We start from the raw sequence: 288358 nt of genomic DNA on the forward strand, positions 1-288358 counted from the left end.
TTGTGGTTAAGAGAGGTTAAGGAAGCGCATTCGGTTTAAATTCATGCTCTACCATTTATTGGCCTTGGGCAAGTTAGTCAACTTCTTTGTGCCTTGGTTTCCTCAACTGTAAGACAGAGTTAATAATGTTGGCTACCCTGATAGGTTTAACTTGAGTATTAAATAAGCTAATATACTTAAAACACTTGCTTCACACAAAATAAGCACCTTTAATATGTGTTAGTTTTTATTATTTATTATTTAGCCTTAGTTTTACCCACTGGTTAAAATTTGACAGCACACATAAAGGGCTACAGCCAAGTGGTATGCTATGGCATCCATCCACTGAAACCCAGGGAAACAGAAGATGCTTTCTTGCTGACTTTACCCTCAGTCTCAATGAGTAGCCATGTGTCAAAGGTGGAACATTTTTATTTGAGTTCATCACATAGCTTGAATAGAGTCCCAAGAAATTTATGCATACAAAATATAATGATGTTGCAGACATAAATAAGAATCATTCTATTCTGTTGACTGCAAATATGAAGCGTATAAAGATTCAGAAATTTTATATTTCAGCAATTTTCAAAAATTGAATTACAGAACTAATGCCACATAAAAAAAGATGATTTTAATGGAACTAGCCACCTCGAAAAATGTTTTGAAAAATATGGTTAAAACTTAATAAAATAAAACTTTTAATACTTCAAAAGATAATATAAAAATTTTGCTCGTTGGCTTGACTTTCTAGTACTTAGACCGTTTGGGAACTGCTGGTCCTTGGGGAAGTGTAGCATGCTACTTGTCTGTAGTCACAGATGTAAACAAAATCATATTTGATTTTGGTCCATAAACAGAGGCAGGGTTTCCTCACTGCTGAATGACTCTTGAAAAGAAGCCTTTGCTTTTATTATGCATTTGGTCTCACAATCTTCATTGACAAATAGTTCTGAAAAGGAAACAGAAACAGTGTTAAAAATGTTTATTTGAGTTAGGATTTCTCAGTATCGGCACTATCGATGTTTTGGACCAGATAATTCTTTGATGCGGGGTGATGTCCTGCGCATTTCAGGACTCTTAGCAGTACCTCTGGTCTCTACCCACTAGATGCCAGTAGCACCTGGCAGTTGTGACAATAAAAACAGTCTCCAGGTAATGTCTCCCAGGGGACAAAACTGCCCCAGTTGAGAACCGCTGGTTTAAGTCAACAGCATTTCAACCAGGAAGAAATAGCAAAACAAACCTGTGAGGAACTTTTTAAATGGTCACGATAGAATGGACTATCCATAACTAGAAAATAGTGTGTGTGTACGCTAAAAGTTAAAAGCTGAAGAGTGTGTGTATACGCTACAAGTTAAAAGCTGAGGAGCTGTAATGCCTCAACTGCTATGTGTCATCCTTCTGAATGGCAGTAAAAGCAAATACCAAGTTAGATAACCGACGACAATTCACACACACACACAAAGACAATAAAAGAGGCCAAGGGGTCCCACCGGTAAGGAGTACAGGAGCACGGCCACGAAGAGCAGCAGGATCAGCAGGACCAGCAGGCCAATGATGACCCACTTAAATCGGCGCCACACAATGAACTTCATGGTCTTACACGGGTTGGTGAACCAGAGGAAGGAGGTTTCTGGTCGGCTGCATTGCAAAGAAATGGTATTACTCCCCAATTCAGCAGGGAAGGATAAAATATCTCGGAGCATAGCACAGGTTAAGGAATAATTAACTACATTTATAAAGTCAAGAAAATACATTATTCCCTTAGGTGGGCTGAGAAAGGAGTTTTAACTTATTACAGCTTCCTAAAATCCTGAGGCCAGGCTGAACCTTGTTTTCCAGGGAAAGAAGGATGGTTAAAATGAAGCCAAATCATCAACCTTGCCACTCTTCACCCCACACTACTAAGTACAAAATTAAAAAGACAGCAGCTAAACCATTCCATTAAGTCTTCTGGAAGGGGGGCTTTCAGACTGCAGGTGTTTGGGGATCAGACAACATCAAGAATAAAGAGAGCCTCTCACTTTGGTGGATCCAGCTTGGGGTTCATGTTGGGTTCATCCCGTCCCTTCCCGGCTGGTCTCTCGTCGGCCTCCTTCTCATTGAGGACTTCCAATGTCATCTCCACTTTCCCCTTCAGTAAAGCAGAACAGGTTAAACACATGACATCACGTTTCACAAATATTTTTACTTCAACCCAAGGAGTATTCCCCAAGCAATGATTTTTATTCTTGTAAAACAATCCTTAGATTGCCTTAAATTTTCCTCAAGAGATTTCTTCATATTTCCTCTTCCATGTGTTTCTGAACTGACACCGTGTTGGAAACTGAGAGGACAAATTGCTCTCCCATCCTCCTGCTATCTGCTTTTCATTCTTTGTAACCCTGTCATTCTATCTTTCTCACATCAATCTCCTTTCCCTCTCACACACCTTCCTTTGCAAACTTTATTTGGACCTAGACTGACCTGAATATTGCCAATAATAACACCTAACACTTATTGAACATTAGCTGTAAGCTCCAAGAGAGGAGGGCCATGTCTCTCCATGCTAACCATTGTGCCCCCACTGTGTGGCACATACTCGGTTTTCAATGTACACTGCCTGAACAAATGAATGAATGAATGAATGCTGCTTCCCTGCTGACAGTTCCTGAGTAATATGCTGGACATCATTTTAAACCTTTTATGTTTAAATTAATCTCATGTAATGCTCATGGCAACCCCAAAGTAGGTAGTATTATTATCCATGTGTGCAGATGAGCACATTGAGGCTGAAAGCAGTTTAGAAACTTGGAACTTGTATAGTCAGGCTCAATTTAGGCTTGAACAGACTTTCTAGGACTCAGAAAATTCCACTAGGTCACCAACAATTTGGGAACCCTTGCCACTGAATCATTTAGGTGGTGGAGCCTAGGTTTAAGAATCAGACAAAGCTGGGTGCATGACTTTGGCAAGTTGCTCAATTTCTCCAAGCCTGTTTTTTAAATCTATAAAATGGCGTTAATGTCTACTTCATGGGGTTGTCAGCAGAACTAAATGAGATTATGTGAAGATCAGTGGTTGCCTGGGGTTAGGGACGGAGGGAGGGATAGAATGCAAATGGGCATGAGGAAATGTTCTGAATCTTGATTTTGGTGGTGGTTCCATGAGTGTTTACATCTGTCAAAACTCAATGAATTATGCACTTTAAATGGGTGCAGTTTACTGTATGTAAATTATACTTCAAAGTTGTTTTAAAAATAAGACTGTGAATGTAAGGTACTTAGCATGTTGCATGCTTCATAATTTGTGACCAAGAAATGTTAGCTATTAGTAACACACAATAAATTAACCTTTTGTGACAAGGTGTGGTATCCCACACTGTTGTTTCTATGTGAAAATACATCCTGAATTCCCCAAACTTGCATGTAAATTATGTTCTTCTTCTTCAGTGATTGTCAGCACTCCCTGCCCTCCTTACCCCCAATTTTTAAATGAGAACACCTCAAATTTGAAGTTTCTTTTTCTGTATTGCATTGTACTGGAAGCTCAGCACAAATCAAACTTTCCTGGTGAGGGAGAATCCTAAAGAAATACAGTACACCCACTTGGGCTTCTACTGTTTTGACCATTCCAACCTTCCCATCTTTCCCTCAACAAAACATATGCTCACAGCATCTATCTCCCACCCTCTCTTGTAATCCCAGGTACAAGCAGTTCCCATAACTCAAAGCCCCACCAATTTATTAGTTCCTATCTCAAGTGGAGTAAATTTATTGCTAAAGGGCAAAAGCTAAATGATAAAAGGAATAAATAATCCCCAACCAAGAAACACTCATACAGCCATCACTCGGGAGCCATCTTTATCTGCATAGCATGGCCACCATCCTTTCATGGACTTCTGTTCAAAGAGTGAAGCTGTCTTAGCTTTAAGGGGGTTCATTGCTTTGAGGTCCAGAATCATGTCCAAATTGCACTTCTCTGCTGATTTTGCTGGAATGATTGTGTGATGCAAATCAAGCTCCAGGAAACCTATCCAAGGAAACATTAAACATTAAACCCACATAAGTTTCAAGTGGATCTGCTGTCGTTCATAAGTGAACAGAATGTTCTTGTCAGAGGAAAGGCAGACAGTGATTTTGAACAGGTGATGGGTGAGTTAGAGAAAGGGACCCTGGTAGACATTTAATGTTCTTTCCAGATAGGACGGAAAATGGCGAGGAAACATCTGTCCACTGCTCAGCATTTCACAGAGGACTACATGTATTATTTCTCAAAGATATGAGCATAAACAGAGTTCTTGTATATGCTCAAAGTGATTAAACATCTTTAGAAAGCATTTCCACTGAGTTGAGAGCTCTTGGATTTGAAATTTGCTCATTTCAGTTCAGAGCTGCCCAGAATAGAGAGGTTATTTGGCTTTGGGTACAGACAACTGGTGCTTGGAACATGAGTGGTGCCATGGAACATTCACGTTCAAGTCTCTCCTAGTATGACCCGGAAACAGGAACTTGAGAAGGAACATGACCAACTCAAAGAATAATTATCCCCAGGAACTAGGGAGCCCAGATCAGGTACCGGGAGAAGCACATTTTATCTTCTGTGATATGAGGCATTAATTCTTTGGTGTCACTTTCACTGTGACTATCTTCTGGGCTTGGGAAATCCTGTGAGCCTTTTCCTTAAGAAACTGGTATGTGCGATGGGGGGTCAAGTCTATGGACAACTGGGACTAGAATATTTTCTTTCATGGTGGCAGCAAAGAACAACAGGGAGGGTGTAGTAGGTCCCCTTTAAATTGTTAGGATCAGAGGCTGCCCTTCATCATCTAATGGTTTCATAATCCACATTTACCGCCCCCCATCCTTTCTTGGGCCTATGTATGTTTTTCTCCTGTCTCTCTTTCTGGTGATAATTACAGCCATTTGTTTATCAGACATTTCAAAATACAGTTATTCTCCTTATTGGTGATCAGACTGTTCATTTAAAATCCAAGGGAAATATCTACTATTCTGGAACTTAGTATATACTAAATCTTTACTGCCCATAAGCTTTACAAGTTAGCATACTGGCACACTCGTTTGTTCGTTCAACTCTTACTGAGCACTGACAGTGAAAGCCACTTCCTCAGGTGCTTTTTGGGTAAAGGGGGTAAAAATGACACAGCCATTGGCCACGTGTGTTTTCCTCAGCCAGGAAAGATCCCTTGAAAACAGAACTGAAGCAGTGAGGCATGTTAGGGGCTGCTATAATGGTTGGGTAGGAGAAAATGAGCTCTGAACTGGCAAGGCAGAGAATAGAAATAAGAAAATAAATGGGAGTGATAAAGCAGATTATATTGTTAGGACTGAGTGGTTGCCTGGAGGTGGGAAGCAAGAGAGAGGAGGAATCACAGAGGACTCTGTACTTCCACCTGGGTGGCTGGGAAAATGTGCCACAAACAGCAAAAGAAATCCATGAGGAGAGAAGGTATGAGGTCAGGGAAGAAATGCTGAGCTTAATTTCAGTCACAGTAAATGTGAGGTGCCAGTCAAACATAAAGGTGAAAGTTCTGGCTGGTAATTGGGAATAATCGACGTAATAGTTTCTTATGATTATGTGAGAGACACCGTGAGAGGTCTAGACACTCTGGTTTCGGAGTTATATCTTGAGAGATGGAAGCTGAAGCTTTAACTTCATCTGAGGTGGGAATGGGTAAACCACTGAGAGGGTCTGGAAAAGAGCGGAAGACCTCAGGGAAGGCCTATTTTTAAGAGTAGGAGGAAGAAATAGGGCCGGCCAGTGAGGCAGACTCAGGGACTGGCAGAGTGACAATCAGGGAGCACAATGCCAGAGGGGTGAGGGAGGAGTGTGCCCAGAAAGGGAGGGCCCAGGGCAGGGGAGCTTTAACAGAGCCAAGTGCCTTTAGCTGCGGAGAAGAATGGGCCTGGGGGAGAGCAATGGCCTGGAAGTGAGGGGACCCTGGTAACTTTCAAGAGCAGTGGAGGAGGAGGGTGGGAGCCCATGTCAAGGGACTGAGGAGTGGGTGAGTAGCTTGGAAGTGGAGGCAAGGGTGGGGCATCTGCTGGTGAAAATGGGATTTGAGTCTTCACAGAGAGACAGGAGATGGTGTAAGAGCTTCCATGGGAGTCAGTGAGCATGGTCAGGACCCATGGAAAGGGGTGACATCCACTGTGTCCATTTCTCAGAGAACCCGAGACACAGGACAGGTAGGGCCCACTGCCAAGAGGACATCCAGGCAGAGGGCGTGCCCTGCAAATGACCAACAAGTATTGTAGATTTAAATAGTCGATACCCAGTTTTAATTGATTTCACTATTTCCAAGTATAATTTCTTAGAGAAAGTGACCCAAAATGTGAGACCTACCCAAGTAGTCATCCAGAGAGAACTTGTCATTATCCCATATCTGAATGAGCAGTCTGGGTGGGACCCGAAATTCAGTTTGGTCAATACTCCAGAAATGCTCCTAAAATAACAAATGAAACAGACAAACCAAATGGTACTGATTACTGACTTTGATGACACTTACCTTTGTGCTTTGAAATTTCCAGCATCATGTCATGGGGCTTTTTCTCTCCTTCCCGTCTTCCTGGACATCCCCTCTCCTTGGCTCTGCCCCTCCAACCCAGGTGTATGGAGGGCAGCTGGGCTCCCCAGGAAGTCTCAGGGCCACCAGCTGGGTGACACAAAGGACATCCCAGGCAGTTCCCAAACAGAAGGCCTCCTGCTATGTTCCTATCAGTGTGACTTCCTGCTGCCACTGCTGGGGGTTGGGGAGTGATTAATCCCTCCTCCCCACCCCAAATACCACTAGGGCCTGCTTAGATTATCCTCCCCCAACCAGGCTGTTCTATCCCTGCCCACACCATCATCACCTGCTGGGGTGTCACTTATGCCTGGGTGATCTTTTGCCCAGCCTACATGGATGCCTGAGTAGAAGGGGCCTTAGAAACCCTCTCTTCTAGCACTCTTAGTCTACATGGTGGTGAGGAGACTGGGGCTAGGTTTCATTCTTTCATCAGTGTAGATTTCAAATGTCCTTGCACTTTTGGCTTTTGAAAAATACTGGCTTTATATGCTTGTGGTCAGCTGGAACCCCCCCTCCCCCCTGATTACTCACATTGAGGTAAGCAGAGGGAGGACTGAGTAAGAGTCCTCAAGTTTTCACCTTTGCTTCCTGCCTCTGCCAGACAATATTAACCAAGAGTAATTACACCTCCTTAGCCCAATGACACCTAGGTTCCTCTGGCTCCCCAGAAAAGAAATTCTCCCAATGCTTCATGAATTTGGAAGAAGATTGTTGGGTTGTTTCTTGTTTTTCAGATGACATTCTAGGAATATCCTCCTTTGCAGGGCTGCGAGGGCCTGGCTCTGAGGCAAGGAAGCCTACTCTGCAACTGCCTGGCCTCGCCTGACTGTCCTGGGTTGGGGTCATGCTCCAAAGTACCACACAGGGCATGGAAAGGTCCAGCGCTAGATGTGGGCAGACGAAAGGTAAGTTTACCTAAAGGCCTACCTGGCCCCAGATCTCCACTCCCCCTAAACACCCTCACCATCCCTGCCTCCCTGGCCTGCCTTGCCTCACTGTCTGGAAGTGCCCCTAATTTGACATCAGGTTGAGCCCCTGTGTCTCTAGAAAATCCCCTTTGAAGACATTCATCTCACCTGGCACAGAAAAAGTGCTCATTACAGCCTCAGCACTGAGTAGGGCCAGCAGAGAATAGGGCTGGCCGGATGGGTCACAGGGCAGGCATATTTGGATTGAGTGTGGGGAGAAGAGGTGACTAGGCAGAGCTGGGGAAGGTTTATCGAATACAGGGGTAGAAATGAGATGGAGTACTGAGAGGAGGCAGCTGTTACTGCCTGCCCAGGTTTCAGGCCCCCTTTTTTGGATGAAAGCACCCAGATTTTCTTGGCCCACCCCCCCCCCCCCACAAGTCCATGCAATTTTGGAGTAACTCCAGAACCTGCCCAATCAGAGCACTGCATCTCTGGGCAACAATGTTTGATAAAGGGGTGGGCACACGACCCCAGACAAGCAGATGCACTGAGGCCCAATTCCAGAACTCTGGTTGGAGCCATTGAGGATTAGTGCATCTCTTTCTGCTGAGGTTGCTGAGAGGACAGGATGTGAGCTGGGGCTGCCGCCTGCCCTCTTGCCTCCACCAGGAAAGAGCTGGCCTGGAAATGGGGCCCAGAGAGGAAAGCAGAACAGAGCACTGGAGAAAGTGAGACAAATTTCAACCTGGGATGCAGGCGTTCCTAAAGCCAGCCAACCCTTTTTAGTAATGTGAGCCAATCAATCACTCTTTTGTTGTAAGCCAGTTTGAACTGAGTTCTGAAACTGAGATTCTTTTCACGGGGGCCCTGAACCCCAAAGGAAGTGCTTCTGAAGAAAGTATAGCATATACTGAGGTTTAATAAGGAAGGTAAAAGGAAACTCTCACCTACTTTAATATTTTGTCTCTGGCTAATTAGTCAAACAGCTCAGCTTATTATGGGAAGAAATTGGTATTCTCAACACATATAAAACACATTTGGGTTTCATAAATATTGATACAAGGTCCCCATTTCCACCCTTTACCAAGTCCTTACTCTGCCACCGATACCTTAGGGGAAGGAAAGTTGCGTTCCTTATACTTCCTAATCACACGGATACCTGCCATAGCTCCGTGACCCTGGGCGAGTGTCTACCCCACTGTGGGAGTCAAGTTTCCCCATCTATGACAGGAGGGAGCTGGACTCAATGACCTCTGAGGTTCTGAGAAGCTCGGCATACTATGTGTTTCTGAGTTAAGGAAGACCCAAGACGTCCACTTCCGACCGGCATATTTCAGAGCTTACTTTTTTAGCAACAATGCAGAGTTGTTCAGCTGGAAGGTAGTCAAATGGGAAAACAAATCTCCAGTTAAAATTCCCTTCACCATCCAAGGACCTGTAATGGACATCTGTTTTCTGTTTGTTTTCTTCATTGCCAGGAATCCAGCTGAAAAGCAGAGGCAAACAGACTTAGCTTCGTGTGATTGACAAGCAATCTAGCTGCAAAATTGTGCAGTGATTAGGTGAGTGAAGGGCAGGAGAATTAATGCACTTTTCTTGGGCAGGTTCCAGTTATCTACGGCGCTAGGGGTGATTTATGAAGGGGAGGCACTCTGTTGCATCCAACACAGGTTTTAGCCAAACAAAATATAATTCCTCTAAAACCAAAGCAGGAAATCCTTTAGACTCTAGTTAACAGGGATAAGGTGAAATTTTCTGGAAAATATCAACAATTTAGCTTCTATTTTGGGTATGATGAAGCTTGCTGGCTATGATTTTAGTCTTTATAACTGTAACTCATCAGAATCTGTCATCACGGTGGGTAGGCTCAACGAATATGAGTTTAGCTCCAAATTTTAGCATTTCGTTTACCAGATTCTACTTAAACAAACAAAAAAGGCACGAATCAAGTAATCCTGTGGCTTCCTTTTTTTAAATCATCACTCTTAAATTCACTATGACCACATTAATGAGACAAGGAAGAGAGAGGTAAGCTGTTATTTCCATATGCATATTTAGGAGAATTCATTTCAGTAAACAACTTAAAGGTTAAGATGTTAATCTTCAAAAAGTTTCCTTTTATTTGTGCCTGGTACATAGTAGACACTAAATAAATACCCGCTGATGTGAATGAACGTGACTGAAGGAAGGAAGTTGTCATATCTGCCTGCTACTGGGAAGGCTCCTGGTCTGGAACCTGTCAACTGGTAGGATGCACCTTAGAATCAATCAGGGATCTTTGCAAATATTGATGCCTGGGCCCCACAGACAGAGATTCTTGGAAGGAGACAGGCCCTTCTGTGAACTTGCTCTGCCCTATAACTCTCTGAGCCTCATCTCCTCATCTGTAAAATGATGGCAACGAATTGTGTCCCTTCATGGGGTGCACATGAGGACAGAATGAGAGGTCATGGCTCAGAAGGGGCAGAGTGGGAAGGGGAGAAATCCTTAACTCCTGTTTATGATCATCTTCTATGAACCAGGTACCTACAGGCATTATTTTATGCTTCCTAATACTTTTTAACTATCTCCATTTTACAGATGAGGAAACTGAGGTTCAGAGAAGATATGCAACTTACATAAGACCACACAATCAGTAACTGATGGAATGAAGTATTTACCCCCAGGTCAATCTAACTCCAAATTCCACACTTGTTTCTCTGCCTCAAAGCACCAAGGAGACAATAAATAAAGTCATTAGCAAATATTAGATCTTATTATTAATAGTGACATTGATATCAATCAACTACAATACTTTCATTTTTTGCTAGTCAATGAACTGATTAGCTAAATTAGTTAAAAGATTGCTTTTGACTATTAAACTAACTCAACAAAGAGAGTGTATACTCTCTTGGCTTCACCTCCTGACCCATTCCCAAAGTGTCACCATTATCCTCCCCCAGGCCTCCTGCAGCTTTTCCTCTCATTTTTCATGGAGCTTTCACATTTGATTTTAAATGTGAGTCTGTTCACTTTTTAATTTTAAGACATGTTAAACAACTACTCTAGGTGTATGTATTTGTGAATGTGAATATATAACTTTATATGTAAAACTCACGTGTGTAGTGCTAGGTTTATTTATGTCATTCACCTTTTCATATGTAGTGTTTAGATTTTAATTCCAAATATTACATGGTACTTTAAGTTGTCCTTTATTCTTTGATCAGAGGTGTTTTCACAGTCCAATATTACTTGAGTTTGTTTCCCTGATTTGAAAAAAAGAATAATGCTTATGATAGTCAAATAAATTTGCATATATATAATTAGCTAGGCTTGGTTTTCCTCAGGGAATGGTAACAAGATCCTGAAATGAGAAAGAATAATGAAGAACTTGATGAAACATTCCCTGTTTACAGCAAATCTAGATGATAGTAATTATGTCTTTAACAAAAGTTTTGATTGAGGGCCACTTGGGATCATAAGTGAAACTTTGTTCTTGCTTTATGAATATGTTAGATTTTCAAAAAGTGCTACCTTTTATATATAAAGAACCAAACTCAGTATGAATGGAATAGTAATACTAGCTAATATTCAACAGTGTATGCTATATGCCAGGCACTATCCCAAATGCTTTGAGACACTGAATCTTCTAAATATCCCTAGGAAGTGAGTATTATCATTATCTCCATTTTACAGACGAAGACACTGGGATACCATGAGTTCACCAACTTGCCCACCCAGTAAGCAAAATACCATGATCTGAACCCAAGAATTGGTCCCGAACCTGGCCTCTTAATCACTATGCTACACTGCATTCAACATCTATGATCAAGGTATAAACAGATAACTAACAACAACATGAAACATTCAGAACTGAATTATGCAAGTAAGAGAATAATAAACAAATATGACACTTCCCAAAGTGTCACCATTATCCTCCCCCAGGCCTCCTGCAGCTTTTCCTCTCATTTTTCATGGAGCTTTTCACATTTGATTTTAAATGTGAGTCTGTTCACTTTTTAATTTTAAGACATGTTAAACAACTACTCTAGGTGTATGTATTTGTGTATGTGAATATGTAACTTTATATGTAAAACTCATGTGTAGCCTGTTGGATGCAGGCACTTAGTAAACTGATGGAATGGATGATTGTTTAAAATCTGCTAATGTTTCCTCTTTACCATGAACATTAGCTGCTGGTAATAAAATATATATTAAAATTTTTCGTAAGCTTTACCTGTGCTTCTGAAGCTGGTTTTTCAAGATATCAAAAAAGAATAAAAGTAACTGTATAACCAAAAAGTCTCAGAAAAAAACAACAACAAAAACCTGCTGTATAAATGGAAGAAAACCCACTTTGTTGAAAGAGAAATGAAATTTTTATCAGTTCTTATAGCCATTAGATCCTGCTGCTCAAAGAAGATTCATATAGATTCTGTTCTCTCCCCATTCATCTCTCAGGAGCTTCCTAAGTAGACTGCATTAATAAGATAAAATAGCTTCAAATAACCAAGAATACTATAAGGGGCACCTTCAATGATGAAAATTCAACCCAGTGAAGGAGAGAGTCTGTTTCATTCCCTGAGTTTGTTAAAGGCTCTTGCATGTTGCCCTTACCCTTTGACATAGATGTCACTCATTTCCTCTCCTGTGATGCTTTTTTCATCCAAGATAACATCCTTGGTGTTCCAGATGATCACACGCAGGTAGTATCTGAAAGGAACACAGTTTGAAGGTAACTTTCCCTCTGCTCCTAGACCAGGCCTGCAGCCTGATGCAGCAGAGTCTCATGATTACTTACCTCTTGGCTTTCCGGGGTGTGATGTTGAAAGGGGGACCTGGAGGCCCCAAACTCTTGGGGAAAACATCCACCCACATCTGAAGTTTCCCCTAAACCATTGAAAAATGAAAAGAGAACTGAAGTCATATTAGGGATGGTAAAGAATATAGTTTTCTTTTGCATTTCTTTTAGTTGAAACTATTTCTTTGGCTTGTTAATTAGTCCACATGAAAGGCAATGAAATGGAGTAGAAGAACAAACCACGATTAATCCTACATCTGCACTGTCACCTAGCCCACCCATTCCCACTCTCACCCAGGGGTCTCTCACGGCCGCATGTGTGCCCACCTGTATCAGAGTCTGAGTCTTTCCTGGTTAATAAAATGAGGGGCTTCCCATCATTAAAAAAAGGCCCAATACACAGACACACACAGCCACACAGACATACATCCTCTTACAAGGACTTAAAGTTGGGCCCTTGACCCTTTGGATCAGTTCTCAGGCTGTCACTATATTTGTCATCACATTGCCTACTGCTTGTCAGTCCCAGTTTTGGGATACCCAGGAGTTTGTCCACCTACCTCAAGATACAAAATCAAAATAACATAAATTTAATTCTGTAAAACAAAAACTTATAACATCACTTTCACAAGAGGGACTCGAACAATGAAAAGAGCATGACTGTTTACAAAGGTCAGGAATGCCTGCCACCGGCTTGCTGGTGCCCACCATCAGGAGGAGGTTGCAGGTTGGGGAGGATGGAAGCCTGGACCGACACTCACGCCTGCCATCTTGGTGAGGACCTGCTCATTGACTGCCACAGACCAGGCCAATCCATCTGCCTGGAATGTTCTCCCAGACAGGCTAGGAATGCCGTTAAAACACTTTATCAACCATATGAACAGTTTTGCAGTCCCCAAACTGTTTTTGGATGTTCTCTAGACTTTGCCTTCAGACTGGTCTTCAAGAAGGTTGCCAAGGAAACCACTAGATTGGCTTCCTAATGCATTGTGATCAAAATGAACTAACTGGAGCTCCTGAAAAGTGATATATTTTACTACAATCCTGACTCTCTCCCAACTAATCTCTAGGGCTCAAGGCTCTACAATACATCAAGCTCGCTGCAGAACATTAGGTGTCTCCTAAGACCTACCCACAGTCTGTGCCCAGTGACATAGGTGGAGGAGATGGTGGGGGGTGGGGAGGTGGGTATAGCTGGATTCTTAGGGAGAAATCTTTTGCTTTGCAATTTACTGAGACTCATTCAATCGAGGGGTGGGAGGCAAGAGAGGAGGAGAAATGGGTTCTTGGAGGAAGGATGAAGAATTTAAAAAGGAGGAAATGAAGATGTGCAATAGAACAAAAGCAAAATGGGAATAACAAACTAATCTAAACAGGCATATGCGGCCACTTTTTGGAGATAAGCTTGTCCATGGTTTTACTGTCAGTGTCAACAATATTAGCATCCATTAGATTAATGTTTCTTAAAGTGTGATCTCCTAGCCACCTTCAGCAGAGCTACTCCAGGTATTTGTTAAAATTCGGATTCCCAACCCCATCCCAGACCTCTCTGCAGGAACAACCTGGGATTCTTCATGATAACAAACTTCTGCGATTATTTCGTCAAATGCCATGTCTTACCTTGATTCTCTGGAACTTCTGGGAACTTACTGCCCTCCATTGCTATCCACCCTGTCACTGTGAGCAGCTACCTCATGCACTATGGCCCTGATTCCTTGAATTTTCAATCTCAGGGGGTATCTTCTCACCCAAGCTGGGTCGACTTCTTACTTTCTCAGTCCCTGACTGTCTGGCTACAGCTGAATGGTCCAGTGGTGGACCACTGGAGCAACCATCCCATCCCATATTTGGAAGTAGATGGGACAAGGAGTGGGAAGTGGGAGCCTGAGCGGCTGCAGTATAACATACAAACTCTCAGGAACTGTCCATGATCTTCTGATGCATAGGAAGGTGGCGCAGCAAGTGAGCCGACTAAAATAGACTCAGAGAAAGTGAAGGAAGAGAGATGCTGGTTTGAGTTTCTTCTGCATCATGGCCACTTTCCTGTCTGGATTTTGTGGGCTACCTGAAATTTCTTACAATAAATTCTCCTTTGGGATGAAACTAAAGTATTCAAAAGAGATAAAAGAGGCAGGTCAGTGTTAGTTACTGCCTTTGCATTTGGGGTGTCGGTGATGAGTCTTCAAAGATGGAGAGCTGCTGTACCTGGGAAATATTGGGCTGGAAGGTGCTGTGCAAAGTCCTTGTTTCCACATGCTCAGGGACCAGCCCCTGAGTTCTGAGGATGTGAAGGGCTAGACGCTCATCAGGGGCCCCGAGGTGTTGGTGCAGGATTCTGTTGACTTCTGGAATAGAAAGTGCCATTGAAGAAGGGATGGGGACAGATTGCCCTGAGCTGCTTGCAGCACTTCCTCCTAGACTTTGCAAAATGGACAGGCAGTGTCAGTGAATAAAATTCTAACATAGGAAGGAGTCATTGATCAAAACACCTCCTGACCAAGAGTCCTGACCCACCCGGGCTTGCACCCAACTTCTGGGCTTCCAAAAGAAAAGCAACCAGAACACACCAGTACATTTAAGTGAGAGCAGTCTATATTCATTTCTGAGGCAGAAACTCACAGCTAGACTCCGTTTCTCATTCTCCCTTGCATTCAGGTATGGTCATGTGACCAAGTTCAGCTAGAATGTAAAGTGGGTGGAAGTGATGTGTGTCACTTCCAGACCTGGCCATAGCAACCTCCCGTGTAGGATCCTCTATGCACCTTTCTCTTCTGCTATTTTAGAACTCTGAGCTGAAGAATAGCAGAGCTATCAGATGGAAGGATCCCAAGTCCAGGAAGCACTGTAGGGAGAAAGACCAACTACCTGAGGGAAGATCGCTTTTGAATTTATGAGACATAAACTCCTATTGGGTTAAGCCACTGAAATTTTGAAGTTTATTGTTACAGCAGTTCACATCACTGTGGCATTTTAAAAACATGGCTCACAAATTCTCTGATACACAACCCATCAAGAGGTGGGGTCTATGGCCTCTCCCTTTGAAACTGAGACATATTCATCCAATGGAGTATGGTGAAAAAGAGGCTGCGTGACTTTCCAGGCTAGGCCTAAAGGCCACACAGCGTTTGCTAGTTCTCTTGGGATGCTCATGCTGGGGAATGTCAACTGCCATGTGAGATGTCTGAGTTCCCAGGCACGGCCCTGTGGGAAAGGCCTGGATAGGTGTTCCAGTTGTCAGCTGCTAGCCTTGCCTATGAGCCTCCCTGGCCATCTGGCCCACTCAAGCCTTTGGATGACAGCAGCCCTGCTGACACCTGACTGCACCCACGGTAGAGAACTTGAGAACTGCCCAGCTGAGCCCTTCCTGAATTCTTGGCCCACAAAATACTGAGCAAAACAAAATGGTTGTCTTAAGCTGCTAAGATTCGAGGTGGTATGTTATGTAACAATAGTAACTGGAACAATCACCAGGATTAATATGGCCTTTGGGGGGTTGTTTGTTTGGGGGCACTCTTAACCATTATGCCATGTGGCTTTTTAGTTTATTCCCAATTTTTTTTTCAAGTTCACATGTTAACAGCAGCATCAATATTTCTTAAACATCAAACTGTCCCTGATGTTGACTAAGTCCTCTTCAAAATGAAAAGATAAAACAAAGTTTCTTACAATTTCAGACTCAACAGTTCAGGATCAGGAAGCACTTTCACTCTTGTATGTCTTGTTCAGCTCTTTGCCTGGATGTCCCATGCTCCCTTCAAAGCCATTCCCACTGCTACCCCTGTGGGAAGTCCTCCCCCTCCCGACATACTGAATCATTCTACAGCTTTTATGCTCTATTAAGCTTATTTCAGTCTGTCATATTGTAACTAGCTGTTTATGTGTCAGGACAGGTTATATTATAAATTGCTACTTGGGAAAGAGCAAGACCCCAAGCTGCCACATGTGCCAGATGTGAGCTTAGCAGGATCTTCAAACCAACCCCCAACATCGCTGAGCCTTTCCAGAGAAGGGCTGGAATAAATGATGGAATAAATGTGAAAGACAAATTCTCACACTACCACACGAGCACTTTTGAGCTAATTAGGTATTACATGGAAATAAGTTAATTACTAGAACTTTGTGTTCAAAGCTTGAATGGCTATGGCCCAAAAAGGTCAACTGAAACATAAAGAAAGACAAGAAAATGCATCCATTTTGATACTTCACAAGACAGCAGAAGTCCACTATAATGTGGCTCTTATTAAAGTCATGTGTGCAGAGTCTCAGAGAGTATAATTATGGTACTGGATGTTCCCACCCCCCACCCCCAACAAACCCAGCAACAGCCATGGATCACTCTCTTTGTAACCAGCTTGCAATCCACAATAATGTGCTCACCAAATTCATCCAAACTGTACTCTCGTCCTCCATAACTGATTCTACTTCCATCTTCGGAAAGGATGGGTGGTGGGAAGCCTTTGAATCTGGCCACATTTTGAAGCAACTGTGTTGGTCTCAACTGATCTCGCCAGGTATTTACTCCAGAACTAAGAATCACATCACACATCCCTGAGTTACTTGCAGGGCACACAGGTTATCCTTGGATTCACACACATATACACACTTACAGGTGTTACTGTATAACAAGGCAGCAGGGACTGCTCTACAACTTTGGCTTTGCCTAGAAATCCATTTCAGAACCCTAAAACCCACATATTATTTAACCTTAGCCAATTGATCAATTCTGGAGGGAGGGAGGGATTCTTGGTTCCCTCCTCCGTAAAAATGGGGAGTTTGACTGAGATCACTATAGTCATTAGAGGCAAACATAAATTAGAAATTGCAAGTTGCATCTCAGATGCTGTAGAAAGACACTCTATAGCTCTCATGGGAAGAGGGACATCACAAAATTGATCAATTTGGAATTGCCCGGGGTGGGGGGTAGGGGCGGGGAGGGATGCCTGCTTCCAAAGGGTAGGGAATTTCTGCCATTGGACATTGCCAGTCCTCAGTCCCCCACGCCAAGAAGGGGGGCTCGAAATGTGGGAGAGGGGACTGATTCTCCCAGTGCCGCTCCCTATGCCATGCCCAATGGGCAATGCACTACTCCAAGGGCTACCATTTTTCACAGACTACGATGTGAATGGTGCCTCCAGGACTGGGCAATATGATGGTCCCAACTCTCCTGAGATAATACAACTATTAAAAACTACTTATCCGACTAAAGAGAGCAGTGGTTCTATGATGAAAGGCACTGAAGCAGGGAATCAAAGTTCTCCAAGGTATTAATGTCAGCCAGAACAAAATGTCTACATTTATGGCCAAAGCAACTTACATACAGTACTGCTCAGGTATGCCACAGTGGGAACCAAACCGGGACAGGAATCGGTTTTCCAGATCAATAATTGTTTCTCCCACTTTTTCATCACGGGTCAGGGTGTCGTAATCATAGACAGAAATTTTTAGGTCTTTTTCTTGAGGTAAGTAGCAGCTCAGTTCATACATTCTAAATAAACAAACGCAAGGTTAGAATCTCCATGATCCATCCAGGTACCTAACAAAAAACAGGGCTTTGTGAAGCATCCCTGGGCTGTGGGATGGCCGTGGGAGAACATGTGACCAGGACAGCCAGGGTGGGTGATGGTGGACTGGTGGACAGGGCACTTGGTAAAAAGTAAACATGACTAATAGGAATAAAAAAATATGCGCTAGAGTGCTCAGGAGAGCACGAGCGTTAGATACCTGTGTTCAAATCTCAGCTCTGCTGCTTACTGGCTGTGGGACGCTAGGCCAGTTACTCTTAACCTCTCTGTCCTGAGTTTTATCATTTGTAAAATGGTCATAATAATCCCTACCGTAAAGTGTTGTTATAAGGGTCAAGTGAAGAAATGTATAGAAAGTATCTGGCATGAGTGCATTGCTCAAAACCAGTACCTGTAATAATAATTATTATTAATTATAATATTATTTACATTATTATTATTAACACATGCCTATCAACTGGGGCACTCTGAGCATCTCTACACAGTCAGGAAATTAGTAAGGCACAAACACCCTGATTTACAGCCCTCTACCTGTGCCCCCACTATGTTCCCTCCTTGGTCTCAACAGAGACTGCTACCCCATGGAACGTCTTCGAGTCACCCCACAAGTGCACAGGAGAGGGGCAGAGTGGAATTCACCAACACCCACTGTGGTGTGCAGGGAGCCAAGAGGGCTCTCTCCCTTCACTGAGACCCTTTGGGTCTGTGATTGGCTTCTGTTCTTTCAGTCTTTTCCATTTCATACTAAAATGCAAACACTTCTGAGATAAAGATAAATAATCAAACTACTTTTTGGGGTAGGTGCAGATTCTAGAGGGTGGTGAATTATAGCATAAACTCCAGTGGTGCAGGGTTTTTGTTCTGTATTTGCCATGTCCAGAGTAGGTGCTCAATTAATTTTGTTGAAGGGAAAACTGCAAGAGGCCTCTCCCACTCCTCCTCTCTCCCTGTGCCTCCTCCTCTTCTCGTCTCACTCTGGTGGGTGGACTGGTTCCTGCCCAGAGAATCAGGAATGTTAATCCAGTTGAGCAGAAAGGTGCATGTCAATGCGGTGTTGGTAAAAATCTTCCAGGTTGTCTCCTAGATAAATCTCAGCTACTTTTCTAGATTGCCGCACCAAGGCAGTGGCTGTAGGAGGCAGGGAGTCCTGAGAAAGGAGCTGGATTCATGATCATGCACAAAGCCCAGCACCCACCCCAGTCCCCAAACACCGCATTCCCATTACTAGATTCCAAGGGACAGATAATGTGTGTGAGAAAAAGAATTTCCATCAAATAAGGTTGAGAACCACTTCCTTTGGAGTTCCTCTGGAAAAACTAAAGCCTCTGAGAAGTCCTGCAATTATTCCTGCAAATATTAACCATTAAAAAAATGTATTAAGGTAAAATTCACATAATATAAAATTAACCACTTGAAAGAGAACAGTTCACTGCCATTTAGTACATTTACAGTGTCATGCAGCTACTACCTCTATCTAGTTCCAAAACATTTCTGTCACTCCAAAAGAAAACCCCATACCTGTTAAGCAGTTTCTCTCCATTCTCCCTTCCCTTGGCTCCTGGCAACAACCAACCTGCCTTCTATCTCTATGGATTTATCTATTCTGGATATTTCATAGAAAGGATTCATACAATACGTGATCTTTTCTTTCACTTAGCAAAATGTTTTGGAGTTTCATCCACATTGTAGCATGTATCAGTACTTCATTTATTTTTTATGGCCAAATAATATTCCATTGCATGGATATACCATGACTTGTTCATCCATTCATCACTGATGGCCACTTTGGCTGCTTCCACCTTTTGGCTATTGTGAATAGTGCCGCTTTGAGCATGAGTGTAAATGCACTTGTTTTAGTCCCTGTTTTCAATTCTTTTGGTTACACACTTAAGAGTTGAATTGCTGGTTCATATGGTAATTCTATGTTTAAGTTTTTGTAGAACCATCAGTCTGTTTTTCACAGTGACTGACTGCACCATTTTGCATTCCCAACAGCAATGTACGAGGGTTCCAATTCTCCATAGTTTCTTGTCAGCACTTGTTATTTTCTGTTTTGCTTTTTTTTTTTTTAATTTATTATTGTAGCCATCCTAGTGCTGTGAAGTGGTATCTCATTGTGGTATTGTGGTTTTGACTTGCATTTCCGTAATGACTAAAGATATTGAGCATCTTCTTATGTGTTTGTTATTCGCCTTTTACTTAGCCTAGGTGTCTCAAAGGTTTTGTTAAGGAATACTTTTTTTTTCTTGAAACACCAATTAACATCCCCTAGAAGATGCTAATATTCCATTGTGTGTGATGTGGAGAATACCATAATGTGACAGGAACATGCTGACTGATGGCAGTGCACATAGGATAGATTGCACCTGCCTGAATTCCTGCCCCAGAATCCCTGAGGTTGTCCACTGAGAAGAAAGTCACCCCATCAGTAGGAAGTCATGAACCAGAGTCATCTGGTGTGTTGCAAAGCTCACATCTCAGCTCCAACCCTGCTGGATGAGGGGAAGCCTGCACCCACACCAGGCAGGGATTCGCTGAACAGAGCCCGACAGCATCACTTCCTCCCAGGGTGGCTCCAAGCAAGATTTTTCCTGCCACTTAATTAAGCTTGTGCTTGGCTCTTCTGAGTTGAGCCATTCAGATGGGGCTGCCTTTCTCCTTTAAATGCTGGCTTTCCCCACTTCCCAGTCTCCCTCACACGGAGCCCTCCTTCCTTCCCTGCATGCCTTTTCCTGTCTAGACCGCAGGGCTGGATCAGTGGAAGAAAAGGAAAATGATCACATTATCACATTGTTGTGCCAGGGGATTACTTCCAGTGTCTGGCCTCGGTACACGGCCTCAGTGTCCATAGCACAGAGAGCGTGTGTGTGTGTGTGAAAGGGTATGCGTGTGCATGTGTGTCTGCCCAGGGCTAAGGGACCGTGAGGTCTTGTGTGCACGTGTTAGCAGGTGTGAGAATGTGTAAAGGAGAATGGTGTGTGCTCACTTGAGAGGCTTTGATCAAGTGGCGAGAGTTTCTTGTGTGTATGTAGCACACATGCATATGAGAGAAAGAAAGAATGTGTAAGGGCACAAATCAGCAAACATGAGCAGAAATGAAGAGGATGGGCAAGATAATAAAGTCAGAAATAAAAATACAGACCAGAGGGCAAACAAGAACATGGTGTTCTCCAATTCAGTATGGTTCTGGGAAAATACTACTGTTTTCATAGATGTTTTGTGTAAAGAACATTTTTCTATAAGTGATGGCTTTGCCATGGATATGAAGCATTATGAAAGGTGTTGGGAAAGCATGGGGCTTGGAGCTGGGAATTTCTACCCAAATCTTGGCTCTGGTACTTACCAGCTCTGTCACAGCCCTGTTTCCCTCACCTGTAAAGTGGGGCTGCTAAGCTCTGCCCTGTCTGGAGAATAGGTTTTTCACAGAGATGAAAATAAGACCAAGGAGGCAGCAAAGAGTGCAGCATTGAAGTCACATGGACACAGGAGTCAGATGGCCTGGCTCTGCCTCTTATTAGCTGGGTATATTTGGCACTTCCCCTTTCTGTGCCCGAGTTTCCTCAGTTGTATAGGATGGGGACAGGAATAGCATCTCAGAGTTGTGAGGATTTTGAGATGTTTCCTATAAAGGGCTTAGCATAGTGCCTGGCAGGTAGCAAATGCCCAGCAAATGTTAGCTATTATTAAAAGTGGAAGCAGTTTATAACTGTAAAATGCTGGTCCCAGTTAGAGGTCACTTGGATTTGCCTTACCCTTGAGATGGCTCTAACAAGATAAATATAAGAGTCCAGAAGAAAACTTGGAGTTGCAATGTTGAAGAAAATAATGTTACTTCAAAAACCATCAGGGAACAGAAGACAGATGAAGGAGGATATTTTGACTCCATCACTTTCTGCCCCTTCTTCGATTTTGATAACAGGGTCAATACATTTACTGGGCCAAATTGGTGGGGATTAAAATGTCCCAGAAAACAGAGCCCAAACTGGAATCAGGAAGTAAGAACAATATGTCACTATAGATCAGTTCCTCTGCCTGCCTTCTTGTCTAGAACCCACTAGAGCCCACCAAGCTTATCCTGACTTCTGGGCTTTATACACCCACCCTCCCTGCCCCCTGCCACATGGCTGATTCCTCATATTTCAGAGCAAATAACTCCTCAGAGGAGTCTGGAAGCCTGGGATTTATTTTCTTCATTGCACTTTTCACTTCCCTGACATTCTTTTCTTGTGTTTACATTTTTATTAGCTGCTCCCTGATTAGAATATCTGTCTGGTTGACACCACAGCTTCAGGGCCTAGGACACAGCTTGGTACACAGTATGTCCTAAATACACATTTAGCGAAGAATGAAAGAAACATATTTAAAAATGTACATTACCTGCCAAACACTGGGTTGAGAGTATTGGGAATGTAGTGGTCTCGATCTTCAATTACTTTTTTGCCCAGTGTTATTTTTATGTAAGGGTCACACTGTGGGGAAAGACAGATGGGGCGTTAAATCATGGTAGGGTGCAAGTTCAAGTCAGTTTCCGGGACAGACTCAGATGTGCCTCCACACCTACTCCCAAACTGATGAAAAGGTGGCTGCCGTGGCACCCGTGTGCCCAAGCCGGGGTCTGAGTGATGCTTCCAGGTTGGCGGCACACAGCCAGAATGCCTTTGGGGAAACAGAGTGGGGTGAAGAAGAGGCAGGAGGGAGGAGACCTGGCTTTACCAATGACTGGCTAGGTGACTTGGGCAAATCTCCTCCCAGGCCACATCTGTAAAGTGAGAAGGATGAGCCAGAGGATGACAGCCCCTGCAAGCTCTTAGATAAATCCCTGTAAGGCAATCCTCCTGAATACATTGTTTTGAGAGAGCTTCTTTCCCTCCCATCGTGAGATAACAGAGGCCCCAAAGGAAAGAACATGACAATTACTATGGCTGATGACTGTAATTAACTTGCTACAGGAGAAGGCCCCACACCCAAACTCTTACCAGGCCATTGTTGTCCTGGGGCTGGAGCTCTAAGCCTCGAACAATGTAAATCCTAACCGTGCATTCCTGTGGGACGCTGTCAGGTAATTCCCGAAACTGCCTGGGAGGGGCTGGCATGCTGGGGTCATCCGACAGGGGGTAGATTCTAAAGGAGCCCTGCGAGAGAGACAATATGACTCACAGGCCCTTGGTGATCCAAGGAGAGGGCTCCTGGGTAGTGCCCTCCTGCCCCAGAACGCTCAGAAACAGGCACAGGGGCTGTGGGATCTGGTGGTGAAGAGCTGCCTTTTATGAAGGAAACAATGCGTATTACAGTTTGTATATTTCCAGTAGGGAAAGTGAAGTGATTATAATTATAAAACAATTACTTAATAGATCATAGGAGAAAAAGGGCAGGGCAGAAGCAGGGAAACCAGAGAATAATCCAGGCAAGACATAGAGGTGGCTTGGACTAGTATGGTGACAGAGGTGATGGAGAGAAGGAGGGAAGTTCTGCGTACATTTTGAAGGTTGGAAAAAAGTATTTTTTAAGTCCCCAAAAGTACTAAGGGTGATCTCTCTTTTCCTGTGTCACCCCTGTAAACTCCCTCCCAGACAAACTCCTGGTCCTCCTTCAGGTCTTAGCTGAAGGTGTAGCTTCTTCCAGCAAACCTTCCCTGACAGCCCCTGGGCTGGGTGCATCTGCTACAGCTCTCATCTAACCCTGCACTCACCCCTGAACCAGAGCTGACCTCTGTAATAGTCTATTTGTTGTCTATATCCTTCAATAGACCATGAGTTTCCTGAGGGTAGGATTTATGTCTTGTTCATCACTCTTACCTCCAGGGGCACAATAAATGTTTGTTGAATGGGTGAGTCATCGGGCCAGCACGAGAGGCCTATTTTATTTCTAAATCTGCTTAAACACAGGGGGAAAGCACTAAAGTTAGAGTCAGAACATGTGGGTCTTAGTTCCAGCTATATGGATTCAGGGAAGCAGTTATGAATTGGGGACCCAGAAGGAACTCAAGGAATGCAGCCGGGCACAGGAATTTCAAAGAGGTTTGACCCTCATGCCACCTTTGACTACTTTGTGGGAGGCTGTAATGAGAAGGATTTTGAAACCACATATTGGATATAATCCTGATCAATTAGCAACATCTGCCATAGGCAAAGGATTAGGAAGTAGCAGCACATCTGCCATGTATTTGCCAACTGTGGTTAGAGGGAGAGAGTCATGTAAGCAGATACTGATGATGTGAAAGATGCTTTAAGAGAGGTGTGACCCCAGACCTGTGGGAGCCTAGAGCAGGAGTGAGTCACTCGGCCTGAAGCAATCAGAGGACACTTCACAAAGAATGTGACATTTGAGCTGGTGCTTAATGAGTGAACAGGACTTTGCCAGACCACAAAGAGGGAAGGAAGGGCATCCAGGGAAGGAAGAAGAGCCTGTCCCAAGGCTCTGAGTTGTGAGAGGACAAGGCGTGTTTGGGGATAGGGAGAAGTTCTGCAGAATAGGAAGGTAGAGGGTGCGAAGGTGGGGCTGCAGGGGGAGACGGGTAGCTTGTGAAAGGCCAGCTCCACCTTAGGAAGGAGTTGAGACTTGATCCTGTGGAATCACAAGCTGCGTCTTTAAGCAGTCAAGAAACATGATCAGATTTGGTTGCAGGGAGTGGGACAAGAAAGGCCACAAGGACAATCAATGGGAAGTTGTTCAATGGCCCTGTTGAAAGCCTGGGAAGTGAAAGTGGGACTAGAGAGGAGGAACTAGCTTTGGGAGAGGTGGGATCTATAAGATTCATAATTGGTCGGCTAAAAAATTAAAAATTAAAATAAATTAAAAAATAAAAAAAGGGGGGAGAAATGAAACAAAATAAAGTTTCAATGGCTAATCAATTTCAAATAGAGTTGAGAGGTCAGTCTAGAGGTTACTCTTATGCAAGCTTCAGCCAGATTTTGCAAATTGCCACAGTATACTAAGTCCTGAAAACCCTAAAGAATACCCTGAGCTCTATCTAAGACTCTACAAAAGTTTTATTTAGTAAGTTAACTTTTTCAGAAACTTAAGGCCTCCAGATTGTTCCTATGCCAGATAAGCCCCAAAACCAGAGGTACCAGTCTCTCCAAGAACATCAACCAATTTCATTCCTCTGCCTCATAAGGTTGACACCCTTTTACAGCACGAAGAAGCTATAATGGTCATTGCCCAGATAGCCCTGAAGATTGAGAGAATGATCAAATGAGAGGGAGGAAGTGTAACTGAGATACCAGGATTTAACGAATGATTATGACTACTGACTCATTATACAGATATTTCTTTTTAGTTTCTAGTGTATCAGAGTCGTCAGAAGGAAATACCTGAAATTGTTGAACTGTAATCCAGTAGCCTTGGTCTTTGATAATGATTGTATAACTATATAGCTTTCATCATATGATCATGTGATTGTAAAAACCTTGTAACTGACACTCTCTCTCTCCAGTGTATGCGAAGATGAATAATAAAATAAAGACATGCATAAAAAAAAAAAAAGAATAATAATAGGTCAGGAATATGGGGGAAAATACCCATATGTAAACTATGGACAATAGTTATAGTCCTACTTTAATAATCTTTCATCCATTGTAACAAATACAACTACTGTTAAAAAACAGTAGAATTACAAATAACAAATTTTCCACATCAATGCAAGTGCTGATGGTGGGTGGTGTATGGGAATCCTGTATTTTATGCATGATTGTTCTGTAAACCTCAACTTCTCTAATAAAAAATTTTAAAAAATTAAAAAAAGACTGGTTAGCATGAGGAGGAAGAAAGAAAGAGATACTGAGAGTGACTTTGAGTGTTGTGACTCTTCTACAGCCTTCTCCTTGATAGCACCTTCTAGTATCCTTCAGATGTCAGAAAAGTCCCTGCCCCAGAGAACTCCTTCAGGGTTGCAGATGAGATCATATATCTCATAGCCCCATGTACTTTTCTTGTAGCACTTATCAGTTTGTTGTTTTTTATTGATGAGATTAGTTGATTAGTGGCTGCCTTCCTCCTAGACTCAGCTCTCAGAGGGCAGGGGCAGGGCCTATTTTTCTCTCTAATCATGTTATGGATTTATTTGCACATAAGCTCTTGACTCATGGGCATTCAATAAATATTTGCTGAATGAATACATGAATACATGAAATAAGTGAAGATTAGATGAATGAATGGATAATGATGCAACAACTGAGTTTTAGAACAAGAGAGGTGATGAAGGTATGCATGTGCAGGGAGTGAGTTTAGATTGGGGCATGTGGAGTTTGAAGCACGCGGAGGACATCTAAAAGCAGAGGTTCAGAAAGATGCTTTAGTTCTGATTAGCTCTGTAACTTTGGCAAATCATTTGTTCTCTCTAGGTCTTGTTTTCCTCAACTGTAAAATAATGAAAGTAGCCTAGATCCATTTTCAGTTGGGAAATTCTGTATTTTAGTATATCGCACTTTAGGGAATTATTGCAGGTTGAATGTTGTACCCCTGAAAAAGTATGTTGAAGTCCTAATCCTCATTACTTGTGAATCTGACCTTTTTTGGAAATAAGGTTTTGAAGATGTAGTTACTAAGACTAGGTCCTACTGGATTAGGATTGGCCCTAAATCCAATGACTGCTGTCCTTATAAGGCGGCCATATAAAGACACAGAGAGGAAGGTGAAGTGAAGACAGAGGCAGAGATTGGAGTGATCATCTGCAAGCCAATGAATGCCAAGGACTGCTGGCAACTCCTGGAAGCTAGAAGAGAGGCATGAAACACATTTGTTCTCAGAGCCACCAGAAGAACCAGCTCTGCCAACATCTTAATTTCGGACTTCTAGCCTCCATAACTGCAAGAGAATAAATTTCTATTGTATTAAGTCACCCAATTTGTGGTAAACCTAGGAACTAGGAAACTAGTACAGGAATCAAGTTTTAAAACAAGAATAATATTGTGGCTTGTCCCACCTTATTCATCTAAGTTTAGAGCTTCCTAACTGACACTTTTCCCAATTACCAAACATGAGGACACAGAGCTTGCAGTTATAAAAACACTGCTTTCTTCTTCCTCATCAGTGGGAAGAAGTATCTGCATCTTCAGGTGACTGATGACAGTGTTCCTTAGCCCATCACAAGAGCTGACAATTTAAAAGAAGTCTCTCCCAGAAGGAAGTTGCAGCTTTTCTGGGCCAGCTTATTAAATACCATCCTCTGCAGACTCATCAGTTTTACACCTTTCTGATTCAAGAAATAAAACCCCTTGATTGTTTACCTAAAAATTTGGTGTGCAGATGAACTCACTACTGACATTTTATAAAGACTTGGTTGGCCTTTATCCCAGGTCTATAAAGAAAATAATGGTAGATCTTAGACAAATATATACAATTTACTCACCTTAAACTCTCCTACAACAGAAGGATCTTCATTTTCATCTGATTTGCCTCGGTAGAGCTTGAAAGTATCTGAGAAGTCTGTCAGCCCCTCAAATTCTTCTACATCTTCTAGTTCACAATTATATATCTGAAAACCATCAACAGATTCTTAATTTCTCATTAAAATACAGATGGAGACTAAAATAAAATAAAACTAACAGCACCAATTATTCATGAGGATACGGATAGAGCAACTGGAACTCTCATTGCTGATGGGAGTCTAAAATGATACAACCATTTGGAAAAAAGTCTGGGTAGTTCGGTATAGAATTAAATATCCACCTATCATGTGATCCTGAACTCTATTCCTAGGTATTTATCCAAGAGAAAAGAAAACTTGGCCACATGATACAAGAATGTTCATAACAGCTTCATCATTAGGAAGGTGGATAAGCAAATTGTGGTATATGCATACAATGAAATACTACTCAGCAATAAAAAGGGACACATATGGATACATACAACATGATGAATCTGAAAACTACTATATTGGACTAAAGAAGCCCAAAAGGGGCACAAGGGAGTCTTCCGTGGTGACGGAAATGCTCTTTATCTTGCTTAGGGTGATGATTTATAGGAGTGCATACAACTGTCAGAGTTCACTGAACTGATCACTTTATTGTATATAATTTATAACTCAAAAACTAGAAGAAGAAGAAAAAGAGAAGGAAGGAGGGGAGGGGAAGGAGGCAGGAATGGAAGAACTGGAAAACTTAGAACATTAACAGAAAGATCACAGATGGCCAGCCCTGCTTAGCTCAATAGCTTGCCTCCCTCCTGAACACTGGTGCTCATGGTTGGGATTGTATGCTACATAACATGTAACAGAATCAACTTCTCAGCTAGTGGAACTGATCCCCATTCAGAGGACAGAATGAAGCATGTATATATTCATGCTGTTCTACAAAGAATACCAGGACTTTAGGTCATCCTAAGCCAAACAGTTATTGGCTTAATTGGTGTGGTGCCAGCCCATTCCAAATCCTTTCCCAAACCCAAAGTGGCAGTCATGTAATCATAACTCAGCAGCTGTCCTCAAACCCTAGGAATCATGACAAAGCAAAAACCCATTGCCAAAACTCATGGCTTTTCCAGAGGCCAGAGGTACTCCTGGCTCCTCCCCATCAGCACACTGCATCTGATCTTTTGGTCTTCTACTCAGTTCTGCCTTGGCCAGGTGTAATGGTTGTTGATACCCCACTCACAGCAGCAGAGATTCCCATACCTTGAGTTTGGAATAGCCTTTCTGAATATATTGTCCACATTTTTCATGTTCTCCCATGGAAGCATAAAATTTACTCCACCAGTCAACAATTTCTTCCTCCTAAAGACATGTCAAAATAGACAAATCTGTAGTGATGACCTGGATTTCCTATCTATGCAGGCAAACCCATATATTATAGGTAAGAGAAATAGGTAGTTCTAACCCCATAATGATGAGATCATACAACTTTTGTTTACATGCACAATGGACAAAGCATTTAAGATTCTTCTGCCCAGAAGCCGAAGGTATAATGATCATCCTTAGCCAATGAAATATGTTAAATGCCCATAGCTATATTAGATGATTTTCTTACACCGTATGGACACTATCTGCTAAACTGTCTGTTTTTACATTTTATCCTAACTTAATATTTAGATATACAAATAAAGATAAAGCCTCCAATAAATTTTTTTTTTTTTTTTTTACTGTCGCATTTCCTTAGCTTTTTAGCCTATCATGCATTGTAATCCAAAGCACACTAAGCAAGAGTTGGAAAACTGGTTCTAATTCAAACTCCATTCCTTATGAACCATACCTGCTGGGGCAGGTTGTTTAACATCTCCAAGCATCTACTTCATCAGCTGCATGGGATGATAACACTACCTGCCTCCATCTACCTCACAGGGTCATTTTGGAAATCAAATAAGATCAGTAGGAGAAAGAGCTGTGAACATTATAAAGTATGAAACAAACATAGGGAGGCATTATGATTAGGTTACACCAGTAGCTCCAAACCTATGCATGGAGAGTCTAATTCAATCAATCCAGGTGAGACCTGAGCATCGAATATGTGATTCTAATCCTCAGGTGATTCTAAGGGGCAGCCATGTTGACAGTATCTGGCTTAGATGGGTAGTTCTTGTTTGGGCAGGGGGGTCAGCTGTCAGAGTCACTTGTAAAACTCTTTCAAACTCCAAAAGGCGCCCCCCTACCCTCAGATTTATAAGAAGAACGGATCCTCATTAGATCCACCCATTGCTTATTTTAATCTTCCTGGGAAATAGCGATGTTGCTCAAAATACAAAGTGTTGCCTGCAACATAGCCTTTAGCCGGCAGGGCAGAGAGAAGAACATGCATTTTTTATCAGCATACACACATGCCATGCACATACATGAGTTACTTCTCCTCTATGGATCGGTAACCCACCCTTGGATTTAAAAGATTTTTACATATCAACTGTAGGCAGATAATACATGAATATTAAATCTAGCAAAATGTGTATAATAGTTACCTTTTCTGTCAGCTGCTCGTGCACATGTGTACCCAGGAAGAGAGCAAACCATGTAACGGGTCACATGGATAAGGAGAACCCACGAATGTTAAGTTTGAGAGAGAGAGAGAGAGAAGGAGAAATTATTTTTCATGCATATTTTTGTATTATCAACATTTTGATGAATTATTTAAATGATCCAATTCAAGATGATCTCATAATTAAACACACCTTATTGGTTGCTTCTCTGAAAATGTGAAAAGGGTTACACACTGTATTAAAATGAAAGGCTTGGAGGTAGCCTTTCAATAGAGTTAAACAATCTTACTCCCTCCCAACAAAGTGGTTGTATGGGAGGGAAATGGCAGAACTGCTTAACTCTCTGCCCCAACCTTCCAATACACTTAAGCTCCTGAAGTGTATCCCTAATGTGGCCTAATCCTCATTTCTTCAAGAACTCAAGAACTTTCTTGTTATAAAATGTGTATGTCTAACACAACTGCACTATCATCACATAGGTATTGCTTCTTGCTTTTTCCCCATAACTATGTTATAGCATCAAATAAATTTGCACCCTTCAAAATTGTTCTGACACTAAGACGTCAGGTTTCTTGTTGGCCAAATCTTTCAGTTTAATTTTTGCACCAAGAATCTGATTCTTGTCAGGAAGACGAGAGGGTGTAGAGCTAAGATGTTGGGAGTTGATTTTTCTCTTGGGACCTATTAGGACACTAGCCAAGCTCACCCTCAGGGGCAATTTGGAGAAATGCTATCTGGGCCCTTTTTCTGAACTTCAAGTTCCTTTCTAACATGAGGAGAGAACTCCTCAGGTACAAATAGTTCCTGTGGCTGCTGTGCCAGATAGTTGCCTAGCTTCTTCTGTAAGGGCTCCTCAGTATTTTCCAGACGGACTGTTGTTAAGCACAACAGAACTGCCAAGAGAGGCAGAGAGAGATAGATTTATCAATTCTTTCTATTAGACTCACACCAAAGCGGGATTAAAGGTTAAATCATCACAGCCAAATCGAGATTTTGGAGAGAGGGATTTTATACCAAAATCACTTTCACTTTCTGAATGGTTCCTAAATATGGATTTTTAGAGTCTGTCAATTCACATCTATTCTCAACCATCCAAACCACTGCAAAGAAAAAAAAAGTTAATGATTTAAAGAGCATTATTTAAAACAAGTTGCTGATTTTTAAATTTAGGATTAATTTGGGGGGATTTATTTATGCATAGCTGCTCATTAGAGTTCATGTGGAAAAGTAACTAAATCATTTTGCTTTGTTACATCCAGTAATGAACTTGTAACGGGAATAAAATCATTAAATAGTACAGAATATTCTCCCCTTAGGATTAAACAACCATATTTGTTTAAAGATCACCTTTCACTCCAAAATCTACTAATAGAAAGAATCTGGAAGGAGAATTAAGCCCTTAGACAGAGGCCCCCAAAGCCCCAGGCAGCTTCATGCATTTTCTTATCATACATACATGCACTGTCGTTGGAGAAGCCATTTTGCTGAGTGCTGCTGACATACTGCTTAAGCACTGGAATTGGAAGGTAATTGTTGAAATGGCCATGTTGGAATGTCCATGTTATCTGGCTACCACTTACCAATTTACCCCAAATACTTATTTCACATTTTTCTTGATGTGGTGCCAAGCCCATTTGTTAAGAGTTCCCACAACCATCACAAGTAATGCTGTGGGTTTCTGCGAGCACGAAACTGTCACCCAAAGCGACAGCCTCCAGCCCCAGCAATGGTATTGTTAGTTTTTGACCTGCTCCCTTAACTTACCCTGATACACTGCCTATCTCGAGTCTGCAGTTATACACATCAATCACAGGACAGTTGCAAGCTTGTGATTGGCTCTTTCAAAGCTTTGCTCATTTGACTTGGCGTAGATGTGCAATTTCTACCCTAGCGACCAAGTGGGATGAGTTTCTAAAGAGGAGATTCCAACAAGCCTTTCTTATCAACAGTGTACCTCAACTAGGGTTGAGAGAACAAGCTGATGTGGTTTGTAGTCCAGTAGGAGTGACTGGTATCAGTATACCCAACACTGCTTTCATAATGTGGTGCTACAGTAGCCTGGTCATCTGTTAACTCTTGTTAAAAAATGAGTGAGAATATTAGCATAGAAAGGCTTTGTTCTTTTTGGACCTTGGTACCTTGGACTACTGAGTACACAGTAGGCATATAATAAGAATTGGTCGACAACAGGATGTAGTAAAGCTGGAGTCAGATTACAGAGCAGGGTCTTAAACTCCCTTTTTCCAGAGTAGTTGTAGGGTCTTAAGTACATTATATTTAACTTCTCCCTAGACTGCTACTGTTTTACTGGGAATATTTTGGGTTGTTTACAAAGTGAAAATATATAGTATTGCCTTCTGTGACTGTGTATGATTCCCAGAGAGTGGAAGCAAACATCCTATGCTGGCTGTGGAGACCACATTTAATATGGTCCAATTGTTAGTGACTTTAACGCAGTGGGAAGGAAGTAGATTTTTAAGGCACTATTTATCGACATAACACATTAAAGTGCAACCATGTGCATTTTTTGGCTAGTTGATGCATTAAAACATGCTGCAAGAGTCCATTATAAGTGCCAACAGAAACAGGGAGATATAGGGTGTTTTCTTTTTTCTGGGCTGAGGCATTTTTTCCCCCTTTCTTCCTTGTAGAATTAGCTGGAATGGTTTTAAAATAGGGAATTGAATGAACATTTCTACCAATTTCTCCACTTCAAAACCACAGTGAGTATAAAAATTTCGAACGTCCCATACACTGACAAATAGGGTCATTAAAAATCCATGACACACACTTCTTTGTGTAGGGAAAACCACTGGCCTGCAGCAGGCCTCCCTGTTCTGAACGAGGAAGGGCCGTAAATTTGCTCCTGCAATTTCTCTTTCTAGCAAATGATATTACTCAGACTGTCCACACCAGTGATTTTCAGACCTATCTGTTCACTGGAATCACTTGGGGAGATTCAAAAATATACTGATGCCCAGGTCCCTGTCCCTCTTCGAGGGTGGGGCCCAGCCATGGGTATTAATCATTTAAAATTTCCCTTCTGATGCTTAGTGAGAGTTGAAGGTCATAAGTTTACACAATGTTATCATAACTCTTGGTAGGGGCAAGAACCATATTCTTTTCTCTATCAGTCCTTGATAAACTGGTTTGATTAGTCTGATTTTTAATTGCATTGAACAGTCATTCGACTGAATTCACCAAATATTTAGGCATCTGGAAGACCCACCTGACATTATCCAATGATAGTTCTGAAGCCTACCTTAGAAGCCAGCAATGGTTTTGTGTCTTCTATTTCAATAATGACATCCCGGCAGGGCGGGGCAGACAGAAGGGAGGCTGCAAGACAATTTCAAAATTTAAAATACTTCAAATAATACAGTGGTGAACATTCTACTTCAAGTTTAACAGCCTCAGGATGGTTGGCAGAGATTATTCCTGGGTGAGACTTTATGAATGGAAAGGCCCACACCTAAATATAGAAAATAACCCAGGAATTCATCACTTTTCCCAAAATATAATATGGTTTTAGACATTTTCTAAGGGACTACATGACCCTTTGTTTTTTTTGTTTTGGATACTTAGTCCCAGTGCCTATTCATGGGAAGGGATTAAAAAGTAGTGTATCAATTGTGTCAACAGAAATGTTTAGAAGATAGGAACAGATAGAGAGAGCAAGAGTATGAGTGAGAGAGAGAGAAAGAGACATCTGAAAGAGCTTCCTTTTCTTTGAATCCATTCCTAAGATACAAAAAAGAAAGAAAAGAAAAGAAAAGAAAAAAAGAAAATAAAAGAGAAAAGAGAAAAGAAAGAAAAAAGAAAAGCAGGGCAGATAGCTGTATATTTCAGGTCTGAAGTTGCAGTGGCTTATTTAGCCCTTGTCCTCACAGTGTTGCAGAGGCAGAAGGCACATACCCTGGTTTTATGTACAATTCCCAGGTTTGTGGCTCAGGATTTGGGGGTTAGAGCAAGGGGCTCAGCAGTAGCCCTAGGCTCACTAGGTTTAGTTCAGCTGGGAGTGCTAAAGCCTCAGCTGGGGCTGGGGTAGGAGTGGGAGGTTGCTTCCACTGTTTACTGAAGAAGGTATTGGACAGTCAGACATTCAATAGGAGGCCAGAACCTAGACAGAACAAACTCCGCCAAGCCAAAGGACTTTCTGTTCAGCCCACCCAGGCAACTGGCATACAGGATCATAAATGGGAGGGAAGAAACATTCTTTTAGGCACCTACAAAATGGGCTATAAGCATTTGATTTACATAATCTCATTTAATTGCTCCATAATCTGATAAAGTATATACCATTATCCCCATTTAAAAAAACAAAAACAAAACTAAACAACCAAACCAACCAACCAAGGCTAAGAGAAATCAAGGCACTTGCTCCAGGTTAAACAATCAGTAGTATGTAGAAGTAAGTAGCCTATGACTGTCTGACCCCAAAGCTTGTGTTACAGTCATCATGCCGGAGTCAGGAACAAAGTAGATGCTCAATAATTGTCAGAAGACATGATTGGGGGCACATTGGGAGGCAGGGGAGAATGACTTTACTGAGCATCTGTGATATGCAAGGTAGTGTCATATCCATGTGGTCCCCCGCCCAGATCTATCAGCACTGTCTACACTCCCCTGGCTCCTGACATCTGTAGCAACACAGAAAGTGAGTGCCAGACGAGCGGGGATGCGTGAACCTGGCTGTATGTAAGCTCCTTCCTAAATTATCAGTTTTCTACTTTATCATCCTTATGTAAACAAAACCTCAGGGATGGAAGAAAAAGTTATTCCATGTGCTCCCAACATTAGGGCAACCAAGGTACAGTCCTCGGCTCTTACCCCATCCTCAGCTTTAAGAAAGTACCAGATAGATCTAAAATAATAGATTCTGGTCTAGAGAACGTTATAGACCCATCCCCACCCCACCCCCAGAATAAACCCCAGATTTTCCTCTTCTGTGGCTCCCTGAAGCTGTGACCACACTGAGCATTAATTACACAGAATCACTAACCGGAAGACCTCTGCCTAGGGCTCAACCTACCCTTGACACAAGCAGATCCACATAAGTGATTCTGGAGCCAGAAAAAGTTTGGAGCGTTTGTACCTTCCCAGTGATTTGGACCAAAGAGCTTTCTCTCAGGAAGGTAGTAGAGAAAAACAGTAGGGAAATGGTTTCTTTCTCTCTATTTAGGAATCCCAAATAAAACAACTCCTGCATTTACAATAATTTAGCACAAAATACTTTGTATGGGGAAATTTTTTTGATAAATCCATGTATAGTTTTGCTCAGATATGACTGTTTTTTTTGTTTGTTTTGCTTTGTTTTGTTTTTTACCCTTTCTTCTCTTTTCTGAATCAGGGATACAGGATGCTCAGACCTACATAGCAGATGAACTCTAGAGGCTCTGTAAAATCAGTACCAAGACTTATGGAAGATTAAAATGAATGGTTTGGGAGCACAACTGCTTAAACAAAAGACATCGGTTTCAGTCTTGAAGCTACCAATGATCAGCTGAATAAGTGTGTTCTAACCCTCCGTGGTGTTTAATCTCATGTGGCCAGGGGCCCTAGGACCTTCTTCATGGAAGTGACTCAGTCCTTGGCCCCAGCACTGTCCCTGACACATGGTATGCTAAGAACAAATGATTACTGAATGGATAATAGCAAAATGCTACATCATCAGCTATTTTTTGTTACGAAACTTGAAGGTGAAGTTTTATGTTCTACTCTGTCATTTACTTATTAACTATGTGACCTAAGGCAAGTCATTAAAGCTCACATTAAGAACTCTCAAGTCATTAAGACATTGAAATAATGTCTTTCAAACTGCGTAATAACAATATTGTGATGCGTTAATGAAGTGGGACAACAGTTGGACAGCAATTTGAGTAAAAATCCCCTCCTCTCTTAGGGCTCTTGGGGCCCCTGCATTTCCCCCATCAAAGTACTTATCACACTGGACTGTAGTCACCTGTTTCCTTCTTTGTCTTCCTCACCACAATACTACCTTATGAGGGCAGGGACATGGCTCTTGATTACCACTTTCCCCTGGTACAGGGCCTGGCAAATAACAGGTGCTCAGTAACTATTTGCTGAACTTTGAAGGAAATTATTTTATCCCTGTCAATAATGTGAGGATACCTCTCCCTGCCTTTTCAGGGTACTGGCTTATAGACAAATATGGAAAGTTCATGAAGCACTTCACATCTCCTGCAAAGAAGTTTTATGTTCATCCCAGGGCAGGATACTTCAGAGGGTAATAGCTGGAGCATTAGGGTCCCCTCAAAGCTAGGCCAGGATTCAACCTAGCTCTGCCATGTACTATATCACCTTGGGAAAGTTATGTAGCCCACCATAAATCGGACTGTCTCGTCCTCTGCAAAACCATAACAATGAACATTTACCTTGAGAAGGTTTGTAAAGATTAAATCACATCCTGCAAGAGAAGCCCCCAAAATGCATGTATTTTACCTTTTAGCTGTGGCACGATATCCTCCTTTGCTGCATAAGGATCGCAGCGAAAGCGGTCCAGGCAGTCAATGGTGCACTGGCCTACGACAGGTTTCCGCCCAAACTGCCTGTGGTCGATGACCTTGATCACCACTGGAGGCATGTACAATTCCTCCTTGGGCAAGAGCTAGGGGGTCACAGAGGTAGGTGTCACTTTTCTTTACAAGACCTGACAAGGGCAGCTTTGCCAAGACATGCCCCCCAAGGTACCAACCCAGATTCTTTCTGTCCACATGGCATATCGCAGGGGACTCACAGGAGTTCAGTAATGTACGTGCCAAGCAAGTAGCAAGGTGGGTGAGAGCTTGAGCTCCCAGCCACACTGCCTGGGATCAAACCCTGGCTCTGGCACTATTAGCTGCATGATCCTACAGGACTTCTCAACCCCTCCAGGACCAGTTACCTCATCAATAGTAGTAGTAGCTCATAGGGTTGTTGAGTTAGTATATTTGCAGTGCTTAGAAGAACACCTGGCCCATGGTGAGCACTTTTTAAAGGTCAGCTAAAAGACTGGGAGTCCTTTAGCCCTGAAAGTTCATTGCCAAAACGGATGCTCATTTTTCCTTAACTTTTCCTGGCTCCCCATGCAGAATCTTGGGGTCTCGATGACATTGCCTGATTGGGGAATCTTGGGCTAGCCTGGTATGTGGACCCAGGCGACTGTCTATCTCTCATCCTGCACAGGGACAGAAGCTGAGGTAAATGGAATGGCTTTCCTCACCTCTGCTGACTTATGCTGGATCTCAGACTAGAACTTGGAAGGTGGGGGAGGAGTGGAGAGTGGAACAGACGGGTGGAGTGGCCCAGAGACCACCACTTTGGGATTCTGGCTTGGAGCATTCAGGTGACTCTCCATCTACAGCATCGTATGGGTAAGACCATCAGGGACCTAAGTCCAAACTCTGGCCACCCAGCTGCTAGCCTTGGCCCCTTGCGTAAATTACTTAACCTTTCTGAATTTCAGTTTCCTCTAAAGTGGCTGAAAGAGGGGTGAAAATGCCTGTTCCTCAGAGTTAAAGAATAAATGCACATGTATGCCAATTATACTTCAACAGAAGTGTTTTGTTTTGTTTTGTTTTGCACACTTACAATGGGTGAACTTTATTGTTTGTAAATTATACATTAATAAAGCTAAAAAAAAACAAAAACTCCTTGATGGTAGAATAAAATAAATTTAAATATGAAAGATTTAAAAAAAAAATTACTTCACACACAGTATTTCTTAGGAAGCAACGGGAAGATCTATCTCCCAATTGAGGAAGTAAACTAAGATAGAGGGTGACATCAGCTTATTAGGGGAAATTAGAGCAGAAGTCCACATAAAGAGTTGTACGTGAATGTCCATAGCAATTTTATATAATAGCCCCAAGCTGGAAAACAAGCCAGGTGCCCATCAACTGGTGAAAGTATAATCAAACTGTGATGTATCCATAGAAGAGATTAGCAAGCATTAAAAAGAACACACTACTGATAAGTGTCATGACATGGATACTACATACTATATGCTGTTATGATTCCAGGTATATGAAATTCTAGAAAAGACAAATGTTATCTATAGTGTCAGAAAGCAGATTAGTTTTTGTCTGAGGCCAGTGGTAGGGAATGGGTAAAAGGGAAACTTTTGGGGTCGTATGAAAAAGACAAACCCTGTAATAGAAAAGTGGACAAATGACATCAATAAACATGTCACAAAGAAACAGAAATGGTTAATGAACATTAGAAATGTTTAACCTCACTGTAATAAAGAGAAACTTCAATTAAAATAATTTCGTACTGTTCTTTGCCTATTGATTTCACAACAGAACTGTTTTTTTTTAAAAAGAATCAATGCACAAAATATGAAAGCACCTAGCATGGAGCTGTACTTGGCATAGTCGGAACGCAGTGACTGCAGCACAGGAGGTGTGGCCTAACACTCAACATGCGGTTTGGGGAAGTTAGGTCCCCTCTCTAGGCCTCAGTTTCCTCATCTGTAAAATGAGAGTTTAAACCAGATGGCCCTAGTGTTTAAGGTGAGTTGGAAACACAAAGGGCAGGAAAATGCCTGGGGCAGAGGGAAGAAGGGGGAAGGTTCTGGGTCTTCTACCCCTTCAAACTGAGGATACTTATTTTTCTCTCTTTTATATGGTAGAGTAGAAAAGAAAGATTTTTTTTTTTTTAAATTAAGGATTCAGCTACTTTAAAAATGGGAAGACTGGTACCCTGTTCTTGCTCCTATGCTCTGTGGACTCTAGGATGGAGGACTGTGAACTGGAGCCGGTGCCCTCTCATTTCTAAATAACCAAGGGTTAACTTCAATGGAAGAAAGAGGGCTCAGATCCCAAGGCTTCCTGGAAGCGGGGCACAGTTACGGGCTGGTAGGGACATGGTCCCATCGCTCCTTACAGGTTCTTCAGTAGCTGCCCCTTACCCAGCCATGAGTCCCCCCCTGAGGGTTCTAGTCCACATATACATCCATAGGGACATGACTGGGTGGTTAATGTGCTACCCTGAAGGAGTTGATCAAAAGCCTGTAACAGATAACTGAATAATGGGAAGTTTGTTGGAGAAATTAGTAACTATTGTTCACAGATACCTCTGTGTCATGGAGTTCTTTGAAGCTTTAAGAAACCATCCCATTACAGTGGAAGAATGTAAGGGGAAAAAGTCACTGACAAACTGACTAAAAGACACAGGTTTTCTATTCATTGTCAGATTTTGGAAATATATAAACTATGTGTATGTGTGTGTGACATGTATATATTCACATTTCAAATGAAATTCAGCTACTCAAAACACATGGACTATTACAGAGTCTTGATACTGTACCACTTTCATGAAGAGAACAGAACTTGGAAAGTTGGGTGTCTTCTTAAGGTTTTTGATCACCACTGATTCCACCCTTTCCCCTCCACACTCCACAACAAGACTGGGGGATGTGATAGAAGCCATCTGGTAGTTTTTCATATTTCTTAAGCCCCAAGCTAGAATCTAAGAAAATAATTTAATGGGAAAGGAAGGAAATCCAGGATATTAAAAATAATATTCAAAAGGAAAATTCTTTCTTCATAACTAACAAATTATTTAAGATTGACTTGTGTAGATTTGCCTAAAATACTGCTAGACATTCTCCTAGGAAGCATGCAGGTCCTGTAAAGAAAGCAGTTTTGCCCCTTTCCTTCTCCTGCCTCAGTTGCTTAAAAGGCAGAGCAGTCAATACAATGCCTATGTGATCTCAAGTTATTTGACCTCCCTACCTCTCATCTCCAAACAGAACTGATAACGTATCTTAACAGTGTCTCCCACAAGAATTCAAAGATGATAGCTATTGTTTAACATCTGCCCCAGTCTTTGAGAACTGTTAGCAAGACAGCCTGAGAATGGAAATCTCGGGGAAAGAGCTGCTTGACTAGACAAGGGGAATGCCTCCGTAGCAGACCACACAGGGTCCACGAAGCCACCTGGTTTGCTCCATCAGCCTGAACCTGCTCCTTGTCTAACAGGTCACAGTTCCCCACACTCCCTCCCTCCCCCTCGGCACATCTGCCTCCCTCTCAAGTCCCCCTCCTCTCTGCACACACAGACACGCTGTTCTGAGCCTGTCTTCCTTCTCCCAGTCTTCCAGTTGACCCAGGAAACTCAGAAATCTGCTGGCTCCCAGTAAACGAGGACTCTGGATTCCCTCAATCATGTTGGAATCAACCTCTCCTTGCTGCTTCAACAAGCCTTCTACTTCCATGAATATTTCAAATTTTGTATAAATCCTATAGGAAGTTGGAGACAGCAAGAAACTATGCAGTAGAATTCCATTTCCTAGACATGATTCCAGTTCCGTAGCCACATCCATTGGATTTGCTCAAGAAAACGTGAAGGGCAGCATACCTCAATGGCGGTGAGCTGAACCACAGGCCTGATCCCCTGGGGGACCATGTATAGATTTGGGGCCCTTTGTGAGGGAAGAATGGGAAGATTGGAGCCGTCCTGTGAAACAAACATGAGAATGTCAATGCCTCCCTTTAATTTACGCAAACGGCGTCTGGAATTATTAGCAAGTGCTTTAAGCAGTTCCTCTGAAAGACCAGACGAGTGAGAACTCAGCAATTTACCTTGTCCCTCAGAATCAGCTCTGCAGCGACAAGAACATCACCACAGGCCTTGCCTCCATTCATTACTGGGTACCAGAGAAGTTTGGGCGTGATGTCCATCTCTGAGACTAGTTTCACCAGAGGAGAGCAAAAGCTTCGCCCTAAAAATTCATCTTTGCCCTAGAAAAACCAGCAATCCTTAAATTTTCCAGCAAACATCCCTTCAAATCCCCATTGCCTCCCAAGCCAGCTTAGATTTCTAAATTTCCTACCACTTGGTCATTATCAAAAAGTTCGATGGTAACTTTGGGTGGGTTCTGCAGAACTGTTTGAGGTTCCCCATAGATTTCAATTTCCTCAAATATAATTGTTTGGTCCCACGTGGGATTCAGGGTGGAGTGGATGATCTCAGTTGTTTTGCTTCGATGGAGGAAGGAGACATGAGCATATGGATCTGAAAGAAGAAAAGAGAATAACAGTAGGGCCATGGCTAAAGTCTAGCTCCCCAGGACCACTCATTTCAACCACAGGCTTTTCTTCTGGCTACACTGATCTTGTGCCCTCACCACCCACATGGGAGAGAGAGGCCCTAGGGAGCAGGGCTCTAGGAGCAGGGAGGCATGGTGATGGGGTCTGTTCTCTGCAGCAGAGGTACCTTAGGTGAGGCTTTGAGGTATGCCGAAGTCCCTCTCTCTGGAGAATGTCCCCAGCAAGGGGATTCAGGCACATTATCTTTTTCAGCAAATGCACTGCATTTGTGGTTAAGAACTGAGGCTCTATAGTCAGACACACATGGGTTTCAATCCCACCTCCATCCCTGCCACGTGATCTTGGGAAAATATTTCACGTTTCTAAACGATGGTTCCCTCCTCCACACAATGAAAGTAATAATATCTGCTTCATAGTGTTAGGGGGATGAAACAATAAAAAGAATGTAAACTACTTAGGACAGAGCCCATCATAGGGTGGGATTTGATAAATGCTAGTTATTATATTGTTTCTAATGTTGAGAGTAATCCATTCATTCAACAAATACTTGAGTGCCAGGTCTCAATGGTACAGTAGCAACCAAAAAATGTTCTGACACTCATGGAGTTTATAATCTATGATAGCAGAAAACTCTTTCACTGAACTTGAGAATGGAGTGAAAGCGATCTTATGCTAAGAAATAATTCATGTTCTCCTCCACATTAAATAATTTTATCAAACCTTTCTGCATTTGCCCAAGGGGCTAATCTATCTGAGAAATAGCCATAATATGAATGGAACCCTCTGCTTTCTCCCCAATGATAAGTCTTATATCTCAAACAGCAAGGAATGTGCTTAGAGTATTATGAAACTAGAGTCAAGAATTTTGATAAGATTCCACCTTTGACTTTCAATGGTGGAGTGCCGCCTGGTGGAGAATACTTGAAAATGTCTTAAAAAAAAAACCATTTTGGAGATTTATATTGTAGGGATAAACTGGAGTCTGTTCTAACTTGCAAGAAAAGGAAACCATTCACAAATGTCAGTACGTGAGTAAATATCAGTGGTTGGAACACACTTTACAACTGATGTGAGCATGTGAGAGCACCAGGCCGCTGTTTCAAGAGCTGCTTCCGTCGAGGGCCCGGGAAGCTCTGACGGGCTTCGGCTCCTAAAGTGGAAGGCTGCCTAGCTAGCCCAGGATGGCTCCTGAACTATCCATGTCCCACAAGCAAAAGCATAAGTGCCCAGGCAGACAGTTCCTACCACCTTCACCCTTCCCCTGACACCAGCCTTCCTCTTAGAACCCGTCCAAAGGCCACAAAACCAGCTGGGGAGGGATGATGAAGCCTCATGTTTTTACGGTTTTTATGATGTTGGGACTTTGGGGAGCAGATGGAAGAGGAGGTCAAAATGAACTCCAAATTGCTCAAAACCTGGTGCTGTAGGCAAATGAGTGAATCTGTGATCTTTCTGTCAACTTGAGATATTTGCAAGAAAATTTAAAGGACCTTAACTTACCAATCAAGCCAGCAACCCAGGGATAAAAATGCAGCCATGTATATACATAGAGAGCAGAAACAGCTCGTATCCTTGGTAGTTTTTATTATTTAATCAATTAATGATTTTTAGTATTAAAAGACCACGCAGCTTTTATGCGTCTCCAAAGCACTAAATGATTATTTATCTTATGATTGAGCAGATTACTTCTTGCACATCTAACTAATCTCAATATGAAAAAAGCTTTTTGTTGTTAGAAATGTCTAAAAGCATCCACTTGACGAAAAATACTATCAATCTGGTCTGCTATGTAATAATGTGTGGGATAAGGATAATTTCTTTTACCTGAAAAGCTATCCTTGTCTAAAGCCGTAAGGTTTCTGGCTTGATAGATATAACAGCGCAGATGATAAATGTAGACTCCTGAAAGGAACAGGATGGAGATTACTTACACGAACTGTAACACAGGAAACTTCTACTTCAATAGACTAATGGGAGATAATATAGGTAGGTCATTTGAATCTAGTTCCCCCGCCCCTTCCAGTAAAAAGCATATATAATAGTGGTGATGTATCCTCCCCAAATAGTTCTGCTTCCTGTAAAAGAAAATATATTTGAAAAAATACTACATAAGCTCAATGCAAGTGTGTCAATCAAGGTATAATCACTCATGTTGGAAACTACCTGCATATGAAGTATTGCTTGTCATCACAGTCTTTTAAAATGAAATAAAATATCCAGCAGATATAGAAAGAGTGTTTCCTATATTATTTCAGCACCAGATCTGGGGAAAGTTATCTGCTAAAAGTTTCTTTAATGTTTTAAAACATTTATATTCCTTATATTTATTATTATGCTGATACATATATCTCTCTCCCCCCACCCCACCCCACACATAATTTGAGAGCCAGCAGAGCACTGTGATGAAGTCCACAGATTCTGAAAGCCAGATTGCTTGAGTTCAAGGTAAAACCTTGGACAAGTTACTGATTCTTTTTGTACCTTGGGGACAATAATGGCACCTATTTTAGAGGGTTGTTGGGAGGATTAAAGGAGTTTAATGCATGTACGTTATTTAGCACATGCTAAGCACTGTGTAAGTATTTGCTATTATTATTGCAGAGTAGATCTGCCTCATCCCCAAATTCCTGACGGTTATCATGGAAAACAACCTTTATTTAACTTTTGGAGCCTTTTTTCCTAATTAACATAATAATTTGGGAGGTTTAGTAGAATGAGTGCATATTGGACAGATAACATTAAAATCAGTGACTTGAATACCTCCATCCCAAATATAATTTTTAAAACTATACTTTTAAAAATCCTCTTCTTCAAGTGATTAAAATGAAAGTCATACATGCATATGAAGAAATTTTTTGCATCATAATTGGTGACTCAAAGAGTTTTCTTCAAATGAAAGCTACAGAAATGGAATTCACAAATAAATGTTTAAAACTCACGGTCAAAATTACAGGAAACAATAGGAGTGTTTGCTCCAAACACAGTGGTGGCGCTGTGCTTCTGTTTTTCCATGCCCTTTTCATCTCCATCCTCAGTAGTGTCTGCACCCTGAAATAAGAGGCAAAATCAATTAACAATACCTAAAAACAAACAAATATACAAAGCAAGAATCACAAACAAATGGAATGGTGGCTTTTTAAAGAGATTTTGTCACCCAATTGCCCAGTTTTCAAAAATAAATAAAGCCCAGATAGTAAATGACTTCCTCAAGGTCACTTAGCTGGAAAGTGACAGAGCAGGAAGTCGAAGACAGCCCTTCTACTTAAGTCCAGGTTTACCAAACCCTGTAGCTAAAAGAAAAGAAAAGGAAAACATAAAAGATAAATAAGAGGTTTAAAAGAATGGGGAGGCGGAAGAGAAAGATCAGCAGCAAAAGAAGAGTGCAGAAATCTAAAAACAGCCTGTGTTTGGAAATGATTCCTGACTACCCTGTTGCTTTAGATCAACCACAGCCATTTTCTTGTTCATTCTTTCCTCCTCCCTGCCTGATTTATTGTGCTTCCATATGAATTTTCCTCTAATTTTGTGAGCCATCCTGCTGTGTTCTTCCCCCTCGCATCTATATATTTAACTTTCTTGGTTTGTTGAAAAGCTTCAGTTTTCAAGATATGATCCAAAGAAACTCATGCCTGCGATATTAATAGATGTTACCGGAAACAAGCATTCTGGAACAGATACATTTGGGTGAAATGACATTAAGTAGGTGTGTCTACAGCAGAACGTCTTAAAACCTTTCATATGATAATGATTCATTCGTTCTACAAGAATTATTCAGCACCTAGGATGTGGAGCTTCCCCCATTTATAGTCTTGCAGTGTTGGGGTTACAGGGAACTCTGTGGGGATGGTGGTATCATATCCAATACTCATATAGTTTTTCCTATACCAATATCATTAGAGCTTCGACTACTTATTACTTACAAGGGCACCTTCAAGTTTAAAGATGGCAGCTGCACCATGTGTTTCTGAAGGAGCCATTTTTCTCCTCCAGCGTCTGCGGCGAAAAGTATCTGAACTACGTTGTTTCCAGTGAAATTTCCAGCCAATTAAAGAAGCATATTCCCAACCCTCCCGGTCTTCAAATTCTTCCATGGCCTAAAACAGAAAGAGTAAAACTTTGAATGGTAATAATAATATTCTTCATATCGACAAAGCTAGTGATTTGATCAATCAACAAATATATATTGAAAACCTACTCTGTGCCAAGCCCTGTGCTAGGAGCCAGGGATAAAACAAAGAACAAAATAGACAGGATGTCTGCCTTTGCAAAGCTGGTGGACTGTGGGGAATACAGAGAGGTAATCGGGCAATTATAGTCCAGTGAGATGTGTGACGTGAGGCAAGTGAATTCTTCCTCAAATTGCTTTCTAACTTCATTAGCTCATAAGAACATTGCTCTTGTGATATAGTTTGAAAACATTATTACTTCCATCTTATATATGAAGGGAAAAAAAGACACACACACCTTTCCCACTAACACCCCTCCCCAAGTTTAAAGGTGCTTAAGCTAACAGCTGTCACAGCTAATAATTAAATGATAGGATAAGGGTCTATTACTAACCAAACCTTTCTATTATAACCAGTAACTAACGAATATAGCACTTTTCAGCTTAAAAACAATTTTATACAAAAGTGATTTCAGTTTTAAATGTTTTATTTAATTCATTCAACAAACATGACAGGGATTATGTTATGGGCTGTGGATGTATTGATGGAAAAGACAGACAGGGTCCTTGCCTGCACGGAACTGACATTTTAGTGGTGGAAATTTTATTTTAGAGTATGACCTGATTTAATGAAAGTCAAATAATACTTAATAAAATTTATGATCTGAGAAATAAGAGCTCCATGTAGGTTATTATCATGGTAGGGGGTATATTTTTCTACTTGAATAAACATAAAATCCAGGTCAAGCACAATCTTGTAATCGAAACTACAGTAGTGTTAATAGTGGCACTAAAACATTGTGTGTAGCCAGGAGTGAGGTAGGTGAGGAAAAACGGTCAAATTCTCAAAAATACTGAATGGTAGAACTGGGCCAAGTCCCCAGTCTTCTGACTGATGGCCCAGTGTTCTCCTCACCTCACCTTTGGGTTCTCATATGGAAGAAGGAGAGAGTCAAGAAGTTCTAGAAACTCCTCATCCCATCAGGATAGGGAAAATTGAATAACAAAGACTCATTTATTCATCAACTCATTCATTCTACTACATTATTTATTGGGAAGGAGTTCCTGAGCTAGCAATGAGGATGCAAAGATATGGCTCCATCATTCATTGCCCCCAAGAAGCTCACAGTCTAAAAAAAATAACTTTATAGCACCTACTATGAATCAGATACTATGTGGAGTGGAAAGAGCTCTTGCTTTGGAATTAGCCAAGCCTGGGTTCAAACACCGGCTCTGTCACTTACCAGACACATAACCTAGAGAAAGTTTATTTAAATTCTGTGAGCATTATCTGTAACATGGGGGGGAAATGCACACCTTCCAGATTATAGACGATGCATATTCATTTCCTATTACAGAAGGCATAGAAAACATGCTACTTTTTATTGTATGAGTACTATTGCTCCATTTAATTTATTATTATTCTATTTAAAACTTATACTACCTTAAGTAGATGCATAATATCATATCCATTTTGCAGATAAGAAAGTAAGTGAAATCAGGATTGAATCCTTATGTATCTTTTACGAGTTCTTCGCCACATCCCACTGCCACTAGTATATTATACTGCCAAAATAATTTCCATTTCTATTACTACCTCTACAGCATTATCAACATTTAGCCATCATCAGAATCACCTGGAGGGCTTGTTGAACCACAGACTGCTGGGTTCTACCCACAGAGTTTCTAAATCCAGAGGTCTGGAGGCTCAAGGATTTGCAGTTCTAACAAATTCCCAGGTGATGCTGACGCTGCTGATTAGGTAGCTACACTCCGAGAACCACTGAGCAGGAAACCTTCCATCCAGCTCCCTCCCTTACCCTTGCAGTACTTGAAGCATTTTGTGTTAAATCTTTCTTGCGTTTTCGGACCAGCCTTCGCCGTCTATGAGTATGATACATTTTCTCTGCTGCAACCCAGGATTTGGGCTTATTATCAGGAGGAATGGTAATTCCATACTCCCAACCTGGAAGAGAGTTTGTGAATGGTTATCCATAGAGATACATTTGCCAGGAATCACTCGGTCACTCTTTTTGATCCTCTGTATTCTCAACTGTCATGACTGAATACTGTGCTCTTTTCATTTTGCCTTACAATTCAGTCAAACTCAGTTTAGTTGCATTCCCTGGCTTCCTCCTCAAAAGCTGCCCTTTGGTCACGAGTTTCTTCTCTACTTTTATGCCTCCAGTCATTTATTGTAATTGTGTGTATCTAAGAATAAAGTACAGAACACCGGGACTTGAACAGTGGTTAAGGGCATGATTGCATAGCCACACAGCCTGAGTTCAAATCCCAGCTCCACCACATACTGGCTGTGTACTAAATAATTACCTGCAAGTTAGTAAACCTGCCTGTGGCCCAATTCCCCTATTGTAAAGGTAAAATATATCTTTCCTACAGGATTACTTCAAGGATTAATTAAAATAATACATGTAAAGCAATGGGACCATGCTCAGCACATAGTATATTCTCAATCAATACTATTATTACAAGGCTTGGGGGTTTATCAAGATCAGCAAGTAATTTATAATCTAGTTGAAATCTTCTATATCAATGTCAATTCTTTCTATGCACTATTTTCTCTCAGAAGAGAAAAATCTATCAATCAAAATTTTTCTCTTTTGATAATTCTAAATGTTATAGTTCATTTAACTTTAAATTACTGTTCATGGGAAAAGGTAAACACCATTAGCAGAAGCTATGCCAACAGTCTGAATTACTGCTGAATAGGATGACTTTTAAGGCATTCTACAATTCTCCTTTCTGAGCAGGGGGACCAGGAATTTGGTGTTCACAGGAAAGGTCTGGGGTGTGTTTAGAATGGAGAAAATCCAAACTCCAGATCCCTCCCAGATACTCATCCTTGATGCCTAGCTTCTTAAAGCTCAGCCACCTGGCCCCCTATTACCTCATATTTTTCACTCTTAACAGCCCCCTCTCCTAGCCACCCACGCAAGCACTTTCTTGTACCCTGAATTCTACATATGAATTGTCACAGGTAGATCACATGAGCTGGTTGCCGTAGACCAACAGTGGTAAGACCCCTCCCTCCCAAGGAAACTTTACTCTGCCTAACCAAGGCCTTGCTGCAGAAGCCCTAGTCAAGTAATAGATGTACAATGTTACCTTTCTCATCCACTGCTCTGTTTATGTCATATACCCATGCATCATCTTCCCATTCCCAACCTGGAGGGCAAGAAAACTCGCTGGGGGATGCTGCTTTATCTCCATTCTTAAAAAAAACGAAGAGAGGTAAGTCATAGGATCAAATAAGATGTAAAAGTGAGATATAGTTCCTGACACTTATCCATGGTATCTTCTCGCTTACTTAGATATCATCTTTGATATCAATCTTAGAAAAATTCCTAAGCTTTTTTTTTTTTTTACACCCAATTGTTATATAAAACTTAGTGTTTTAGACTACTGCATGTTTCTACTAAAAGGAAATTGTATTAGGTTGAGCCATATGAGATTGCTGTTTTCGTAGGTCAAAAATAGTTGACTATCAGCAATCTCATATGGTCCTACTCAATACGATGAAATGGTGCAGTTGTGTTTTTGAGAGGTTATGTTGGAAATAACCCATGAGAGAATGGATAAAACATGAAAGACACATATTTTTAAGTATTGGTAATGTGAATGGAGGTTCAGGGTGCTAATCATATAAAACTGCGTAAAGTTTATGTGAAATACTGACTCTTTAGATACCTGCATAAAAACTGATAAAGAGTTAAGGACATGAAGAGAAAGTTCATCATAAAGGAAATAAAGGGGGCTCATAAATATAGGAAAAAATGCTCAGCTTCACTTTAAATTAAGGAAGTGAAAACTGAAACAATAACAGGATACCATTTATTCATGTATTGGCCAAGACAATAAAGTGGCATGGTGAATGTTTAGACAAAAGCCCTCTCACGTACTGTTGCTGGGAATATAAATTTATACAACCTCTTTGAAAAGCAATTTGGTGATATTTATCAAAATTGTATATTCATTTAAGCCTTGGCCAAGCACTTATACATCCAGAGATCTCTCCTATAAACATTCACAAGTCAATAAAAAGGTAGGTATAAGGATGTTCACTGTTGCATTGTTTATTCAAACTGAAAACTAGAAAAAACCTAAATATTCATTAGGAGGGGACTGGCTAAATAAATTATAGTGGATGCAAATAACAGAATGCTGCAGGCATTAAAAAATAACTCATAGATCTCTGTATGTTGATACCAAAACATGTCCAAAATACATTGTTACGCAAAAAATACAAGTTGTAGAAATGTACATAAAACACAGTTCTTTTTAGTTAGGGAAAAAAGGAATTTATATATTTGCATATGAAAACAGAAAACTGCTATTGATGGTTATCTCTGGGGAACAGAATGTGGATCAGGGAGAAGAATGACTTTTCATTACTTTCTATGCAGTTTGAATTTTTTAAAAACATAACCATTTAATTCATGGTAAAATTTTAACTAGTTAAATAAGAAATAAATATTTACCTTAAAAAAACTTGCACATCCCGAACTTTACCATTTACCAACATCTAGTTAAATAAAGTCTGATTTATTTTCTATAGAAATACAGAAATTATAGAATAAGTATATATTATTATACAGTCTATATTATTCTATAATATAGAATAATTATAGTTGCACTTATGTGGTTTAAATGATAAATATGAGACTCTTCAGAACATAAGAGGCAGTGAAAGAGATGGTAAATCCAAGCCTTGTGGTTGGTGGATTCCCAACAGCTGCTAGTCTCAAAACATCTAGAGTTCTTCTCCAGAGCAGGCCTCTCACCGCATCAGTGTAGGTGTCCTCGGCTGGCTTCCACTCGCCCCCGGGGTAGCGGCTCTCGTTCTGATACACTTCATCGGTGAACTCTGTGTGACCGGCGTCTGCCTCAGTCAGCAAGCTGCAGGCAAAGGCTTGTGTTACTAAGGGAGAAATGGTAACTGACAGCCCTAGCTATTTTCAACTGTTGGGAAACATCTATACCCTGGGAGTGGTACCTCTTCCCTTCTCACTTTCCCCCTTTTAGTTCTCAACTCCAAACACCTCTTTGTACTAATAGGTTTTGACACTCCTTTGAAGAAAGGGCCTGCTGCAACAATGAGACCCAAATTATACAGAACTCCTCAAATTAGCAAGGTTGTTCCTTCTCAGTTATTAGGGTGGGGCCTGGGAAAACAGTGTTGTGGGTAGCTTCTTATAAGGACCACAGAGATCGCGTTCCATATTTCTGTTTCAGTTTAGGGCTGTTCTGCTTTTTTTCAGCAAAGCTCTTGGCTAACAGTTCAAAAGACTAGAGAGTTGTCCCCCTCCATCGCCCATTTTTTCAAATGGGGTAGAGACAGTCTTATAGGTCACATGTGGAAATTTTCACTTGTGGCTTGCTTGGTCTACATAATTGAAGGGAGGAGTTTAAATTCTCTGGGTAGGTCCCAGGTAGACAGCCAAACCAGGTCATTTAAGACCCTTAAACTCCATTAGGGCACTTGAGAAATCCATACTGATTCTCTGCCATGGCAGTTTTCCTCTTGGTTTAAATTTTCCAGTTGTAAATATTTTGACAATCCATAAAGGAAAGTACAGAGGTTCCAACTTTGACTTAAGTCTTCTGCCAGGTATCCACTCAAGTGAGTTTCTTTTTCCTTTATTGTCTCTACATCTTTTCCTTGCTGTATCCTCCCCTAGAATCAAGCACTAGAAAGGAATCAAAAACCCAGCCATCTGCATAAATTGGGCACATCCATCACTTCTCTGGGCCCCAGAGAAGAAGAATAAAAACACTGGCTGCAGCCTCTAGGGCCCGAGCGAGCCCTGACATTTTGTGACCTTCTGCTTTTCCGATCACAATCCCTCCCTCTCCTTTCTTTGTCCTCAAGAACCTTCCTTCCATTTGTCAAATTCAAATCCCATCTCGCTACTCCTCACCAGCCCCAACCTCAACTTAGTTCAAAGCAAGCTGTCCTGGGTTAAAAGGAATCAGGTGTAAACTTTGGGTCTCAACAAACCCAGCACACTTACTTCCCACTCCACCCATGTGATTACAGGAAATAAACGGTGACAGAGGGACTGAGTTCTAGTTTGAGGCCTTAAGATTCAACTTTATGAGCTTGTTTCCTTCAAACTCAAGTATGCTGCCAGGAATTGGAGAGAAGAAATGTTTGCAACATTTAGAAACCAATAGCACCCGGCTTTGGTTTTCCCCAGATTCCAGGGAAACATGCTTGCCCCACTCTACTGCTTCTTTCTTTTTAATAACAGCTTTATCAAGATATAATTCACATACCATACAAGTTTTTAATTTAAACCATACCCTCTACTTTTTCCTGCAGGCATGCAGCATAGTAGTTGAGTGTCAGTGTTTTTGCCCACACTGGACTGGGGTTCTATTTCAGTGATTCCATTTACAAGCTGCATGCCTTTGAACACGTTATTTAATCTCTCTAGATCTCAATTTCCTCATCTGCAAAGTGGGAGATAACACCACTACCTATTGGGAAATCATTCTCCATGAGTCTCTTGCACTTCCGCACAACTTGCAAGCTGAGGTACTGATTGCCTTTTTTCCAGACTTTCTTTTCAAGGATTTTGTATAGCAAACAGCATTGGAAAACAGTGATACTGTCTCCCTCTGGAGCAAAGCACAAGCATGTTTACTCCCCATTGTCCATTTTAAAAGATTCAGCTTCCCTAGGCTTTGGGTTCCTCTCCTATAACGTAACCCTCTTAATGTGCAGGTGCCACCCGTCCCTCTTCTTGTCATCCTGTGGGAACTGGGGCTCAGGGAACTGGAACAAATGCTGATACTCCAGTACTGCTTTGCTGTGGGCAATAAAGTCCTTTGTCTCTGACTCAGGAGTCCATGTCTTCTGCCAGCATTCATGGAACTGTGGCAGGGCTAGCTTACAAGCGGGATAAAATCTCAGACCCTTCGCAATTCTTGGTGCAAGAATTGTGGAGTTGCTTTCAAGAACATGCAAGTGCTCAGCAAGCACATTACCATGTAATAAGTTCTCAAAACTTGTGAACTACCAGGTGCTTTTTATATTTGTTTGTCTTATTACAGGACACTGATATCTTTAAACTCTCTGAGTTTTTATAGACTTATTCCTTCTTAATGATTGCTCTTTAAATATTATCAAGAATGGTGATGAAAAGGATCCACTTATCAGTTTCTAAGAGAAAGGTTTCACTGCCATCTTTTTTTTCCTCAGAAAATGGAAAATTTACCTTCTTTGAGGATCAACTATCCAGTCTCCTTCCCATTCCCAGCCTTTTGGAGGCAAAAAGAATTCCCTCTTGAGTTTTATTTTTCCTGTGACATCAGAAAATTTATGACGACCAACTAATCCAGAAGTGCCCCATTTTCCAAACATGAAAGCTTGATTTTCATACTGTTAAAAATATGTATGGGAGAAATACCATTAGAGAATAAGAAATAAAGTCAGTCCATGAATTTTCAAGTATATCTAGGAGTTAGGCTAGAACCCATAAAAAGTGAAAAGGCTTTATACTTAGAAGGTTTGGCCCTAACATGGGCTGTTACTGACTACACAACTTTGGATAAATCATTTAACTTTTTAAGTCTCAGTATTCCCATCTGTAAACTGGGGACAATACTATCTCTCTCATAGGATTGCTCTGGATCTCAAATGCACAAATGATTGTGAAAGTGCTGTGTAAACAATGATATATCATGCTAGTTATTTCTATTATTATTTTGAAGGGCTCCAAATAGTTCCCTGCACCTAATTTTTTTTAGCTTTTTAATTTGTTTTAAAATTTTTTATTGAGATTGTTCATATACCATACAACTACCCAAAGATCTAAAGTGTACAATCAATTGCCCATGGTACTCTCATACAGCTGTGCATCCATCACCACAATTTTTTTTTTCAATTTTTAGAACATTTGATTCACTGTTTTAGACATTCCCATCTTTTAGCTTCCAACTTGCCTTCTGGTGACATACGTGACTTTGAGCTTACCCTTTCCATCACCTTCACACACCATTCAGCACTGTTAGTTATTCTCACAACTCCTGCACCTAATTTTTAAAGGCCTACAAAAGTCTTTAATTTTTTGAATATGCAGGCTTCGAAAAGTTCATTGGTAAATCTACTGCTTAGAACTTGGGGCACATTTCCCATAGAAACAACACTATATTTGATATATTTCCCAGGCAGTCCACAAAGAACCCCCCTGAAATATGAAGGTCCTTTAGCTCCAAGTTCTTTCAGGACCTAAAAGTCCTGAGCTTTAATCCCCTGTGAATTAAGCCATCACTCCACAAAATCTTGGATGGACAGATAAATTGACACCATTTATGTATTCATTCATTCAATAAACATTTATTGGGACCTGCTATGTATTAAGCATTGTTAATTGAATAAAAAATAAAATAAAATAAATAGTCATGAGTTTTCTTGCCCAGCAAACAGATCAAAACCACAATCCTGAACCAAAACATTAAACAGATTAGCCAGAATGGAGATAGGCTTCTTGCCATTCATTTGCTCATAAGGCCCAGCTTTAGAAGAAAGTTCATCTGGAAATTGTCAGAAGTGACCCACCAGATCACATCCAGAAAATTAAATCAATAAGCGCTTTGCATTAAAAATAGCACATTAAAAAATAAAAATATCTCTTTTAATTTTTAAAAATTATTTTCATTGGTTTGATTTTTTTTCATTTACTTTTAATGAACTAAGTTGATTTTAAATCCAACGGAAGTTTTACGAATTATCTCCATTGTTTTCGAAGTATTCAGGCAGCCTTTTGTTTGCCCTCGGGCAAAGCCTTCTAAGGCTTCCCTTAAGAGAGGAATGGTCTTCAATGATTTAAAGACCCACCCACCTACCCCAAGCAAGCTTCTCAAGTTCTAAGCATCTCAAGTGGGTTGGTGTGTGTGTGTGTGTGTGTGTACGCTCTACTATACATATACCCTGCAATAGGTACACAATCTACTTGGTATCCCACCACCAGGCACCAATATGTGATGTTGCTGGGATCTTGGGCTGAGAACTGAAAGGGTATCCGTTTTTCAGTATTGCTAGTGAGACTGGGATGGATGCTGTCTCTTGGAATGATTACACAAAGGCATTAACCACTGACTGTGAGTTCCAGGGCTGACAACAAAAGCTCAAGGCAATCATTTCTTATCCTTTTAGATTAAGGTCCCTTGGATGGGATTTTAGATGGTGGTGATGGTGAAAGTTGTTTTTGGTATATGAATGTTTTCCCCAAGGATGAAAAGTAAAAGTACCCCTCAAAGAGGAAAAGATAGTGATGTCATTAAATATACCATTTCAGCAAAGACAGTAAATGTTCCTTCTGCGAAGCTATTGAACTTCTTCTCAACAGCACTTAAGCCCAGCCAGATGTTAACTCGTAATTCCACAGGCACTTTTGGTCCATGGTTTTTTTCCTGTGGATACTGTAAGATGCATATAACTTGTTACGCTGGGCACAGCACAGACTGTGACATTAAGTTAAATCCAAAAAAGCAGATGAACATCTAACCATTGCTCAGTCTAATTTTATGTTTGCTACTTAAAATATTTCCCAACAGCCCTACAATAAAAATTAAAATAACTAAAGCAGCAGTTCTCCAAGTAGTCTTTGGCCCCTACATGTGCTGGAGACCTTCTCAGGAGGTCCCTGAGGTCAAAACTATTTTTCTCATAATTCTAAGATGTTATGTGTATTTTCAGAGTATTGACATTTGCACTGGTGGTGCAAAAGCAATGGCGGATAAAACTACACCACAAATTAAGACAGTAAGGGTAGTGACTGTATTCTTCACTACTGTGCATTCTCAGTAGAGAAAACAGAATACCAGTTTTACTTAGGAATGCCCTTGATAAAGCAGAAAAATTATCAATCTTATAAAATCCCGACCCTTGAGTGCATCTCTTTTTTTAACATTTTCTAGGATGAAATGGGAAGTAGGCACAAAGCATTTCTGCTGCATGTCAGCGTATGATGGTTGTCTTGAGGAAAAGTTCTTGTGCAATTGAGTTGTGAACTGAACTAATGGTTGCTCTTTTTAAAAATAGAACAGCATTTTTACTTGAAATAGCAAATGACAGACAAATAAATTCAGACTTAGTTATGTAGCAGATATTTTCTTGAACTTCAAGGAAAATTAACTGGCTGCATTTGTTTTCAAATGAAAAAAGTCAAGCTTTCAAGTAAAAATTAGAAATTTGGAAAACTTTTATCCATCAAGCGTGAGTTTGATAGTTTCTCAATACACAAAAAATTTTCTGGTAAGGTCAGTGGTGATATTAACAAATGTGAGTTTTTGTTGATATGACATATATGATAAAATCCATCAGTTAGGAAGATGTGCATAAAAATTGGTGAACCAATATTTTCCATATGGTCAGTGCTTGACATTACAAAATCATGTACGGATAAAAGAGTCATTCAAAGTGCAAGATAGACAAATGGATTTTAATGTTAACAAGAGTATGAAAAATTCTTGTTACGGTTTCATATTCTACATTGCATTTACTTTTAAAAAACTATGTTTCATTCATTGTGAATGTACTAAATGTCACTGATTTATACACTTTAAAATGGTTAAAATGATAAATTTATGTTATGTGTATTTTACCAATATCAAAAAAGTACAAGTTGTTGAGTTTGGTGTTGTCTCAAAGATGAATATCCACAATTATCTGAACCAGTTCTTAAAATACTCTTCCATTTTCCAACTACATATCTATGTGAGGCTGGATTCTCTTCATATATTTCAACCAAACAACTTATTGCATCAGATTAAATGCAGGAACAGTATGAGAATCTAGTTATTTTCTGTTAAACCAGACATTAAAGAGGGTTGCAAAAATGTAGAACAGTATCACATTGCTCACTGATTTTTTTAAAAGAAAGTGCAGTTATATCTTAAATAAATATGTAATTTATGTAACATGCAATGGATTTATTATTATTTTTAAAATAATAAATATTTTAAAATTTTTTCGGGCTTAATTTCTACTACAGTAAATATTGGTAAATATAATTCACAAAAGCAAAAGCTTTCTGGAGTTCTCAATAATTTTAAAGAGTGTAAAAGGGTCCTAAGACCTAAAAGAACCACTGAATTAAAGTAATGGTTCCCCAAACTGGATAATAAGAGAATTAACAGAATCCAATAAATAAATAAAACATTATCTAAGAAGCATTTTGCTGTTGATCAACTAAAGTACTAACATCTAACACAGATAATATCACTTTATCTCTTCTCCCACCCCCTGTGAAGTTTTATTTATTAATCAGTTTGCTTCCACCCACTGCTGAGGTCAATTATAATTGTGGTTCTATCTTAAGTTAAATTTATTCCATCAAGAGATACTTGAAAGAAAACAATCACTCTAGTTCTGTTTTCACCCTCCTGATTAAAGAGCAAAGAATAAATCTATTAAACGTGAGCAGGCAGCTTCTTGTTGTAAGAGAACATTCTAACCAGACTCTGTTGTTTCTCTGTTGCTTTTCATTCCTTTCTCCCAAATCTGAAGAATACAAGAACTTGGTTGAGGTTGGCAGGGGAGAGGGATATCAAAACATGCAGATGGGAACCTTTTCTTTGTTTCCAGTCCCAGGCCCTCCTTTGGAGTTCCATATGCACATCCAGAACAGGAGTTCTTAATGCAGGTCCTAGAATGGACTGAAGGGCTCCTGAAACTTGTGCAAAATGTCGGATGCATGTGTGATGTGCATTCTTCTGGAGAAGAGGGCCAAGTGCTTTTTTTCGGGTGTTTAAAGTGGTCCATGACTCTGAAAATGTTCAGAACCTTTGCTGCAAAGTAGCAATTCTCAAAATTTTCAATTTGATTTGATTTGGTTAGGGCAATAGGTTCCCTGGACTAGTTATACCACCTTCTCTTTTTTCCTACTTCCCAAACATTCCCTAGAATGAAGGGAAGAAAGGCATTCCTCTGGATGAGACATTAGAAGTTAGTAGAAAATCCATGCCAGAAAGCAAAGCATTCCTAACACCATGTCAATATTAATGTCACAAATGCCAGTAGGCCTCAGACCACTCTCTGAGAATTACCACTCTCTGAGAATTGCCCTAGTCATTCAATGATTAGCAAATTATAAAGCAGCACCTTCTCAAGAATAAGGGTTTCAGATTATACAGGTGATTAAGACATGTACCTTCAGAAAGATGGTTTGGGTTTTCCCACAGTATTTCCCAGATGCATTCTCGCCACTGGTGGAAAATAAAACCTGATGTGCAGGAATTCGTGCATAGGCCAGTCTTTTCTCTCCTCGGATCATCCAGATGATAATATCAGGCATACTGTTTTGTGGCTGGTCACATGGGTGGATGGAACAGAAAGTAGAGCTTTCATTAGTCTAAATTCAGAGGGACTGAAGACCCTGCAGGCCAGACAGGCCTGTCCTAGGACCCTCAGGGCTCAGGAAAAAAATATGCTCAGGGCTATTCCCCAAATTCCTGAGACTCACATCTTCTGGGGCCACTCTGGGGGCCTGCACAGCTGGGAGGCAGGCAGTAGCTGGCCACAGGGGATGGAAGGAAACAGAGAGAGAGCTTCACCTGCCAGAAAGGCCACCTATTCACCTCTGAGAGGAATTTTAGGAAATGCTCCTCTTATCTCGTGTATCATCTGAAGAAAGCCATCAGCAGCTATTAAAGCGTTACAGGTTTCATATATTTTATAGGCCACAGACAGAGCATTTCTGTCTCATAATCTATTTATCAACTGAAAGATTTCATTTTTAAAAGCCTCTATTTTTCCTGATTGTAAAGGTGATAAAAGTTCACTATTGAAACTTTGAAAGTACAAAAACATAGAAAGTTGAAAACAAAAATTACGTGTACTCTCATGTATTTTTTTAAAGACATTTCCACCCACAAATATATTTATCTACCCAATCCCTGGTCTTCAAAGGACAGGAGGAGGGGTCCCCCACTCCCTTATTCTTCCAGGCCACAGAGATTAATGACAACCAACATTTATCTAGCATTCTAAATTAATCTCCATTTTATAGATGAGGAAATTGAGGCTTAGAGAGGTTAAATAACTTGTCCAAGATTACACATGGTGGATCCAGGATTCAAATCCAGGTCCTCCCAAACCCCAACCAAAGCTGTCATTTTCACTCCTCTGTACTACATTGATATGCTACTTTATCTTCCTACTTGAAATATTTTCTGATTACATAATGGTAATGATAATGATTTATCCACATTGAAGACTTTTCCAGGGCCACCAACTCAAAATTCCTCTCCCACCCTGACTTCAATTACTTTCTGTTTACTCACGACTAGCCTTGTAATTTTTTTTACTTCATCCTCCCTCAGATCTGCTCAATATCCAAAATAATGTACCAGATTCTCCTAACTCCACCTCTTTCTTTGGTGTCATTCCTCAGACTCCTTCTCTGATATCAGGTGACATGCAGGTAGTTTAAAAGTCCTACCTACCTCTTCAGTCAGCTGTATTAATTTATCAAGCCAGTCCTCAATTTCCACCAATGTGGACTTCACATCTGTAGCTTCAGACCTCATCTTCACAGCTGCCTCATGTATCTGGGAGAGAGATCTGGCCCGCAACTTTCGGATCTGAGTATCAAGAATTGTGACATTAGGTTTTCCTTCCATGAGAGGCAACGTATATCTAAAAAAAAGAAATGGAGAATTTGAAGAATAATCTTTTGGGCTTCAGAACTGTCAAATTCATTATGTTTGGTTTTCTTCTTGCAAAACCACACCAATTTCATAAGCACTGCCTGGTTTAGGGCGAAGTTGAATATATCTGGCACTGACAGAGCAGACCTGCCAGACTGTCTCCTAACTCTAATGAGGAATGCAGGAGGATTAAAATTCCAAAGCAATTCCTTGGTTTTTACCTAAAATCCATGGAGTCACGGGAAAGAAGAAAGAAAAGAGCAGGAGCTGGGAGAAACTTGCCTTCCCTTCTTTTGTTTCCTAGAACTATTGTAGAGACCCACACAATGATGGAGGAAGATAGGGAGATCAGAAATTATCTAGCCAAAGTGTTCTTAGTCTGGGGACCACTGATTCCTAGACAGTCCAAGGGTGGGCCTCAGTATGTTTGTGAATCCCTGGAACTTATGAAGAAAAACATATGTGCCCATGTTGACATGATAAAGAACAGAGGATTCTGAGCCAACTAACTGCATAAAAATCCTGGCTCCACCATTTACTAGTTCTGGGATTTTTGACTGATGACTTAAGTCTCTTGCTTTCCTATATTTAAATTTGGGATGATTATTTTTACCTCTCAGCGTTGTTGTGAGGAGTAAATGAATTATGATATGGAGAGCATTCACAACAGTGCTCCTTGCATAATAAATTCTAAATAATATTGCCAACATCGTCATCTCATCATTGTCATCTTTGTCATTGTTATCATTTCATCACATTCTCAAAGGGGCCCATGAGCTCAAAAGGATGAGAACCACTTGTGTAGGCCAAGCACCCATTCTCAACTGGAATCGGGATGTCTACTGAAGGGACCCTCAAAGACTGAGCCGGGACCAGATGAAGCTGTCTGCTGCCAGGGCTTCCCTCTCACATGGCAGCTGGTGGAGGCTACAGCGTGTGGTTGCCATCAATGCCAGGAAGTTCTACTGACATTTTCCCTACTTAGAATTTCCAGTCATTTGAATTTTACCCAGATTCTTAAATGAAGGAAATCCTAGCATGACTTCCTCTGAACACTGAATTTCCTGTTAGATAAAGCCAAAAGATTCCAATTTGAGTTTTCAAAAACAATTTATATCACAAAGCATAAATAGATATGTCTGTGGTATGCTCAGCAAATCCTAAAATTTACAGACATTTTCTACTTGCCAGTCATCACCAAGTGTCTCTGTTTGGTTATATTCATAATTTTGGCAGCACACTTGAAGGGTTAAGTCTCCAGAATGATTCTTTAAGGCAAATATAAGCTGTTAGCTCAAAAGTCACATGTGAGACCCTCAATAAGCAGACATTGACTGTGTCAAATATGAAGCAGAAAGAGGAGCTACACTGGTAAATTTGACTCTAGGCATCAAACATGTCACTGTCCCTCCTTGGCCTCTGCTTTCTCATCTCTAAAATGAGGAGACTGGAAAAGATGGTCCCAGTTCTAAAATTCTCTGAATTTAATTCCAGCTGCATTTCAAGTACCCGGTTAAACCACTAGAAGGCACAAGAAGACAGGGAGATTTAGGGCATTAGCCCATAAGAAAAAAACGTCCATGGTTCTTGCTGCTTGTGAAAAGTATTCAATATGCTTTTCTTTGGGAACTTCCTTGTCTACTATCTTATTAGCCAATATTTAAAATGTGGTTGGAATGAATCACTTCCTCTTTTCATTTCCAAATGCCAAAAGGTCTGAGCTGTATCCCCTGGCTCAAGTCAAATCTACTGGCTTTGCCTAAAGAGGCAAGTTGAAAGGCTATTTCTAAAAATATGTTTATGAATTAGGAACATTGTTCTAAATGGTAAAATCTATGCTCCACCCCTAGATCCCATTCTCTGTAGGAGTCAGGATTGGCTTGTCTTTGGGGGCAGTGGGCACACATGGATTGATGGGAAGCAGCGGCACGCAGCGGCACAGAGCTGCACCCCTCCCCCAACCCCACCCCACCCCACCCCACCCCACCCCATGGATCCCTTACTCGGGGCTGGTCTGGGTTGTACTTCCTGGAGTGGGGCCAATCTCAGCCTCTGTAGGCTACTTTAGAATTGGAATAAAATCAGAAAGCAGAGCTTTTCCTGGTGGTGATTCAGAGACTCCTCCCAGTGAGGGCTTTTTTAGAAGCTTGAATAATTCAAATTCAGGCAAACACTATAAACGATTCTAGAAGCTCTGATGGTTTAATTCTGAGATACAAATAAGATCACTATACCTTGTGTCTTCTATGACTTCATCTATCAGCTTCAACCACACTTCGGCCAACTGGTTTGCAGGAATTTTACCTTGTATCCCTGATTTTAAAGCCTCTATGTTGGATTGCTGAAGAATTTGGAAAGAGGAAATGATTGGTAATCATTTGCTTACATTATGTCACTCTATCCAGTAAAATTTTAACTTTTATTTTCAAGAAAAAAAAATATTACAAGGCAGAAAAATCAAAGGATTTTTGCATTTAATAACACTCACCATAGCTTAACACTATTTTTTTTTCATTCACTCAACATTGATATGTGTAAGTAATAGGACAACTTTTTCATATAGTTTTGGCCTTTGAAACCATACAATTATTTCATGTGTTCAAAAAACAAATAAAATAAAATCAGCAAGATTGGGGTGGGGGTTGACCCTAAAATGGAATATAAACTGAAACAAATGGGTCTAACTATATTTCAAATGAACAACATAACTACACTGAACTAACCTAAGTAACTTTTGTACACACTATTTTGACTATATACTCTCCTTTAAAGGAAAAAGGAATGATAAACATATTGAGCTATAATTAGCAGGTTTTCTTTTCAAAGAAGTTTGTGGATCAAATGAATAAAATATGCTGAGGATACTGGAAGCCAGGTTTCTTCCTATTGGAGAAGAGAGTTATAAATATGTAAATAGGGAAGACTAGAATAAGTACTGTGGTATTCACATGGAATTGGAGGTATTGCATATTGATAGACATAGAAATAAATGTGTGCGTGTGTGTGTGTATGTGAGTTTCTCCACTGAGAAGGCCTTGAAGCAATCACACCCCATCACTATCAGGCACACCTAGCTTTTTTTTTTTTTTGGTTTTTATAATGGGGATTTATTAGTTTACAAATTTACAGTTCTAAGGCCATGAAAATGTCCCAATAAAGGCATCAACAGGACGATACCTTCTCTAAAGAAAGGCCAATGGCAGCTGGGGTTCCTCTATCACATGGGAAGGCACATGGTCAGCATCTGTAGATTCTTCTCTTCCAGATTTCATTGCTTTCAGGTTCTGGCTCTTTCACTTTCTGTGCTTGGATATCTGGGCATTTCTCTTTCTCCAAGCTTGCTCAGCTTTTCTGTCTTTTATCCTCTCATAAAGGACTCCAGTAAAGGATTAAGACCCATCTTGAATGGGCTAGGTCACATCTCAATTGAAACAACCTAATCAGAAGGTCCCACCCACAATAGGTCTGCCTTTCCACAGGGATGGATTAAAAGAACATCCCCTTTTTGGTGTACATAACAGCTTTAAACCAGCACACCATCCCTCTCTCCTCTTTTCTCTGTTCTCTGTCTTAATACTTTCTGGAACCCTTATTAGTTAGATATTGAAACTTCTGGGTCTAGTGCTCTCTCTCTCTCTTTCTCTTTCAGGATTTTTTTTTATTAGAGAAGTTGTGGATTTACAGAGAAATCATGTGCATAAAATACAGGATTTCCATATTCTACCCTATTGTTAACACCTGCATTGGTATAGTACATTTGTTACAATTGATGAAAACACATTTTTATCATTGTACTATTAACTCTAGTCCATTGTTTAACTTAGGGTTCACTGTTTGTGTGGCACACCTAGCTTTTTAAATGCCATTCCCATCAAGACGAACCAACGCTCTTAGAGAAAGGGTGATTCCAGGGCTGGGGTGGGAAAGTACAAGAGAAGCCCAGCATATATTATTGTGACAAAAAGGCAAGAAAGTACTAAAAAAATTGGAGATATGCCAAAAAGGCAGAGGAACCAGGGACTCTGATTAGCCAAATCTGGTATGAGTTGAGCATCAAAATTAAATAATGATAATATTATGAGTAAAAGAAAAATATGAGTCCATTCTAATATATAAAATGTAAGTAAATAAAAAGCAGAGGAGAATGTAAAGTTCTTCCTTATAGTAGAATGCTAATAGATAAAGAAGGAATAATTGAGTTTAAAAATTACCATTTTGTAACCATCATTCAGCAGGAATCATCAGTGGATGTTAAAACTAGTGAAAGTTTGATAAGGAAAAGAATATTTACTCAGTCTCAAAGTATTTTCCCCAAATTATTTAATTACCAAAAAAAGAGGGAAGACTAGAATAAGTACTGTGGTATTCACATGGAATTGGAGGTATTGCATACTGATAGACATAGAAATAATGTGTACGTGTGTGTGTATGTGAAAGTTTAATTACCAAAAAAACAGAGAATACAGTGGTCACCATCTTAATTAAGAGATAAAAATTAACATCATTAATAAGGGGACAAACCAATATCAATGCCTCCTGATATAATTCACAGAAAAGGATACAACACCACTTCTGTGTTATTCCTGGCAAAAATGCATAATTTGAATCTAATCATGAAGAAACAGCAGACAAACCTAAATTGAGGGACAATCTATAAAAGCACTGGCTTTAAAGATTGCGGAGCTGTTCTAGACAGAAAGAGAATAAAGAAAACATGACAACTAAATGCAACATGTGATCCTGGATTGACTTCTGGACTGGGAAAAAAAATAACTACAAAAGATATTATTGGAAAAACTATCAAAAGGTTTACTATTATTGGAATAACTGTCAAAAGTTAGATAATAATAATGGATCAATGTTGAGTTTCTTGATTTTAGTAATTGTACTGTAGTTATATAAGAGAAACTCCTTGCTGTGGAAATGTGCAGGATAGTATCTGGGGTAAAGGAGCATAATATCTGTAATTTATTCTCAGATGGTTAAAGAATAAAAAATATAAAACATAATATAATATATTTAGATGGACAGATAGATATTCATCCACACATATGTAGGTAGAGATAGACAGAGAGACAGGCAGAAGGAGAAAGCAAATGATAAAGTAAATGAGCAAAATGTGAACTGGCAAATCTGGGTAAAAAGTACAGAAGATCTCTGAGCAATAGAAACTATTTTGAAAATTAAAAATCATATCAATGATAAAAAGTTACCAAAAATTGAAAGAAAAAATAACCCACCTAGGGTTAAAGTTAGTTATATTAAAACATTAGTTTATTTCTTTGTTTTAAAAAGTCATAAACTCTATCCTAATACTGTAACCCAAACAGAGCTTCCTCCCTTTGTTCTGGAAGGCATCTTTTACTGTGTAGTCTATGTAAATGGTACCCCCTGGAGTTGTGGATCAGGGACTGTGGGAGTGGTAGGAGCAGAGACATAGTAAAGAGAGGCATTTAACTGAGGAAAACAGGCAAACGTATAGATCTATACAATAGCCAGTCGAAACAGAGATAGCTAGAGTACTTCCCTCTCTCTACTATAGATGTATGGTAGAAGCTCTCATAACAGACTTACCCAGAAAGGATTAACTGATGTTTTTCTTTCCTTCTGTAACACATACCAATCAAAGCCCACAGAAGCTATAAGCTCAGTAGTATGCCAATCTCTTGTTTGTCCATGCCCTTCTGCTCCCCCACTATAGGTTTATGCTTACCAAGAATCAGTTGTGTTGTTTCCCAGTCCTGTGTGTGTTGCTTTGCTTTTGTAATCATATACTTCAATTAAATGTTATGTAAACCAATGAAATTCAAAAAGAACATGATTGCTGTGAAAAGTAAATCAAATGCTTTGCAAATACTCATAATGATGGCAGACACTATTAAAAATGCTTTTAAATCAGAGACGTGCCAAGACCACAGCAAACAATTGTGAGGAAATCATTAAATCTAGAAGGATACGGCCCTGAAAGATACCTATGAAGCAATCTAAGTTCCTGCTCCACTTTAATGAAATCCAAACTGGAAATTGTAAAAGTGACTGCAGCTTGTGCAACAAAAATGACAACAGAACTCCAATCAGTGGATTTATATCCACAAAATAATTAATAATTATTTTTAAAAGAAGAGAAATTAAAAAAGGGCTTTGGACATTTACCCATCTTGTTTCAATTAACCCTCCTATTAAAGGCTTTCACTTTCCAGTTGATGAAGAGGATGCACTTTTTTGTGTGTGCATTTGAGTATCTGCAGACAGAGAGGTTGAGGAGTGTCCACCATGAGTGTCAAAAACCCTGCTCATGGAAGCCACCTTCTGTGCAGACTAGCATGGAATTGGGACAGTTTGGTCAACGGAGAGAGGAGAATAATCAGGATGAAAAAAGTTGAAGAACACCAAGGATGTAATTGGAAGTTTGACAATTTTCCAACTATTCCCTAGAAAAAGAGTATTGGAAATCAATGCTACAACTATAGTGCAGCTTATTATAGGAACAATTAAGCTTAAAATAACTTAAACCTATAATCCTCCTTCAATAAATCCTTAAATGGTCTTTATAACAAAAAGAACAATTTTAGATTTTGCCATAGACCTGGTACACTCCAGGACCCTCCAAGTCTTGGTCCAGCCCTGACAGAGGTTGGATCTTAGGACAACTTAATACTAATATAATTTGGAAATCAAAACACTAGCAGCAATTGGATGTTTTCAGTACCTGATAGAAGTAACTTAGTATCTTTGACTTAATTAGGAATATCCCAAATACAGTCCCCTTCTTCTCACCAATGTCAACTGGATGGATAATCACAGATATTACACCTATGGAGTTCCACCAGAGGGATTCCCAGCCTCCAAACAAGGAGAGTTCCTCTTGTTTAAAGCAAGAGTGGAAAATGTTGGGCACTGCTTCCTCTAAGCCCATCTCTAAACCCAGTGAGGATTTTTATTGTACTAACAGCAAAGTCCTAAGGGTGCCATCTTATTATTAGAACAAACATTCCTTACACCATGCTTCATACATAAAGTGTGGCAGAAATTGTGAGTTGTCTCTGATTTCCATCCTTTCCTGTGCCACAGTCATAGAACTTTTATCTTGGCATAGGCCTGCCCATGTATAAGACTGTATATCCCAACTCCCTTGTAATTAGATGTGGCTGTATAACCAGATTCTGGCCAAAGTGAGTAGAAATAAAGTGTGTGACTTCTAGGTCTTTCCCTTCAAGGGACAGACCTATGCCATCTTCTCCCCTCTCTTTTTCCCCTTTCCTCTGGATGGAGGGCAGACATGGTGGTGAGCCACCTTCTACCATGCAGACAATGATGACTTATTAGTGACAGCAGAGCAGCAAGAGCCTCCATGTCAGCCTTGGACTACTCACCTCAACTGTTACTAAAGAAATAGCTTTTACCTTGTTTACCATTGTATTTCGAGTTCTTGTGCTATAGTGGCCTAGCCTGCAGAACCTACATAGTTTTCCCTGTCTGGTGAAAATGAAATGTAGAAAAGATAAACTTACCAGCCGTTCTGCCATGACTAGGAGAGTGTTCACTGCATCCAGGCGATGACTAATATCCTCCCAGTATGAAGTCAGGGTGACAACTGGCTTTGTGTGGGCCCATGGCAGATAATAATAGAAGTTCCCTAGTGTGAACATTGTGGGTCATGAGCATGGACACTTAAAATAAATAACATTTATTAAAGATATGTGGAAACTGGGCTACTGATTAATGCAAATGTCTGGGGAGTGGTTTGGGGTGATCTGGTTCTTTAATTTTATTCAGTTATGAAATTGGAATTCCTCTCCTCTATACTCTGAAACCATTTGTTGGCACGTTTATCAGGGCATTCTCATACTCTGCCTTCTCTTATCATTCATTTCATATACTGTTACATAAACTCCTTAAAAGCAGGGACTGTTTCTCACCCATCTTTCTTCAAATACAGTTATTTAATCCCCTCAGCAACTCTGGAGAAAATGAAGAAACTGAGGGATAGAATTACATGATGCTGGTGAGTCACCTAGCAAAGACTAGAGCTTGATTTTCTGGTGCTTAAGCAGAGTCCTATCCGCTTCAATACTCAACCCAAGACAGATCTGGGACCTGGCAGAGCACAGGAGGGAAAGGGCAGGAGCTTTTTGGGAGGAGCTCAGTGTTCAGCAGAGTCACCGTCATGTGACTTCACAAGGCAAAGCCATTTTTAAAGCTGGGCATGGAGGGGCAATGGCAATGGCAGCCAACTTCTCTGGCTTGGCCAGTCTTGAAGGCGCCTGAGGTATAACCATACTTCCTTCCTCTTTCAACCTTTTCCTTTCCACTAACCATATGTGAAGGATAAGGGCTGCCAGAGGGAAAATAAGGTATATGCTTCTTTCTCCATAAGGTGTAAATGTACATAGTAGAGAACGGTCAGTGTCAGTCTTACCATCAAATACCGCACGGCTGTATTGAGTTGTCGATGCCAAAGGTTTACAGGTCGTGTCAAACTTGTTTCCATAGTTTCCAATGCTGACTTCAAACTGAATGGCTTCACCAACATCCTGCAACATGGTGGCCGAATGGAACACTGCAGACAGGCTGTATTTGCGCCTTCGCTGATATTTCTGTAAAGTTATGAGCAAATATAAGGCTTTGCTGAAACTCCCTTTGCCCTTATTTCAGTGTGAGATTTCTAACATATAATTCTAAACCTGATAATTAATGCTGAATTAAATATCAGTGGAGAATGTTCTTGGAAACAGTAGTTCCCCTTGTATTCATACAAGTGGGCAAAGATAGAAGTACCAGGATGTTCATTGCAACATTGTTTGAAATAGAGAAAGAAGAAAATATCTATCTATTGATAATAAAATCATGTTACATCCATATAATGGAATGAAAGTTCATAAAAAGACTTAGGTAGAGCCATATGTGTGAACGTGGAAAAAAGGTATATTTTTGAGTGAACCCATTAAATATACATTTTAATATTTGTATATCAATGAAGAGAATCTGGAAGAATACAAACCAAATTGTAACCAGTGGTTTTGTTGGGGAAGGTAGAGAGGTTATGGTCAACTTTCCTTTCTAATGTATACATTTCCTAATTGTGTGAATTGCTTAAGTAATAATTTTTCTAATCAGGAACAACAATAAAGATTTTAAATGTCCTATTAAAAATAAGTAAAATTAGGTGAGCACATTTTTCTGAATTAGAAATCAAGCCCTGTTTCCTTTTCTATTTCTGTTTTTTTAACTCTAGTTTACTAAGTGTATATGTGAGTCAGGTAGTTGAAGGCAGGGCCACAGTGAGTGTCCCCCAGGCTAGCAGAAATGACCCTGAGCCCTTCAGCCTTTCTCACATGTCAGCACATAGCATATCTGAAATCCACATCTGACCCCAAGTCGTCACTCAGATGGCAACTCTCCTTCTTTACAGACCACATTCCCGCTGTTCTTTGGGCACTTTGCCTTTCTCAGTCAACCAGACTCATTTACGTAGTCGTACTTCATCATGTCCTAGGCATTCTTCTGCCTGCCCTTTCATATTGTCCACCTCCGGAGTCTGTTGTGGAAACAGTCTCTGTGTACACGAGCCTGGCCTGGGGGTCAGAACCTCAGTGCTCACCTCAGTGTAGCCCTGTAGGCAATGTGCATCACTGGTGAACTCGTGAGACCCATGAGTGATAACACTCAGATTGCTCCAGAAATGTCCCACAATACAAGTTTAGTTCAAAAGCCCCTGGAAGAGTGAATCTCCCTGGCAATGTAGAATATGACTCCCGGGGAGGAATGTAGACCCGGCATCGTGGGACGGAGAACATCTTCTTGACCAAAAGGGGGATGTGAAAGGAAATGAAATAAGCTTCAGTGGCAGAGAGATTCCAAAAGGAGCCGAGAGGTCACTCTGGTGGGCACTCTTATGCACAATTTAGACAACCCTTTTTAGGTTCTAATGAATTGGGGTAGCTGGTGGTGGATACCTGAAACTATCAAACTACAACCCAGAACCCATGAATCTCGAAGACAACTGTATAAAAATGTAGCTTATGAGGGGAGACAATGGGATTGGGAAAGCCATAAGGACCACACTCCCCTTTGTCTAGTTTATGGACGGATGAGTAGAAAAATAGGGGAAGGAAACAGACAAAGGCATCCAGTGTTCTTTTTTAATTTAATTGCTCTTTTTCACTTTAATTATTATTCTTGTTATTTTTGTGTGTGTGCTAATGAAGGTGCCAGGGATTGGTTTAGGTGATGAATGTACAACTATGTAATGGTACTGTGAACAATCGAATGTACGATTTGTTTTGTATGACTGCGTGGTATGTGAATATATCTCAATAAAATGAAGATTTAAAAAAAAATTACTAGACCCTTGTAGGATATTTATTAACTGATTTTCCTTTCCCTCATTATCATCCTTACCATGGCCTTTATTTCTAGCAGATGAATCACAATCACTGGTGGGTCTTCTGGCATGTAGGATGCAAGAGTGTGGGCATTCGTTTAAGAAGTGTTCAAGACAACCATTTAATTTCTGATGTGACGGTGGCTTGCTGCCTTGAAGAGCCCCCCAATGACCCACTGTTATAAAATCTCCATTTTAGTTAACGGACTCTTCAACATGGTATAATAGAAACCTCAGGTAGAGTTTCATCAGAAACGCCTCTTAAATTCAATCCTTTCCGAAAGTCTGTCTAAAACATTGGTTTTCAACTTTAGCTGCACAAAAATCACTTGGGGAGCTTTAAAATATACTTATACCTGGACTCTATCCTGAGAGATGCTGCCTGTGCACCACGAATTAAAAGCCTCCCTGCTGATTATAAGGTGCAGTTGAGGGTGAAAACCATTGTTCTAAAATAACTTAGTCCTTTGTCACTTTTGGTAGAGAGGGTCTTGGGGACATTCGTCCCTTCCTGGAAGCTCCCCTTAACTAAGCTCTCTGAACTATCGATGGTTCAGGAATACTAGAGAAATTCTGGGTTTGAGTATGAATTGTGTGAAAATGACAAAGTAGGAAGCTATTTGCATTATTCAGAATTTACATATACAGCATCACTTCTTTGTAAACCATCCAGAATGATGTCAAAGAAGGGCATGAGCTGAAAATATGGAACATAATTTGGGGCCTGAGTTGAGTGGGAAGAGAATTAGCAGTATTTAAGTCAGAGCCATCTGTCAAGGCAGGGTGCATGGGGAGGTAGGTGGGGAGGCTCCTCAGAGCCAGGGATGCTTTCTCTGCCTGGGCTGGTTCTGCTCTCCATACCTCCACACCTCCACAGGGTTCATGTGGCACTCCCTGGATTGTACCAACCAGAATTTGCACCGTCACTCAAATTCCTGATAGGACCCCTGCGCTGGAGGGTCTGAGCTCTAAGAACAATAGTCAATAGTCCAGGTTTCGGCCGTCACCCCAACTCCCAAAGAGGGAGTACACACTTTGAGGTAGCCGCCAAAGATGGAGCAGCTCCTTGTACTACCTGTCAGCTCAAAATGCCTCCAACTGAGGCCCTACCATCTGCTCACCTGTCTGAATCAGGTAGCCCTGGACTGGTGGAGGGCAGCCTGCCCTTCCCCAAACCCCTTTCCATTTCCCTTCTGCCCTCAGGGCACAAAGAGATGGATCAAGGAACAATAAATACCATTTAGAGAAGTCTGGAACCTCAGCTTTTGTTCTAGGCCCTCCTTCAGTGGCCTTGGGGCAAAACTGCCTATGACATAGGAAAATTAAAAAACGTAAATTATAGATGGATGTTTTGATTTTGTAGGGCCTTGGGACTCTCTTTCTGAGCAAAGACCATAACACACTGTAGGTTGAGGTGGTATAGAGCAGAATTTCAGAAATAAATTGATGTGGGGGTGGTTTCTGTCAAGCAGGGCACTGATAAGGTGTACGAAATAGCAGTTCTTGAAAGTGACTGTTGGCACATAGGCAAAAGGTGTTGAAGGTCAATAGCAAGAAGCCTATGTGCCAAAGATTGCCCAACTTGCCATCTTTGGTCTGTTTATTAAAGGTGGCTGATAATGGTGGAGGTGGTGGAAGAATCTGAAAATGCCAGACTGATGGAAGATCTCAAGGAGGTTCTAGTTTGGCAGGAGAGAGAATGAGAGCTCAGAAAGTGCTCCCAAAATACATTAGGTCATAAGCATTGATTGGAAGGTAGAAACAGGGAAGAATTGGTCCAGAAACAGATCCCAGATTGTGGAGACAAAGAACAGGGTCCTTCAGGGGTTCCAGAAGCCAGCTGGTGTTAGAATAACACCGAGTTGCCATACTTGATCTTCCTCCTCTTCTTCTACTGTGGAACCTACTGTATCTCTCAGAAGGCCCATGTGGAGCAGCAGATAAGCTGCTGCTCTAGGGAGATGGAGGTGGGGATGGAAGTGGGGTGGTGAGGTGGGGGGATTCTCTTGGCTCTTTGGAAAGCAAGTTGTCCTTTAGTTTGTAGCCTCTTCAGCTCTACCAGAAACTTTTTGTTACTTGAGTATGAGCCAGAACGTGGAATACTTGTGAGTTGGACAAGGGTCATAATCAAATTCTACGCTGACCACTTTCATTAAAGTCTCCTCGCAGATGTGCAGGTGGGTGGCACAGAGCCTCTCATCTCATTCTTTTACCAGGGTTCCTGGTTGCTTGTATGTGCCCTTGGAATCTCAGCTCTTCTCCTGCTTTTTTTAATGCAGTTGGGTATTTTTTTTTTCATGTTCCATTTTTGTTTTTATTAAATTTTTGACATATACTATTTTGCTGTCAGTGTTTAATTATTTGGAGCAAAGAAATTTGTATTCCATTTAATAAAAAGCTTTTCCTTTATACTGTTGACATAGACTGTAGGCAGTATATATTGTTGGCTCTTTGTTTTTATTTTTTGTTTTTATTTTTACCAAATCTATGATGCAAGCTTCTTTGCCTACATGTATTTCATTATTTGGAGAAAAGAAAAGCAATTTGGTTTTGCTTTCCAGTTGATGAGGGGTTTTTCTTTTATAATTTGTTGGGCTTCTTCTTCCCACCCCCATTATGGCTATTTAAAATACAGAGAAGTTGCATGGACTTAAATAGTGTTCGCCTGTTGATGGAACAGAGTAAAGAGGCACCATAATGACCGAGAGTCCATGATGTCCTTTCAGTATAACCCTGAGATCCAACAAAATATTCAAAGAGCCATCCTCAGTCTGTAATACTCAAGTTCAGAACCACCCACCACCACCATGTGTTTCCATGGGGACCTCTGGCTGTTTCTAGCAGTTCTCTTGCATGTTCCTGGCAGTAAAGAGCATACCAACTGCCCCATTTTTCCACACACCCTCCCCCTTTTTTCCCTTTTCTAAATTTGCCATCAAGATCTATTATGATGCCCGGTCCTCAGAAACGATGGGTTATAGAATGGACAGAAATGCTCCTGTGAGGATCTTATTGCCCATGGAATCTATCACTACTGGATCTGTGATTTTTAAACAAGCTCAAAGGGCAAACAACAAATTCAAACAAACAAAGAGAGCTTACATTGCACGATCCCACTACATAAAATCCTGGAACTGGCTTGTTCCAGTTTGCTAAAGTTGCCATTGTGCAAAATACCAGAAATGGATTGAGTCTTATAAAGGGGGTTTATTAGGTTACAAATTTACCATTCTAAGGCCATAAAAGTATGCAACTAAGGCATCAACAAGAGGATATCTTCACTGAAGGAAAAGGCCGATGGCATCCAGAACACCTCTGTTAGTTAGGAAGGTCTGTGGCTGGCATCTGCTAGTCCTTTGCTCCCAGATTCTGGTTTCAAAATGGCTTTCTCCCAAATGTCTGGGCTTCTGTCTCTCTTAGTTTCTGTCTCTCAGATCCTGTGCATCCTTGCTTGTTCTCCCAGGGCATTTTTCTCTAAGCATCTGGGGGACCTCTTTTAGCTTCTCCAGGACAAACTCTGGGCTTCATCTCTTAGCTTGGCATTTCCAAACGTCTTTCTGTCTGCATCTCCAAGAATCTGGGTCTGTTGGCTCTTAGCTTTTCCCAGGGACAATCTCTGGATTATATGCCTTAGCTTCTCTCCAAAATGTCTCTCTCAGCTTCTCTGAGCTCCTTCTCTCCATGAGCTCTCTCAAAGTACTCCAGTGAACTAATTACTGGATGGATGGGGTCACACCCCCATGGAAATGATCTAATCAAAAGGTCTCACCTACAGTTGGGTGGGTCACATCTCCATGGAAACAATCTAATCAAAAGCTCCCACCCTAATCAAAAGACTAATATAATAAGTCTGCCCCCACAAGACTGCATTAAAGAATACAGCTTTTGTGGAGGACATAATAGATTCAAACCAGCACACTGCCTATAGAGATTCTTCTTGATTTGCAGCCTATTCTGTGGGACTAGGGTTTGAAAAGGCAGGATAAATCCAACATCCTAGGTCTTTAATTACCCTTAAGCCTCTTTGCTATTATATTATGGTCAACTCTTGACTCTTGTCATTTGCAAGGATATGTTCCTGAGATCATTCAAAATCCCCAAATTCAAGAACATCACAATATTCAATCATTTCCCCTGTGAATTAAAATAAAGTGTAACTGAAAACATTAGGGAAACTCCTCAGGCCCTCACTGAGAGTTACAAGGAGAGTCAAAGGAGCTGGACTGAAATTGGTGCAGCTCAAGAAGAACTGGACTATTGATGTTCCAAACATGCTGACTAAAGAATCCAGTACATACTGCATTTAGAGTCTAAAGTCCTAATACCATTTGTCTTCTTGGGAGCAGGACAGCAAGACCACACTGTTTTTGAAGAAAGGGGAGAGTTTCCTCTAAAGGAAGAAGATATTCTCCCTGTCAATCATCCTGAGAAAGGGCACATATTACAACAGGTGGCAGTAGGCTACTAGAAGGAAGGAGAAAGTCCTCGCTGTGCTGGGGACCCGTGTCAGTGGAACCTGGACTCTGAGCTGAAGCTGTGTTCAGGGTGCTCCCAGAGGTTGGGGTGGGTGGAGAGCCGAGTCCTGCCACAAGTCCTGCTGGTGGGAGTCAGGAAGGCCAACTGTGAGACCCAGATTGCCGACCGGAGCCACTTTAAGTTTCCTATTTCATTGTGTTTCTCTACTATTAATCCGGAACTGGAAGTTAGAGCATTTTAAAAAAGTCACAGTTTGGTCTCTGCTACAATGTGGGGAAATAAGAGAAAGGCCTGTCTCATGCTTGGAATGGAAGGGTACAGGAGAGAGCAGCAGCAGCCTGAGGAAGCTTGCGGCGCCCGGGGTGATTTAGAACACAGCAAGTGGCCCTGGGCAAAGGAGACATCAGTGATTTGAAGCAGAGGAGCTGGCTGCTCTTGCAAACCAATCCAGATTTGTAGGGTGTGTATTTCTGTGGGATTCTCATGGGGGTGAACTTGGAAGTGTCCTGGACTTTCTGACTCCAAGGAGGAATGGGGGCTCAGAGCTGTTGGAAGGTGGGTCTTAATATAAGCCCTCCCTCACCTACAGGGAAGCCTGAGATACACCGGGCACCTGTGAAAATGGAAATGACTAGTGGTGGCACCTGTACCATTTAGGATGGCTCTTGTGGCCACCCCTCATGACCCCCAAGCTCTAGTTAGCAAATAGGTCATTAAGTTTGGGGTATTACTGCTTTTGCCAGTTTTCAGTAAGATCTTAATACCTCATTAAATGAAGCAAGGCCCATCACTCCATGGGGCCATGGCTGTTGTAGATGGATCAAGTTGGTGTTGATGGAGCATTTGTTACAACTCAGGTATCTCTCCAACTCTGTCACAGCTGACCATTTGTTGCCTGGATGCACCCTTCAGGCCTGCTTCCTCAGGCAGGCCAGTAGCTGTCATCCACCAATCCTCTAAACCGCCCCCTTCCATACCCTGCATTATTCTCATGCCAACATTTACCTCAACAACCAGCAGGTCATCATTTGAAATGGGCTCAAGCTTTTTATCTGGTGGTGTTTTTTCAAGAAAAGTAGCTAGTTCGACCAAGATCCTGCCTCTGTAGGCAACTCCTTCCCCCTGAAAAGCAACAACAAAGGATTATTCCTGTAGGTGTGAACAACAGCGAAAAGAACTCTGCCCCTCTAGTCAGGCTAATCCAACTACAAAAGTTTCTGTTTCCAAAATGAATCAGTCAGGAATTCTCCAAGCTGGATTCAGGTTTTTGGTGTGTGAAAGAAGAACCAATGACTTCAGAAAGCATCCCCAAAAGAGACATGGGATGCCAGGGCTGAAGGGGATCTCAGCCATGACCTGTGTCAGAGGCTTGTAAGCCATGCTCTGGACCCATAAAGGATCTCCAGGAGGCTAGGGTTGGAGGGGACTCTAGATCTCCCTCACTTTACTTCAGCAGAGCAGCTCTGCATTTATTTGTTAACTTGGCTCCTTTTTTCCTCTTCTCAGAATAGGAATGCTGCCATGCTGGCAACCAGGATAACAACCAGATTAGCAAGGATGTGAAGGAGGAAGATATTCTAGATGCGGCGGAACGTGATGATGATCAGTGGATACTCCTCTTACCGGAGCAAGTGGCTGCCACCATTCATCTTTCCCCGCAGTGTCAGCAATGGAATCTTCTGGAGAAGAAAAAGGGCTCCCACCTCTACAGCCAGTCCTCCACCCTTTCCCTCCTGGGGCTTTTTCTCTCTACCTCAGTGCTTTTCTTTGACCCTGAAGCTAACTAAAAGATACTGCTTTGGCCTCTAGCATGGGGAGAGAGCACTCCCCATCTCTGGGCCTCGGTGTCCTCATATATAAAATGAATGGGTTGAATCATATCAGGGCTAGCAAAGCGTTTCATCAACGATCATGAATTGTTTGGTAAATCCCCAGAATGTGGCATTGAAAGGAATTCTAACACACTGGCTTTTTAGAAAAGAGTGCCAGTATTGGTTACTGATTTCTGCCTTGGGTAGGGGGATGGCCATATGATGAATTTGTCATCACCAAATCAGTAATCTCTAGGATGCTTTCCTATTCTTGCATTCTAAGACTTGAGAGGCAAGAGACTTCTATCCTGCAACACTTTATCAGTCATATGTGGGGGTGGGGTGCTCTAAATAGGAACCTTATTACAACCATTATTAGTAGGATTTACATTAACGAGTGCTCAATAACAACCTTAATTGAGAACTAACCTTTCCGGCATTTAAGTCATCATAGGGGTCTGGGAATCCCGTGTATTCTCTGGGGCTTCCATAAAGGTTCAGATAACAAGGTCCAAATGTTGGAACAAAGCCCACCTCCGTTTCTCCTGTATTTGCTGAGAGATAAGCATCACGGTTAGATTTCAGTCTTTCAACACTTACTCTACTGAAATAAATATTAGTTATTAGTTAGCTGGGTGAGACTATTTTCTTCCATTCCATGAGTTAGTTGTTTTAGTGCAATTAGTGCAAATTATACTTGTGAGACTTGCCATATTCCCTTTTTCTTATTGCCATAAAATATTACATGAAAAAAAATATTTTTAGGGTAGTTCAGGTAAACTTGTGTTTTCTGAGATAATGCTATTCAAGCAGATCTCATTTTCACAGATGAATAATTGTCATTGTATTAAGTGTATCATTGGAATTGGGCTAAAAGAGTGTATTGTTTGGGGAAGTCATTTGAACAATGTATAAGATTAACTTTATTTGTTCCAAAATACATCATTTAATCTCAAGCAGTTAGTATAAATCTGATAGATACTGCTAAAAATTCAGGACATTAAAAATTTTTATATGTAACAATGAACTACCTGCCTATGGTTATAAGACCATGTGATACACGTAAGTAACAGAAAGATCCCCATTCACTACATTTCAGCTCAGATGAGCATCCAGGTAAGCTACATATTTCTGCTAGCTGGTCTTAGCAAGAATACTTCCCAATGAAGGGCACTGAAGGCAATGTAAGGAAGTAGATGAGTCAAGGGGAGATTGTGGGTGAGAGTAGGGAAATGTAAGAGCTGCCTTCAACCATGTGAATGGCTCTCATATGGAAGAAGGGTGGACTTGTCTCTAAAATCAGAATCAGGACCACTGCTGGGAGTTACATGGAGGTCAATTTTGGTTCAATCGGACTAAGAAAGAACTTTCTGTGTCAAACAATAGAACAGACTGAGTTGGAAACATCAGGAAATGTTGCGGCTTCAGCCTGTGTTTCAGAATGTTGTGAAGATTCCTGCTATGGATGAGAGGCTGATTAGATCACCTCTATGGCCTTTTCCAACTCTATCCTTACAACTAAGAGGTGAAAGAAAAATGTAGAGTAGCAGCTGAACAGAATGTTCATTAATAAACAGGTGACTTAACTGTATAGATATGTACTTCACAATTTTTATCATTATGCAAGGCTCCTCTGCATGTATAAAAGTGCTTGGTCACTTTGTGGGGGAGGTAGGTAGCATGGCCACTGACGGAAATTAGCTGAACAGCAATGTCAGTGAAGAGAACAAGAGTAAACATTTAAATTAACATGTAGTAAAGTAATGGAACAGGCTAAGGGTAAGGCTTGGTAACACCCTGGGGTGCCACATTTTATACCCGTTAGGAAACCTCTTGTGAAACCCTAGTAAGAGATTTCTCTAAATCATGTTGCCATGTTATGATATGAGCAGGATGAAATGAATGACAATTATATTAAAACATATAAATTGGTTTGGCTTCATTCATTCTGCTGCATGGAACATGGCAAAGCGATCATTAATAAAAAGGTTTAGAGTTCTTTCCTTGTGCTAGAATAATTTGGTGTAGGGCTGGGCATAGGAACAGCAGATTAAAGCAGAGATCCATAGAGAAGGGAGGAAGTAATTTCTATTTATAGAATCACTGTTCAACTAAGAAGGGCTGTTAAAGCTCTTTCACTCCAGTTATATGTTATGGATGAGCAAACTAAAGCCTAGAGATAATGGCATGATTTGTAAAAAGTCCCACAGGTTGGCAGGTTTAGGACTCTGACACCATTAACCAATCCATTCCCCTGATCCAGCTCTACCTGACCTCACATCCAGTTCCCATGGAGATTGTTTTGTTTATTAAGAATATTTGTCTTTCATTAAAGATCTCCAGGGATGGAGACACATATCATCAATAATGATCCATTGCAGTATCACCCTGATATTAAGGACTTAATACTTTCTGTCCAACCCAAATCGCTTTTCTGGTTTTAAACCCTTTGTCTTCTGTTGGGTTGTTTGTTAATGTGAAGAACTTCCCTTCCATGTGATCCCATCTCAACATGGTCTCCTGTGAAAGAGTATTCTCTCACAAGCTAAGTCTCTCCCTGATACCAAATTTTCCTAACCCATTCCATGCAGTTTTCACATCAAACTTCCTAATGTCCTTCCTCAAAAGCCTATTCAAAATAAAATATTTTTTAGTCTTGCCATCAATGCTGTCCCCTGACTTAGCGACACCTACTTTTAAAGTGATATTTTCCATGCCTCCAACACCTCTTGAAGCCCTCTGACATTTGGACATCTATCAATTATCACATTATTCTTTAATTTTTAGAAACTTTTTTAGCTGCTCATCTCTCTGTGACCAGATTATAAACTCCTTTTGGGGGCAGGATTCAAGCACATTTCATTTTTATTCCCTGAACACTGAGTACTGGTTCTATCATGAAATAATACTATATAAATATTCACTGGTTGAATAAATGGATGAAGGAAGGAAGTGTTGTCAAATCTGTCAAGTTCTCTACCAATCTATTCTAAGGGCTCATGAATATCCATATAAAATCTGTTTATAAGATAACGAGGTTGATTTTTTTAAACAAATAAGAATTGGATATTGAGTCAATTAAATAAAACCAGATGATATTACCTTATGGTTGCAAAGAGCTTCAGAGTTTGCAAAGCTTTCTCACATGCAATATCTCTTTTCCCTCTTACCACAACCCAGGGTGATTCACATAACAGGGATTATCATTCTTATTTGATATATAACAAACTCTCTAAACCTCAGAGTCCTCAGCTGTCAGGAGGACATTAACATTTGCCCTACAAACCTACATCATTGGAGAGTTGTGATGATCAAGAATGAGAAAACACTGAGCAAATTTGCAAAGAATGGTGAGTGCTGTGCAAAGAAAAAGACATTATGATCTCCCATATTTAGGAGAAGAAGACCTTCAGGGTGAAAAGTGGAAAACAGTATCTTCCAACCTAGAGATCCATGTTGAAAGTCGGGGAAAATTATTTAAACATTTCAGAGCAACTGACCTAGTACCCCATATCTCTACCTACTGAATACAACAGTAACAAAAAATGTTACGGCTGACAAAATTCTTTACAATGAAGCCTAATAGAATGGTGTGCATCTGGGCGAAAACCTGAGACGTAGCAAAGCCTTATTAGCATATTTGTTTTAAGCTTAGCTATGCAGGCAATCATACCGCACTCAAACAAAAATTATTACTCTGGCAAAACTATTTTTAAAACAGCAAGATGCCAAAAAAGAGTTTTAAAAGCAATCGATATATTTTTAATAAGCTAGAAGTAGATAGGAAGATCTAGTAGACAACAAAATTACAAAGCATAAACCTGTATATGATGCAGCCCCAGTTCCCGAAGATGAGAAATCTATACAGTAAAAATACGATTGGTTAAACAAGAGTAACGCAGGCATTGTAAAACAGACATGGAAAACAGTAATCAAATCCAATGCTAGGTAAGTGGCTTAGCAACAGTGGAGAAACCCCCAAATCAGACCCAAATCAAATGACCATTTTGTGATTCAAAGAAGTCTCATCAGTTAAATGAAAAATGGCTCAAACACTTTATGACAATTGGCAGAATTGACTCACGAAATAACTTAATCTCACCAGCATGAAGGCAGTGAAAAGAATTAGCTTCACACCACCAAAGAAGGCATGATGAAGTTACCAACAATTCATGTCATTAATAAAATGTTTAATTGTCTTATGTCTGACTTAGTTGGGACAAATGTCACAAAATCTAAGTTAATTTAGTCTGAGGCTACATAAGTAAAGGCCTGTAATTTACTGTACATTATCTGATGCAAAACATGGTTTGTTTCTTGTTTGTTTTGGGGTGGGGCAGGGGCAGGGAGTGACTGCTTCTTGTTGTTAATTTGAGATTCTATAACTTACTGTCTACAGGACCTGCAAGGAGGAACGGCCCCGCAGGCAAGAGCTGAAATTGTTTGTATCAGTTTTTATTTTTGGTTCTTCTGGATGTTGCCACTACATCACTAAGAAAAATGCTCATACCAGTATTTCTTGAATTATTATCTTTGGATACTATTTAATGACATCTTTTTTTTTTTTTTATTAAATTCAGTTTTATTGAAATACATTCACACACCATACAATCATCCATGATATACAATCCATTGTCCACAGTATGATAACAGTTATGCGTTCATCACCACAGTCTATCTCTGAACATTTTCCTTACATCAGAAAGAACCAGAACAAGATAAAAAATAAAAGTGAAAAAAAACACCCAAATCATTTTTAATGACATCTTGCTACGATAAATGGATTTAACTCATTTTAACCCCCCCTTCCCCATATAGTTATAGCAGGATTTTTATCTTCTATTGGTGACCTTTATGATTTAATCTATAGTCTTTATCCCTGGAATCCTCACTTGATAAAAAGAGGCTACCAACATGTCTACCTTATCCTCCATTCCCTTTCTTCCTTCCACATCTAATCTCTATCTTCTGTACTTTTACTTTTACATTGTAATGGGTGATAACATTTACATTCTGTTCAGAGATTTAGCTAGCGGTTTTAATTAAAAAAAAAAAGTAAAACAATAAATAGTGCTTACATTATACCAATCATAAAAATACTGTTCTCTGCAGAAAAAAGGGTTGTGATTACATTTTCTTCACTGCAGGCAGCTCCAGTGGCATGCCACTCAGCAGAGAATGTTCAGATGGAATCTCTTTCTTACCTACTACGATTGCATAAAATAATGCCACACATGACCTTATATTTGGACTATGTCTTCTTTGTTCAGCAATTCGTTTTTTCCTGGAAATTGTAACTGCCTTTCTTTTTTTTTCTTGAGAGAAGAAATCTATATCGTCATCATCATATCTCTAATTTCTCCCAGATTCTTACTCATTTAAACTTCATTAAGTTTCCTAAGATAAAAATGTTGTTCAAAATTCTCTAAGATTTACTCAATATATTTAGTTTATTGGCAATTACATTAATTATTGTACTTTTGTTTTTCTAACAAAAAAATAAGCTACTGATATTATAAATGTTATCATTAAATTTTTAAAAAAGCCTTTCCTACTTCTCTTATCATTTTAATTCCTCTCCTTAATTCCCTATTACAATTTCCATTAAATGCACAGAAGCATAATGCAAGGTATAGAAGAGTGATTCTTAGTATAGTGACAACAAAAGAAAAGTGTACTGCTGATTAATATTTGTTAGCATAAAAACAAAATATACATTATTTTAGGGAGTGGAGATTACATGGGTTATTTGCATCTGACCATGTTGTTCCTGCCAAGGGAATCAGTTGAGAAGGGAATAGTATCTTGTATTTGGGTAGACTTGTGTTAATGCCACTCTAAAAAATAAGGTGCTGGTATTCTGTATGACACTCAGAAAATTATAAAATAGTAGCTATGGGGAAAGAGTTTTGGATAGGAGCAAGAAAACCAAAATCTTCACACTGTTAGTTGCCTTGATTGTTAAATATTAATTGTTTTGCTAGCCATAACCAAAACATCACTGAAATGGTTCACTAGGCCCATTTCTTGACATTTAAGAAACAAAGCCCATTGCCAGGTGGTTACCCCATTTCATTTCTTCTCCAGAAGTCTGGCACTCTGTCTTGTTTTCCAGCTCTGCTAAAGGACTTACCTTCCACTTCTCCACCAGAGGCAGCTATTTTAGAGAGGTGTAGATATGTTGTTCCAACTATATCATTTTTGGTAAGACGGTCCCTGTGTAAAAGAACAGGTTAAGGCTTTGTTCTATGAAGATATGTCTTTATTTCAATAATACATAAAAAGATAGTGCTAGAAAAGATCCCAGACCTCAGAAATCATCCTGTCCAGTGGTCCTCAAGCTTTAGTGTGCTTAAGAATCTCCTGTCAAGCTTTTGATTCAATAAGCCTGGGGTGGGGACCAAGAGTCTGTATTTTTAACAAGCACGTTCCAATTGACTCTGCTGCAGATGGTCCTCCAACCAAACTTTGAGAAACACTGCTCTAGTTGGGCAACTCATTTTACAGTTGAGGAAACTGAGACACAGAGAGGTCAAGGGATTTGCCTATGGTCACCCTCAATATCATTGTTATAAACTGAATAAATCAATTATTAAACATTGCATGATAAGCTTAACTCAATCACATTACATAAAATAAGTGCATATATCTTATTTTACCATGTTCTTACTAATTATCATGACGGCTTAACAATTATAATTAGCTATATATGGGTATGTGTTTGTGGTGTATGTTCATCATATAGAGAAAAATTCCCCTCCAATTCAATTCAAATATTTGTTGAGCACCTACTACATGATAGATGCTGTTTCTCTGCGTGCAGTTGCTTGCTCACAACCTAAATCTTATCTATTTGGTGTATATATATATATACATACACGCTCACCATGAGTATATACAACTTTGTGTATCCTTCCATGAGTATCTTAGAGGGCCTGTGAGCCTATCCCATGAAAAGCTTTCCTGCCAGGCACATAGTAGGTATGAAAAATAAGGTTGTTATTATTGAAGTCCTCTCTTCTTCATTCTTCCTCTTTTCTATGCCATCTAGTGGCATTCCTACTCTGAACTCTAAGACTCCATGGGAGGGAGAAAAAGCTCAGCAAATTTGGGGGAAACATTACCATGGTATACTGGGTTACAGAAAGTGACTAATCAAACACAATTTGCATGAGAAAAAATTTATTTATGGGTATTAAGCCACATGCATGGGGCTTCACTTTTCTCTGTCCATCCAGAAGTGTCTAGACTAATTTAAAGAATCCTAAACTTTCCCTCAGTTATGCAAATATCCTATAGCGTATGTAACATAAGATCTGGATCCAAAGTTTCCCCAATTAAATAAAGTTTGTCTGTGCATCCTAATCTACAGTATTGTTTAGAGAGGGCAGAATAAGTCAGAAAAAATCCACATTTGTAGTGACCACAGAAAATTCTGGGTTGGCTCAATCAGCAATCCATCCACTGTGGAGCCCATAAGCCAGAGTGGTCACCTGAGCCATGTGTCCAAATGCACACTCCTGAGGGTTCCTGAGGCGCTGGAGTACCTTCAGAATTTGGTTTGAGGGTCCCAAGTACTTAAAACTAGTTTACACTCAGTGGAAGGGGGTGTTTGTCCCCAGGGCCTCTCCATGGCCCTCAATTAACTGTGATGTGGTTGGTAATTGAACACAATGAGAAGCATTCCCCTCCTCAACGTGCTCTGTTGTAGTACCAAGAGGGTGCTAGTATAAAAGTCAAATACATTTGGTAGAAAGAGAAACTATGGAGACAGCCAGACAAGGTGGGAGCCCAGCTGAGTCTCGAACCATCTGAGTAACTACGGGTAAGTAATCTGACCTCTTGGAGTCTCAGTGTCTTCATCTGTAAAGTGAACTAATAATAATTTCCACTCCACAGAGTTATTCAAAACACAAAATGGGATAACGTAGGTAAGGCACTTAGCACAGCGCCTAGCACTTAGTGCTAAAGAAACAGCGAGTAACATCATAGTAAGTAATTATGATAATTACTATGATATTTGCCATGTTTCCACTCCTGGATAAAGGCTACCAGTCGAATGCTCCATCCAACTAGAACAGATTGAAGAGCGGTCTCATTATGGCCTATCAGTGCTAGGTAAGTCTACTAAAAATTCCCTTTGAACCATTCAATGAACTTCCTTTGCTTTCATCCAGGTAGATTGCTTTGTCTAATTTCCTTTCTAATAATAACAAAAGGCTGCTCTCAGAATGTTTTGATAATTCTTCCCAAGAAATGGTTTACTCCATTTCTGACAATGAACATGCCTAATTGCATTTAAATGCTTGATTTCTTATTTCATGGCAATTTCAGATCATTTTTTCCCTTCTTTTGTTATAAGCAGTTGAACCAAGGTATCCAAAGCTTTTCTGCAACACCACTATTATTTAAAAAATTTTTTTAAAACATCCAGTTCCAGCAGTTTATTCCCGTTCTGAAAGAAAAGCAAATATACCAAAAAGTAAGAGACCATGTAGAGTAACATTTTGCTTGTAAAGAATCTGTCCTCAATATCCAAGTGTTTTAGTTGTTAATTTTGAATTAGATACAATCTATATTTAACTCACCAATCATATATTGTTAGTTTTATTTTTTCACACACTGATGGAAACTGTTAAAAAGAAACAAAAAAGTAGTTATTTCTTGATTTATTCAGTAACTATTAAAGTAAGTATTCTTGTTTTAACTTTTTTCCTGAAAGAAAAGAAAGTCAAACCTTGATCTGAAGATTAACAACTTGATTCCACTCAGGATTTGCATTTTTCTCAATTATATTTGTGCAAACCTACAAAATCACCAAAGCAAAACAGTAGGTAATCAAGATTTTAATTTTTGAAACTATACAATATATGTATACTGGATTGTGACTCTAGCAGTTTGCTTATTAGTTATACACTTAGTAGCCCAGTTAAACTTTGTTTTCCTTGATAACCATTTGGTAAAATATAACATGGGTTTAATATTGATCTTTGCTTCTTCTATGCACCCAAAGCTTGCTTTAACCACTTTTTAAATAAATTTTCAATTGCCAGATTTCTAACTCTGGGTTAATGTGATAATCCAAGAAGTAATGTTTATTGAGCATCTCAATTATAATAAGCATCACGTTATTAACATGTCTAATCAGATCTCTTGATTCTGTTCACCAGCCTCACTCCCAAACCCACTCCTATTCCAGCCTTCCTATCACTGTTCACCCAGTTACTCAAGTTTAGAATCAGCGTCAGCCACGTCTCTCTCCCCGTTATCTGATCCATTACTAAATCCTGATACCTTTATTTTCAAACAGATCCCCAAATGCTTCTTCTCTGGATACCTATAGTTGGTTCCTGTCTGGATCCCTTCTTCCTATTCTGTGAGCTGCCAAAGCACACTTAGAATAAAGTCCAGATAAAGCCCCAACTGCTCCCACACCTTCTGATATCATCTATTAGTTTTTCCCTTTGTTCATTCCACTTCAACCACACAGACAATTTTTTTCCTGCTGCTGCAGATGTGTTTCCTCCTTGGGGCCTTTATACCTGCTGCTCTCTCTGTCTGGAAATCCTTGTCCGCAGATCTTGGCATCTCCAGGCTTCTGGCCAAATATCACTTCCTCAAAGGTCTCCCATATGATAATTGATATAAACAGTCCTCCCCTCTTCTATCACTTCTTACCTCCTGCTTAATTTTCTGCATAGTACTTAGGATTATCTGAAATAAATCAATTATTTATTGCTTATTTCTGTCTGTCTCTTTTATTAGAAAGTAAGCTCTGTGACAGCAATGACTTTCTGGCTCATTTCTATATCCCCAGCATATAGGACAGAGTCTGGTACATGGCAGGCTCACAATAATTTATTCTTGAATTAAGTAACCTTCTCAACAATCCTGTTAGATTATTATTAACTCCACTTATGGTTCAGAAAATCAAGACCCAGAGGTTAAGGAATTTGCCTGCCTATGGAGTGGAGTGAAGCCTGGATTTAATCAGACATCATCTCACCCCAGAACTGAGGACTTTTTCCCACTACCTCCCAGTGGTTCTCTAAGGAAATAATACCCAGTCACATGTTTGGTTTTCCAAGTCTTGCTTTCATAAATATGAATGGTTCAAACACATAGATGATGCTAGATCATCATGCTGTAACTGTCTGTGGTGTGTTGCTATTCCGCTGTGGAATGACACTATCCAATCTAGTCTAGGACATTTGCCAAGGATTATGGTGGCTGGTTGAGGAGCTTGTGTAAGATTAAGATTAGGCTTAGATCTGAGAAATAATTCAGATAATTCAGTGGCATGTTTCACTATTCTAATCTTTCAAAAGATTGAATTTTCTAACCTGAGTCCTGCATACTTTCCACTCCAAAATGAACCTGGGGGGAAGTATAGCATGTTCAGGCTCAGATCATCTGTCTTCCACAGACTGCCTCACTCATCAGGGGGCTATTCTAACAATGAATAAGCAAGAATTCACTCCAAGGGAAGCACAGTGTTTTAAATATTTACTCCTAGAGGCATCTGCATTTAGATCACCTACAAACCTTTTTTCCAGCAAAGGAAACTTCTACAAAAGGATCCACTAGATTTTTCTTATCTGCATTGCCTCCAAATATTTCCTTTACTGTCTGTGAGAAGGCATCATCCACTGGAAAGTAATATGTCATACATTAGAAATTAAATTTGGTTCTCTTTAAAGAACAGAAATCATTCAGCAAAATTAAAAATTTTCTCCAATACATGAAAACATTTGGAACAAGAATTGTTCTCAGGGCTGTCTAGCACTAGTAGCATTGTATTGCAGGAATCCTTTTTGTTTAAGTTCAGAGGGGAAAATCCTTTCTTCCCACAGTGTTTTAAAATCAATAGGAGTATCTAGAAAAATAAAATTCTAAATTATTATGTTGAGAATCAATCATTTATTGAGAAAAAAAGTAGAATAATGAAAGTACACCCAGCGAGGGTAAGAGGCAGCTCTTACACTCAGGTCTGGTTTCAATTTGGAAAAGGTTCTTTAGGTCAAAATAACAGAGGCGCCATCTGACTTTTTCAGAGAAAGTCAAGAAAATTTAGTATAATCACGAAGAACATATTAAATAAACTCAAACACATTGCTCTGTTTTAAGAAACTCAAAAGTGAATAGAGATCAATTAAAGGCCAGTGTAGGAACTATCATGCGAGGTTTAATTTACTCACTTCATGTAAGATATTACTAACAGAAAGATGGTGCAGGGAGGAATTATAGGGTCTTAAAAAGGAGGCAAGTTTTCCCAGGAAACATAGAAAATCCTGAAGAGACCCATGCCCTGGAAAGGAGAATTTGGAGAAGGAACCTACGCCTTAGAGTCCAGCAGGAAGCTGATAGGGCAGGGAAGGCAGATAGGATGCTGGCTCATCAGCAGTGACCGAGGAGTAACTGGATCAGTTACTGTAAATGGAGTCACTGTAAGTAATTCTCTTAAGCACAGCCAATCTCTTGATAAATGTATCTCATAATACAAAAGTGACAGACTTCTAGTTGTTGGCACTTTTACCTCCATTTGCTTGACTATTTTTAATGGTTCAATTGCAAAGACATTTATTTGTTTATAAAATTTCACATTTTGGGGGAATTAAAGGGTTTGGAAGTGATGGCTGCTGGCCTCTCTCTAGCATTTTTGAGAACAGGAGAAGATATGGAACACTGAAAGGAGAATTAATAGAGCAGAATGGGCCCAATACAGGTGCTCAACAAGGAACATGGATCAATGACCAAGTGGCTACCCCATAAGCCTCCTCATTCTGGTCAATGGGACCAGAATGAATGAAAATGAATCCATGAAGGCCTTTAAGAAGAAAAACATATGGTAGGAAGCACAAATCACTCAGCAATATATGGTCTTAGCACGTCCAATCATGCAGATAATTAATAATACCAGGGCGGGATTGAATCAATACGTACTCTGGGGGATATCCTCTGCTCGGTAGATTTTCAGCAAGAAGGTCACCCAACGGAGGGCAATGCCAGCGGGGAGTAACAAATTACTCTCCACATCATCACTGTCATTATCACAATCCTGTTTCTCAGACTATTGGGGACAAATGATTGCAAATTATACATAAAGAAAAGCAGCATTTGTAACAAGCCAAAAAGATGCTTTTAAAATGAAAACCTGTTTCCATTAGGATTTCCTGTGTTTCAGGATTATGAGTCCAAGCACCAATTTTCCTCCAACCTCAAAGCCGCTCTACAAAATCAATGCTCCTATGTTTTTCAATACACCACAAGAAAATAATGTGTGCTTTTGTAATTTCGTGAGCACCAAATAATAAAGAGTATGTGTGTATGAGAATGTGTGAGTGTGTGTATATGCATAAGTGTGTGTATGCGCGTGAATTCCTGATGATCTTCAAGTTTCTTTCCGACCATTTACTTTTCCCCACCTTTGCTCCCCAATTTCCTAGAAAAACAATTGTCCCTTTAGGTAGCAATGCCTGATTTTGTAAGTGAGCCATGTTCTGTAGATAAAATCAGTATTTCTAATGATGAGCAAGGAAATTTTGAGAGCACACACCTTTTCTGAATTAAAAAAAAAACACTCATAGATACAAGGAAAGGGTCTATGCATGTTAGAATAGTAATTCTGTGATGAAGAAAAGAACATCTGAAGTATTGGAAGAATTGGAAAGTCAAGGTTATTGACTGGAAGTTGTGCTATATCTCACAACTACTAGTGTCCACTTGCTTAATTCTTTGTCTTCTCTTTTAAAGAAAAATTGTAAAAGGTAGAGAGTTTAGGGACTCACAGGAGGCTCATCTCCAGTTCCCAGGACAAACATGCTGACTTTCATGTAACCTTTAGAGCCTGAGCTTGTGTCTTCAGGATCATTGAGAAGAAGCCATTTTCTCAAGACTGCATGACCTAAAATCAAGAGGGAATAAGAGGTTAGGAAGTTAGTCACAAAAAAGAACAAAGTTCTGATACATGCTACAACATGGATAAACCTCGAAGACATCATGTTGTGTGAAATAAGCCAGACATAAAAGAACATATGTTATATGATTTCACTTACATGAAAGACCTGAAGTGGGCAAAATCATGGAGGTAGAAAGCAGATTATAGGTTGTCAGGGGCTGTTGGTGCGTGGGGTTGTGTGTGTGTTGTGGAATTGGGAGATGTTGCTTGGTGGGTTCAGAGTTTCTGTTTGAGGTGATGAAAAGGTTTGGGTAATGGATGTTGGTAATAGTGGCATAACGTTTTGGCATAATGTTTGAACATAATTAATGCCCCTAAGTTGTATATGTGAAAGTGGTCAAAATGGGAAGTTTTATGTTACTAAATAAAAAGTTTAAAAATTTTAAAAAATTAAAAATTAAAAAATAAATAAAGGACAGGGGCACTCTAAAGAGAGCTGGCAGTTCTGTTTTCATTGACTATAAGATAAACAAGCATTTCCTCAAAGTCTTATCATGACACACCAAATGTGTCTTTATATTGATGTCATCTGCTTTGTCTTCCATGACCACCACCCCACCATCCTGTTCTAGGGTTACTCAAACAAGATTCTGTAAGTTCTATTAACTGGTTTTGTACTTTGACCTCAAATATCTTCACAAAATACAGAAATGATTTATGAATGTTAAGACCATTACTATTAGTTAAAAAGTTAAACATACTAAGCTCCTGTGCATTCATTCTAGCTAAGTACATGTCCCCTCCCCCAATCAAGAAAAATTTTTATTTGATTCATAGAATCCTCTTCCAAGGTGGAAGGAACGAACTTGAGGCTTCAAAGTGACTGGGAGAACAATACTTACCCGGTTCATCATAAACAAATCCAACATCAATCTGGGAAAAAAACAATTTAAAGTAGTTTAAATTTTTAAAATCAGTTAGTCACTTCAAAGAAAACATTGTTAAAATATTTAAACATAATGCCCTTGACTAGAGTAAATTTCTGGAAACCTAACATTTGTATCTTACTCCCTCTGTAATCCCAATGCTTTGCCTAATGTGTGGCACCTAGAAGATCCTCAATCAATCACTGTTGGATGGATGGCTCATCTTAGAGGTGGAAGGGACCATGGAAGCAGGATAACCAACTCATCGCAGTTTGCCTGGGACTTTCCCAGTTTTAGCACTGAAAGTCCTTTGCCCTGTGAAATCCCTGAGTTCCAGGCGAACTGAGACTATTGGTCACCCTATGGGAGACCACCTGGCCCAATTTCCTATCTAATACTCCTTCTTCTACAACTAATGCTGATGTGAATGCTAATATTAACATAGCCACTGATTATAGTAGTTCCATGTGTCAGGCACTGTGCTAGGCACTTTACATATCTAACTTAATCTTCACAGTGGACCCAATTTACAGATGAAGAAACCAAGGATCAGAGAGGTTAAATAAATTCCCTGAGGACATGTGGCTAGTGGCTGCCAGACCAGGAACTAACACAGGTCTGCCTGATCCAGCTCATCCTCTAGGACTTCTAGTGCCTAGGAGCTCCTTCCTTGGAGAGGCAGCCCACTCTATGCAGTATTGCTGGGAAGGAACCAAATATTTACCTTTAATTCCAATGAGTTACTTAGAAAAGTACCCTGAGTCTCTTCCCTGATTTAACTTTCCTTTTACACTCAAGATTTACAAAAACTGGTTCTATAGATGGATCTCTGGGGCCCTGGTTAAGAGGAGTTGGGTGCTGGGCTTCTTGCCATAGTCAAGCACCCCTTTTCTTTTATAATGGTGGATTGGCTTCCGTGCACAGCGAGAACACCAGAAGGATCTTGATGTGGCAGCTTTGGGCATCCTGCTGTGGGACACTGCTAAGGGTTACACTTTGGAAGTTGCCAAGGCCCAGGCCAGAGGAAACTCAGCTGGTTTCTGACCCTGGGTCATCACATCCTGCTGGCATTCCAGCTCTCAGCAAGGATCATGGTGTCAATCCCTTACATATAACCCTAAGATGTCACCAAAACACGCACCCTAAAACCTAGCCAGGAATCAAGATTCCCCAATATAAAAGTGCCCACCTTTGATGTAAACTGAATGAAACAGACTGTTGACACTCACCTTAAATTCCCCCATCAGACAATCTGCTCGCAAAGAATGGGAATTATAAACCTGGAAGGAAGAAAAGAGGCAACAAGATTACCGGCCTTGTTTGGCAGCTGGTGAGTGGTGCCTTCCTACTCCACTGCCTCCTTACCCGAATGCTGATGATTTCATCCATCAACTCGGAAGGGGTCATGTGGACATTGTAGAAAAATAGCTGCCAAAACAGAAAAGAAAAATGTTTGAACATTAGCAGGGGTGGATTCAGGTTTAGTGGGACCCAATGCTATAATCTGGGGGGCCCTCTTAAAAAAATACAAAGTGCAAATTTGAAATTAGGTTTTAGCTTCATTAGCTTCATGATAAACCTATTCTGCATTTTGGAATAAGTTAAAAAAAAAGGATTAAATATAAAACATAGCACTTATTTAACTAAATAAAATTGTCCAATTGGGAACAGATATATACTAGGTAAATGAAGTAAAGATCTAAGGTTATTTCATGTTGCAAGTCATATTAAAATGGGTGCTTAGGGCCTGTATGACCTGGAAAGTTTAATTCGCTAACATTTTAGCTCTATCATTTGTATGTAGTGACTAACTTTATTCTTTCTAACAAAATATCTTCATAGCAGAGTCAATATTGACCACATTTTAATTCATTGTATAGTAGAGTTTAAGAAGTTTGATTCTTGAGAGCTGAATATGATGTATACAGAGGTTGTACCATGCCAGCCAGTGATCTTTAGTCCTAAGAGGAAGATTGAGCATCTATTTAAACTGATTTTTTCTACAACCTTTTATTTAGAAAACTTTCAAATCAACAGAAAAGTTAAGGAATGGTAAAATGAACAACTGTATACCTTTTACCTATGCTCACCAATTTTTAACATTTGGGGCCATTTGCTTTATCTCTCTCTTTTTTATTGGAAAGAAAGTTCTAGATATCACGACAATTCACCTCTAAATGCACACTCATGTATTTCCTAAAAGCAAGGACATCTTCCTATATAATCACAATACTATTATCATACCCAAGAAATTTAACAGCTAATATATAATCAATTTTTCAATTTCTCCAATTGTCTCCAAAGTTCTTTATAGCTTTTGTTTTAAAATAAATAATCAGGATCCATGCAAGGACCACACATTGCACTTGGTTGTTGGGTCCCTTTAGTTTCCTTTAATCTAGAACAGTACTCCTGCCTTTTTTTTTTCCTTTCTTCTGTCTTTTCTATCCAGACTAGTTGTCTTGTAGACTATCCCACAATCTGAATTTGTATGAATGTTTCCTCACCATTAGATTTAAATTGAACCTTTGAGGAGAAATGATACAGCTGATGATTACTTACCATCGTATCACATTAGAGCACACACATCAGTTTGGCCTATTATTGCTACCACTCAGTTTAATCACTTGATTAAGGAGCTGTATACAAACTACAAATTTTTAGTAAAATCATTTTATTGATTTGTAAATTAGTCTGTTTTAGGATCCAGCTATTTGATTCTTCCCTTCTGCAAAGAGATCTAATCTTAAAAATGTATATAATTACAATGGAAAAATTGAGGCACATGAAAATTCTTGCTGCAATCATTAAGAACGTAGTTGAGTAAATAAGAAGCTTATAAACTGACTGACAGGTCTAATGCCTTAGGTCCCAAGTCATCCAGTCTCTTTCCCTCCCTCCAATCCAGTCTTGCCTTCCAACATGGATTTCTCCCAGCCTTCCCCATCCGCTTCAAGTGTTCCATCTCAGCTGGGCTCCCACCTATCGTGTATGCTTTTATGCTACACAGCTGCATGCTGCTGTCTGAATTCATCTCAGGAGCACACATTAGAGGAAAGCAGGGCCTTCTGAGAAGCTGGGGGCCAGTTTGAATAAAGGAGAAGAAACAGGAATACCCAACAGAAGAGAAAGTGGTTTCATTCGCGAGTAGAGATAGAAAGAACAAAAGCCAGAGCCAGGGCTGGATTAGACACCGTAGAGAACTACAAGAAATTGTGATGGGAAAGGCCAGGGCTCAGAGACAGGGCATGAGATACAAGCCTGAGGAATCTCAGAAAACTGTTCCTCAGCAGAGCAAGGCTGGACTCTGAAAAATTCTCCAAACTTATGACTTCTCCTCAAAGCCCCAGTAGTGAGGTTTTGTGGCACTGGTGACGACTGCTGAGATATTAAGTACTTTTAAGGAGGGCTACGAAAGACATCAACAGAACCAAACCACACTCTCAGTAAGGGGGGGTAGGAGGAGGGAACCGATTTGCTCATACGTTGTTTTCTTTTAACATATATTATTCTTATAACTAAGTAAGTTTTGACACCTTTAAAAACTCAGGTATCTAAGTCACACTGGGTCATGAGGTGAAGAGACTTAAGTTGCACCCATTGATGCCCATTTACCTCATCAAAAAATGGATTGTTCCCTCTCTTGATTCTCGTTCGGTGTGTCTGGCCACAGATGTGGACTTTGACCACAGGTCTTATGTTGTTGCCACTTAGCTGCCGACCCTCTATCACTCTGACACGGATCTGCAAGCACAAAAGGGAGTCGTTACTTTTACTATTACAGTGTGTAGTGTAAAGATATCCTCAGGTTTTGCTTCAGCTCTCTTACCTATGCCGATTGGTGAAACTAAGGACACTCATGGTCTGGGAGGGGCCCCCTGTGCTCATCCCCAAGGTGGGAATGGGGGTGGTTCATAGAAACCAAGAGCAGTAGAGGGGTTGGAATAGTAGGGAGTTAACCAGGGAAAGGGCAGGGCAGGGCAGGGCTGAGGTTGCTACTCAGATCCTACCCAATTCCCTGGTCTTCCTGAGCCCTGATGATGCACTAACTCAGCTCCACAGCTGTCTCCCATGTCTAAGGCAGTGTTCAGAGCTATGAAAACTGCAGTGTCTATACTTCTATTCTTTGATTAGCTCTTTCCTACCACCAAAGGGAAGGAAGAAGTTAAAGTTTTATTTCACTCAAGAGCCTCATCTGGCTTGACTAAATCCACTTCTGCAAGCAGAAGAAAGATACATAGTTGATGTAGGAAAATGTGTTAGTGGTGTATCAGGGCACTTATTCAGGAGCTCTTCTGACTGGGTATTTGCACTGATGCCCCTTACTGGTAAGCCACTTCCCGTAACAATAGGTCCATCCTAACATCCCTGCAATTGCTGGAAGATGTACCATGCAGTAGTTAACAAGGGTGTAGAAGCACTTGGATTGTTTCTACCTGGAAGTCCTGCGGCTTGTTGGACAGCATCCGCCGGCTGTTCTTTCCTTTGGTGAGCCTCCGAGCAAGATGTGCTTCTGACACCGTCCCAGCTGGCACTCTGGGTCCAGGCCCCCTGACTGTACCATCCAACTGCTCTTCATCACCTTCATCTTCTTCCTCTTCTCCTAAAATATGAAAAAAGAATATAGTTAGACATGACCCTTACCCTGTAAATGCATGAACACTCTGGTTCCCCTGCCATGGAGGGTTTCGCCCACCATTATGTTCCTAAGGAGCAGATGAAGGAGATGATCTGATGACACCAACTTGGGACTTGCTGTGAATGACTCAGACACATAGTTGATGTAGGAGAATGTGTTAGTGGTGTATCAGGGCACTAATGCAGGCTGCTGTGAAAGAGAAAGAGGAGAGAACACTAGAGACTCAGGGGATTGCAGGAACAGCATGGCATAGTAAGACACAGCCAGAAATAACTGGGTCTCATTTTGGGACCTACCCTGAGGTCAGAGGGACTTTCTTCAGTTAGGGTGAAGGATGAGAAAATGCAGTGGAAAACTGGAGGCTTGCAGAGAAACTTCACATTTTCCACTGCAGGTCTTCTGTCTAGAGATTTTTCCATGAGAGTTTTGTACTGTCTCTTTTCTGTTTGAACCTCCTAGTTCACCAGTCTCTCTCGACCCTCACAGCAGATGAGAAACTCATCTCCAGTTTTCTTGCAAAGCAGACCAAGGTGGTCATCTTGCTCTGCATTCATCTATTGGGTTCTTTATTTCAACACACATCTGCCCTTTCATTTATCCCCCTAGCTTCCCTCACACTCCAGGGCAGAAAAGTTTCTCCTGCTTAATGGAGTGTTCCCCATCCATGCCAGAGGTCCCACTTCCTCCTGGTTCTTTGGGGACCCTCCACAGATTGCCTTCCTCCAGTAACTCCAGTGGCTCCTTCTCTACTACGTAACTTCCCTTTGCCTTCATATATGCAGAAAGCTTTCTCTTTTTAAAAAGACAAAATAAAAATATAACCTTCCACCAACTATGTCTACTACATCTCCCCTTTCTTTTATTCACAAATTCTTTCAAGCTCACTGCCAACCCCAAGCTTTTCTTTTCTTGATCCAGAAAAGGTTGAACTCCAGCTAATCTCCACAATATAATTTAAGAGAACCTTGAAGACTTGTCAAAAAAAAAATACCAGCATTTGTGCTCCTACCTTTGGAATCTGAACCCCCCTCTTTACAATGCAAAACCAGGTCAGAGAATTAATTTCTACATGGAGTCACTTGCCAGTCATTCACACCCTGGTATGACTTAGTCCAATCCAATTGCCATGTAGTATGGCTCTTTAAAGCTTGGGCTCTGGGGCCATGATGCCTGGGTTCAAATCCCAATTTCAAGCTAAGTAAGTCTGAGTGAGTTTCTTAATTTCTTTAAGTTTCAGTTTCCTAATTTATTAAAAAAAAGGGGCGGGGAGGATACTAGTTACTGCAGGATTACTACAAAGATAAAATTAATCCATATTCAAAGCCTTTGATAGAGTCTTGGCACAGAGCTGCACCCAATTAACAAGTCCTCCTCCTTTCTCTCCTCTTCCTCCTCCTCCTCCTCCTTTTTTGCAGTTTTACTGAGAAATCAGTTTTGATTAGCCAGAGAGTTTTTCTGGAGCACAGAACACTCCTTGGGGTGCAGCAATGTGGGAGGGGGCTGGAGCTGTCAATGGACAGCACTATGGATGGGGGCATAGAATGAAGAAGAGGAAACCACAAGGTAGCAAAGTGTCTCCTCAAATGTACTCCTCAACACCCATTCATTCTTCCTTAGCCCATCCTAGCCTGGCTTCTGCTTTTCAAAGGTCAACCATGACCTCTTCTGGCTAAGCTCAGTACCCTCTTCAGAATTCTCTTGCTCAGTCTTCCATGGCATTGGACCCTGGGGCACACACATACTTCTTTGGATCATTCCAGCCCTCTTCCTCCTCCTCTGACAAACTCTTTCCAGGTTCTTCTGTGGGCCTCTCTTTCTTTCTCCTACCCACTGAGTGTAATTTCCAACTCTGTCTTGTGCCCTCTGTTCCTTTGGCTCAACAATCTCCGGATCCACATTTCACACCTCCTTCCAGGGCTCATAGACTCACAGAATGTTAAGCTAGAGGAGATGTTAGAAATCCTTGGTCCAACCTGCTCCCTCACCCCATTTTACAGATAGAAAAACTGAGGTCAAGAAAGCTGAAGTAGCTTGTTCATATTAGCTTATTAGGAGCTGGGCTGAAACCAGGACCAAGTCTTTATGATGCCGGGTGAACCCCATAGAAGCCAAATATGGGTAACATCTGTCTTTGTCCTCTGCAAGATCATCTGAGTCTCTTCTCCCCTATTCTTAAAGAATCCCCAACAAGAAGGATGTGCATTCTACCCCTCTTGGGGTACTTGGATCCAAGCTCCTGGAATGTCCCTCCTATGCTTCACCAGGTGAGTGCTTCTACTCCCTCAAGTTCAGATGAAATATCCTGTCTTCTCAGAGGCCTTCTCCCCACCTCTCCCACATGGGGTTAGTCACACCCTCTTCTGGGCTCCTATCAACCAGACACTGTTCTATTCACTCAACACCATATAGTCTTGTATCTACTGTTAACCCATAGGTCTCTCCACACTCTACACTCTTCAGAAGCAGGGGGCTTGTCCTTTTCTTCTTTGTATCTGCCCCCGTGCCTTACACAAATCCTTGTACACAGAAGGGTCTTGATAGATGTGGAATGAGTAAATGAATGAGGGGTGACCTGGGTATTGAGGACTCCACATTCCTTCTGGAGTTTCTTCGGCAGTTTTGCAAAGCAACCACACAGTCTCAGGAAAGAGCACCCAAACAGTTAAAGGGGTGCTTCTCCCAACCTCAGCACCAACCTCAGGGAAGCACAGAGGGTCAGGCCTCCCCTTCTATTCTGGCCTGGACAATGGTTGGGCCATCGGCTATTAGGCCTTCCAAACAATGAAGATGTCCATCATCCTGAGCCCGAGGTGGGACATCCTCCATACTGTGGGTGGTTCCATTTTGATTGGTGATTGTTTATGACAGCAAGCAGGAGAAAAAGTAGAGGTAAATTATACCCTTTTACAAAACTGTACCCAGAACCAGTACTCATTAAATTCTTGACGGATGCTCTAAAAACTTGTTGCAGGTAATGGAGAGCCAATTTCTCCTGGAAATATTCTCTGCCATTCAGACTTTAAACTGAAGAGATGGGTCAGAATAAACCAACCTGAACCATCACTACTGCCAGCCTCTCTGCATAGCAGCAGAAGTATATTTGAGCAGGAAATCACCCTTCACACGGCAGGAAGTTGCACAGGATTAAACAATGCTATAAGAAGTGTTCCATGAAGAATAAGGAATGAGGGGGTGCTTAAGATGCTGCTGAACACACCCTTCTGAGCAAGTTGTTTCATTACTGAAATGTCAACAATTATACTGGCATGCCCTGTTAATGAGACTCAAACATGAATTTGATCCATAGCCATGTGGATCTATAAAGAAGGACTCTTTCATGGCTACAGATGGCAACCCTAACTTGGGAGTCACTGACTGAAAAGGAAAGCAATGGTGAAAGAAAGCAGATGGCTCTGCTAAAAGCCATCACTGCTTGGGAAAGAAATAGCTTGGAGCATTTGCCTACTAGAAGATCTGTATGCAAAGTCAGCATACCAGTGGTGCATTCACATCTATCTTCATAATATTTGCTAACGCTAATGGGGGCCAGACAGAAAATTATGAAGTTTTAGGCTAGCCCAGTGAAGAGGATGTGACATGGAGAAAAGGCATTAAAAAATAAATGGAAGATCTTTGTGATTCCCTAGAGCCAGAGAATGAAGGGTTAGGATGAATTTGATTTCCTGGCATTTAGTAGGAAATTTTCCCAAATCTTTTCATCTGTCAAGGTACTAAATTGAGAAATAATTTTTTAATATAACTGCACTACTCATGTGAAAAAGTGATCATCAGTAGTCTTAAGGTGACAAGATATCATCTATGATCTGAGTAATTTAAAAGGACTAATAGAGGCCATCTTTTGTTGTCTTTCCAGTTCCCTCCTCCTAAATCTCAAGTCCACAAGTTTGCAGCTGCACAGGGAGCCAACACTTTCTCCACTCCCCATTTCCTCCATGGCCTCAGTTTTCTTCTAATTCCTGGCTTCCAGCACTCTCTTCCTAGCACCTCTTCTCCCTTCCAAGCAGAAGGGAGGAGGCTATCAGCCATCCAGATGACACTTGATCTGCAGGCCATCCCCTCACATCTCATTGGCCTCATGGGTCTATACCTTGCCAGGGAGAAAGGCCCCATTACAGCATCCCAATGAAGGCAGCTCCTAGGAATGGCTGAGAAAGAGGGACATTTGTCCATGGTTCCCTGAAACTCAGATCTCCCTCCCGCCAGCAGGCCCCTTTATCCAAACAATCTTCCCACTCCTACCTTTTCTGCCTCAGCACTAATTGGACCACCTTCCCATTTAATTCTTTTCCATCCTTGATGGAGAGTCCTTTCTGGAATATTTTATGCTTTTTCCAGTCAATATTTACTATTTCCCAGAGAAATCCTCTTTTTATGGAGTTCTGGGAAATCTCTCTCTGCCTATGATGTTAATTCTGCTTCTCATGGTGAAATCTTATTAACGTGATGGTTCTGGTCAAGTCAGAATTTATCTTGGACGAAAGGTCGTTGCAAAATCATTAAAACAAAGGGCTGGTATAACAGCAACTTCAGTGTAAGTTAAAAAGTACAAAGCGAACAGAATAGAGTTCCAATGTATGAAAATATGGAACATCTTGGAGATGACATGTTGATTCAGCTGGAATGATGAATACTAACTTTTCTGGGTTTCTGAAATGCTAGAAGTTACATAAATGAGTGTCTATTTCTGACTACAGGTGATTCATAACCCCCCCTCACCCCAAATCTAAAATATAAATTTAAATATAAGTAAATATGTCTAGGAATTTCTGGCATAGTTTCAATACATAGACTGGAGCAAAGGTAATGTGGGAGAGCTTCTAACCAAGCAGCAATGCAAACACAGCTTTGCTGGGGAATCCCGGGGGCTGTGAGCCAGACTGGGAAACATTGCCCAAAGAGTTCTATCTGAATCTGGGCAAGATAAGCTCATCATAAAATCAGGGTGGGGGGGTCCCCTCCAAATCAGATAAATTAGATTCTTTGGAGGTTGGTGCAATAAATCTGCATAAAGATCTCCCTTGATTATTTTAACATGTCTAAATTTGAAAACCACATGTCTGTTATGATTACTTTTATTTTCCTAAACATCCTGGAAAAAATGGGCCTAATGCAGTCAGTTTATTGGACAAAGCCATTTGATTAAAGACCCAATTCCAGAAATAGTGCCTGCCACAATCTTATAGCACATTAATCATTTTCCAGTTACCTCTGAACTTGTCATTCTCTTGCTCAAAAAATGTTGGGGGGGATCTAAGATTGCGGCATAGAGAGGAGTGGAAGCTAAGTAGTTCCCCTGGAACAACTAAAAAAAAACCAGAAACAACTAGTAAATAATCCGGAATAACTGCGGGGGGACAAACATGACTGTCCACTCATCATACACTACCTGAATTGGGAGGACTGCCCGAGATCACAGCATAAAATCTGTAGTAGAACTGCAGATCCAAATCAGGAGACCCCTCCCCCACAGCCCGAGCTACAAAGCCTCCTGGTGCCAGAGAGAAGCTTTCTCCCAGCAAGCGAATATAGCTCAGTTTTAATTACCTGGTGTGAACTGCTCACTATGAGGTACGAATCCCCAACAAGTAGACAGAGGCTTTGGGTGATGATTGACCTTGGAGAGCTGGAGGGTCACCCTGGACTAGCTCTGTTCCTTTTTTGACTCAGTGGAGAAAGCCTCAGCCATTTTCAGTTCCCAGTTCAGTGACCCAGACAGGGGTGTGGCACAGGCAGAGAGAGACCACTGAAATACTAATGACCTCCCTTTAGGGGGTCTATCTTCTCTAAGAGGAAAGGGGTGGGGCCCAGCTCTACTACCTGCCTTTCATTCAGAACTTACAACAGTCAAGAATTATAGGCTAAGGAACTGCGTGGACTGGACACCACAGAGCAATCTGACTTTGGGCATACTTCATACAACACTCATGAAAACGTGGAACTGCTGAGATCAGCGAAATCTGTAAGTTTTTGCGGCCAGGGGACCCGCGCCCCTCCCTGCCAGGCTCAGTCCCGGGGGAGGAGGGGCTGTCAGTTCCGGGAAGGAGAAGGGAGAACTGCAGTGGCAGCCCTTATCGGAAACTCATTCTACTGATCCAAACTCCAACCATAGATAGACTGAGACCAGACACCAGAGAATCTGAGAGCAGCCAGCCCAGCAGAGAGGAGACAGGCATAGAAAAAAAACACGAAAAACTCCAAAATAAAAGTGGAGGATTTGTGGAGTTCTGGTGAACATAGAAAGGGGAAGGGCCCTGAGGCGCATATGCAAATCCCGAAGAAAAGCTGATCTCTCTGCCCTGTGGACCTTTCCTTAATGGCCCTGGTTGCTTTGTCTCTTAGCATTTCAATAACCCATTAGATCTCTGAGGAGGGCCCAGTTTGTTTGTTTTTTTTTTGTTTTGTTTTTTGTTTTTTTTGTTTTTTTTAATCCTTTTTCTTTTTCTAAAACAATTACTCTAAGAAGCCCAATACAGAAAGCTTCAAAGACTTACTATTTGGGCAGGTCAAGTCAAGAGCAGAACTAGGAGAGCTCTGAGACAAAACGTAATAATCCAGTGGCTGAGAAAATTCACTAAACACCACAACTTCCCAAGAAAAGGGGGGTGTCCGCTCACAGCCATCATCCTGGTGGACAGGAAACACTCCTGCCCATCGCCAGCCCCATAGCCCAGAACTGCCCCAGACAACCCAGTGTGACGGAAGTGCTTCAAATAACAGGCACACACCACAAAACTGGGCGTGGACATTAGCCTTCCCTGCAACCTCAGCTGATTGTCCCAGAGTTGGGAAGGTAGAGCAGTGTGAATTAACAAAGCCCCATTCAGCCATCATTTGAGCAGACTGGGAGCCTCCCTACACAGCCCAGCAGCCCAGAACTGCCCTGGGGGGACGGCACTCACCTGTGACATAGCACAGTCATCCCTCAACAGAGGACCCGGGGTGCACGGCCTGGAAGAGGGGCCCACTTGCAAATCTCAGGAGCCATACGCCAACACCAAGGACTTGTGGGTCAGCGGCAGAGACAAACTGTGGCAGGACTGAACTGAAGGATTAGACTATTGCAGCAGCTTTAAAACTCTAGGATCACCAGGGAGATTTAATTGTTAGAGCCACCCCCCCGACTGCCCAGAAACACGCCCCATATACAGGACAGGCAACACCAACTACACACGCAAGCTTGGTACACCAATTGGACCACACAAGACTCACTCCCCCACTCACCAAAAAGGCTAAGCAGGGGAGAACTGGCTTGTGGAGAACAGGTGGCTCGTGGACGCCACCTGCTGGTTAGTTAGAGAAAGTATACTCCACGAAGCTGTAGATCTGATAAATTAGAGATAAGGACTTCAATTGGTCTACAAATCCTAAAAGAACCCTATCAAGTTCAGCAAATGCCACGAGGCCAAAAACAACAGAAAATTATAAAGCATATGAAAAAACCAGACGATATGGATAACCCAAGCCCAAGCACCCAAATCAACAGACCAGAAGAGACACAGCACCTAGAGCAGCTACTCAAAGAACTAAAGATGAACAATGAGACCATAGTACGGGAGATAAAGGAAATCAAGAAGACCCTAGAAGAGCATAAGAAGACATTGCAAGACTAAATAAAAAATGGATGATCTTATGGAAATTAAAGAAACTGTTGACCAAATTAAAAAGATTCTGGACACTCATAGTACAAGACTAGAGGAAGTTGAACAATGAATCAGTGACCTCGAAGATGACAGAATGGAAAATGAAAGCATAAAAGAAAGAATGGGGAAAAAAAATTGAAAAAAATCGAAATGGACCTCAGGGAAATGATAGATAATATGAAACGTCCCGAATATAAGACTCATTGGTGTCCCAGAAGGGGAAGAAAAGGGTAAAGGGTCTAGGAAGAGTATTCAAGAAATTGTTGGGGAAAACTTCCCAAACCTTCTAAACAACATAAATACACAAATCATAAATGCTCAGCGAACTCCAAATAGAATAAATCCAAATAAACCCACTCCGAGACATATACTGATCACACTATCAAACACAGAAGAGAAGGAGCAAGTTCTGAAAGCAGCAAGAGAAAAAGCAATTCACCACATACAAAGGAAACAGCATAAGACTAAGTAGTGACTACTCAGCAGCCACCATGGAGGCAAGAAGGCAGTGGCACGATATATTTATAAATTCTGAGTGAGAAAAATTTCCAGCCAAGAATACTTTATCCAGCAAAGCTCTCCTTCAAATTTGAGGGAGAGCTTAAATTTTTCACAGACAAACAAATGCTGAGAGAATTTGCTAACAAGAGACCTGCCCTACTGGAGATACTCAAGGGAGCCCTACAGACACGAGAAACAAAGAAAGGACAGAGAGACTTGGAGAAAGGTTCAGTACTAAAGAGATTCGGTATGGGTACAATAAGGATATTAATAGACAGAGGGGAAAAATATGACAAACATAAACCAAAGGATAAGATGGGCTGATCAAGAAATGCCTTCACAGTTATAACGTTGAAAGTAAATGGATTAAACTCCCCAATTAAAAGATATATGATTCGCAGAATGGATCAAAAAAAATGAACCATCAATATGTTGCATACAAGAGACTCATCTTAGACACAGGGACACAAAGAAACTGAAAGTGAAAGGATGGGAAAAAAATATTTCATGCAAGCTACAGCCAAAAGAAAGCAGGTGTAACAATATAATCTCAGATAAAATAACTTCAAAGCAGGGATGTTTGAGAGACAAAGCAGGCCACTACGTACTAATAAAAGGGGGCAATTCAGCAAGAAGAAATAACAATCGTAAATGTCTATGACCCAATCAAGGTGCACAAAATACATGAGAGAAACACTGGCAAAACTAAAGGAAGCAATTGATGTTTCCACAATAATTGTGGGAGACTTCAACACATCACTCTCTCCTATAGATAGATCAACCAGACAGAAGACTAATAAGGAAATTGAAAACCTAAACAATCTGATAAATGAATTAGATTGTAACAGACATATACAGGACATTACATCCCAAATCACCAGGATACACATACTTTTCTAGTGCTCATGGAACTTTCCCCAGAATAGATCATATGCTGGGAAATAAAACAAGCCTCAATAAATTTAAAAGATTGAAATTATTCAAAGCACATTCTCTGACCACAATGGAATACAATTAGAAGTCAATAACCATCAGAGACTTAGAAAATTCAACAAATACCTAGAGGTTAAACAACACACTCCTAAACAATCAGTGGGTTTAAAGAAGAAATAGCAAGAGAAAATTGCTAATATATAGAGATGAATGAAAATGAGAACACAACATACCAAAACCTATGGGATGCAGCAAAAAGCAGTGCTAAGGGGGAACATGTATAGCACTAAACGCATATATTAAAAAGGAAGAGAAAGAGCCAAAAATCAAAGAACTAATGGATCAACTGAAGAAGCTAGAAATGACAGCAAACCAATCCGAAACCAAGTATAAGAAAAGAAATAACAAGGATTAAAGCAGAAATAAATGACATAGAGAACAAAAAAACAATAGAGAGGATAAATATCACCAAAAGTTGGTTCTTTGAGAAGATCAACAAGATTGACAAGCCCCTAGCTAGACTGACAAAATCAAAAAGAGAGAAGACCCATATAAACAAAATAATGAATGAAAAAGGTGACATAACTGCAGATCCTGAAGAAATTAAAAAAATTATAAGAGGATACTATGAACAACTGTATGGCAACAAACTGGATAATGTAGAGGAAATGGACAATTTCCTGGAAACATATGAACAACCTAGACTGACCAGAGAGAAATAGAAGACCTCAACCAACCCATCACAAGCAAAGAGATCCAATCAGTCATCAAAAATCTTCCCACAAATAAATGCCCAGGGCCAGATGGCTTCACAGGGGAATTCTACCAAACTTTCCAGAAAGAACTGACACCAATCTTACTCAAACTCTTTCAAAACATTGAAGAAGATGGAACACTACCTAACTCATTTTATGAAGCTAACATCAATCTAATACCAAAACCAGGCAAAGATGTTACAAAAAAGGAAAACTACCGGCCAATCTCCCTAATGAATATAGATGCAAAAATCCTCAACAAAATACTTGCAAATCGAATCCAAAGACACATTAAAAAAATCATACACCATGACCAAGTGGGGTTTATTCCAGGCATGCAAGGATGGTTCAACATAAGAAAATCAATCAATGTATTACAACACATTAGCAAGTCAAAAGGGAAAAATCAATTGATCATCTCAATAGATGCTGAAAAAGCATTTGACAAAATCCAACATCCCTTTTTGATAAAAACACTTCACTTACCATCTAACACCGGTTAGAATGTTAGGTGCCATTAAACAAACAGGAAACTACAAATGCTGGAGTGGATGTGGAGAAATTGGAACTCTTATTCACTGTTGGTGGGACTGTATAATGGTTCAGCCACTCTGGAAGTCAGTCTGGCAGTTCCTTAGAAAACTAGATATAGAGTTACCATTCGATCCAGCGATTGCACTTCTCGGTATATACCCGGAAGATCGGAAAGCAGTGACACGAACAGATATCTGCACACCAATGTTCATAGCAGCATTATTCACAATTGCCAAAAGATGGAAACAACCCAAATGTCCTTCAACAGATGAGTGGATAAATAAAATGTGGTATATACACACGATGGAATACTACACGGCAGTAAGAAGGAACGATCTGGTGAAACATATGACAACATGGATGAACCTTGAAGACATAATGCTGAGCGAAATAAGCCAGGCACAAAAAGAGAAATATTATATGCTACCACTAATGTGAACTTTGAAAAATGTAAAACAAATGGTTTATAATGTAGAATGTAGGGGAACTAGCAGTAGAGAGCAATTAAGGAAGGGGGAACAATAATCCAAGAAGAACAGATAAGGTATTTAATGTTCTGGGGATGCCCAGGAATGACTATGGTCTGTTAATTTCTGATGGATATAGTAGGAGCAAGTTCAAAGAAATGTTGCTATATTAGGTAACTTTCTTTGGGTAAAGTAGGAACATGTTGGAAGTTAAGCAGTTATGTTAGGTTAGTTGTCTTTTTCTTACTCCCTAGTTATGGTCTCTTTGAAATGTTCTTTTATTGTATGTTTGTTTTTTTTTAACTTTTTTTTTCATACAGTTGATTTAAAAAAGAAGGGAAAGTTAAAAAAAAAAAGAAAGAAAAGAAAAACAAGGAAAAAAAAAAGATGTAGTGCTCCCTTGAGGAGCCTGTGGAGAATGCAGGGGTATTCGCCTACCCCTCCTCCATGGTTGCTAACATGACCACAGACATAGGGGACTGGTGGTTTGATGGGTTGAGCCCTCTACCACAGGTTTTACCCTTGGGAAGACGGTTGCTGCAAAGGAGAGGCTAGGCCTCCCTATGGTTGTGCCTAAGAGCTTCCTCCCGAATGCCTCTTTGTTGCTCAGATGTGGCCCTGTCTCTCTACCTAAGCCAACTTGGCAGGTGAAATCACTGCCCTCCCCCCTACGTGGGATCAGACACCCAGGGGAGTGAATCTCCCTGGCAATGTGGAATATGACTCCCGGGGAGGAATGTAGACCTGGCATCGTGGGACGGAGAACATCTTCTTGACCAAAAGGGGGATGTGAAAGGAAATGAAATAAGCTTCAGTGGCAGAGAGAATCCAAAAGGAGCCAAGAGGTCACTCTGGTGGGCACTCTTACGCACACTTTAGACAACCCTTTTTAGGTTCTAAAGAAGTGGGGTAGCTGGTGGTGGATACCTGAAACTATCAAACTACAACCCAGAACCCATGAATCTCGAAGACAGTTGTATAAAAATGTAGCTTATGAGGGGTGACAAGGGGATTGGGAAAGCCATAAGGACCACACTCCACTTCGTCTAGTTTATGGATGGATGAGTAGAAAAATAGGGGAAGGAAACAAACAGACAAAGGTACCCAGTGTTCTTTTTTACTTCAATTGCTCTTTTTCACTCTAATTATTATTCTTGTTATTCTTGTGTGTGTGCTAATGAAGGTGTCAGGGATTGATTTGGGTGATGAATGTACAACTATGTAATGGTACTGTGAACAATCGAAAGTACGATTTGTTTTGTATGACTGCGTGGTATATGAATATATCTCAATAAAATGAAGATTAAAAAAAAAAAAAAAAAAAAGACATAATGCTGAGCAAAATAAGCCAGGCACAAAAAGAGAGATATTGTATGATACCACTAATGTGAATTCTGTGAAAAATGTACAATGTTTTATACTGTAGAATGTAGGGGACCTAGAGATACAAAAACAAAAAAACAAACAAAAAAAAACAACAACAACAAAAAAAAGAATTATAGGCTAATCTTTGCGTCAGGCAGAGAGTGCCCCTGCACGGCCCAGCAGCCCAGGGCTTTCCTTGAGGGATGATATGCACTAGTGATGTAGCATAGCCTTCCCTCAGCAGAGGTCCTGGAAGATCTCAGCTGACAAGGGGGTCCCGCGCAGAAAACCCAGGGACACTATGTCAATGCCGGTGGTTTGTGGGTCAGCGACAGAAAAAAGCTGGGGCAAAACTGAAATGAAGGCTTAGACTCTTGCAACAGTCTTGAATCTCCGGGAACACCTGGGAGGTTTGAATATTAAAGCGGCCTTGCCTCCCTAGCCACCCAGACACACGCACCATGTTCAGGGAGGACAGCTCCAACAACACACCCAAATTGAGTTCACCAACTGAACCCCACAAAAATCATTTCCCCACACACCACAGAGACAGAGTTGGGGAGAACTGACTTGAGGGGTATAGGTGACTCTCAGACGCCATCTGCTGGTTAGTTAGAGAAAGTGTACGCCACCAACTTGTATTTCTGAAAAATTAGATTGGTATTTTTTATTTTATTTTTTTTACAACTTGAAAGAACCCTATCAAGCAAAGCAAATGCCAAGAGGCCAAAAACAACAGAAAATCTTAATGCATATGATAAAATCAGATGATATGGAGAACCCGATCCCAAACACCCAAATCAAAATATCATAAGAGACACAGTACTTGGCACAATTAATCAAACAATCACAATCAAGGAACAAAAACATGGCACAGGATATAAAGGACATGAAGAAGATCATGGAACAGGATAAAAGGGACATAAAGAAGACCCTAGAAGAGCATAAAGAAGAAATTGCAAGAGTAAATAAAAAAATAGAAGATCTTATGGAAATAAAAGAAATTGTTGGCCAAATTAAAAAGACTCTGGATACTCATAATACAAGATTAGAGGAAGTTGAACAATGACTCAGTGTCCTAGAGGTCCACAGAACAGAAAATGAAAGAACAAAAGAAAGAATGGAGAAAAAAATTGAAAAGGATCTCAGGGATATGACAGATAAAATAAAACGTCCAAATTAAAGACTCATTGGTGTCCCAGAAAGGGAAGAGAAGGGTAAAGGTCTAGAAAGAGTATTCAAAGAATTCGTTGGGGAAAACTTCCCCAATCTTCTACACAATATAAATACACAAAGCATAAATGCCTAGTGAACTCCAAATAGAATAAATCCAAATAAACCCATTCCAAGACATACTCTGATCATACTCTCAAATACTGAAGAGAAGGAGCAAGTTCTGAAAGCAGCAAGAGAAAAGCAATTCACCACATACAAAGGAAACAACATGAGACTTAGTTGTGACTACTCAGCGGCCACCATGGAGGCAAGAAGGCAGTGGCATGACATATTTAAAACTCTGAGAGAGAAAAATTTCCAACCAAGAATACTTTATCCAGCAAAACTCTCCTTCAAATTTGAGGGAGAGCTTAAATTTTTCACAGACAAACAAATGCTGAGAGAGTTTGCCAATAAAAGACCTGCCCTACTTCAGATACTAAAGAGAGCCCTACCAACAGAGAAACAAAGAAAGGAGAAAGAGATATAGAGAATTTTAACAGATGTATATAGAACCTTACATCCCAAATCACCAGGATACTCATTTTCCTCTAGTGATCATGGATCTTTCTCCAGAATGGACCATATGCTGGAACATAAAACAAGCCTCAATAAATTAAAACAAACAAACAAACAAACAATTGAACATATTCAAAGCACAATCTCTGACCACAATGGAATACAAATAGAAGTCAATAATTTTTGAATTGTAACTCCACTATTTACTTCCTACATGATATAAAATACACAAACTCTAATGACAAATCAGTGGTTTTGAACTCAATGTAAAATATGTAATTTTTGACAAGAACTATATAAAGGTGGGGGAATGGAGGAGTATAGGAACATAGTTTATGTGTCTTATTGAAGTTAAGTTGGTATCAAAGAAAAAAAAGATTGTTATGGATTTAAGAGTTTAATTTTAAGCCCCACAGTAAACACAAAGAAATGATCAGAGAATATGACCATAGAGATGAAAAGTAGAGTATGCGTTAAGAGAAATGGGGGAAGGGGCAATGGGGAGTTAAGAAATGAGTTTAGGGTTGTTGTTTGAGGTGAAGGGATATTTCTAGTAATGGATGATGGGAAAGAGACAGCATTACAACATTCTCAATGTGATTAATCCCACTAATGGAATGCTAGGGAGGGGGTGGAATGGGAAGATTCAGGCTGTATATATGTTTCCACAATTGAGAAGGAAAAAAACAAAAAAAAGTCTAAATAGATGCCAATTGAATGCCAAGGATGACCCTGGATGGGATCTGAGGATGGAGGACAAGAGGCTCAAAGGGACACAGTTGAGACATAAGGAAAAGGAAATACAGAATGTAAGCTTTGTATCATTGTTGAATCTCTTGTACTTCTTAACTGCGCTTAATGGGATTGCATAAAAGAATGTTCTTGTTCATGGGAATTGTATATGTGAATAGTGTTTGTTCAAGGATGTGTGCAGCTAGCTCTCATATGTTCAGAAGACAGAGCAATAAATGATGGACGATAGATAGGGAGGGAGGGAAAGAAATAGTGGTGTGACAACATGTTAAAGTTAGTGGATCGGGGTATCGGGGGGGTCAGGGAACGCTGGAGTTCTGTGTATGGGGTTTGTATTGTTTTTGCAACTGTTCCTATAACTTTGAATTTATTTCAAAATAAAATGTAAAACAAAAAAAAATGTTCCATGGATCCCCATGGTTTGTCCATTAAGGAAAAACATCTCAGCCACGCCCGCATAGCCCTTGGGAACATGCTTCCTTCTCATCACACCTCTGAATGAAACAATCATTTTCAACTATTCACTCATGTTCCACCAAAATGCCCTTCTTGAAAGAAAATGTTCAACCATATGCATTATCCATCCTTCATTCACTCATTAATTTATTCACTGAACCAACCAAGCATTTATTGAGTAATCATAATATTTCATGTATTACGCTAAGTACTAAGAGAACACAGTTGAAATAGCTAAAGAGGCACTTTTTCTAGGAAAATGTTTCTCATCTGACAACCAATTATGCACTCCCTTCTCCTCTGATGTCTCCTGTAATAATTTAATTTGTTTTCTCTTGAAGAATTTATTATATAGAACCCTGAGTTATAGTTATTCATGTTTCTATCTTACCTTTCTATGGGACTATAAGCTCTCTGGGGGCAAAACAATCCCTTATTTACCTCTATATGCCTCATAGACAGCTGTCAGTAAATGTTTTCTGAACTGGATCAAATTTAATTTTAAGCAAAGTGACTTTGGTGTTTGTAGAATGAAATAAATTTGTAGGAGTGAAGTCTGGCTCTGAATGAGTTTTTGCATTTCTATAGTTGGACAAAGCACAATTTTAACAGATGGTTCTTCAAAAACAGATGTGAGATTTTAAAAATAGTTTATCTCAGTTACGGAAATGTAGGCTTTAGTCAAGCTGACAGACAGCTGGTGGATCAAGTTGCCATGACACAAGAACCCTCAATGGTGGGTCAATCAAAGGTAATCCTACGATGTCACACACTTTCAACAAAGCCACCAATGCCCCAGTGCCTGTACCTTTTGTCATCTCCATCTAAGAGTTCCAAGAAAGCATTCCCTAAAAACCAACCCCTGAGATAGTCAATCTGATTCTATGGCTCATTGGTCATAATTTGTTTCTTCAATTTGCAGGGGTGAATTTTCTGAAAATCTTCACTTTTGTTTTCTAACATTAATATTTCACATTTCTTCTTTGCAGGATCTAAATGGTAACTTTAAAAATCAGCATCAGTAGTTGTTAGAGGTGCTTATCTTAGGAAGGTGGGATTGTAAGAGATTTTTGCATTCTGTGTCATATTGCTGCGAGGCTCAAATTTTTATAAGCAGGTAATACTTTTGGACTAAAAAAAATCAAACAGGCCAAATTTTTAAAAATTTGAAAAGAACTACATAAATTAGAGGAAGCAGACTCATAATATTTTTATATAGAATGGTAAAGTTTTTGTTTTGTTTTGTTTTGTTTTGTTTTTGGAGACTCAATTGAAGGGAAGGCAGAAAAATAAATTCAGGGCCAGAAGTCCTGTTTATGTCATTAAGGTATGTGATGATGAAGGTGTGGCTGACTTACAGTTATTTCTCTGGCTCATGTTTGTTGGTCTTCTCTTCCCTAAGACTGTAAGTTTCTTTTTCCCCTCAGTGTCTTCCCTAGAAGGAAGGGAATGGAGCTGTGGTGGGTACTTAAAATACCTTTGCTGAACTGAATTCAATTATCACGTTAAGGAAAAAAAACTCTTTCCTTGAAATATTCAGATAGTGGAAGATATTGAAAGATTAAAAAAAAAAAAACCAAAAAAAACAAAAAACTGAAGGAAAGTTTCCTTTAGCCCCACTATGGAGCTAACACTCAGAATGTTTCCCTTGACTCAGCCTTGGTAAATATTAATTTTACAGAACTAAGGCAACACTTCCAGATTATACAACCCTATTCATTTTTTAAATAAAGAAATTTCACTTCATCATCTCACTTTCACCAGCACTTGGTAACATTCTTTGTTCGGAATCCAAAGGAAAGGAGCCCTTGCAGGGAAGAAGGCTTTGGCTACCCTTGGCTGACTACCAGTCCCTGAGCCTGTGGCAAGTCAGCTTCCTGAGAGGGGCAGACCCTTTCAGATCCAGGTATACCTGAAGCATTAGTAAGGCAAACGGTTCCTTGGGTGGGAAGGATTTTCTCCCTAGTGGGTTTAGAAGTTCAAGAATTGGTGCTTTTCTCATTTCTAAGGATGATGCTTTTTGCTCCAGGAAAATTCCATGTTTTTGGCACTTGGGTTCCTGGGCTTGAGCTCACACAGGTCCATCTCAGGAGACAGAACCTCCCTCCACCCTCAAAGTAGCTTGATAAATTGCTTGTTCACAAACACTTTACAGTCCACTGGGACAAAATATTAAAAAAAAAAAAAAAACCACGAAAAGATATTTAAAAAGAAAGCATTTGTTCATCTCAACATAGCTCTGAGTCAAACCAGATCATTCTCTTGTAACAGCTCTGCTTTTTTTGGAGGAAGCAATTTGAATATACACACAGAGTGAGCTATCCAAATGAACTCAAGATTACAAGCCATCAGAACTGTTTTGTAATAATAATGATAGCTACCATTAATGTAGCACTTACTATATGCTAGGTACTAGGCAATCTCTCACTTAATCCTCACAACTTTATGATATAGTTACTACTACTATACCCACATTGCAGTATAAAAAGGTGAGATTCAGAGAGGTTAAATGATTTACCCAAGGCCACATGACTAACTAACAACAGACACAGAATCCAACCTAGGCTGGGCCCATCTTAAAACCCTTGTTTGTATCCATAATGTCACACTTTTGGGATAAAGTCTTGTCTTAAAACCTGGACTGAAAGTTCCTGGAGGGTGGGAACTGTATCTTAAAGCACTTATCACCCCTAGCATTACAGAATTTAGCAATGGCACTCAAGAAACCCAACAATTGTTTCACTCGATAAATATTAATAAATGGTGTGGCTCCAACCTCTATAGTTTGTAGTTTACTCTTTTCACTTCAATGAAACACTGTTATTTTTCCTCCAAACGTCTGGCTGAAAGGGTAACACATATAACATTTTGACCTTTGGTATAGAATAAATATTATGAAACCGCCTTTTAACTGCCTTTAAACGGCCAGCCTTAGGAAAACCATCAGTGTGAGTGAAGGTGTCCTGATCCTCCCAATTCGAGAGGCCACTCCAGATATCTCACCAGTTGGGGCTGCCTTCTACAGGCCAGAAAGTACCCATGCCCTTCCCAGGCCAATGCAAATGCTGGCAATGACAGACATTGGTAGAGGAGGCAGGAAGGGACCGAGTTGGACCACTAAGCTCAGTACCTGATGGGGCACAGTTCAGTACTAGGCTGTTTCCTCTGTGTTTTATCTGTTGTCACTGCTGCAGCAGCGAAGGGAGCCGGGGATGTTCTTGAGCCGCTGCAGGGCTCTCATGAGGCTGAGAGTGCCTGAGGACACCAGAGGGTGCTCACCATGCTGCCCGGCAGGTACAGCTGGGGCTGTATCAGTCCACCCTTCACCAGGTAAGAAGGGGCCAGCTAGCCCATGTTGCAACTCATAACTATTTGGTAAGAAATGGGCTGAAACACTAATACTGGGCCATCTGCAGTGTGGGGGATAGGGGTGCAGGGGCACTGGAGGCAACGGCTGAGGGGAGATAAAAAGTCAGAAGGGAACAGGGGCAGAGGCTCCATGGGACAGGAAGTGTAGTCCGTGCTACTGCTGACATTAAGCAGATTACTCTGGCCAAAGAGCTGAGCTCAGAGCCAAGAGAAACAAAGAAAGACAGGACATGAGGAGCTGAGCTTGGCAGAAACAAGTGCCAGGAAGTCTTCCTGGGAAGGAGAATTTCATGGCAGCAGGTGAGTGTGGCAGAACGAGTGAGCCCCTCCCTTCCTGGGGCACATGCCTTGGTTGAGGTAACAAAGGGGCATTTGGTAAAGCATCTCAGGGCAGAGGAAGGGACAGAAACACCATTAGCATCATATCACCCTGGAAACATGCTAAGAGGAAGTCAAACTCAGTTGTGTGAAAGACCTGATTATCTTGTAGGCCCTCCATCTGAGGCCCAAAGCCCTCCCCCAAGCCCAAAACCCCAACCCCATCTAAAGCAGAGCCTGATGGCCCTGAAAGACTGACAACTATGACAGAGACCAAGGAGGATAAGACATAGGTTATGCTGAAGGGAAGCAATTGGTTGGAGGATGGAGAGGATGGTCATGGTGGGAGGGGCAGGGGCAAGGCAGAGAGAGAAACTGGCTCCAGCCCACAGGTACTGACTGAGAGCACAGGTGGTTTGTACCTTTGGGAGGTGAGGAGACCCACTGAGAACAGAGGGGCCATGCTTCAAGCCCCAAATTATATGGAGTCTGTGTGTGCACTTGACACACACAGGATCTGAAATAAACTCTGTTTGGGACATTCTTCTGGAGTCTGTGTGTGTGCTTGCCAGGCTCACCATGAGGTTGTTGAGTAATGGACTGCATCACCCTTCCTTCTACCTTGAAGGGCATTTTGTAAACAACAATAATGACCTTATTCAGGGCAGCTCTACCTGCCTTACAGGGCTTCTGTCCAGGTGGGCAGGGAGCTACTGACAATGCAACAACAAGAAAGGCATTCTCTGGAGCCTGTCCTTGTGTGTCTTTAGTAGTTTCCCCTTGGTATGGACTGGGCCTTCCAAAGGGTCAGCTTACCTCCCATGCCTGGCATGCTGGCCCCACTTGGGTCATTTGGATGTGGAGCTGAAGGTGGGTCATAGCCAATCACCAAGTCAATGGTGGCCTGGGGAGAGAGAATTAATTGCAGATAGAATCAGTGCAGGTCATTGGAATGTTATGGATTCAATGCAAATCACTTCAGCAACAGTAAAAGTCTTGGAAAGGGTGAATAGTGGAAGGAAAGTCAGACTAGAAAGGGAGAAGGATGATGTGCTCAACTGTTGATAACTTTCCACACTGAGCCAAGGCAGAGTGGGAAAACTAGAAGCCTGGGAAAGGAGTTACCTGTTACAGGTTGCCAAGTGTATCATTGCTAAAGCACTATCTCATAAATTGGAGGAAAGTTGTGACAAGCAAGTATGAACTTGTAATTAGCCTGTATGTGAGATGAAAAATGGTGTCCAGTTACAGAGCTACAGTTACAGAGGTCCATTTTGAATTTTAAATTTATTTGTTTGCTCATTGACTTATCTGAAATTTATTTTCATATTTCTCTCCAAAAAAGAATTTTAAGTGACTATAAAAAATGCATATACAATGTGATTCATAAAATAGGAACAAAGTAGGTAAATCATAAAGTTCAGCATAACTGCCATCTCTCTTACATAAAATGTGGTTCCAGGATGCCTAGGAGCCAAGGCAAATAGGGAAACAGAAAATCTTATGTAACTTGCATTATGAGAAAGGAGGAAGCATACCAGTTCCTTACAGGACATATAGTTATTCCTGTTTATAAAATCTGAGATAAATTTCTTATATGGGCCACTATTTTAGGGCAGAGTTTCCTATATTTTTATATTTTACACACCTCCAGAATTTCAATAAAATTTGCTAAGGGAATCAACATAGGGTTGCTAACTTTTAATTTGCCAAACACACGCCCATGCCTACCATCTACTATCACCATCAGTTTATATATAAAATAAAGGTATTTTAACATCAAGAATTAATTAGGAAGGGAAACCTCAGAATAAAGGGAATCCTTTGCAATGAAGAACTGTATGCACATGCACAGGGCTTACCAAGTAAAATACGGGATGAAATAGTTGGAGCACACTAGTGAAAAAATAGTCATTGTTTATCTGATACTCAATTTTAATGGGCATCCTGTACTTTCATTTGCTACACATAAAATAAACCCTAACACACAAGCATGCGCATGCACATACACACACACAGTACTGCCCTTATCTTTTCCATTTGTCTGCTCATCATCGAATTCTCCCTTGGGGACCAGCACAGCCTGTCTCATCCACTAGCAAATTTTTTCTTCAAGGACAGGGACTTATTCACCTTCATACTCCTAGTATTTAGCAAAATGTCTTTCATAAGAGGACACTTAGCCAGTTTAGGAACCACTGATCACCACTATCTGGGAGACACTAAAGAGGATAAAAAATAATGTCCCCAACAGCAGTTTCATAGCAAATAAGTAACATAAAAGCAATATCTCATGGCTACCTATGCTAAAAACCAAGCCTACCACATGAAGGCTGAATGCAGGTTGCTAAACTTCATCTAAGAATCAAACTTTTAAAACCTAGAAGAGCACATCGCTGACTCATCCCCTGGATCAGTGATTCCCACTGTGTGGTGCTCTGGAATGAAGGGAATCCCAGGGGGCAGGACTTGAGGACCTTCACATTCCTTACTCCATTCAACCACAACAAGCCTGCCATTTTAGGGTTCTACGTATGATTTCCTCTGTGCATTTATCAAACAAACTAACAAAAAGTAGCTAGAAAATGACTGATTGTACCATCTTTCCTATGTGTCGTTTCTCTCGGCCAGATTTTGGGTAGATAAATGAGATCTGATGTTTTGAATTTATGATTTATGATTAGGATGCTGATTAACAACAAACTTAAAAGCTTTGGAGACTAGACCAGCAAGATTGATGTTCCTGAGAAACATGACCCATATCCTTGCCTACATAAATTTTCTCTCTATCCAGGCTCTCAGGCAAAATAAGTCGATAGGAAAATGAAGGGGCTAATTAATTGGTCAAGGATGGTAGCTTTCTGAGCACTTATTAGCAAGCATATGAAATTTGGGAACTGTCAGGCTTCAGTCAATTTTTTTAAAAAACCACACTTGTGAAAGAGAGCTCTGGCCCCAAAGCAGACAATATGGATATGTACTTATTTAAAGAGGTTGTGATCAGAAAATATTCATCTACTAATGCAATAATAGAGATCATGATATTTCAAGGTAACATTAAGACATGACCTTCTATAGAGCATTTCAAGGGGTGTCTCATATGCAGAGCTATGCATAATCCCACAAATATTACCTCCTACGTGGATGTGTCAGAGCTATTCCTATAGGTGGTCTCACTCTATGAATTCTTCATAGAAAATCAATTTTACCTAATTTGCTAGTTCTATGATTGAGAGGATAGGATGAGGCTTATGTCATTTGCTAATGTACCAGTTTACCTAAAAACCAGATTTCTGCTTTTTTGTGTAGAAAACTAATTATAAATTCATACTCTTAATGAACTTTCACTTAATCATCTCACTTCAAAGCCATTACACAAGAGGAAATGCTCACCCCAGTCTCTTGCCCCCTCTCGTTTAGCAGGGAGATCAGTTTGTAGGGCAGCGATCTGCTCTGGTTGCCGATCAGGTCTTTCAGGGACACAGTCGCCGTTCCAATTAACCTGCAGGGGGCATGAGAAAGCACAGGAGCTCAGGTAAGAGGCACTCTTCCATCTACTCATGGGACCACACAACTCCATTCTTATTCATCTGTTGAAATTAAAATCACCTCATAATAAAATGTGGACCATTTTGTTCTCACACTAGCAGAGTACTTTGCCAATAAACTTATCTGCCACCACTTCTACATCTGTAACAAGTATTTCAAGAGTAAAACTCTGATGCCTACGACATTTCAACCAGTCATGAATGAGATAGAAGGATGAGAGATATAGTCTGAATATAGCCCCCCAAGGGCCAGGAAGAGAGAGAAGTAGGACAAATTTCAGTAAGAAAGTAAGCCACTCCTCTGTAATGGAAATTTAGAAGGACCCATGAAACTTTGCCCACTCTAAAAACTTACCTGGAGTAGACCTTCTTGAACTATAAATAGGTTGTTAGTTTATTGATGAGGATAACCTGTTAGCCCATATACTCCAGAGCAGAAATCTCCAAAAGTGGGATGTGTGTATTTCTCTCTGTTCCTCTACCACTTGACCCATCTATTTCTTATTGTACATAACACATTGGTACAGAAGGACACATGTTCTGCTCACTGGAGTGCAAGCTCCGTGAAGGCAGGGGTGACTGTTATTTTTGTTTTCTACTAAAATCCCAGTGTCTAGAACACAGCAGATAATAGGAGATATTTACTGAATGAAGGAAAGAATAAATAAATCTACATATATTGATAATGGATACCCCAAACCGTCTTTATATTTGGGGCACATGATCAATAAAATTAAAAGATTTCACTTCCCCAGAGGAGTTAGTCAATCTAAAAATGTAACCAGTCACAAATAGTCTGTAAATTGGGGATTGTAACATGAAACATAATATGAGAGTGAGTTGCATTGAGGACATTCTCTTTGTGAAATGCAATTAGAAAGGCAAAGAGAATGTAGGACATTCTCTCAGTGTGGATACCAAAGGGAAGAAGGAAACAATAAACATTCTAAAATGTTATTTAGTTATGTCTTGCATATGTTTGCAGCAGCTTATACCACCAAACAGCAGATATGATCAAACAGAAAATTACTAACATAAAAACAGAAAATTAAGCATCAAGTCCTTAAGTGGTAGAAGAGATTCCCTATATCAAAAAACCCAGAGTGAGGAAACCACAGTTGAGCATTAAATGTAATTCTGGTTTTTCTAGCAAAAAAAAAAAATCATTGGGGAAGTTAATCTTGTTGAGAAATATTCATTTTATTTAAACATGTACAGTTTCTTTAAAAACCAGGAACTGAAAGTTAATGTCAACTTGAGCACATAATTTTTGAACTGACAGATATATTTTCCTCCCCAACTCGGGCCCCAGAAATAGGACCAGATTGTAGACCTGGGGTCTGTAACCCAACCACACACATCAGTGACTAAGCAGTTTTAAGTGAGTTCACTCTATGTGAATAGAGATGTTACATTGCACAAGACTAGGAAATGGCTATGGTACACTGTTTCTCGTAATTTGGCCAATAACATGAGTAATTTGCACGTGGTTTCTTGGAAGAGTACACCTTACAAGAACGCCATGCAAGACACTCAATAGCCAAGATGGATTCTAATGACTTCTAACATCACAAGCAGAGTCCAGAAAAATACTGCTTCTGAGGGATGAGAGTGAACTTTTTCAGCCTTTTAGGTCAACAGAGATATTAGACAATGCAGAAAATTGATGGGTCCTTACAGAGTATGCGTTTAGAAGAGGTACCAGCTGGAAGTGCCTACTTGATTGACTTGGCCTTCAAGAATCGTGGGAAAGAATGGAGACTTTTTCTCCCTCAGAGCATTCCGTCCAATGTATCAGTTGAGGAATCACTCAGCTAATAGACTGGCATTTTGCTGGGGTTCTGACTAGGCTCTGTTCATTCCTGCTGAGGAATCTGGGTGAGAGCTGCTTCTCTGCAGCTGGAATAGGCTCTAGGTCATGAGGTACCTCAGAAAAAGCGAGGGGTAGGGGGAGTGGGGAAGGTTTACTTATCACTATGTAAGTGGAGTCCTGCCCCTCCAAACCAGGAAAGCCTTTCTTAACTAGTCTTATCTAACAGGCTTGTTTACTTTACCAGTGTTCACTGAAGATTCAAGATTATTATCTTACGGTCAGTTTTGTGATCATGGTAGGATGTGCAGACAACTGAGCTGGATCTGGTATCCTCAGAACATTCCCCTAGGGCCCCCTCCTCCTGTCCCCCATGACCTAAATTCCAACCATACCTGCCAAAAATTGGATTTATTTTTTAAACCAATAAACCAAACCGAACCAAACAAACAAAATCACCACTCTCCTTTTATTATTTCAAGAGCTTCATATTTTAAAAATCACCATTGTGATTAGCTGAAAGTTCCAATTAGTTGGATGATAACTAATTGAATTTTTCTGCAATTGCCAAGCTATTGCTTTGTGCTATTTTTGGGTTATTTACATGAACATTTCCTGCTCACTTGCATTTTTATTTCCCTGACACAGTGAGGACAGGGCTCTGACTACTCATTACTCCATTGCGACTAGATGAAACAGATGAATCTCCCACACAAGGTGAGACCCACTAGTGAAATCTTTTCCAAAACTCCCTCGGCCCCCTGTGAGCCTGAGGAGAATATCTTTCTACATTTTTATATATACCAAGGGGCTGGCTAATTGAGATTCTAAGAAGAACAAGATGTGAAAAGTAAAGATTCAAAAGTCATATGATTGGTATTAAATGTCTAAATGAGGTCCTGGCCTTGAACAACATGGAAACATAAACAGGATTTGATTCCTTATACTTCCATGATTCATAGCCTAACTCCGTGATTAAGATAACATTGCACATTTGAACGTGTACTGATTTGCTTTTGCGAAAGTTGAAATGATCTGCATGTCTATCAGCAATAAATACAGTTTAGAATAAACAGTGCAGCATGTCAGTTCAAAGCTGAAAGTGGAAAGAGACCTGGCCTGGGTTGGATCAGAAGTTCTCAATCTCAGCACTACTGACATTTTGGACCTGTTAGTTCTTTGTTGTGGGGCTGCCATGTGCCTTGTCAGTTGTTTAGCAGCATCCCTGACCTCTACCCAGTAGATGCCAGTATCAGCCCCCCAGCTGTAATAATCCAAAACATCTCCACACATTGCTCATTGTCCCCTGGGAAGCAAAATCATCCCAAGTTGAGAACGACTGGGCTAGACAGTTCCTGATCTAGCCCTAAATCTGTATCCCAACTTCCTTTGAGGCTTTGTTTCACTGTGTGCAAACAGGTGGATTGAAATAAATAGTTTCTCAGACCCTTTTCAACTCTGAAAGTTGTTGCTAGGCTTCCATATGTGATTTTTAAAATAAATGTCTATTTTGGAAACTATCACATGATAAATATTTATTTTCCCTTCTATTGAAGCCCTTGCTGTCTAATTTAAGAAAAACATATCCTAGAATATTTCTGTGTTGGACAATCCAGAATGCTAGGCAGGGTTTCTGTCTTCAAGTGTAATGGCTGATAATGTTGTGGATCAAACTTAAATTCACACAGGATGCTGGAGGAAAAGTTAGGATGATAAGGGAAATGTAGAACCCAGTGAGTGAAATCTAAGACAATAAGGAGTGGTAGGACTTGTGGCTAACTAGAGAGAACAGGTTTGCCTAAAACACAAAGCCACATCTGCTAGCCCTTTATGGTCCTGATAGTTTTACATTTAATTCTGACCTAACCAAATATCGGTTGCTTTCCATTCCCCAAGAGAGAAGAGGAACAGATTACTCCAGCAATGGAGTAATAAAAGAAGTTAGTTATAAAGTGTAACCTCAATTCTTCCTTTTAGAAGCATTTAGTCCCATTTCTTAGCATTCACTTTTTTCATTATAAAATTCTGATGCTATTGTAGGGGGTGAAACTTAGAAAAAAATATGTGTTTTGTTTTTCTTTTTGTTTTTCCCCTGAAGAAAAGCTAGTGTGTTTAGATTAAAGCCTGGGAAGACTTTAATCCCAAAGATATTTTTATAGCTAGGCTGCGTTGAGGAAAAATGCAAATAACAGTTACATACAACTTCTAAGAGCTTTAACTGTGAGTTGAAGAAAACATCCCCTATGGGTAAGTCTGGGCTCTGCAGTGACTCAGGGGACAAGCCCTCTGGCCTATTTTCTTTGGCGTTGCCTAGATACAAAATACTGTGAGAGACTGGAGAATGATGACCGGGCCTCCTACACAGGGATAAGAGCAGTTCATTAGGACAGCAAAACAATTTCCTTTAAAGGAAGCAACACTAAACCAAAAAACCTTTTTTTCTTTCACATTACTAATGCTATAAATATACTAAAATATTACAGTGTGACAGTAATGGGGAAACTTTGCTTTGTATTTTCATGGAAAAGTAAGAGTCTCCCCATGGACTCCACCCAACACTAAAAAAGATGGATCAAGGTCTCAAAAGAAAACTTTATACATGAAAGAATTTCAAGATCTGTTGGCTCTTTAACTTGTGGAATTAATAATTTGCTGACGTGTTTCAAAATGAAAAAAAACACCAAACAGTCATGCTCCTATTTCTTTCACTCCATGAATGTTCACATAGTTTCAAGTTGAACATCTACGGCATATGGAACTAATTCTAAGCTATGAACTGGAACAACTACTTGAAAATTATATGTTATAATTGGGGGACAAATGAGTTTAATTGTAAACTAGTCCACCTGGTCATGTGGGTATTGGTTAAGAATTTGTTTAGCTGGTTTGTTCTTCTTCATAAAATAAACAGTCAAGTGTGGTTAAAAAGAGAAACAGAAAATGTTCTCTCCATTAGCCCAGGCCCAAATGTTAGCAGCAGCGTGCCTCTGCAGTGAGTAAGGGCCTTGCTGGCTGAGTTCTTCATCAGGGAGGGAGCATGTATCATTAGGTTTTTCTTCTGTGCAGCAGGAGCACAGCCCACATGAATTTCTGAAGGAGGATTTACTGGAAGTTCCTTCATAAAGGAAAGGAAAAACACGCTTGATGCTGGAAAATAAGTTACATGTTGCACTGTTTCTGTCTCTAGAGTCTAATGCACAGTCTCACCTTCCAATAACAATCCCCAGCTGGCCTGGGGAAAAACACTTTCCAAGCTCTTCACTTCCCTATAGAAAACCTGAAAGGACCCCGACCTGGCCACCCTCTGAAGCACTCGCCTCTCAGCTAGTCGAGCCTGGCCTGTGAGGTGTGTGGGGTTCCGTGGGGTTCCGCGGCTGGGCACTGTCTTCCTTCCCCTCCTTCTCCCTCGTCTGGGACAGTGCTCCATCAGCCTTCTCCCCTGATCCTGAGCCAAAACGTGGGCAAGCCTAACACACGCCTTGTCTTCAATCAGATTGGTAGGAGAAGCAGTGGCAGCTGTGGCAGCAGATAATATCCCAGGGAGCCTTTGGTAAGTAAAGACCCCCTTCAAGGGCACCTCCTCGATTCTCTCATCAACTTGTGCTGATTGGAAACTCTCCTGAATCTCCCAACCCACCCACCCTTGCCCTCTGGATTAGCTCGCAAACTGTTTTTCATAACGTGGTTCCCCAGACCCCCGTTTCACAATCACCAGTTTTTGTTAAAAAGTAGATTCCTAGGACCTCAGGTCAGACATTCTCCCTTCCCATGGGAGTCTGAGAGACAATGGTCTAGAACAGTGACTCTCAATGGGCAGGGGAAGGCTGGATGGGAGGTACGGAAGGGGCTGAGGGAGGCGGGGACGGCAGCATCTGGCAGAGCAAGATTTGGGAAACGCAGATATGTGCAGTTCTTAAAAAGCACATTCAATATGATAATATAGGCTCATATTTGAGAAATAGGTATAGAAACCCATTTATTATAGAACAAATTGTACTAAACAAAACTCCATTAAACTCCAGTTGGCAGGCCTGTTCACCCACTCCCTTCTCGTGACTCCCCCTCCTTATTCCATCCAGGATTGTCAGTGAGCCTTGAGGTTTTTCCTGTTCATCAAAAGAGGACATGAGTTTTACAAAACCAAGAAACACTGGCTCACACCAGTGGATTCCAAACCTAATGGGGTGTACAAGCCTCCCCTGGGGTGGGCTCTGAGACCCATATCTCTAACAAACTCTATTGCTTGGTTTTGGAGTCACTGACACGTGGAGCTTGTGGTAGGATTTGGACAATTCATAGCCAACAACATGCCTCTCTCCCAACCCTTCACTCCCACCCCTGATGCCACAGCTCCTCATCCACAAATGGTGTCACTTTAAGAAGGGTAGATGCTGAGTGAAAGCCCAGGCCTCTGAATTAAAGGTATCCTGGTCAGTGAGTCATTGAGGCCAAAGAGCTATTTTGTGGCTTCAAGAAGCAGGTTAGCCAGCTTTATGCCTGGCATGTCTTAGATGCTCAATATTTGTTTCTTGAAGAAGTGACTGTAACTTTCAATTTTGCTATTTCACCTGACCAATTCTCCTGTTCATTCAGTCTTAAGGAATCTGTGCTTGCCTGCTCTGATAGTTCTGTCTCTTATTCCCTAGTCCTTTAGAATCAAGGTAGTCATTTCCATTCATTTATTCATTCATTAATCAAGTACTGGGCTCATAAGGTAAGGAGGGCTGCATAGCATGGTGATTAAGAACATGGGTTTGAGAGCTAGGGAGATCTGGCCAATTCAGACTGAAGGCCATTTACAGGTTGTTTAACATCTCTGAGCTTCAGGTTCTTCATCTATAAAATGGGGATAATGATAGCTCCTACCTAATAGTTTTACTACAGGAATTAAAACATTATGTTGTGCTGTTGACTAGTCATCTTTTATTATTACAGACACTACTTATAGAGGGTAAGATTGTGTCCCTCCTAAAGATATGTTCAATTCCTAATCCCAGTATCTGTGAATTCAAGTGACCTTCTTTGGAAAGAGGGTCTTTACAGATAAAATCAAATGAAGATGAGTTCTTGCTGGAGTAGGGTGGGCCCTAACCCTATGACTGATGTCTTTATAAGAGAAAGAAGAGGAAGATTTGGGCACAGAGGCACAGAGGAGACATGGGGAAGGAGGCCACATGAAGATGAAGGGGAAAACTACAGAGTTGTGCTGCTATACTCTAAGGAAAGCCAAAGATTGCTGACCACCACCACAAGCTGGAAGAGACAAGAAAGGATCTTCCCTAGAGCCATTGGAGAGAGTATGACCCTGCTGACAACTTGATTTTGAACTTCTGGTCTCCAAAACTGTGAAGGAATAAAACTCTGTTGTTTTAAGACACACAGTTTGAGGTAATTTGTTACGGGAGGGAAACTAATACACTACTCTAGAAAAAAGAGATCTTAGAAAACAAGCATACCAACAAAGTGAATGGACCATGAGGACTGTAGGTTGAGTAAAATACACCAGAAATGCAAAGACAAACATTATAATGCCTCACTAAAATGGACTAATAACAATGTATAAACTCTGAGAATTGAATCTGGGAGCATGGGCTAGAAAGGGAAGGCTTATGTAAAGGTTCCTAGATTGTAAGCTCTTACAGCTGTCACTTTTATTCATGAGTTTTAACAGTTATTTCTAAATTTTGAGATTCTGACATGTTTGTGTGTGACATGGTCAGTCCCTGGAGCTTCGGGTGTCTGTGTGGCACGTGGAACTCAGAGCCAGAGTTCGGCATCTGGGAGTGTCAGCATTGCCCCATGAATCAACTGATAAAGAGGCTGAAAAGGAGATCAGACTTTGATTGGAGATATAAACGAAATGGACTTGGTTGAGATTGGGGTAGATCTGACTAAAGAGTAGAGGATGATACTAACCATGTTTTGAAACTTTGATTTCTGTGTGGGACTAAAGGAAGAGATGTTTATTTGGTGCAAAATCTATATTGTCTGTAGCACACTATATAATTTAACTTGTATTGTCAGTTTACTCAAATGCCATAATTACATGGAAGCTTGACTAGGGAGTGAGACCTTGTTGTTGTACAGGTTAGTGTGAAGCCCCAATACAACCCAGAGTAATTTGAGCAGAGAATAAAAAGTATTTCCAAAGCCCCCTTGAGAGACTGTGGAAAAATGTGGAAATACTGAACTTCCCCAGCTGGGGAATTCCTGATATTCTTGCAAGCATTGGGGACCCCCAGCTTAGTAGGCTGAGTCCTTGATCTTGGGGCTTTCCCTTACAAAGCTTGATACTGCAAAGGAGAGGCTAATCCTACTCATAATTGTGCCTGAGTCATCCCCAGAGGCCCTCTTTTGTTGCCCAGATATGGCCTCTCTCTCTAAGCCAACTAAGCAGGTAAACTCACCGCCCTCCCCGCTATGTGGGACATAACTCCCAGGGATATAAATCTCCCTGGCAATGTGGAATGTGACTCCTGGGGATGAGCCTGGACCCGGCATCCTGTGATTGAGAAAGGCTTCTGGACCAAAAGGGGAAGAGAATTGAAACAAGTTTCAAAGACTGAGAGATTTCAAATGGAGTTGAGAGGCATTCTGGAGGTAGCTCTGATGCATTATATAGATATCCCCTTTTAATTTTTAGTTTATTATAATAGTTAGAAGGAAATATCTGAAATTGTTGAATTGCAGTCCAGTATCCTTGATTCTTGAAGGCGATCATATAACTACATAGCTTATATGGTGTGACCATGTGATTGTGAAAACCATAAGGCTCAAACCCTCTTTACTCATTTGTGTATCGACAAATGGGTAGAAAAAATGGGGACAAAAAGTAAATGAATAATATGGAGGAGGGGGATAGGGGACATTTTGAGAGTTCTTTTTACTTTCATTTTTATTTTTATTTTTATTTTTTGGAGTAATGAATATGTTCAAAAATTGTGTTGAATGCACAGCTATATGATGAGACTATGAACAACTGTTTTACACTTTGGATGATTGTATGATATATGGATATATTTCAATTAAAAAAAGTAAATTGGGGGAGGTGGGGTATGGGATGCTTTGAGTGTTCTCTTTTATTTTCATTCTTATTTTCATTGGAGTGATGAAAATGTTCAAAAAATGATTGTGGTGTCCAATGCACAACTATATGATGCAACTGTAAACAACTGTTGTACACTTTGGATGATTGTATGGTATGTGAATATATTTCAATAAAATTACATTTAAAAAAGAAAAAAACAAAACAAAACAAAACAAAAAACAAGCATATAAGGATATGACTCCAGCCAGTACTTGTAGGGAAGGCTGGTCTGAGCCCAGGCAGAGCCTGAATCACAGGAAGCTGGGTTTATCTACACTGGGGTCTGGCAGGTAGGCATGAATGAACAGATAAGAACTCCTTGTAACTACTCACACCCAGTTTTATACAATCACTGTGCAAAGTTCTTAAAAACAGTCCTTTATTCATTAAATAGCTTCCTCTGCATCCTCAAGGCTGCATAAACCACCAATCTGTTTGGGAAACAATGTTTATTTTCAGAGTTAGATCCAAAGAAAACTTCAGCTCCAGCAGAATTCTCATAAAACCCAATTCATGGAAGTAGGATGAAGTTTTAAAAGTTATACCTCTCATAAGATCCTTCATTATACAACAACCCTCCTAATAAATCCTTATACAAAAACTCTATCTAAACAAGCACGTACACCCTGCACCCTGAAATTTTCTCTCCTTTTGCCCTGCTTTATTTTTCTCTGTAGCACATACCACCATGTGACATACTATATGTGTATTTATTATCTGTTCCCTCCACTCAGGTATAAGTGCCATGAAAGGCATGGCATACTCCCAGCGCTTAGAGCAGACCTGGCCCATAGTAGGCACTCATAATTTGTTGAATAAATTAATTAATATATCGTTGAAGCTAGTCCAATGACCTTGCAAATTATTTACAGGTTAAAAGCTTCCTCTCCTAAGAGATCGTCCTTCTAAAAGCAATTAGAAGGTAATTTGCTCTTATCATTATGAAATGCCTTTCTCTTTCCTTCTCTCTGGGAGTCTTTCTCCAGGACCATGGCCCACCCTTACTCACAAGATCTTAATGGTTGCCAGCAGGACCACATCAGCTACTTAATTGGCCTTCCCAAACAGCAGGGTTCAGCCTCTCCACTCAGCATCCAGGGGGCAGCCAGCCCAAGCCAGCTTTGATCTTTTCACAGTTTTGCTGCTCTACTGAAAATATGGAACTAATAGACATCTGAACTGAGAATTCTGCTCCACAACAACATCTATTTCTGGTTTAGGTTTCACACAGCCTATGAAGCTTCTCCAGTTAGAATGTGGGGGTTGTGTATTCCCCTTCACCAATCACGCCCGGGAGAAGAAAGAAAGGTTCTGGGGGTCATGAAACAAATTCCACTGTCATATTTACACATGACAATGTCAAAAATACTAGTCTCATAGCTAGGAGAAATAAAAGCATTAGAACCTTGAAGGTAAAGTCTTTTGTATACCAGGAAATAAAAGCTTCTTATAAGCGTTACCACAACTTGCCGCATCAAATTAATTTCTTTCTAAACCAGTCTTTGTTTTCTCTAAATGAAAAAAATAGAAAATGTTTGCCCAAGGAGTTAGTATTTTCCACAATCTAAACTAGTCCTTTTTCTTCTTCTATTCTACCCTCTCCCAGAACTATACATATATATTTTATGTTGATCACTTACTTTCACACCCCAGCCCCCAACACACACATACACACACACATACACACACACACACACACACACACACACACACACACACACAGAATAAACCTTGGAAGGATGGAAGCTCTAGCTCTGTTTAAGGGGATTTTAACATATCTACGTTAAATCCATGTGATTCCATGTAAGTAGCTGGGTAACCTTAAGCGATTTGGTTAATCTCTCTGAACCTCGTTTTTCTCATTTGTAAATTGTGGATAAGACGGTCTCACTGAGTTGTACAAAGATTAAATGAGATTATGTGTGGCATATTTGTAGCACAATGCCTGGCACATGGGAAGCGCACAATAAAATTAGCTATTATGTTGTTCATAGGGAAATGGAAGTGTTTTTTTCTTAATTATATCAAACTTGCCCTATGTCTACCATTGATTGAGGAAGTATTACAGTCCCCATTACAGAAATCAGGAAACTTGCCAAGAGTCACCCAACGATTAAGTAGCAAAGTAAAAATCCAAACTAATCTCATGCTCATAACCATAGCTGACCGCTTGCCCATACTTCCTCTTATGTAAGAATTTGTAAAAGTTTTCTTCTAATTGTATCATTAGTTCATTGGTTCTCTCTTTCTTACTCATAATACAGCAAAACAGATGCCTCACACAGTGATTTATATTCAGATGATGCTTCTATCTTTGCTCTGTGTTCGTGTGTGGGTGTATATGATGGTGGTTTTGCATGTGCAAGTATACACATATGGAGGGGAAAAAAGAATACTAGAAATGCAAACTCTTTGAAAGATAGTTATGGTCATTTTATCTCAGCCACTTCCATCTCTAGAAGTTCAATTTGGATCCTTTTTTGTAACTTTCATGTCTCTTACCTAACAGGCTCAAGTGTCCCTCTACCTTCCTGAACCTATAGAATATAATAATTCCATATTCATATAAATATGTCCATATCTACCAATAATATTGTCTGTGTTATTTCTGGGTCAGTTTCTATTGATTGTTTTTCTCCACATGACTGAGGTAAAAGTCTTCTAAGTACTCTACTCAGTGCTCCATGAATTATAAGGTTTTTCCACTCTGGTTGATGGGAAAATGAACTATTCCCAGCCCTGTGTAAGTTCTAAGGATTGTTCTGTCTGCTTCTTTCAGACAACTCTTCCCCCTGCCTCTGGTACTAACCAGTACTTGGCTAAAGATTCAAGGGCAACCCCTGCACATCTCTGGAGCTCTCTCTGGGTAACTCTCTCCTCTCCAGTTCGCTAGCCACCTTGGCTTCTCGAGACTCACACATGCATCTCCTCAACTCTGAGACATCTGGAATCTGCCCTGGTCCCCCTCCCTGCACAACAGCTGGAAACTCTCTCAGGTAGTGAGCTGGACACTTGAAGGGCTGACTCCATTTATCTCCCCTCTATCAGGGATCACTGTCTTGTGATGCCAAAGTCCAATATCTCAAAGGCAATGTTACACATATTTTGTCTAGTTTTTTAATTGTGTCAGGTGGGAGGTAAATCTGGTCCCTGTTACTTCATTGTAGCCATAAGCATACCTCCCAAATTATGGTCATTTTAAGGATGACAATTCTGAGAACTGGAGAGATTAAGTAACTTGACCAAGGTCACCAACTAGTATTCAATAGAGCCGGGATTCTAACCAGCCTCTGTCTGGCTCTACAAGCCCAACCATCCACTGCCACCCTTTGAGCTCAGTCTTAAGTTCCACGTGTCCCTGCAAAGGGTCATGAGCTTTTTCCCTTGTATTCTGACCCTTTGCAGCTTAACCCCAGGTAAAGAGAACTGAGGCAGACAGATTCCACACAAATCGGCTATTACCAGTGAGCCGATGTGACAGTTGCAAACTGCTTTGGAAATGTTAAATGTCATTCATGTAGTAGTATCAAAACTCACTTGTTCATTCATTCATTCATCAGATATTTATTGAGAGCCTACTATGTGCTATATATATTTTATGTTACAATGCTAACAAGATAGAGATAGAGCTTACTGACTAACAGGGGTAGGCCAAGTGGATAAACAGATAAGAACATTTCAGATGGTGGTGAATGCTAGGCTAGATAAAGCAGATGTACGGACCAACACTTATCCTCAGATACTTACTTGTCTAAAGCCCAACCATGTCTACATGCCCAGATGGACTCCCTCCACAGTTCCCACAACCATAAGAGCTCCCTAAAGACAGGGCTCTGAAGAAATAAAACAGGGCAATGAGATGCAAAGTAACCAGGGGGGGTGCTGCAGGTTTGGTGGTCAGAGATGTTGAAGCCAAGTGACAAGAGCATACAGCTTTACAGTTTGAGGGAAAGAACCTTTCATACAGAGAGAACAGCAATGTGAAACCTCTATTTGGTACCTCTTTTTTCTCCCTGGCACAAACAAACACTAACCTTAAAACGTAAAAGCATCTTTTGTTCCGTGATATTTAGCTCCTAAAGACAGTTCTTCAAGAACTTAAGGGCGGTGACAGCAGGGCCAGGATGCCAGCCTCAACCACTCTGAATTTCAAGTCTCATCTCCACCTCTCAAAGTCATTGTGATGATCAAATGAGATGAGATATAATCTCTGAACATTATCTTGTCCATTGTAGAGCAGGAACATAAATGACTTACTCTTCTACAGTATCAAAACACCTGCTTAAAAAGTCTACCTAAGGCAGACCTTATAGGAGGTGCTAATACTCTGATAATGAGTGTTCTTATTTTCTTTTTCAAAATTAGAAAGGAAAAAGATTGCCATTTTAGCTGAACGATCAATGGCAATTCCACCTACATTTTATAGGTGGTGAGAGGTTTTCAGTGTAATGTAGAAGTCAAGAGTACAGGATTGGATCTAAGTGCTGATTCTGACACATACCAGCTGTGTGACATTGAGCAAGTTGCTAAACCTCTCTGAGGCACATGGTATGTCCTGCAAGTGGTAGCCATTGCCTGCCCTCAGAGGGAACTCTCATTCTTTGGCCCATGGGAAAATTCTTCCCTCTGACATTTAAACCAAAAATATCATTTCATGTTCATCACGTGATTAAAAGGCTCCACTGCCTTTATCTCACCTTCATTCAGCCTAGATGGCTGGTTCCATGACTATAAAGTGAGGAAGGACAGAATCTGCACTGAACAATTCAACCTACTCCTGGTACTGGAGGAAGGATGCAGCTGACATGCCAGCACTGTGTGAGCTTAGTCTGTCCCCATCCAGGCTGCTGGAGGTGTGGGCATGGGTGCACAGGAAACCGGGGCAACCTGGCACTGCTTGCATACAGTCCTGGAGCAACAGATGCTGAGCGAGAGCGCCTATTTACACAGCCGATCTCCATGGCAACAAGAAAGCCAACAGGCAGGACATTCCTTAACTGGTACAAAATCCTCTGCCCCGACCCTGCACTTCCAGATGAGGGAAACCTCACACTGAGCAGTAAGTAGATCCTCGAAGGCCAAATCTTTAGCAGGAAAAAGAAAAAAAAAAGAAGGAAATCTGGGGCCAAATGCACACACATTTCGGACAAACATACAGCTTTTTCCATGATGGATTTAAAATTTTTTTCCTGAAATGTCCAGACAATTTTACCAAAGTCTATGTCTTGTTGAGTTGGTGGAAATCAGGCTAAAAGTCAGAGTTCCAGATGGGCATTATCATCATGCACTTCATCACGGTGCAGACTCACTGAGAGAAAGCAAACAACCAAGCAGTGAAATTTGCAGGAGAACTAATCTCTCAATTAAAAATACCTCCCCCAATGACCTGGCCATAGGACATAAAATTTCCATACCAAATTCCCATTAAGGAAGTCACTGCTGGCCACAGTCCAAAAGCAAATATTTCTTGGACGTAAACAGAATAAACTATTAGCACCCATTATACCTCTAATTTCTCAGAAAATGTCTTGCAATCAGCAGGACTTTGAGGGGCTGAGACACAGGACAGACAAGATTTGTTGGGCAAAAAAAATGGCAGAGGGTGCTGCGTGTGTCTCAGAGAGCAGGCCTGAGCCTGTTTCCCTGTGGGAGCCCTGGAAGATAAAGACACTTGAGTGCCTAGCGGGAACCAGGGGGAGAAAGACCAGAGGAAGGGGCGGGAAAGATTGAAAGGGTAATGAAGACCAGCTGCATGTTTTTCTTGAAATTTACCTATTCTGTTGTGCCTAAAAATTCCCATCATAATAATGCCACAGTAACTGTGTGCTTACTTGGTCTTCATACTTGGTAGATGCTATAACACCAAGTGTGATATATCTCAGTGAGATCCATAACCAAAGGAATGAAAGAGGACCCCTATTTCACACCTTATACAAAAATTCACTCAAAACCAATCAAATGTAAGAGCCAGGACAATAAAACTCCTAGAAGAAAATGTAGGGAAGCATCTTCAGGATCTTGTGTTGGGCAATGGTTTCTTAGACTTTACACCGAAAGTATAAGCAACGAAAGAAAAAAATAGATAAATGAGACCTCAACAAAATTAAACACTTTTGCAGATCAAAAGACTTTGACATGAAAGTGAAAAGACAACCTACTCAATGGGAGAAAGTATTTGGAAACCACTTATCTGATAAGAGTTTAATATCCAGAACATACAAAGAAATCCTGCAACAGAACAATAAAAGGACAAATAACCCAATTTGAAAATAGCCAAAAGACTTGAATAGACATTTTTCCAAAGAGGAAAATCAAATTCCTAAAATGTACATGAAAAGATGTTCAACATCACTAGCTATTAGGGAAATGAGATCAAAGCCACAATGAGATACCATTTCACACCTATTAGAATGGCCACTATTCAACAAGACACTACAAGTGTTGGAGAGGATGTGGAGAAATAGGAACACTCATTCACTGCTGGTGGGAATGTAAAATGGTACAGCCACTGTGGAAGACAGTTTGGTGGTTCCTCAGGAAGTATAGAATTGCCATATGATCCAGCAATCTGCTACTAGGTATATACCCAGAAGAACAGAAAGCAGGGATGCGAACAGACATCTGCACACTGATGTTCATAAAGGCATTATTCACAATTGCCAAAAGATGTAAGCAACCTAAGTGTCCATCAACCAAGGAATGGATAAACAAAATGTGGTAAATACGTATGATGGAATATTATTCAGCTGTAAGAAGGAATGAGGCCTGATGCATGTGACAACATGGATGATGTTGAGGACATTATGTTGAGTGAAAAAAAGCCAGACACAAAAGGACAAATACTGTCTGATCTCACTAATATAAGCTCATTATAATATGTAAACTCAAAGAGTTAAAGTCTAGAATATAGGTTACCAGGATATAGATTTAGGGTAGAGAATGGGGAACTGATGCTTAATTTTTGCAGAAATTTTAATTAGGTTGACTGTAAATGTTTGAAATGGATAGAGTTGATAGTAGCACATTATTGCGAGTATAATTAACAGTGGTGAACTAGGCGTGTGATTGTGGTTAAAAGGGGAAGTTTAGGGCTATGTACCTCACAAGAAGGAAAGCTAGAGGATAAAACATGGGATTGTATAACACAGTGAACCCTTTGTGGATGATGACTGTGGTTAACTGTACAAATATAAGAATGTCCTTTCATGTTAGTCAGTATTACACTATTAATAATAGAGTGGTATATGGGGAAAATACACCTAATGCAAACTATGGGCTAAAGTTAACAGTAATATTTTAATATGCTTTCATCAATCATAACAAAGGCACCACACCAATGCTTAGTGCTAGTAAGAGGGAGGTATAAGGGATATGGAGTTTTTCTTTTCAGAGTAATGAAAATGTTCTAAAATCGATTGTGGAGATGAATGCACAACTCTGTGATTACACTGCAAGCCACTGACCATACACTTTGGATGGATTGTATTGTGTATGACTATATTTCAATAAAACTGCTTTTAAAATAAATAAATAGATAATTAAATGAATGTCCATGTTCAGAGAGATTACAAATTAACTACCTCCATAAATGCACGCTAAATGCCTAGGTGAGCCTTAGGATGGGGATTTGTCCTCTGCGCATTACTGCTGTCATCCAAGGATCCTACTGTGTTTTCAGTAAGTATGAAATAAATATATGTGGTCTCCTAATACTGTTTTCCCTGCTTGCTAACTGACTCCTATACCCAGTCTCCAAACAGAAAGCCAGTGACCTTTTTAAAATTAAATCAGACTGTACTTAAAACCTTGAATGGATTCCCATTCCACTGAGAATGAAATCCAAAGCCCACACCATTGGCCCACAAAGCCATGCATGTTGTGGCTTCACCACTATCATCTCCTACCCCCACCTACCCCTTCGTGTTCATTGTGCCCCAACCTGACTGCCCCCTTGGTGTTTCCTGAGCACCCTAAGCTTACTCCTTCCTTAGGACCTTTGTACTTGCTGCTGTCTCTCTACCTAGAATGTTGTTTCCCCCAGAGAGCTGTGTGGCTCACTCCTTTACTTTGTTCAGGTCTCTGCTCAACTGGCACCTTATCACTACCTCAGCTAAAACTGTATCATTTCCCCCCAATCCTTAATTGCTCTCTACCCTTTCACTAAGCTTCATTTTTCATCATGGGATATATCAGCCTCCTTCTTAGCTCATAGCATATAGTACTTCATAGTGCCTGGCCCATTATATTTTTCTTCATGTATTTGTCTATTTTTCTGGCTTTTCTGAAAACATGTAACCTCCAGGAAAGCAAGGACTTTTTAAAAACAAAGATGAAAGCTCTGATGCCAGCTCACTAGGCTTTTGTCACATGGCTCCTCTGGGAGACCTGGGTCTCTGCTAAACCAGGGCTCTGCTAAACCCTCCTTAGAAACTAACTGTACTATAGAGGATTGTGTCCCACATAAGATATATACAGAATGTGTAGTTTCAAACCTCAGTGCGCCTCGCTGCATTACTCAACATTTGTTAGACACCTAAAATAAACCAGAAACTGTATCACTGAAGAAAGAAAGATGTTCTTAATCAAATGCAAATTGTGCAAACATGTCAGTCAACAAACTGGTTTAAAGGCCATTGCTGTGAATTAGCTGGTTATTTGGACACTGTGCAGACATGGCCTGTGATGGCCTGTCCATTTAAGTAGGTTTAGGAGCAGCTCTGTCCTGTGCTGTTCCCTTACAGAGTCAGTGTTGGGTGACAGGCAAAGTGGCCCAGGCTTCCCTTCTCCCCAGCACAGCCTCTCACTGTCTCCATCTTCCCACCACTGCCACCATCAATGTCCCCTCCAGACACACTGACTACCTCTACCATCATCTGTCCCTTGGTTCTCTCCTGACATATTTCATTGTTCTCCTGCTCTATGCCCTTCAGATTCCTTCCCCTCCAAATCAATCAAACCAAAGAGTTCATTTCTCTTATTCTAAAAGTCACAAACAATCTAATTGCAGTTTTTCAGAGAAAACAAAAAAGAAAAAAGAAACATGATACATGAAAAATACATGTGGATTAGAAGACCCAACTTAATTTCAGAATTACAACATGGGCATTTCATTTTAACTTATACACAACTACATGGCCTTGGATCAATGGAATACAAAGGGTATTTTTTGAGCACTTATTATATATATCCAAGGCTCTTGCTCAATATAGTGGAAAATAGTAAGTATAGATTCTTACACCCCAGGATCTAAAAACGGAGCTGCCTCGTTCTGTATTAGGAATTCTAACTTAAAGAGGCAAATGCCAAAGACAATATTTGGGTTTACAGTGATGTGGGTAGTAGTTTCAGACGGACATCTTCCCCTGGCATGGTCTCACTGGATTCTCTCAAATTGAGGTTCAGTCCTCTTGGGCTGCCTCTTTGCAGCATGTTGCAGAATGGCTAATGGGACAATAACCTAAGGAAGGGCTGGGGACAGGTGGGAGTGCAGTCCTGCCTGCTCTCAGCCAAAGCATTCTTCAGTCATCTATGTGCTTCAGCCCAAGGCACCAGGGCCATAATTCCAGAGTGGGGTTTGGGGCCAAGACCCCAAGTAGCAACAAAACCTTCCTTCCCTGGCTTGCTTCTCTGTGCATGTTTTTCCCTGGAGGATCCAGCTAAAGGTGACAAGCACAAGAAAAAATGGAGGTGAACGAATCCAAGCCAAAGATTTACTACTTCAACATGAAGTAGTAATAAAGATATACTTCAACATGACTAAGGGTTGGGAGAGGAGTTTACATTCTGGACAATAATGAAAGAGACATCACTAGATTCCTTGCCAAAAAGGCTGGTAGAGGAATGACTGCAGCAGGAGGTCAGAGGAAGAAGAAAGGTTTCAGGCTCAGTGGGAAGGAGGGAGTGCTACAGAAAATGGCATCTCAGTTACTAGGGAAAGGATTTTAAGAAACAGAAATGAGGGCAGAGGGATCCAGGAGGGACAAAAGCCAGAACCCAAACTACGGATGAGGGAAATGACAAGGAGATTTGGGAGAACAGGGATCACCAATGGTTCTCAACCCGGGCTGTACAGTCCATGACCCAGGCAGCTTTAAAAAATTCTGAGGTCTGGCCCTGTCCCCAACTAATTGAACCAGAACTTCGGGGCTGGCGCATGGGCAAGGAACTGTTTTAAAAATCACTTCTAAACTGGATTCCTGAAGAACAGCAGGTGAAGCTCTAGAAAGGGAGCCCAGGGCCAGCTTTTGAAGAGCCTGGGAATTCTAGCCTAATGGGGATCAACATTATCCTATTGGTAAAAGGGAGCCATTGAAGGTTTTATATTTTTCTTTTTTAGATGTGGGAGCTATATGATTATATGATGTGAATGATACATTGGGAAGGTTGATGTGGCTACAGGGTATAAAGTACATTGGGACCAAAGCCAGTGTTATATCCTTGAGGACAAGTTCAGAATTTGTTAAAATAGTTCAGGCCCAAAGTGATAAACGAGAAAAGGTAAGAAGCCCGTGGCACAGACACTGGAAAGGAAGAAAAAGTAAGATTTGGTGATTGTCTGGATAATATGAAAACAAGAGAGGATCCAGTGAGGCCTGAGGTCGTGAGCCCAGTGGTCTAGGCCTGTGCTGTCCAATATGGTAGCCACAAGCCGCATGGGACCAGCGTGCACATGAAATGTAGCTAGTCTGAACTGAGATGCGCTGAAAGCGTAAAATACACACGGGATTTTGAAGACTTAGTAAGGAAAAAAAATGAATGTAAAATATCTAGGTAATTTTAACAACATTGGTTACAAGTTGAAATGATAATATTTTGGATATACTGGGTTAAATAAAATATATTATTAAAATTCATCTCATGTTTCTTTTTATTTTTTAAAAAAATCAGGCTTCTAGAAAATTTTAAGTTATATACATGGCACCATATTTCTATTTGAAAGTACTGGCCTAGTATATAAAAGATGGTGCCATTTGCAGAAAGAGGAAAGCAAATAAGAGAAGGGACTATTATTAGAACCATATGGGAGGTGACAGTAAAGCTCTACCCTTCATTCCCCAGCACTCTGAGATATGGGAAATAAGGCCATCATGAGAGTTAGGGTGGAAGGTAGAGAATCACATAATGGTTCAAAGCAGAGATAACCAATGTAACCTTACTAAGCTAGAATGTTTTTTAGTCCAAGAGAATGGGATCAACACCCATCAAAATGTATTTACACAGCTTAAGAAAAAGCACATCAATCACAAGAAGCATGGAACAAAGGATCTGAACAAAGGCAAACATAGGCAGCACTTATCAAAGTACTGTCCAGATGGTAGATATCTATCCAGGCTCTTAGGCTGGTGGCTTTAAGCAGAAGACTTCAATGACTAGGGGCACCATCTATTTCACTTTCTAAACCAAGACCCAGTTGACAGTCAAAGGGATGTTATTAATAATTGTGCTGGGGCAATAAACCAGTACTGTCCCAGGCAAATCAGGACATTGCGTCACTCTACCTCAATTAAATCATTCTAATTTATTGCTCTCAATGAGAGCCTTATGATTTTACTAAAGGTGCCTGAGGCTAAGACATACATTTTAAAATGTATTAATTTACATTAAAATGGAGGTGCTTCTTACAGTTGATGTGGGCATTTAATATCATGCTTCTCCCCATCCCCAAACCTGTCATTAATTCAATAGTGCATCTTATGATCAGTGGCATTTTATAATCAAGGATACAGAGTAATTTGGTTTCTTATGTGGTGTGATTTGAAGGAGAATTCATTGATCAGAGGATAGGAATGCCCTCCCACCAGGCAATTCATTTCCAATGGAAAATAACATGTATTCTAAAGTTAAGCACTGGTCTCCTGTGAACTTGGTTAGCTTGAATTGGGATCCTAAGATTGCGTTCTGAGTCATACAAGGTCAAAGTCCAGACCCAAGCATGGATGAATTTACTGAAGTCATCCTGCCCCCTGGGGACCTGCTTGGGCAGTTCCCTAGCTTTCTCTAGGGGACAACCCTCAGTATCACCATGGGTACCACCATGCCCTTCCCCATGTGAAACTCATAAAGACAGCAAGATGAGGAGTCTGGTTTAAGTCTGTTGTGTTGAAAGGCCAGTGAGACATTAAAATGGAAGTGGGGCTGGAAGGAGAACTTGAAGAAGATGTATATGGACCATACATAATCAGAAGAAGAAACTATTTGGGTTGTGTCCAGTAGAGCTACAGTTAAGGTAAACTGCCAGAAGTAGGGCATGACTACTGAAGTTAAGTTTCACCATAAGTGGCACATTGAATAGATTAGTGGTAGCTTGGTGTTTGAAGCCTCTTTTGAATATAGCAGCCATTGGGAAAAAGCACTGTGATTGATTAGCCATGTCTGATATTGGCTCAGAAGGGGTGGGGGGGAAGGTATGGAATTAAAGCACAGTTATATTGGAAATATTGTCATATATTATTAAAAATGTGTTTCATTCACAAAATAAATGGTAATACATAAAATGATAAAAACAGTTTAAGGCAACTTACTTATTTTGTCCAATTGTCTCAAAATCTTTCACTATGACCCCAAGGGAAGATGAAATGTCCAGTGGTATACCCTTCAAGTCAAACTCCAAAATCTATTCACAGAAAGGTTATAAAAACAGAAAGGCTGTTAAAAGGATCAGGGATAAGAAAGATGCACCAACATAGCAAGTCGGGTCATAATATTCACCCACGACAATCTTGTGAATTACGCAATTCTTTCATTAACATTATAAAATATTAGATAGAAGTGATGAAATTCTAAAGCTGGTGGCCACTGCAGGATGGAGGAAAACCAACCAGAGTAGACTCAGAGGACCTGCAGGCAATTCCTGGCTCCCCATTTCTTAGGATGTGTGGCTTTTTAACAAGTCATCCAACCCCTGCCTCACAGAGAACTGGACTTAATACCTATCACAATTGTTGTAAGCATTAAATGAAATGTGTATGTGAACATGCTTTGTACAATGGCTATTTTTAAATTATTTGCTCTTCTTAATTATGTTATCAAACAAAGAGAATGAATAATCCAAGAAAACATTTCTAATGCATCAGCCCCTTTATTTTAAGTCCACTGTGGTCTGTGCTGTAGTCAGCTGACCTTTCTGAGTCTCCCATTTTAATATAACAAATTGTTTTCTAATGACAAAATGTAAAAAGGGCGACACAGCACCAATGATATCTTTGATTGATTATATAATAAATGTATTTAATAAAACAGCATGTAATAATGATTTGATCCTCCTTGTAATGGGTTTGGAATGGATGGAAAATGCATCTCATAGCTCATGTTAGACCATATCCACCAATCCCAATGGGTACAGGAGCTGGCATTTCATTTAGGTTTGATTTTGGTTATAAGCCAGCAAGTAGGAAGTTTACTTTGTAAATACATTTGTAATGTGAGGGGGGAAATACAAGTTAGAAATAAGATGGATAATGCCCAGAGGAGCACTTGCCTGCTCACATAACCACATACCTCTCGGCATGAGTCACATGGACTGAGCTCAAATATAAAGGGATATTTGGGATTATTCAAAACCTAAAGCAATAAACAGATTCACATGTATCTGTCTGCTTTATTCTTGGAGCTCTGTGTGAGGTGCTGGGGATTCCCAAACCAGACAGGCCTCTTGGTCTCCTGGAACATACAGCCCAGCTGGCTATATTACAGGTTCCAATGAAATTACAAACAAGTGGAATTCCTTCGCAACCCACATGAGACCAGCAGGGCCTTTCAGAAAAGCATTAAGAAACTTTTCATATTCACCTCTTCAAATGTGAAGTATGGTCTTTATTCCATCTTGTAGAGATAGAGTAAATTAATTGAGAAGGGAAGGGATTTGCAGGCTGTGGAGGGGAATTTGTCACATACTGGTGACTCAGTGAATAAACAAAGACATTTATTACTTCTCTTATCCAGGGAGATTTGACTAGGCTTTTAAAATAAAACAATGGGACTGGTCATCAACTTTTACAAATTATCCAGAATAGGAAAGTCCTACTCATTGGAAAGAATTAAATTTTACACATAGCTACGACTGTCTTAAATACTGAACCACTTATAAAATAGACAGTGGGAGGAGGTATATAATTATATCACATTCCTTCAGTAGAATATTACAGTCATTAAAAACATTTTTTAATTGAATGATGTGGGTATATGCTCAGAATATAATAGTAAGAGAAAATGGAATATGAAACTGCATTTACTATAGGATGCTAGTTAGTATTAAAGACATATTTTAAAAAAATATATTCATTCAATAAAAATTTATTAATATCTGAGATGTTAACAGTAGTTGATTCTGGAGAGTGAGAACAGAAGCAACTTTTTATTGTTTATTTGAAGTTTTCAAAATTTTTATATTAAGTATATATTATTTTTACCAACATAAAAAAATAATGTCACTTCTTAACTAGGCACACAAAGTATTGTGTAAAATGTTCTAGATTAGTCACATGCAAATGTGTTTTTATTGATTGGACTTTCCTTCTGGGACTCTGGTGATGGTCTGATCCCACCCCTCACTTTACAGATGTGCCCCACAGACACACTGTGACTGGACCAAGGTCACACAGCACACTCGTGGCTGTGTCAGGGCTAGAACTCAACCCTTCTCACTCCCAATCCAGGCTCTGCTCACCACACCACTACTGTACAGGAGACAATCACTGGAGAGATGGAGAGGATGGGGGAGAAACCCAGAAATTCCATGTCCCCAGAGAATAGTTAACCTCTGACCCAAAGATGGGACAATCAGATATAGCTTATCTATTGAAACGAAGTTAAAAAAATGTTAACATCACCTCATTCCAGACAGGGTTGAGCTCATTATCAACTTTCTTAGTTTTCTTTTTCTCATCTATAAATAAAAAATAAGAAATATCAATCAATTAGAAATCTTTATAGAGCATTTATGCATTCAAAAAACATTTACCGAGGGCCTATTATGTGCTCACATTTCCCCATTCATCTGCCTAGGGTGAAGGCTAATGGAGTCAGTTTTTGTTTTGTTCTTTTTTTTAATTAAATTCAGTTTTATTGAAATACATTCACACACCATACAATCATCCATGGTATACAATCCACTGTCCACAGTATGATAACATAGTTATGCGTTCATCACCACAATCTATCTCTGAACATTTTCTTTACATCAGAAAGAACCAGAACAAGAATAAAAAATAAAAGTGAAAAAAGAACACCCAAATCATCCCCCCATCCCACCCCATTTGTCCTTTAGTTTTTATCCCCATTTTTCTACTCATCCATACACTAGATAAAGGGGGTGTGATCCACAAGGTCTTCACAATCACACTGCCATCCCTTGTAATCTACATTATTATATAATTGTCTTCAGGAGTCCAGACTGCTGGGTTGGAGTTTGGTAGTTTCAGGTATTTACTTCTAGCTATTCCAATACATTAAAACCTAAGAGGTGTTATCTATATAGTGCATAAGAATGTCCACCAGAGTGACCTCTCGACTCCATTTGAAATCTCTCAGCCACTGAAACTATTTCGTCTCATTTTGCATCCCCCTTTTGGTCAAGAAGATACTCTCAGTCCCACGATGCCAGGTCCACATTCATCCCCGGGAGTCATATTCTGAATTGCCAGGGTGATTTACACCCCTGGGAGTCGGGTCTCACGTAGGGGGGAGGGCAGCAAGTTCACCTGTCGAGATGGCTCAGTTAGAGAGAGAGAGGGCCACATCTGAGCAACAAAGAGGTACTCAGGGGGAGACTCTTAGGCACCATTACATGCAAGTTTAGCCTCTCCTTTGCAGTAACAGGCTTCATAAGGGCAAGCCCCATGATCGAGGGCTCAGCACACCAAACCGCCAGTCCCAATGTTCGTGACATCAACACCAGTCCAGGTGAGGATGTCCAACACATCCGCACCTTCCCCCAGATCCTCGGGGCTGGGGAGGGGGAGGCTGTAAATATATTTTTTATTATCTGCCCAAATTTAATGGAGTCAGTTTTTGAAATGGAACAGCATTTTTTCGGCTTAAAACATTTGCCCCTTCCCCAGCCCTACAAGGAGATAAGGCAGAGGTGAGTCAAAGTAATGGAACTGTGTGGTCCTTGGCCTCACCCTCCCCAGCTTCTGCACATTCCAGCCCTCTCCATCTCTGGCTTGCTGCAGAAAGAAGTCAAAGAAGCTAACCTTTGAGATGCAAGTATCCCCATTTAATAGACGAGGACACTGAAGCTCAAAGCAGTTTAAGAAAAGTGTCTAAGTTCATACGTGGCGGTGGCATCCTGATTTAAACCTGTACTTGTGGCTCTGAGGCTCATGCTTTCTCTGAGCGTGAAAAAGAGCCCAAATCCCAAGCAGTTTAAAGATTAAGCTGGACTCCTTCCTACAGGCCTCAGTGCAAAGAATTTTGGATTTCCTTTAATCCTCATCCATCATTTATTTTTTATTTTTTTTATATTCCCAGTTTATTTTGAAAACAACCTTTTCTGATATATATCAAAATGAATTTGAAATTATAGTTATCTCAAAGTACACAGAAATTACCTATATTCTCCTATAACTGAAATACTGATAAAAGAACACTTAACATTATTTAAGGACTTCAACATAATAGAATTCTTTTTCCAGCTTTTTATACTATTTTTTTCCATCTAAACCAATATGCCAATATGTAATAGTTGACATTTGTGTTATATATGCATGTAAAACAGATACATTTGTCAAAGTGAGCATAAGATGAAACAGCATACAGTATCCTTTCTGGATATAGATTTTCAGAGGCAAGGTAGTCCAAACAGGAGCAAAAAACTGACTTCCTCATGAAATAAACTAGATAAACAAAAATCAAGAATAATGCTAAAGATTTATTTCATAAATCATTCTCTTTCCTATATTTCTAAGATACAAGTGCGCACTCTAGGTATGTGTGAATCAAAATACTTCCAACCAAGATTGTGAACTCCTATGACTAGGATAGCTAATTCAATACAGTAAGTCCTGGAGTAAAAAGAGAGGTAGTAGAGGTGAATAGAGGACATTATTCCATCAAGTTATACATACTTAATAAAGAGGTAGATTATTTAAAAGTCTCAGTGGGCTCAGATATTGACTTGGGCCTGAAAGTGAGGTTTTAAATACTTATTAAGATCATAATTAAGCATATTAGAATGCTAGGCATCACTGGATTGGTGCCTTAAGGTTAAACAATGGGAAGAAATGATTGTTGCAAAACATACACATAACATTATTTTTTGTGGTTTTACAATTTTGTTTGTTCCACTATTTTTGTAATTGGGGCAAGATAAGAGGTCCAATTTGTTTAAGAACATTTAATGTTCCCCATAAACTGAATTAAAACTTTTTATTAATTCTGCCAAATAAAACATTGATTTCCATCTACAATTATTTTTTAAGATAAAAAACAAGTCAATTGAAAAAAAAGTTGGGGCCTTGAGCTATGAAACATACTTATAACACACTGATTGACTGAAAAACCTAGAACATCACTGTAAAGATGATAATCATTGTTGGCCTTCAGCAATGAATGGATGCAGCTTTACTGTGACTTCTCCAGAAATGCTTTGTAGCACCTAACACACATTGCTGGTACAGTCTCAAAGTCGGAGTTATTCCCATAATAGAGATCTTCATTAAGTTGTTTTTGTGGATCAGAGCTCCCAAGTAGTTCAACTTTCACTTTGCAGTTCTTAACTTCACTACATTTTCTATTCAAATCTCTCAGATTGCTTTCATCCATATGTAGTATGTAATAAAATGTGGCAAAGTCTTCTTTGGTAACCTGCCAGGCAAAGTGATTCATAGGAATATCATGCTTCTTCATGCAATTTTGCCCTCGATAAGCAGGGCAGTTTCCTATCTCATAAGCAGATGTTGTGGCACTGTCTACCCTCCAATTATCTGAAATATTTTGATCAGTTACAAGTTTTCTGAAAACTGCTTCTGCAGTGGGTGATTGACAATGTTACTCAAACATTCAAATGGCACTGACTTGGGCGGCTGCGCTGCCATCTTCTCAGGAGCAAAGAGAAGGAGAGAGGGTGACCACCTTTTCTTAAGACCCAAGGTGCTCTTTCTCTGTGTCCTGGAGACGGGACAGTACCCTTACCTAGATAAGTAATCATTAATCTGGCTAGTCCTTAAAGTTTCCTTGGAGCAAGACCCAGAGAGCAGAGGGGCTCCTCGTGGGTCCCCAAGTCCCCAAATAATTACCAAAATAAAAGCTAGTATTTGAGTACAAAATCTTTGCAAGCATTATCTAATCTAATCTCCTTAAAAATCCTAGGAAGTATATATTATTCTCATTCATCTGTCATAGCTAAGGAAACTGAGAAGTTAAGTGCTATATTCCAAATCACCCAGTCAGTAAGTGGCAGTGCTAGTTCTTGACCCCAGGCAATCTGACATCAGTGACCACACTTTGAACCACTTCTCAATATTGCTTCCCCTCTACTGCTGTGGAATGTAGGAGGTTTTATTCAGCTGAATGTCACATTGCCTGAGCTCCTAGCACACAGCTGGTGTGGGGTTTACCATCTCATTCTTCCAAGACCTCAGCATAGCAAAGCCATGAATCATTACCCTCACTCTGCTAAGCATTAACTTTTCCACTTGAGTGGGCCTCTCTACCCTGACTGGCTTCCCATTTTAAGAGTCAGCCTGACCCTACTCATCGGCTCATGCCTCGAATCTCAGCTCCTTTTGGAATAGCTCTGCCACTGAAGCTTATTTCATTTCCTTTCACATCCCCTTTCTGGTCAAGAAGATGTTCTCCATCCCACGATGCCGGGTCTAGATTCCTCCCCGGAAGTCATATTCCACATTGCCAGGGAGATTCACTCCCCTGGTACACTGGTTAGTTCTGATTGTGGTCTTTCTGTGACATCTACAGAGTCTCTCACTGGATCTGATTCTTGTATCTCATAGAAGCTGTCCTGAAATTTCCCCTCCCACACTTCCATATTGACCCCACTCAGCCCTCCCCTCACCGAGTACAAACTTCTCAGTCTTCCTCTGTTTTACAATATGAGAAAGTGCTCCTGAGAGCAAGAGGAGCGGTGCAAAGGGATTTTTTTAACTTGATTGGAACTGGACAAAATGACTTCTTTCCACAACTATACCCACTCCCTCTAAATAATCATCTATAAGTGTCAGGCTGTGAATTCTACTATAGTGACTCTTATATTCAAAACAACCCCTCAAGGTAAGGATTCTAAGCCCCATTTTGCAAACAAGAAAGCCAAGAGAAGTATGTTAACTTGCCTAAGGTCACAAAGCTAATAAACAAGAGCTAGAATTTGAACTTCCATATCCCTGACTTTATAACCTATATGTGTATATGCCACCACCCCACACCGCCTCATTGGAAGCTATCAGAAACATTGGATAAGGAAAGATACATAAATATAACATGTGTGATGGGCTTGGCACCCTTTGTGATGTTCATAGGAAGTCCACAGACAGGTTTCAGGGTATCCTGAAACTCCCTAATGCTATTTGCAAAATGTTACAGCTGTGAGTTTTTCTGGGGTCAGGATTTACCCATTAGATTCTCCCATTAGATTCTCAAATATGAGTGTCCTTGAAAAAAAAATGAGTCTTTGCATTTGACAAGCATGAAATGGTGCCATTAATTCCTTGTCCATCTTACCTCCACCCTTGCTGTCATAACCAGGGCTTGGTGGGTGGAGAATTGAACCAGGCCTCTGAAATCATGACAGACCTTCAGGAAAGAAGGTGGGCAATTTCCAGAAGTTAAAGTAAGTGGGTGGAGCAAGGAGGAGGCAGCAAATAATTTGAAGAAACTGGGCAAAGAAGTTGGGGTAGAATTGGGGTTACTGAAAGACGGTATTGGGGTAAAAATTCCAGTCTTCAAGTTCCCCAGAGAACCAAGGCAAGGACATCGGCTCCAGGGAGGCTGCAGAAAAAGTCAGCACTTGCTAATTTGGAATGAGCCCCAAGCTACTTACTGACCTAAGAAGCAGTACAAGGAAGACTCGCTGCAAGGCTATCTTGATGCCAAGCCTGGTGCTACTGACTCTCTCTGTCCCCAGATTGTTCCAAAGTCAATGTTGGGCAGTGTGAAAAGGTTCACTTGTTCATTCATTCACTGTCAAATATTTATTAAGCATCCACTAAGTGTAGTAACCAGGGTAACAGAAGAGTCTAAGACAGGTCTTCATCTTAAAGCTCCGCACACAAAAAATGTAGTTTATAGGTTACTGAACAGAAGAACCAGGCAGAAATTTTATGATTGCTTCCATCAAATAGCAAAAAGGGCCCACCAAACTCTTCCCTGCTCCACCCTCACTCTGAAGTTCTCTCCTGCAAGAAGGGGAATAATGTGAATAATGATTGGGGAGGCCAGGCCAAGGGCCTCACAGCTCAGCCCATGAAAATGGTCCACTAAGTAAGTTCTCCACAAGCAGTAACCATCAACTTCATTCTTTCACTTAACAAATATTTTTGCAAATACATCTTGCCAGGCACTGAGCTGGTCACAGTGGGAGATGCAAAGATACACAAGACACAGTTTCACACTGAACGGTCCAGCCGTGACATGGCTACAGATGACTGATAAAGAAAGAAGGCCTTCAGTTGCCTCAGTAGAGTATAGATGAAGCGTGATGCAAATTCAGAGGAAGGGGAGGTGACTTCCAGCTTTGGGCACCAGGTAAAGCCTCACAGAGGAAGCATAGGTGGACCTGGAATCTGGAGGACAAGAAGGGCATGGAAATGCAGAGCTGGGAAGAAAAGGTAACTCCAAGTGGAGGCAACAGGGTGGGTGAGTCAGCAGAGAACAGGTCATATGTGGAGATACTGACCATCCAATTGGCTAGAACCAAGAAACGAGTAGAGGGTAATTGGGCTGCATGGGAAGGTTGTTGTCACACTATGGAGGGCCTAGAATGCCAGGTTAAGACTCATTTGGCTAATACAAGCCACTTAAGGGAGGAGGGTATTAGAAATTGGACATCATAACTTCAAGAAGTTCATAATCCAGTGAGAAAAACCAAGTCATCCAACTCTTTGAATACATATTCCCGAACACATGATTCATTTGCGTGTTGAGAACAAAAGAGTCCAAGCATATTCTGTTGATCACAGACTAGCTGGGGTTATTCAAGTGGAACTTCCTGCAGCTACTGGCACTTGGTGCATGATGTTGCTGCTAGTGGTACTACCCTTTAGGGGGTGCTTATTCTGGGCCAGGCATGTGCTAAACCCTTTACATACGTTATTTCATTTATTCCTCCTGGCAAGTACATAAGGTAGGCACTGTTATGACCCCAGTTTGCAGGTGAACAAAGTAAGCCCAGAATGGTTAGGTAACTTGCCCAAGAGCATAGAGCTTGATCCCAGGAGAGCAAGATCGCAGCAAGAAGCCCTCTAACCCAGGTCTAGTACAACTCTGGAGCCCGAGGACTGCACCCCCCAAGCTCCCTAGCTAATAAGGAAAGATAAAGCAGCTGGCATTTGCTCCTACCCTTCTGAAGAAACACAGTTCAATCCTTTCCAAGAATGTGGTTCTGATTTTATCAAAATATGTACACATTACATTTTATTGAAAGCCTATTCTCACACATAATTAAGTCAGCCAAAAATAAAGTAGATAAATCTTTCCTTAGCAGCAAAAGTCACACACACACACACACACACACACACATATTCAATTCCATCTCTTTAAAAAAAAAAGAAGTTACAGACACTCAACATCAGATTAAATTACTGGAAATTCCCCCTTCTCTCTACATCACTTACCTCCCCCATGCTCCCATCCCTAATTTCATTAAGATGACTTTCTTCCTATGGAAAAGAATGATATATTTTCAAGCCAAAACATAACAATTGACAAATGCAGAGTGCACTCTGGACCACAACTAAAGGCATTCTTTGGGACATTTCCTGTTTTCTGATTAGCTACGCCTGCTTCTCGCTCAGATCTGTGAAGGTCACCATTGCAGTCATTAACCCGCATGCCAACCTCTGCAAAAGGTTTCCAAGAGAACTGAACAATGCTCCCTGCCAAGCCACCGTGCCCTTTTGCACGGAACCATTTCCTTTGCTGCTCACCTACCAGACAGTGTATTGGACCCTTTTTGATAAACTGTGAGTTTAGACGAGATAATCTCTGAGTTTTCCTCAGCTCCAGTGGCACATGAACTTTATGAAATCCCCCCAAGCACAGATTGGTTAGAGTGCTGTGTTTTACTGAGATGGCCCTAGGAGAATGGGTGCGCTATTTATAAAGACTTCCTTTGTAACTCAGCTCGTTTGGTAGGCAAAGTAGATCAATGAGGTCTCCGAATTCAGCCATGTGTCTACACTTGGCCTCTCAATCAAAAGTACTTCATTGGGTCATGGCTCCTTTCCTCTGAGCAATGAACATTTACACAAATACACAAACTCACCCAGTATTTTCACAGCATAAAAAACTTCTGACTCCCTGCGGCCCATCCAACACAACTATGGCTAACATTCCTTAAGTGCTCTGAACTAGTTGCTGCCCCTAATGCTTTCCATGGATTCTCTCATTTAATCTTCACAACAACTCTGAGAGGTAAGCTCTATTACTATCATTCCCATTTACAGATGAAGAAACCAAGACACAGAGAAGTTAGGCAATTTGTCAAAGGTCACAGAGCTAGTAAGAGGTGGAGCCGGGATTGAGACACAGAGCAGTTTCCATAGTTGGAGAATTAAGATCAGATAGTACTTACTACGTAGCAGAATGCTTACTATATAGCAATCTTTCCATAATTTGACTGAACTGGACCTCATAAGCTCATGTAAGAATTATGACTAGGGTTGCTTTCATGATTAAATGGAAGAATGAATACAAAATGCACAGCACAGAGCCTAGGTATACAGTAAGCACTAAACAAACAGGAGCTATTATATTATTTCTTATCACTGCACCCAGGCAGCACCCCCATGACTCCCCCAGTGAGTTTTCCAGGCCATGGAGCACTGGAGGGCAGGGCTGCAGTGATCAGAGAAAGTGCCTCATGAAGCTAGGGACAGCCCTGGTGTAGCAATTCTACTTGGCTCTGTTCCAGTCCTTGAAAACCCGCCCAGAGCAGCTGGCATGTGAGCAGTGACTGCCCCTCCCTTGCAGGCAGCCTGACAGTGGCCAGCATCTTGGGGAATTTTCACAATACCAGGGGGCAGAGAAGGCTCTGGGAAGGGCCAGCAGGAGACTCCTCTGTTCTCAGGACTTCAGAGGAACTCACAGGGAGCACAGAGACAAATGGCCCGGCCAGGGATATCTCTGACTTTTTGCCTTCCAGCCCTGGCTGCCTCATCCTTCCAGAATGATGTTGTCAAACAGGTTCTAGGGGAAAGGTATTTTGGCCCAGTGGCAACCATGATACAAAACAAAGCTGTTTTGTACATTTCTGAAACAGTCACTGATATCGCTGATAAACAGGAACACCCAGACAAAAAGGCAGGCTGAGTTACTGCTTCCTTTTCTGCACCCAGTGCCCCACTGACTTCTGGATATGCCCTTCCAAGTATGCAAGCTCTTGAATCAAAACCATATCTCCCAAGTAAACTGCAGTGAAGCCCAGTCAATTTGAATGACTCATACAGAATCTAGTTCTAACTTCCTAAAAGCTGACACGGGGGAATGGCTGGGTTCTAGCTCTGCCAACTGCCCAGGCTGCTGGCAGAAGGAGCCAGTGCCCACGAGGCACATGGACTGGCTGCCTCCGTGGAGAAACAGAACAGTGTGCTTCTTTGATTTCTTAGTTTATTTTCCATGTGAGCATGCACTCTATGCTGAGCACTTTAAACCCATTCATGCCTAATCCTTACAAGGGAGGTATTGTTATCCCCACTTCACAGAAGAGGAAACTGAAGTTCAGTGAAGTTAACCAATTGCCCAAGATCACACAGCTAGTAAGTGGCAAAGCTGAGCTTCAGATCCAAGTCTGCTTCATTCCCACACCTGTGCTCTTAAGCATAGTCACAGGCTGAGGGCATCTGGCATACTGCCATAGTCTCAACACTTGCCATCTGGTTGACATTGGGCCACTTACTCCAACTCTAGATATCTTCAGTAATAAAGATTGGTACCTAAAGTCCAGGAAAAAGAGCTCCTATGTATAGGGCTTAAACCATGCCAGGCACACACCTAAATGCTTAGTATATATCACCTCTTTTAATTCTTAGAAATTCTACTATCATCCTTATTTTGAGGCAAAATAAAGTTAAGTAATTTGTCCAGGGTCACCCACTAGTAAATAACACAGCCAGAAATTGAATTCAAGCCTTCTAGTGTTCTGAGCCTCTTAATCTCACTGTTCTTCTGCCTTTGGCTGGCATGTATCTGAGATACAATTTGCTAAAGACCGATTAAGGTATTTGGCAATTCACTTTGAACCCAGCTAGAGGAGATGGAGAGTTACTACAGCTCCAAAAAACTTCTCAAAGCCTGAGTATCTCATAAAAGGGGGATGAAAAAGCCTACCTCTCAGAGTTGAGTGAGCACCACGTAAGAAAACATGAAAGTACCTGGCACACAGTGGACACGCCTGTGTGTTGGATTAGAATCAGATTCATAAACTATATCTGTCAGACAAGCATGAAGAGGATCCAGTTCCTCCCTACTTCCAAGAGACAGGATCAAGAGAAAATAAAACAGTCACATAAAGGAACTTTGAAAACAAACACAAAGCCCTGGGCCAAAATCTTGATAAGTAGATCCTATCCTTCCTAGGCGGAAAAACTTTCAGCTGATTTAACCTCGACCTCAGATTCTGCTGTCCCATAACTAATCTCTTTAAATGGGATTTTTTGCTGTTGCCAGTTTTTTTTGTTTTGTTTTTTTTTTTCTGACATGTTGCCAGTAGTTTTAATCCACGGTCCTCAGCCCTGCTTCCTATTCTGCCAATGACTTGGAACTCGAGGCTTTTTAGGAGCTGGGCTGGCTGGTTACTGCAGGTCTGAGGGCAGCTGGGAGCTGGTAGTGTTTGTGGGCTGTTGTTTGTCAGTGGAGCCTAGGACAAGGAAAGAGGGAAGAATTAAAGCAAGAGAGATGCCAAGCATAAAGAAAACCAGAGATATGCAAGAAGCAGTGGGAAAGTTCATGGGACCAACGGTTCTGAAATCAGGGTTCCAGTGTTTCCTGCCTCTTCCTGGCAAGTTTTGGCCTTCTTTGAGCTCTCTGAGACTCAATATCCTCATCTGCAAAACGGGTATAACTAAAGAACAAATGAGATCGAGCCCTTAAAAGGGTTTTCTACACCATAAGTGACTGGGTCTCCTTCCTCACACCACGTCACACATGGGAAGCCATTCTGATGTGTTCAGCAGACTGAGACAAGCTGGAGGGCATCTGGAGCCACAGATGAGGCCTTTGACACAAAAGTGTCCAGTCCAAAGCCCCAATGCCCAGGACCTGGCAATGGTCTGGCCAGGTGCCCCCAGGACTGAACTTGCCCAAGGAAGTACAGTGGGTAGGAGACAAAGGCTGGGTTCATTCCCCATAAGGGATCTGAGCCCAGAGCCCACATGCACAACCACAAAGGAGGCTGAACACTGATGCGGCAAAACCCAGTGCTCAGCACTGTGTTAGGACAACACAGGTGTGCTACAGCCCCTCCTGGAACCTGCTGTGGGACCTTGAACAAGGTTTTTAACCCCCTCCCAAAGACTCAGTTTCTTCAGTTGTAATAGGGGGGACTTCATTTTTGGGTGCTAGTAAGCTCTCGTTATCAACATAATCTGCAAATCACTGATGATGCCTCCTTTCCAGGAGTTTAAACACATTCTTAATACATTGAACTCCAGCTGGATTTACAGCTAGAGTACAAACTGCATACAGGTAGGAGCCAAATATGACTTGTTCCCTTACCATATACGTAATGCCGAACACACAGCCTGGTCAAACGCATTCTCAATCAACATTTGTTGACTGAATTTATGGTTGGAAGGAGGAGTAAGAGGAAGCAGCAGCAAAAGAAAGGAGGGAGAGAGATGGGAACTATCCAGGCAGTGAATTCAGATAGTGAAGAGAGGTAAGCAAAAAGATAATTTTTCATTTTTTAATAATGGGAGATAGGTTATTTTATTTTTCAAATTTTAAGCTGTGCTATTGGGATGAAAAAGATGATGAAGGTAATAAACCAGAGAACTGAGACAAAGTGAAATGGAACCTCACCCTGCCAATCAAATGTCAGATTTTTAATACTTTAAGGTGGGATTTTAGGCTCCACTAATAAAATCGCCCAAAGTTGATTTTCAGCAGAACTGATTCACTGCTAAGCTATGTCAGCTCTGAGTCTCTGAGTCACAGCAAGTCATAAAGCATTTCATTACCTTGTGGTAAACCTACCCCAGGAGGGCTGGGCTTTGTTTTTCTTTTGTTTTGTTTTTTTTTTCCTTTTTAAAATTCTTTAATTCTTGGTACATGTTCTTCCTTGTTCAGTCTGGATCCAAATGACTCCAACCCACTGAACAACTCAAGCCATTCAGAGAGGGTAGGACTTGTTCATTTGACTTGGTGCTTTTAGGCAGAGGCTGTGCATTGTTTCTTCACTCAGGCTTAATTCAATAACTATACATGGAGAGTCTGGAATCGAGCTGAATCTGACCTGTCTCTGCCTCAGTTTTCTCAAAGGTAAAAGATGATAATAAGGCCCACTTCCTGAGACTGAAATGAAGGTTCAATAAGATATGGGGCATGTTGGAAGAAGTTAATATATGATAGTGGTGGTACTGGTGATCTAGTAAGTAGTTGTTGTCACTCAGGATGTCCACCTCTGCTAACTAGCAATTGGCACTTAAACCACTAGCAACTAGCATTTAAACTACTCTCTGTGTGCTAAGCGCTTTCAATTTACACATGCAATCCTTTTTGTTTTTTCACTGTATGAAAACAAAACAACACCCTTTTTATTCTTAAATCTCTGATGAAATACATTTCCATATGACATCCCATTAAAAAAAATTTAATGTAAACCAACCTGCCTGTGGGTTAGTTATGCTACATAGATTTCATGAAAGTGTTTAAAAATCCCCAGATATCTCATAGAGTATTTAGAAATGTTACCCGTTAGGTATTAAAGTTTTGTTGCAATTTTTCCAGCACATGCTACAAAGTAAAATAAAGGAGGGGTATACTGGTATTCTTGTATAAAAATTCTTCACAAATGGAGAACAGCAATTTTCCTGAGAGATCTGTTCTTGAAATATTTTTCTTTAACAACTGGAAATACAGAAGTGGGATGTAGTTGTAAAAGAAACATAAAAATGTGTAAGTTCATATTTAAGTACCATTACGTTACAATGTTTACATTCATTATTTAAAAAGGTTGTTAAATCTTATGCAAATGATTTAACACTGATTGCTGCAATGTAAACTGCACTTTTTAAAAAGTAAATATTGTATACCTGGAAGAAAAATATCTTGCTTGCTAACCTGTTCACAAATTCCGACTGACTTCAGATCAGCCACACAATATGAACTCAGAGAAACTTCAGTCACAATGTTTAAGTTATATCGCAGTCTTGCAAACTGAGTAATTTTCTGACAAGTGACATCATGAGCCGACGCGGCCTCCAGAGATGTGTATTGAATGGCCTCAGATGATCTTCTCCACGAATGCACGTGAAATGTGGATGTGGAAAAGATATGAAGAAAATTCTAGAAAAACCAGTATCGACTAGAAGAAGCACATGACTTGGGGCAATACAAATGAAAATTTTAAAAAAATCTCTCTCAATATTCCTCAAGTAGGAAAGGCGCGGGTCCTGGTACCAGTGGTGCAGCAGGGCATCGAACCTCCGGACAAGCCCAGGGGGGCAGGCCGGCTGGGGGTGCTGCCCAGGCCCCGGCAAGAGGGAGAAGGGCACCGGCTCCTGGGGCGACCCTGGCTTCTCCCCGAAGAGCTCTGCCTCCTCCCCTGGCTCTTGGAGGTGAGGGGCTGGATGGTAAGGCAGAGCGACCCTCTTTGGAATTACAACTCTTCCAAAATAAAGGCACGGAAATAATGCCTCAGAGGAATGTTCTATCATCGCACCCGCCACGGTTTGGACTACTTGAAAAAATAATAGAAACGTCGTGAGGCCTGTGGGGCGCTCTCCCCACTTCCTGCTACGGGGCTCAGGCCAGCGCACCCCGAGAATCCTGTCTGAGGCAGGAGGTAACTTCCGCCAGGAGGCCGGGCTGACTGCTGTGTACAGTCCGTCTTCACCTGAAGACTTGAGTTCGCTGTTCTCAGTGTTAGTGTTCTCTCCAGAACCGGACACTACCGAGGCGCCCGCTTTTTCATCGCCTGTGTTTCTTCCAGTGGAGGGCATGAGTTTCTACTCATGCAATCTTCAGAACAGCTCTCTGAGGTAGGGCCTATCACCCTCTCCATTTTACGCATGAGGCAACTGAGATACAGAGATGCTGGGCAACTAGCCCAAGGCGACCGAGTCAGTGAATGGGAAGTCTCGGCTCAACCGCTGTCTCTGTCCCGTGGCCACCTGCGCTGTCCAAGCCAGCAGCACTAACACGCACAGCTGAGTCCATTTAAATAAATTAAAATGAAAATGAAACAATATCAAAAAGTCAGTTCTTCAGTCACATTGGCCACATTTCTGTGATCAGTAGCCACATGGGGCTAGTGGCTACCATATTGGACAGGGCAGATCATCAAGAAAATTCTATTGGATGGTGCTGCTCTAAATAGTCTAGCACATGGTAGGCATCCAAATAAATGATTACCCAATAAATGAAATTTTTAAAAATTAGTAAAACAGTTCTATTTTTATATTCACAAAACTGACTAGTTGTTTTGACAAAATATAAACCCAATGCAGCCCTTTTCCAGATTTGTAGCTTCACCTTCTAAAAGGAGAGCTTAAAGGTCCTGCATTAACTGTCCCCACTTGACTCGCAAACTTCTCTTTCATCCCTAACCCAGCCCACTAACTTTTCACTTTGTAATGTGCAAAGAGAGCCACACTTGAAGGGGAGGAGCAAGAATAAACATTTATTGCATGCCTTCTACATGGCCAACCACCTTAAATACATTATCTTATTTGAGTTTTACAACCTCCAGAGAGAGGTAGGTCTTATACCCACCTCACAGCTGAGAAAACAGATTCAGAGAGGTTTCTTGCCATTAATAAGATCAAAGCCCTTATGTCCAAGTCAGAGGTAAGCTGGGGCTCCCTCTGCCTTCCTGCTTCCTTTGAGAAGAGGCTTACTCTATCCCAACTATCCCATGGCAAACCTGACGTCCTGAACACTGGGGATCAGTTTTGTAGTTTGTGAACATGGAGGTTTGGCCACATTTGATCCCATCTCGTTCTTCTAGCCTATGAGACCCTGACTTGAATGAATGAAGAGAGGGACCACAATCATTTACTTATCACTTATTGACCATCTACTATGTGCCAGGCATTGAGCTAGGTGCTGGAGAACTAGACAAGTTTCCTGCTCTCATGAGCTTACTGTCTGACGGAGGAGGCAGACAGAAATCAAATAAGCCAGCAAATATATGGCTGTACATTCCGATGGGTGCCATGAAGCAGTATGGGATGTTAGGAAAGAATTAAAGGCAGAACAGTGTGATGGCCAGTTTCAGACCTGTCCCAGAAAGCCCAGGCCCAAATGGGCCAATACCAAACAGAACATCCCACTGCAGGGGACCCAGGGCTGTTTCCCACATGCCTTCAGCTCTGCTATGGCTCCCAGCATGACCTGGCCACACTGGCCTCACAGGGCCTGGCCTACGCTGGTTAAGAGGCCACTGGGGTCTCAGGCTGCTGGCCGCCGCAGTCCCTAAGACTACACTGCTGTGATTCTCACTCTCAGCTAAAGAGGCAAGTGTGAGCTGAAAATCCAAGTCCATAGAAAGTTAAGAACCTACTATGTGCCTAGTTGAGAAGCTACTATGTTTTCTCACAGCAGAAAGAGGGATGAATTAGACATAGGCTCTGACTTCAAGCTGCTTGTGTGTAGCCTCAGCCAATAGGCATCCCATTTGTTCTGAACAGCTGAGCCTGGGCCACCCCTCAGAAATGTCCCCCAGCAGTGGAAGGAGTGTTTTAGATATTTCACCACAATGGAGCCTCACAACATCCCTGTGAGGTAAATATCATTCTCTTCATTTTATAGATGAAGAAACAAAGGCTCAGAAATACAGTTGTCCAGAGATATTTAGTGGTTAGTGATAGAGCCAGAAATAAATCTTTGTCTAGTCTGAAGCTCATCCCTTTCCATTTACTGTATTGATTATGGCAACAAGGGGGCTTTTTGAAGTGGGAGGGGAGGGGGCAGAATCAGAAAAATTGAACATGGGAAGAGGCAGGTCTAATCCTGGAGGGTGATGGGCTGGGCGGTTCCCGTGGTAGTCCTTCAGAGCTTGCCTGGAGTAGGACATACATGTGGGGTACCCGCCCTTCCCCAAGTGCCCTTTCATGGCTCCTGCTGGGTGCTTTGTTGGACTGGGCTTCCTGCCCCTCGGCCACGGCTAATTGGTCCAGGGTGAACACCTGACCAAACTGAAACAATGGAATCTTTCTCTCAGGATCTAAATTGAGACACTGACACTGTAGTCAGAAGTAGAATGGGGACCAAGTTAGCTCCGTGGTAAGGAGAGACTCATGCAAGCAAAGCTAGAAATTACAGGAAGCAGGAGTAAGAGGCCTTGCCAAACACAGCCAATGCCGAGAGAGGAAATGGATAGATGTATGGGAGAAGAGAGAGAGAGAGAGAGAGAGGGAGGGAGAGAGAATGAATGAATATGCCTCCCTGCCTGATCAGATTCGGATTCTGGTTCCTATGAGGCCCATGATTTGGATTCTGGGAGATTTCTCCCTAGCTTGAGGAAAAAACACTTTTTTCTGAGCAAACTTCAGTATTTGTCTTCCCAGTAGTTAAACAATTCCTGACTGTGGTACCTTACCCTTCCAGGTAAGATGACTGGGTGAGGAGAGAAGCCTTTACTTGAATGAAACTATAGCTCAGCTTGGTTGAGGAAATGCCCCCCATTTTGCTCTTTTTGAAGACAGCATAATTTGTCTTTCACATCATTTTCTATTTCTTTTCCTTTCTTCTATCTTCCAGTGACCTCTCTCCCTCCTCTCATTAGGGTAGCTAATGCCCTCAGGCTGGCCTCCTACAGACAGGCCACACCTCTGCACTCACCCACAGGCAAACACTTCTGGCTGGGAGAAAAGCAGTGAGTGACAGGAATGATGGCCCAATGAGCCTGCCCAGGGTGGTTTTATTAGTATCTCTCCTATTAGTTCCTTCCTTCTGATTCCAGAAGACTGGAAGCATTTACCTCAACTAGGAAACCCTCTAACTAGTCTTCCTGACTAGTACTAATCTATCCTTCACATTGCTGCCTAGTGGCTCCCCACTGGTTTATGACTAAAGCATGAGCCCTAATCATACTAGATCACCTTGTCAACCTCACCACACAGTTCCATTGCTCCCTGGCCCTTCGGTCATGTTCCAAAGCCTGGAACATCTTTCTTCCCACCATTTCTGTCATATTTCTACTCATCCTCTAAGACAAGTCAAGTGACACCCCCTCAATGAATCTTTTTTACTCTTATGCCAGCTCTTGTGTTATTATCTTTGGCATCCCTATTCTGGTTTGTATCTCATTAAGTCTTGGTTCTAATTAGTTCGTCTCTTGGACCTTGAAGACTAAGACCCTTGTTCCTGGCATACTGTCTGATGTGTTGTAGTGCTCTATAAAAGTGACTGTTATCAAATAGGGCAGGAAATTTAGGGACTCACATGTGCAATTTCACATGTATATTCATTTATTCCTCAAATAACCCTGCAAGGTAGGAGGAGTGATGAGGACACTGAAGCTGGAGATTTTAATTTGTCAAGGGCACACTGGAAGTAAGGGGTGGGAATTAGGATCTCACTCAGGCCTCCTTGACTCCAATGCCAGGGGGCCTTTCTACCCTAATGGCTGATAAGAAGTTAGCTGATAAGGCTTAAAGTGCCTAGTGTCCCAGCAGCCATTTCTGGGTGAGAACTGTGCTCAGCCTCCCTCAAAGCACACTCCTGTTCAAGAGAACAGCTATTCAATAGAAATTACACAGTGGGTAAGGTGAATGCCATATAACAGCATTCTAAGTATATGCATTATAGAACATTGAAGGTTTTGTGTATGAATTTTCAATATGTTCAATATGTTGAAATTGTTGAAAAAATATGTTCAATGTGTTGAAAAAAATGTGGTGGCTTTGCATTTTCCTTGCCAGGATCATGAATATAAAAAGGGCTAAGACACTGAGTTCCAGGTTCTAGGAATTGGGCATTCAGGAATGTGCAAAGTGGCCTTTTGTCAAGCCTCACCCCCAAAGCACCTGAGAGAATATTAAGTGTAATTCTAACTGAAATAAGGGAGACTGGGCAACTTGCTATGGCCCTTTCAGGACCAAGAATGAATGACTTCATGGCACCAAGATACCTCAAATCTCCTGCCAGCTCGTTGCCTCTATGGTTAGCATTTAAAATGTATATTCAACATCAATAATGTGCTAGGTGTTGCAGAGAATATAGAAATCACATGCCTTCTTAGCAGGACCTAATCTCAGAGGAATGGAGAAACTTAGTGACAGTCAGAAAGGAAACCTGAACCAGAAAAATACCAGCAATTCTTGGCTGAGTGCCTACAATTTAGATATGTTGTGGAGGAGGGAAGGGAAAACAAGCCAGTTAATTTTAAAAGGCAAGGTTAGCTTTATAAGTAACCGAGAGCCTGCAGAATGTACCTTTGGGAAGTGTACCTTTGAGAGTTCCCATATTTCAGTAGGGTGGGGCCACTTTCCTCAGGTGGTGATTCTCTAAGCCTTGTGCTCCAGGAAATGATGGAAATGACTCAGATCAAACATTTTTGCCTTGCTGAGTATTTTGTAAATACAATAAAGTAGTTCTCTCAGAGCAGTCAGTAGGGCTTGATTGTCCATCTGAGCCTGTGGGAATCTCCAGGTGCCTTCAAGAATGACACTGAATGAGACCCAAAAATCTCTCTCCCATCATACTGCACCCTTCTTAAGTGGAATCTCAGTGTTTTAGTGCTTATTTAAAGATTCTTGATGTTAATTTCCTTAAATTAAAACTAAAATACAACTTTAAAAATGCAAATAGCAAAGTAGAGTTTGCTTTAAAAAAAAAAAAGGCAAGTCTCTTCAGAGATCTTTACAGATTAACTCATAATCAGATAAGACAGTTACAGCCCCATTTTTTTTTTCAGAAGAAAAAAAGGATTTTCAGAGAGGTTAAGTGGTTTGCTCAAAACTACAAAGTAAGTTAATTGGAGGGAAGTTCTAGAACTATCTGGGATTGCACTCAAAAAACATGTCCAAAGGAAGTAAGAGGGATCTGGAAAAATAAGTGATAACATGACAATTATTTGGTGGGCCATCTGGGCAGTAGCAGTAGCCACTGCACAAGGAAAAAATCTGCATAAGACCAGAGTGAGAGAAAATTCTGGCAGATGGAATGGGTGATGTCATAAGGAAGAATGGCAACAATGTTCCTGGGAAATGGATGCTTCATATGAATGTAATGTCACCAAATTATAGAGGCACAACAATATAAAAGTAGGCAAGAAAATTCCTTTCAATCACCTTTTCCAGAGACTTGACACAGAAGTAAGGGATGAGTCAAAGGGAAAATGGAAGTCCACAGCAATATCTAGCAGAAATCATCTTTAAAAGAAAAGGAAAAAAACACACCATACCAAAAAAAAAAAAAAAGAGGCTCTAGGAATTGTCCTTCAGAAATACACATGTTCATAAAGATATGCACATCAAGGATGTCCATTGAAGCACTGTTGCTAACAAGGAGAGATTGGAACAACTTAACACATTTATAGTAAGAAGGTCTGGGAGGATTCAATTCAAAGCATACCCCTAGTTATTAAGAGTGGGAAGGGAAAAAAGGAAAGGAGTAGTGAGAAGTTTCACTTTTTAGTTGTATAATCCTTTCTGGACAATTTGTTTTGTTTTTACATGTATTACTTTTGTAATTAAGAAGTTATAATTTGAAAATATTATATTATTAAAATTTTAGAACTGAAAAAACCCCTGTAATTTGGGGGAAAAATAAAGTCTTAAAGAAAGACCTCAGAGGTCTGTCTAGCCTAATCTCAGCTGGATTCAGCTTTATAGCCTAGCTGTCCGTATCGAACTTAAGAGAGAATGGCTAGGTTCACAGGAACTGATGCACCCCAAGGAGGTGAAAAATCAAATAAACTTCATGGCTTTCATAATCTACTCCTGCACTCCTAAATATCAAAGACAGCCACACAGCAGAGAAGCCAATAACCCAAAATCCTCCTGGTTCATACCAGGCCCTGAGTTGTTCAGCCTCAGAAAGGGCCTGAATACAAAAGACTCAGGTCCACTCTGAGCCAGCTGATTGTCAATAGAGAATGTTTCCAACTGCAGTGTATCTACAGACCAACAGGGTCTCCCAGTGTCTATACAAGCATCACTACCAGCATGCCTTCACTTAACCGTTCTTCCTGCCATCTTACAGTTTGAGAAGAGCTGCTGACTGCTCTGATCTTGCTGTTTTAAATACTCAGAAGGTAAAATGTTCATACATCAGAAAACACGCGGGCTTTCTTTGGTGCCACCTTGATCTTCTGCTAGGGTACTTTACCACAATCTCTACCCCACTCCATACAGTGATGCACACATCTGGTTCTACTCCATGCTCCCTCTGAAGGGCATTATCATAGCAGGGATATCCTCATGTCCAAACATAATTTTACTTAATTTTACACAGTGCTTAAATTGGGTGCCACACCTGGGAAGGGTTTGCTAACACCAGTATTTTAAGCCACTGGGATAGATTGAAAGCACCTTGAAAGCAAGAAAAATGCTTTATTCATTACTATATTCCCTCCAATGCCTAAAGTGATGCTTCCATATCTTGCAGAGAGCAGATATTCAATGCATGGTACTATAAAGTTATAGAGCCTTAAAGCCAGAAGGAACCTCATGGACATCAGTTTCTAGCATTCCACAACTGAGAAATTTAACACTCAGGTGGATAAATCTGGGTTAGACAAGGTAATTAGATATTTAGTTATGTCAGCTAAAATCCAGATCTTCCTTACTCCAGTTCAGTGTTCTTTCTTCTTTCTGTCATGTTGTTTGTTAATGAACAAATGAATGAATGAATGACTTTACCACTCAATTTGTACATAGAAGGATCCAGAAAAGAGACTAAAGTTAAATAATCTAGTAAATATATTTATTTGGATAGACTACATTGGAAAACTGAAAGTTTCCACTTTTAATTGAGTTTTTAAGTCCACAGAGTAAGCTATGTTTTTAGTCATTTAAAATATTTTATCAATGCATACACACCACAGACAAATGACAAGTCAGATCTCCATATAGCGTTGACTCTAATTTCTCCAATTAGAGAAATTAATCTAAGTTTTATAATCTAGACTTTTATAATCTAGCCTTGCCTCAAATAATGACATCAGCAGATTGAAACCAATATATTTTTTATGCTTTTAGATGTCAATGGTAGATAAAAACTTTCATGTTATATCTCTACTATGTAACTGCTTTAAGGAAAACAATTTTAAAAAACAACCAACTAACCACTTGTAAATAAATTCTGACATAACATGACTAGATGATATCCACTAACCAGATTCTGAGAATCTCAATTTACATTATCCTTTAAGAATTCAACTTTTGTCCTCCAAATCTTTTATTTATTTATATGTTACTAGATAATCATTTGGTAGCTTTGGGTTTCATTTCTTTCATTGTCTTGCTCACCCTCATAGGGAAAGGTTTGAGAAGGGATATAGGGAAAGAAAAATGGACAATAGAAAGGAAAAGAATATATATTACCCAGAAACCAGAAGGGAGAAGTAGTCAAAGTGCCTGGAAAAAGAGAGAATTGTGTTGAGGCATGGTCAGGAAACAAAAGATAATCAAGACTCCACTCTGTCTACCACTCCTTGCCCCGTCCCCCCCAGTCCACCAAGAAATGAGCTGGCAATTTTACCAATGACCATGGACAAACCAAAAATGAGAAAGTCCCCAAAGATTTATACACATCACTCCAGTCAAAGCTGAAATTGCTTACAAAGCCTGGTAGCATGCTTTCTTCCTCCAGCCATTCCTGTCCCCCTCCACTGCAATTATAATTGCATGTCATAGAAAAATAACCTTTTGGAACTAGATTGGGCCTTTTAAACATGGCCTTGTCCAAACCCTCCTCATCCACGTCACAGACAAGAAAATTGAAATCCAGAGAAATGAGGTCACTTGCCCAAGGTCATTCAGCAAGACAGAGCTAGATCCCCAAACCGCAGACTTCCTCCTCAGAGCTCTTTCCTCTCTGAGCAATCTAAAAGCTACAAAACAAAAAACATACCAACTTTCTACAAATGTAGAACAATCACAAAGAGACACAAAATATGAAACAAACAATCCAAAAACAGGTTCACCCCATTTCCCAGTGTCAGAAGGCCAGTGCCATAAAGTAGCAACGAGTTGTTTAATGGAGCAGTGGTGTCTCCCAGAACTTAATTGCTTTTTTTCCTCATTTACCCGTTTCTCATAGGCAAAGAAAATCAAAAAGGCATGTAAAACTGCTGAAACTCTTACTTTGAACCAACACAGACCTTTTTGATACCTTTAATGTGGGAATTAAATGCCCCCCCCCGGGGGGCTTACTGAAATCACATTCTATCAGTGCTAAAATATTAAGGTAATTCAAGTAATCTCAAAGCCCTGGGGAAAATAAAACGCCTTCCACAGAAACGGATCCTCTCCTCTGACCTGCACAGGTAACAAATTTGCTCCAAAGCTGGAGACACTTTCCCTTAATCAGCCGCCAAAAATGCAAAGAGCGTTTGCATTTAGACCCAAGAAACTGTAACATTCGAAAACAAGGCTTTAGAAACAGAAGAAAACTTTTCCTTACCCTTAAAAATAAGAGAAACAATAGGATCCGGTTTCCCAAATTTCGTTTTAGGGATATTACTGGCAGATTCAACAATTACTCGAAGCATGGTTCTTAATTGGCAGAAAACAAGTTTCAGCAAAAGAAGTTAAGAAGTCATCGGCGCTGGAGCTCCGGGACGCACCGCCTTGAGAGAGAAGGCTGTGGAGGAATTGTCCAAGTGGAGAGGAAAGGGGGAAACGACAAATGGGTGGATCTCTGACGAATTATTTACTGAAGGCCAAATGTAAACTGATATCCAAACTCCCGAGTCTACGCAGTAACGCAGGCACGCACTTATGAATTCGAGAAATGTGGAAGTGAGAAGAACAAAACCTCAGCTGAAAATAATTATGTGCAACAGATGAAACCAAAATGGATTTGCAGCTAATGAAAAACGTGGGCAAGTCAGATCACTAACGATGCTGCTGACTTTTTGCAACAATTCTTGAAACCGAATTAATTGGTTATCTGACACCCTTCATTCTTTTCTGAGCTTCATTGAATTTTAAAACTTTACGTAGTCATTTTTAAATTTCATTTTACTTTTGCCATTTCTTCTTAAGCTATTTGAAAACATGCACTCAGCAACCATTTAATCCAACGCTTAAAAAAAAAGTCAGTTAAAGGGCGCCCCCTACACTATGGCAAAGGAATTTCAAGCAAGTCCGAACGAGTGCACGGGAATTGGCGTTCAGGAATTGTTGTGTGGGGAGCTGATCCTTTGTTTTATCAAAGTATTCACCATAGGATTCCTTCAGGTACCCTTCAGGGGTCAGAGTTGGGCACCTAACTTTTCCTGTCCATCAGACGCTGCCAACAGTCTTCAATGAAAATGGAGATACGACTGTCTTCTGTTTAGAGACATAAATCTTCCACACCAGTAGTGTGGAAGACTTCCTGTTGCTCTGCATCCTTGTCACATTTGGCAACATTAGATTTTTAATTTTTTCCCCCATTTTTTCCCCAGAGAATGCATTAAGACAGTATAGCTTAGTGATTACAATCACAAGAGGGCATCTGGTTTTAATAATCAGACAGACCTGAGTGTAACTCCCTGCTTCACCGTTTTTGAGCCATCACCTTAGCAAGTTCCTTAAACCCTCTGCCTCAATTTCCTCGTCTATAAAATAGAAATAAAGGTTATTACAAGATAAAGGTCTTAGCGTGGGGCCTCACACAAAGCACACAGCAAATGTACACAGCAGAAGTTGGTGTATATAATTTCATAGCATTCCTGTTAATGCAAGTTGACTTTAAACCAGGATTGCATTGTATTTCAGAAGAAAAGGCTAAAATTTAGAGCAAAGAAACATAGGCCTTCCTTTTGCTTCTGAATATACAGCCAACACACACACAGCCAAATACAAACAATTATTTCAAATGCACTGAAAAAATATGGTTAACCTAAAAATTCTTGTCTTGGTGAGTTTCTTAAAGGCTTACATAAAGTAAAGAACCAGTGAACCCAATGCTAAATACCTTAGTGTATTTTGTGACAACATAGTTTTATAGAGCATATACAACATTATTTTTATTTGACTCTTATTTTATTTCTTCTTTTTTATTGTGAAATGTATGTATAGAAAAATACATACAACATAAATGTGACAGCCTAACAAATAATCATCCTAGTCAAGATAGAAAACATTGCCAGCATCTGGAAGCTCGTTAGATGTCCCATGTATCTCACCCATCTTCTTCCCTACAGAGGTAATCTCTATCTTGATTTTTATGGTAATAATTTCCTTGCTTTTTAGAAATAGCTTTTCCCAAAATGCAGAGTTTAGATTTTTTTGATTATAACCTTTATGTGAATAAAAACATAAAATGTGAATTCTTTTATATATTATGACCTCTACATACATCCTTATTCATATATAACCATATACAAACATAAATTCATATGAGTTATGATATCTTATGATCTTTTTACAAATGGAATCATACAGTATGAATTCTTTTGTGTTTGACTTCTTTTTTTTCAACTTTATATTGTGAGATTCATCCATGTTGTTACATAGGTTTAGTTCGTTCAATTTCATTGCTGTATGGTACTTTATTGTATGAGTTTACCACGTTTTATTTATCCATTATACTGTTGATTGACAGGGTTTGGGGGATATTAAAAACAGTATGACTCAGAACATACTTGGATATTTCTCCAAATACAAATGTTCACAAACCATATCTAGGGGCTGTATCCATGAATGAAATTGCTGAATCAAAGGGAATGTGCATTTCTTCACCTTTACTAGGTAATACTGAATTGTATTCCACAGTGGTTGTATTATTTACATTCCCACCAGCAGTGTGAGACTTCCCATTGCTCTACTATTTTGCCACACTTGGCGGCATTAGATACTTACATTTTTGCTCATCTGGTAAGTATATAATAGTAACTCATTGGCATTTTAATTTGCAATTTCCCTGTTACTAATGAAATTTAGTACCTTTTCATATTTAGATTTCCTAATTTCTAAAATGCCTGTTCACATCTTCTTCCTATTTGTCTATTGAGTTCTGTGTTTTTCTCACTAACAGGTCGAAGCTGTTTATATTTTCTGAATTCTAGTCCTAAGTAAGTTGTAATTTTAGTATAATTGAATGTACCAGTTTCCCTTATGATTAATACATTTCTTTGTTTTAAGAAATCCTTTCCTATCCTGAGGTCATCAAGATATTCTTCTATAAGCATTTTGTTTTCTCTTACATTTTAAATTTATACTCCACCTGTAATTTATTTTTAGTATTGTGTAAGTTAGGGGTCAAGTTTCATTTTTTCTCATATGGATAGTCAATTGATCCAGCACAATTTATTGAAAAGATTGTCCTTTCCCCATACCTAGAATATTAAGTCTTTAGATGTGTGTGGTTCTGTTTCTCTGGTCTCTTTTCTGTTTCACTGAGCCATTTGTCAATCTCTGCACCAAGCTCACTCTGTCTTAGACAGCCTTATGTAAATTTTATAATAAAATTTTGAGTAAATCCTCCCATCTTGACTATTCTTGAATTTTAATATACAAATTAGGGTCAGCTTATTAGGTTAGAAATATTTAATATTAGAAATATTAGAAATATTTAAAAATCTTTTGTAATTTTGTTTTAAACTTTATTTAATCTATAAAAATTTTGAGAGAACAGATATCATTATAATGAATCATTCAATCCAAGAATATACTATATCACTTTGTTTATTTAGGTCTTTTTTAAATGCCTCTCACTAAAGTCTTACAACTTATCCATAGAGGCCTTGCATGTCTTATTTTCTTTAAATTTATTGGAACTTGACATTTCTTTCAACTATGAATTATGAAAATTTAAAACAAAAAAAAAATGGAAAGAATAGTGCAATTAACACTTCCTTGCTCATTTAGATTCAACTACCATGAATACTTTGCCATGATTATCTATCCAAATAGATTTTTAAAAATAAAATCATGAAATACCACCCTTAAATACTAGAGTATGCACCTTGTAAGATAGAGACCTTCTAAAAATCATAGTAACATTATCACATCTGTCTGTAGTTATATTATCCAATTATACTAAATCACCAATTATACTAAAAATATCTTTTTTTTAGTATTTTTTTGAGCCAGTGCCCAATCAAGATTCATGGGTTACATTTGTGCATTTGCTTGTTTTATTTCTTTGGTCTTTTTTTAAAAAACATTTTTTATTGTGAAATATATATACAGAAAAGCGATAACTTTCAAAGTATGATTTAACAAGTAGTTATAGACCAAATTTCCAAAAATGTTGTGGGTTACAGATCCATCATTTCAGTTATTTCCTTCTAGCTGTTCTAACCCTAGAGACTAAAATATATATAGATATTATATATTTTTTTATACAAAGATTCAGTATTCATAATCCTTTGTTAAATGCTATCTTGTCTTTTGCTACTCCTCCCTCTCATTTTATCACTGTTGCAGTCTTCAGGGATATCTGAGCAGTGACCACCGTAACCTGTTTATATTGAAAAGGGTTGTCATCATTATGGTGAAGGGGGTTGCATCTGGTTGATGTTTTTGAAGGGGTTGTTGCCTCTGAGTTTGGGAACTTGCCTGGCATAGGAACATTCTGGAGAATTGAAGTTTCTGAGAAATAAACTTAGTGAGTGAAACTTTTATAGAGTATCTGATAGGGACCTGGGTTATCTTTAGGATTTTCAGTACTACTGTTGATTTGTGCTTGGCATATTGTGGCCATTTGGAATATCTAGTTGAAGCTTGCCTAAGAATAATCTATAGGATAACCTCTCAACTCTACTTGAAATTTCTTAGCCACTGAAACCTTATTTTGTTACCTACCATTTCCACCTTGTAGACAAGAAGGCACTCTCAATCCCTCAATGCCCAGACCAGGTTCATTCCTGGGCATTGTGTCCAATGTCACCAGGGTGACTCACTCCCCTGGGAGTCACATCCCATTTAGTGGGGAGGGTAATGAATTTATTTTCAGAGTTGGGCCTAGAGAGAGAAAGGCCACATCTGAGCAACAAAAGAGGTTCTCTGGAAGTGACTTTTAGGCATAATTATAGGTAGGCTTAGCCTCCCCTTTACAGCCATAAGTTTCCCAAGAGCAAGCCTCAAGATCGAGGATCTGACTTATTAAATAGGTCACATAGCATATATTCTGTCCAAGATAAACAATCAATGTCTCACACCATCTTCACTTAGTTGTACAATCATCATCACTCTCAATTTTAAACAATTATCATAACCCAAAGTACCCCAAAGCTCTTATCACTCCCTGTGCCAGTTTGAATATATTATGTCCCCCAAACACCATTATCTTTGATGTAATCTTGTGTGGGCAGACCTATCAGTGTTAATTAGATTGAAATTGTTTGAGTGTTTCCATGGAGATGTGCCCCACCCAACTGTGGGTGATGACTCTGATTGGATAATTTCCATGGAGGTGTTGGCCCACCCATTGGGTGGGTCTGAATTAAATTACTGGCACACTATATAAGATCAGACAGAAGGAGCGAGCTTGCTACAGCCAAGAGGGACACTTTGAAGAAAGCACAGTAGCTGCAGATGAGAGACATTTTGAAAATGGCTGTTGAATGCAGACTCTTGCTCCGGAGAAGCTGAGAGAGGACAAGTATTCTAAGTGCAACTAAGAGTGACATTTTTGAGGAGCTGCAGCCTAGAGAGGAACGTCCTGGGAGAAAGCCATTTTGAAACCAGAACTTTGGAGCAGATGCCAGCCACGTGCCTTCCCAGTTGTATTAGTTAGGGTTCTCCTGGGAAACAGAATCAATGAGAGATGTCTCTGATTATCAAATTGTAAAAGTGACTCACGCAACTGTGGGCACGCATGAGTCCAAATTCTGCAGAGCCATCAACAAACTGTCAACTCCAAGGAAGACGTCCGACGAACTCCAAGGAAGACGTCCGACGAACTCCTCGGGAAACGAACTGACAACTTTGACGAACTCCTCAGGAAACGAACCAGCAACTTCGACGAGCTCCCCAGGAAATGCTTCACTGAGCAGCTGAAGAAGAAGTGAAGGTTCTCTAACCATCCAGCTTATAAGCCTCCAACTGATCACCTGGACCAAATCCAGCCAATTGCATTCTCTCATTGTGGAAGCACGCCCCTTGATGAGTCATCAGTCAGCTGCAGTCAATTGACTGATGATCCAACAAACCATCCCATTGGTTTATTAACCAGCCTCAAATATCCTCACAGCAATCGTCAGGACAGTGCCCGCTTGACCAGACAGCTGGGCCACCTAGCCAAGTTGACACATGAACCCAACCATCACAGTCCACCCCTTGTCAACTTGGCAGTTGTGCACATCACCTAAAACCATACCTTCAAAATGAACATTACAGCTTATGCCATATCATAAAGGGATAAGACAGAGAGGAAAGCAAAGATATTTGCTTTACAGACAAATACAAACATAATCACAACAAAACGAGGAGGAAATATTCATGTCATCATAGTCCTTGTTTCTGTAACTGGTCACATGGCCATAGTTCATATTTATCACGACCTTCTTCCACTATCCATTCCATGTTCCCTTTACCCTCAGCAAGCACTTCAGCTGGCCGTGGTTCTTTGCCTGGTGGGGTGACCCAAACCTTCATTCCTGAAGTTTCTTGGCCATTGGTAGTCCTGCCTGGATTGGGTTGTTGCAGTTTTCCATTGACTTGAATCACGGGGCATGGTAGTACTAAGAGACACCCTAGGGGATCTCCTGTATTCCAGGAAAACTCTACTTCCATTGTGTAGTTGCAGTGCTAATTCCCCTTGATAGTCAGGATCAATCACCCCAGCCAGTACAGTAATCCCCTTACTTGCCTGTTGATTCAGAGGCATAAGAAGCCCAAAGTGGCCAGGTGGCAGTCTTAACTTCCAGTTCAATGGGATTATTGTTGTGTTTCCTGGTGGAAGCACTCCTCCTTTTGGAACCAAGACCTGTAGACCAGCAGAGCTTAAACTTACAGGGACAGGAAGCAAAAATTTCCCTAGCGGATCACTAGGAGTGATAGTGAGTGGTGCTACTCCTGTTTCCACCCCTTGATTCCTGGACCCATGAATCCTGACTATGGGAGAAACAGCACCATAGAGTGGATGCTGACTCAGAGCATACACAGCCTCCTGGAGAACACTGCCCCAACCCTGCAAGGTATTGCCACCTAGTTGGCTCCGTAATTGAGTCTTCAATAGGCCATTCCACCATTCTATCAACCCATCTGCTTCTGGATGATGGGTAACATGGTAAGACCACAGAATTCCATGAGCATGTGCCCATCCCCTCACTTCATTTGCTGTGAAGTGGGTTCCTTGGTCCGAAGCAATGCTGTGTGGAATACATTGGCCACCTAGCCAAGTTGACACATGAACCCAACCATCACACCAGCTAACAGAGGTTTTCCGGACACCATTGGCCATCCTCCAGTGAAGGTACTCGATTGCTGATGTGTTACCTTAGACACTTTATGGCCTTAAGACTGTAACTTTGTAACCAAATAAACTTCCTCTTATAAAAGCCAATTCGTCTCTGGTGTTTTGCATTCCGGCAGCATTAGCAAACTAGAACGCCCCCTAATTTTTATTCCTAGTATTAGTGTGGTACTAGTAATGTATTCCTATTAAATGTAGTCCATAGTATGCAATATGTAGTTTTTCCTATATACCACTCTGTTGTTTACTCTTTGTGCTGTTGTTATACCTTTGAAGTAGATCATACAAGAACTTATTTTTATTTGTAGTGCTAATCTGTGGGATACATGCCTTTAAACAATCCCTTTCAATCATGTTCACCTTCAAGCAGCTCTGATACTTATGATCCCATTAACAAACCATCATTACCCTTGTCCATTCCCATACCCTTAAGTTCAACCTCATTAACAGGTCTGTACACATTAGGTATCTTTCTCGCTTCTCTAGCTTCTGTCTGTCTCTAGGTTCCCTATATTCTACATCTTAAGACACTGATTTTACATTCAGGGAGATCATATGAGCAATAACATACAATAGCTCTCCTTTTGTGTTGCCTTATTTCCCTCAGCATTATGTCTTCAGGTTTCATCCATGTTGTCCCATGTTTCATGACCTCATTCCTTCTTACTGCTGCATAATATTCCATCATATGTACATACCACATTTTGTTTATTGCTCATCTGATGAAGACACTTGGATTGTTTCCGTCTCTTGGCAGTTATGAATAATGTCACTATGAACATCAGTGTGCAAATGTCTGTTTGTGTCACTGCTTTCAGATCTTCTGGGTATATGCTGAGTAGTAGAATTGCTGGATCATAGGGTAACACAATATTTAGTTTTCTGAGGAACTGCCAAACTGTCTTCCACAATGGCTGTACCATTATACATTCCCACTAGCAGTGGATAAGAGTTCCAAATTCTCCATGTCTTCTCCAGTATTTGTAGTTTCCTGTTTGTTTAATGGCAGCCATTCTTATTGGTGTGAGATGATATCTTATTGTGGTTTTGATTTGCATTTCCCTAATAGCTAGTGAAGAAGAACATTTCTTCATGTGTTTTCTAGCGATTTGTATTTCCTCTTCGGAAAAATGTCTTTTCGTATCTTTTGTTCATGTTATAATTGGGCTGTTTGTACTATTGTCATTGAGTTGTAGGATTTCTTTATATATGCTGGATATCAGTTTCTTACCAGATTTATGGTTTTCGAATATTTTCTCCCATTGAGTTGGCTGCCTCTTCACCTTTTTGACAAAGTCCTTTGAGGCACAGATGCTTTTGATTTTGAGGAGTTCCATTTATCTATTTTTTCTTTTGTTGCTTGTGCTTTGAGTGTAAAGTCTAAGAAGCTACTTCCTACTACTAGGTCTCGAAGATGTTTCCCTATATTATCTTCTAGGAGTTTTATGGTATCTTTGATCATTTTTGTTCCAGAACAGTCTCCTCATCTTTCATCCTTCTTTCCATAATGTTAACTTTTTGAAGAGACCTATTATAAATAATATATATATATGTTTGATTTTTAACTGTTGGTGGTAAAAATACATTTTTTTTTTTGTATGTTGACCTTGTGTACTAACCTTGCTAAACTCTCTTATAAATTTTTAAAATTCAGTGGTAAAATCTATGGGTTTTCTACCATTTTGATTAGTAATCTTAAATAATGACAGGAAAAAGATTAAGTGCTGATTTCTCTTTAGTTTTGTTTTTTCCTTTCCAATTCTTGTACTTACTTTATTTTCCCTTTCCTTACTGTGTTGCTGTGCCTTTCGTGGAAATAGTGACTTGGGGTAGTAATAATAGACATCCTTATCTTTTTCCCTATTTCAAAGAGAAAGCTGTCCATATTTCACCACTAAGTATAATGTTTGCTGTAGGTTTTTCTTTATTAGCTTTTTTCAGATTAAAGAAGTTATCTTCTATTCCTAGCTTGCTAAGGTTTTTTATAATAAATAAAATTGCATTTTGTCAAATGGATTTTACTTTATTGAGATGATCATATGATTTTTATGTTTTAATCTGCTAATGTGGTAAATTACATTAAATGCTAATGTTAAAATAACCTTGCCTTCCTGGGATAACCCCAATTTTTTTGTCATATTTCATACTTTTTATATTGCTGGATTTATATTGCTAACATTTTAAATATTATTTATGATATTTATGTTTATGAATAAAACTGACCTGTAATTTTCCTCCCTCGTTTGGTCCCTGCAAGGCTTTGGTATGAAGATTATGCTAGTGTCATAAAATGAGCTAGGTATTGCTGCTCCTTCTTTTTCTATTCTTTGGAAGAGTTTGTATAAGATTTGAATTATTTCTTCTGATAAGTTATTATTTTATGAAAGTTATACATGCACTAAAGTATCACAAAGTCCTACTAGGCTTATTATAGAATTAGTAGTTTATGTCTCCTCACTCATAGCATTTTCCTAGCAGCATTTCCACTCCCAGAGGTTCCCACTTTCAACTTGCACATGGTTATTTTGGTATTTATCTCCATATCTCCAAATAACGTGATTTTATTCCTACTTTTTTTTATTTTCTAGTTTTAGGTGTTATCTTTTTGTTTCCTAAAAAGAAAAACGAGAACTTAGCTTTCACCCCTCTCAATACACCCCAGATATGTACACACTCCATGTATCCCATCTGTCTAATACAGATATGTCATAAATTTGTTTAGCTCAAACTTTTATATTATTTTGACTATATAAACACTGTTCCCACTATTCATGCATTAGTTTTTCTTCTTTCTTTCTACTTTCTTTCCTTTCCTTTTCTTTTCTTTTTTTATGGGGAAAGTTAATTACTACCTTGCTCTTGTTGTTTGTACACCAAACTCTCCCCAAATTATCTCCATATGTTTAAATGAACACATTAGATAGTCTATCAATTTCATCTTCTTAAAGAAGTCTCTCTTGGAGCCTTCTGAATGGCTCTGATTTGCCCTGGACCTAATGCACTGCTGTTGTCCTAGGGCTTCCCTCCCCCATCATCTATGCCTTTTGATTTCTCTTATTGGGAGGGGGTCCCGTGTTTCTTGGATACCATGTCCTCCTCTTTCTTGGTTTGTTTTCTTGTGTTGATGGAGCACATAATCCAGTAGCTTCCTGAGAAAAGGTACATAGAAGTAGATTGGTTGTTGTTGCTGTTTTTAAAATAGCTCCCCTGTCTGAGTGGCTTTATTCTCCTGTCATATTTAATTGACAGTTTGACTGGGTAGAGAATTCCAAGTTCTAAAGCATGTTCTCTCGTAATTTGAAAGCATCCTTCCATTGTCTCTGGCTTCCCACGCAGCTCCCCTTCTCCAGGAGAGTATTACATAGCTCCCCCTGTTGCTGTGTGACTTGCAGTGCTTTTCTGTGAGAAGCGCATTCTGCTCTCTCCTGATACTGGCAGACGTGGCCATGGGACTGGCTTTGGCTAATGGAATATGAGAGTGTGCTGGATGCTAAGATATACCACCCAGATAACCCTCCAGAAAGAAAGAACTTCTTTCTCCCAGCTGCTGGGAGAGACAACGGAAAATGTCCCTCAGCTGTCAGCCTTCTCTGGGGATTGCTCCAAGGTCATGTTTCCTTCCACAAGCAGCCAACCTCCAATAACTGATCCACGCAGGGATCAAGTGAGACAATCTACAGGGCCATCCTAGCTCCAGGGCTCCCCATGGGGTTAACTGAGGCCCATGTTGGGACAGCATCACTGCCCAAATCCACTTCCTTCCTCTCTCTTCTATGGTGTCAATATCAAGAATATGTCCTAAGAAAAATCCTGCACACTCATCCCCATCTAAGAATTCGCTCCCTGAGGAACCAAACCTGTCAGAATTGGTGCCAGGAGTGATTCAAGAAAGCAGAAGCTAAGATCGGATTTGGGACTCCATAATCCACCACACCACCTCCCAACCCCGATTCCCCAGCAATGAGGACCCCTGGTCATAAGCAGAGCATTGATAGCGCCTGGTACAGTGCAATTGTTAGGAGTGTTACCCGTGATGAACTGGGCTGGTAAACCAGTGGAAAGTACTATAGTAGCTGTTTCATTAATCAGACAGTTGCGATACATGTAGGAAATAGTAGCTCTAAGGACCTGAATTTGTGTAGCGATTTGATTTTTAAACTCAATTGATACTCTGAAAAACGGTAACAAAATACTGACAGTGACTGATCGGCAATTAAAAGCTAAATGTGAAAGTCAGAGCACCTCCCTGACAGCATACTCAGAGGCCTTTCTCTCCTGCAACAGGAGGACAGAGAAACCTGAGAACCAGGACCAGGACTTAGTCAAAAAAGTAGCCAAGCTCCAAAGAAGATTGAACTCCCCAAGACACTTCCCCTAGGACAGGGTCAAGGCCCTGCTTGGGGGAGAATGGGACCCTGACACATGGGATTGATAGGCCAGAAAATCTTGAATCTCCAGACTTCCCTGAACCCCCTGAGCCTGCAGGAGTGGCATGCTTCTCCCTGTTAAGAACAACCCCATCCAACTTGCTTGAAGATGACACAGAGGACTTTCCCCTGCAAGACAACTTGTGCTGTCTTTAGGATCTGCCATCACCTCCCTTCCTGGCCTCTAGAGCAATATCTAGGGTTAACTGTCAACATAACTCTGCTGGGGATGTGTTAGGCCTTCTAAAGGCAGAATGGGACCACACTCTGAATAAATTGCAGGACATAGACAACATGTGCTGGCAGGAGCTGGAAGCATGCACACAGGCCTAGATTCTAAAGGTGGTGGATTAACACATTGTGGAAAAATAAATTTGGATAGAACAGAGTTAATCAATATGACAGTGCTCTCCTGGGATACTGGATTTTATTTTCTGCAAAGACCCAGAGAGACGGTGTGAAAGCACTACTAGGATGGACCCGGAAGCATGGAAAAAAATAGGAAAGGTTAGGAAGAAGTGGGCATGATAGAGTGGATATATATGTAAAATCAGAAAGTCCTCTACATGATGATCTTCAACAGGATGCCTAAAGAGCACATCATTTACCAAAGCAATAAAGAATGCACTGGTGAGGGCACAGCCTCTAAGAAGTTCAGTCCTCTGCATGCTAGGCCTGAGGTCAGGCTAATAGCAACAGGGATAATAAGACCCCAAAAGAATAGAGGCCAGGGGCAGTATCAGGTGTGAACAATTATTATAATAAATAGACATCAAGGTTGTAGGCCAAAGCAGTTGCCCCCCAAAAAACTCATGCACCTTTGCTCAGTTTCCAGACCCGAACCAGTTGTGGGACATGGAAATTGCTGGCTGAAGGAAAGTCCAGATCTCCAAGAGGAAGGACTTTTCCACAACAAGTATATAGGAAAATGATTCTTCCAGCCCATCCCCAAAGGGACCAGTGGCCACTTTTCAGCCATCCTTGGTTTATTTTGATTATATTGATTGAGCAGCACTCTCGTTTGCTGCCCATCTATTTTGCCCCTCGGATGCTGTTCTTGTTAACCTTCTCTGTGACTATATGAATCAGGTTGACCACCACTCTAACCTGACTCAGACTCCAGGGAGCCAGAAAAGGTATGAGCTGTGTTTCTAAGGCATAAAAGGGAAGGGGAGAGTTTTAAGACATAAGGAAAGTGGAAGACAGTGGCAGGGACTAGAGTGGCTGGTGTTTGGAGATGTGAGGTGCTCAGTAAACTCCAATCCTGACTTCACACCAGCTTGTTAAGTGTGTGTGTATGTATGTTGAGATTCAGGTGCAGTAATTCACTACTAGGATATGAATGTGAATGCGTGCATTCAAAACTGCAAAGCTTTACACAAAGACAAAGCATGATTCTTATATTCCATTACCACTGGCATCCTCACCATCAACACTTTGCTGTTTCTTCTTCCTCCCAGCTCTGGCACAATAGCAGCCTCCTGGCATCCTGTTCAGCAGGCTGTCCCTGCCTTAAATGCATTATTTGTATCAACTTCTTTGGTCCTACCACAACAACTCTGTGAGACAGTGTCACAGTCCATGAGGGCTTTGCCAGTCAAAAGACCAAAAGAAGGCACTGGGCATTTTCTGAGACATGAACTTTTATTCAGGGTTTACCTACAGAGAGCAGAAATCAGCAGAGATCATAACGGCTCTCTCACACTGGGCAGGTACTGCATTTGCAGAGAAGTTGACCATGCAATTAAAGAGGTCGGTCGAGCCAGTTATAAGGGTTTAAGACAAAGATATTCCTAAGGGTGGGAGAGCATACTTGCAGGAACAGGCTCTTGTGATGGGGTGGGGGGGTTGGTGCAGGAAGGAGTGGAGGATCATAGGATGGGGCTTTGTAGATAAGCACAAGAGTGATAACATTTTAGGGAGTCAGGAAGCAGGAAAACTAGATTAACATTTGACAGTGTGAGGTCTGGGGACCATAGATGAATGCTTATTCAAATCTGGGTGTAAGACTTTACACTTACATCCTGCTCCTTTGTGAGACCAAGAGTTCTCACCTCCTGCCCACTTCCTGTCTTAAAGTTACATTTTAAGGTTAATTTACTATCTTTTCTCTACTGGTTTACAAAGATGATAGGTTAAACATTAGCTGCCCAGGTCACGCAGACTGCTGTGTGCCAAGTTCCACAGGCCTGTCTTGTTCAGGCCAGGGGCTCCTACAGATAGGTTCTGTAATAACCATCATCCAAGAAGATGAAGTTACAACTTCTTGTACTGAGGCAGAGATTGGGGCAGAGAAAGATTAAATAATATGCCAAAGGTTACAGCTAATAAATTGTAGACCTGGGATTCAAACACAGGCAGTTGTATTGTGGCCTTTCCTGGGACACTCATTAAAAGGTATCACTTATAACATGCTTCGCATCATCCATGCACCCCAGAAACAATGGAGGCCAGCCATGCTGTTGCTAAGGTGCATCGTAGCTGGAGCCCCTGGATACCATCGGCTCTCAAGGTGTTTGCTCTCTGAACTCTCCAGCTTCCGAGAGCCAAGAAGACAACAGTGTCTATCTGCCATGACAATGGAATTGCTTCTGTATCTTGTGAGACTGAGGAGGTGATAGCCCCTGAGTTCCTCTGTCCTCAGGGACTCTTTTTGGACTTTCCCTATTTTTTTCCTAGACCTATACACATACTCATTAGTGTTATAATTGGAAGCAGAGAAAGAGAAGGAAAGGATGGGAATTTTCTCTTTAGCTTTGTTCAAAGCAAAACAGTAACAGGGCCTCTTTTCCTTAAATAACATTTTAGAAATATGTAAGATTCAAACAAACACCATTAGAGCAACACTTAAGAAAAAATATTTCCTTTTGGAAATTACATGGAGAAGTAAATGAATAGAGTGAACACCAACCATTTATTCATCAATAATAAGTTCATTTATTCAAAAAATATTTGAGCCAGGCCAGGTGTTAGGTGCTGAGGCTTTAATAGAGAATACGTCAGACAAAGTTCTGGCCTAATGGAACACCCCAGAGAACACATACCAGGTGCTTTCACATGTGTTGGATTCAATGCTTTCAGCAACTCCAGGAGATAGAACTCCTGTTCTCACCTTTGCAACTGACAAAATTGAGGCTCTGAAGAGTTAAAACTTGAGCCAGGTTTAAACCCATGTTTCTGAGTCTCCTTCCCTTTCCAGCTCCACCTCAGCTAAGATCTCATGTTTTTCTGCTGCATTATGTCTCCCCTCTTTTGTTAGGTGAACTCACACATTAACCTTGGTAAGTGGCCTTAATCCTGCACTGGAGCACTGGAGCAAAAGGGATGGAGTCAGAGAAATATTTAGAGGAGGAAAGGGAGGACTTAGCAAAGAATCTAGACATGAGGAGCAAAGCAATAAGGGTAGCAAAGAGGATTTTGTGGAAGTGAAATGAAGATAAATTCATAACATCTTATTTCAATTTCAGTTTTACAGAATCTTAGGTATTACCTAATAGCAGTTTTCAAGCCAGCACACACAGAGGGTCCATTGTTAAAATGTGTTTACTGACATACTTCTTCAAGGATTATTCCAACTGATAACTAAAATGCCCTTTGGAATTAAAGTACTATTTTTAGTAGCTTAATTATAGAGTTTTGCACAGTGATGTTATTTTTAAAATAACTTAATATATAGTATATTTAAGCTTCATTCCTTTAAAGAAGTGCTTGGCAGTAACTGAGTTACTGTGGAGGACAGGCAGGGATGAAGTATTTCATAACATTTGGCAGCCTCACATTGTCACTATTCAAGGCAGTTGGAGGAGCTAAATGTAAGTCAGGAATGAATCTGACCTTCTCCAAGAAAGTATTAATATATTTTCTAAAGTAAATCTAGAAAAAGTGGAATGGAGAAAAGTGGAATCATTTTAAGCTTTGTGCTCCCTTTTATTGAAACATTTGCTAAACCAATGGCTCCCAGTCATCCTTCTATAAGATTCTTCATTCATTCATTCATACATGCAAGCATTTATTCAACAAGTACTTATTCTTGAAGGTCTACTTGGTGCCAGGAACAATGGTTACTAAAAGATGAATAAGACAGAGTTCCTCTCTGTTAGAAACTCATAGATAATTATAGAACAATGAGGAGAGATGTAGAGCAGAGCTGGGCAAGCAGGGTAGGCTCCCTGGAGAAGGTGACTGCTGGACCAAGTCTTAATGGTTGGATTGACCTGTGTGTGTGTGTATGGCTCCATGATCTCATGACCTGAAATATAATTAAACAAATACACATGGTGAGTATTGGGAACCTCAAGCCATTTAACATTGCTGGAACATCAAGTGTGAGGTGAAACAGTCAAGTAATGGGCCTAAGTAGGCAGGCAAATACCAGCTCAGAAAACCTTGTTTGCTCTGCTACTAACACTTAACATCTATTGAATGCTCACTACTTGCCTGCTGCTTTCCTAAGCACTTTTTCTCACTTAATCCTTCCACTGTCCTGTCCTATGAAATAAGTACTATTTTATCATCCCCATTTTGCAGGTGAGGGAAAAGAGCCAAGCTTAGTTAAGCAACTTGCCCAAGTTCTCCCAGTAAGTGAACCAGGCTCTGAACCCAGGCAGGCTTCCTCCAGAGCCCACACCCTTTTCTCCAACACCAAGCTTCACCAGCACTGGGGCCCTACAGGAGAGATGCTATTTTCAACAGGGGAGTAAAATGATTGAATTGTATTCCAATACCCTGGGTACAAATGAAACTTTGTAATAACCTTTCAGACTTAAAAAAATTAAATTAAAAAAAAGAATTAAAACAGAACAGCCAGTGCCTGGGGATAGCCTATAGGATGTACCCTGAATTGAGGACTAAGTCAGAAAGTATCATTTATTGTGCTAGTAAGAATTCCCCTACGTGAGATTAGTCAATCAGAGAAAACCTCACCAGGAAATAACCTACCTCTGAAATGGTTTTCATATGTGTTACTTCCTAATAAAGCTGCTGTGATCTCAGCTGGAGCTGAGGATTTCTCCTTATTTACCAATTTAAAACACAACCTTTCCAGTCTGAAGATGATCTCTAATCCTGAAAGAAGGGTGGGTCTACCTTGAAAAGGTGGTGGGCTCTTTATAGGATGGTTTTGGTGCTCGATAAAGAATACTGATAACAGAAAGGAGAGTAAAGTATTTATATCTGTTTCTCCACAATAGTCTAGGGCAGAGGAGACCCTGATTAACTAATTCATTCATTCATTCAGTAAATATTTATTGATATTAACCCATGTAAGCACTGTGATGTTAGGTGCTGAGGACAAGGGGGTGTGCAAAATCAGAAATCAGACATGGCCCTTGCCTTCAAGGAGTTTACAGTCTATTAAAGGAAAAAGACACCAATCAAAGAATCACTCACAAATAACTGTGCAGTAACTGTGGTGGATGCTTTGAAGGAGAAGTACATGGTAATGAGAGGAAATCCCCTTTTCAGGGAGGCAGGAAAGCCTTCCCTGAGATGGTGAGGACTGAGCTAAGATCTGAAAGGCAGATAGAAGAAGAGATAACAGCAGGAACATTCCAGACAGAGGGCACTCCTGTCTAAAGCCCTGGGGCAGGAAGCTGACTGTATGCTCAAGGAATGAAAGTATCTAGTGTGTCTGATTTGAGACCAGGCTGAGGAGTTCAGTAGGACTGGGTTTTGCTAGGCCTAAGAGGAAAGGTTGGGGGTATGGGTTTGTTTTTTTTTAATCCTAACACCAATGACAGATCAATAAAATGTTTTAAGTGTATATATTGGGCATGTGGCTTGACTAAATCAGCATTATTTTAAAAAGACCCCTGCTGAGGGGAAAGTGGATTGCAAGGAGACAAGTGTTTTCTCATTCCTTCTTTTCTTTAAAGGACATTCATTGTACGGCTACCAACGCTGTCCAATAGAAATGAAGCATGGGACACATTTATCATTTTGAATTTTCTAGTAATCACATTTTTTAAAAAGTAAAAAAAGTGAAATTAATTTTAATAATATGTTTTTTACCCAATAGATCCAAAATATTATTTCAACTTGTGATAATACAAAAACTATTAATAAGATGGTTTACATTATTTTTTCATATTGTCTTTGAAATCTGCTGTTTATTCCATATATCACTAAATTTTAATCAGAAATACTTGATATTTAAATTTCATAAAACTTACAGTTGAAAAATAGATTTACATACTCAGGTTGTTCCAAACATACTTAAAAGTTTTCCAATAATTGAATCACCTTCAGTTTTAAAATTAAAATTGAGTAAAATTAAAAGTCCAGTCCCTCAATTGCTATAGCCGCATTTCAAATACTCATAGCTGTATGTGGCTAGTGCTACCAGCATTGGATAGAGTGAAGGAATGTTTCCATCATCGCAGAAAGTTCTATTTGACAGTGCAGCTCTGTCTGCTGGTGAGGTTCTCTACATTCATTAGCATTCCTTTGGAGGACATAACCTTTCAAAGATGATGGGCACGTTCATCTACAACAGTCTCACTCTTTCCCTTTAATAAGGCCAAACCCACTCAGCAACCTTTGATACTCTTTTCCTTTCCCAGGAAGACTTTCCTACTGGGAAGAAAATGAGCTAACCTGCTGAGATAAATATTCAGTCTGCTTGGCGGTTACATTTCTCTCTGCAAATGAATAAAGATGAGTTTTGAATCTTTGCAGGATTCCCCTGAGTAAATCTTCAACATCAAAGTACTAGCACCTTGTGAGACCTTGTGGAAACTACCAGCAATTCACGGCTTGCTGACTGGCAGCACTATCCTTGAAGAGCAAACAATGGTTTTCAGGTCTAACACTGACAATTACAAAATTAAAGGCCAATGAGCCTCCTGTCAGGTCCTCTTCTTCAGGGATCCCCATTCATAGGGGGAGATCCTGCTGGAAAAGAAAGGCCTTGAGAGCTGGTGTGTAATTAGGATGCTTAGCCCAGCAGGCCCAGGTACCAGGCCTCCAGCTGCAGGTCTGGTAGGTGCCACCCCCTTCTGCTCCCCTTTAGGCATCAAAGGGGAGCAGGGTGATTTTTTTTTTTTTTTTCTCCTAGGAATCTTTGTAAATATCTATGGAAGCTAATTTTTGTCCCTCATCTCAACTCTGGGCAATGAATAATGTTCACACCCTGACCTGTCTTCTGCCCCAACTTCTTCCTCCCACCCCAATCCCATCTGATTCTTTAACACAACAGATTTGAAGGAAACCAAATCTGTGTAATTTTCCACCTAGAAATGTGAGCTCCTTGGAAGTAGGGACCAAGGCTTAGCTTTCTTTGCATCCCAGTGTTTGGTAAAGTATCTGGCACACCATGGCTGCCCTGAGAAAGTTTGATTTTTATCACATTTGTTTAGTAGGAAAAAATGCTTGCATTTTTTTTTTTAAAGATTCTTTAATATTCCCTACAAGGTTTCTCATCCATTTCATTCAATAACCTATGAGTAAGTTGCCTTTAGTATAATAATGGCTAACATCAACTGAGTATTTACTAAATGCCAAGCATTTTACATGGATTCTCTCATTTAATCTTCATAACTACCTAGGAAGTAACTATTATTTGCATCGTCTTACAGATGAGAAAATCAAGACTCCGCGAAGCTAACTTATTCAAGGTCACACAGCTATTAAGAGGCAGACAGGTGTTAAATTCAGATAGTCCTAATCTAGAGTTTAACGATTGTACAACTCTGCCTTCCTAGGAAGTTTTGCTGTTACAGCTTTTTATCCATTGTTTTAGAACCCTGGAAAATTCCTGCTTGGTCTGAGAATGGCAGACCCTGCCACACACTTCTTCTGCTTCCTAGCCTCAGCAATAGAGAAAGTGCCCTAGGCTGGATACCCCTGAACCAGTTTTGTTTTTTCCTAAATTCAGTTTTATTGAGATATATTCACATACCATACAGTCATCCACAGTGTACAATCAACTGTTCACAGTACCATCATATAGTTGTGCATTCATCACCACAATCAATTTTTGAACATTTTCCTTACTCCAAAAAAATAAAAAAGAACACCCAAAACATTCCACCCCGCATCCCACCCCATTTTTCATTTAGTTTTTGTCCCTTTTTTTCTACTTACCTGTCCCTGTCCATACACTAGACAAAGGGAGTGTGAGCCACAAGGTTTTCACAATCACAGTCACATTGTGTAAGCTACATAATTATGAAACATTTTTAAGAATCAATGCTACTGCATTGCAGTTTGACTGTTTCAGGTATTTCCTTCTAACTATTCCAATACACTAAAAACCAAAAAGGGGTATCTATATAGTGCATAAGAATAACCTCTAGAATGACCTCTGACTGCCTTTGAAATCTCTGTTACTGAAACTTTACTTTGTTTCATTTCTCTTCCCTTTTGGTCAAGAAGATTTTCTCCATCTCCTTTAATCTTCATAACTCATCCCAGGGAGTCATGTCCCACTTTACCAGGGAGATTTTACACCCTTGGGAATCATGTCCCATGTAGGGGGGAGGGCAGTGAGTTCACCTGCCGAGTGGGCTTAGAAAGAGGGAGAGCGAGTGGGGGGCGGGACACATCTGAGCAACAAAGATGCCCATGAACCAGTATTGACCAACAGACATAAGGCACGAGGCCAGCAATCTGGAGCTAGCGCCCGCCTTCTCTAGCTTTCATAATCTCAGTGTTCAACCCGGGTGCTCACCGGTTACATTCCCATTTCTCCACCCCTGCCTTTTGGCAAAATAAAGGCCTAGCCCAAGGAGACGACAAGGAAGGCTATGCTCCTTGTCGAATCCAGTGCTCCTGTGCATGGAGGGGCATCCCATTTTATACAAGGAGAAACTGGTGGGTGAATTATCCTCAAGGACACAGAACGAGTTAGTCCTAGTTCAGCGTCCCTGAGTTTATCCCATTAAGAACAGTCATTTGCTTCATCCCCAAATCAAAAAATCTGCCCCTTACAAGGGAGCACCGAGTTGGAAAAGCCTGAAGCTTCCGAGAAACCCAAAATAATCCGCAGAACTGGGTGGTGGACTCGAGGAAAAGTCTTCCCGCCTCTGGCCCCGCCCCTGGAGGTTGCAGCCTATCGGGGAGCCGCGATCTCGGAGCGCGTCCCGCCCCCTCTTACTGGCGGCCGCCTCCTTGCCGGCAGTGACGTGCCCCAACCTGTAGCCGCGGGATTCAAACTCCCGGAAGCGGCTTTCGCTCCGGAGGGTGTGGCTGATCCCACGCGAGCGCTGACCTTCGCCTGAGCTGTGGGAGGACACCCGGGAGGCGACCGCGGAGGTGGGCGAGTGGCAGTCAGGACCCGCAGTCCCGGTGCCGGGCACGACGGAGACGGGATCAGTGGGCATATCTCGTCCACTGGACTCAATCTCTGCCCGCCCTGATATATGTCCCCCTTCCCAGGCGTTGACTTAGTGCCTGGCACCGGTTTGGGCGCTTCATGACCGTCGTCTTTTCGATTCCTCCTTTCACCTCTGTGGTGGGTATTGTCGTCTGCTACAGATAGGCGCACAGAGGTCAAGTGACTTGGCCAAGGTCTGTTATCTTGCGGTTGTACAGCTTTCTGCCAATTACCGAATGCTTTCACGTCTATCCTACAAACATCTTCATTTTACAGGTGAGAAAACAAGTGCTGAAAGGCGAGGGTATTTTATCGTGCCTCTTTTTGCAGTGTTTTCCCTTTATCTGCCTCCATAAGTGAGATCTTTTGTTAAGATTTGTCTCCCCCTGTAGACTGTATGGCCTGTAATAGATGACTTGTGTAATTTACTGGATGGAAATGTTTGTTTGGTCAGCTCTTGTCCAGCATGTGTTAGGTCAATTCAGCCAATCAGCAAATATTTTCTGAGCACCTGCTTTAGGGTCTGTGGGTAACAACCACAACAATTCAAGATTCAGCCCCTGAAATAATTGTTGAACATTAAAAAAGGCGGGGTAGTGGGGTGAGTGGGATATACTTGAGAACTAGGTGGGTCACCTGGACTGTGTCAGTTATTATGTGTCAATTATTAAGAGTTCACAGAGGGAAAGCTTCCTGAAGAAGGTGTAGCCAGGCTAGGTAAGGCTGGACAATGTGAATCCTGTAGCTATTCAGGCCAGAATAGAATATACAGGGAAAAGAGGTCGGCAGGATTAGATGGTAGGAGGCTGAGAGATCCTGGCAGAGCCTAGGCCAGAGGCTAGAAATAATAGCCATTCGCTGCAGAAATTTCTATCCAAAGGTCAGGATGCAAAGGTCTGGGAGTTCTTTCCAGTTCTACTGATCTATAATTCCACCATTCTGTCTGCGACTTTATGACTTGGTTCAAAAGTAGTTTTCTGTCATATCAACCCAGTATGCCAAGTCAATACTGTGATATTAACAGAAGCTTATAGGAAAGAACTCCCTGTGACAGCAGGTTCTTTAGATACCATAAACTTGCATTTGCCTGAATTGATTCACTAGCCATCTTAGTCTTCTTTCACCTTAGAATAGGCAAAAATCCAGGACTAACCTTTTGATAGATGGTTTGTTCAACTCAGTCTAGACAGTTCTAATATTTTCAGGCTTTCTGATTTTATACAAAATGACCTTACAAGAGTCCTTTCCTCAGAGAGGGTTCCCCCCTACCCCCCATTTAGGTAGTTCTCCCCTATTTTAACTGGAATCATTTATGGCTGCACCCTTCTATAGCATTTATTACAGCTTGAGAATCCGTGTTTCTTGTTATTGCTGACCTTCTTTACTAGATTGAAAGTTCCATGACTTCAGGGAAAATTTTTTTTTTTTACTTCCAGTTTATTCCCAACACCTATTAGAGTGCCTGGTAAATAGTAGGCTCACAGTATTTTTTTTAGATTTATTTTAAATTCAATTTTATTGAGATTGTTCACATACCATACAGTCATCCAAAGTGCACAATCAGTTGCCCACAGTACCATCATACAGCTGTGCATCCATTAGTCCAGAACCAGTATTTTTTTAATGCATGAATGGTCTCATACTTCTATAGATTCCTTAATCATACCACCACTGTTTTATCTTATGATCCATAATGTGGAAAAAATGCTTTTTAATTTCCCTAATTAGAGATATGCACAGTATATTTCAGTACATATTTGCCAGCTAGAAGTCAGATTAAATACTTGCTCCTAAACTATCACTTGATACTGTTAGCAGATACTAAGCTTCTCTTACTTAATTTTGCCTCTTATTCTTAATTCCTTTTATACCTGAATTCTTTAAATATAAATGTCTCATCTTGGATTCTCACTTTTGCCTATTGTGCTTTCTCAAATCACTGTTAAGAAAGGTATAGCTTCTAAAAAGATGTACTGTTATGTTTAATAATGACAGGTCAATGCCTGTAAACTAAGAATTCTATTATTTACCACAATCTTTTGATTCCTGGGTAAAATGTGTCCTTGATTGTAACTTATTTCAGGCTTCATTTAATGGTCTAATCCATGGTTAACCTCCATTTTTTTTTTAACACAACTTTTGTGTTTAAATATGGCACATATACAGAGCACTGCTCAAAACATAAGTGAACAGGTTGACATTTTTTAAAAGGTGAGCACTCCCCAAGATCTACTACCAAGATTTTTAAAAAAGCCCAGAGGCTTTCTTTGATCCTTTTCCTATTCCCTTCTTTTTTGGGGTATCCCACTGCTATTTAGAGTGGATAGGTTACAAGACCTATTTCAAACCTGAGATTTGAACTTTTAACCCAGACTTATAAAACATAATAGTATTTTTATTTTTACAGACAATTTCAGAGATGTCTTCCAGAAGTCCCAAAGATTTAATTAAAAGTAAATGGGGATCAAAGCCTAGTAACTCCAAATCTGAAACTGCATTAGGGAAATTTAAGGGAGAAAATGCAGCCTTAAAAACATCAGTGGATGAAATCACAAGTGGAAAAGGAAAGCTGACTGATAAAGACAAACACAGACTCATAGAGGTAAATGGTCTTATATATAACCCTTTAAATTTTAGTAGATTTTTAAGAAAACAATTTATTGTGATTTTCTGATGCTACCATCGTTTTCTTGCCATTGTCCTTGTCCCATCCTGTTCATTAATCTTAGGAGGTTGACCTTGGTTTTGGAATCTTACTTCTTACTTTGAGGTCTCTTACTCTTAGACATATTCTAGTTATTACTAACTTTTCTCACTTTTTAAATGAAACTGAATTTGTGTTCTGAATCATCAGGTACTACATTTGTTTCAGAAGCAAAGACATCTTGATTAATAGTTCTGCACCTTGAACACAGGACTAGGGCCTGTTTTTCAGTTATTTAAAACAAAATAATAACCTAATTTGTCATTCATCTTATAGTTATTGGTAATTTAGCTTAATTACATGAATATATTTGATAATTTTTGTTATGCTATATTTAAAAGCATAAAACATTGGTTTACTATTTTCATGGTTTTTTAAATGCACAGTTAGAAACATTCTGTTTCCATGCTGTTTTGGAATTCTATATTATTCATTATGCATACTTAAAGTATAATATGTCATTGTTACAAATTCTCTTGTTTTACTGTAGGAGATGAGGAAATATTTTCCCGATAATTATATAATCTGTTTTTTTGTTCACTAAATGTAAAAAATCAAATCCATTTCAGAGTGTTAAATAGCATTTAGATTTCAGTGTGAATTTTAAACCATTTTATCATGCATATTGGATGCTTTCCAAGTAATTTTGTTTTCAGGCTTTTTGAGGTGAAATTATTACATATGTCGGCATTTTTTATTCTGTTAAACTGTATTTCAGATTCAGAAGTTAGGAATTTATTAGAACTAGGGAGATTTAAGAATTTAATCACAATTTGGTTTCATTTTATTCTGCAAAAATGCTTTGATTTTTCATATATAGAAAATATATGATCTGTGTTAAAGTGTATCTGTTTTGTAGGCACATCATAAAACTGTATGATTTTTTTAATGACTCAAATTGAAGTAAATACTTTTGAAAATAACCATCACCAATTCTTAGACATAAAGGTTATTTTGTGATCTGGTGAAAGAATCTTACAGCTTCCCTGAGAAATATCTTTCCAGTTTATTCTGCTTTTGACCAGTGCTTCTTGTCTGAATACTACTCTATTAAGCCTAAAACTGTATTGGCTTTTTTAGTAATTGTATCATATTACACTGACTTATCTTAAGCTTGTGGTCAACAAAAATCTCCACATCATTTACACATAAACAACTATCCACCTAAATTTCTCCATTTTATATCTGAACAACTGCTTCTTTTAGCTTTATGTGGTTTTTACCGTTAGCCTGTATAGTCATTCAGATAAAGGTTTCCTACACCTGTGTATTGGCTCATTCTACCTTATGCCAGTAGCAGTTTAATAACCATGGATTCTTTATCTTGCTAATCTTTGAAGATCACCTTCTAGATTTGATACCAAGTCATTTGTCAACAGTAAGCAGATTAATGAATGTATCTTTATCCAGCTGTAACATTCTGTAATTTTTAAGTTCCACTGGAAAAGTTTATTAATGAGCATGTATCTCTTAGGTGATTCACTTTAGCCTTTAAGTTTATTAGCTCCCTTAGATCCAGTATGATGGAGCAATGATTTATCAGATACTCATGTGAGAGCCAGCTTTTCTTTAGCTTTCCCTTACTACCCTAGACAGAGTTGATTTCTGCATTCTTTGTAACTATGTCCCTATCATTTTATATATATCTTAACTACAGCACTTGCCATGTTGCATTAATTTATTGGCTTATCTCTCTGTGAGCTCTCTGAGCATAGGACCTTGGCTTCGTTTTCTTTTTGGCCCTGATATCCAGTGTAACGCTGGCTTGATTTATGTAACAAAACACTTCAAAAGTGCTCATTGAAGCATACTGTTTAGCTTGATGTTTGACCTGCTTTTGTTCTAAGATTCTTCTTGGTTTATATCTAGAGAATTCGAGTCCTTGAAGCTGAGAGGGAGAAGAATGCTTATCACCTCACAGAGAAGGACAAAGAAATACAACGACTTAGAGAACAGCTGAAGGCCAGATATAGTACTAATGCATTGCTTGAACAGCTAGAAGAGAAAACAAAGGAAAGTGAAAAGAGGGCACAGCTGTTTAAATCCTTATCTGAAGAGACGGATGCACTGAAAAAACAGTGGTACACTGCGACTGCACGAGTTGCTGAACTTGAAAGCAAAATCAGTACACTTGGTTTATCACAGGTACTACTAAGTTACCTTTTCTTTAAACCCAGATTTTTTCTTTCTGATGCAGTTTGTAATTCTTATGAACAATGAGTTTGTGAAAATACTTACAGGTCCCTTTGCTCTTTTTTTATAACTTACTCCCTTCTCCATAAGCAAAATTAGTTAATATGGCTTCGTTTACTTCCCCCACCCTTGCTTTGCCCAGAGGAGTATTCTGAATACAGAGTCCACTGTGTGTCTGCGATAGGAAGAATTTTTTTGAGCTTTTATTTCTATAGTTTGTATCATGAAAACAATCAACTTCATTTTTTTGGGTATTTTTTCATATTTGAGATACACAGAATATCAAGTAAACTCTTCCTAACTACATGTCCTTTTTCTCTCCTCTTTTGCTTGAGAGTCACTAGTGTAGTGGAAAGAGCCAGAATTTGGAGTTAGGCAGATCTGGGTTCAGATCTTGCTTCTGCCACTTGCTAGCTCTATGACTCTGAACAAATTTCTAAACTTCTCTAGCCTTAAAGACAATGCTTGAGTTCACCAAAGCCCTCTCCTAAACTTCACTTCCCACATCAGTAAAATTAGGATAATAAAACTGATGGGTTAAATGTGATGATGTATGAAAATTGCCTAGCATAGTGCCTGCCTTTCGTAAGTGCTCAACAAATGATTTCCTATTGATCACATCTTTGATTCTTTTGGAAATTTGGACATTTTAATAATACTAACACTATGACTAATAATACCACTTATAGAAGAAATCTGTGGCTTCCAGCTATAATATGTCAGTGCTGTCAAGGGTCTGTCTTTGTACCTTATTTTCCCTTTAGGATAGACATGGTGATCAGACCTATATAATTATATGCGCTCTCATTTATAGGTAATTGAATGTTTTTACAAATAAATGCAAAACGTTATAAATTTTCCTAGAGAATTTCCACAGAGCTGAAACTCATGAAACATTATAGTCAGACTCAAAGTAGTTGACTAAAATTTTTCTTGAAGTTCAAGAATTAGTTTCTTTACTTTTGAATATGAAATGCAAATCTTACTAGGAATTATAAATTAAAAAAAAATGTATTCTTATAATAATTTGATGGTTATATGCTGTTGATTTCTGTTATCATGTCTAACTGCTACAGCCAACCTCCAAATCTCAGGTCTTACACAACAAATGTTTATTTTTCCCAATAATGTCACAGTCTAGAGCAGGTTGAGTTGAGGAGGCTTTGGTCCAGAGTCATTCAGAGATCCAGGTTGGTTCCTTCTAGTGGTTTCACCATCCCTTTGGGTGGAATCCTCTCTCAGATCCTCTGTGCCTAGCTATGAGAAAGGACAGAGCATTTCAAAAATTGCTCAGAAGGATTTGGGGACCAGGCCTGGTATTGGCATATTTCACTTCTGCCCACATTCCACTGACAGGATTCAGTCACATGACACCAATAACCACAGGGAAGGCTGGGAAATATATTTCACTGTGTGCCCAGAAAAGAAGGAAAAGGCAGGCTATCTCTGCCATAGATTCTCCTCAAGAAGACTAAACTGAGAAGGACAAAGGGCTACATATTAGGATGAGTGACTAAAGCGCCTTTGGAGAAAAAAATATATATATATTTTTTGAGCTTCCTTACCAATGTTCACACTACTTTCTTTCCGTATAGCTCTTTAAAGACTGAATTGAAGCTCTCTGTATGAAAAAATGGAGAATAAAAGAGGAACATGTTTCTAATACTAACTAATGCTTTACTAGTACTAATATTAAGTCAATTTTAGAAACAACTTTTATCTTTTGAATGACAATTTAATATCTTCCAGATTTCATTTAAGTAGCCTAGTGTTTTGTTTGTTTTGTCTCCTTTTGGTGAAAACCACTGAGCTAGTCATATGCACAGAGGGCTATTCTGGTGGTCTGAGATCTAGAAGACCTCACAAGGCAAATTAGATCTCAAGTCTCAGGTTATCCAGTCTGCTTAGGAAGTTTCCAGGGGGGCTTAATTCTGACTACAGTCCGGTCATACCCATCACCTGGCATGATGGTTCACCACCATATATTAGACCTGGATTTTGGATGCCCCTGTGAAGTATACTATGATATTATGGGACTAAATATAATGAGAAAATGTCTATTTTTCAACTGATGATGTTATCTAATATTGGCTTATTTACAGACTGTGGCTGCAAACTGCTGCAACTCATCAACAAATATTCATGAGATGGAAATACAGCTGAAAGATGTAAGTTCATTTTCCTTTTGATAAATTATGGGTAAAGAAGACTAATTCACTTATTCCTAAATTTCATGGAAATTGGCAGCATTTGTGCTGGTGACTCTCTGTTGATGCAACAGGAGAATTGAGTGGTTTTTTGATCATCCATCTAGGTTACTAAAGTCTCTTACTAGGCATTCAAAGAGGATTAGTTCCTTTAAGCATGGTCTTTTTGGGCTAGAGTGCCCTAAAAATCACCCATTGCTACCAATACCTCAACAACATTCCTTCTCCACTTAAATCTAATCTCAACTATTTATTATTATATGTATTTTAATTTATAATTTCTTCTCATGTTTTTTTCTCTTTTTATTTATCCATGCAAGGTATACTCTCTAGTCTGAAATCCTTCTCTTGGAACTAGGATTGCTTTCATAATTTGAAAGAGAAATAGATTCTTTGTATACTCAGTACTTCTTTTCCCTAGATTCTGACATGAGGTTATTGTAAATATATGGAAAGCTGTATTATTTCAAACCTATTGTTAACATTTTGCCTCATTTGCACGTGCTCATGTGCACACAAGCTCTCTTCCTCCCCATCCTCTCCACATCCACACATAGTATTTTTTTTCTGAACCATTTGAGAGAAAGCTGCATATATCCAAGTCTCTTTATGTCTATGTATTCTAATATGTATTTCCTAAAAATGAGAATATTCTCTTACATGGCCACCATAGAGACAGCAACTTTAATAAATTTAACATTAACACAATAAGTTAATCTCATCCATATCCATTTTTTTTTTTTCAATTGACCCACATTTTTTATTCCTCCAGTACAGGCTAACATTTTAATCTATGTTGAAAGTTTTGCCCAGTGATTGTTTAGAGGATCCCTGTCAAACCAGGAGGAAGAGCTCTAGTAGCATTCCATAGGACTTCACTTTTACCTGCTCTTCATTTTATTGATAACTTGGATGAAAACATTAAATGCATGCCTAACAAATGTGTAGACGACACAAAGCTGGAAGGGATAACTAATGCAATGATGACACTAAGGATTCTAAACTAATAATATCAACATTTATTGATAACTAGCAAATCCATTTATTGATGATATTAGAAGGAGGAAAAGAGTAGAGTCAGTGTGAGTGGAAGTGGATGGAGGTGGGGAATGTTCACTGCTTTATTGAAGTAACATTGCCATCATGTGGCCTTTTTGAATATTGCCTCTCAAATATAAACCAACACATTTTTCTTTCTCATGCTTAATGTATGAACTGGGTTAAAGGGTTAAAAGAAAATTCTCATGACCTTCCAATGTTGACTTAAGTTATTTCTTCTAAAATATTTCTTAAATATGGACCAACATAAAATGCAGTATATAATTAGGTTTCTTTAGCATTGAACACACTACAGTTTATATAGGTACTCAATAAGTATTTGGATATGTGGGTGCTCTTTTAGTTATACTATACTGCCACTTTTATCAACTGAATGTATGAGAAACTGAGGTTTGCATGAATCCTTTCTTTTGAAAGAATCATAGAGTATGAATAAAAACCTTTTTGGGGTTGGAACGGATCCACGTAAGAGAATAACTACACTGCAGATTATTTTGAGATATGCCATGAATCCTAACAACTTTTTCAGTTACACTAGGTTCACTGTGAACTCAAGATATTAACAGTCATATTCATTTGAGGCAGATTCTTTTTCCCAATTTTATTATGAAAAATTTCAAACATACAGAAAAGTGGAAAGAATGGTAAAGGGAATGCTTGTCTGTCTACCACCAAAATTCAACAAGGAGACAGACTCTTTACGTCTAATTGTTTACTTAAAGGGAGTTGTGAGAAAGAGGGGCCATGGGGGAAAGCAGATTATTATTTGAAAACTTCTTGCAATGAAACTAACCATCCACAGAACTTAACATTATTGAGTATATAAAAAGGAATGGTATATATCTCCACTTGATAAATGAACTAAGCTGTACAAGGAGAACTAGTGTTATAATATTCTGACAAGTGCAGAAGGAAGAGCATTTGTCAAGTGGCTGGAGGGCCCTGGACCTAAGTTCTGGTTCCAGAGGCTCCTCTATTTTCCTAATCCATTTCTTAATTCTATAGAAAACAGATATCGAAATCCTTTAAGCCTCATACCTAGAAGCTTTGCTCATGAGTTTGTAAGGTGTTCATGGAAGGAGCCTAAGAAAGCTGGGGAAACTCTATAGACTTAGAATTTTTGTATATACAGATCTTTCTGGACATGGGCCTCAACTGCCTATATTTTTCAAGGACAGAATTTCTCACCTGTATAAGACCTCACCTGATACACAACTAAAAACTTCAAGTTCTTTATGTACACTTCATCATGGAGCTAACCATCCAGAAAGAGCTGCTACTATAAAAGGAAGAACTATATTGTATTTTCAGATTGAATTAAACAAAGACTCTTATCTATGCATAGTACATCATGTTAAGGTTGATAGAGTTATCTGTGTAGTTATCCCAATAGTTAGTAATCTGAAATCCATACGCTTTCTGGGAAAAATGAGGTTTGTTGATACTTAAGTTTCTTTGAAATCCAAATTACTATAATTTATAGCAGGTCCTATTGAATATAAAGGAATGAGATACAATCCTTGTACAAAACCAATAATCCGTGAGGGAAAACCTGTTATACATAGGTACGGAATAGCTAAAAAACAGTAGTGTTCCTTACCACTTACCCCTCTCTCTCCTCCAGAGACACCTCCAAAAAATGCAGGGGGATTCAAAAAGAATTGAACTCTTTCGAAAATTTATTTCATATGTACATTTACGTCAGTAAAATTATACCCTGCAACTTTTCTTGTAAGAATCTTGTTTTATACCATGTCTTTCTTGTAGCCCTGATGGTTGCGAAGCTTTGCATGCTGGTTGCTACTTCAGCCATTGGCAATAATAAACTATAACAGGTCTGGAATGAATTTTGACATGAGGGATACAAATTAAACACTTGTAAAATTATAGAAACAACTATGATAGTTCCATTACGGTGTGGTTTTTTTTTTTTTTTTTTTTTTGAAATAAATTCAAAGTTATAGGAACAGTTGCAAAAACAATACTAACCCCGTACACAGAATTCCATCATACCCTGATCCCCCTCCCCCTCCCCCCATAGCTCAATCCACCAACTTTAACCTGCTGTCACATCGCTATTTCTTTCCCTCCCTCCCTCCCTGCCTATCTATCATCCATCATCTATTGCTCTGTCTTCTGAACATATGAGAGCAGGCTGCACCCATCCTTGAACATACACTATAATTCACATATACACTTCCCAAGAACAAGAACATTCTTTTATGCAATCCCATTAAACGCAGCTAAGAAGTACAAGAGATTCAACAATGATACAAAGCTCACATTCTGTATTTCCTTTTCCTTATGTCTCAACTGTATCTCTTTGAGCCACCTGTCCTCTATCCTCCAATCCCATCCAAGTTCATACTTGGCATTCAATTGTCTCTATTTAGACTGTCTTTTTTTTTTTTTTTTTTTTTTTCGGTTGTGGAAACATATATACAGCCTAAATCTTCCCATTCCACCCCCTCCCTAGACTTCCATTAGTGGGATTAATCACATTTAGAATGTTGTAATGCTCTTTCCCACCATCCATTACTAGAAATTTCCCTTCACCTCAAACAGCAACCCTACACTCCTTTCTTAACTCCCCATTGCCCCTTCCCCCATTTCTCTTAACCCAAACTCTACTTTTCATCTCTATGGTTATATTCTCTGATAATTTCTTTGTGTTTACTGTGGGGCTTAAAATTAACCTCTTGAATCCATAACAATCTTATTTTTCTTTGATACCACCTTCACTTCAATAGGACACATAAACTATGTTTCTATACTCCTCATTCCCCCACCTTTATATAGTTGTCTAAAATTAAATATTTTATGTTGAGTTCAAAACCTCTGATTTGTCATTAGAGTTTGTGTATTTTATATTATGTAGGAAGTAAATAGTGGAGTTACAGTTCAAAAATTATTGAGTTCTATTTGTATTTCATTGTGGTTGGAGAATGTGCTTTGAGTATATTCAATTTTTTTTTTTTTAATTTCTTGAGGCTTGTTTTATGTCCCAGTTTATGTTCCCTTCTGGAGAAAGATCCGTGATCACTGGAGAAAAGTGAGTGTCCTGGTGATTTGGGATGTAAGGTACTATATATGTCTGTTAAAATTCTCTATATCTCTTTCTCCTTTCTTTGTTTTTCTGTTGGTAGGGGTCCCTCTAGCATCTGAAGTAGGGCAGGTCTTTTATTGGCAAACTGTCTCAGCATTTGTTTGTCTGTGAAAAATTTAAGCTCTCCCTCAAATTTGAAGGAGAGTTTTGCTGGATAAAGTATTCTTGGTTGGAAATTTTTCTCTCTCAGAATTTTAAATATGTCATGCCACTGCCTTCTTGCCTCCATGGTGGCCACTGAGTAGTCACAACTTAGTCTTATGTTGTTTCCTTTGTATGTGGTGAATTGCTTTTCTCTTGCTGCTTTCAGAACTTGCTCCTTCTCTTCAGTATTTGAGAGTCTGATCAGAATATGTCTTGGAGTGGGTTTATTTGTATTTATTCTGTTTGGAGTTCGCTGGGCATTTATGCTTCATGTGCTTATATTGTGTAGAAGGTTTGGGAAGTTTTCCTCAACAATTTCTTTGAATACTCTTTCTAGACCTTTACCCTTCTCTTCCCCTTCTGGGACACCAATGAGTCTTAAGTTTGGACGTTTTATTTTATCTATTGTATCCTTGAGATCCATTTTGTTTTTTTTGATTTTTTTCTCCATTCTTTCTTTTGTTCTTTCATTTTCTGTTCTGTGGACTTCTAGGACACTGAGATGTTGTTCAACTTCCTCTAGTCTTGTATTGTGAATAGCCAGAGTCTTTTTAATTTGGCCAACAGTTTCTTTTATTTCCATAAGATCTTCTATTTTTTTATTTACTCTTGCAATGTCTCCTTTATGCTCTTCTAGGGTCTTCTTTATGTCACTTATATCCTGGGCCATGGTCTTCTTGATGTCCTTTAAATCCTTTGCCATGTTTTCGTTCCTCGATTGTAGTTCTTTGATTAATTGTGCAAGGTACAGTGTTTCTTCTGGTATCTTGATTTGTGTGTTTGGAGTTGGATTCTCCATATCATCTGGTTTTATCATACGCATTAAGATTTTCTGTTGTTTTTGGCCTCTTGGCATTTGCTTTGCTTGATAGGGTTCTTTCAAGTTGAAAAAAAAATTACCTATCTAATTTTTCAGAAACACAGTTTCTCTAACTAACCAGCAGATGGCGTCTGTGAGTCACCTATATCCCTCAAGTCAGTTCTCCACCTTGTCCCCGCGGTGTGTGGGGAAATGATTCTTGTGGGGTTCAGTTGGAGAACTCAGTTTGGGTGTGTTGCTGGAGCCATCTGCCCTGAATGTGGGGCATGTGTATGGGTGGCCGGGGAGGAAGGACAGTTTTAATATTCAAATCTCCCAGGTTCCTGGAGATTCAAGGCCGCCTCAAGAGTCTAAGCCTTCATTTCATTTCAGCCCCAGACCCTGTCTCTCACTGTCCCACAAACCACCAGACTTGGTGTAGTGTCCCTGGGTTCTCTGAGCGGGTCCCGCCACCCAGCTGCGATCCTCCAGGACCTCTGCCGAGGGAATGCCATGCTGCGTCACCAGTGCGCGCTGTCCCTCAAGGGAAGCCCCGGGCTGCCGGGCCGTGCCGGCTTGCTTTCAGCCTGATGCGAAGATGGCCAAACGGGACATCTCCACACCCCCCTCCTTGCACAGTTCCTCCTTCCCAGCTCTGGGACAACTGGCAGGGCTCTGGGCTGTGGGCACGGCCCCAGGCAGGAGTTTATCCAGCACTCCCGGGAGCGAGCTGCTAGCTGCGGGGTTTCTTTCGGCTTCCGGCTCTCCCCTCTGTTCCCCAGCCCCAAGGGTATCTGCAGTGGGCTATCTTCCAGGCCAGACACTGAGAGGCTGGCCCAGCCCCCTCTTGCTGTGTTTTACTGCGTGGTTCTCACTATTGCTGCTGCAGCTGCTCCGGGGTTTTTCCCTTTTTTTTTTTTCAAAAGAGCCCATTGGTCTCCAAATGCCAAACCCCAGCTTCCCCAGACCGCCGCGCGGCTGCGGGTCTTCCAGCCAGCTCACTCACTCGTTCCAGAATGCAGACTCCCGGTTTCACAAGTATACAGCCCCTTTGGAACTAGAAGATCTCGTCCAGCTGGTGCATCGCTGTAACCGGTACTCTGGATCACCCTCTGGTTTTTATCTAGTGTTTTTCACGGAGGTGTTTTTTCGCCGTCTCACCTAGCCGCCATCTTAGTTTTCCTATGGTGTGGTTTTTATTACGTTTTCATATATTATTTAGTTCATGAGTAATAGATTTTTGAAAGTATTTGATTCTTCTTGAATCGCCATAAATTCACTGTTCTGCTCAGTATGAGGAACTGCTACATTCTTTCATATCCTGTCCTCCCTTCCCCGAATGCTCTCAAACCAGTTGTGGGCTAAAGGACTTGTTGGGTGCTTGTTAGTTCTTGCAGCCACTGTTTGCCTACTTCATGTTGTCGTCATCATTCACATACATTTCTCAGGCAGCCACTTGCTATGGAAGCAATGAACTCATTCATGGAACAATTTTTTAAAATGCCTAAACATCCTGGGCCCAGCTCCCCAGGGATCTCGTGATGTAGTTAAGGTAAGAAGTATCATTCGGAAGTAATCAAGGTCACAAGTGTCAGGTGCTAAATTAAATGGGTTGGAGCAACAGCAAAAGACAGAGCTTGGTGAGGGAAGTCATGGTCAAGAGTGCAGTGAAGGAAAGAAAAGGCCAGACTATAACTTGAAGAGATAGAAGAAATAGATTGTGGAAGATTTTAATGTCAGCTTAAGGAAACATAGCTTCAGTTTTAGCAAATGGTGTTACAAAATTTTCAAAAATTCTTAATTATTAATATAGTTAGCTTTAAAATGATTTAGTACTTTTGGGAACTGAGGGAGAGGTTGAACTGAACTAAGTAGGGATAATTATTTTGCTCTGAAATATAGAGTGATCATTATATTAATTAACCTAAAGCTGTTGTGATGGTCTAGATCTCATCTCACTCTCTCGATGGGGAAATTACCCTCCAATGAGGATTTCTCTTATTGAGCAAAAAATAAATGGACACATCATGTTTCTCTTAATCCAAAAACAGTCAGATTTCACCAAGATCCAATCACAAGTCATTGCTCAAGTAGTTATTACTATGAGGGTAGAGGGGTCACAGCCTGGACAGCAGGGACAAAGGGCTCAGTAGAAGTGAACTTGGCCATCATGAAGGGGCATTGGGCCCAGTATATGCACTCCCCTTCTGGGACACTTCATCCCTAATATTTTGTGTGTGTGACGTCAGGTTTAGCTTGGCATGCCCTCTTTGTATAAATAGCCATTGAGACTTATTTTCCTGGCCTATCAGGAACACAGAAGAGGGGAACAATTCCATCTTCTTGGACTGAACACCTTGATTGGAAAGGAGAAAAGAGTTATAATCTGATTGCATGTTGGTACTATGTAAGAATTTCTAAACTTTCTCTCTCTAGCACCAGCAGATGAGTTATCTCGACTAGCTTTCAACTTGAATCTGTGCCCTCCTTCCTATAGCAAAACTGCCACCTCCCCTGTCAAAACTGGTATTGGATAGCATTCATTGAAATTACCCATATAGCTACTTGCTGAAGTGTACTTTGAAAGTTATCATCTTTCTGTAGATATGTTATATTTCACAATAAGGAAATAACTGAAACTGTAGAACTATAACCCATAACATTCTTTGAAATTTGCTAACTGCTTGTTAAATCATACTATGAAAGTTATCACTGATATGTATATATGTTAAAGTTCACAATAACAATGTATTAAAATAAAATAAAATAAAAATCTGGGGTTGGGAGGCACAGGGAAGGGGAAGTGTGCAATTGCTAGGGATGACTGGGCTGATAGACTCCTTTTGCTTGGTCTTCTACTGAATTTCCAAGGATCAAGTGGTTAAGAACAGCGAGAGAATCAGAGGATAAATGAATTTGTCCCAGTTAACAGCAATATCAATAGAACTTTTTGTTTGGAAAAAAACTCATTAATCTACACACCTTTGTCCATATATTTCACCTTGTTTAATCTACTGAAGTTAATGAGTTAATTTTGCTTCTTACCTGAGTGTTTGCTAATGTTCTGTCACAGATGAGGTATTATGATCCACAGATAATGTAGGCATAGATTTTATAAGATTTTGAACCTTGTATTGGGTGGCCTAGTAAGGCTGTCAGAAAGAAACAAGTTTCTTGAGGGAAAGACATGAAAAATGATAATTAGTAGTAATAGTAAAGTGAGTCACTTTCCCTCTTACCAGCTAACTTAAATGGATACTGCCTATTTTATTAATATTATCCCATCACCCAAATAATTTTTTGAGTATATATTGTATGCAAAAGCTGGGAATTCTCTCAGGAAAGCATAATCTGCCATTTTAAAGGAACTTACTTAAAGTTCCTTTGAAAGAAACAAAAAATACAAAAAGTTGAAGATGGTTAGTAAAATAATTTTTTAAAAAATAGACATTTATGTAACAAAGCCCTATACAGTCAGGTGAGTGATCCTAGTTTGGGGTTTTTAATTGGGTTCTAAAGATGTAAAGGTTGAAAATTGGTGTGAAAAGAGAAAAGGCGACTGTTTAAGTTTGATTCTCCAGGAAGCAGACATTCATCTGATTCTCCAGGAAGCAGATGAAATCAGGAGTGCAAATGATTTATTGGGGAGTGATATCTGTGAAAGAAAAAGGGAAGAAGCAGGATTGGGCAGTGGAACAGTCAGACCCTGATATAAGCCTCACAAAATCTCGGTCAGCTCCTGGAAACTCCACAGAAAAAATTGCTCCGGAGCAGAGTCCCATGTTGAGTGGAAATGGCTAGGTTCTTCCTCAGTTGTTGGCTGGGACCACCTAGCTCAGTTCAAAAACAGACACAGACCTGAAGGAGGTAACAGCTGGGGGCTGTCCATTAACTGCACTCCTCACAGCTGGTGGCAAACTCTTTCTAGAAAGGGGGGTCTGAGCAGCGTGTTTTCATGACTGCCACAAAGGCATTCTCGTTTTTAGAGAATGACCTGTACACAGACACAAAGAAGTTGTGGAGAGGAGATAGCAGACACATAAACTTAACCCATGTAAACTGTGACTCCTCCATGTTACTTATTCTGTAGGTGTGTTAGAATGTATTTCTTTGCCACAGACAATACAATAGTTGCCCATAATTACTCTTTGAGCCATAAGAGCTTTATTATGTTGAAAAAACTACACCATATGGGCTCCCTTGTCCATTTTAAGATTTTGGTATTTTTGTGGTTTATTTTCTTTCATCTTTTCATTGAGGCTCTGGAGAAAAATCAGCAGTGGCTGGTATATGATCAGCAGCGAGAGGTCTACGTAAAAGGACTTTTAGCAAAGATCTCTGAGTTGGAACAGCAATCGGAAACAGCTGCTCATTCACTCCTGGAGCAGACAAAAAAGACTGAATCAGAAGGTACTGGTATAAAAATGTGTTTTGGGAATAGGGCTAACATTTTCCAAAAGGAGTGATGCATTAAATTTAGATTTTTATAGATACGTGTTAGATTTAAGAGCAAATCTATCCCTGAAGTAAGAACTGCCATTTTAGCTAGTCTTTTTTTTAAATTTCCTAATGTTTTCTGACAAAAGGAGTGCCCAAGGCACACAGTAAAGAGCAACTCTGGCAGCTTTGAAGTCACATGATGTTTTCTCCACCTGTGTATGTCCTTCTCCTCTTTGAAAGTCCTTTTCAAACTTTACTTTCCCCAGAACTGGCCTTGTCACCGATCACCCTTTTACTCTGCTTCCCTTCAGCACTTATTCATATCAACCCTAGGAGAGAGAGAATACATTTTATAGATGATTTTTCAGTCATTTGACTCTCCCCATAGAACTGAGATGGAAATTTCTTACTAATGATGTTAGTTTTTTCAAAGTGCTTTGCATTTTCCCTAACGTTGATCTCAAGCGAGTTTCACAAGAACCCTGAGAGGTGGGGAAGGAGGGGTCCTTATACTTACCTTATGGATGAGGAAATAGGCTCAGCAAGTCCAGGTGATGATCTAGGAAGAGAAGAGAAGCTCCTGTGCAAAGCACTGGTGAAAAGGCCGATAGTCCTAATAGGACTGAAGCCTGGAATTATATAAAGAGAAAGGTAAAGAAAGGCTTGCAGGGCTCATAATCTTGGAGCTTCATATTTGAATATTTAACATAAAGCTAACACTGAAAGGAAAATGTAAAGGGACTGTTTCTAAAGAGGTAATTCAAAGCTATTTAGCCAGAAGGTGACAAAGTTACTAGAGTAGTGACTCTGTAAGTTTACTCCATAGAAAAATAGGATTTTATTTTATTTAAAAATCCTAAATTTTTTAGGATTGTAGGGCTAGGTCTAATTTTTGGCTTTAGTAGTATATAGTGCTCTCTCTCAACGTGCTCTCTCATTCTCTCTCTGTTTTATCAAAGTAGTATAAAGTACTTTTTAAAATAGTAGAGCACAGAAGGGCTCTGCTCTCTTTCCTTATCCCCAGTGCCTCCTTCTTCCACCAGGGGCAGCTGCTTTTTTAAACACTTCTGTTTTTAATATTGGCAATTATCTTCATATCTTTATATTAAGCTTATATCTCTGTTTCTTGATTTATCTTCTTTAGGCATTAGTGACTTTTTCTCCCCAAAGAATAGTTTTGTTACTGTTTTTAGTTCCTCTCTTTGTTTGTCTCATAACTTCAAATAATGTACCTGAACTTCTGTTTCTTGTCCAATCATATATCAATCAATAGTCCTTATCTCTTACCTCGTCATCTTGTAAGCTGAGGGAATGATCTTTCTTATAGAAATTTTGTTTGATGTTTAACTTTCAGGAATATTATCTCTTTTATAAAATAAGATGTGCCATAATGTTGTTTGTCATAGGTTATCTTCAAGAAGAAAAGCAAAAATATTACAATGATCTCTTGGCAAATGCAAAAAAAGATCTTGAGGTTGAACAAAAAACCGTAACTCAGTTGAGTTTTGAACTTAGTGAATTTAGAAGAAAATATGAAGAAACCCAAAAAGAAGTTCAAGATTTAAATCAACTGTTGTGTTCACAAAGAAAGACAGATGTACAACATCTGGAAGATGAGAGGCATAAAACAGAAAAAATACAAAGGCTCAAGGAAGAGAATGATATTGCTAGGGAAAAACTTGAAGAAGAGAAGAAGATATCTGAAGAGCTCCTATCTCAGGTAAGCCTAACCAATAAGGTTTTCCATGATTTCATAACTCAGAGTTTTCATCAAGCACCTACTATATGTCAGGGACTATTTTAGCCACTATGGATACAGCAAGAAATGAAACAAGTTCCTGCTCAACAGGAGTTTATATTCTCAAACGGGAATCAGACAAGTCAACTAAAGAAAATAAAACAGGGTAATATGAAAGAAAGAATTCAGGGCCAGTGCAGGCCTCTCTGAAGAGATGCTATTTGGGCTAAGACTTGATGACAAGAAGGAACCAGCCAGGCCAGGCAGAGGGAATTTCATACACAGAGGCTCTGAGGAGTCTCGAAGTATGCTTGAGAAGCCAAAAGAAGATAGGTGGTAAAGAGAAGCAAATCTTTGGTTATTCATCTGTCAAATTAATAATAACTTCTTCTTGCCTCATACATCTTTTGTGAGGGTCACTTGAGAGAATGTAGAAGTGCTTTGTAAACTAAAGGGCTAGGTCAATGTTAGTTATTGCTATTATTAGAACAGTAATTTCAAAAATCCTCCAAAAGTTGAGAGAGGGAAAATGTTAGTAGTCTGTAACATTTGCTTTCTTAGCCCTTACCATCCCTACATCTGCCTACAGGTGTAAACAGTGGTATTTGGGAAAATGTATGCAGAAATGATTGAGGACTTTGCTTCAGTTCTGCTGCCAAGGAGCCAAGGCACTGTTAGTAGATGTCAGAACCTCCGGGAAAGTGGGTGTGGCCCCTGCAGAGTTCAGGGCTGTTTACCAACTTCCAGTCTGCGTGCCTCGGGGAACTCTCAGGCAGGGTGGTATGCTCAGCTGCTTGCGTAGATGGCAATCATATAACCAGTTGGCATGAATCACCCTAGACTAACAGGTGTTGTCCTTGTTAGAAATGTGAGGCTTGCTATGTGAGCTCCTCATGAATTCCAGGTCAAGTGATAAAAGTTCGGATGTGACAACATTGGCTCTCTTTATATCCTACAGGTCCAGTTTCTTTACACATCTCTGTTAAAGCAACAAGAGGAACAAACAAGGGTAGCTCTGTTGGAACAACAGGTACCTATTGGGATTGCTTCTAAATTCAGTTCAACTTGTTAGAAAATGGAATTTTTCTTCATATTTATACTGTTTTACAGAGAACCATTTGGAAGTTGTGAAAAATGTTATTAAAAGACTAACAAAAATATTCAAGGAGACTATCCTATGCTTGCCATATATTTCTGTTACTGTGCTTAGGCTAAACCACATTCTTTGAGGGTGAGGGGCAATTTTCTTGACAGGCAAATGTCAGCCTTGGCAAATTTGCTCTTCTGCAGTGGCATTTGCAGTTCGTACTCTAGACTAACAGTATCTTCCTAACAGGTCTACTTTATAACTTCAGACAGAACTCAGAGAGACACCATTTGTTCTCAAAATTTAGTGTCCAGTATATTCCAAACCAGTGAATCACAATCTCTTCCCCTCTTTCCCTTCCTCAATAAAAAAAGAGAAAGGGGAGGAAAATTTCCACCCAGCAATTTCTTAAGCTGCCCTTCACTCATTTATGCTTCAAGCATTGGCTTTGCTTCTTGGATAAAAAAAATCCTCAATCAAAAGCATCTTCATTTATTATCTCACTGTGATCAGATGAATTCTTACTATGATGGCGCAACAAAAGCTTTCTTCTTATACTAATAAACAAGTGTCCATCAAGAAAACTAGATAGTATGTACAGCTGAAATTGTCTTATCTTGGGCATTTTCCAGATACAAGCATGCACTTTAGACTTTGAAAATGAAAAACTTGACCGTCAAAATATGCAGCATCAATTGCATATAATTCTCAAGGAGCTCCGAAAAGCACGAAGTCAAATAACACAGTTGGAATCTTTGGTGAGTCTGGAGTCATTAACATTAGAACTTATTTCCTTCTGTCTTTCTCTGCCATCTTTCCATTTATATACCAAGTTAGTTCCCAAGCTCTGGCAATACACCTTAATGAACAGCTGTATCTCAAATCATTAGGCAAAGCCCCAGCCTCATTTAAAGCAGCTGCCCTTTGAGCATCAATTCAGAGCACTACAAAGAGGGACAATTCTGAACCTCTTGGTAATGGTTGTGCTGCTGGTGCCTGGGATCGTCCTCCCCACCCCACCCCCATTCTCCCTCCCTTCCCACTCAGGTGCTGTCATTTTAGAGGCACCAAGAAGTGCCTGGCCTAGGAAAGGGAAGATGTAAGGGAGGGCAATCTTAGAATCTTGAACTGAAATTACTTTTTTCTATTAAAAAAGAAAGAAAGCAATGCTGTTATTAGGTATAATGAGCTGTTACTGTTAATATACTTTTTAGGCATTTTATGAGTTAGGCACATTTTGTGGGTTACTCCAAAAGCATAATCACTTTTTAAATAACATTGTTTCTGTGAGGAAATGGTTTTTGACTAACTTATTTTCATCTTACTAATAAGCTTTTGGACCACACCTGTTGGGGTTTGTGTTTGTGTATACGTCCCATTAGTATATATTTTATATATCATTGTAGCACTTTACTGCTTGATATTTGCAGATGATGAAATGCTACAAACATAATTCCTCAGTTTTCAAAAGACAAAAAAAGCAATTATTTTTTAAAAATCATTTGTAACTTGTCTGAATAAAAGAAAATATATTTTTGGTTCTATTCTTTAGTATGTCATTGATTTTAACCATTTGTAATATTTGAAATTGAAATTTATAATTAATTCTCTGTAATGATTATTTTTCATAGCCAGAGGAATGTAAAAGGATTCATAATTTCCCTGTGTTTTTCTTTGTGTTCCTACTGTCCATCATCTTCATAGTATGCTGCAAAATACTCATTTTTAAGCTTTATTGATTATTCTAAGTTCTTCAGGAAAAAAAACATGAAAAAGGAACATCTCAAAGGTAGTATAGAAAATCTTTGCCATTTTTATGTATAAACTGATCTGCTAAAATTATCTGTTGCTCTTAATTCCTCTATTGCTGAAGTTGCACCTCTTCTACAAAACTGGCCAATTTAGTCAACCTTGCACACAGACCTACCTTTATGTTTGCTCTAAATATTTAATAAAGCCTATTCATAAAAACACCTAATCCCCATATTTCCTGAATAATTTCTGTCATAACTACTTGATACGGTACCACTGTAATACTGGTGAGCAGAGCCTCACAAAATCAGTCTGCAAGGCTGAAGCAGCTAGGGTATTTAGGGAGCAGTTAAACTGCAAATGATGGGCCTTAAATACAAACAGCATTCACTTGAAATTTATGTTTCAGAAGCAGCTTCATGAATTGGCCTTCACAGAGCCATTAGTCACTTTCCAAGGAGAGACTGAAAACAAAGTAAAAGTTGCCTCACCGAAGAGCCCGGCTGCACTAAATGAAAGCCTGGTGGAATGTCCCAAGTGCAATATACAGTACCCAGCCACTGAACATCGAGATCTGCTTGTTCATGTTGAATACTGTTCCAAGTAGCAAAAAAAATTATTCTGTGTTTTTGTGTCAAAAGATTTAATACTGTATCTTTATGTTAGCTTATGGATGTTTATGAATTATGCATTTCACCTCTTGTGTAACAAACTGCCTATCCTTCTTTGAGATGCTGGCAGATGAGTGAGTCGTATTTCTTGGCTGCTTTGTATTTTCCTTGGCAGTGATGCATGCCTCCCTGAGACGGTTCATCATCAGGCTTTAATGAAACTGACAGAATGTGATGAGCATTGTATACTAAGACTACTAACATTTTACACTGTCAAGTACTTGATGGAGAAAAGATGGTTCTGGTTATTGCTTGTGGGTTAAATCTTTTGTACCTGCAAGCAAATATTTTATGTCTTGTGGCTTATTTAATAACTTTGGATTAAAAAAAAAAAGTCAAAGGTAATCATCCAAGGATCTTACTGTTTACTATTATTTTTTATCCAAGCACTTAGTAAATTTAGAATTCAGATTTTTATGTCCATTGTTAAAAGGTGATACTTTTCTCATTTTTTCCCTCACTATTATAGAGCAGTTATTAGAAAAGTTGGGAAATTTCTGGATCTTTATTGCTTCTTACTGTTGAAACTATAAAACCAGCTATGTTCCAAGCACAAAGCAGATTCCATTTAAGGTATACTTTTAAGTAGCCATACACAATATTTACTCTTGTGTTAGCTTTTCTTTGAATTCCGTTAACGCATGTAGTCAGATGAAACTGTTAAAATTAATTTTAACAAAATCATCTAGTCCTGTCATTTGATTTGCAGATATTTTATTTTAAGCACTCTTAAAGTTGGGCAATATAATTATCAGATATTTGCTTATTTGAATAGATATTTTTATATACGCTTTGTATAAACCGATTTTTTATTTTTTCAGGTTTTCTAAAATGCTTAACACTGGGCTACTGTTAGTAATATAAAAGAGAAAAAAATAAAATTATATAATGTTTTAATATGTCTAGCATATATGTATATAGTCATAGGTATTCTAAGATTTCTACTTCAAAAGGAGTGTCAAGGGATTACAGATTAGCACACAGAGTAAGATGAGAAGGTATTTAAAGATATAGCTGAACCAGAAGTAGATACTTTCATGCATCTTTATTGATCAGATAGCACCTCTTGATCAGTAAATGTTCTGAATTATTTGTAGAAAAGACAAAAAATGCATATATCTAATTCCATAGTTTGGTTTTTGACCATAAAAAGTACACAGATTTGTTTATGGAAATAAAATTTTGCTTTTTAATAATCCCAAACACAATGCCTTCAACCATAGTTGGTCAAAAGACATAGAAGTGCCCTTCAGCCAGATCTTGTTCCTGACTCACAGTATTATGTTAGAGCCAATAAGGAAGTTGTTCTCCCTACAACTTTTAAGCAAGTCAAGTATTATCTCTAGTTTATAGATGTGGAAAATGCCTTGGTCACTCAGTGGGGAATGGAGCCAGAACCACAATCCAGGCCTTTAGTCCATGCCCTGTGATAGGCCATGTAACCTCACAAGATAACTGGACAGAACATCAACATAATGGAAGCTTCAGCCTGACAACCATTGAAATTTGATTCCTAGAGATAGAGAACGATCTCCAGGAGCTTCTGTTGCAAGATCCTTACTAAACTTCCTGTGTTTTTCTGGAGGGTCTGTAGTTATGTGTTTTCTCTGCCTACTTTAGCTGCCAACATCTAGATACCAATATAAAATATATGCTTTGGAAAGCTTTCAAGAAAATTTGGCATTTCTCCTGTAGCGCTCTCCAACTGTGTAGAGGCTTTTATACATTTCTGATTAGTAGATGTTTTAAAGCAAATGAAAGTATTCTTTTCCTGGATCACATTACTGACACAAAGTTCAATAAAAAGGCATCTTCAACACCTAAAAATCTTCAAAGTTCATATAATTAAAGACAAGTCTCTCTTTCCATCATTGTCACCCTCTTTCACGGGAAATAACCACACCTTGGTTCAGATGACTATAAACTATGTACCAAATACTGTGCTGGATTCTTATTCTACTTGATCTCATTAGCTCTTCCTTGTAACTCTATGAAGTTGCCAGCACCATTTTGCAGATAAGACAACTAAGGCTTCCAGAGATGAAAGAATTTGCCCCAAGTCACCACTAATAAATGGTAAAGAAAGATGTAAACTCAGCCCATTATGTCCCAGAGTTCATCTTTCTACTTCATTATATTCTCCCTGACATCCCCCACCAACACATTATTGGGCTGCAGTGCCAAGATTCCTCTCAGGTGCTTTTTTCTTTTAAAGAATATTTTATAGACAGTAAAATGTACGGATCAATGCGTTTTGACAAATGTATACATCTGTGATGCAATCACCAGCCAAATAAAGTTACAGTTTCTTTCTGTCACCACCCCGTGAGTTCCTTTAACCCTTTTCCAGTCCAGAACATCACAGAGGCAACTGCTGTTCTGATTTCTATTACCATAGATTGGTTTTGCTTGTTCTTGAACTTCGTATAAATGGAATCGTACATTTGTGTGTGGCTTCTTTGGCTCAACAATATTATTAAGACTTTTCCATGTTGCTGCATATATCCGTAAGCTGTCCTTTTTTATTGCTAACTAGTATTCTATTGTATAAATACACCATAATTTGGTTTTCCATTCTCCAGTTTGATGGGCATTTGGATTGTTTCTTGCACAACTAGTTTTGTGGACCTGTGTTTTCATTTCTATTGGGGAAATATTAGAAGTCACAGGTAGGTGATGTTTATCTTTACTGAAAACCAAAAATTTTTCAGTTTTTGTACCATTTTACACCCCACCAGCAATGGAAGGCATTCCAGTTTCTCCGCATCCTCACCAAGAATTGTTACTGTCAGTCTTTTAAACTTAAACCATTCTAGTGTGATAAAGTGATATCTTGTGATTTTAATTTGCATTTGCCTGATGACTAATGGTGTTGAGTACCTTTTCATATATTTATTGGTCATTTGCATATTTTTGAAGTGCCTCTTCAAGTCTTTGGCCATTTTTTAATTGGGTTGTCCTTTTATTGATTTATATTTTCTGGATATGAGTGAGTCCTTTGTCAGATATTTGAATTGGGAATCTCTTTTCCCAGTTTGTGGCTTGCATTTTCATTTTCTTAACAATATCTTTTATGAGCCAAAGTTTTAAATTTTGAAAAAGTCTAGTGTTTTTTGTTGTTGTTGTTGTTTTTATGGTTAGTATCCTATCCAGGAAATCTTTTCCTACTTCAAGGTTATGAAGATATTCTAAAACTTCTAGGAGCTTTATCATTTTACCTTTCACATTTAGGTCTATAACAATCTTTATATAAGATGAGAGACAGGGGTCAAGTTTTGTGTGTGTGTGTGTGTGTATATGTTTTCTATTTGGATATCCAGTGGTTTTACTTTCCCCGTTGAACTTCATCAGAGACTTTGTTGTAAATAAATTGTGTTCTTCTGGATTCTCAGTTCTTTTCCACTGATCTATTTGTCTGTTCTTCACATAAATACCAACTATCTCAATTGCTGTATATAATTATAAGTTCTTTAAACCAGGGTATATTAAGATTGTCTTGGCTATTCTAAGTCATTTCAATTTCCATATAAATTTTAGGATCAGCTTGTCAGTTTCTACAAAAGTCTGTTGGAATTTTCTCCGTTTATTTAGTTATTTCATTGCTTTCAGCAATGTTTTCTAAGTTTCAGATCTTGCACACTTTCATTAAATTTATTCTTAGGTATCTGATTTTTTATGCTATTATAAACGGCATTTAAATTTTTTATTTTCAAATTGTTGCAAGGGCTAGAAATACAGTTGATTTTTTATATTGACCCAGTGTCCTGAAGTCTTACAAAATTCATTTGTTCTAGTATTTTGATGTTTTTGAATTCAGATAATGTGTTTTGTGGTTCTAGAACAGTGCTGTCTAATAGAAGTATTTGAACCACATATGTAATTTTAAGTTTTGTAGTAGCCACATTAAAAAGTAGAAAAAGAAGTAGATGAAATTCACTTTAAGAATATATTTCATTTATCCAAGTATATTCAAAATATTATGCAACATGTAATCAATTTTTAAAAATTAGAGATATTTTATATTTTTCTTATTGAGTTTTTGAAATCTAGTGTGTATTTTTACACTTACAGCAAATCTCAATTTGGGCTAGCAGCATTTCAAGTGCTCAGTATCCACATGTGGCTTCTAGCTACTATATTGGACAGTGCAGATCTAGAATCTCCATTTAATTCTGTTTAAGAGTTTCCAATCCTGCTGAGTTCTCCACCTGTTCATCCACTTTGTCCATCTTTTCCTGTATATTCTTTAACATGCTTATAATAGCTTAAAACAGCCATTATAATTGCTAATTCTAACAACTGGGTCATCTGTGAGTCTGTTTTTTTTTTTTTTTTTTTTTTTGGTAGCTTTTTAGAAAATGAATTTTTATTTACAAAACACTATACTCACTCACCAAGCAAACACTCCCATTTCCCCTCTACTCCCATCCCCTGGTAACTTCTAGTATATTTTCTATCTCTGTGAATTTGCTGTTTCTAGATATATAAACAACATCATACAATATTTGTCCTTATGTGCCTTGCTTATTTCACTTGACAAAATGTTTTAACGCTTCGTCTGTGTTGGAGCATGTCTCAGAACTTAATGGCTGAATAATATTCCCTTGCGTGTATGTATCACATTTTGTTTATCCATTCAATTGTTGATGGACATTTAGGTTGTTTCCACCTTTTGGCTATTGCAAATAATGCTATGAACATTGGTGTAAGAGTATCTGTTTGAAACCCTGTTTTTACTTCCTTTGGGTTTACATAACTAGGAGTAGCCATATTGCCTATTTTTTTCTCTTGATTATTATGGGTCACATTTTCCTATTTCTATGCATGTCTTTATTTTTTATTATATGAGGACATCGTGGATGATATAGAGACTCTGGATTATGTTATTTTCCTCTAAAGACTTTTTAAAATCAAGGTTTATTTATTTAGTGTTAGGATTGGAATTAACATTTAGAGTTATTTTTGTGTGTACATACTTTCAGTTTTCATTGTAAAGGAAGTTAGAATGTTAAAAAAAATAGTATGTAAATAAACATAGGTATAAACCAGCTAGAACAAAAGAATTAGCATGTAACCTGCTGAAAAGAATCAGAATGTCTATAGCACAATAAACATCATACATTCTTTTGGACCAATTAGCAACTATATATATATAAGGCAAGCATTGGTACATCAAATGTACCAAAAACAATTCCTTTGATGCACCCACTTAAGAACTGTGAAAAATAAGGACCACCCAACATCTGCAAAGAGCTGGAGGAGCTATATAAACGGGAATCACTCTACCCTTCCCTGTTTTCAACTTTCAGGAATTCAAGTTTACTCAAAAGTTTGACATACACAATCCCGTAACTACTCTCTCTTCAAAAACTGCAGAGTGGTAGCTTTAAAAAAGTATAAAACTTGTGTTCCTTCTGAATTTTCCAAAGTGTTTCTGCACTCTTTTTTTTAAACGAGCCTCCTCGTCAAGGGTCAGATTTACCTCTATAATGTCTGTGATACCGTTCTCTCCCAGGACACAAGGGACACTGAGGAATACTTTTTCATTTCCTCCATAGAAGCCCTTAATTATGGTGGAAACTGGATGCACTCTCCTCAGATTCTTCAAAATACTTTCCACTAAATCAGCTATAGAAAGGCCAATGCCTCAAGAAGTATAACCTTTCATTTTAATAATCTCATAGGCACTGGCAATCACTTCTTTATGGACATTTTCCTACTGCTCACAGTCTCTATCACTTCCTAGATCTCATTTCAAATCCTTCAAAGGGACACCAGCAATATGCATTCCACTCCACCCAGGAACACTTGAGTCTCCATGCTCTCCAAAGACCCACCCATGATGGCTTTCAGAGTGGATACCAAGCCTTTGCCCAATCAAGAAACAAAAACAGGCAGTGTCCAGATTACAACCACTTTCAATAACACAGTTTTTGGGAAATTAACTTCCAGACCATGTAAGTTAAGACATCCACTGGATTGGAAACAACAATCAGTTTGCAGCAGGGACTATACTAGGTAATATTGGAAATGATTGCTTTCAGGATGGACACATTTCGCTGGACTAAATTAAGGCTTGTTTCTCCCTTTTCCTGATGTGCCCCTGCTGTGATAATCACGAGGTTGGAGTTTGCAGTGACATGGTAATCATTGCTGGCAACAAGATTTGGCATTTTCATGAAAGGACTGCCATGTTGAAGATCCATTATCTCCCCCTTCAGTTTGCCTTCATCCACATCTACAAAGGCAAGTTAATCACTCAAACCTTGTAAGAAGATGCTGATAGCACAGGCCATGCCAACCAATCCGTTCCTATAATGGAGACCTTATCATGATGAATGGCCGCCTCTGTAGTGAAATTCTTAATGAGTTCACACTTCACAGTTGCCATCTTGGAAACCGGGGCAAAGACGCGTGTCACCTGGCAGGGACACAGAGCCATGCCCAGGCAAAGGAAATTCTTTCCCACAACACCAGCTCTCCAACTGTTCTGCAGGATTCCCACAGCCCAGCACATGGTCATTCAAGAGGTGGGAGAAGAGAATGGAGGAAAGTGCCACCAAAAGTAGTGAGGCATGAAGTAAGACAACTTCCGTTTGATACCCCACCACTCTTGCAGTCACACCAGGTGCTGCCCAGCTTGTGCAGGCCTCACCAGGTCCTGGTATGCCTCATGCAGCTGAGAGGAGAGGTGAGTCCTCTAAAGAGTTTTGAGTTTTGTTCTTGGATACTGTTAAATTATTGTTGGAATCACCTTGATATTTTATAGAAGATTGATTTCAGTGTCTGTCTATTTCAATATTGCCCTTTAGTTCTAGGGCTTAGCCATTAGGCCTGGGATGTGGTTGTTACTCCAAATGCATACAGTGGTTCAGTGGATTTCAATGGAAAGCTCAAGATGTTTACCAAGTTCCTCTTAGTTAGCTCTACTTGAATGTATAACACTGTCTCCCAGATCCTGAGATTTTTGCTCAGTTCCAGCTGCTGTTTTCTGTTGGGGTTCTTGGAGTCTCTGTCCACATGCAGTTTAAGAGTCAGACAAGGATTTGAGGGGAATTTGTTTACAGACTTTTGGGTTTACCTCTCTGTGGATCCCATTTTCTAGCATACACACACCCTCCATTTCCAGCTTTTGGAACTTCAATCTCTGTCTCTTCTGCTGAGTGTGTCAGCCGCTTTTGTGTAAACTCTATTCTCTCATGCACTGTGGGGGAACTGGGAAATGTCTACGGGGAAAAGGCCAGTTAAATGTAGAGCTTACTCTGTTTGTTTCAATTCTTTCAAGAATCATGTCCCTCCCAGTTTCTGCCTACCTTTGGTTACTGTCCAGTGCCTTCAAAAGTTGTTTTTTATATTTCGTCTGGAGTTTATAATTGTTACTGGCGAGAGGGTTAGTCATACAAACTACTCTGCCATTACCAGAACTGGAACTATCTATTCTGTTGCTATCTAAAAGACTGTTGTGTTAGTTGTGCAGGGGTTTACGCTAGAAGACACATTCCATGTGTATGCAGGCCAGCCCTCCAACAAATCCATGAACCAGTAATCTCTTGGTTATTTACTTTATTATCAGAAAGTGTAGAACTTGTCCTCAGAAAAGCAAAAAGCTGTTGGAGGTAAAGAAGAGGACGGAGAGAAGACAAACATAGATGGGGAACAGGACAGACTACACCAAGAACTACGTATTTTCAAAGTACGGGCCAGATGATAGAAAAACACATTCAAAGAAGAGAACCTTTTATGGACAGAAACTAACGCCTATTGAGTTCCTACTATATATAAATTCATTTATATATGTTATTTCTTAAATGGCTATGGCTAACCATTTTGACAGGTGAGAAAACTGAGGTTCAGAAAGGTAAAGCAAAATCCCCATAATAGAAATTTTTTCTTAAAAAAAGGGTATTCCTGGGTTTCAAACACAAGGCAATTCCAAAGCCCATCTTCTCTCTACCATGCAAGGCAGCCAGAAAACCCCTTATGTGTTCTCCAAACTCAATGTCCTTTGGTGATATTATAGGTGGAGTAATAGGATATTCCTCAGAGTAGAGAGAAAAACAGGGGAACACACCATCTGGTCTCCCCTATCACTGTGGTCTGGGAGGATAGCCTGCCTCTCCACCTGTCTCCTGGATCCCCACATCTTTAATGTCACTCTCCAATCATTTATCAAACATATTACATGCCAATTATGTGCAAGGCTCTAGGCTAGGTATTAGTGACACAGTGAGAAAATATCCCATCTTCACAGTCTAGTAGAGGAGACCAAAATCTAAACAGGTAAGTATAACACATTGTGGGAAGTGCCGAAATCAAGGCATGTTATAAGGTAGAGGAGTTTAAGTTCAGACGCTTCAAAGATACAAATCTTAAACTAAGATAAAATAAATCAAACATAAGTAGGAAAAAAGATGAGAAAACAAGGATAAGAAAATAAAATGGAGTCATTCACAAGTATAGCCTCTAAGGGGCAGGCCACTGGGAGCTGAGCCACAAGTATGGATGTTAGAAAAGAAACAATCCTGTTCCAACTTGTATCAAGTGTTTCCTTGTACTGAGATGGTAAAGAAATTCCTTCTGTATTCCTCCAGAGAGGAGAAACGGTTTAATGTAGTAGTCAACAGCTTCAACAACAGCCTTGCCATAAACACAGAAGTGAGTTTTACACTGCTGATTTCTTAATGTCCTTCCAAATAGGCAAACAACCTCATGCCTGGAGGTGACTCCAAAATCTTCAAGGGCAAGCAATGTCATACTGTCCAGATACATAGCTCTCTGCTGCTCTGGCTTATCCTGGGAGTAGATTTTAGACGCAGAGAGAGCCAACTTGAAAGCCCCCTGCTACAGGGCCAGGTAGGAAACGTGAGTGAGTCCAGCAGCCGGGCTGTGGTCTGGGAAGTGCAGGCCTTCACCCGAAGGGGGCGCAGCTGCTCAGCTCCAGCCGAGGTCCTCAGTGAATATGAGACCAGGATGGCTGAGCTTTCAGATTTTCTAAGAGAAATCTGGAATTTTTAAATGTGAAATCTAATTTTTTTAATGTTGGAAACTAATTTTAAAATTTTAACAGAGGTAAAACTCAGTTCCAGTTAGTAATCTTTGTTTGAAAGCATCAAATTCCAAAACAAACAGAGCAAAAGAAAGAATGGCCAGCACAGCCTGCAATGGGGAGGGGGCCACAGGAGGCTCTCGGTTCCTACCTACCATTTTAGGACTGAGGACCCCTAACATCCAGTTCTATCAGCAGGTGCTGTCTGAGGGACCCGGGGTGAATACTGCCCTCCCTGACGCTTCCCTCCCACCTTCCACCTGACTTTCTTTCAGGGCTACACTTCCCAACAGAGAGCTGGCTGGCTGCCAGCATTTCCTCACTCCCCTCTGCTCCCCTAGCTCAACAATTGAGGGAGTATCAGGGCTGGGAAGGACCTGTGGGATCATCCATTCCAGTGTTTTTGGTCCAGGAAATCCCCTCACCTTGGGGCTTGTTGAAAATTTTTGATTCCTTGGCCTCCCCCAGATCTCCAAAGTTAGACTATCAGGAGGTGGAGGGGCATTTTAAGCAAGCTTTCCAGGGCATTCTGATATATCACTGATGATGGCAAACCACTGATCTAGTCCAACCTTGACTTACTGATGAAACTGAGTCTCAGAGAGGAACGTGGCTAATCTAAGGTCACACAGTGAATTTTCAGGACACTGAGGGAGGCTCAGGTTCCCAAGTCAGTGGTTGTTAGATCTGCTGCCATCTTGGTATGCATGTAACGATTCCAGCAAAATTACTCTTACCAAGATCCCCAATGTTCTGTCTTTCTCAGGCAAATCCAGTGCTTGGTCCAGTTCTCTCTCTTCTTATCCTCTGCTGGGCTTTCTGGTTTTGAATCTAATGCCATTTTGGTTGGACAGTTGAGGAGGGAAATATCAGCAAGACATCTGAGGGCATCTCCTATCTGTCAATTAAGTGGTGGCACTCGAGCAAGGGCGAAAAGTTAGGACCAAGTCTACAGAGAGTAATTGTTACACCTAGAGTCTGAGGGACAAAGAGGAAAGGAGCAGAAGCCTGATCCCTGGAGAGTGCCCTGTCGTCCAGAAGCAGATAGGAGCACTCAGAGAGAATCAAATTAACAGTGCGAATGAAGCAACTAGAGAAAAAAGCAGTGACATGCACCAAAGAGAATAAGCTAGCACGTGGTAATACCTTTGCCTTCCTGCCTGGACTGTCATCTCTATAAGTTTTTGGTCGCCCCACTCTTGCTTGCCGGATGAATGCTGCAGTTCCATACATCACAATCGAATAAGACTGTTTACGAAAACAAGAAGCAGTTAGCCAGGCTAATGAACGAGCACTTCTTATCCGCCTCCCTCCTTTCATTGGAAAGAACATATCCATCCAGGAATTCCACAGTACTTTTCCCTTACACCACAATGCCTAGAACTAGGTTACATAGTGTATCAAGATGGGCCAGACTAGACTTTGGCAACAAATAAGCCCTGAAATCTCAGTGGCTTAACACAATAAAAGTTTATTTCTTGTTCACCTCACCATCTTGTGGGCTGGTGGCCCTCCTTCGTCTTGTGGCTACACTGTCTGGGGCATGTGGCTCCCAAGGTCACTGCACAGGGGAAAGGAGAGATGAAGGCGCACCAGCTCTTAACTGCCCCAGACCGGAAGTGATGCATCTCTTTTCATTCCTGTTGGCCAGAAATTGGTCCCTTGACCCCACCTACTTACTGCAAAAGTGGCTGGGGAGGATAATCAGTTCAGAAAAGAAGACAGTGTGGTGAACACATAGGTTTATGTGCCACACATGGCCACCCCTAGGTGGAGGGGAAGGAGGGGCTTGGGTGGGAGTGTGTCACTCTGTCACTCCTCATTTCCACCTGGTCCCTCACCAGGCCAGGAACACTGATTAAAGATCAGGCAGGGAAGGTTCACCTTCTGGGCTTCCATGACCCTGTGCCTCCCTCTTCTACAGCCCCGTTCTCATAATATTATAATCATCTTTCACTTGCCTGTCACTCACCTACCCTTCCCATCCCCAATAGAATGCAAGCTTCTTAAGGTCAGAGGTTGTCCTCCCTTCCCATGTCTCATGCCTGGACCAGGGCCTGCCACATAGTAGGTGCTCAATAAATGTTTGCGGAGAAAGTAAAGAAGGGTCTTCTAGAAACAATGATTTCAACCATTGACTGTCTTTGGGAAATGCCTGGCTTATCTGTAGGATTTCCAGTAGAATCACTGAGGAGCAGTTTAGTGTGATTCAACTTTTAAACAAGCATGAGTACACAAGAGGCTACAAAATAGGCTATAAATAAAGTAAATATTTGATCAATGACATCAACGTATGTAAAACATTTCTTTAAGGAAATGCACTCAAAACACCTTAAATTTGGCTTCAGGACTTTAACCAAAACTACATCTCCAAGAAGGGAAGTGTCAAGAGTCACTTGCCTGCCTACAGCAGGTGTCACAGTGATTGTGGCTGAGGAAGGATCTAAGAAATATATAGTAGTTCAATATAGATCCTAAGAAATTCAATTAAGGAAGTCACATAAATGAGGCACTTTGTCGATAGGGAATGCCACTACCATTGCAGTTAAAGCCTATTGAGGACTAACTATGTGCCAGATATTGTGGTAAGAACTTTACACACATTCCTTAATCTGATCCTCTCAATAGTGCCATAGGGCAGGTACTATTATCATACCTATTTTACTGATTGGTTTAGTAAGGCTCAGAGAATTTAATAATTTACCCAAGATCACACAGCTTATAAGGGTTGGTGGCAAATATTCAGAACAAGGCTGCCTGATCCCAAAGACAGCTTAACTATTATACTTTAGACTTGCTCCCAGATTCAGGGTTCTAGAAGCAAATTTGTTGGGTGTTTTGCTTATCCCTTACTGTTTAACAGCCCACCCCAAATCTTGGCGGCTGAAAATAAAAATCTATTCTCTCTCTCAGTTTTGTAATTGGGCTCAGCTGGGTGATTCTCTTAGCGTTTCTCATGCAGTTTCAGCCAGTCTCCTGATCTTGCTTTGGAAGCCCCACAGCATCACTTCTGCTGCATTCTGGTAGTGAAAATGGGACACAAGACCAGCTTGGCTTCACGGGGAGGAGAGTACACACAAGGGAGTGAATACCAGCAGATGTCCTGCACTGGGGACCCCCTTGGAGACTGGCTCCCACAGCAAGAAAAGCCGAATGAGCAAAATGCTGATGTGTGTAAAGGACTTTCACATCCACCTTTCCCTTTTCATTTGATCTTTAGTAGCCTATGAGGTAGACAGGCCAAGGGTCAGGATTAGATCTCTATTTTGTAGATATGGGTACTGTAGCTCAGTGAAATCAAGTGACTTACCTAGAGTCACACAGCTTCTAAATCTGACTGTAGGGTGTGAACTTTGGTTTTCTGACTCCTAGCCCTGCAATCTTTATACCTGGGAAGGCTTTCCAAGCTACCAGTGCTTGGAACTCTTGTCTGGCATTTTTAGACAGGAAGAAGGAGGCAGAAGCTCCACCAGCAGAAAGTCATCAATGGGAAGCCACCATGAATCTATTTTTTTTAAAGGATATAAAATTTGTAAGCATTTCAAAACATCATAATGTCTAATATTAAGATGATGCAGGAATGGACATGAATCTATCGCTCACAGAAATATAATTCGGTGCAACTTTTCTGGCTGTGCAGTAGACACTAAAAGCTTTAGCCTTTTGCAAAATCGCTGACCTAGAAATTCCTTCTCTAGAAATTTTTTGAAGGAAATCATCAGGAATTGAAGGACATCATCATAAATATGGACAAATGTTTAGTTACTAAGATGTGCTCTATAGATTTTTGCCAGTAGGGAAATACTTGAAACAATCCAATGTCTAACAAGAGAGGTTTTGTTAAATAAACAATGGAAGAGCATAGTGCCATTTAACTGATGTTGTAGAAAAATATTTAATACCACAAAAATGTTTGCAACACTTTATAAAGGAAAAGCAGGTTTTAAAAAAGTATTGTAATAGTATCCTGTTTTTATATTTTTAAAAAACACTAAATGTACATGCAGAAAAACAGAGAAGAAAGAAATAATACGAAAATGTTAATAGTATTTATTTAGGGATAGTGGGATTACAGGTTATTTTTCTTTGACTTCACTTTTTTTTCCTTCTCCATATTTTCAGATTGTTTCTATCATGTATTGCTTTTGTGATGAGTCTTTTAAAAGGAAAATAGGAAAGGGAATTAGGAAATTACACAGGATTTTAAGCTGATTTCAACAAAAGGCATACATAGGAAAGACATGGTGTCATATTCGGTGTCAATTATGGTGTCAAAAAGCACTCTTCAAAGTGCTTTTAGATTCAAGGTTTAATATGATTTATACAATTTCTCAAGGAGAGAGATTGGACAAGTATTATTATTTCCCTTTTGTAAATGATTAAGTCTGTCAGGACAACCCAGCTTGTTAGTGACAAAGCCAGGACTAGAGCCCAGAAGTACCGGGTCGTTCACAGCACGTCATGTTACTTATCTCCCGGGGTGGGCCTCCGGTTCTCTTAGCCTACCCAGAATCCCTTACTCCTTCTTTTGATCTCAGCACTGACTTTCTCTGGGGAGCCAGCCGTGCCTCAGTCTCTGTCTAGATCCAGGGATGTGCGTGTGATGCCAGTGTGCCCAGTGAGAACCATCCTTGGGAATTCTGTCAACAGGGTTAGTAAAGAGGGGGTCTCTTTGCTTTCTGTTTGCTGATTTGGTGGAATGTAGGTAAGGGTTGCTTGTGGTCTCTTTGCTCGTGCTGGGGAATGGGCTGCCTGAAATTAAGTCAAATTCAGGGAAGAGGCAGGATGCAGAGGCAGATGCTGAAACAAGTTGTTTGGGTACCTGGATCCAGGTGTGCCTAAAGCTGGACCTACCTCCTGTATATTTTGTTTACCTCAGCCAACACATGTCTTTTTTCCTTTCTTTTCCTTCTTCTTCTTCTTTTTATTATTATTTTTTTTTTGTTTGAGTTGAATTTCTGTTAATTGTAAGCAAAAGACTTCTGACGTATGCTCTCTAAGTTTCATTTTTCTCATTCGTAAAATGGGAATAATAATAAAACTCACCTCCAGCACAGGGCATTTGTGAGACTTATGGGAGACAATGCATGTCAAGTTCTTATTCCACAGTGATCAGTAAATGCCTGTGAATGTTTTTAAGGAGTTCCAAAAAGCTGAATTCAGAAAATCACACATCCCTACTCACCCCAAAAAAAGAAAGGGAAAAAAAAGAGGAAAGAAGGAAGGAAGGGAGGGAGGGGAGGGGGAGCAGGGAGGGAGGGGAGGGAGGGAAAGAAAGAGAGAATGGCCACTCCATATATAAAAGTATAAGAAATGGATTTCTATGTTGCATTTATGAGAAAAGAGAAAGCACTCTGTCAGAAAATGCATGATTGGGGAGTTGCTATCCCAGAGTTTGTGGTGAGGCAGAGACTCAGCTGGCTGCGGGCCCTGACTCCACATTTCCTTGGCATAGGCTCCACCATCCCCAGGCCTTTCTCACGCACACAGACTCACTCCCTCAGAGCCCCACTTGGAATTACCAGGTGATGCTTGGCCTGCAGGAAAACAGTTTTGTTGGCAATCATTAGAAACAGCAGGAATTACAAGAGAAGAGGAGAAAGGGGAGGTGATGTGGTTGGCAAAACAGAAATGGCTGATTTTGCAATGCAGTTTTGGGCAAGGGAAGTAAAGTAGGAGAAAGTTGGCCCAGCCTTACAGCCTTGTTCCAGCATTGGTTATAGAAAGAAAGGACATGGTGCCTGGCACCCAGAAAATGCTCAGTGAAGACTTGTTGTTTGTCCTGTAGGTCAGGAGTCTGATGATGCCAGCCAGGGGCTCTGGAGTTGTGCAGAATATTTGCACAGGAGGAGCAAAATTTAAGCACACACATGAACCCATTCCAGCTGGATTAAACAGAAGAGGACATTATGCCATTTGCAGGATCTTGGAGGGGAGGACTAGATAATTGGACACAGAGACTTCCCACATGGAGCTATGTCCACATGGTGGGGGCTGCACCAGTGGAGTTCCCACTGCCACCTCTCTGGGCACGGACACCACGTGTGGCTCACACCGTTGGTGCCAGGCACCGGATACCAGATTCCCCCAACTGTGCCCTAAACCCTTACCTGAAAATGCATCCTGTGTGACCCCAGCTTCCTCATGTCCTCTCCTGCAAAGCGAGTCTGTCCTGTGTATGTCTGATTGACTAAGCCAAGGGCACATCCCTCGCTGCAAGGAGGGCTGGGAGAGCCAGTGTCTCTGGCTTTTTACCTTGGGGAGGCAGGACTCATAATATGGGAAATTTCCCAATTATTGGATGGGGCTTAAAAGAACAGCCATCAAGTCTATCCCAAGCAGCATGTCTATTGTGAGCATGTGTGTGCACGCATGCACTCACCGGTATGTGTGTGAACTAGGCATATGATCCTTGTCTCAAGTTCCCCCTTCCAGAGTGCTCTCAACCTTTAAACCCAAAGACGCATCATTCACACCCAACCTGCAGGGCAGCAGAGTGCCCAGTAGGCTGGCTTTTGTCTCAGTCCTGACCACAGCTCCAGCTACCACCTGGTCAACTCTTCTCCCTGCAGCTCCACTCCTTCAGGTTGACACTGCCGGACCCAGGTCCCTGATCCCACCTGCACTGCCAAGGAAGAGTAGACCCACTCCTCAGAGATGCAGCAGGCCTGCAGGAAAGACACTTCCCTCTAATGGGACAGAGAAATTTGGCTCTGACTGTCACATCTTCTCTCCTTAGGACCCAACCCTGGTCTTCCCTTTGCAGAAATAAAAGGTCCATAAAGTGGCCTCGAAGATGAATTCAGCCACCAAACCTAGGATGCAAGGAGAAAAGTAAATTTTTTCAAAGCACTGGGTTTGGTCTTGTTTCAGATGAAACCCTCTTTGGGGGAGATAGTTGAGAAACTGCCCAATGGGTTTCTGCCTTTGAAAAGGGAGCTTGTTAATGACCTCTTCCCACAGGCTTGGAAAAGGGGAGGTGAAATGATGGGTGGGGAATTATTCTATTCTTCCTCACCTTTCCCAGGGTTTACACTCCTGCTTCTAGCAATTTCCAAACATTACCTGTATTTGCATTTACCACCCCACCCTCACCCCACCCTTGGAGGCTGGACTCTTACCAATACGTTTCTGTATCTCACCCAGTGCTTGTTTGTTGATTGACCAGTTCCTGGATGCATCCTGATCTGAGTCCCCCAGGAGGGTCAGCTGCTGTCCTGTCCATCTCCCCTGGCAATCCATCCAAAACTCCTTTGCAATATTTACCCTGTGGCCCCAAATGTATCTATGTTTTGTGAGTTTCCTTTTAGGACAGGGACAATATATCCTTTGCTTTGGTGCCCTCAGAACCTGGCAGAGTGTCTATCAGTGTTTTGAGATGGAAAGAAGGAAGGAAGGAAGGGAGGATGGATGGATGGATGGACTGACATCTGAGCTTTGAGAGACAAAGGTCACCATAGCCAATTGCCACCAGGGGGCAGTGTGGAGCCACTTTTCAACACCCCCACCCCCATCCGCCTCCTCACATACTCTTCCACCTGACCCAGGCTTGCCGGGGTGCTAGAGATCATTTTGTTCAGTGCTTTCTTTTGTGAGGGAAGGAGGTGAGCCCCATGACAAGAACAGCTGTGCTCAGGGGCTCACAGCTCCTGAGAGACAGACCCGGGTTCTCCATGCAGGTGCAGCAACCCACCTCCCTGGGCTCTGATGGACCTGATGCTGCCCAGCCTCCTGGAGGGGCTGCCCATCAGCCACAGCTCAGAGGAAGCCAACCACTGAGTGCACCAGTCAGGGCCTGGGCCAGGCCCTATCCATCTGTGTCTCTCTGGTCAGCAGGGTCCCAGTTTTGGTGACTGGGGATGCCATGGGACTCCCCTCCCCCTGACACTCCCTCTCTCCTCTTGGGACCTACATCACCTGGGCTCATATTTGCCGGCAAGGGGAGGCCCCCATGCTCAGAACATGCTCTACAACAAAGCATCCCTCTCTTCTTAAAATATACTTCCCCTGGGTACCATGCCCTCTGGTCCTCCTTTTCGATTTCTACTATCTCTTTTTTGAGGGAGGGGGTGGTGGAGGAGGGGTCCTGTGTGGTGATGGTCTCTTCCCTCCCTCCTGGGGGACTAGATGCATTTTCAGAGCATCCTCTCGAGGACCATGACTTAGATGATAGAGGGAGATGCCTGGGGCACATAAAACATCAAAATGCCCTTTTTATTCATTCATTCATCTGTTTAAGTATCCATTTATTGACATACTTGCTAAGCACCTACTATGTGTTAGATGCCCAAAAAATACAATCCCGCATGTATGAAGCCCTTGCTATGTGCTGTGCACTGCGTTAAGGGCCTGACAGTTGCCAACTTAAATCATCTTTTTCCAAGCCTGTCAGGGAGGTCTTATGACTTTCATTTCACAGATGAGGAAACAGATCTAGAGAAGTGATGTCACTTGCCCCAGGAAACATACCCAGGGAGCCTCAGAGCCGTGGAGGTGGCGGCCCAAGTGCCCAGGCATTTCCAGCGACTGTTCACTGCTTGAGGCAGCCCGTGCTCAGGAGCCCCCGAGGCCTCGGCTGCATCTCCATGGGCAACGGCAGCACGGTGAGCACACGGCCCAAGGGGCGGCAGAGACCACCCCCCACCCAGGCTGGGGTTTCTGGCCACTTAAGTATATCTTAGCCCTTTAGCTCCTAGAGTGACATTCCAGAAAATTCTTCACTTAATGTCCCCTCAAGCCTGCAGCTCAGAGGACAGCCCCTCCCGGGTCACTGGGTTGGAAGTCAGGAACCCGGGTCCGCCCAGATTTGGGTCTAACAAGCCATGTGAGCCCAGCCCTCTCCCTTTGCCACGCGGAGCCCCTCTGCTGCTTCATTTGTAAAAGGAAATACTGTACTACCTGCCCGGGAGAACTGTCATCAAGATGAGAGAAGAACATGAGCAGAAAGGGCTTTAGAATCCTAGAGTCTTTTCTTGTACAGCTGTGTGTGCCCTGGCCGCGGTCTCCTGGCAGCCTGGAGCAGGACTTTCAGCCTCCAGGAGGGCCCAGGGCAGGATATATACATTTTCCTATCATAAATCTCAATGACTCACATGGGGTTGTAAAATTTTTGTTTTGCCAAACAGGTTTCTTTTTTTAAATGACTGACACAAATATAATGTCCTAAAAAGAAAGGAAGCTTAACAAAAAAAGTAGGGAGGAACATAATCTTGGAATCAAAAGTAGATGTATTTGAAGAATTACTGAATGACCCAGCAATTCTACACCTAAGTATATACCCAAAGGAATTGAAAGCAGGACTTGTACACTGATATTCATAGCAACATAATTTACTATAGTCAAAAGGTAGACACAACCAAGTGTCCATCAATAGATGAATGGATAAACAAAATGTGGTATATGCACACAATGGAATATTATACAGCCATTAAAAGGAATGAAGTTTTGATACATGGCTGAACTTTGAAAACGTCATGTTGAGTGAAACAAACCAGACACAAATGGACAAATGTTGTATGATTTCACTTACATGAAATATCTAGAATAAGCAAATATATAGAGACAAAGGGTGAGTTACAGGTTACCAGGGTCTGGAGGAAGGGGATAAGTGGTGGGAATGGGGAGTTACTGCTTGATGGGTATAGAGTTTCTGTTTGGGGTGATGAAAAAGTTTTGGTAAAGGATGGTGGTGTCAGTATGATGATATTGTGAATGTAATTAATGTCACTGAATTGTACACATGAAAGTGGTTCAAATGGGAAATTTTTTGTTGTATATGTTACCACAGTAAAACTTTCAAAACAAATTTGAAGTGGCTACCTTTAGCCTTGTAAAAAACTACATGGTTTACATTTTTCTCCTTTTACTATAGACCAGTGGAAACTGAAGCAGGGACTGGTCTCTGGAAGCACTGCTGGAGGGTTTGTGTGGCTTTTAGCTGAGTCCTTCTACCTTGTGCCCAAGCCCTGGGCAGTAGGAGATTGGCTAAAAGGGGCAGCCATGTCCATAGCAGGAGTTGGGGGATAGAATGAGAAAGGTTTGCCAGAAAAAAATTGTTTAATTCATATTACAAAATGGTGTGTGCATCCCAACTTCCACATTGTAAAATACCCTTTTGCATTCAGACAGCCCCGTATGCATAGAAAATACACCAGAAGACTATATGACAAAATCCCACAGGGTTTTTATCTCTGCATGGAAAGAGAGATGGGTACAGTTATTTCTTACATTTTCCAATTTTTCATCTTTTGTAACCAGAAACAGAACAAATAAAGAAGCAAAAAAAAAAAGTGATGCAAGAGGATTCGTGCAATGCTGTGCAAGACCTTGGTCAGTGCTCTTGAATGCAGAGGCCCTACTGGACGTGTCCTTGGGTCACTCTCCTCCTGTCTTCGCATTTCCAGGGCTGGGCCTGGTGGCCGGCATGCGGCACTGCTCAGTTGGTGTGTGTTGAATGCTTTCCTTACTAGGCTGGACAGCGCAGCTCCTGGCCAAGCAGGGCCACAGATAAATACTGCTGCTTACATAAGAGCGGACCATCAACAAACCCCTTTCCTTACTGAGGTTAAACAAAAATTTGTATCTGGGGGCTTTGTTTGCCTCTCTCCTTGGAAGATCTTTTATAGAAATTTGAGCTCCTGTATTGGAGACAATTGGCCCCTCCCCCACCGTGTGCCTACCGCTCCCTCAGACTCATTACAATAAAAGCAATCTTTAAAAGAATGAGGGAGGAAGCAGAGTTTCTGTTGATTAGGCTTCTTGGTGACAAGCAACAGGAATTAATTCTGGCCAATTTAAGCAGGAAAGAAATGCATGGGAAAAGGTTCCTGGAACCTTCCAATTCAGGTAGGATGACTATAGCACCTGGCTGTTAAAACAGACAGGGCCCCAGCTCGATCAGGCTGTAGAAACCCCTGCTGAGGTTTCACAGAAAGTTCAATTCTTTAAGATGCAGCCACTACCCATGCCAGACATTCTCCACTGCTGGCCTTGGAAATGGCTAGACTATCCCTGCATGTTTGCCTTTGACCCTGTAGATTCCAACTCTCAGGCTGGAAGATAGGAAAAAAAAAAGTCACTGGTGAAGCACCCAGTTGGTTGAGCCCAGGCTGCGGCTGTGGGGGGGAGGAGAATCCCACACCTTTGGCCTGTGTAACAGGAGGTGGCACTGCAGCCACCGATATTAACCACCGTGAAAAATCACCCACATAGGAAGGGCATTTAGATACTAACAGCCAAAATATGACACCTGTCCTCAAGACCACGTAGCTTCCACGTGAAGGCTGCCCCTGGAGTTGGGCTGTGTGCACCACCCACTCTGCGCTGTGCCTTGGCCCTAACTTCTTCCCGATGGCTGCCATGGGATACAGGCTGTCCCCCCAGCTCTCACTCACCAACCACATAGACTGACCAAGTTGAGTGCCCTTAACCCCAGGGCCTTAAAACAAGAGCCTATGGGACCTGACTCCCAGGGGTGTAAATCTCCTTGGCAACACAGGATATGACTCCTGGGGATGAATCTGGACCCGGCATTGCGGGATTGAGAACATATTCTTGACCAACAGGGAGATGTGAAATGAAATAAAGTTTCAGTGGCTGAGAGATTTCAAATGGAGTAGAGAGGTCACTCTGGTGGGCATTCTTATGCACTATATAGATAACACTTTTTTAGGTTTTAATGTATTAGAAAAGCTAGAAGTAAATACCTGAAACTACCAAACTCCAACTCAGTTGTCTGGACTCTTGAAGATGATTGTATAACAATGTAGATTACAAGGGGTGACAGTGTGATTGTGAAAACCTTGTGGATAACACTCCCTTTATGGATGGATGAGTAGAAAAATGGGGACAAAAGTTAAATGAAAAATAGGGTGGGATGGGGGGATGATTTGGGTGTTCTTTTTTATTTTTATTTTTTATTCTTATTCTGACTCTGGTATAGGGAAAATGTTCAAAAATAGATTGGGGTGATGAATGCACAACTATATGATGGTACTGTGAACAGTTCATTGTACACCATGGATGATTGTATGGTATGTGAATATATTTCAATAAAACTGAATTTAATTGAAAAAACAAAAACAAAAACAAGAGCCTAGTGAGAAAAGAAGAAAGGACACAGGTTGCCCGGACCTCCTCCCTGCTGCCACCCTAATGCCCCTTGTCTCAAAGGAAGATACGCTTAAGGTCTGGGTGCTCTGTCCCAGGATGGCCATGCCTTGGGGTGGACATCAACAATGACAACAGTAATGATAGATCAGTTTACCGAGTGCTTACCATTTGCCAGTTGCCAGGCCTCTGCCTGGATTATCTCATTCAACCCTCTCAGCCATCCTATGAGCAGGTGCTGTGAGTATCCCTGTTTTATAGGTGTTCTCGTTTGCTAATGCTGCTGTTTTGCAAAACACCAGAAATGGATTGGCTTTTATAAACAGGGTTTATTTGGTTACAAAGTTACAAGTCTTAAGGCCATAAAGTGTCCAAGGTAAGGCATCAACAATAGGGTACCTTCACTGAAGGATGGCCATTGGCATCCAGAAAACCTCTGTTATCTCAGAAGGTATGTTCTGGTGTCCACTTGCTCCTAGGTTGCGTTTCAAAATGATGTTCTCCAAAATGTTGTTCTTGGGGCGTTTTGTCCTCTCAGCAGCAGCTCCTCTTTAAAATATCACTCTCAGTTGCTCTGAGGTCCCTCTGTTTGTGAGCTCTTTTTATAGGATTCCAGTGAACTAATCAAGACCCACCCTGAATGGGTGGGGCCACATTTCCATGGAAACATTCAATCAAGAGGTCACACCCTAATCAAAGGTGTCACTTATAGTTGGGGGTCGCATCTCCATGGAAACACTCAATCAGATGGTTCCAACTTAACCAACACTAATACATCTGCCCCCACAAGATTGCATCAAAGAACATGGCTTTTTTCTGGGGGACATAATATATACAATCTGGTACAATAGAGGTGAGGAAACAGAAGGTAGGTGATTTTGCCTGGTCACACTCTGAAAAAGGGGAAAGCTGGGGTTGGAGTCCCTGCAGCATGAGTCACGATTTTCTGGGTGGGGTCCCTAGGTCCCATTCAATATTCCTCTCCAGGGAAAGTCTAAGGGGTCCTGGTGGGTCACAGGGCATCAGCCAAGAGGAAGGCTGTGTTGGGGCAGCAGCCCTCCCTCCTGTACAGGACTCAGTTTTCTTATGATTCTGGGTCTTGACAGGTTCACTGTGGTGGTGAAGAGTGTGGACCCTGGAGCCAGACTGCCTGGTTTCAAATCACACTTACTAGGACCTTAGGCAAATTCCATAATTTCTCTGTACCCCGTTTCCACCTCTGTAAAATGGGGACAATTTTTTAAAAACTGACTTGAATTAGAAATCTATTGCTGTGAAATAAATTACCCCCAGATTTAGTGGCTTAAAACAAAAACATTTATTATCTCTCTTATTTGGGAATGGGTTAGTTGGGAAATTGTGTCATGAGGTTTCTCAAGAAGTTCTGTCAGATGTTGTCAGGGCAACAGTCATCTGAAGGCCTGATTGGGGCCAGAAGGTCTGCTCCCAAGGTGGCTCACTCACGTGGCTGGCAGATTGCTTCTAGCAGTTTTCAGGAGGGGGCTTCTCCACAGGCCTGTTTGAGGGTCCTCAAACACAGTGGTTGCCTCTGCCCAGAGCAAGCACTACTGGAGAAAGAGAGCACCACAGGGGAGACCAATTTTTTTTTGTGACCTAGTCTCTGAAGTCGTATAACATCACTTCTGCGATGGTCTATTATTAGACGTAAGTCACTAAGTCCAGCCCATATTCCAGGGGCTCCACCTTTTGAAAGGAGGGGTATCAAAAATTTGTAGCTGTACTTTATAACCATCACACTTTTTATACTTTTATAAGATTGTTATGAAGACTAAATGAGTTAATACATGTAAGTCTTTAAAACAGTTCCTGGAATGGTAATTACCACTTAAGAGTTTGCTATCATTATTATTTGTATTATTATTATTGTTTTCATTCTCTCCTACCCACCCTGCCAGTTCACCTGCTCCTAACTGTTCCTTCTGCCTCAAAGTTACCTCAGCGGTGGGGGCTGCCACCTCCTTGACTGATCAGCTCCTGAGACTCCCTCAGAGAAGCAGGGGCTTCTTTAGGACTGGTCCCACCCCCTCTAATTGCCTTGGAGGAACAAAGTTTAGTCATACTAGAACTCCAGCTTCAGCGTCAGGCCCGGCTGTGTGGACAAGGCCGTCAGCCCGGCTTGGTACATCTCAGTCCTCGCGGTTGCTACAACGCTGACCCTTGCCCTCCTTTCTTCATCTCTTCAGAAGAGATAACCACACATGAGCCTGAGGAAATTCCCCAGGCAAATAAGGTCGGCTTGGTGGGACACATACACGCACTCTTCCTAGGCGGGGCCCCCGATGTGATATGGGTATGGGGTGGGCGATGGGGTCTTTAGCATAAACCCCCAGAAAGTGGGCAGAAAGAGCTGGCGAAGAAGGGCCGTGCTGCCCACAAGCCCACAGGGCAGGGGGCAGAGCCACAGGGAGTCAGCGTGCAGCTCATGCCCTGCAATGGACACCCACCTGAGGGGGCGCACCTGGGAGCTGAAACTCAGCGGGCCCTGCTTGCCAAGCCTGGGGTCTCCGCAGTTCACAGGGCTGCATCGGCCCTGAGGAAGTGGTGCCTTTTCCTGAGTGGCCTGCCCAGGGCAGGATCCTTTTCCTAATTTATGTAAGCATTGTGTGGGCCAGCTTTCCCCAGCCACCAGCTTTCACTTAAAACATACCCTTGGGTCCCTAGGATGTGAATAGTCCACAAATAGGTGACTGATCACTTGTCCTGCTGAGTTCAGCTTTTTCGCTTTCCATCTTCTGCTTGGATGATGCAGGCAGTAGAGATGAGTGTAGGCCCAAGGCCTGTGATGGCACTAGCCTTTCTCAGGCAGGCCATGCTCTTGCGTGCCTTCCCATTTGTGCATTCACTGCTCCCTGGGTTGGAACGCCCTTCAGGACCTTCTCCACCTGGGAACTCTTGGACCTCCTTGGAGAAGGGGCAAGAGGAGCCTTTCTCAGAGTGAAAGGCGGCCCTCACGTTTACCCCATCCTGGTCTGGCTGAGGCAGGTACTCAGCTGTGAATGCTCAGGGCAAATGGGTCTGGGGGTCTGGTAGCAATTCACCTTGCCAAGGGGAAGGAGCAGAGATGCAGAGGCAGGAGGAAGACTTAGAATCTCTATACAATAGTAAATGCCCTTTGCATTCTGCTCTGTAACAGGTCCTGATTTTGCAAGGAGATACTCTGATTCCTGCAAGGACTTATTTCCCAAGATAGATAGATAGATAGATAGATAGATAGATAGATAGATAGATAGATGATAGATAGATGATAGATAGATAGATGATAGGTAGATTGATAGATATAGAAATAAGGATAAGTACATAGAGTAGATAAATAATAAACTTTCTCAGAGAGGTTTGGAGAGAAAGCAATGGGCCAGTAAGCACTTTTATACAAATTTCACAAAAATTTTCTAGAGGAAAAACACACAAAGACAATGTCCCCTGTGCACTCACCTCTCCCCTTAGTCTGGTTGAAAATATAAAATAAGCAGGTACAGAAGTCACCCTGTAAGGCTGGCCTTCCATTTAGCTCAGAAATTAGACCGTCCATATTTATACTTGGTGGATCCCTGTTTCCACATTTACCGTCTAAGAGTGGAAGAGGCAAAGGAGTGTGAGCAATAAATACAACTCTCACTGTGAGAGCTCAGCCTCTTGTTTCCTGATGTCTTGTCTCAGAGGCACACATGAGGTAGGTCACCCTGGTGACACCACGCTCAATGGAGTTTTGCAGCTGCACACATCTGGGGCCAGAGCAAGAAGCTGAGCCTCACCCAGTGGGTTTGTTAGAGGGTTAGAGAGGGTGTGGTGAAATCCCTAGGGGGAAAATGGTAATGCTTCTGGGTTTAGGCTTTAGGGGTGACTCCACAACAGGGTCAAATAAGAAGTAAAGTCTGGTGAAGTCCTAAGAGGTCATTTACTTTAGTGCAGTGTTCTCAACCTCAGCACTACTGACATTTTTAGCTGATAATTATTTGTGGTGATGGAATGTCCTGTGTATTGTAGGATATTTAACAGCATCCCTGACCTTTACCCACTAGATGCCAGTAACAAACTCTGCTCCATTGTGATAACCAAAAATGTCTTCAGACATTGCCAAATGTCCCCTGGGGGACAAAATCTCCCCCAGTTAAGAAGCACTGATCTAGTGGTTAAGAACATGGATTCTAGAATCAGACAGCCTCCATTCAAATCCCAGTGACTGCAAATTGTATGAGAATGGAATGAGTTAAAAATTGAAAAGGTAGACTGATCATATAATTTATCCTCCAAACCAGGGCAGTTTTGAGAGTGAAAGGGATTTAATAATAATTTCATGAATGGAGACTGTCTCAGCAACTGGGACGTGTGGTCACTCCGTGCATAACGCTGAGCAGAATGTGACCCACTGTCTTCTTGTGGACTAGTGTTCTAAGTGCTTTACCTATAGAAATGTCACTTAATCCCCACCAAACCCTATGAGATCGTAATGATTATTATCCCCTTTTCATATGTGAGAAGACTGAAACGCTAGGAAGCTAAAATAACTTGCTGAAGGTCACACTTGGAAGTTGTACAATCAGGTTCTAAGCCATACAGGCTAGCTTCCAAGCCCGCATTCTTTACCATCGCCAAACTGTGTTCAGGTGCCCCAGGGAAACACAGCCACACTCAACACCCAACAGACTCCACAGGAACTACTAGCTTGAGGTAATTCACAGTTTTAACATTAGGCCCATGCACATCTTATCTTTACAAAGTTGGGTCTTCAGAAGTTGCTGTGATAAAAAGCAAGTACTGCAGGAAAATTAATGTGGAGCAGGAAGTGAGGGTGGTGGTATCCAATCTGATTTCCAGTTTTGAAAAGCTATGCAGAGTCCAACAGGTGCAACATCCCATTGGGAAGTAATTGTGGTTATTTAAGAATGAAACAAAAGTATATCTTTTCAACTTATGTGTGTTCTTTTTCCAAATGGCTACTAAGTTATTAGGATATACATTCTTATCAAGTCATCTGGATGGACCACTTAATAAATGGAATGCTTGGGTATTTCTTTTGGTCTAGGGGCAACTTGGGGGTGATTTGGACAGAGAAAGTTTGGGAATCTCCGCACTTGTCATTTTGTCATTGGGAGAATTCTAGAGGGTAATGATGGAAGAGGCCTTGCAGCCCAGAGACCCCACCCTGGTCTGCTCTGAGGAAACTTCTTCCTGTCCCTGTGTCACATCAGCCTGTAGCCTGTAATAATGGAATATTTCTGTCTCTCTCTCTCCCTCCTTACCTCCCTCCCTCCTCTCTCTCCTTCCCCTGCCCTGTCTCTCTGTCTCTCTGTCTCTGTCTCTCTCTCTCTCTCTCACACACACACAGAGCTCTCCTTTCCCTTACATGAAAACCAATATCCCCAACCCCAATTAGACAGTTGCCAAAATCCTGTTTGTCTGAACTCCTTTTATTTCAATCTCTTCCCATTTTTCAATTGTGTGAGGAAGCAAACCGGTTCTGTTTTTCAGTATGAGCCTAGTCAACCCCCCAGTGTCTCCCACCGATATACAATCTGCCCCTCAGGTCAGAGGTCACATTGCCAACTCAGACCCACACAGGACAGTGGTCAAAGCAAATGCAGCCCTCCTCAGATAGCACCCAGACTGGGCAACTGGGAGAGGCCCCCTATTATGTCAAACGGGGAGAGGTGAAGGTACGGGTGGGAGGGTGGCCACTAAGGGAAGTGACCACTGGGTCTCAAGCCACAAACACACTTTCCAAACTCTAACTTCCTAATTCACTATTACAGAAAACTAGACAGTGAGGGTTTGGTGGAAGTTTGGGGGCAGAGGCAGGGTCAGGTGACCAGGTTTCTATTACTAACCAGGGGCCCTGGAGACAAGTCATTCCTCACTGGTCCTCAGTTTCCTCATCAATAACAGGATTATACTGGCTCAGGACTTCTCAAACCGCAGTGCCTGAGGCACATTCACCGTCTGTGTGCACCCCAAAGCCTTGTAATATATGACTTCTGGGGGAGTCAAATTTATTCAAGATTTTGGAGAACTCCACCTTTATATGTGAAAACATTTTTATATCATTGTTCAGAAAGCAAAATTCACAAACATTTTAAGTACAGTAACTAATAATTGATAACATTTAATGAGCAATTGCTGTATGCCAAATCTTGTACTGAACTCTTTATGTGATCCTCACAAAAATCCAATGAGGTGATTATTATTATTATTCCCATTTTATAGATGATTTTAAATAATCCACCCAATCTCACACTAAGTAATGATAAACTAAATAATAATAATAATAATAATAATAATAATAATAATAATAATGGGCTCATTGCAAGTTGCTTTGGGACCCACTCTCAGATCTGTGGGCATCCCTTGGTGAAGGTTGTCCCTTGGTGAAAGGTGTTTTTTGGTGAAGTCTGAAGGGAACAGGCAAAACAGTCTGGCTCTGACACTCTATCAATTTTAGTTAAATCGGTGGATTAAAGGCTCCCCCCAACCTGGTGCCCTGGGGGGCTGAAGGAAGCTGGGGAGGCCCCGAGGGGCCCAGGGGTTCGCTTGTTGGATTCCCCAGCCCCTCGGGCTCTCTCAAGTAGGAAGGCCTCACGCCCTGTCAGGGCCTTTGTCACCTTCGCGGCCGCCGCCTCTCCGCCGAGCCAGGGTGTTTCCACCGGCGTCGCCGGGCACTTCCTCGTTCCCGTGCCCCCGGACGCTACGCCCAGCCCTGCGCTCCTCAGGCTGGGAGGGGGACAGAGGGGAGATGTCGCAACCTCCTCCCTCCCTCTTTCCCCGCCTTGGCGCTCAGTCGCCTGCCAGATGACCGTGCTCGCAGACGGCTGCCGGGCGCCGGGCGCCGGGCATGTCCCTTGAGTGCGCTCAGGCGGCGGGCACCGAGCCCCCGCGCAGTTTGGAGCGGGCCAACCGTACTCGCTTCCCCTTCTTCTCCGACATCAAGGGCGACCACTGGCTGGTGCTGAGCACCGTGGAGACAGTCGTATTAGGGCTCATCTTTGCGGTGTCGCTGTTGGGCAACGTGTGCGCCCTGGTCCTAGTGGCGCGCCGACGCCGCCGCGGTACAGCCGCCTGCCTGGTGCTCAACCTCTTCTGCGCTGATCTGCTTTTCACCAGCGCCATCCCGCCCGTGCTGGTGGTGCGCTGGACCGAGGCCTGGCGGCTGGGTCCCGTCGCCTGTCACCTGCTCTTCTACATGATGACCCTGAGCGGCAGCGTCACCATCCTCACTCTGGCCGCGGTCAGCCTGGAGCGCATGGTGTGCATAGTGCGCCTGCAGCGCGGCGTGCAGGGCCCCGGGTGGAGAGTGCGGGCCGTGATGCTGACGCTCATCTGGGTCTACTCTGCGCTCTCCGCTCTGCCGCTCTGCGTTTTCTTCCACGTCGTCCCGCAGCGGCTCCCTGGCGCGGACCAGGTGAGCGAGGGCTGTGCGCACCCTGCAGGTGTCCGGGGCGGGCTGGGGGTGGGGCGGAGATCCGGCGGAAACTGTGAGATGGGTTTATAATGGTTACAGCATTAATAGCAATAATAGGCTATTTGTTGCGCTCAGCCCTCCTGCTAGGCACTGTGCCCGGTGCTGTGAAGTTTTCTCTCTTAAATCTCACACGACCTGCAACGTAGGTCCCGTAATCGCCCTTCAAAACGCTATAAACAGAGTCCAAAAATTCCGGTAAAATGCAAGAAGTCTGTATTGTGAGGTTAATGAAATAACCCGAGCTTGAGCAGCCAGCCGGCTGAGAGTTCGGGATCCACTGACTGATCCCCTCATATAGAGTTCTGCTTTATCTCGGACTATTGCAATACTATTATTACACCCACTTGGCAGATGAAGAAGCTGAGGCACACAGAATAATAATAACTTGTTCAGAGCCGCTCACCTTTCGTGCCAGGAGGAGCTGAGATCTTGCCCAGCATTTCCGCGAGCGGCTGGCTTAGGATCCAGCTTTGAAAGCCCGCTGGGCAGGTGCCTGCCGAAGGGCCGAGTAGAAGAGGCCCTGGAGATCCAGGGACCTCAGACCCAGAGGGGGCTTGTGAATTCCCTGCGTCTCAGTTTTTGCAATGTGAAACGTAAGAATTAGATTCAACCACGGATTCTTGCCCTCGAGGCTTTGGGTGGGTGACTTGAGAGTACTTCGAACGCCCCCAAATGCTCCGCAGATTCCAGCGTGGCGTGAGGCAGAGCCGATGAGCTTTATTTTGGACAGCGGTCCCACAGTTGTAATTAGGATCCTAGAGGGCTGCGCCATCTGAAGGAAGCTCTGCGGACAGGGCAGAAGCGGACCCGCAGTACCGGATCAAGACTCAGAAGTCGGTTCGCGTTGCCGCCCTGCTCGGCGGCGGTAGGGTTAGTACGCGGAGATTCAACCCCGTCGCCCCGCCAGGGCGCGGAAACAGGGTGGGGGTCAGCGGCCGGCGGGTCTGGTGTTGCTCGGGCGTGTGAGGAGAGGCCGGAAAGGGATTCAAGTTTGGGCGCACGAGTCCGAGCTCCGGATTCAGCCTGCCTCAGGGTCTTCTCAGGGCTGGGTTCTGGGCCTTCTCCCTTTCCCCACAGAGGTCTCCGGTTTTCTGATCCTCAGGCAGGAGCTCTCGCTCCTGTCCTGGGTGTGAGTGCGGGGAGCCCTGAGCAAACCTGGCACAAACGGCGGCCCCAAAGAGGAGCTCATGCAGTGGCCTGGAGAGGTGGCTGGAGGTGTCACCTGAGCAGAGACTGCCAGCTGTAGAGTTGGACACAGTCCCACCGGGGGACCACCCCAGAGCATCAGCTCAGAGATAGGCTTCTCTGGGGGTTTCCCCAGACCGATCTCTCACACAGGCTTCTTGGAGTGGGGTAGGGTGGAGGGGAAGGTGTGGAGTCTTCATCCTGTGGAAGCAGGAAGCAGTATTTTTTTGGTAACATAAGTCAAACCTAAATATTGTTTTCCTAATAGTTCATTTCTTTTGTGGGTTTTTTTTTTTTTTTTTTTGGCGTTGAGTACAGGCGGGCATTGTATCAAGCCTGTGGCACTTGATCAAAGAACATGTAAGCCTATGGCCATGCCCTGTCAGTAGGGGCCAAGAGAGCACAGATTAGCTGAGCTGGCTGGGTGAGATCTGCACCAGCAGACCAAGGACTCGAGCTTAGTGAGCAGGCCTTATCCCCAGCCTAGATGCACCTGAGAATCCAGATGGGAAGGTGGGTGCTTCTAAAATAGGTAAAGCTCAGGCCTCATCCAGACCAAGTGGGTCAGAGTGTCTGGGGCTAGAGTTCTGCCACCAGTTTTTGGTTTGTTTGTTTGTTTTTAAGGTGATTCTTAGGGTTGAGAACCACTGAGTTATAGTACTTCAGTATTTTTCATAAAACTTGAGGGATTTTCTCCCCATTTTTTTCTTACAGAGAAAAAGACACTCAGAAAATTAAAGATCAAATAATATGTACCTTAAGGGTGTGCTAAGTTTCCAGATGTGTATTTTGTACCTCTGTTTTAAAATCATTTCAGGTTCAGTCCTATTTAATGGGCCTATTTAACAGTCAAAAATGAGGCTCCTGACATCTCCTGGCCATAAGCCCAGATTAAAATTGTTTGCTGCCATGGACACAGGTGATTTTTTGAATGAGAAGTTCCACATGAGGAACCTTCTGTGTCTTGGCCACTTGGTATTTTACTCCCAGTAGAGCATCTGTGTGTTGGATCTCTGCTTACAAGGTGCTTCTTTGGAGGTCTGTGCTGTGGAGGCACACGGACCCCTCTGGTTTTAATGAAGAAATACCTTCCTGGGTTTTAAGAGCCTCTGGAGAAAGGATATGGGCAAAGCCACTGGGAGAGAATGGACCTGCTTGACTTTTCAGAAGATTGGGGCCAGGTGAGTTAGCCACAGGTGCCTTAGTCATGAAATTAGAAGTGGGGTGGGGGTGGGGGGGCTTGTAATGAAAAATGCAGTTGTCCTTCCCGGCTCTCCATCCTCCTTGTCTTCTCTCCTACCTGCCCTCCTCCCCACCACACACACATGCTCATGCCTGCCAAACAGAAAAACTCCCCAGCTCTTCAAAGGTGGTACCTGAGCAAGCCCGAACTCCCTATTTCCCCACTTTATAGGTGCGCAAACTGAGGCCCAGTGGTTGAAGAAACAAGTTGAAAAGAATGAGAGACAGGGAAAAAAAAAAAGGAATGTAGCAATTTTTAAAAAGGGACAGAGAAGGGTCTGGTCTAGACTGAACTGAGGCTTACATTTAAAATTAGCAAAGGCTTGATTTCTCAATCCTAGCAGTCCCAGCTTCCTGGCTGTAGATGCTTCCTGCCCCAACCCCTCCCCCCCATTTGGACACTAAATATGAAGATTTTGGCCAGGGGGCACAACCCTACCCAGGCTTTATGCTGAGAAAACACCACCACTACCCCACTACACACACACTCTTTCCCCTGCGAGGAGAACTGGCCAGGGAGACAGTGCCTTTGAGCTTTCTGCTTACCCAGGACCCTCTCAAATAAAACACAATTACTTTTGCTTATTTGGGATGTGGGTGTCCACTCTTTAAAACTTCACCGAAGAGGGGATGAAATGATTTGTGAGACGCTTTGGTATTTGGAGTGTGGTCTTTGGAGTCAGATGTTCCGAGTTTAAATCCTATCTCTGCCATTTAGGACTAAGTTGCCCCACCTTTTTGTGACTCAGTTTCCTCATTTGCTAAATGGGCGTGATAATAGTGGCACCATCATGAGGACTAGTGGGCAGTAAATGGGCCAACAGCTGGCACACACTCAGTTAAGGGCCCAAGATTTGCTAGCTATTCTTAGTTTCCTTATCTTTGGTTACAAACATTTTAAACATTCTTCAAGCAGTGTAATTCCTCAGATTGCTGTAGAATAATAGACTGTCATTTTTAAGAGGATGGATGCATCCTAGCAACATTGACATCACAGCCAGGTCAGCTCAGCCTGTTCCAAGGGGATTCCTGCCTGTGTGTTCCATGCCCCTGGTGGGGTGGTGACTTCGCTCGGCAGCGGGGGACGACTGTCTGCACTGGACAGAAGGTGTGACCGTTCATTCCACAGACACTTGCCGAGCACCTCCGCAAGTCAGGCCCTGGGCTGGGAACAACCATGTGACCAAGGCACAGTCCTTCTCTTCAGGGAGGAATCTTTCCAGACCAGGTGCATTTATGGAGCACGCAGAGGGTCTCATGAGACCCTGGCCCCATTCAGTCCTCACAGTAACCCCACGAGTAGTTGGTCTTATGTTTGTCTTCTGGAGGAGGAATTGCCTAAAGTCACGCAGCAGGACAAGGATGGGGCTGGAATCTGACCTGGGGGCCATCTCCCATGGATTCACATTTCCTTGGAAATGCCTGATCCTGCTTTCCCCCTCTGCCCTGATTTAATACCCAAGCAGTCACATCATCGTATTTCTACTGCATGTGGATTGTCTGAGACAAAAATGTAAGAGAGTCTGTCTCTTACTTTATTTAGTATGTTCTTTCTTTTCTGATAGGGGAGGAGATATCTGATTAGGATTCTTATGTTCTTTAAAATGACTTTGAAGCCTTCCATTTTGTTTGAAGAGGTGGGGCACAGAGAATGATTTACAAAGGGGATTCTAGGGGTGCTCCAGGAAGATGATGAGAGAAGCTGACAGGAAAACAGCTGGAATCAGGTGTCTATTTGCAAATAATTCAGCCACTGTGGGATGGGGTCAGTGTTTCACAAGTGCTTGCAGATGGGCCCAGGCACAAGAGTCCCTTTTTAGAAAATCATTTAGGAATTTCTTTTACTGAGCATCGAATATGTGACATGCATAGCTCTAAGTGTGGGGTTGCTACCTTGAATAAGATTTGAATAAGACTTGGTCCCGGTCCTCAGTAACTGGGGGATCCGGAAGGGAAACCAGGTGATTACTGAGGGGATGAGAAAAACTGGGGAAGGGGCTGTTCGTCCTGGAGGGCTGTCTGCAGGCAGTGAGGTCTCCAGACAGGGAAGTAGGGACTGGGGGGAGACGTTAGAGGCAAAGGAAATAGTCATGTGGAGACCAAGAGAGCAATGCACTGCTGTTCTGAGCACAGAAAGAGGTTCTTGGCAGGCTTGCGTAAGGCGTGAGGGACAGTGGTGACTAGAGATGGTGCTGGAAGGCTTGGCAGGGGTGAGATGGAGAAGGACCATGTAACCCCCTGTTTTAGTTTTCTGGTTGCTAAATCTAATACCATGCAATAGTTTGGCTTAAACAATGGGAATTGATTGGCTTACAAAATCAAGGTGTCATCAGGGCAATGCTTTCTACCAGAAGACTGTTCTGGGGCTGGCTGCTGGTGATCCTTCATCATAGAAGCTCAGTTCTTGGTGGTGCTATATCCAGATTTCATTAGCGCTTAAGGTAAAACTTTTTGGGGGTGGGAGTGTAGGAAGTTTCACAGGTCTGAGAGGCATCCTGCACAGATGCCCTCAGGGCAGTGGGGTGAGACTGGGGTTTTGGAGACAGCTGGAGCATCATCTGCCAAAAGAAGCTGTGGAAATGGTTGAGATTGACAGGGAGAGGTGCAGATGGGGATGCAACAGAACACAGTGGGGGGTGTTCTAGTTTGCTAATGCTGCCGGAATGCAAAACACCAGAAATGGATTGGCTTTTACTAAGGGGGTTTATTTGGTTACACAATTACAGTCTTAAGGCCTTAAAGTGTCCAAGGTAACACATCAGCATTCAGGTACCTTCACTGGAGTATGGCCAATGGCATCTAGAAAACCTCTGTTAGCTGGGAAGGCACGTGGCTAGCGTCTGCTCCAAGTTCTGGTTTCAAAATGGCTTTCTCCCAGGACGTTCCTCTCTAGGCCACAGCTTCTCTCCACAATGTCACTCTCAGTTGCTCTTGGGGTGTTTGTCCTCTCTTAGCTTCTCCAGAGCAAGAGTCTGCTTTCAACGGCTGTCTTCAAACTGTCTCTCATCCACAGCTACTCTCTCAGCTCCTGTGCATTCTTCAAAATATCCCTCTTGGCTGTAGCTCCTCTTCAAAATGTCACTCTCAGCTGCACTGAGTTCCTTCTGTTTGTCAGCTCATTTATATGGCTCCAGTGGTTTAATTTAGACCCACCCTGAATTGGTGAGGTAACACCTCCATGGAAATTATCCAATCAGAGTCATCACCCACAGTTGGGTGGGGTGCATCTCCGTGGAAACACTCAAAGAATTGCAATCTAATGAACACTGATACGTCTGTCCACACGAGATTACATCAAAGATAATGGCATTTTGGGGGACATAAAACGTTCAAACAAGCACAGGGGGTAAAAGTCAAACTTGACTCTTCATCCTACATGGCCTCCCCTGTTTTCGTCCCTTCAGGTCCTGACACCTGAACACTGGTCTCTTCATTCCTCAGGCGGAAGCCCCACTGCTGTCATCCCTGGCGCAGCTGAAACGACCCCTGCTGCCTGCAGCTCTCTTAGCACTTCAGGCTCACTGCCCTGTATTGAGGTTTCCTTGTTCTTCTCTTCCTCCCCACGGGCGCTGTTCTTCCTTGCAGAGACAGAGCTGTGCTTATCATCCACGGGCGCTGTTCTTCCTTGCAGAGACAGAGCTGTGCTTATCATCACTCTAGCCTCACCGTGGCTCAGCCACTTTTTCTTGAATGGATGAGTGATTGAGCAAATGAAGAAAGAATATAGTTGTTGACCTGATCAACCCCAATTCTGGAGCTCAGTAACAAGGCAGACCTAGTCTTTCTGGTTTTCAAGGTTCCTTTTCAAAATCAGGAAACATTTCAAAACTGCAGAAAAAGAACAGAGTATACTATAGTGAACACTCATATCTCCACGTTCCACGTCCACCTTGACACACTTTGGCACTCCTCCAAGTCACAACCCAGGGGAAAACACTAGAATCAAAATGACTTAAGTGAAAAGGATGTTCCTGCAGAAACAAAGTTATAACACCAAATTAGATCCCTGACTGGGGGCAAAGTGCTTTTTTTTTTTAAATTTTTAAATGAGAGTAGATACTGCATTTAATTGACTACACCATATAAAGCTTTTTAAAGAGCATATAAATCAGTCATTTAGGCCACACAGGCCGGTCACACTGCCTCTTAGTTCATATTTAGAGGTGCTGTTCAGAGTTCTTATCTTCCTTCCTTATCACAGTTCCTGCCTGGAGTGAGCTCCACAAATCAAAAGGTGAAAGAGCATCTGCATTAAGTCATGTAATTTGGGAGGCTTCCTTGGAGGGTTCGTTGTCTTTGTTGAAAAATAGCAGTTAGGTTTGTTGAACTATTATGGTGATCTGTGTTTCATGTTTGATCATCATTTCTCTTAAAAATTAACTTTTACTGCCTTCTTTTCTCTTATAAAAGTAATATAAGCACATCATGGAAGATTTAGAAAATCTAGATAAGCCAAAAGAGGAAAAATAACCTACAGTCCCACCTAGAAACAGATACTATTAACTTTCTGCAGTGGATCCTTCCAGTTTTTTTTTTTTTTTTTCTCTCAAACACAGGTCATATATATTCATTCACTTATACACATTATCCTCAACAATGCTGAGATCATAAAGGCAGATTGTTTAGGTGCCTGCTTTTTTGCCCCTAATGTAGAGAGAATACCCTGCCCTATTATTTTGCACATCCTTCTACAAAATCTTGTGAAGCAGCTACCTGGGCCTGAAGAGATTTGGGCAGCCATTCTGAAGAAATGGAGTTGGGACGTTTGAGGGGTTTGAGAACTGATTCTGGGCTCATCTGTTTTTCTGCCCTCCCTGTACATTTTCCCATCACAAGTTTAGGAATTAGAGACCAAGTCACATTTGTGGCTGGAAACCATTTCTTGCATTGCTCCTTTAGCATATCTGCCAGTGTGTGCTGTCCACCAACATGCCAGGCAGAGTCTGAGTAGAAAGCAAGGGCTGCGTGGATTATCTAAAGAGCAGTGGCAACCTCATTGCCAATATGCAGAGGGTCCTTTCTGTGTTTCTTTCCAATCACCAAAATATAGAAAGATTTAATAATTCTCTCCCATCAGATGTGGATGGATGGGGGTGAGGGGACAAGTTTTTGGAATGCCCAGTTTGTTTCTGAGCCCTCTAACAAAATGGAAAGAAGCAGCAACATTTTCATCCCTCTTTCCAAGGTACAAATACAATAAAAGCATTCTCCCCTGAGGGTCTTGCCTTAGAAAGAATTTCCTAGGTAGGTCCTTGGATATCACTTATAACCACTTAGCTCTTTGGGGAAAATATTGTATAATTAAAATAAGATTACACCTTTAATGCTTTAGATTAATGTTTTAGAAAGATGTTTCCAAGCCTTAGTTTCCTCCTTTGTAAACTGGGAAAAATAATAATATGTCCTTCAATAAGACTGTTGTGATGATTAGATGAGATAATGCATGTAAAATTCTTCCTAGCACACAGTAAGTACTCAATGAATATTAGATGTTACTATTTTCTGTTAATACTGAATACAAAAACAAGTGACTATTTGATTAATTGACTGTATTTTTTAGTTTGACAACCCAATTATGGTACATGTTGGGAAATGTTAAAAATTCCTTGCCTTTGCCAAGCATAGCTTTCAATAAATGTTGGTCAAATGAATGAATGACTAGTGCTATGGATGATAATAATGCTTCTAGTTAAGATGCCATGTCCACTAAAGGTAAAAAATTTGGTCTTTTTATGCAGAGTGTGCTTTTAAAAATCTATTCTAAATGTCCTGAAGGGTTTAGGACAACTTGTTTCTTAAACAATTTTGTTTCTATTGTCAAGCAGGCACTGGAAATTTGTGTTTGGGAATGTATATGCACACATATTCATGTATGTATATATATGTATATACCTGTATGTACATATGTGTGTGTACATTTATCTCTTTATTGGAAGAAATTGTTGCAGCATCTCTTAGTAACCATCCGGTAAGGTCCCAAAGATGTTGGGCGGTTTGTAGTTAGTATAAAATATTTGAATTCAACACAACATAGTGGTATTGGCAAGGTGACAAGCCTTCACACTCCTGTGCCACTTGAAGGGGTTTTACATCTTGAACTAATGGAGAATCATGGTTGCATCTTTGGCTTGGTGCTCCAGCGCCCTCCTCTGGAAGGGAGGGATGCAAGGACGGAGCTGAGAGTCTGGACACCGGTACTGTCTTCTTAGAGTAAGAAAGTCCCCAACGGAACATGTAATGCCTGAGAATAGACCCCATTACCTTCAACACACATAGTACAACTGCGCTGAAATCTTGTTCCTATTTTGATATGCTTGTGTATAGCACAGTCGCTTTCCATCTGTGTGAACATTCAGGGGTCAGTTTTCTTCCCACTGAAATGGAGAACTTGGAAGAAAAGGCTCAAAGACAGCTAAGCCCAGGGAAGGGGAAAGAACACCGGACCCAGAGTCACAGAACCCTGTGTGGGAACTGACTCCAGCTCTCACCAGATGGTGACCCTGAGATTTTGAGGCTCAGTTGCCTCCCCTGAAGAAGGGGAGTAAAATATATTGCCCCCCGCCCCCTACCTCCCCGTCTCCTGTGTTATTCTGAGGGCCAGAGGCACATGAGTTGTCAGTGGGGCTGTTGTGGGCATGGAGGGATTCTGGGATTTACTGTCCATACACACTTGCGTAATAATGTAACACAACAGAATTACAGCACTAGGTAACCGCACCTAGGACTGAACTGAAGGTCAGATAAGAAACCGGCCTTTAAATGACATTCTCTTTTTTTTTTTTTGTAACCAGGAGATTCCAGTTTGCACACTGGTTTGGCCCAGCATTGAAGGAGAAATCTCTTGGGATGTGTCTTTTGCTATTTTGAACTTCTTGGTGCCAGGACTGGTCATTGTGATCAGTTACACCAAAATTTTACAGGTATGTATGCTTCAAGCACAGCAGCCAAACTTCTCTCAGGCTCAGTGTGTTTCAGGTAGAATCTTAGAAATTCAGGCTTGGAAGATACCTTAGGGTTCACTCTGGTCCAATCTGGATTCATTGCCCAGATACCCCCTCTGCAACACTGAGTAATGTTGAGTCTGGTATTTTAAAAAAATAAGTTATATCATTGTGATTGTCATTTTTTCTTATCTCTAAAGTAATATAAAATCTCTATGGAAAGATAAAATAAAAGCCGACATACAGAAATGTGTAACACAGAAGCTGAAAATCTCTGCCCCCATTGTTAACAATTCAAGAAATTTACATATATACATGTATGCATGTATGAATATGAATATATATATGAACCACCTGAAATTGTAGGTTAAAATTGTCAAAAGCCAGTTGTTTCACATGGTTCAATCTGTTTTTTTTCAGATGAGAAAATACTCTCTGCTCTGTAACTTCCTTTTTTTCACTTAACACATTATCTTAACATCTTTCCATATCAGTTCCTATACCTCTATCTCATTATTTTTAATGGTTGTGTGATCTTCCATCACACAGATGTGACATAACTTATTTTATGGACTTTGGGGTTGTGTCCATTGTTTCTGCAACACAAATAGGGAATGTACACTTTTAAAACCTTTTATTGAAGTATAATTTACATACAGAAAAGCACACCACCCAGCATACGTGTGCAGTTTGCAAACTGAACACACTTGTGAAAGCAGCTTCCAGCTCAAGAAACAGAACATTATGAGCAGCCCAGAAGCCCCCTGTGTGCTACCTTCTAGACACTATGCCACACCTGCAAGGAAACTGTATTTCAAATGTATACTGGATCAAGAAGTGATCTTTACTTGCAAAACCAATTTATATAAGGACATAAAAAAGAGGTGCTAGCATCTGTTTCCCACCTCTTGGGGTAGCCCATTTATGCATTAGGTTCTGGTCCAGGCAATATCATGTATAGAAGGTATAATGCAAAGCTTTTAAGTCCTCTGGGAGGTTTATAGTGATTGAATCTTGGTTTTATGGCATACTGTGGGTCATCTGACAACCAGGCACATGGAAGTAGGGCCCTGGAGGTCCTGCTCACTGTCTTGCCCCTTGTATGGCCCGTTCTTTGCAGCTGAGGACTGGTAGCCTTCTTAGATGCCCAGAACCCAAAGGCAGGCCAACCCCACCCAGGTCCGCTGATCCTTGGGTCCTTGGGAGATGCCGCCTCCCCACCCCAGGTTACTCCTTAGAATCTTGCCCCGAAGATGATTAGTGACCCCACAGTGACCAGCAGTCTGGGGCTTGTTGTGGTGTAGGAGGTGGATTCTGACCAGAGTTAAGGTCTGTAAAGTGCTTGCTAAGGGGTCTGACCTATGTAAATATTATGTAAGTGTTAGATATTATCATTAAGTTAAAAGAAAAGAAGTCCAGGAGAAAGGAAGAGAAATGTAGAATGAATATTTTAAAATTGATTTAATAAATATTTATGTAGTATTTACCATGTGCTGGGAATTAACTTTCTTAATCCTAAAAGGAATTATAGATGAGGAAACCAAGGCACAGAGAAGTTAAGTAACTTGTCCAAGGTCGCATAATTTATGAATCACAGTGTCAGGATCTAAACCCAGCAATCTGGCCCAAGTTCTAACAATTTAATTCTTGGGCATTTGTTAAGGGTCCATTTTGTGCAAAGTGTTGGTGGGGGGATAGGTAGATGGGCCAAGAGTGGGCCAGTTGAATTCTCTACCTGCAAGGAGCTTTGAATCAGGGTGGAGCTGGGGTTGGGGGCTGGTGGTGGAGATAGGTAAGCTGCTATTCAGTGCAGCAAAAGCATGGAACACAAGGTGAAATGATGCTGAGATTTTGGGTGAAAACTTGCAAACTATTAAAAGCCCCATAAATATGAGGACTATAAGAGAGGAGCTGCAAAGTTTCTTGAAAGACAGAATGGACACTTGAGAGGGTTATTTTAATAACCTGGCTTTGAGTTTTGAATCGGCTGCATACTTGCTGTGTGGCTTTGGGAAAGTTACTTTACCTCTCTGAACCTCAATTCCCTAATCTAAAAATGGCAATTCCAATTCCAATAGCATAGGGTAGTTGGAAGGCATATAAGAGATACTACTGGTGTAACACATAGTGTAATGCCTGCCTATAGTGGGTGATGAAAAAATTATACCTGTTACTATTTGTTAGGCAATGCTAATCTTCCAACCCTTCTCCCACAGCATGCTGGGAAAAGGTTCTGGTGCAATTCTTGAGAGATTTGGAGCACAGTGAGAACAAGAACTGACCATGGAGCAAGGCTGGCTGGAAGGGGTAGGCAGCAGCTGGGGCCTCCTTGTCTGGTGGCCCCACTTCTGTGTCACTTCGAGGCCAAGGGGGCTCCAGCCTGCCCCTTTCCTCTTGAGCTTCACACTTAGCCTCCTGATGAGGGACTGATTCACTCTACAGAAAGATCCCCACCTGGAAAAGTTCTAGGAGACCCCAAGAGACTTGATGAGTTAGGAGAGGTCTCTGAACAGCAGTTCATCACACTCGGAAGACTTTGTGTATATACTCAAGACCTGCCTTCAGTTCTCCCCATCACAGACCCAGAACAGCTCCTGGTCACAACAGAACATGAAGTGGTGCTCTGAGTAATGGCTGAACAATTTAACGTAGATTCCCATCATTTCACTCATACGTGCAACAAAATCCAAAGCCCTCACTGCAAGGCACTACATGATTTGGCTCCTCTCTCTCACCTTGTCTTCTCTCCCACTGTCACTTTTCCACATGGCTTTGGGGCTCTTCTTCCTCACACATGCCAACACACTCTTGCCTCTGGGGCTTTGCACCTGCCATTTCCTCTCCTGTATCTTCTTCCCCCATCTCTTCATGGACCACTCCCCCCGCCACTTCAAAAGGTTCTTCCCCAGGGAGACACCACATCATCCACTAGTCTCTTACCCTGATTTATTTTTCTTCAAAGTACCCACAATCCCTGTCGTATTACATGTATGTGTGTTTATTTGCAAGTCATCTGTCTTGCCCACTAGAATGTAAGCTCTATGAGGGCAGAGACTTTGTTTTGTTCACTGCTCTATCCTTGAGACTAGAACAGAACCTAGCTCATTGTGGGTGCTCAATAAATACTCATTGTATGAACGAGGCACGAGTCTTGGATCACATGGAAAGGGCCAACAGAGCCTTCTCCTGGGCAGTGGGAAAAGCACTGGACCAAGAGTCAAAAGACCTGGTGGGTTCTAGTCCAGGCTTTATTACTGTGTGACCTTGGGCATGTCGCTAAACGATCGTGGGCCTCTGTTTCAGCTGGAGTCAAGTGGGCCTCAGTGGATTGTTAAAAGAGTAAAAATAAGAGCAGATATGCTATTGTTTTGAAAATTACAAAGTTAATTCAAATACAAGATTTTTAAAAATTACTTTATACCTCTCCAGCAAAACCAACTATTGCCCATTTCCTAGGGGAACTGTGGCACTTGTCCTGCCTTTGTACAGGTGGGCTTGCCAGGCTGGTGCTTCGGAAGCAGGTGAGGGGCAGTCAGGGAGGGAGGGGTCAGGGCAGGAGGTCCTAGTTTGTTCTCCATCCCCTGTGGAGATATACATAACTTGGAGAAACCAAAGCAGTAACGTCAAGGGCATAACTCTGTAAAATCAATTGATCATTAATATTAATTAGCCATATTCAGAGATACTAAACACAATTAGAGATCATCTGAAGCCTCTCAACAAATAACTACAAAACCTGCCTCTTTCCCACCAGTCTTCAGCTCTCACCTGTCACTGCTGCCTCTAATCCAGCTCTCAGTGCTAGGCTTGAGAAGTGCCTCTTTCAGATCACCCAGATCTTATATTCCTCCAAAGCAGAGTCTCCCCTAGTGTGCTCTCTAGAACTCCATGGATATAAGAAGGAGTTAGAGGTGTTTCATTGTCAAATGGGCTTGGGAAATGCTGGGTGAAACAAGGTTAAATGGGTTTCTTGGCTGCGGGACTTCTCAGAGCCTTTATTGTACTATGTACATTGTGAATCTCCAAAACAGCAATAGAGGAGGCAATACTAATCTGACTGCAGGACCCCCCTCCTCCCCACAGAGCTATCTCTGGGCAGGTGCTCCATGGAACCCTTTTGGGAAGCCTTGCTCTAAAGTCCTTGCCCTCGTGGCTGGCTCTGACCCGGGCAAGGATTTGGAGCAGCTGGTCTTCCGTAGTGCTGCTGAGGCTTCACCTGGGCTCTACCCTTGCAATCACCCTTCAAGAGCTGCTTCAGGAGTGCAGGGCCGCAGCCTTATTTGCCCTTCTGCCATCCCTGCTTCCTCTTTCCTGTTGACTCAGATACGCCGTACATCTACAATGGCTTTTTGCAGTCAACAGTTTCCCAGGGAAATAGCCTCCCAGCCACGCCCAGTGCCTTCCGTCAGGCTGTCAGCGCTGGCTGTTTGGAGCTTGGTTTGCATTATCACCCAGCAACCATTGCCATGGGGAGAGGAGATGCTTCTACCCTTTGTAACATCTTGTACATTTGCTTGCCCTTCCCCACCTCCAAACACACGATAATGCAAGTGCAGTGTGAACAGGAATTCTCCCCCACCCCGTCTTGTTCATTGCTGTTTATCCAGCACCTTTAAGAGTGCTCAGCACACAGCGAGTGCTCAATAAATATTTGCTGAATGATTGAGGAAGTTCACGGCTTGAAGTTGGAATATCCCCGGCCTATCTCAGAGCTTTACTGAGAAACAAGATCTGTTTAAGCTGAACGTGAAGGCGTTAGGCAGTGAAGATGATGCCCTTGCTCCATGCTTTGGCTCTCATTCCCCAGTCTTGGGGACTGCTTGCTGGTGATGGAAAGGGAGGGTGACACTCTGGAAAGACGGACATCTCTTGTCTTGACAATTTTAATTGGAAGGTTGCTGATTGAGCCTGCAGCCCCGCCAGAGACCCAACCCCCAGAGTCTGTCCCCTGGGGCCCCCAGGGAGAGATCCAGGCCCACGCTGTGTTAGTGGGGTGCATCTCTACCTGCGCCCACTTGTCAGCAACCAGGGTTCTCACCAGCCCCATAGCTGGGGAGAGCAACTGAGGCACGGCATAGGGTGTGAGGAGGGGGGAAGGTTCTCTCACAGGCTTCAAAAGCGCACCTGGGTGCGAAGGCAGCGAGTCTCAAAAAGACAGTTTGAAAAGAGACTTTCCAAGGTACTGAGGGGAAAATCCCTAACCAAGCTTGTTGTCCTAGATTCGTAGTACTCATATTTTAGTGAGCAAGAATCATGTGGGTGGTTGTTAAGGTGCAGCTTTCTGGGCCCCACTCAGACCCATAGAATCAGAATTCCTGAAGGTGGGACCCAATTCTCTGCATTTTAGCAAGCGCCTGGTGGGCAGGGACGGGGTTGAGGAGCTCGGGCCTCCCATGGGCAAGCAGTGTGCTGGGTGGTGAAGCTTCTCCCTGTGGGGCCGAGAGCAATCACATCCCCTTTCAGAGCTTCCATTTCTCATTCTAAAAATGAGAATAACAACAGAACCTACCTCCTGGATTTGTTTTGAGGAAAATGTTAACCAGTCATGTCACTCAGCATCACAGAGCAAGGCAGAGACCAGCATTCACTTTAAAGACCCCCCAGTTCCTCTTTCCTCCCACAAGTTGTGGAAATTGTGGAGAGAAGGAAACGGGAGCATCTGTCAGTGCTAAAAAAGGAGCCAACCGCTTGTGCACACGGCCCATGAGTCAGTACCTGTCTTCGGCGTGTTCGCGCTCTGTCTCATCAGACACCTGCCGGAGCCCTGGGATGTCCCATCACAGTCCCAGCCCCCAAGGAGCCTGCAACTGGTGGGGTCAGGGGTAACAAGGGTGCAGCAGCATCTTCCACAGAATATATGTGGCAAGGGCCTTGTGGGTGCCAGAAACAAAGTGCCGCAGGAAGCCCCAGGGAAGATGAGCTGCGGAGGCTTCTCAGCATTCATGGAATTAGAGCTTGGAGTTAAGGCTGGGCAGAGGGTTTCCATAGATAAGAACAGGGACTGGAGTCAGACTGCCAGGGTTTGAAGCCCAGCTCCACAGCTTTTCAGCAAGTTCCAGAACCCTCTTGAGCCTCAGTTTCCTCATCATTGGATCGTTGGGAGAATTTAAAGGGATAACCCAAATGTGTACAGTGGCTGGACCCAGAATAAGAGCTCAGTAAATGTGAGCATCTGTCAGATCATTGACTCAACAGGTATTTATGAGGCACTGTGGCAGGGACTCCAGATACAGCAAGTGCTGTTTCCTTCTTGGCAGGGCCACACGGGCAGCACGAGGGATGAGGCTGCCCTTTGGCCTGGAGTGAGACCCCTGCTCAGAGGCGGAGCCGTTGCCCCTGAGCACCTGCCCCCCTGCTCAGCAGTGACGCTCCCAGATCTGTGGGCCAAGGTTGTCCCTGCAGCTTACCCAGCTTTCACCTGAACACAAATGCTAACCTTGATTCTACACAGCAACTCCTGGACATGGGTGGGCCAGTGCAACAGCGTAGGAGCCTGAGGCTGTGGATTTTGGCTCCTGAGGAACTCCCACCTGGCCGCGCAGGCAGGAGAGGGGAGGGTCGAATAGTCTGGCAACCCCCCTTTGGAGCCTTATACGTAACCCAGGATACGATTCATCTTTAGCTCAGCTGAGCTCGCTTCCTACAGATGGGGGCTTTGATTATTTATATTAGTGGAGTGACCTTCAACAAGTTACTTAACTCCCCTGAGACTCAATTTCATCATCTATGAAGTGAGAAGAATAGTGCAAACCCAGAGAGTAGGCGTGAAGATTAAATGCAACAGTTTTTAGAAGAAATGCGTAGCTCTGTGCTGCCACACAGGGATCCTCGAGAAAGCTCAGCCGTCTTGCTTAGTGTTGTTGTTGGGGGCTAGTGGGGAGCTGGAGGGGCTGCTCCCCCAGGATCTGTTCCCAGGGTCTCTGTCACCAAGAGGTGGGCCTAAACTACTGAGCAGATGCAAGCAGGCAATAGCATTGAATCAGAAAGCAATTCGAAAGCTGTCCTTTAATTAGCTATTTAGAAATATTCTAGGGAGAATATTTAGGCTGGTCTAATCTTGTAGTTACACTTGCCCAAATTGTGAATGATGGTAATTAACTTCTAATTACTTCCCCTCTTGGGATTCTGGAATCTTCTGGGGAGTGGGCGAGGAAGGCAAGCCCAGAGCTAACAAAGATGCTGTAAGCACCCACCCTGTGGCCTGCAGGAACAGACAGAATAAGGAAGTGGGAATTAGCAGTACGGTCAACCTGTTCTGAATTGGCTCTTTTCCCTGGGGCAGAGATGACAGGCTGGAACACACAAGTTGGGATAATAGGCCCCCATCACATCAAAGCCTAGGGCAGGGCCCTGTGTGTACCCCAGGGCTGCCTGAGCTGAGCCTGGACTCTTTCAGCCCCAGGGCGGTCAGACTCACCCAGGCCAGCCACCACAGTGGGCCCAGAAGGCACATTTAAATGGCAGTCACACTCAAATGGGGCTTTTGTTCACCGATCACTGAAGTGAAAACTTCCACAGCTCCTGCTTTCAAAGTGGCTTGGCTAAACCTCTGTGAGGACTGTTTTCTCACTTGTAGAAAGGAGGGGGTAGACTAAGCCCCAGCTACTCAAAGTGTGGGCCTCAGATCAGCAGCATCAGCAACACAGGAGCTTGTTGGAAATGCAGAGTCTCCAGCCCCACCCTAGACCTGCTGAGTCAGAATCTGCATTCATAAAGATCCCTGCGTGCCACCCTCATATTAAAGTCTTAGAAGTTCTGCTCGAATGATGCTTGAGACCCCAGCATTATCAACTGTGGATGATATCATCCAACACCAGGACTCTGGGATGTTGCAAAGCATGTTTAGGTGCCAAACACCCTGTGTTTATGTGGGACAGTGGGGTGAGAGGCCAAGCTGGGCTTTATTTTAATCTGGTCAGCCTGCTTCCGTTGATGAGCCATCTGTTTCCAAGCCTGCCCACTGACAACTAATAATCAACTTCTTCAGTTCACTCTGGAGCAAGACCCTCTAACTGAACCAACTAGAGCCCCAGGAAGCAGGGACTGCAGGATCTCCCTGAAAGAAGAATCCATAAAGTCCCTTTTAGCCTGCATAACCGAGGTTGCTTTCGCTGCCTGCAATCTCTCTGCTACAATGCCGGCCCTGCCCATTGGTAAGAAATATTAGAGGTCCCACAGTTCCACTGTTAGGAATTTATTCTACTGATATGCTCACGTAGGTATACAAAGATATGCATGAGGATGTGTCTCCTGTCAACTGTCACCTCTTCCCTTACATATAAATTTGAAACGTTACTGATTTTTCAACAAATGCCATCTGCAGTGCTTTGACCAGCTCTTCTTTCTCCCTGGGGTGGGGTTGCCTTTAAGGACACCTCAGTCTGATTCCAGAACTTTTCTGTTGCTTTTGGGTATGACTTGCTTATGTTAAAAGCTCAGTCTCATAGACAATTCAAAGCCTTCCCCAACCCCACAATGTAGAATGGATCTGTGATGCCAGGGCTGGGAGTGGGCTGTGGAGGAGTGGGCTGCTCTGTCTGCTGTGCCGCTGGTGACCCCGTATGAAGGAGCCTGTGTGATTGCCCATGTGAGGTGGTGGTGCCCTCCTGTCAGCCATTGCAGCTGATCTCAATGGCCCTGGGGCATGCTGCCAGCAGACCCTGTGGATGAGGGGCTCTTCCCCAAGGAGTGCCTCACCCCAGGCATCTGGGGGGCCTCTCCAGACCCAACCTGCAGCAGCAGCCCTAGCAAATGAGCAGCCCCCAATCTTATCTACCATCCATGGCCCCCAACTCCAGAGTCTGCAGGCAAGACCAGGCTCTCTCTGCTACTACCCCTGCGAAAGAAAAGGAACCCAGAGTGGGGTGATGACTGCCCCCTTTCTACATGGCCTGGCCACCATGATGCCATCTCCCATTGCCCTCTCCCCCATTCAGCAACCCCTTATGGAATATATACAGACATGACAAGATTGAGGTGCCTCCTCTCTGTGCTGATATGGAATGAGCACCAAGATATACCATTAAGTAAAAATGGAGCGAGGTTCAGAGGGGCTCATGGTGTGATCCCATCTGTATACAAAGCCGAAATGCAGACACCTACAGCCAAATGCATGTGTGGATGCAGAGCACCTCCAAGTGGACAAACTGGACACCCTTTACTTTGTTCACGTTGAGGGAGTGGAGCTGGAGGGAGCTGGAGGTCAGAGGCCTTATAGGCTTTATATGTTGAACTGGATTGCCTTCTGTATCATATTGCTTGAGTTTGCATCTTGAGCACTTATTGCTTTCATACAATTAATTGCTTAGCTTAAAAAGATATAGAGAACAGGGAGGTTGTGCTTCTGTTCACATGCCCTTCTTTTGTAGACCCCCAAATCAGATGGTCATGGCTAGGGCTTTGTATCTCCTTGTCTTGCCCAGGAGGCCAGCTGGGCACCTGGTTTCTCCAGGTTCCAGGAGCGCCGGCAGGTGCCAGGTGTCGGAGAAGGGAATTCCCTCCACACAAAGTTCCAAAGCCACATAGCCGCGGGCAGCCATGGTTGCAGATATCAACTCCTAGGCCCTCTGTCCTCCAAAGGGACCCCCTTTCTTCACTAGAATCCCATGGTAAACGGTGGCTCAGACCCTATTTTGCTTTCCTGCAGATCACGAAGGCGTCCAGGAAGAGGCTCACGGTGAGCCTGGCCTACTCGGAGAGCCACCAGATCCGCGTGTCCCAGCAGGACTTTCGGCTCTTCCGCACCCTCTTCCTGCTCATGGTCTCCTTCTTCATCATGTGGAGCCCCATCATCATCATCATCCTCCTCATCCTCATCCAGAACTTTAAGCAAGACCTGGTCATCTGGCCGTCCCTCTTCTTTTGGGTGGTGGCCTTCACGTTCACCAACTCAGCCCTAAACCCCATTTTCTACAACATGTCACTGTTTAAGAACAAATGGAAGAAAATCTTCCACTGCTTCTTGTTCTCAGAAAAGGGAGCCATTTTTACAGACACGTCTGTAAGAAGAAATGATTTGTCTGTTATTTCCAACTAATTCATTTTTCTCTATAGGCAGAGTTTCTTGCTACAGGGCCAGCCACAGTACAGGTTAATTTCCAGGACTGCCCTACAAGTGCACCCTGCTTTCAGAAAGTTTAACCTCTGCAAATACACATTTACAGCAACAAGCAAATTAAGGGATGATTATTCAATATAACAATTTTTATCCTTTACAAAAGGATCTGCTATGTGTTCCTTTTAAATATGAACTTCTCCAGTGTGTTTATAGTATAATTAACAAATTTGTGTTGATAACTTCAGCAATCATCTCTCCTACATATAAAGCCACATCTTCCTGGTTTCTTAATTGAGGCTTGGAACTGATCCAGGCCCCAGATTTCTTCTTTGAAGAGTCACGGCTGTTCTAAGCTCCTGCTCTGGACTTACAAGAACTCAGGATCATTCATTCATGTCAAGAACGCTTGAGGAATTTACAAGGAAAAATAAAAGGTGAACATTTTTCATTTCCAAAAAATGCCATGACCCCTTTAGGGAAAGAGGTGTCAAAATCAGAGAGAAGGTAGGATAACTCCAAAACTTTGGTGAGTGGAAGCATGAGTGAATCCTTTTGTTGACTGTCTGTTAAGCACCTGTTTTGGGAATACAGTGGTGAACTGACAGCCATGGTCCTGCTCTCATGGTGTTCACCTGCTAGTGAGGAGAGAGAAACACTAGACATACGTGGATAAGTAATATAGCCATAGCGTGAAGAATTAGCAGCATGATAAAAATCTGATAGGGTGCTATGGCAGTGATGGTAATTTAGATGGGGGTGAGAGGGACATCTTGGAAGACCTTTCTGAGGAGTGATATTTGGGCAGAAAGGTGATAGACAAGAAAGGGCCAGCCATGTGCATCTGGGGGAGGGGCTTTGCCAGCAGAGGAGACAATGGTGCAAAGAGGTTGGCATGTCTGTGGGAGCAAAAGAAGAGTGGTATGGCCACAGCAAAGCAAACCACACATTGCGCCTTCTCTGCGTGAGGCACTGTCCTTGAAGGTGGCACAGAGGGGTGTGCCTTGCTGGATGGAGCCCAGCAAGTGAGTCCAGAGAAGATACAGGGTAGATGGTGCAGGGTCTGGAAGGCTACCCTGTGGAGTTTCTATTCTTTGTCCAGTAGACAGCCACTGGAGGTTTGCAGTTGGAGACTTATGTGACCTAATGCATGTTTTTAAATATCACTGTGGCTGCTGAGCAGGGAATGAACTTTGAGGAGCAAGATTGAAAATGGGGAGCAGGTAGACAGCTACTGAAGTAGAAAAGATGATGGGGAACTTGGAGGTGAGCTGTGTCATCAGAGTTGTGAGAGCAATCATCCCTGAGATACACTTTAGGAAGGCAAGCAAACACGATTTATTGATGGACTGGATTTAAAATGTGAGGGAAAGAGAGGATCCAAGGGTGACTCCTAGGATTTTAGCCTGACACTACTTGGATGGTGGAGCAGGAAACAAAAAAATGGGGATGACCAGAAAGCCGTGGGGGTAGGAGGGCCAACAGCTTCTTTGAGGGCATATAAGTCTGAAATCCGAGTGAGACATCTGAATAGAGAGTAGGCGGTTGGATGCAGGACTGTGGAGCTTGGACCTGGAGAGACAATGTTAGGAGTCAACAGATGGTATTGACAGACCCATGGTTTTATGAAATATCCCTGGGAGAGAAAAGAGAGAGAGAAGAAACTGGAGCCAAAGACTGAACCCAGGGACACACCAGCCCTTGGAGGTTAGGCCAACGGTTGGAGCACAAAGTAGCACAGGGCCTGCCTGGCACATGGCAGGTCTCAACAAATCTTGGTTGACAGGTACATCGGTGCCCACAGCTGCCATTGCTCATGCAGTTTATGGAGCAGCTTGTTTCTGAAATAAGATTTATGGAGATCACAGACTTGAGAACAAAATGACAGGGCGTATTTGTTCATCTTCAGTTAATAGATTTGGTAAATTAAAGTTCTTTTGGGAAGTGATGTGTGTGTGGGTTTCTTCAGGGCTTCTGAGATGGTCAAATTGAAGCTGATGAGCCAGCCTGTCTCAACAGGCTGTCGTCGGTGTGAGCAAAGGCAGAGCTTTCCCACACAGGGCCACCTGCCTCCTCCTGCTTTGGGAGGAGAATGAGGCACATGGTGTGGGAGACCCAGGAGCTTCCCAAGGTCCCTTGATATGACAGCACCCCAAACAGAGATCTGGGTTTCCAAACACACAGGAGAGAGGTGCCTTTCCCACCCTCCAAGTTTCATAGAACGCCTTGCCTGGAATCACCAGGGCTTGCCCAGTTCCTCTGTGCTTTAACAGACATTGCCTACTTGAGTCCTCACTCATCCCATCAGGCAGGTTCTCTTCCCCTATTTCGCAAGAGAAGTCAGGTTCAGAGAAGCCAAGTAACCAAGCCCAAATCACACAGCTAATATATATGTGAGCTGGATTTTGACTTGAACCTGACTCTCTGACACCAAGGTCTTGCTTCCTTTTCAAGATGAGAAACTGAGATCCTGGGAACAGCTGGGAAACTGAGGCAAATAGCTTTGCATGTGGTCATACACTAGTGTTCACATCCTGCTCATGGTGTGGACGCTGGTGCCCTGCCCATTCCAACTCTTTCCACTTCCCCATTGCCTTCCCTGTACTTTCTAGGTGGGGGCACCGAGGTGTTTCCTTGAGATCCGGCTTCCAGGGCCCCATCCTTCTCTTCCCCCAGGGACTAGGCCTCCTACCCCTCAACATTTCAGACACACGGAGATAAGAAATGAATTAAGTTCTGGAGACTGCCATGGGCTGGGGATGTTTCCAGGAGCTCACCCTGACCCATGCTTCTCAGCCTCACCTTTTTACCTATAAAGCTAGCCAGGGGTGCCCCACCTCACAGACCAGAGGAGGCCTTGGGCCACTGACCTGGCCTAATACTCACTGCCCTTTTGGCCTCAGTGCTTTGGCCAGGCTGGTGGTTAAGGCCCTTCTGGGGTAATGGGGGGAAACCCCTTTCTCAGGAAGTTGAGAGAAGACATAGTCGTGAATCATGGAGATAGGACACTAGAACAGGCTAAAGGTCATAAAGAGCCAGGAGGGAAGATGCCCTCGTTGTATATTAAAGTGCACCCTGCCCCATTTGCAGGACTTGCTCACTTTGACACAAACATGAACGCACATAAAAATCCAAATCACAGGACATGTTTGACGATTATTTTAATAAATCAAACTTTGGAATCCTGAGTTTCAATTATTCTTCAGAAAATGCCAATAAAGATATACATTTGAATGCCAACAGATTTGCTTATTCCCACAAATATTTTTATGTACGGAAAGTTTACTGAGGGAAGGTGTGGGGAGAGGGGCAGACTAAACTGCTAAGATAAATAGAGTCAAAGACTGAATGAGAGCTAATGGGAGGTTTTCAAATGGAACTTTGCATCCATGATGTTGCTATAAAACGTTTTTTTCTGATTTGCTGTTACAGTAACCTGAAATACAGAAAACAAAGCCATTAATGACAGAATGATGGACCCAGAGTTCAGAGTAGATAATGAAAATCATGTCATCCTTAGAACTCGGCTTCATTCAACTGCTTCTTATAAGGTCACAGGGGATGGAAATCCTACAAGTTGGATGTGGCCATAACTATTAATATCCACAGGGCTCGTTCTGAAACCCTTTGAATTTCTGCTGGGGTTACTGGGGGCCGAGAGAATGTGATACGCTGTATGAAATAGTGCTTCCTTTTATTTGTCTTAAATTTGCCTTTCTGCATTTCAAAGGAGAGGGCACCTTCTCCTATTTTGGGAAGCCCAGGCCCAGTCAGCCTGACCTTGGCCACACAGGGCTTTTTAGAGCCGTCACCATGTCTGTGTCAGGCATCACCCAGACGGGCCACAAAGGCCCCTGAATCAGCAAGACCTAGGATGCATCCAACTCAGCTACCTCTTGAAGATCTTGAGCAACTTTCTTAACCGTTCTTAGGTTCTAATTTTTCATCTGTACAATGTGCATAATAAGATTATCTACTTCAGAAGGTGCTTCTGAGGGTTTAGCAAGAGACTGCACGTAGAGGGTTTAGCATGGTGCCTGGCAGAGTGAAATCCATCACCAGCCACACACTTAGTCTGCCCCAGGGTGAAGCATCAAAACCTTATCGATTAATTGTTTTTAGGGTGTGTGTGTGTCTTGGTTCATATTACAAATATCTATTTGGTATAGTGTGGGTCAGTTGGTTAGAATACAACATAAAATTTCAGTTTGCTCTCTTTATTTCCTACATTTTATTTAGCATTGTCCCATGTGGATTTTGAAACCCAATTTCCTATAGGAGTGAGTGAATGTTAATTCCAAATAGACCGATACTTTCCTCCACAATGCCTCAGGGCTGTAAATCAAGAGTGCTCAAGGGTAATACCTATAAAAAGATCCTATGATTATTTTCAGGGGATCTCAAAAAAGGTAAGTAAGGAAAACCAGCTGGTCAATTTAAATAAGAAAAGGGAAAGAAATGTGGTTTTATATAGAAAAAGAAAGTTGTCTCAATCATTCTCTTTTCAACTTGCTTTGTTGGTGCCTGTGTTTAAAATTAGTTTTCTGTTTTCATTTTTACATCGACCACTTTTGCTGCCCAGCTCTTGACTGTGGCCACTCAATTCCCAAACAGTATTAGTTCAGTCGAATCAGTTGTTTGGGACAGTGTGGCCAGGGGAGAAACTGTGTGACCACAGATTGTACCTAAGGTGGTAGAATAAATGGAAAAGTGTCCCCTGCAGTTTTACTTAAAGTGCCAGGGTTTTGGAGAAGAGCTGTCACCTACTCCTTCAGCATCTGTCCCACGATAAGGCCAGTGAACCACCAGGTCAAGATGGACCAAGACTTGGGCTGGGAAGGGACCTCTGTGTTTTCTCCCGCATGCAGGTGACATGGTTCACTGGCATGCAGGCCCGACCTCCAAGTCCCCTTGAGGAGAGCTGGGGTGCCAGCGCCCTGCCCACCCCCCACCCCAGCCCTGCTCACCGTCGTGAACTATCAGCCTGTACTGCCGGCCCAGGCACAGTTCCTCCTGCCTCTGTCTCACAACTCTCTGCACTTCTGGGGGCAGGCCTTGGGGGTCGCGGGCAAACACGAAGGAGTAGCTGTCGGCACAGGTGCCGTCCAGGTTCTGGAGGCGGCAGGCGTACTGCACAGCGTACGTGTCGTAGTCCGTGTCGATGATCCAGTGGTCATCGTCTGCAACCCAGAAAGCCACAGTGCTAACGTCTCTCCTGGGGGCTCAGACGTCAGGGCAGACTTGCCATTTCCAGAAACGGGTTTCATTTCATTAGGAAGTGGGAGATAACAGAGAATCCTGACAGCTTTTGTAAATGTGGGAAAATGAGAAAGGACCTTGTTTTCCTTTGTCAAAAAAAAGTTCTGGGGTAGGGGGCACTTCATTCCCTTTGGGAATTACTCTCACCCTGATGGTAAATGTGATGGCATCTTTCCAAAGACCAACTGAGAAAGTGGGTGCTTGAAAACCACAGAAGAGACCTTTCTCCTGCTGTCTTAGTATCCACCTTCCAATAATGTCTATGCCTTTTGTGGCTAATGTCTGATGGCCACAGACTTGATATCCCTGACATCAGGGTTTATCTTTTGTGGTGATCTGTATCAACGAGTTCCAGGCACCTCACTAACCACTGAGCCCTCCTGCCTCTGAACCCGCTGGGGGAGCCCACTTGGGTGATCTGGTTCACAGCTTTTCTGGCCCTGTCCTAATCCTGCTTAGTGACCCTACTCACTTCTCCATGCTGGCAAAAGGAGTAGTTCTTGCTCTGGAGGCACAAGATGCCACCGTTCGACATCAGATATTCCTGCTTAGACTTGCTTCTCTAATCAACACCCCTGATAGGGACAGATGCTGAGGCCTTGAAGAATCTAGATTATATTTCTTCTTGAAGGCTGGGATGTAAGACTTGGAGAATAAGTGGAAATGAAGGTGGTAAAAATAACACAGGCAGAAAGAAAAATAACATTCATAAGAATGTTTGCACGAGATGTGCTGTGGAGAAACGCAATGCTGTGGTTTATCCAAACACCCTGCATTTGGATAACAGCACCACATCTCTATTTAATGTAATGTTCTTGTGGTCAAGTAATTATAGACTTTCTGAGCACTAGTCATGCACCAGGTGCTGCGTGAACACGTTTCATATATTTTCTCATTTATTCTTCTCATTAACCCCAAAGTGCACACTAGTTACTCCTATTTTACAGATGAGGAAACCGAGGCACAGAGAAACTAAATAATTCATCTGGAATCGTTAAGAGCAGGGTAAAACTGGGATTCAAACGGGGGGTCTGACTCCAGAGTCCAAATACCTAACCTCTACACCATACTGCCTCCAGGCAATTATAAATTGGGGTGGGGGTGGGGATGGGACAAGCAGCAAGAAACAAAAAGCAATTGCATCTCCTCCTCACACCCAGTTCATGAAACAAGTGGCAGTCCCTGCCCTAGGAGGGAGGAACACAGAGGTGTCAGGGTGTCCCAGCGTTAGAGGGTGTTGGGACCTGAGTCCTCACCCTAAGTTCCCTGTGGTGCCCCTCAGGGCTCTGAGAATCACCTGGAGGGATGGCCTAGGACAGGGATCAGCCCAAACCCAGGCCCCGAAAAGGGGGTTGTCAAGAGAATAATCAAGAGGGGCTTCCACAGGAGCTGGTGTTGGAACCCCCTCTTCAGTTCACCTCGGGCCTGGCAGGAGAAGGAATGAGCCACCCTGCACCTCTCAGGGCTTCCCAGCGCAAGAGTGTCAGAGGGCGGTGGGGGGTGGGGGGCACCCTAAACATGACGGCTCAGCAGTGACCACACAGTTACTCAGCTGACGGCCAGGAATAGAAGCCATGGGGCAGTGTGCCCAGTCTCCCTCCAACCACGGGCTCCTCACAGGCTCCCAAGCGTCTGGGCAGAGGCTCCCCATCCCCATCTGAAATCATTTCTTCCCTAGTTACAGGAATTGCTGTGTCAGGCACAGGCCCAGGGGCCCACCCCCAGTTACAAAAACACTCTCCTTTGAAATGGTACCCTGATCATGGTCCAGCCAGCTTAAATTTTTTTCCAAAATTGTTGCCAGAATGTAAATTCTGACATGGGAAATATGTAACTTTCAATGCTTGGTTTTGATAAAACTGACTACTGTTCTTGACTTTACAAGAAGGCCTGAGGCTGCTGGCTGACCAAGAGGGCTGTGTGTGACTCTCCAGATTGCAGTCCTCCAGAGAATCTTTGAACTTTGAGCAACTAGCCAGACACAAAAGGGAAAATACTGCATGAATTCACTGATATGAAATAACTAGAATAAGCAAATTCATAAAGCCAGAAACTAGAATACAGTTTACCAGGGGCAGTGGGGGGAGTAGGGTATGGGGAGTTGATGCTTAGTTGGTGCTGAGGTTCTGTTTGTGGTGATGGAAAAGTTCTGGTAATGGATGTTGGTGCTGGTAACATAACATTGTGAACGTAATCACCACCACTGAATTATGTATTTGAATACGGTTAAAAGGGGAAATTTCAGGTTGTATGTATGTTTCTAGGAAAAAAACAAATAAACAAATAGCATAGGCCTGTATAACACAGTGAACCATAATGTAAACTATGGACTATAGTTAATATCATAATTATAATAACATTGTTTCATCAACTGTGGCAAAGCTACCACACTAATGCAAAGTGGTAATAATAGGAAAAACTGTGTGGTGGAGGCAGATAAATGGGAACTCTGTATTTTCTGCATCATTTTTCTATAAACCTACAACTTTTCTAATAAAAAATTTTAAAAGAAGGAGGCCCGAGTTGGTTTGGTTTATTTCTAGTCTCTTTGTTTTTTTTTCGGCTAAATAGTTCAAAGATTAAGAATTTAAATCATAACAACCTCTATCAGGCTCTCCTTCTTCTAAGAGTATTTGCAACAGATCAACTGCCTGAGCACTGCTGGAAACAATGAGCTCTGTTCTCCAGCCTCGGCCCCAGCCACTAGGGAGACAGAATGCTGATGGCAGCAGCCATAGAGCTTAGTGCCATGACTCCCCTCAACCCTCTCAGGAAGTGGGGTTACACAGCAGCTGTGACTACACTGTACCGCAATGACTGACTGGTTAAGGGTTTTGATTGCCAGCCCCCAAACCAAAGAAAACACCTGGACAGAGGGAGCTTTTGTTGAAGATCTATCGCTCACTGCTGTGGGCTTGGAACATGTCACTTCAGCTCTTAGACCTGTGTCCTAGGTCTCACAGGTAGAGGGTGAGTTAGGATTTGAACTCAGGCAGCCTAACTTGAACACTGCATGATTAACCACAACTCTGCAGAGCTTCTTTTTTGAAAAGTAACCTAAGAAGGAATTTATCCTTAAGCCTTCCATACAGTAGTTATCTCACCTAGTATCAATAGCAATCACTTTCTAAGCTTTCAATACCCTCCACCCCCACCCCATATGAAATACCAGATAGAATCTCAATACACAAGGGGTAAAGCAGAGCTAATCTAGTTAGATGGGGAGAGAAGGAGGCAAGAGGCAAAATCCAACCTCCTCGTTGGGCTCTCTCCCATCCTACCCCCAAAGGCAATGCCAACAGAATCCCAGTTCTCCAAGGAACACAACCCAAAATGTTATAGAACATTATGTGTTTACTCTTTCTAAAAATTAGTAACCTTATACTCTCTGGTGTTGATTTTTGTAATCCATTATTGGAAAAGTATACTTTTAATCTAAATGATGATTTTAGGATGTTTTGCTGCATTATTTGGATTTTTTATTACTTCTAAGGATAAAAGCTTTTTTTTCCTCTGTACAGTATACATCAATATTGAAAATGAAATTTGATGGACATGATTTCATCTAACACATAACTTTGGAGGAAGTCAATGGGTGTGTGCCAGGTGTAGAGCAATGGTGACATAAAGGACACTTTCGCCCTGGATCACAGGCTAAGAGACTCATCCTCAATGGGTTGCTGGGTGCTACCTAGTTCACAGAAGAGTTCAAGCAATACTTTACAAAATGTTGGCCCGTGTTAGGAGTCTCTGTTGTTCAGGGTCACCCAATCCGGACTTTGGCTTCTGACACTGGCTTTCACAAACTTGTCACGTGACCTTGGGCAAATTATTACCTTCTCTTGGCCTCAGTTTACTTATCTGTATGTTGAATCTCGCTCTCCGGGTTAGCTCTCATCTCTAAGATTCTATGCTATGTCTCCCCTGGCCTGCATTATTCTCCAGCTACCCAGTAGACACCAGATTTGAAACTTTGGAAAAATAGGAGAAAAGAAAGAGTATGCAGACATTGCGTTCTCATGGTTAGGCCGCGTTTTAGGATGGTCTTCTGAGAGTGCTTGCCACCATCACCCCCAGCCATCTGAGTTTCAGTGTTTGGGGGAAGGGGAAGAGGTCTCTGCCACCCAGAACACTGCACCTGGCTCAGAATCTCAGTGTTACTGGACCAAGGCGGTAGATTCTTTGCCCAATGTGCTCAAATGACCAATTCCTGAGACACCAGGGTTTCAAAGACAGAGAGTTTATTGCTAGGCGCGAAGCAGGAGAGCAGATGGTCTTTCAGCCCCAAAATCTGTCTCCCCAGACTGTAGGAATTCTGATAGTTTTATAGTATCAAAAGATGGGCAGGTTTTAGGATAATGAGCAGAATGGCTCCAGATGATGTAATTGGAGGTGATCTAATTATTGAGCATGCACAGATTGCATGTTGAGTCACAGAACTTATGTAAGAAAGTGGAGTCCTTAATATGATGATGGGCATGATTTTTAGTAATTATAATGAGGTATAGTCGACTTGTAGGTTAAAGTCTAAGCTACCGTGCATGTCAGGAAGGCCCATTTTGGTTAGATCCAGCTTCGGTTATCAAAATAACTTTGGACTTGGGGCGAGTTAATTCTGGGCCAACCCAAGATCCTTCATTAATAAATGTTAGGGGTTGTCTTTAGTGATCATAAGACTCCAAAGTTGAAAAAAGTGGATAAATGGGTACAAATGAAGGTAACTCACAAGGTTTTACAATCATAAGGGCATAAGGTAAAGACTATAGAATCATTATCAGAGATCAAGACAGCTAGATTACAGTTCAGAGATTTCAGGTATTTCCCTCTATTCTAATGTACTAGAAAGTAAAAAGTAATATCTATATAATGATTTAGTAATCATAATCACCCCTTAAATCCTAACTTCCCAGTTACATTGGCATAGGCAAGAGGGGCATGTGGGAGTGAGCCAACCCTAGGTACAGGGCTCCCTACATGCTTGGATGGAGGTCACCCAGCTTTCAGCCCAAAGATAGGGAGGAAATGCAAAACCAGTTTGCATGATGAGGTGGGCTGGGTTTTGGGAAGGTGGGAGGCATATGCACAAAAATGGCTACGCACTCTGGCATGGTGACCAGAGAGCAAAATGGCATCTGTCAAGAAGGTCACCTGAGAGGCCCAAAGGTCCTTTTGGGTTTGGACTCCTGAGCTCACACTGGCCTAGCTACTCCCCAATCTCAGCCCCCTAACCACAGGCAGCGCCAGTTTGAGACCTTCTGCCGGCCGTTCTTCCCCAGGGTGCCAACAGGGAAGAAACTCAGCGATTTGGCCAGGCATGATGCTCCCCAACCCCCACCCACCCCCAACGGTCCCACTGAGCTGACTACTCACATCCTTTCTGGAGAAACGACGCAGCGCCCCAGTACTTCATCTTGAACTTGGCAGGGTCCTCGGTGTCTGTGAAGGTGCCCACCATGTCTGCACACACGTCCCAGTTACTGCAAAAGCCAAGGGGGTTCTGAGCCAAGCTGGGAAAAGCACCACCTCCCCTCATCCCATTCCCCGGCGCTCCCTTCCCTCCCCGACCAGGGTTTGGTGCTTAGCCAGAAAGAGACGGGGGTACCCAGGAGCACAAAATGCCCTGCCACCCAGAGGCCACTGACTTAAAAAGGCGGACTCGGCCCTTGGCTGTGGCGGTCATCTGGCCGTTCTCGTCCACAGAGAACTCTGCGATGATATTGTCCTGCAGAAAGAGGCCCTCGGGGTCCTTCTTGGCCATGGCGTACCAGGTCCCGGAGAACTGAGAAAGAAAGGAGAGCAAAGGTTTGGAGTGGGGGAGTGCACGGTCGACAGGCTGGAAGGCCCAGGCCACCGGCGCCGATACCTACGCGCGCCTTGTCGAAGTTCTCCTTGACTCGGAAGGTGCTCACGCGGCAGTCACGCTCCGCCCGGCTGCTTCCCAGCGCCGCGAGCAGCACGAGCGCCCACACCCACTCCATTCTGCCCAGGATATCGCCCTGCAGGAAACGGGCAGCCGTGAGCGCCTGGCAGCCGGACCATCGGGCTCGGTGCAGGCTGCCCGCCCGCGCGGGCCCCCATCCCACCCCACCCCACCCCCTTGCGGGTCCCCGAGGACCGCCGAGCCGGGGCTCACCACGGGGAGACGCGCGCAAATCTGGCCGCCGTGTCCCAGCGCGCGTGGAGCCAGGAGAGGCAAACGCGCGGCCCCAGCTTCCCCGCGGCTTTATAGCTCAGGTGTGGGGGTGGGGTGGGGATGGGGGTGGGGGTCTGCTCTTTCGTAACCGCGCGGGGTGAAAGACCGACGAGGGAGGCGCCGGGGGAGGGAGGCCGAGGGCTGGCCGGCCAGCAATTGCATAACGCGCGCCCTGACTCACCGCTGCCTCGGGAGGTCTCTGGCTTGGAGTTGCTGCGTGCGGGGTGGCTTCGGTGGGGCCGAAATTCACAAGCGGCGATGAGCCCTGGCCCAGTTACCCAGCGGTTGCACCAGCGGCCGCCAGCTGCGGCCTGGGGTGGCCTCGGAGCCCAGTTACCTTGGCTGAAGGCTCAAGTCGGCCCGGCGGGTAAACCGTGGCCTCACAGAACGGTGCTGTCTGGTGCGTTAGTGCCAAATTGGCCCCTCCGCCCTCTAAGCATGAATTGTGCAGAGTTTGGAGAGAGATTTCGGCCAAGTAGTTTTTCATTATATAAAGGATGCATTTTACTCTCTTTCAGAAGTGTTGTGGTGCTCCCTGGGTCAATATTTGTTCTTTAGTTTCAACATCTTTTGAAGCATTAAAACCCTTTCTGTTAAATATTCTCCAGAAACGCAACCCTGGTCAGGACAGGAAATATTTTAGCAGCTTTGGTGGTCACCTACTTACTCTGTGGCACTTCCCTCAAACCACTTTAAAACACACCTACCAATTGCTTGTGATGCAATGTTATTTCAAAGCCATTTTGGAATTTTATTTTGTTTTGTAAACGGCTAAGGTGAGTTGGCCGAGGACTAACAAAATTCTAAAACAACCATGTTCAATTAAGTCAAAATGCTGTGAATAAAGAAAGTTTTTGCCTAGTGATGCTACAGTTTACAGACCCACATGTATTTTTCTTTTTCCATTCAGAGTTAGAGTTCAATTAATCTCATCAAAGCAGTCAGAAGATGCAGCTTTTGGCTGAATGAGAATTAGTTATAGGGCAAAGAAATGTCATCATTTTAATTTTTTTTTTTATTCCTTTCAGACAATATCAGATGTGTCTCCATGGGCCAAACTGGGAAGAAATGAGATGAATTTGGATGAATTAGCTGCAAGCAGACCTGAAATAAGAAGGGGTGAAGGAAGAGAAGGGTGACTGCAAAACGGAAAAATAGAGTTGACTGGTTCTCAGACCCAGCACTTTACAGGGCGTTGGGGCTATTTCTGAACTCCTGAAAAGACACCCATGGCTTCCTTTACCTACCTAAATTTTTGGACATCTGTCTGCCTAGTTCTCTGCTTCCACTTTCTCCCTTCCCCTCAGATCAGCTCACCATCCCCAGCCTTAGCTGTCTCTGGGGTGCCAACGATGATGCATTCAACTCCTTACTGCCCAGAACTAGGAAAGCATGTATCTAGGCAACCATCCAACATGGAGATCTTCTGGTCAGGCCAGTTTTACCAAATAATTCCAAACAGCTCAAATAGGTCTGCTGCAGAGGTCCTTCTGCAGGGACCATGTATGTGCCAATACCCATGGTATGTACCTAGACTTCCTGGGAGGGAAAGGACTTCAGGGCTTCTCTCTAGTTCCCATCCAATGCTTGGATCCCCTCTTCAGCATCCCAGACTTGAGGTCTTCTGGATTCTGCTCCAGCATCTCCAGTGATGGAGAGTCTTAGTTCAGTTGCCTTTGTGCCATTGCTACTGCCAGAAAGGGTCTCCTTATACCCACGGCTCTTTTGACCATTTCTCCTGGAACACATTCTGGTTGTCCTTGCATACCCCACATGTTGACTAGAATATAAGGATTTCAGTGCATTTTCCTGATGACTGTTTTACAGCAAAATGTTGTCCTTTTTTTTGTTAGATATTTAAAACTTGGCCCAACCACTCCTCATCTCCCCCTCTTTTTAATGTTATATCATGCACTTTGGTGTTATAGATGCCAGCAAAGAAAAAGTTTATTTTGGCATTCTCTCTCAGATTTCTTCATGATTAGAAATACGTGAATACAGGTCAACTGATGGTTTTTATCATGAATTGGTGTGTAAATTATGTAGGAAATTATCCTCATAAAATACATTTTTTCAAATGTGCATGTACAAAGTCAGAAGCAAACAAGTCCACTAACTCCTAGAGAATGGTGGAGAAGTTTTACTGTAATTCAAAGAAGAAAGCAAATGCAAGACGTTTATGTCCTTACCCTGATAAAAATTAAATTATTTCCAACAAGCTCCATTGTGTACAAACTGACATTTATATCCACATTCCAACAGAGAGGCCAAGGAAAAGGGAAAACAAGGAAATCGGGTAACATTTATGTTCTGGCTGTATTTACAAGATGCCAAAATAAGTGGTTGAAAAAATGAAAGGTTAGTTAGTCATCCAGTGTTTTCAGGTACAAAGAGTCAAACTAACCTTTTTGATAAAGTTTTGCAGTGGTTAGAAAGCCACCAGTCAATTTCATCTACTTAGTTGGAAAGAACATGAGACTCACAGCTGGATCTTCTCTGAGAGCGCCTCTCGTGCCCACCAGCCAGCTGCAGGCAGTGGGTCTACAGGGGGCCAATGTGGGAGATGAAAAGGGGCCTTTGCCGCTGGCTGCCTGAAATCCTGACCTTGAGCGTGATTTTTGGTGATGGATATTGGTAGGAATGGGGAATTTGGCTGAAGTGGAACTGAAGAGTGAGTTTAAATATAATGGTTTGAAATGCACTTAGCTAACCCAGGATATTGTTAGTGGTTTTCCATTGGTGGCTTGACCTCATGTGCATATATTTTTTGGCTATCATGGAAGCACAACTTCCTGTAGATATAGTCAACTGCAGTGGGAAATTTTAGCAAGAATGGAATTAAATATTACATGTGATCATTCATATAGAATACTACTGAAAAATGTAAACTTGTTAAGTAGAAAGTTTAAGGAAGTTAAACCTATTTTTGGTACACGTATATGTTTTTTAAAAAGTTGCCTAGAATTATTCTTTAAACTCTTAGTGTTTAGCATTTTATGATATATGTCTAGATTTTAAATTCCTTAAAGTTAGGGTCTTTGTATATTCCTCCCTAGTATCTAGTATGACGTCTTGTACACCTCATAGGTACACTTTTTCACATAATCAGATTTAAACTAGTAATAAGTTTCACTCACTAGCTGTTTGATCCTGGGCTGGTTACCTAATTCCTCTGTTCTTCAATTCCTCACCAGTAAAATGCAGGTAATAATAGTATCTACCGCATAGGTTGTTGTAAGGATTAAATTAGATAATATATATGATGGTCCTAGAAGAGTGCCTGGCACAGAGTAAGCACCATTATGTTAGCTATTCTTATTCTCATTTTTATTATTGTCACTACCATGTGGCTTATGCTTATTTATACATGGTTAAGATAGTGCCCATATTCCTAAAAAATCTTGTGTAAATGGAATGGAGTTTTCTCATTGACCTAGTTTTCAAATCAAGATATTTTATCTAAATAAATTGACTGTCAATATCTGAAACACTTCATATCTTGACTTAAAGATTTTCTGATTCATTACCCCAGCAGTTAATGCTCTATTAAAAAAATCTATGCTTTAAATGAACACTTTGCCATACAAATTAAACAGTGAAGTTTAAGAAAATGAGCATTTTTTAATGTTAAAAATTCATTCTAAGTGGTCTGTTTGGTAACTTTTGATTTTAAAATATTGCGTTTTCTTAAATTGCTTTTATTTTTCCAGCTTCTAGGAGTAAACAGTCAATTAGAGACAAAAAGAATATTCCAACCCAGGGCCAGAAACTCTGCCAAGGACTACCCTGATGAAGATGAGCAGTGGAAATAATGAGACTGGATCAAGGAGAGGAGAGAAGGAGAATGATATTTATGTGTGTGCTGTAAGGCAGGCTTCTAATATTTCCCTTTAAAAGATTGTTGCTTTTATAAAATGTCATCCAGTACTCAAAGGAGTCACCAGTTACCCCTCTTTCTTTCTTGCTTTTCCTGTCTAATCAATTGCCCAGTCCTGTCATTTATGGCCTAGAATTGTGTCTCACATTTTTCCATTCTTTTTTCATTCCCACTAGCACAACTGCAAGCACTTACCTCTAGAATATGGAAACAGCCTTAAAAACTTTAATTATTTTTCTTCATTACCTGAACTATGCATGTTCATCATGGATACAGCACAAAAATCAGGTAATCAAAAAGAAGAAAAAATTAAGATCTTGAATCTCACCACTTAGAGATAATTGTTAATATTTTAGTATATATATGTATCTCCAGGTTTGTATATAAATTTTACACACACATATATGTTAATGGAATCATACCATGATGCAATTTTGTAATTAAGTGCATATTGTAAATATTTGTCCATGTCAATAAATTTACTTTTGCAATTTCCTTATTGATAGCTGCATAGTTTTCTATTCTATGGATATAATGTCATTTATTTAATCACACTCTTATTGTTAAATCTCTAGGCTATTTCTTTCATTTTTGTAACCATCCTTGTGATGAGTTGGTTAGCTATACTAATCACATACATTCTTAATTATTTCTATAAGATGATTCCTCAAAGCAGAATTGCAAGGTCAAAGCCTATAACCATTTTTAGAGTGTCTAATAATCAATCAAATGCAATAGAGCCTCATAATCTGTGTTCCAATGTCCAGTATTTCTTTTCTCCAATTCATCTGGTTCAGCCTCTACCAGATTAACTTTGTAAAGAAAAACCCTGATAATGTCACTTCCCACCTCAAAGTCTTTCCAGGGTTTAAAACTTTCAGTTTAGTCTTCAAGGTCCCTTTAATCTAGGCCCAGCCTACCTTTCCTGATTCATCTCTCACTGTTCTCCTTGTGTTACCCTACACTCTATGCTATTGCTTCTGCTGTGATCGCCACCTGGAATACATGTTATTTCCACCTCATCTCCACCCACTCTAGATATGATGATCCCTTTTATGAACTCCCACAGCCATGATTATGTATCTTACCACTGGCATTTTTCACATTCTGTTCCATTCTGTTTTATGGCTTTTTGTGTATCAGCCTTATCTCCCTTGCTACATCATAAGTGCTTTGAAAACTGTCCCCTGCAGCCCCTGCAGTAGAAGTGCAACAGTCAGGACTGGTTCAGCTATGCTGTGGTAACAAACAACCTTCATATTTCAGAGGCTAAAAAGCAAAGGCTTGTTTTCCGCTCATACTGCATGTTCATCTCAGGTCAGCAGGGGCTCTGTTCCATGACATCCTTTTTCTGGGATTCAGGAAGGTCCTCCCCCTGGAACTGAAATGGCAGCAGGAGGAAAGGAGAGCTGGAGGCTCTCATCCTGGCATTAAATTGTTCCTACCCGGAAGTGGCATTTCTGCCCACAACCCATTGGCCAGAATTAGTCAACATGGCCCTCCTGGAGGAGGGAGGCTGGAGAAGTGTAATCATCTCACAGAGAGCCGGGAGAAGAGGAGGATCACATAAGGAAGAACATGAAGTCTCTGGCACGGTAGCTAGTCTGGTGCCTTGTCTATAGTGGACAATCAATATACATCTTTGAAAAGATGAGCAAATGAATGAATGCGTAAGTAGTGATAAAAACAAAACAATTCTGTCTATAATAGAATATGCTTCATTTTAAAATTAATTTTCATTTTTATGAGTAGGGGAATGTTAACATATATGTTAACATTTTGTTTTGTTTTTTTCTATTAAGTATAATTCTGAACATGGAATATAGATATGTATTTTTATCTCTTTTTTTAAAAAGTGAAGGATGGAATCAAGGAATTCTGAGCACAATACATACTTTGGGAGAAGTAGGAACTGCACCGTGGTCAGACAAAATGACCAGGTAAAAAGATTGTCCAAACTGTGTTATAAGATGATGATGGAAAAGCGAAGTGGTCCAACAAGAGAAGTGACTTGGCAGACTCAAATCCCTTCTCCTGAGTGACAAACCTCTGAATTATCCTAACTATAATGACATGCTAATAAGTAAACAGTAATCTGAAGAGGAACCTCCTGTGACTAGACTTGGGTGCTCCACAGGGAGGTGAAAGACAAGATGTGTGCTTGATGAGGCCTTTTGTGGTAGGTAGTGAGTAAATCTCCAGGAGAAAGGACACAGATCAACAAATGCCAGCGTGAATACCACTACCCTGAGAAAATCATGTTCCCACAAGAAACTCTCAATCTGTGACTTCAAACCTGCCACCTCAATGGCCCTGCTCTTCTTTGGTGTTCAGTAAGATTATTGTCATTCTAGCGAGGTAAAGCATTTAGTTTAGGAATTTAATTGAACCCAGAGTTGATGTTTTGAAATGGATTTAGATATGGATATAGGAACAATTTTTAGAGTCACTGTAATACTTTATGTGTGTTTTTAATTTAAGAGAATTATTTGTCATATTAGACTTGTGGCTTTATTGAAATGCTTAAAAGACCTAAGACTAAATGAAATCAGCATTTAAATATTCAAAGAAATGGGTTTATGAAATGTGTAGTTTGATTTATTAGTTGCATAATAGTGTTTAAATATTTGGGAAAATGTGCTTAATAGATGCATCAGCTTGATAAAAACAGTAAACAAAATTAAGTAGTGGTAAGTGCTCTTTCCACAGCAGAAGGCTCTGAGATGTTAAAGATCCTAGCAACAGACAAGATAGTTATTTATCCAGTTAATTATACAGTCTGTAACTTGGAGCAAAAATACATGATGTCTGGTTATTACTATTGAAGCCAAAAGCCAAATTAATAAGCTTAGCTGGAAAACCCAGTTGGCAAGTGCATGGATTGCCTTTCTGCAATCACTTCTCTTGCCCTGGGTTGTTGTTTAAGTTGTGCTTTGAGGAGACTGGTTCACTGGCACATGCTCACCTCTCTAGTAATAAGCCCAAAGTTGGTTTCTCCAAAACACTTCTGAGTTCTGAATAGTTTCATTTACATATAGCTATCATGAAAAAATAATTCGAGTTGCCAACAGATGAATGCAATGTAATTAATGGAGATGTCAGTGATTCTTCCTTGGCATGGACAGCAGCTAACATTTTCTAGAATAGAAACTTGCCACTTGTCTGGCTGATCTGAGATGCTCTAAGGATTCTCTGAGGGTTTATCAGCTAATAGTGCTTAGAGATTTAGTACCTTGAAGAACTGTTTAATCCTCTGCTTCCTGAATCCCACCCTAAGCCAGGACCTTCTGCCACATCCCAGCAGTTACAGGCAGCTTGAAAGCTGCTATGCCACCATTCTGCTGGACCTTGTGAGGTTTCTCTGAGGTACCACTTATGGTTTCCTCAGTAATTTTGACCAGGATGTACTTCCTTCTTGGCACTATGCCTCAGGTAGTTCTCTGAGGGACTTTCTTTCTGAACAACACCAGAAAATCAAGCCACACTATGAGAGAGCTCAACCAAGATGCCATAGAGAAATACCTCAAGGCAAACCCTAGGTTTGCCAAGGAGTACTTTGACAAGAGGCTACAGGTGGAGGTGCTGGGAGAATTCTCCAAGAACAGCCCCGCATCAGTCAAAGCCAGCGTCTTCTTCCTTGAACTGACACAGGTGGAGGCGTTGGCCCTGTGCTGGGAGCTGCTGCTGACCGTGCAGGGGGAGGCAGGCAGGGTGGAGCTGGCGGTGCACTGGGTCCTACAGAGGCTGGCCTGGCTGCTGCAGCCTGTTCATCTGCTGGGCCTGCAGTGGCATGCTGGAGGTGGCCTCAGGCTGCTGAACATCACCCCAGCTTCCAAGTTTGAGGACAACATGGTGATCCCCGAGAGAGAAGTTGTGTTTCCATTGGACACTGGGATTGTGGGTTGGGTTGCCCATGTGAAGAAAGATGTAAAAAAGGTAAGTGGCCTTATGAAAGTGGGGCAGAGACGAGGTCTTGGCATGGTCAGGGAGGAACCCATGGTAAAGAAAGCCACGGTCCAGGTGGCATAACCTGGGGTGCAGGGACGGGTGGGGAGGAAGAGCATCCAGGCCTAGGGTTGCCAGGTTCAGCAAATAAAAATGCAGAATATCCAGTTAAATTTGAATTTCAAGTGAACAGTGAATAATTTTTTAGTATAAGCATGTTCCCTGTAATGTTTGGCATTTTATCTGGCAACCCTAACGGGGTCTGAAGTAGCCACACCTGCTCCCTCATACCGCCTCTAGCCCTCCAAGGGCCTTCCCTTCTGAACAACACAAGCAAAGCACGCCACCCCCCAGGTGGGTGCAGCCAGGAGGCCCAGGTGCCAAGACTTATGAACTCTCCCCACATCTCATTCTTAACCCTGTGAAGACATTTAGTTTTTTGGAATAGATTGGCTCATAAATTGATTATTTCACCTATTGATCAAATATGCAAAAAGAAAATATGGTACCATTTGAAAGGTCAGACATTCAAATCTGGATCATTAAAAATGTGAATTTAGGCCACAATTAAGTTCACACTGATCACCATCCCTCACCCAGCCCTGGGCCCCATATCTCAGAGCTGTCAAGAATTTGAACCCTCCTGCAAACCAACAGCATGCTGCACAAGTGCAAGACATCTTTTGTGCTTTTAAAAACAGAATATTTAACTTTTTCTTCTTAATCACCAAGGTCTAGGTCCATTTTAGAAAAATTATAAAATACAAATAAGTGAAAAGGGGAGAGTGCAGATTATGCACTGTCCCTCCACCCAGGGACAGTCACAGGGACCAGCCGACTGCCAGCCCTTTTCCTACACACTGTGTCCCGTGATTATGATTTACTGTTAAGGAAAGGGGAGATGTGGACCACAATGGAGATGAGTTGAATGGTTGCGGCCCCTAGTAGTCTTTCTGTGAGGGAGTTATTGCAAGCTGTGAGTGGGGTCAGCTGGAGAGGCTGGAGGATAATCCCCCATGTGCCTCCTGAAGCTGATTACAGGAGGGCAGCACAGATCCAGAAGGGGCAGAAGTTGTCAAACATCCTCAAAATTCGGCAAACAACCACAGGACACCCTCGGGGGCAAGGGTTGCTGTTCGTGAGTTTTGGCCCTCAGTCCTTCCCGCTCCTCCCTTCGGTGAGTTTAAGCCTGGCTAAGTTTGTTTTTGCAGCTGACTGCAGCTACTTCTAGTTGGGAGGCCAGGTCCAGACCCTGGAGTTTTTCTCCTGGGAATAAGCTTCTTGGCTGTCTCCAGCTGAGCCCGTCTCCACAATTAGTAGGACATGGAACTTTAAAAAGTGACACTGAAGATTTTTGTTTTCCAAAAATAGTTTTACAGAAGAGGTGAATAAAATAATTTTGGCTGTAGTACCTTATTGATGAGCCCAGTTCTGGATGTTGGGGAGAAAATAATACAGTGAGTGAGCTGCTTGCTAAAAAGATCGGGTGGCCTTGGTCTGCTCTGTCTGTTGCAAACGGCACTGCTCAGGGAAGTGTCTCCCCTCTCCCGTCTCCCTCTTCCGGAGGACTCCTGGTTGTTCTAGGTGGGTCGGAAGGTGTTAAGTGTGTGCTGGTGAAGACAGACAGTCACTCTCCTGAGCTCAGAGGGGAACAGGGAGCCTCATTTGCTCTGCATTTCTACCCTAGAGTGGTGGTTTTTGATCCTGGCTGCACATTAAAATCGAATGGGGATGGTGATGGTCATGTAACATTATGAATGTAATTAATGTCATTGAATTGTACAATTAAAATTGGTTAAAATGGCAGATATTATGTTACATATATTGTAACACAAAAGTTAAAAAAAAAAACACCAAATGGGAGCTTTTTTTTAACGAAATGCTGATTTGACAGATCAATTACAGCAGAATCTCAGAGGTTGAGGACAAGGCATTAGTATGTTCTAAAAGCTCCCCAGGTGATTCCAAGATGCAGCCAATGTCAAAAACCATCGCTCTAGTGGCTGAGCAGAGACAGAAGGAGGAAGTGAATCTCAAATCAATGGTGGAATATTAGAGATGAAGAGGGTATAGCGACTGGTCCGACTCTCCTTCGGCACAGAGTTGTATCCCTCCCTGAGTCCCTGGTACAGGTCAGTGAGTGAGAAGGGCTGCAATGGAATCGAGGCCTCCTGACTTGGCGTCCAGGGCTCTTTCTACCCCACCCCACGTCCCTGCAGTTTTACCGCTCTTTAGCCATTGCATAAAATCTACAGTGTGAAAGGTGTTTTAAATGAAATTTCTGATTAGTCACCTTTTCATTGCATTTCACAATTTATAAAGCATTTTACTATGCTTAAACTTTCTTGATTCTGACAAAGACTCTGGGCCGAAGGCAGGGAACATATTTTTATCTCCATCCTCTGTAAGAGGGAATCAGCACAAGGTCCAATATGCAGGATGTAGTGGGTCTGAGACCATAACGGGGGTCTTCTGAGGCCTCCCTCTTCCTGCCACCTGCTGAAGACACACAACTTCTCTCTGGTTTGCAGTCGGGCCCCCGACGGGAGTGACTTCTAGAGCCTAGACAGAGACACACAGCCGGTCCCCCCAGGCCCCATGAAAGTGGCAACAGAGAAGCCACCTGGTGTCGTGCGGGAGCTTTGGCATCAGACAGGACTGGGCAAGATCAGGTCTGAGACCTCGTAGCTGTGTGAAGGAGAGGAGGTTCCACACCTGAGAGAACCGTACGTACAGGTTAAATGTACGTAAAGCACCTGGCTCCCAGTGGGTGCTCCATAAATGATAGCCATGATATTATTATTATAATGATGTTGATGATGGTGAGGATGAAGGAAGCTTGGGGGCTGGGAGTGGGTGACAAAAAGGGTCGATGATTGCCTGTTTTTAAAACAGGGGAAAGGCAGGAAGACTATTAATAATAGGAAACTGAGAGACTTCCTCTTCGAGTGATTCTTTTTCTTTTTCAGTTAACTATATAGGTTGCCCATTGTGATTCTGATTGTGGTTTAAAAGAAAGCCACGGAGAGGGCCTAAGTTTTCAATAATTAACCGGTCCTTAGAGCTCCCTTTGTTCCCTCCTTCCTTCCCTCCCCCTTCTCTTTTTGCCTCCTCTTCTGAAGGGTTAGCTGTGTTTAATCAGGATTTAACAATACTGAGATCAGCTGAGGGATCCCTGTGCATGCTGCAGTAAGCAATGTTTCCAGTTGCATTTAGTGGCTTCTTTGAAGAAGGACCATGAAGGGATCTTGGGAGTCAGAGAAACACAGGATTTACTCAGACATCTCAGTGAGGATTGTTTGAGCTAGTGAAAGTGTAAAAAGAAGAACCAGAAAGCCCCACCTCCCAGTGTTATAGTCAGGTGCCCTAACCCGTAATTTCAGGGTTGGTTTATTCAGGGCCTTCAGATTTAATAATAAGCCAACATTAAAATTTTGAAGTTTATAAGCCATTTTCTCAAAACAGCCAATTTACCTTAAGAACATTTCCTTGTGTATAGACTCTGGGAAGGAAGTGGCATTAAGATTTTTTTCCTTTTTGTGTACACTTATCAATTACATAGATGAATTTTAAGATGAACCTGGCCTTTTATCTGTATATAAGTGAAGCAGTAAGTCATGGATTTTCTCATGTAAACATTAGGCACCTTGTCAATATGCCATGTGATCTGAATACACTGATAACGCAGAGCTAAACTCTGTCCCTTTATCTTCCTGTCATCACTGGTGAGTGTGAAAGAACCCTTAACTTGACAGTCTGTGGAAAGTTATGTGGGAAATAAAAACATGATTATTCGTATCATGTATTAGTGGTAGCACCCAGGAAAGTGAGTGACAAGCATAGACAGTTGAGTGCCCCACATCACTTACTACTATGTTCACCCTCTTGTCTCAGTCACCCTAACCCTGGGCTAAGAATAAGTTTATAAGATAATATTCAGGAGTTTGCTTTCACAAGAAAAGAAATTGATGAAAATGTCATGAAATGATAACAAGCAGTAATAGTTTGTGAAGATGGTCTCCTGACCAGCTTCTTTCAAACTCAGCATTCCCCATGGGCAGTTGGTAATTTTGACAGGGCTCAAGATTCTTGAGTCATTATAGAATGATCTATTAACTTCATTTGGTGTTTACAATTTGAGGATTTTTTTTAAATCGGCCTTCCTTGAGGTCCTCCAGGCCTCTACCATCTTTGATTATTCTCTATCTCTTGGCAATGTCATTCACTTATATGATTCCATTAATCAGTGCTATATCAACATCTGTATCTCCAGCCTCACATCCCCAAGAAGCTACTGCCCAACTCAACATGAATTTCTTCCAGTACATCAGATTGCAAACTAAAGTCATTTTCTCTCTTAAATATTTTCTTCCTCCCTTCTTCTTCTCGATCCCTCCACACCGACCCATTAATGAAATTGTAATATTTTAGCCACTAGGACAATTGGTTATTCTGTTGCACCAAGATTTCTCCCATGTCCGTCTTTCTCCTTCCTATTCACACTGTCACTCCAAAATTACTCAGGCTCTCACATTTCTTCCTAATAAAAGTCACATATAATTTATTTTCCAAACTGGGACATTTTTGAGAGTGAAAGGGACACCTGAGAATGAAGAAAGCTCTTTTAATAACTACCAGGAAACTCATATACATTGGGACTGCCCCTTGCAAAACTGGGCATATGGTCACCCCCTACTCATAATTAATCTAACTTACTTCCTTTCCTTCCTGTAACTAATCCATCCAAAGCACTGCCAGATATATCGTCTCAAATCATAATCTTCATAGTTCCTCAGTAGCTCTGAATTGCCTACAAAATAGAATCTAAACATTCAGGCATGATCTTTCCAAGTCTTCTTTGATCAGGTCCCAGCTTCCCTCTCTTACCTTATCATTCCTTTAGTCAATAACTCACAATGTAATATGTAGTGAAGTGGGAATTCATTTGAATTCTATTTCCAGAGTTGTGAGGCTGAAATGGGGTACTATATATAAAGAAGGTAGCCTGGTACTTGGTACATAGGCCCTGGGAGCTGTAGCTATTATATTATTACATACACCATAAATTCATATGTCTTATTAACCTGTTCCTCCTTCGTGAAATACCTTCTCCCTCTTCTCTAGTTTCCCTATCTCCACCTCTCTAAATCTTTCCTATCCTTTAATATTCTGAAGATGCATTCCCATTAAGCCTTTGATCGCCCAAACTGGGAGTTCAAAATCCATACGGCAATTAATAAATATGTCTCTACCTTCTGCCTTGTTTGTTTATTTGCGTATCTTAGCTCCCCGATTAGAGTGTTTCCTCAAGGGCAGGAACTGTGTCATTCATTGTAGTGCTCCTCCCCCTCCCCCCAATCCGTGCTGTTCATTTAAGCAAAGAATATTTGTTAATTTGATTATTAAAATTCTGTTTAGAAATATTAAGCCTCTGAGGCCTATGCCAAATATGGTATATCCATACAATAAAATTCTATGCAGCTGTTTAAAAGAATGAAATAGATTTTTCCATGTATTGGCATAGAAAGATGACTGACATTCTGTTGACTATTTAAAAAGAAAAGGCAAGTAAAAGAACTGTATTGTAGAAGTATGTATATGCATGTAGTGTGTGTTTGTATATTCCTAGAAAAAAGGTCTTGAAGCTATATGCACGTTAACAGTAGTTGTCTTTGGTTTTGTAGTGGGGAGGGGATATAATCTGGCATTAAGATTTGAACCTGCCGAATGAAATGTGTGTGCAAAGAAATGCTCATGGACTTCATCCCCTGGTGTGTGTGTGGTGTATTTTGATGATTCCTTTAATGTCCAGCATTGCTATGTAAATGAAGGTGTTCACAATCTGTAATGGCTGATAGGTTAAGAGGAAAGCAGAAAGCCGAACTAGGCAAGCAGTGGATTAAGAGAAGAACCTAAGGAAGTCTGGAGACATCCCTGCCTGAGGGTGGAGGGCTAAGGAGCAGAGGAAGAAGTAACAGATAAAGCAGGCAGGAAAGAGATGTGGCTCTTGAGGGCAGGGGTCAGATGCTGGCCCTTGGGAAAAAAACTGGCTCCAGAACCTTCTTAGCCTTTATGAGTTGGCACCTCCCAAGTAAATACTTAGTTTGTGTGTTTCTGCTTTGGGAAAGGCATAGAAGAGACCTGGGGTGAGGGTTGCATTTGACTTCCTTGACATAACACATTTTCTTGGTAAATGGTCTCATTTCTATGGCTCTTCCATGAGTGTGATTCACACATTTGGTTGTGCATCAGAATTGCATGGGGCAGTTAAAAGTGCAGCTGTCCCGGTCTTTCTCTAGGAGATTAGGACTTGGTGAATCTGTTGTGAGGTTTGTGGGTCTGCATTTTCCTGCAGGTGATTCTGAGGCATTGCCCAGGAGGGCTGCTGTGAGCTGAGCTATGAGTCCTGCACAACCCTTGTTCCCTGGTGTGAAGTTCTGGTCAGCAGACTCTGACAGATTTCCTTTGGTTAACTGAACAGAGTCCAGCCTCCAAGGTCTGTGCTGTTTTTAGACGTACCTTCAACTTGGGGAAATGAAAATAATACAGCTTGTGAAAGGATTGTTACTGGACCAAGGCGGTGGATTCTTTTGCCCGATGCATCAAATGACCAATTCCTGAGACACCGAGGTTTCAAAGACAGAAAGAGTTTATTGCTAGGAGCAAAGCAGGAGAACAGATGGCCGATAGGTCCAAAATCTGTCTCCCCGAACTGCAGTAATCCTGATAGTTTCATAGCATCAAAAGATGGGCAGGTTTTAGGATAATGAGTACAGTGGCCCCAGATGATGTAATTAGAAATGACCTAATTATTGAGCACACGTAGATTGATTACATGCTTAGTCACAGAATGTATGTAAGAAAATGGCAGCCTCATTATGATGATGGGTGTGATTTTTAGTATTATAATGAGGTATAGGTGACTTAGAGGGTACTGCGTATGTCAGACAGGCCCATTTTGGTTAGATCCAGCTTTGGTTATCAAGATAACTTTGGACTTGGGTGGGTTAGTTCTGGGCTGACCTAAGACCCTTCATTAATAAACATTAGGGTCTGTCTTTAGTGATCATAAGACTTTAAAGTAAAAAAACTGGATAAATGGGTGCAAGTGAAGGTTAATCACAAGGTTTTTACAATCACAAGGTTTTTACAATCACAAGGGCACAAGATAAAGGCTATACAATCATTATCCAGAGCAAGGCAGCTGGATACAGTTCAGGTTTCGGGTATTTCCCTCTGTCTACTCTAATACACCAGAAAGTAAAAAGGAATATCTATATAATGATTTTAATCATAACCAGTCCTTAAATCCTAACTTCTTGGTTACAGGAGCACACACCAATTTTGGCTAATGAAACTCAGGGCTAGGCTGAAAGATCATTTCTAATTGGAGAGGCTCCAGGTTCTATGGGAGGAGCAGGAGGACTCATAGAATGCTGGGTTAACACGCCTCTAGAGTGGGATTCCCCAAAATTACAGCGCATGAGTTAACTGCCTTCCTTGACCACCTTTTCAAGCTCTTCCTTTGTCATATCTCCAAACTCATCACTCATCCCTTGCCATGAGAGTTTATTAGAATTCTCTCTTTCGTCTGTATATGAGGCTTGTGTCTTAGAAGATCCACTTTCCTCTCTCCCAAAGAGAGAAATAAAATATATGAATGAAAGACATCATCTTAGCTGAACATTAAAAAAACCCATAAGTAGCTAGGTGCCGGCAAGAGTGTGGTCCTCTCATACAGGTCCAGTGGAAGTGAGAATTTCAACCTTTTGTGAAGGTAATCCCTTGGTAGTATGTAAATCAAAACTGCATATATTTGTGGGTCCAGCAGAAGGGAATTCTACTTTGGGAATCATCACGTAAATAGAAAAAAAAAAAAAAATGACTAATGTAGTATTGTTTGTAGTAGAGAAAAACTATAATGAGACTGATTCACTACAGGACAGTTGAGTGACTCATGAACATCCACAGTGGAATGCTGAGCAGGAGTCTAAAAGATGAATTCACACCCATATGTGTTGGCCTGGGGAGAAGGCCATAAGATACTGGTAAGTGATGAACATATTGTGTAATATTAGAAAATGAAATTTTATTAAAAAATTGTAAAGAAAAATTTCTGTAGAAGTATACAGAAAGGCACAGGAGACACACCAGGCAGTTAACACTTATTTCTGCAAGTAGACGACGTTAGAAAGGATGGGGGTGGGGGGGTGCTATTAATTTTTTTTTTATATCATGATGTGTGAGTTGACTGGATACAAGTGCACACTTTGCCTTTGTAATGAAAAAGAGCTCTACAAAGGCTGTCTCTGATCCCACTGTACTCTCCTTCCATGCACACGCTTTGTTCATTGCAACCCTGTATCCTTCTCTCCTGTTCCCTTAGCGCCAACCTTTCCACTTGGCCCTGTGTACTGGGTTGAATAGTGTTGCCCCCAAATTCACGTCTGCCCAGAACCTGTGAATGTGGCTTTCTTTGGAAATAGGGTCTTTATGGATGTAGTCAAGTTAAGATGAGGGCATACTGCAATAGAGTGGAGCCTAAATCCAATGGCTAGTGTCCTTACGAGAAAGGAGATTTGGAGACACAGAGACACAGAGAACTGCAGAGAAGAAGGCCAGGTGATGATGGAGGCAGAGATTGGGGTGATGCAGCTACAAGCCAAGGGATGCCAAGGATTGCTGGAAGCCACTAGAAGCTAGGAGAGAGGCATGGCATTATCTTCCCCTAGAGCCTTCACAGGAAGCACAACCCTGTGGATACCTTGCTTTCAGACGTCTAGTCCCCAGAACCATGAAAGAATAAATTTCTGTGGTTTTACACCCCCCAGTAATTTCTTCCAGCATCCTTAGGAAACAAATGCACCCTGACATCACTTCTTTTCTCCTGGCCCAACCTCAGCCTCACCTAGATAGCCCAGAGCGCAGGTGGAACCACAGAATGGGGAAGTGGGTCAGGACCCCTGTGCTGAGACCCTGTTATCTGTTGGTAAGACGTGGGGACTAGGGGGAAGGGTCTATTATCATTCCTGGGTCTATCATTCCACAGTTCTGTTGCTTTGGCAAATGTGTGAATGTTTCTTTCCGACTTCATGAACAAACAAACTAGATCTATCACTAGGAACCTACTGGCAACCCTGATTGTGACAGGCAAGGAGGTCCTTGCTGTGGTTATGGCAGTTAACAAAGTAAACACACCTGAATTCTCCAAACAGGATGAAGGGGTACAGGAATTTTATTTGTTTGTATAACTGAAAGAAAGACGTCACAACTGTAATTTGTTTTTCTTTGCCACATATAGATTTTCTCCAAATACCTCAGTTTTGTTTCTGTAGTCCTAAAGCTGCATCATATCAACTACCTGTATAGTGTTGAATCCCGAAGAAGCCAGGTAAAGGGAAGGCAGCATTAATCACCCCACTGATCTGTCTGACAGAGAGACCCAGAGCCAACAACCCAGACCCCTCCTATGCCCTCATGGAGCCAAACCCCAAACCTTCAGCCTCAGGTGTCCTCTCATGGACTCCCCAGCCCCCGTCTCAAATCCAATTCTACTTTCTGAAAAGGATCTGATATTGTCAATATCTGCCTCTCGGGCTAATTTTTACTTTATGCCCAAACTCTCATTGTGCAATGAAAAACTGGTCTCAAGAATTAATTGCAAGCTCTGGCAAGCAGGCACAGGCAGTCAGGTGACAGAGACCCTGAGATTCCATTACATATGTGGCCAGTTACTCCATCTATATGTACAATGGGCTTGGCTTTCTTCAATCTATATCCTGGGTGTCCTTGGTTTCTTCATCTATGGGATGGCGATAATAATTATATTATGTACTTCACATGGTTATTGTATGGATTTGTTCATACAAAGCTCTTAGGAGTTATCGTTATTCTATCAAATAGGGCTGCTATTAATTTGAGGAATAAATCACTCCTCTGAAGTCCATTGCCTCTGGGAGGCAGAGGGATAAAGAACACAGGGCTGGTGACCAGGATACCTGAGTCTGGACCCCTGGACCTCAGTGTCTGCATCTGGGATGGAGTGCTTCAACGTTCTTTCCCATTCTCACTCTCCAGGTGAAGTTACCTCTGACTAGCCCAGGGTGCATGGAAGGAGGCTGGTGGCATTCTCCCTTTTGGGGCCAGCAGAACCAGGGGGCCACCAACACTGAACCCTCTCCCCAGTGACTGTCTCTGTATCCATTTTCAGGAACTTCCTTTTGGAACCAAAGCTTGTGGAATGTGAGCCATTCATGGCCTCTCCCCCTTTGTAAACCCAAAGGCTTGCAATGGTCTAGTCCTCCTCCCACTTAGAGAATATGAACAGTTTGTTGAATAGATACTTGTTCAAAAATAGAATTGAATTAAGAATGCCAATATGTATTCATATTTTTTGATATACCTCATGTTTTCTTCCAGCTGATGCTCCATCTCTTCATTTTGTATTTTGTTCTAACTTTTCTTTTTAAAATCTACTTTCAGATCCTTATGTGGTCAGCCAATAAAGTATTTGAAGAGCTCACAGATGGAGAGAGGAAGTTTCACAAAGCCCTCTACACAGGTAGAACATAACTGAACTGTGAATGATACTCCATTGGACTGCTGGACAAGACCAAAGAGAAGGTCCTTGTTGCATACTTTTTTGTCTCACCTAATATCACCTATAAAATACCCGTCACATGAAATGCAACCCATTAGAAAATGGATACTCTATTTAAATAATCAGTAATGACAGGTCACAAGAACCAGTATCAAGAAGGTATGGTACAGATGCAAAAGTGTGCATTTCAGAGCAAAAAGATCTAGGCTTGAATGTTGGCTTTGCCGTTTCTTAGTTCTTTGTGTCTTCAGCAAGTCTTTCAACTGCCCTGATTCTTGGTTGCCTCATCTGTAAAATGAGGAGATCTTTCTCATCAATTATGAGGATTAGAGATAGTATGTATATGGTGCCTAACACATATTAGGTTATAACGATATTAGGGTTACTGATAACCTTTGTTTAATCTAAAAGGTAAAAATTATCTTAAAGTAGAACTGATTTATCTATTATTCACAAACAATATGGTCATTTGTCATTTTGTTTAATTCTGTTGGAGTGTTCCTCGTTCAACATAGATAATAAATATCATATCATTTATATTTCTTACTATTCCTGTCTTGGAAATTATTATTTCAGGGTAATTGTTTTAAGTGGAGAATCGGAGGACCAGGCTTCAAGAAAGCTGGGCTCTGATCCTGGTTCTGGAGCTTTCTAACTGAGCATATCAGTTAGGATGCTTTTGGCACAGAAAGTAACAAAAGACCCAGCTGAAAGTCCCTTTAACAATAAGAAGATTATTATCTCATTTAACAAGAAGTTTCAAGGTAGGACAGTTCTAGAGCTGGTTAATTCAGAGTGCAATACAGTTACCAAAGTCCCAGGAACTTTCCATCTTTTCCTGGATAGTCTCTGATAGCCTCAGCACGTCGGTGAAATCTCCTCTTAATGGTGGCAAGATGGCTGTCACAGCTCAAGGCACAGCATGTGGACACAAAATTGGGAGCCATTTCCTCCAGATGTCACTTTTCGTCAGGAATAACACCTTTCCCCAGAAGTCTCTCTGCAGGCTTCTCCCCCTTCCTTGTCCAGATCCGGGTGAGGTGCCTGCCTTCCACCCAATCTCCAGCAGCTCGTGTGGACTACTCGGTTTTCATGCACGGGGCTGGCCAGGGCCCATTTTCCTGGAAAAAAAAAATTGCCAGCTGATAACAATTAAAATCAGGTTCTGTAAGCAAGGAGTGGATGTTGGCTGAGGCAACCTCTTACCACCTGGATTTAGTGTAATTGTCTATAAAAGAGATGTTATATATTGAGTACTTTTAACTATGCTCCACACTAGATATTTTGTATGTATTATTCATTTACTCTTCATGAGGACTCTATGGTATAAATTCTATTATCCCTAATTATAGATGGGAAAAATGTTTAAATGATTTGTTCATAGTCACAGGTTAATAATCAGTATCTCAGGGAATCGTAGCTCCTTTCTAGCTCTGAAATTCCAGAATTACATAAATTAACATGAAATGTGCAAAAACATGAAATTCATACAATGTTTGGTAAGTCATGGAACAGTTTGTTTAATAATGTTTAGATATAATTTCCTCCAGGAATTTTACGATGAATGGCCAGTCAAGCTTGGAGAAGTGGAGACTTTTAAAAAGGTCCAAAGACACCAGATGGCTGAGTAAGTGCAAACATCTTCCCTGTTGGTATCTGTGGATGGTACCAAGTGCTAAAACTAAGAGGGCCGGAACCTAGAGGAATGAGCCCTGGTCTGGGGAGGCCTGGGTTCTAGTGCTGGAACTTTCTGTGGGACCTGGAGTGGCAGAGAGAGCACTGGACAGGGAGTTTGAGGTCCAAATGCCAGCTCTGCTGCTAGCCATCTAGGTGGTCGTTGCCTTAACTCATTGTTTAACCTCTCCATTTCCTTTTCTCTAAAGCCTGGGCTTGGAGATCAGTGGTCCTCAGTAGGGAGGGAACACATCAGAGCCATCTGCACAGTTCTTTTTATTTTTTTTCCAATTTTATTGAGATATATTCACACACCTTACAAATCAATCCAAAGTATACTATCAATGGCTCACAGTATCACATAGTTGCCACACAGCTCTTTAAACATACATGTGTCCAGGCCTCTCTTCAGACTCGAGGAATTGGAATCTCCAAGGAGGTGCTGGGTTGTATTTACTTGTCCCCTCCACTGCAAGCATCACAAGTGCAGGGACTGTGTTTGTTTTCTTCACCACTACATATTCCCAGCACACAAGAAAGGGAAGGGAACAGGATGGAAGGTGTCCAGGCTGCAGGTTCTTCATCTGTCGAATGAAGCACAGATTAAGTTCCCAAGTTTGGTCCAGCTTTGACAAAGTAATGTAGAATTCCATTTCAAGGCAATATTAGAGACGCCAGTGCTGCAAGGAGGTTATGTACTCTTCTACAGCTGGGAAGGAGAAGTATTAACTGAGGTTAAGAAATTATATGATTTATTTGAGAAAAGTTATTAATGTTGGGTATTTTGGGGCAACAAAAAGGGATCAGTTTAAGAACAAACAGTCTAGCTGGTTATTTGATAGCCAAAGATGCTCCCCAACAGCTGTTTGATTAAATTCAACTTTTTAGAAACTAAATTTAGTTAAACAGCCTTATGCATGTAGATAAACAGCAACAATATTTCTGGTTTTATTATAAGCTTATAGTAAGGACATAAGTAGTTTATTGATTTATGTCACAGAAAATTGTGGTTGGGAAATTAAAGCATTATGTGCTTAAAAGAGTTATGAAATGATGTTTTAAAGGTACAAGTTTTTAAAAGAAAAGTGTTTTCTTTGGGAAACAAGATTTTTATTCCCCTCCTTCCCTCATAGGAAATCATCTTTTATAAAGTCATTGATTACATTTTACATGGAAAAGAAGAGATCAAAGTGATTCCGTGAGTACCATCATGAAGTAACTGCATGAGTTGCCATTTTACTTTTGTACACAGTGCACTTATCTGCATAGCAATGAATTTCTTTCTTCTAAATCTTCCTAAAGGGCACCTCCTGCAGGCTACTGGACTCTTGTTAGCGGGTTGCAAACATATGTCGCTGAAAATGGATTTGTAAATTATTGAATAAATTCAAATTCTAAATAATATAGAATTAAAATCTTACTAGCTAAGAGATAAAAACAATTGTGAAAGCACAAAGAATGTACCAGACAAGGGTGAGATGACCACTTCCTTTGGCCTAGCACCTGGGAGAAAAGAATCTTGGCAGTTGAACGTAGTTTAACTGGATACTTCTAAACTCTGAACAAAAAATATTTAGTCAATGTAAGAAAGATTCATCCATGTCCCCCCACCCCCAACTTCTTATTTTGCAACTGCACAAATTTCAGATGTTCTTTGGAAGTCAATGACTGTGATTCTGGCTGGGTTTAATTCTACCCAAATACAGTTACCTAGGCCAATACTCTTGAAGCATGGAGAATTACTGACAGAAGAGAAACCTATATAGAGAACTTTGCCACTGATTGCAGTGTAAAATGTAATGAGTTAATAAAGGAATTGAAGATTTTTTGCCCTTTTCTCTTAGGGTGGACAGTAGGCCATGTCTGGCTAGGAGAGTTCAGGAGTGGGAAGACAGTAAACAAGAGGGCTCTGGGAAGCCCAGGGGAGCTACAGCCCAAGAATCAGGGCCACCACAGCTTTCCCACTCAGCCTTAACCATTCTTTCCTTCTTTCTCATGGCTCATTTCTTTCTCTGGTTGGGCTTCTCTACCGGCTATGTAGGTTTTCGGCACCAAGATCTCTCCTTCCAAGAATTTTCAAGAGTTTTGACTTTTCTTTATATTGACATGTTGTCTTTCTTCTCCCTTCACACCCAAGCATCTCAAATATATTTACAGCATTTATTTGTTTATATATTTTTTTCAGTGTTTTCATTGTGTTCTTGGCAAGCTTCATTAATCTTCATTATTTGGTAAATGGCCATTGAATCGTAGTGACTAACAGAGTTGCCCAAGAGACATAGGAATAATTAAAGAAAATCTAGGTAGTCCAGTGTTTCCTTTTACTTTCACAAATTCACCTCTGCTAAGGGTGTAAATTGCTGGGTTTGTATGGTGACAGGGTAAGGAAAATTCTGTACATGCCTAAAGGGTTAGATTTAAATGGCGGATGCTTTCCTTTGTGGTTTCCAATAGGAAGCTAAACCCTGGGGTCAGTGGCTTCAGGATCAGGTGGCTACAGCAGCTCCAGGTTACATCATCCCTTCCCCTAGAACTGAGACATGCCAAAGGGGAAAACAGAAAAAGAGAAAAGAAAAGCAATTTTATATATTTTAGGAATAAATGGCAATACAGATTAGCAAATATCATGTTTTCAAAATTGCTTCAGAATTCTGAAACATTTTTTAAATGGCATTCTTGACTTGATAGTGATATGTGGTAATGACGAAAACACTCAAATACATTCCTAACTGGATCCATGGACACAAGGATTTTTCAGCCTTGCTGAGTCAATCTGTCTCCTGACAGGCTGTCTACTAGGCCCCTGTTTGTATCTTATATCAAATTCGATACCCCCAAAGCTTCCACAGCCAGAATGAAGGAATTTATGTCTCAATTTTAAGATACCTAATCTCAGCAGTTCATTTCCCAAAAGTCAATTTGCAGAAAGTTAATTTGCCAAAAGCCATCTCTTTGAATGGTTAACTTCCAAGTGACCAAGTCACAAAGCTGCTGAGGATTTTTTCCAAGTTTTGATTCACAGAGTCACTGCAAAGCAACTGCATTTCGTGTCTCAGGACTTGCCCTTGGCCCTGCCCCTGAGCTGTCCCAGCTGTTGGTGGCCTAAGACTTGTGGCAAGCTATTATAAATCTGGTTATTGTCACCAAATTTCTCAGTGGACAAATGAGTATTCCCAAAGTGATTTTCAAAGAATTGATCTTGGGCTGGGTCCTGGGGATCCTTAATTTACACCTGTTAATCTGGCGAGTTATTAATATACCCGCCTTTCACTCTCAAAATGTCACCCTATACCATGGACTTACAAGAGGCAGGACCTGTTCAACATATGTGTATTTTGTGTGTTGAACAGAATTTCTTAACGGTGGCATTATTGAAATTTGGGATCAGATAATTCTTTGCGGAAGGGAGCTGCCTTGTGCATTATAGGACACTTAGCACCATCCTGCCTTCTGCTAACTTGATGCCAGTAGCACCCCCCATGTATGACAACCAGAAATGCCTCCAGTCATTGCCAAATGCTCCCTGGAGGGCACAGTTGCCATGGTTGAGGACCACTGGTCTAGAGGATGATATCAAAACATATTTGAAAACCCAGCCAGAGCAAAGCCACTCCTGGGGGACCTCTGTAATAAGACAGCGCGGTTGTGGTAAGGACAGTAAGAGGCTACGACTCAGGGGTCCTCAGCTCCGTGCCTTGGTCCTGCCACTGACCTTGGGCAAATCTCTTAACCTCTCTGGGTTTTAATGTTCTCATCTGTGAAGTGAGGGTTTGGGCCTAATTATTTAAGAGATGGGGACTTCAAAAAAGTTTAAATGCTGTTTTCTGGATAATAAAAATGATCTGCAATTTTAATAGTAATTGTGTGTGTGTGTGATACACACACACATATATATACACATATATATAATATACGTATTCTCCAAGTTGAACACTTTTCCTTTTAGCTGTTTTAAATTTTTCCCTCGATAACAATTTTCTCATAAACCCTTTATAGAGAGGTAAAGGCAGGCTTTTGGGTGATCCAGCCCAGAGATCCACATCAGTGAGATCAAGTAGACTTCACTGGACTTAGGGAACACATGCACATGAGTTCTTATTAAGCAAGTAAATCCCAGGTCTGAATGGGGATGACAGACTTCAGTTTGCTGTCAAAAACCTTAGACATTAGAAACAAAGACTTAGTTACATTTCTAGAATTGGAGGCATTAAATATAGGATCAAACTA

At 41.4% G+C, this 288358-nt stretch overlaps 5 protein-coding genes, 1 long non-coding RNA gene and 1 pseudogene across 11 annotated transcripts; 4 read left to right on the forward strand and 3 right to left on the reverse strand.

The window, feature by feature from the left end:
• Positions 1-653: 653 nt before the first annotated feature.
• On the reverse strand, positions 654-162298 carry MYOF (myoferlin). 5 transcript variants are annotated; one of them, XM_037803985.1, is made up of 55 exons: positions 161946-162298; positions 139811-139866; positions 137504-137595; positions 115931-116039; positions 113354-113441; positions 93489-93655; positions 92668-92796; positions 90418-90480; positions 90282-90332; positions 89029-89059; positions 88017-88132; positions 87172-87298; positions 85774-85877; positions 83966-84034; positions 83817-83860; positions 81362-81444; positions 79050-79088; positions 75658-75782; positions 74423-74539; positions 66977-67154; positions 66069-66193; positions 60792-60898; positions 58354-58546; positions 57060-57215; positions 54196-54327; positions 52122-52285; positions 49683-49797; positions 48007-48112; positions 46701-46846; positions 44636-44809; positions 43655-43763; positions 42540-42617; positions 40499-40680; positions 40248-40406; positions 40024-40122; positions 38971-39132; positions 36124-36289; positions 32924-33000; positions 31118-31174; positions 29644-29655; positions 28373-28471; positions 27110-27235; positions 22737-22892; positions 22138-22229; positions 17553-17723; positions 16616-16764; positions 14444-14583; positions 12239-12327; positions 12055-12150; positions 8803-8944; positions 6325-6424; positions 3800-3990; positions 2004-2113; positions 1473-1620; positions 654-928 (listed from the first exon to the last, which is right to left on the reverse strand). In XM_037803985.1, the coding sequence occupies exons 1-55, from the start codon at positions 162031-162033 to the stop codon at positions 890-892; spliced, it is 6243 nt and encodes a 2080-aa protein (XP_037659913.1). In that variant the 5' UTR covers positions 162034-162298; the 3' UTR covers positions 654-889. The 5 variants fall into 5 exon arrangements, with proteins under 5 accessions (XP_037659913.1, XP_037659915.1, XP_037659918.1 ...); XM_037803987.1 differs by lacking the exon at positions 79050-79088; XM_037803990.1 differs by lacking the exon at positions 22737-22892.
• Positions 162299-182721: 20423 nt separating this feature from the next.
• CEP55 (centrosomal protein 55) lies at positions 182722-204793 on the forward strand. Its single transcript, XM_037805006.1, has 9 exons — positions 182722-182771; positions 185041-185235; positions 187207-187482; positions 189633-189698; positions 199105-199255; positions 200692-201005; positions 201982-202053; positions 202743-202868; positions 204272-204793. The coding sequence occupies exons 1-9, from the start codon at positions 182733-182735 to the stop codon at positions 204467-204469; spliced, it is 1437 nt and encodes a 478-aa protein (XP_037660934.1). The 5' UTR covers positions 182722-182732; the 3' UTR covers positions 204470-204793.
• Positions 204794-209896: 5103 nt separating this feature from the next.
• Positions 209897-210924, reverse strand: LOC119509890 (annotated as a pseudogene).
• Positions 210925-232479: 21555 nt separating this feature from the next.
• FFAR4 (free fatty acid receptor 4) lies at positions 232480-254531 on the forward strand. The gene is made up of 3 exons (XM_037804939.1): positions 232480-233101; positions 242380-242508; positions 252176-254531. The coding sequence occupies exons 1-3, from the start codon at positions 232535-232537 to the stop codon at positions 252563-252565; spliced, it is 1086 nt and encodes a 361-aa protein (XP_037660867.1). The 5' UTR covers positions 232480-232534; the 3' UTR covers positions 252566-254531.
• A 1265-nt stretch (positions 254532-255796) lies between these two features.
• Positions 255797-264235, reverse strand: RBP4 (retinol binding protein 4). Of its 2 annotated transcripts, none has more exons than XM_037804941.1 (6): positions 264217-264235; positions 263710-263838; positions 263485-263621; positions 263213-263319; positions 257551-257763; positions 255797-256019 (listed from the first exon to the last, which is right to left on the reverse strand). In XM_037804941.1, exons 2-6 carry the CDS (start codon positions 263818-263820, stop codon positions 255982-255984), a joined length of 606 nt encoding a protein of 201 aa, XP_037660869.1. In that variant the 5' UTR covers positions 263821-263838; positions 264217-264235; the 3' UTR covers positions 255797-255981. The 2 variants fall into 2 exon arrangements, with proteins under 2 accessions (XP_037660869.1, XP_037660868.1); XM_037804940.1 differs by lacking the exon at positions 264217-264235 and adding an exon at positions 263976-264100.
• Positions 263450-268323, forward strand: LOC119510556. The gene is made up of 3 exons (XR_005211965.1): positions 263450-263644; positions 265064-265557; positions 267746-268323. It is a non-coding gene; the product is annotated as an uncharacterized LOC119510556 (long non-coding RNA).
• Positions 268324-280663: 12340 nt separating this feature from the next.
• On the forward strand, positions 280664-285512 carry PDE6C (phosphodiesterase 6C). Its single transcript, XM_037803890.1, is given in 7 exon segments — positions 280664-281081; positions 281159-281248; positions 282340-282480; positions 284008-284055; positions 284058-284084; positions 285265-285329; positions 285434-285512. Coding segments are annotated over 7 exon segments (600 nt in total). The 5' UTR covers positions 280664-280931.
• The last annotated feature ends 2846 nt before the right edge of the window (positions 285513-288358 follow it).

This window comes from Choloepus didactylus, chromosome 15, assembly GCF_015220235.1.
Source record: "Choloepus didactylus isolate mChoDid1 chromosome 15, mChoDid1.pri, whole genome shotgun sequence".
Lineage (NCBI taxonomy): Eukaryota > Metazoa > Chordata > Mammalia > Pilosa > Megalonychidae > Choloepus > Choloepus didactylus.

Bases quoted from the DNA above. Each gene is read 5' to 3' on its own strand.
- MYOF (XM_037803985.1), bottom strand. From the start codon at position 162,033: ATGCTTCGAGTAATTGTTGAATCTGCCAGTAATATCCCTAAAACGAAA. The intron at 74,540-75,657 runs GTTAGTTCTCAA...GTTGCTTTTCAG, and splicing joins ATGACTTAAATGCCGGAAAG to GGGGAAGGAGTTGCCTACAG. The intron at 60,899-66,068 runs GTAAGTTTATCT...CAAATTCTTCAG, and splicing joins TAGTCATGGCAGAACGGCTG to CAATCCAACATAGAGGCTTT.
- CEP55 (XM_037805006.1), top strand. From the start codon at position 182,733: ATGACCGTCGTCTTTTCGATTCCTCCTTTCACCTCTGTG. The intron at 182,772-185,040 runs GTGGGTATTGTC...TTATTTTTACAG, and splicing joins TTCCTCCTTTCACCTCTGTG to ACAATTTCAGAGATGTCTTC. The intron at 201,006-201,981 runs GTAAGCCTAACC...TATATCCTACAG, and splicing joins CTGAAGAGCTCCTATCTCAG to GTCCAGTTTCTTTACACATC.
- FFAR4 (XM_037804939.1), top strand. From the start codon at position 232,535: ATGTCCCTTGAGTGCGCTCAGGCGGCGGGCACCGAGCCCCCGCGCAGT. The intron at 233,102-242,379 runs GTGAGCGAGGGC...TTTTGTAACCAG, and splicing joins GGCTCCCTGGCGCGGACCAG to GAGATTCCAGTTTGCACACT. The intron at 242,509-252,175 runs GTATGTATGCTT...GCTTTCCTGCAG, and splicing joins GTTACACCAAAATTTTACAG to ATCACGAAGGCGTCCAGGAA.
- RBP4 (XM_037804941.1), bottom strand. From the start codon at position 263,820: ATGGAGTGGGTGTGGGCGCTCGTGCTGCTCGCGGCGCTGGGAAGCAGC. The intron at 263,320-263,484 runs GTCAGTGGCCTC...TGGCTTTTGCAG, and splicing joins GGCCGAGTCCGCCTTTTTAA to TAACTGGGACGTGTGTGCAG. The intron at 257,764-263,212 runs GTGAGTAGTCAG...TCTGGGTTGCAG, and splicing joins GTCGTTTCTCCAGAAAGGAT to ACGATGACCACTGGATCATC.